General features: G+C 46.3%; 8 protein-coding genes, 2 long non-coding RNA genes and 1 other non-coding gene across 30 annotated transcripts; 5 read left to right on the top strand and 6 right to left on the bottom strand.

Moving 5' to 3' along the window:
• Nucleotides 1–22,789: 22,789 nt before the first annotated feature.
• Nucleotides 22,790–70,771, bottom strand: L1CAM (L1 cell adhesion molecule). 6 transcript variants are annotated; one of them, XM_031945192.1, is made up of 30 exons: nt 70,711–70,771; nt 55,867–56,122; nt 52,727–52,738; nt 51,623–51,728; nt 51,209–51,405; nt 50,185–50,307; nt 49,834–50,004; nt 47,126–47,237; nt 46,618–46,802; nt 46,124–46,255; nt 45,861–46,004; nt 45,076–45,187; nt 44,410–44,576; nt 44,087–44,243; nt 43,723–43,847; nt 43,430–43,531; nt 42,022–42,219; nt 41,671–41,741; nt 32,088–32,307; nt 31,786–31,898; nt 31,245–31,449; nt 31,013–31,135; nt 30,605–30,781; nt 30,230–30,349; nt 27,246–27,407; nt 26,323–26,457; nt 25,587–25,659; nt 25,428–25,439; nt 25,248–25,268; nt 22,790–24,324 (listed from the first exon to the last, which is right to left on the bottom strand). In XM_031945192.1, exons 2-30 carry the CDS (start codon nt 55,940–55,942, stop codon nt 24,090–24,092), a joined length of 3,786 nt encoding a protein of 1,261 aa, XP_031801052.1. In that variant the 5' UTR covers nt 55,943–56,122; nt 70,711–70,771; the 3' UTR covers nt 22,790–24,089. The 6 variants fall into 6 exon arrangements, with proteins under 6 accessions (XP_031801052.1, XP_031801051.1, XP_031801054.1 ...); XM_031945191.1 differs by lacking the exon at nt 70,711–70,771 and adding an exon at nt 70,596–70,692; XM_031945194.1 differs by lacking the exons at nt 25,248–25,268; nt 70,711–70,771 and adding an exon at nt 70,596–70,692.
• Nucleotides 38,005–38,106, top strand: LOC111721576. Its single transcript, XR_002770693.1, has one exon. It is a non-coding gene; the product is annotated as a U6 spliceosomal RNA (small nuclear RNA).
• An 18,250-nt stretch (nt 70,772–89,021) lies between the features above and the next one.
• AVPR2 (arginine vasopressin receptor 2) lies at nt 89,022–93,789 on the top strand. Of its 3 annotated transcripts, XM_031945157.1 has the most exons (4): nt 89,022–89,177; nt 89,858–89,935; nt 91,063–91,911; nt 92,251–93,789. In XM_031945157.1, the coding sequence occupies exons 2-4, from the start codon at nt 89,911–89,913 to the stop codon at nt 92,454–92,456; spliced, it is 1,080 nt and encodes a 359-aa protein (XP_031801017.1). In that variant the 5' UTR covers nt 89,022–89,177; nt 89,858–89,910; the 3' UTR covers nt 92,457–93,789. The 3 variants fall into 3 exon arrangements, with proteins under 3 accessions (XP_031801017.1, XP_023362655.1, XP_031801018.1); XM_023506887.2 differs by lacking the exon at nt 89,022–89,177 and having other exon boundaries at nt 89,500–89,935; XM_031945158.1 differs by lacking the exon at nt 89,022–89,177 and having other exon boundaries at nt 89,501–89,935; nt 91,066–91,911.
• Nucleotides 93,790–95,635: 1,846 nt separating this feature from the next.
• ARHGAP4 (Rho GTPase activating protein 4) lies at nt 95,636–136,048 on the bottom strand. Of its 3 annotated transcripts, XM_031945154.1 has the most exons (23): nt 135,668–136,048; nt 127,996–128,200; nt 127,692–127,854; nt 125,826–125,888; nt 125,294–125,482; nt 104,511–104,639; nt 104,157–104,378; nt 102,929–103,030; nt 102,592–102,783; nt 102,415–102,499; nt 102,200–102,227; nt 101,619–101,721; nt 100,892–100,952; nt 100,592–100,669; nt 100,375–100,509; nt 100,154–100,259; nt 99,660–99,890; nt 99,291–99,364; nt 98,854–99,100; nt 98,437–98,526; nt 97,887–98,030; nt 97,662–97,761; nt 95,636–96,040 (listed from the first exon to the last, which is right to left on the bottom strand). In XM_031945154.1, the coding sequence occupies exons 1-23, from the start codon at nt 135,732–135,734 to the stop codon at nt 95,843–95,845; spliced, it is 3,012 nt and encodes a 1,003-aa protein (XP_031801014.1). In that variant the 5' UTR covers nt 135,735–136,048; the 3' UTR covers nt 95,636–95,842. The 3 variants fall into 3 exon arrangements, with proteins under 3 accessions (XP_031801014.1, XP_031801015.1, XP_031801016.1); XM_031945155.1 differs by lacking the exons at nt 125,826–125,888; nt 127,692–127,854; nt 127,996–128,200; nt 135,668–136,048 and adding an exon at nt 125,580–125,735; XM_031945156.1 differs by lacking the exons at nt 125,294–125,482; nt 125,826–125,888; nt 127,692–127,854; nt 127,996–128,200; nt 135,668–136,048 and adding an exon at nt 107,958–108,125.
• LOC116420382 lies at nt 106,112–107,597 on the top strand. The gene is made up of 3 exons (XR_004230662.1): nt 106,112–106,304; nt 107,190–107,389; nt 107,567–107,597. It is a non-coding gene; the product is annotated as an uncharacterized LOC116420382 (long non-coding RNA).
• LOC116420381 lies at nt 115,410–122,259 on the top strand. Of its 5 annotated transcripts, none has more exons than XR_004230659.1 (5): nt 115,410–115,428; nt 118,193–118,392; nt 118,737–118,936; nt 121,609–121,794; nt 122,121–122,259. It is a non-coding gene; the product is annotated as an uncharacterized LOC116420381 (long non-coding RNA). The 5 variants fall into 5 exon arrangements; XR_004230660.1 differs by lacking the exon at nt 115,410–115,428 and adding an exon at nt 115,439–115,946; XR_004230657.1 differs by lacking the exon at nt 115,410–115,428 and adding an exon at nt 116,082–116,122.
• Nucleotides 136,049–136,840: 792 nt separating the features above from the next.
• NUDT16 (nudix hydrolase 16) lies at nt 136,841–148,381 on the bottom strand. Its single transcript, XM_003774720.4, has 3 exons — nt 148,171–148,381; nt 147,789–148,064; nt 136,841–137,125 (listed from the first exon to the last, which is right to left on the bottom strand). The coding sequence occupies exons 1-3, from the start codon at nt 148,306–148,308 to the stop codon at nt 136,958–136,960; spliced, it is 582 nt and encodes a 193-aa protein (XP_003774768.1). The 5' UTR covers nt 148,309–148,381; the 3' UTR covers nt 136,841–136,957.
• Nucleotides 148,382–150,160: 1,779 nt separating this feature from the next.
• NAA10 (N-alpha-acetyltransferase 10, NatA catalytic subunit) lies at nt 150,161–157,271 on the bottom strand. The gene is made up of 8 exons (XM_012553207.3): nt 157,107–157,271; nt 156,364–156,462; nt 155,981–156,039; nt 154,209–154,254; nt 153,945–154,060; nt 153,570–153,614; nt 151,574–151,658; nt 150,161–150,517 (listed from the first exon to the last, which is right to left on the bottom strand). Exons 1-8 carry the CDS (start codon nt 157,125–157,127, stop codon nt 150,281–150,283), a joined length of 708 nt encoding a protein of 235 aa, XP_012408661.1. The 5' UTR covers nt 157,128–157,271; the 3' UTR covers nt 150,161–150,280.
• A 305-nt stretch (nt 157,272–157,576) lies between these two features.
• Nucleotides 157,577–165,029, bottom strand: RENBP (renin binding protein). Of its 2 annotated transcripts, XM_031944503.1 has the most exons (12): nt 164,958–165,029; nt 164,764–164,852; nt 163,521–163,624; nt 163,037–163,112; nt 162,700–162,775; nt 162,337–162,509; nt 161,645–161,869; nt 161,398–161,479; nt 160,946–161,121; nt 160,392–160,523; nt 157,866–157,953; nt 157,577–157,773 (listed from the first exon to the last, which is right to left on the bottom strand). In XM_031944503.1, the coding sequence occupies exons 2-12, from the start codon at nt 164,764–164,766 to the stop codon at nt 157,703–157,705; spliced, it is 1,206 nt and encodes a 401-aa protein (XP_031800363.1). In that variant the 5' UTR covers nt 164,767–164,852; nt 164,958–165,029; the 3' UTR covers nt 157,577–157,702. The 2 variants fall into 2 exon arrangements, with proteins under 2 accessions (XP_031800363.1, XP_031800365.1); XM_031944505.1 differs by lacking the exons at nt 164,764–164,852; nt 164,958–165,029 and adding an exon at nt 164,288–164,484 and having other exon boundaries at nt 157,703–157,773.
• Nucleotides 165,030–182,943: 17,914 nt separating this feature from the next.
• Nucleotides 182,944–211,100, bottom strand: HCFC1 (host cell factor C1). Of its 4 annotated transcripts, none has more exons than XM_031944846.1 (26): nt 210,819–211,100; nt 202,856–203,004; nt 202,358–202,518; nt 201,461–201,669; nt 200,671–200,755; nt 199,724–199,830; nt 199,304–199,483; nt 198,848–199,207; nt 198,300–198,460; nt 197,556–197,753; nt 196,789–197,013; nt 196,482–196,586; nt 195,515–195,734; nt 194,960–195,102; nt 194,658–194,796; nt 193,924–194,144; nt 191,566–193,315; nt 191,001–191,164; nt 189,372–189,924; nt 188,484–188,816; nt 187,812–187,927; nt 187,595–187,729; nt 187,039–187,248; nt 186,121–186,418; nt 185,503–185,566; nt 182,944–185,321 (listed from the first exon to the last, which is right to left on the bottom strand). In XM_031944846.1, the coding sequence occupies exons 1-26, from the start codon at nt 211,075–211,077 to the stop codon at nt 185,282–185,284; spliced, it is 6,585 nt and encodes a 2,194-aa protein (XP_031800706.1). In that variant the 5' UTR covers nt 211,078–211,100; the 3' UTR covers nt 182,944–185,281. The 4 variants fall into 4 exon arrangements, with proteins under 4 accessions (XP_031800706.1, XP_031800708.1, XP_031800709.1 ...); XM_031944848.1 differs by having other exon boundaries at nt 187,039–187,224; XM_031944849.1 differs by having other exon boundaries at nt 187,842–187,927.
• A 2,372-nt stretch (nt 211,101–213,472) lies between these two features.
• On the top strand, nt 213,473–223,832 carry TMEM187 (transmembrane protein 187). Of its 3 annotated transcripts, none has more exons than XM_031944851.1 (3): nt 213,473–214,044; nt 216,336–216,398; nt 222,251–223,831. In XM_031944851.1, exon 3 carries the CDS (start codon nt 222,251–222,253, stop codon nt 223,049–223,051), a length of 801 nt encoding a protein of 266 aa, XP_031800711.1. In that variant the 5' UTR covers nt 213,473–214,044; nt 216,336–216,398; the 3' UTR covers nt 223,052–223,831. The 3 variants fall into 3 exon arrangements, with proteins under 3 accessions (XP_031800711.1, XP_031800712.1, XP_031800713.1); XM_031944852.1 differs by lacking the exon at nt 213,473–214,044 and adding an exon at nt 214,523–214,601 and having other exon boundaries at nt 222,251–223,832; XM_031944853.1 differs by lacking the exon at nt 213,473–214,044 and adding an exon at nt 214,748–214,775 and having other exon boundaries at nt 222,251–223,832.
• Nucleotides 223,833–263,605: the final 39,773 nt, after the last annotated feature.

Below are 263,605 nucleotides of genomic sequence, written 5' to 3'. Positions count from 1 at the left end.
TGTTCCGGCATGCCAGGAAGGGAGGTTTGAGGGAGTTCTCCAGTGACTCCAGAGTCCAGCTCAAGCTCTCTCTCTGGCAAGGAACTGGAGGCACACCATGGGCAAAGGGCAAAATGACAACATGAAATCCAGGGCTAGATTGGGCTGTCTTTTTTCTGAATGCCACAGCATGGTGCAGTGAAAGGAATATGGAAGACCTGTCTACAAACCTGCTCATCTACTGTGTGCCCCAGGGGCAAGGCATTTAATTTCATCTCTAAAAATGCGGGATCATCGCATCCTCAGTCTTAGAACTGGGAAGGCCCTAAGGTATCACTTCAACTCCTATTCTGCAGAGGAAAAAACTGAGGCCCAAGAAGGTTATATGACTTGCCCCGAAACACATAGGTAGTAAATCAACAGTTTTGAATCCAGAGCCAGGTCTCATTACACTGTATCACAATTACAACTCACAATTTCTGATCCTCTTGTCATCTTCCCTTCCTTTGGCCGGAAATGAGGAGCCCTGAGCTCTTGGCTTGAACAACAAAGAAACAACAATAGCTCCTTGAGAACATAACAGATGGCAGCCAGGCTCATCCTTCCTGGGTGAAGGCTTGGAGCAAAGAACCCTGTTCTGGCTTACCTCCATTCCTCACTCACCCACTTTGATATTCAGATGGAATCAAGATAAAATAAGCTAGGATAACCTTGAAGAAGAATGAATGAGTTGACCTGGAAGAAAGTTCAAGGAGCCTGGGTTCCAGTCTTTGACATTACTTCAAGCTATTTTCTCATCCTATTCCTTTGGATGGCCAAACTCCTAGAGAAAGCCTCCATTGTAGCTTCTCTTTGCCCACCTCTTTTCCAAATCTTTTACAATCAGGCCCTCTGCCCCACCCTATCCTGTTCCCAGCTCCATTGAAAGTGCCCTTTCAGCCATTCTCCAACTGTTAAATGGTAAAAGGCTTATTAGCACAGTGCCTGGAGCATAGTAAGTGCTTAATAAATATTTATTGATTGGTCCAAAGAATATGAACAGGCAGTTCCCAATGGAAGAAATTCAAACTATCAAAAGTCATATGAAAAAAAATGTTCTAAATAATTAGAGAATATAATAGAGAAATAATTTATGTATTAGAGAATAATTAAAGAAATAAAAATTAAAACAACTTCACATCCATCAGATTAGGAAAAATGACAGGACAGTAAAAGGTAAATGCTGGAGGGGATGTGGGTAAACTGGAATACTGATGCACTATTGGTCGTGCTGTGAACTGGTCCAGTCATTCTGAAAAGCAATATGGAACTGATGAATATCTCAAACTGATGCCCAGTAGATATCTTAAACTTAATATGTCAAAACAAAAACTAAATGCATCATCGGTCCCCCGAAACCCTCCTGCCACCTCTGCCTTCACCATTACCGCAGAGGTACCATTGTCCTCCACAATCCCTAGGCTTCCTCACCATCTCTCATCTACCCACATCCAATTTGTTGCCAAAGTCTGCCAATTTCACCTTTGCAATACCTCTCAAATATGCTTCCTTCTCTCCTCTGACATTGCCACAACTCTGGTACAGACCCTCAATACCCCACAAAAATAATAACAACTAGCATTTACATAGTGAAAAATATGTATATAATAAAATGAAATGATAGCTATCTTTTCAGGCTAATTGCATGTTTTTAAAAAAAAGGTAGGAAAAGACAGACCTTTTCCATTGTCTTTTTATCATACAGATATAATCATTATAGCTAAACAAGTGAGAGATAAACAAATATCCTCAATATGATGCAAAATTTTTTAATAAAATATTAGAACAGTTATAATGTGATCAAGACGGGTTTAGAATCAGGAATGCAGGGTTCATTCAATATAAAGAAAACAATTGATACAATAAACAATGATAATGTAAACAATAAAATTACATAATTGTATCAATAAATGCTTAAAAAGATTTTGACAAAATCCAACACCCCTGTCTATACAAATATTAGAAATGTTAGGAATAAATGGATTTTTTCTTAAAATAGTAAATAATAAAATAGTAAAATAAAGAGCAAACATTAAAGATAATAAAGAAAATGTAGAGATCTTTCTAATATTATTGGTATAAAATAAGGTTGTCTATCATCACCATTACAATTTCACATAAAGCCAGAAACATTAGCTCTAGCATACGAGAAATTGAAAGAATAAATAATATAGACCATGAGGAGACAAAATGATCACACCCACTTAATGTTAGTGCCTTTCCTCTGTCAATTTCCCATTTATCATAGATATATATATGCATATACCTACACACAGATATATTTATCCTATGTGTGTGTGTGTGTGTGTGTGTGTGTGTGTAAATATATCTGTATGATATATGTGTTGTTTGTCCATAGCTAGTTGTATGTTGTCTCTCACATTGGACTGCGAGCTTTTTTTTCTTTGTGTTCCCATGCTTAGCACTGTGCTCGGCACATAGGTTTTTATGAAATGTTTATTGGCATTTTTGCAGATGAAATTATTTACTTAGAAAATTTGACTTTGATGCAAAGCATATGATTTACTTAGAAAAACCTAAAGAATGAAGTAAAATTAATTGAAACAATAAATTCCTCAAAGTTGAAGTATAAAAAATAATAAAATAAAAAATGCAAAGCATCAGCATTCCTATATGTTATCCAGAAAAACCTATCAGGAAGAACTAGAAAGAAATTTCATTCATTCATATTACAGAGTATTAAAAATATTTGGGAATCTATCTCTTAAGACATATACAGGAATCCGCACAAAATACTTTTTACAGAAATAAAGATCGACCTAAATAATTGAGAAAATAATCGTTAATGGATCGATTTGAGCCAACATGATAAAATGACATTATTTAAATAAATTTGCTTGTTTGATACCATACCAATCAAATTACCAGTTCGTTATTTTATAAAGCTAGAAAAAAATAAAAATGAAATTGATATGGAGGAATAAAAGTTTAAGAAGGAAGTAATGAAAAAAGTAGAAGAGGACCTAGTAGTACCTCATCTCAAATTATACTACAGTGCAGAAATTGTCCAAATAACTTAGTACTGGTTAAAAAATAGAGATCAAACAGAGGAAAAGATTAGGTATATAACACATGAACAAACACAGTAGCCTAATGGTTGATAAACCCAAAGACCCCAGTTACTGTGGTAAAGAGTTGCTGTTAGGCAAAAATCACTGGGAAAATTAAAACGCAATAGGTCTCCATAGTTCTCTCTGGATGCAGATATTTTCCATCCCAAGTCTATTGGAATTGCTTTGAATCACTGCATTGTGGAACCAAGTCCATCACAGATGATCATCAAATAATCTTGTTATTATTATATATAATGTTTTTTTGGATCTGCAGTGATTAGAATTTCTAAGAAAAAGGACCATTGTCCAATATATAATTGGTCAAGGGATATTGACAGGTCGTTTTCGAAGCAAGAAATCTTCTATACTCAAAGGACTATAAAACTGCATATCCTTTGACCCAGTAGTGCTGCTGCTGGATCTGTACTTCAAGGAAATCATGAAGGAGGGAAAAGGACCCCCATGTGCAAAAATGTTTGTAGCAGCTCTTTTTGTGTTGACAGAGAATTGGAAAATGAGTAGATGCCCATCAATTGGGGAATGGCTGACTAAATTGTTGTGTATAATGGTAATGGAATATTATTGTTCTATAAAAAAGGATGAACAAGCTAATTTAAGAAAGACCTGGAAAGATTTACATGAACTGCTGCTGAGCATAACAAGCAGAACCAGGAATACATTGCACACAATAATAACAAAGAATGTGCAATGATCAGTTATGAAAGACTTGATTCTTATAGTGGTTCAGTGATCCAAGGTAAGCCCAATAGACTTTGGATAGAAAATGTCATCTACATCCAGAAAAAGATCTATAAAAGTTTGAATGTAAATCAACACATGCTATGTTCACTTCTTTTTTTCTGTTTTTTTTCTCTTCTGTGGTTTTTCCCTTTTGTTCTGTTTTTTCCCTCCCAATATGATTCGCAAAGAAATGTATATTAAAAAAGAAAGAAAAAAATAAGAAATCCAATTCATCAACAATCAAATAAAAATAAAAAATAAATAGAATGCAAATTAGAGTACCTTTGAGGCTGCATCTCATACCATCAGATTGGCAAAGATTCCAAAAGAGGAAAATGACAACTTCAGTAGGGACTGCAGGAAAACAAACACATTAAAATGCCATTGTTGGAGCTGTGAATTGGTATTATTTAGAATTTCTGCTTAAAAAGCCATTCATCTCTGCATGCCTTTTGATTCAGTGATACCATGACTAAGTAAAGAAAAGACAAACGAGCTCCCCAAAGAGAATAAAAAAAGAGGAAATGGATCTACACATATGAAAATATTTGCAGCAATTCTTTTTATGGTAGCAAAAAACTGGAAACTTAGGAGGTGGTCACCTACTGGAAAACAACTAAACAAATTATGGAATATGAAATGATAAAATGGATAGTTTCAAAGGGAACTGAGAAGTCTGCTACAAAATGATGCAGAGTGAAGCAAGCAGAAGTAGACCAATTTGTACAATATACTATTTTAAAGAGAAAATGAAAGATTTTAAAACCAATCAGTGTAATTAAAAACCATAATTCCAAAGGACTGAAAATCAAGCATCCTACTTGCCTTCCATCAGAGAGGTGATGCACTTATTCAAATTTATCCACAGCATTCAAAAATTTTCCATTTGCTATAACTGGTTCCACATATGATTGGTGTGGTACTGGCTGGTGGAGCACCTATGATTTCTTGGGATTAATTGTTAAAACTGAAATTAGCACAAGCAGCAGAGAATTGGTCCATACTTTGTTCCATCTCAGCTTCAGAGGTTGCATTGAACGCACAATCATTTGCAAGCAAAAAATCATGCACCAATACTTCCTCCACTTTAGTCTTGGCTTGTAGTCTTTTCAAGTTGAAAATTTTACTGCAGGTGCAGTAGCTCACCTTGATGTCATGTTTGTCCTCACTAAAGGTGCTTAGCAACATGGCTGAAAACATCAAGCTAAAAATACTGTGGATAAGTTCACTTACTTAGGCAGTGTAATTCCCAGGGATGTCCACGTTGATAATGAGGTTGACTCATGCATTGCCAAAGCTAGATGAGTGTTTGGGAGGCTCCAGAGGAAAGTGTGGAAGAGAAGAGGTAGGAAGCTGCCTACCAAATTGAAGGTCTGCAGTGCTGTTGTGCTGACCCTATTGCTGTATACCTGGACAGTCTAGCAGCGCCAGGCCAGGAAACTGAATCGCTTCCATTTGAATTGTCTTGGGAAACTTTTGTAGATCACCCGGCAGGATAAGACACGGGACACAAGTCCTTTCTCAGACTAAACTGCTAAGCAGTCAAACTCTATTGCAGAGAATGCAGCTCCATTGTGCTGGCCATGTTATTCGAATGCCAAAAGTATGTATGCCAACGAGACTTTTATAAAGAACTCACACATTGCAGGCTCTCCCAAGGTGGTCAGAAAAAATGATACAAGGACATTCTCAAAGTCCCTCAAGGACTTTACAATTGATTGTAGGATATGGGAGACACTGGCACAAGACCACCCAGGATGGTATGCTCTCATCACAAAAGGGGCTGTGTTCTATGAGCAAAATGGAATTGAATTAGCCCAGAAGAAATACAAGATATACAAAGTTAGAGAGTCCACCCCAAAAGTTCATAGGGACTACTTGCATTCAATCTGTAGCAGAGCTCGTATTGGTCTGATCAGCCACAGGAGGACACACTGTAAGTTGGCCCCAACATAGTGCTGTCATTTTGGTCTTACTCAAGAATGAAAGACAACAACTAACCAACCAACAATGCACTTAAAGAATGACACATTTCAAAGGATATAAACAGACAATTTTCAGATGAAGAAATTGAAACCATTTCTACTCATATGAAAACATGTTCCAAATCACTCTTGATCAGAGAAATGCAAATTAAGACAACTCTGAGGTACCACTACACACCCCTCAGATTGGCTAAAATGACAGGAAAAGATGTTTACCATACATTGGATTACTTGCCATCTAGGGGAGGGGAGGAGAGGGAAGGGGGAAATTTGGAACACAAGGTTTTGTGAGGGTCAGTGTTGAAAAATTATCCATGCATATGTTTTGAAAATAAAAAGCTTTAATTAAAAATGTCAGGAAAAGATAATGATAAATATTGGAGGGAATGTGGGAAAATTGGGACACTAATACATTGTTGGTGGAGTTGTAAACTTATCCAACCATTCTGGAGAGCAATTTGGAACTATGCCCAAAGGGCTTTCAAACTGCATACTTTTTGATCCAGCAGTGTCTCTACTGGGCTTATATCCCAAAGAGATCATACAAAAAGGAAAAGGACACACATGTGCAAAAATATTTGTGGCAGCCCTTTTTGTAGTGATAAGGACCTGGAAAACTGAGTGGATGGATGCCCATCAGTTGGAGAATGGCTAAGTTATGGTATATAACATTTCTGCTACCATGTTCTTAAGTCAAAAGAATCAACAAAAACAGTCAATTCCTGGTTTATAGCATCTATTCATTTCTAAAGTATAAATGCTCATGCTGAAAATTTAACAATTTTCTCTTAAGAACTGGTTTGAGCTGCTTCTAGCACACCCCTGGCTTAGAGAGTAAGAATAGAGAACCTTAGGTTACAGGGCTGTATATGCATAGGATTCTCAAGGCTGTGTTTTTTAAAGCACCACCTGGTAGAGTCTCCACCACCTCACCCACCATCTGCCTCCTTGAGCCGCTGTCCAGTTGTCAGCAGTAGATCGGTCAAAGGGAAACTGCCCAATTCACCTTATCCAAGAGAAGAGCAGTTCTTCTTCTAGCTTCAGTAAGTAGGTTTTCTGTGGCTGCTGCCTAGGTCCCGGGGGACATTTAGAAAATATTAATTGATAAGGTGAGGCCTAGCATGCAGGCAAAGGAAGTGATTTCAAGGACTGAAGTAAGGATTTCTCTCTCTATCCTCAACCTCTTAAAATCTCTTTTCACTCTGCAGTCTGATGTCTTTTCAGGGAATGACAGGAAGAAATTCAACTGAGAGAGGAAGTGATGATTAATGGTAGAACCTTTTCTGAGAGCACACAGTGATGAGGAGGACAGGAGAGGGATAACTGAAGGGGTACCACTAAGAAAGCTGGACAAGATCCTGAATCATAAGGAGAAGCAGGAATAGTTGCTTCTTTTCTTTGTGGGAAGAAAGGTGGTTTAGAGTCAGTGTGAAAGCAATAAAAAGCCCATAAGAACTAACCCTTTGACCACTGCATAGTATGTACCCAAAGAAGACTAGAGATAGAAACAAAAGTATTCCTTCCTCTCCCAGGTAATCAACCCAACATTATTCATAATTACTTACTTTCTCAAAAACTCAACTCTGTCTTTGTTCCAGGATCTGGCTTTCTCCCTTAGCAATGGTCTCTGGTCATTCATTCATGATCAGCTCATGTTGGGGCCAACCCAGTCACAGTTCCAGCTTCCTCCATCTATTTCATGAAAGGCTGAAAGTCTACAGCCAATCACACCGGCTGCTCTCCCCCATTGCCTTCATCGTGTCCAGGAAGTTTAAGATACGCAAAAGAGAGAAAGCCACCTCTCAATGCCAAAGAGGGCAGATAACATTCTCCTCTATCCTAAAACTTTTTCTCCTATCATGGACTCACCAGTTCCCTCCATAAAGCTGTCCAAACTCACATTCATGGCTTCCATGACACTACCTAGCCATCTCATCCTCTGCTGTCCCCTTTTTCTTTTGCCTTCAATCTTTCCCAACATCAAGGTCTTTTCCAACGAGTCCCAGTCTCCTTCAGCTTCAGTATTTGACCTTCCAGTGAATTGGCCAAATTAATTTCTTTAAGTAGCGACTGATTGGATCTCCTTACTGTCCAAGGGACTCTCAAAAGTCTTCTCCAACACCATCATCAAAAGTGTTGATTCTGCCACTCTCACAGCCACACAGAGCTACTGAAGAAAACCAGAGCTTTGACTATACAGACTTGTTGGCAAGATGACGCCTCTGCTTTTTAGTATGCTGTCCAGATTTGCCAAAACTTTCCTTCCAAGGAGCAAGCACTTGTAATTTCATGGCTGTAGTTGCTCTGTGCAGTAATCTTTGAGCCCAAGAATATAAAATCTGACACTGCTTCCTTTTCTTCTCTCTCTATTTGCCAGGAAGTGATAGGATCAGTTGCCAAGATCTTAGGAGTTTTGTTTTTTTTTATGTTAAGCTTCAAACCATCTTTTACATTTTGCTCCTTCATTAAGAGGCTTCTTAATTCCTCCTCACTTTTTGCCACCAGAGTAATATTATTTGCATATCTAAGACTGTTGATACTTTTCCTAACAACCTTAATTCTGGCTATTGATTCATCCAGTCTGATATTTCACGTGTTGTACTCTACATATAAGTTAAATAAGCTAAAGATGACAGGAAAAGATAATGCAGAATGCTGGAGGGGATGTGGGAAAACTGGGACACTAATACATTGTTGGTGGAACTGTGAAATGATCCAGCCATTCTGGAGAGCAATTTGGAACTGTGCTCAAAAAGTTATCAAACTGTGTATACCCTTTGATCCAGCAGTGTTTCTACTGGGCTTATATCCCAAAGAGATCTTAAAGGGACCCACATGTGCAAAAATGTTTGTGGCAGCCCTTTTGTAGTGGCAAGAAACTGGAAATTGAATGGATGCCCATCAATTGGAGAATGGCTGAGTAAGTTGTGGTATGTGAATATTATAGAATATTATTGCTCTATAAGAAACGATCAGCAGGATGATTTCAGAGAAGCCTGGAGAGACTTACATGAACTGGTGCTGAGTGAAGTGAGCAGAAGCAAGAGAACATGGGACACAACAACAGCAAGATTATAGGATGATCAATTCTGATGGACGTGGCTCTTTTCAACAATGAGATGATTGAGGCCAGTTTCAATGATCTTGTGATGAAGAGAGCCCCCACCCAGAAAGGACTGTGGGAACTGAGTATGGATAACAACATAGCATTTTCACTCTTTTTGTTGTGGTTTGTTTGAATTTTATTTTCTTTCTCATTTTTTTCTTTTTTGATCTGATTTTTCTTGCATGACAAAATAATTGTATAAATATATATGCATATATTTGATTTAACATGTATTTTTACCATGTTTAACATATAGTGGATTACTTGCCATCTAAGGGAGGGGTTGGGGGAAGAGGGAGAAATTGAAACACAAGGTTTTGCAAGGATCAATGTTGAAAAATTAGCCATGCATAGGTTTTGAAAATAAAAAGCTTTAATAAAAATAAATAAGCTGACAATATATAACCTTGTCATACTCCTTTTTCAATTTTAAGTCAATCACTTCTTAGATGTTTGGTTCTGACTGCTGTTTCTTGATTCTCATAGAGGTTCCTTAGAGAAAAGTCAGATGAGCTGGTATTCCTATCTGTTTGACAACTTGCCATCTTTTGTTGGGATCCACACAATCAAAACCTTTAGTTTCATTCATGAAGCAGAAATAGATGTTTTTCTGGAACTCCCTCGCTTTCTTCATAATTCAGCAAATTCTGACAAAATGGTCTCTAATTCCTCTGTCTATTCAAAAACCAGCCTGCTCTTTTAGGAATTCTCGGTTCACATATTGCTGAAGCTGAGCTTGCAGAATCTGCAGCTATGCAGAAAAGCATAACTGCTGGTGTGTGAAATGAGTGCAGTTATTTGGAAATGTGAACATTCCTTGGTATTGCCCTTCTTTAGGATTGGGACATAAACTGATCTTTTCCAACCCCGTGACCACTATTGTGTTTTCCAAATTTGCTGACATATGAAGTGCATCTTTAACAGCATCACCTTTTAGGGTTTTAAATAACTCAGTAGGAATCCCATCATCTTCACTAGCTTGATTATTTGTAATGCTTCCTAAGGCTCATTTGATTTGATTTTCTAAGATGGGCTCTAGATCAGTAACCCCATCATCCTGGTTATCAGGGATGTTAAGATCTTTCTCGTACACTCTTTTGTGTATTCTTGCACTCTTCTTTTTTTTAGTAATAGCTTTTTATTTTCAAAATACATGCAAAGATAGTTTTTCTTGCCCTCTTCTTAATCTCTTCTGCTTTGTTAAATCCCTACCATTTTTGTCTTTAACATTCCCTTGATATCTCTAATTTTTTGGATGTAACTGCTCAGTCTTTATTCCACCATAACACTCTCAAATTATCTTGCACTTAATTATTTTATTTGTACGTATTCTCCTTATGTTTATTCCACATATGTTTACTTCTCTTCCACATTAGAGTGTAGTCTCTTGTTATAGGGTTTAATTTCATTCTTTGTTCTTACATCATCAAAACTAAGTACAGTAGCATGTAGTAGGCTCTTAATAGATGTTTGATTAATTACATTTTCTCAGCTCTTCTTGGGCCAGGATTGGTCATTATTATTATACAGTGCTCAGGTTTTTTTTTCTTCATTAAACTTCTTATTTCCATTGGTGTGGTCACTAAATGCATGATTTTCCTGATTCTGGGACAATTCACAAAAGTCTAGGTTCTTTAGATTCTTAATATTTATTTCTTATGGTATAAAAAAATTAATTAATTAATAAAATTTAATTCATCACAGTGATGTACCACAGTTTATCCAGCTATTATTCCACAACTGGTGAGTATCTAGTTTTCTTCCAATCATTTGTTACCATCAGAGGTGCTGTGATTATTACTTTGATGTATAGAGGACCTTTCTGTCTATTTGGCCTTCTTTGGACTAGCTTAGCAGTGGAATCTTTGAATCAAAAGCTAAGAACATTTTAGGTTTTTTTTTTCTTTAAGTATAATTCCATACACTTGGGTGTCCCCAAACTCCTCAGAGAAGCTAAGATAGAAAAACTTAGCTGACTAAGAAAAAAACTCTTCCTCAATATGAATAATTCTCATTTAAGGTAAGGAGAACTTCCTAGCACTGTGACCAAAGCATGTTACTTTGTGTCTCTGAACCTCAGTTCCTTCCTCTCTAAAATGGTAACGGTCACACTATCCACCATCAGAGTTGTTAGGAAAGAACTTTATCCTAATGGGCTATAAAAATAGGAGTGATTAGTATTTTCTTGAGAATGACAAGTACGCAGATCCACTGGATTTCAGAATCAATAATTCTGTGCTCACTTTGTCAACCCTTGTCCAATAGATGTCCTACTGTCACCTCACTGAATTAGTTGCACTAAAGAACCCCACACTATGGTCTATTCATTTCCCCCTTAACATTTCCCATCCAGTATATATGCTAACCCTGATCGTCTTTGAAATACCTAGGGTATCTCAGACAAAATTAAAGCTAAAATAGATTTAATTTAAAAAGAAAAATAGGGAAATTTCCGTGTGTCACCAATATTTTCAATATTGTTTTAGGTCTTTTAAAATACCTAGACAGTATAAAATACTATATATCCATCAAAAACAGACACAGGAATTATATGAAAGTAAACATAAAGCACTCTTTATACAAATAAAATCAGATTTAAATAATTAGAGTAATATTTCTTGTTCATGGGGAGGTAAAGCCAATATAATAAAAGATGATAATTTTACCTAACTAATCTATTTATTCAATGTCATCCCAATTAAATTACTAAAGATTTATTTTACTTAGAAAAAATCATAACAAATTTCGTTTGAAAGAACACAAGGTCAGGAATTTCTTTTTTTTTTAATTTTTAATAGCTTTTTATTTACAAGTTCTATGCATGGGTAATTTTACAGCATTGACAATTGCCTACCTTTTGTTCCAATTTTTCCCCTCTTACTCCCCACCCCCTCCCCCAGACGGCAGGATGACCAGTAGATGTTAAATATATTAAAATATAAATTAGATACACAATAAGTATACATGTCCAAATCGTTATTTTGCTGTACAAAAAGAATCAGACTCTGAAATATTGTACAATTAGCTTGTGAAGGAAATCCAAAGTGCAGGTGGGCAAAAATATAGGGATTGGGAATTCAATGTAATGGTTTTTAGTCATCTCCCAGAGTTCTTTCTCTGGGCGTAGCTGGTTCAGTTCATTACTGCTCCATTGGAAATGATTTGGTTCATCTCATTGCTGAAGATGGCAAGGTCAGGAATTTCAAAGAAACTAGGAGAAATGATGTAAAGGAATGAGATTTGGCAGTGGCAAACCTTAAACTATGTTATAAGCGAAGAACATTGTTGAAAAATAAAATAGATAATTTCAATTATTTTAAATCAAAATTTTCTTGTATAAATACTACAATGTAGCCAAAAATAAAAGGAATGCAGAAAATTGGAAAGAAACTTTCACAGAAGAAGATTCTGGGAAGATGGAGTAGGTCAGAAAATGTTTGGCTCTACAAATTTCCTCCATAGAAAAAAACAGGACATCGACTCAAAGGGAATGTAAAGCATCTGGGATAAAAAAAAAAAAGTAAAGGCAAAACAATTTTTCTCCGAAGAACTTAAAAAGATCAAAAGGAAAGATCTGACTTCTTGGGGCAAAGATTTGGTCCAAGTGAAATGAAAACACCTCAAGGTCCACTCTGTACAATGAGCAAATAAGTCCCAGAGAAAGCTGGACCGAGAGGTTGCCGCAGCCTTAGAAATTTTCATCTCATAGACAGTGTGAGGGTCTGATGGCTGAGTGGGAAAAGAGTGAATACCCAGCCCGTCAAGAGTCTGGTAAGAACAGCTGGACCTTCCACTGCCAAAGGATGCCAGGTCCAGCTGTTCTTACCAGACTCTTCACGGGCTGGGTTGCCACTGTGGAGAAGAAGGAGCTGGTGTGGGCAGTAGCAGGGGGGGGCACTGGCTGGGGGCACTTAGGGGGCACTTACAGGAAAGCAGAGTCCCTGGTTTCAGTTCCAAGGGAGAGAGAACAACTGTAATATGTAGTCACCTGAGGGACTGCAGGGAGTAAGATCATTTTGAGGACTGCATGACTGGGACTGATCACTGCACAGAGCGACTGCAGCTATGAAATTACAAGTGCTTGCCCTTTGGAAGGAAAGTTTTGGCAAATCTGGACAGCATACTAAAAAGCAGAGGTGTCATCTTGCCAACAAGTCTGTATAGTCAAAGGTTTTCTTCAGTAGCTCTGTGTGGCTGTGAGAGTGGCAGAATCAACACTTTTGATGATGGTGTTGGAGAAGACTTTTGAGAGTCCCTTGGACAGTAAGGAGATCCAATCAGTCGCTACTTAAAGAAATTAATTTGGCCAATTCACTGGAAGGTCAAATACTGAAGCTGAAGGAGACTGGGACTCGTTGGAAAAGACCTTGATGTTGGGAAAGATTGAAGGCAAAAGAAAAAGGGGACAGCAGAGGATGAGATGGCTAGGTAGTGTCATGGAAGCCATGAATGTGAGTTTGGACAGCTTTATGGAGGGAACTGGTGAGTCCATGATAGGAGAAAAAGTTTTAGGATAGAGGAGAATGTTATCTGCCCTCTTTGGCATTGAGAGGTGGCTTTCTCTCTTTTGCGTATCTTAGACTTCTAGGTCAAGCTTAGGACTGAAGAGAAGAGCCCAAGACTGAGCTATGGAACAAATCTCAGAAAGTAACAGTAATAAAAGAAAAGAAAAGAACAGTAAGAAGGACCTGAGGCTTGGGGCATTATTCTCCCATATCTCAGGATTAGAACTTGATCACACTAACAGCTGCTGAAAACAAAATTAATAATAATAATAATAAGCAAGCAAAGGAGAAAGAACCTAACTGACCTAACCATAGATAATTACTATAGGTATAGTAAAGATCAGGCTTCATAATAGAGCTTACAAAGAAAAAAAAGCCATTCCTTTTTAAATGAGAAACGTCAAATGATCTCCAGCACAAAAAGATTTCTTAGGAGACTTTAAAAACTAAATAAGAGGAATGAAGGAAAATTACCAAAAAAAAATAATAATAAGAGCAAGCCAAGAAAATCAAGAAAATTGTGAAATGGAAAGTCAACCAACTTGAAATAGAGAACCAAAAACTTGAGGAAGAAAATAATTCACTGAAAACTAGAACTGGGCAAAGAGAAGCTAATTATGATCTAAGACACAAAGAAATAATAAAACAAAATCAAAAGAATGAAAAAATATAAAAGAATGTAAAATCTCTCATCAGAAAAACAATTAATCTGGAGACAATATTGAGGAGAAATAATATGAGTAATCGGGCTGACTGAAAATTATGATAAAATATAATCTTGATACAATATTAAAAGAAAGTATCAAGGTGAAAGCAAAGCAGAAATAGAAAAAAATCAACCAATCATCACCTGAAAGAGATTCCAGCAGAAAAACTTACAGGAATATTAATAGCCAAATTTCAAAGTCCCAGGTTAAGGAGAAAATATTGGAAGCAACATGAAAAAAAGACAATTTATAAATGTTGTGGAGCTACAGTAAGGATTACATAAGATCTAGAAGCTATTACATTAAAGGATGGTAGGTCTTGGAATACTACATTTGGTAGAGCAAAAGAGCTGGGGTAACCAAGGGTAATTTATCCAGCAAAATTAAGCATAGATGGAAAAAACGGACATTTAGCAAACTGAAGACTTTCAGACATTTGTGACAAAAACAATAGAAGTTAAGGAAAAATTCGACATATAACATCCAGGAGAAATATAAAATGAACATTAAGGATTGATTATAAAGAACTCAATAAGGTCAAATAATTTACTTCTTACATATGAAAATGTTAATAATTCTTTTATGGCTCATTTTTATTTTGAAAGTTTGAAGGAAAGGCTTGGACTGAGCTGAGTATGATGGGGTGATTCTAAAAATACATAAAACTGTAGAGAAATACTAAAAGGAACAATTATACAAAAGAAGCAAAAAAAAAAAAAGAAAAGAAAAGAAAAATACAAAAGAAACTAGTAGGAGGAAGGATGGGTAGTGCTGAAACCTTGCTCTCATTGGGAATAGGTTAAAGAAGTAACAAAAATACATATAAAAAGGTATAAAAGCCTAAATTCAGAAAAAATAAGAAGCAAAGGGATAGGGTGGGAGAAGAGGATAAGAGAAGAATTCTTGGAGAGGTGAGTAAATTAAAGATAGGAGGGCAAGGTAATAAGTAGAAATGAAGCAGAAGAATGGAGTAGGGATAGGGTAAATAAAGTAGGAAGGATAAAGGAGGGAAATAGGAAGGAGGAAAATATACAAGTAATTATAGCTTAGAATGTGAATGGGATGAATTTAACTATATGAATATAAACATAAAAGATTTTTATACAAATCAAATTAGATCTAAATAATCGAAGTAATATCCCTTGTTCAAGAGTAGGTAAAAATCAATATAATTTTTAAAAAGGCACTTTTACCTAACTAATCTAGTTATATAATGCCATTTCAATTAAACTACTAAAAAAAATTTACTGAGTTAGAGGAACAAAATGGTCAGGAACTTCAAAGAAATCAAACGATGTAAAGGAAGCAGATTCAGTAGTATCTAGACCTTAAACCATATTATAAGGCAAGAGCATTATTGAAGTGTAAAATGAATAATTTTGATCATTTTAAATTAAAATTTTCTTGTATAGATAAAACTTATACAGCCAAGAATAAAAGAAATGTAGAAAAATGATGGGGGGGGAGGGGAACCTTCATAGACAATCTCTCAGATAAAATGTGATTGGGTTGGAATATTGCTGTGGTTGAATGATGAACTGGTTGATTTAGAAAAACAAAGAAAGATTTGAACTTATGAAAGAAGATGCTATCCACAGAGAAATAGATGACAAGTGGAAACATGCACAGTACTGTCTGTATTGTGTAGATATGTATATAATGTGTGTGTGTGTGTGTGTGTGTGTGTGTGTATCCATGCCTAATTGTAGCCTTCTTTGGGGAGGAAGGAAGGAAATAAGAGTAAGAAGTGCACAACAGAAAACAAAAAGAAAACCAACAGAGAAGCAAAGAAAAGCTGGGCAGCTTTGAAAACAATGTGTAATATTTATCATATAGGTTTTCTTAAAATGGAAATGCATTGCATTGTATTGAATTCTTTCTTATGTTTCACTGTGTACATGAAAATGCTTTTTCTTTTCTTATTTGGTTTTTAAGTTTAAAATTAGATTGCAATGTTCTTCTCTAAAATATGTTCTCTGGGAGCAGGTTTCTTGGGGAGCTTCTGGAGGCAGCCTTAGTTTCAGTTCAAAGTAATAATCACCTCAAATGCGGACAGGAGTTAAAGTCCAAATCCTTTATTGTGTCCTTCCTTGGGCCGGTTAGCTTTCTTAGAGGCCGATCTCTCTCCTTGGTTCCAAGAGCTCTTGCCGCTAGTCCTTTGTCTCTTCCAGCTTCTGCCTCTAGCTCCCTCCAAATCTCTCCAGCCAGCACAGGAACGTGGAAAATGGAATGAATCTGTCTCCTCCTCCCAGAGTGGGCTTGTCCTTTAGTGGGCTCCTCCTTATATATGCTCTCTTAAAGGTGTGAATCTTGTGGAACTGTAGTAAGTACTAAGTACATCTAGAGAACTGTTAAGCACCCTGCTAAACAACCATCGTCTCTATCAATTCCACTGATTTAGCACCTTATAAGAATTCTAACATCAGATTAAAAATTTTTTTAAAAGAAAAGAAACTTGTATAGAAAATTTCTCAGATATTCAAGCCATTCTCCAATCGGTAAATAATTAAAGGATATGAACAGACAATTTCAGATGAAGAAATTAAAACCATTTAATAGTCATATAAAAATGCTCTAAATCATTATTGATCAAGAGAAATGCAAATTAAGACAACCACTACACACTTTTCAGATTGGCTAAGATGAGAGGAAAAGATAATGATGAATGTTGGAGGAATGTTAGAGGGGATACGGGAAAACTGGGACACTGATGCATCCTTGATGGAATTGTAAACGGATCCAACCACTCTGGAGAGCAATTTGGAACTATGCTCAAAAAGTTATCAAACTGCATACCCTTTGACCCTGCAGTGTTTCTACTGGGTTTCTATCCCAGAGAGATCTTAAAGGAGGGAAAGGCACCCACATGTGCAAAAATGTTTGTGGCAGCCCTTTTGTAGTGGCAAGAAACTGGAAATTGAGTGGATGCCCATCAATTGGAGAATGGCTGAATAAATTATGGTATATGAATGTTATAGAATATTATTATTCTGTAAGAAACAACCAGCAGGATGATTTCAGAGAGGCTTGGAGAGATTTCCATGAACTGATGCTGAGTGAAATGAGCAGAACCAGGAGATCATCATACAGGGCAACAATAAAAATATGATGATCTATTCTGATGGACGTGGCTCTCTTCAACAATGAGATGATTCAGACCAGTTCCAATGATCTTGTGATGAAGAGAGCCATCTGCACCCAGAGAGAGAGCGGACTGTGGGAACTGAGTGTGGTTCACAACATAGCATTTTCACTCTTTTTGTTGTTGTTTGCTTGCTTTTTATTTTGCTTCACTTTTTCCCTTGTGCAGCATGATAATTGTATAAATATGTCTGCATATATTGGATTTAACATATATTTCTACCATATTTAACATATATTGGACTACTTGGGGAGGGTGTGGGGGAAGGGGAAAAATTGAAACACAGGATTTTGCAAGGCTAATGTTGAAGAATTGTCCATGCATATGTTTTGAAAAATAAAAAGCTTTAATAAAAAAAAGAAAATTTCTTAGATAGGATGTGATTTTATTGGAATATTGCTGTGATGTAGGAAATGAGAAGCTGCTTCATTTAGTGCCCAGCTTCTCAAACTGTAGTTCTTGACTCCATATAGTCATGTAACTGAATGTGGGGGGGGGGTCACAAAATTCTGATTTAATATCAGTAAATATTTGATCTGTACACCTATTTTATATACCTATATATCCAGGGTCACGTAAAAATTTCTCAGGTGAAAAGGGATTGAAAGTAGAAAAAGTTTAAGAAGCCCTAATTTAGAAAAACATGGAAAGACTATGTAGGAAGATACGATCCACCTTCAGAGAAAAAGGTCACAAGTGAAAATATGCATACTATGGGTCTTATACTTATCTTCCATTAGAAGATATACATGTAGATATGTCTATGCTTATAGATATCTGTCTGTATACACACACACACACACACACACACACACACATACAAATATGTTTAATTGGAGCCTGCTTTAGGGTGGGGGTGGAGGAGTGAAAGATGGAGGGAGAAAAAAAATAAAGTAAAAAGTGCACAGCAGAGAACAAAAGAAAACCTAAAAGAAAGCAAATATGGGTAGCTTTGAGAAAATAATGTGTAGTATTTGTTATATAGATTTTCTTGAAATGGAAATTTATTGCTTTATATTGAATCCTCTCTTATGTCCCGCTATGTACATGAAAATGTTCTCTTTCTTCTTTTTTTAAAAAATGTTCTCTTTTTTCTTTTCTCATTTTGTATTTAAGTTTAAGGAAAATTAAAAGCAAACAAAAATAAACTTTCATACAAAATCTCTCAGAAGGATGTGATTATGTTGTAATAATGCTTTGGTGTAGGAAATAAGGAGCTATTTGATTTAGTCCCCAGTTTCTTAAACTGTGGTTGTCGATTCCGCATGGGGCCTTGTAACTGAATGTGGGGATCACAAAATTCTGATTTAATATCAGTAAATGTTTGATTTGTCTACCTATTTTATATACCTATACACTCGGGATCACATAAAAATTTCTCAGGGGAAAAGGGATCAAAAGTGGGAAATGTTTAAATAAGCCCTCATTTAGAAAAACAGGGAAAGACTTCAAACTATGTAAAAAGAAGCTCCAGAGAAAGAAATCACAAGTGGAAATATATATACTAGTCTTCTACATATTTGTATGAGTGTATGTGTGTATGTTTGTAGATATCTCTGTGTGTATATGTACAAATATATATGATATGTATAGTGTATGTATATGAGTGTATATATATTATATATGTGTATGTTTATCTGCATGTAATTGTAGGTTTCTTGGGGGGTGGGAGAGAGTGGGAAGGAGAAAAAAATAAAAGAAAAAATACACAGCAGAGAAAAAAAGAAAATCAAAAAGGAAGCAAAGTTGGGTAGCGTTGAAAACAATGTGTAGGACTTGTTATATAGGTTTTCTTGAATAGCTTTTGAATGAGGGCTAATTAAACCCTTCCCACTTTTGACCCCTTTCCACCTGAGAAATTTTTACATGACCCTGGGTATATATAAAATAGATAAATCAAACATTTATTGATATTAAATCAGAATTTTGTTTTTTTAAATATATTGAATCCTCTCTTATGGTCTGCTGTAATACATGGAAATGTTCTTTATTTTTCCTTTTCTCATTCTGCATTTGAATTTTAAACGAATAAAAATTTTACCAAAAAACTCTAGAGTGTAAGTTTGGGGGGAAGGCAAGAAAAGGAGGTACAATGGAGAGAGCAGTCAGCAAGACCTAAGTCATTTAGTCTCTCTTGACCTCATCTTTTATAACAGTACCACTGAAGTATTATTATACATCCCTGTAGTGCTCCATCCATAGAGCTGTTATAAGATTCAAAAGAGATTGTTACTGAAACCATAAAATGCCATATAAATTCCTGTTGCTTGTTTTTGTAAACTTGGATACTTTAAGATGGAAAGACCGTGTACTTTTGTGTACATAGTCCTGGGAGAATGAACCTCAACTTAATTGGCAGGTAACCACTAGGTATAATGCAGTTCAAGGCTGGAGCATTTACATAAAACTCTTCATTGGCAGAAAGAATCATGATGACACAGGAGAGATTTGCACAGGAGGACATCCTTCCTTTCTGTTTTGAGAGCAGAACAAGGGTTGCTTTGGGAACAAGGCATCATCCGTAGCTAAGGATGTTGTTGCTCCATCCCTCATTTTCGAAGATCAGGGACATCACAACTTGATTTGCAAGTGAACTGGATTTAATGAAGCAGAGTTGCACTAAGTTGTCAGCCTCACTCTCTTCCAGAGTCACCAAAGTCCAGTGGCGTGACAAAGCCAGCAATGGTTCATGATACAGTGGGTAACCTTGACATTTTTGATCTAAGCTCTGAGCACTTCACAGTGTCTGCTTTAGCCGCCTTCATGGCTACTGGAACAAAACGCATCTTCACCTGTTTGGTGAACGAGGATGAGGTGAGATCTCTCGAGACAATTGTGAAAATCAAGTAAGGCTTCATCTATTTCAGAGTTGGAGTAGGCCTGAAGCTTCTTGAGCATTGACTCAAGGGCATAGCTAAGTCCCCTTCCACTATCTTCCCATGACGTCATTTTCTCCCTACTTCGATCAAATATGGGCAACCATGTACTTATTGGCCAAGTTCCATTTTTTGGGTAGTTCCCACTATTTAAGAACCTCAGCCAATGAGCATGAGTGTCAGTGGTGGGAGGGGCGTTTGCATTGGGGACTATTTGAAGTGTCAAACCTGTCCCAAAAGGTGCCTCCTCCTTTCGATTGCTTGCTCGAGGGGAGGGACCCCGCTTCTTGCTTCTTGGGAGAACGTACAATCAACTTTTACTTTGCTCCTGGAGCTCTCTCCAGCTTTTTATTAAATGGTGACCACTCACCATTCTGAGCCACACATTGGGATAGACATGCCCCTAAGTTACCAGTGGGTTTGAAGCCAGACCATTACCCTCATCTTTTCCGCCAAGATGATTTCATCAGAGTGTGGCCACTGTACAAGCTACAGCTTCTTGGAGCCATGGGAGAGGTCTGGGTGATAGGTGGACCCTAACGGTGGATAAGCATCCCTGAAAAGGGCTCGGCAGCCCTCACAGCAGAAATGCTAGACCTCCCTGAGCACCCCAAATACCTCATACCTGAGGATATGCTAGAATAGAATGACCAGGAACCTGAAGAACTACCTCAGCCCTGGGACTTCAGTTAAATTGGATAGAAGAGGAAGTTGGAGAAGTGCCAGGTGTGTCACAGCAGATTTTTTTGATGATCTGTATCCAAATGTGATTTTTATGGATAAGTTCTTGAATTGTCCATGATGTCGAGTGTACAACCAAAGGAAAATGAGACTAGATGTACTGGCAGCTGGGCACTCAGCTCCAGGACAGTGGCAAATCCACTCACAGTACCCGCTATAAAGTACTCAATTAATGTTTAACCAAATTGAAAATCACCAAATTTGAGAGCTGGAAGTAGGGACGGCTTGTGCCAGCTCACTAGAGCTAATTGCTAGAGTTTCAATGCAGCATTTACACCTCAGAGAGAAAATGTCCCAAACCGGGGTTTGATTTATTACTTTGTTGATTGTCTAAAAGTGAAGGCAAAAAGTTTGATAATTCCTATTAAACTGAGAAGTATGTATGCATTTTCCTTGGACATTCAGTTGTTAAGCTTTTATCAGCACAGTCCTGCTTGGAAAGGATCTCAGAAGTCCACTCCAATCCATATCCTCATTCTATAAACCGGAATCTTAATTATATAAACAATATCGTGTGGTTGTTGTTGGTCCTTCATTCTCAAAGAGGATCGATGACGTCAAGGAGGTAATGTCTTGACTTGCAAGTGAGTTGAATTTAAGTGAGGAAGGGCTGTAGGAAGTCGTCAGTCTCATTCTGTCTTCTGAAACCATCTGGGTCCAGTAGCAAGATATAGATCAGGATGACTGGAGACGGCCCTGGATGCAATGGAAGACCACGGCCTTTCTAAGCTAAGGTCTTTACAATTTTTTTCAATAGTATTTTATTTTTCCAAATCCATGTAAAGATAGTTTTCAACATTGCTTTTTTTAAGACTTTGTGTTCCAAATTTGTTCTCCCTTCCTCCCTTCTCTCCCCCCTACCCAAGATAACAAGCAATGGGATCTAGGTTAAATATGTGCAATTCTTTTAAACATATTTCCATATTTGTCATCTTGTGCAAGAAAAATCAGATCAAAAGGGAAAAACCATGAGAAAGAAAAACAAACAGATGAAAATACTATGCTTCTACCCACATTTAGTCTCCATAGTTGTCTGTCTGAATGCCGATGGCATCTTCCATCCCAAGCCTATTGGAATTCTAAGGTCTTTCCCAGGTTTGTTTGTCTGAGGCAACACCCTTTCAGTGATTTAAGACTAAGTAAGAATTAAGGCCCAGTTTACCTTCCCAACAGAATCAGTCTGGGAGGGCAAGATCCTCCAAGACTAGAGTCTCCTGGCAAAGCCTGCAAGAAAGCAGAACTCCTGTTGTCTTGAGTTTTTCCTGCCATGGCCTTTCTACGACCCCCGGCCTTACTCCAAAGGTAATTACGCCCCACCTTGTTCTGCTTTTGGGGACAAACAACAAATTGAACCTCTCCTCCACAGGCCTGCCCTTCATGTGACGATTAAGGAAAGGAGTAAGCAAAATCCCTGAGCACACAGGAGTCATCCAGCTTAGTGATGTGGTTTTGAAGAGTAACTTCTGAATGGCAGCCTGGGAACCACAAGTCAAGAAAAGATTGCTCTGATTTCTGATGTCCTCTTATTTCCTCCTCCAGGAAACCGAGGTTCTCTCTGTAGGATAGTTTTATATATATATTGAGAGTTGGCCAGGGATGTGGGGAGATGAAGATTCAGGGGCTCTTACACCCCACTGTTCACGTTCTGAGCTTCTAAAAACAACCCCCCTCCCCAGCCTCAGGTTGTAGCTGATCTCAATTGCTGTACCCAGTTCATCTTGGAGAATGGTGCTTAAGCGACAGCTAGCCCAAACCTCTCACTTCACGGAGGAAAGTGAGGTCCCAGAAGGAAAGGGAACAGCCCCAAGTAGCACCCTTCTCCTTGGCCTTCCTCCATTCCCTGGCCCACCATGGGGACCTTGCTTGAACACCAAGAACAGCCAAAGAGTCTCAATGACATTTCCAGGTTTTTATTTGACTGTTATAATTCTGTCATATATGTACATATATATAATATAAAAAGAGGGCATCGGGGTTTGTCAACAGACCAAGCGGACGTGTACAGACGGAGGCTGCGACAGCGCTGCTGGAGGGGTGACAGTTTCCACTTTCCCCCCTCTCCTTTTTATTTTTTGTGTTTGTTTTTTTTCCTTGGGATGGGATTATCAAAGCTAATCGCTATGGAAACCTAGCAACCACCTAGACTCAGACATGGGCCTACACACTAGCGGGGGTGGGGTGGGGGGGGAGAGCAGAGGAGGCTACAAACTGTCCAAAGTCACAAGGTATTTACACTGAGAAAGGATGCACTGGCTGGGGGAGGGGGAGGTGCACCAGGGGAGGGTGACGAACTAGGGGAGAGCTTGTGTCTGTGTGTTCTGCGTCCCAACCCAAGAGACAGGGAATGGAGTGAATATGGTCAGGATACTGGGTCCCGGGGGAGGCGGGAGGGAGTCAGACGCTCGACAGGCGACTGACAGAGGCCACTCGGCTTCTTGTCCAGCGTTGTGTGTGTAACAAAGGCAGCTTGTGTATGAGATGCACCTGGAAGCAGTGTGAAGGGACCTGGGGGAAAGTGAGGAAGGGATGGAGGATGGAGGGGTTGGGGTCCTGCTATGGGGGGACTCTTGAGCCATCGGCGTGGCGGAGATGAGCCCAGCCACGGGCCGATTCCCCTCTCCAGCCTCGGGCTGGCCGAAGAGGGGGTAGGGAGAAAGGGGCTGGGGGAGGGGGCGTTCGGCTATCCAGCGGCACCCCCTTCCTGGCCTAGGAGGCGAGGCAGGGATGAGGCTCTAGCCTGGTCCTAAAGAGGCATGCTTTACACATCCCCCAAATCACTCCCCAGCCCTTCCAGAGGGTGAGGGTCACAGGGTCTGGGAGACACTGCTTGGGGCTCACCCTTCATACCCTCCCAAACTGTCACCACTCAGAGAAAAGAGCTAGAAGGGGCTTAGGGTGGGGCCGGCTGTGGTAACTTTACATGTAGGGGTTAGTCCCTGGGTGGGAGAAAACCTGGGTGCGGAGATGGGGGAGGAGCGGACTTCATTTTTGGCAATTATATGGGGAAGGGCTGAGGAGAAGGGGATCCGGAGATGCCCTGGTCCCCTGATCCTTGCGTCCCACCCACCCGGGGACGGAGGAAGAGGGCCAGGGGCTCCCGGTGGAGCGGCATGGAGGAAACCCCTCGGTGACGAGGAGACAGAAGCTGACTGGGTGGGAGCGTGCGGGCCCCTCTGCCTCCGGGCAGTGCTGGACTACTCCAGGGTCACAGTGGTGGGGTTGATGGGAGAAGTGGCCCCAGAGCTGTCATTGCCTCCGGCGGCCTCCTTCTCCTTCTTGCCGCTGTACTGGCCGATGAAGGAGCCGTCCTCGTTGAACTGAACGTCCACGCTGCCGCCGTAGTCGGCCAGGCTGTCGTCACTGCCCAGGGGCTTGATGTCTCCATTCAAGGAAGGCTGGCTGCTCCCGAAGCCTTTCTCTTCGTTGTCGCTAGAAGAGAAGGGAGGCTTGGGTGTGCTGCAGGCGAAGGGAGACCTTGCCCTGACCACATCTGGAAGACAGTCCCTGGCTTTCCCCTCCTTTGTCCCCTCAAAATGAGTGCTTTCTGCATTCCCATGCCCAGAGAGCACGTGCAAAGACCAGCACGTGCAAGGAGCCTGCCCAGCTCATGGCCAAGGGGAACATGCATGTTAGTAGAGTTTGGGGGGATCCTGAGATCACCTGCTCAGTCCCCCAGTCATGCCTCGGGGACTATTTGGGAAACCAGAGAAATTCGAATGCACGTGTCTCTGGTGGGGGGGAGAGAGAATAAGTACTTGTTTGTGTCATAGTAGAATGAATGATCTAGATAATGCAAGAACGGTAGGCTAAACATCCACCATATGTTTCAGGAAATGGTTGTGCCTGAGAGCCTGGGATTTCCAGATGAAGTCTATCTAGGTTGACTCATAGGATCATAGTTTAAAGCTGAAAAGGATCTTAGAAGTCATTTAGTCCAACCTCCTGGTTTTCAGAGAAGGGGACTGTAAGTGGCAAACCAGGATTTGAACTCAGAGACCCTGGTTCCAATTTTCGAGGTACCACAAGTGCACACACCTCTAAAGCACTTTCGACTTTCCCTAGCTTTTCCCTAACCCCCTCAACCTAGGCATCAGGACATCCCACAATTAGGAGAAAAGAATATCAAAAGGGCAAGAGGGGCAGCCCAGCTCGAAGAGGGGAGAACAGAACCATGACATGCAGACCCCAAAGCTCAGTTCGAGGAGAAGAGGTAGGGAAGGGGGCAGGAAAGATGGGGGTCACACTCTTCCCGAGTCTAGGAGCCAAGGAGAGGAATTAGGAGAGGAAGGGGAGAGAAAGGACACAAAAGCAAGGAGATTGCTCCGGGATGGGCCGGGGGTGGAGGCAGTTACCTATATTTAAGGATAGAGAAGCTGGTGTAGACAGAGGAGAACAAGAGAAAAGTGTCAAGGAATGGGGGTACAGGGCAGGGCCCTTCCTCCCCACCCCCAAGGAAAATCCCACCCCAGCAGCACTGATTAGCCTGCTCTTAGGACCCTGGCCTGTAGCTTGCCCCACCCCTGCTGCCTTACCTCTCCAGGGACCTGAAGGACCCAAGCAGCAAAGAAGAGAGAGAAAAACATGGCATCAGGCAGGCTTCCAAGCCCCTCTGAAGCCCACCCGACAGCTGAGAAGGACAAGTTTGGACACCAGTGTCCCACCCCCCCGGTTCCCACCCCTCCCCCACTCACCTGTACTCGCCAAATGTCTCATCTTTCATCGGCCTGGCCTCAGAGTCCACCTGCGTGTCTTCCTTATCCTTGACTATGGGTACAGGAAAAGATGGCTTCTGCTGCTTTCTGCTATTCTCCCTCTCCATCTCCACCCCCAGAAACCTGCTCCAACCCTCCAGACAAAGCTCAAAGACCCCCACCTCCAACCACCCCGGGGCTCCCACAGCCTTGTGGGAAGCGTCACCACAATCGGGGCAGAGCCTACTTAGCCTGTCTACCAAGATCTAGCCCTTTAAAAAACCTCATCTCGTTCAATCTTCACTACAATCCTCCCAGTCAGGTGCTCTTCCTGAAGCAATTTTCTTTGTTTTTGACCCCACTCCCCAGCCCCCTGCCCCACAGTGCTCATCACTGGGTTCTGGAGATGTTTGCAAGCATTTGTTGAATGGATGAAGGACTGAATGAGTCAGGCAGGGACACTGCTCCGCCCAGAGCAGGAGCCTCTTCCCTTGCCACTCGACTCCTGTGGCCTCCAATCCTGACCATCTGCACCCTGCCTTCCTTTCTCTTTGGCTACTCTTCTCTTCTCTGCCCACCCCTTTCCTAGGAGCACGGAGACATGATCCAGAAGCCCTGAGTGACCTTCCAAGCCTATCTATATGTGGATACAGTCACATGCACATGCACATATAGGTGTACATGTGTATTTGTGTGACCATTTGGGGGGGGGGCGGAGAACAGCAGATCTTTTTACCTGAGTATTTGCCGCCCTTGCTGCGCTTGATAAAGCAAAGAATCAGAAGGATGAGAAGGAGAAGGATGATGGCACTTATAAAGACAATAAACCAGCTCTTGGTGGCAAAGTTCCCGGGCGTCAGCTTCACTCGATCTGAGGCGGGAAGGGTCAGAGATGCAGAGCCCAGTCCCGAGCCGGGAAACAAACAAACAAAATAGCCATTGGAGAAACTCTAAGGGCCTTCACAGTGAGTGAATACCCTAAAGCACACGGAGGAAGGCCCTGCCCAGCACACTGAAGGAAAGGGTAAAACACTGCCCCTCCATCCCCACCAGGCCAAAGCTAGGGAAAGGCCCCTGGCTTTCTTGCCCAGACACCTAACTGTGATTTGCACACACTTAAAATGAGCGTGGCTCAGAAACCAGAAGATTTCTAAAGCAGATAAATCCTCTAATATTTTTAGAAAGGAAGATTGTACTCTAGAGCCCTGTTTCTAGAGCCATGATTCTTAATCCCATATGGGGGTCTTGTAACTGAATGTGGGGTTGTGAAATTCTGCCTTCTCATCAGTAAATGTTTGAGTTGTAAACCTATTTTATAAAACGATATACCCGGATCATGTAAAATTTCTTGGACAGAGGTCACCACTGGAAAAGGTTTAAGAAGCCCTGTTGTAGACTAAATGTGAGGAGGACAAGGGCAGGGAAGGTCTGCACAGCCTCTTGCTCAGACTTCCTAAAAATGGGCATGCGTTTGCAGCACACATTGGGAGTCCGAGTAAGCATTCGGCCAGCGACCAAGGTCAGGGTTCGATCCGGGACCAGAGTCGAGATTCAGTCAATGGGTCAGGGTTTGGTCGGCAATCCCACGTTTCAACCTCGTCAGCATGACCTTGTATCGTACCAAAGGACCCAGAGGAAGTTCTGGGCCCAGGAACCCACCTGTGCCACCGGTTTTCACCTCCATCTCCCTGAAAAGCACCATCTCATCTGTGTAGTTGTAGCCAAAGAAGCAGATGGTGTACTGAGTGTCAGGCTCGAGGTTCTCCTGAATGTAGAATTTCTGACTGTAATTGACATGCTGGGGCTGGATAAGCTTCTTACCTTTGGGCAATAGCAGAGGGAAAGAAAGGAAGGAAGGGGAGGACAGCAAATAAACATCCCCAAAGATACAGCAACTTCAAGTATTTGGTCTCACCATTCCCACAAACCATCAGAACATCCCTCAAGTCCCTCCGACAAACCAGCGACTGAATGACTCGATGACCAGAGAAGTAGAATGAGAGAAATCAAAATGTCAGTCAAGCCTGAGACTCACTAACAGAGCTCCCCCACAAGCTGATGAAGTAAAACGAATAATGAGGGTTAACGTTGTCATTTGACATACATTCTCACTTGACCCTTAGAACAAGAAGGATAGAAAAACAATCAGAAGCAGGACAAAGTAAAGAACACACCACGGTGACAAGAGTATGAACACAAACAGCTCAACAAGGCAAGCCAATGGTAACGACAAATCTCCATCCTGAAGATGGGGCAATGAGCCGTGCCTTGTTCCTCTTGGTGGGGGGGAGGTGGGGGAGGCTCCTATCACCCTATGGGTGGGGAACATAGCATATTCTATAAACAGCAATCTTTGGGGCAGTTGGTTTTGCTCAGCTATTTTTTTTTTAATTACCAAAAAAATATTCTGGGGCAGAAGGAAGTGAAAGGGGTAGGAAAATAAAGCATCAATATGTTGAAAATATTGATGAAATGTCTTTAAAAAAAAAGAAGAAGAATCTGCTCTTATAGGGAGGGAGGAGAGGCCAGAATACAAAGTTCTGGAGAAAACAATGAGTCTTTTCACAAGAGTCTTCCCATTTTTCATCCAGATGAACTTTTTAATGACCTTTGGGTCCTTAAATCAGATCTTAATGACGCTAAACAAAGGAGGAGGAAGTTGTCCCAGAAATGGCAGGATGTGGTTGGGAATAGAATTGGAATGGGTGGAATGAATGGACATTTCTAATGGAAAGAGTATTCTTGAATTCATCCCCTGCCTGAACAAATAATGCCTCTGGTCATCATAGCTGCTTGACAACCTCGAGGGAATAAGGAGTGATCAAAAAACAATAAAACTGTCAGATCTCACACCATCATCCAAATAAAATTGTACCATCGGACAAGTTGTTGTAGGATTCTAGATCCAATGTTGGAAAGAACATCAGAGACCATCAGATCCAATGTTCTCATTTTACAGATGGGGAAACTGTGGCCCACGGAGGGGAAGGGATTTGCCCAGATCGTACAGTTATAGACAGGTCCCCTGAGCCCAAATCCAGCACTCATTCTATTGTGTCTTGCTTGTTCCATGCACTATTGAACTGTATATCTTCAAAACCCTTTTCCAGAGCTGAGTTGCTGATACCTCGTCATTAATGATGCTGAAGGTGATGGAAGAAGAAAGAAAAGGCTTTTCTTCTGTACTCTAAGGTTTGCAGAATGTTTCATGAACATTCTCAATTTGAGCTTCAGCAGAAATCTATTTTACAGATGAGGAGTCCAAGGCTCAGGGAAGGTGAGTGACTTAGCCTATGTCACATAGCACTGATTTCAATAGTGAGGGAAAGGTGAAAATGACAGTGTAGATACCAAGAGATGTTTTCACTCCATTCTGTATTTCTCTGCCCTGGATTATAATTATCCCAATAAAGGGAATTTGTTCGACATACAATTAAAGAAACAAATTAAGAGCCAGCCTAGTTATAATGAATGGCTACAGAAGCAGCTTCAGAGTGAGAAAACCTGGCTTCAAGCCCCACCTCGGGGCCATCTAGGCCCTATGACAGAGCCAGTGCTGACCACAATTCGTGAAGGGAGTTTCCTACTCAGGGAATTCTCTTACCCTAATGATGACTCCCTTCTCGGGTTCAGACCCTGCCCCCTGCCAAACAAAAAAGCCCTAAATGCAATTTCACCTTTATGCTTTTTGCATGAATAAATTGAAAAATCAAAGAAGGAGAGGGAGGCTTTCCAGTGACTATGCCCTGATACAGAGTGCCTGGGCTGGTTCAGAGGAGAGTGTGACCTTTTTGTCAAACAAAGGGACATGTGTGAAGCAGACCCGTGGGGGTGGCCAGTAGGGGAGGTGGCCAGTGAAGTGGGGGGTCAACAAGGGGAAGAGGAACCACTGAAGGCTCAAAGGCTGGGCTGGCTCAATGCCTCTTCCTGGGATCAGGAATGACAAATCCTACTTTGGAGAGCCCCCTCTACCCCACTCCTCTCTCTCGGTCTCTCTCTGTCTCTGTCTCTGTCTCTCTCTCTCTCTGTGTGTCTGTCTGTCTCTGTCTCCTCTATCTGTCTCTGTCTGTTTCTCTCTGTGTTGTCTATATGTCTCTCTTTGTCTGTCTCCTCCCCCTCTCTCTATCTCTTTGTCTCTTTCTATCTTGTCTGTATCTGTCTCTGTCTCTCTGTGTCTCTCTTCTATCTCTTTGTCTCTATCTTGTTAAGGACCATGCCTAAGTGAAGGGGCAGGTCAGTTCTCCGAGAGCCTCCACAGCTGTGGATCCTAACAAGCAGCTTTACTGACACAGGTGTTCCTTGTGGACGGGGAATGAGATAAACTGGAGGCAGAGGGACAAGGAGGGAGGTCAGACAATGAAACAGCTTCTCGGTAGGGAGGTTAGACAACGGTAACTGCCTCTCAGTCTTCTTGTATCATCATCATCCTCTCATATGAAGAGATCCATTTTACAGGTCTGATTTGGACCTCCAGCAGCCACTGGCAGGAGGTTCCCATATCACAACACTATCTCTCTATCTTGTCTGTATCTGTCTCTGTCTCTCTTTGTATCTCTCTCTCTCTCTCTCTCTCTCTCTCTCTCTCTCTCTCTCTCTCTCTCTCTCTCTCACACACACACACACACACACACACCCTGAAGTACCTTCTATAGATTTGAACCATATCTTGAATGTGACGTCATGCTGTCCCTCCTCTGGAGACCAATAAATAGTGCTTGCATTCTCACTGGTCACAGCCGAGATGTTTCCAAAAGTTGGGATCCCTGTGGAATGGTCAGAAGGAGAGAAACATTGTGGGAGAGTGAGGATATAGTACCCCCTCTTTTCCCATCTTTCCCCTTGGGCATTAGCTTTAGCTCAATCCCCTCACCACCATAGGTATCCCATTGACGTCCAGGAATCGGGGCTTCCTGGTCCATTTGGGACAGAGGAGGGAGGCCTTGCCTCATTCCACCTGGGCAGATAGCAGGCGGGCCTCTCCTTCTTCCCCCCCCCCCACCTCTGCCCCAGGCTCCTACCTGACTTGAGTATGGTGCTTCCTTCTTGGGTGATCATTTCACCAGGGCCCACGCTGGTGGTGGCTCGAAGCTGGAAGTGGTACAGAGCCTGGGGGCTGAGGCCGCTCAGGTTGAGCATCAGTATGGTGGGATGCAGGGTCTGGTTCTTTTTCTCTTTCTCTTCTGTCTCCTGATTAACTATAGGGATGATTCAGAGTATACCAAATTGGCATCGCCTTCCCCCCTCCGAGATTATCTCCTCCCATGATGCCTCACTCATACAGGATTCCTTGGGTCCCAGAACCTGGCTCTTGGTATAACAGTATCCCTTTCCCCACTCCCTGAAATTTTCCCAGTTTAGATAGTTATGGCCCACAGCCATCAGACTGAGCCCCACCCAGAGCCTGAGATTAAAAAAAAAGTACTTACTGGCCTCGTAAAAAAGCTGATAGCCTTTGAGCTCCCCATTTGGGTTGAGAGGAGGTTTCCAGGAGAGTTGTAGGGCTGTGTCAGACAGGCGTCGCAGATGCAGTGACTGTGGGCGGTCTGGTACTGAAGAACGAGGCAAAAGATAGTCAGAATCTAGTATGGACTGAGGAACCACAAAGGGCTGAAGAATAGGAGACTGGAGAAGACAGGGAGGGCAAGGGGGGTTGCTCACCTCCCTCTTCAGTATGGAATTGCCTAGTCTCGCTGGGTGGACCCAGGCCCCGACCATTGAACACTTGCACCTGTACGTTATAGATGCTATAGGGCCGCAAGTCTGAAAGGACAGCTTCTGTGGCGCTGGCGGGCCTCTCGATGGACATTTTGGAGCTGTGTCTCTTGCTCCTACTCCAGCGGCTATTCACCCACCAGTACGTCACCTGAGAGGAAGGAAATGGTAGAGTGGGTAGGTACTTCTTCCTTGCACCCCAGTGACGTGGCTCTCAGGCCCCTGCTGTGGTCCCCCTGTTGGCCCAGATAGACCCTTTCCCCTTCCTTTAGCCCTTCCCTCCTTCCCGATGGTGTAGACTTGGGCCTGTACTTCAGATACTCTCAGAAGGGGAGCACTTTTGGGGATGGGGGCTCAGCTGGGCCAACCTCCTTTCCTTTTTCCACATTGCTTATGGTCTCTTCCGTGGCCCCCTCCTCAGCAGGCCTTCTCACTTCCCACTCCCTTCCAGTTCCCCATTCCCACCCACCTTCTTTGGGCCCCTTACCTTATATCCACGAAGATGCCCTCTGACTTTGTTCAGATCCACAGGCCCCCACTTGATTTTCACTGAAGTTGCATTCAATGACTCAATATCTATTATAGGAATGGCCTGGGGAACTGGACATAAACCCATGGACAGAAGTTAGAGTGTGCCCACCTCTTCTCCTCGACACTGACCCCCAGCACTAGAGAAGAGCAAGCTAGAACTCTCACCTTCAACATACAACCCAGTTCTCTTACCCATACCCTCAGACTCCTAGCTTTATCTTACACCCACTCACCCTCTTCCACAGGCCAGGTACTCACCATCCTCACCAGAGTAGCCAATGACAATTTGAGGGTCAGGTCCCTTCCCCACCTCATTGACCGCCTGGACCTTGATCTCATAGGGCACAAAGGTGGGTGTGTTAGACACCACAAAACTGGGGGCTCTCGCCATAACCTCCTGCCACTCTGACTCATTTTTTTGACGCCACTGCACGCGATACTTCAATTCCATCCCATTCCAATCCATCCATTTTAGAGGCTGTGGGGGAATGAGTGAGGAAGAAGGGTGAGTAGGTGCAGGAGAAAATAGTTTTGACCAAAGATATAAACAAATGGTTCTCAAAAGAAAAGCTGCAAAGTATTCCCAGCTATATGCGAGAATGTTCTAAATCACTAATAATATGCACATCAAAAAAACCCTGAAGTATCACCTCCTACCCTACAAACTGACAAAAATTGGCAATACTCAGCACTTGGAGAGGTTGTAGAATGACAAGCACACTAATAAATTGCTATGAAATGGTTCCACCATTTTGGAAAGTTATCTGGAAATATGCAAATAAAGTGATTAGAATGTCTGCTTTGAACCAGAGACTCCAAAATTGGGTTTATACCCCAAGGAAGCTACAAATAAGAAGAAAGTCCCCATCATACACCAAAATATTTATAGCAGCACTTTTTGTGGTAGCAAGGAACTGGAAATAAAATTAATGCCCATGGATTGGATAATGGCTAAACAAATTTGTGGTATATGAGTGTAATAGACTATTACTGTGCAGTAAGAAAGAAGCATGGAAAGAGCTACATGAACTGATGCAAAGTAAGCAGAGCCAAGAAAATGAATGGTTACTATAACAATGTAAATGGAAAGAGCACACCAATTTTTTTTAAATGAACATGACAAAATTATAAAGCTCAAACAAGGTTTGAATGAAAAGAACACATGCCCAATCCAACCCTTTGTGGAGGCAGAAGGTCCACAGGTGTTACACATCACACATGGTTTCAGTTTTTTTTCAATGTTTCTATCAGTTGTGCTCATTTTTTTCCTCTTTAAAAAATACTCTTGTATATGGGACAGCTCTCTGTGAGGGGGATGGGAAAAGATAATGACTATGATGATGTAAGAAATATGAGATATCAATAAAAACTTATTTTTAAAAAATCTGACTTGTACAGGAGCACAAACCTCCCTCCCAACTCTAGAACTGTGGACTCATAATAAAACTCAAGGCCTTTGGACTCTGTTTCCATTTTAAAATCTCGAGAACCTGTTACCCTGCCCTCAATCTGATAGAAAATAATAATAACAACATCTGGCATTTTGATAGAATTGTAAAGTATGCAAAGTACTGTGTATATACATACATACATAAAAATCTCATTTGAAAAAGCATAAGCTCCTAAAGAACAAAGACACTTCCATTTTTTTCTTTGTATCCCCAGCATTTAGCACAGTGGGATTGGACACATGGTATTAGAATGCTTGTCAACTGACATAATTCTCCTCTTTAATAACCCTCAGACCGTGCATGTGAAAGTGAAAGGGTGGGATATATGATGGAAACCAGTCCATTGGGCTCTGGTGAAAGCACTTTTTTTAATGGAATCAATCAGAAATGAGTATTAGCAATAGAAGTCATTGTATAAGAAACTGAGCGGCACACCCCCTAGCACTGTTTAAAAGGGAGAAGTTTCCTCAGAATCAGGGGGAAAAAAATCCAAACTTTTGAATTCCAGAGGTTGGAGCAAAGGAAGAACTGGGCTGTGGCAGAGAAGGGAAATGACAGGGAGAGTTCTTGACTCTATGGGCAATTGTGGGCAGAAAGGAAGAAGTCCCAAGAAAAAGGTCACTTTCTTTCCCCAACTTCTTCTAATGCCTGGCTATTGGCAGACACTATACTTGCTGTATTGTTACGATACAATAAAGTGAATTGTGCCTCAACCACAAAAGCCCTGGGGTTAACCAGAGACAGATAGAAAATGTCAGGTTAGGTAGAGAATGCAACTTGTGCTTAGATGGTAGCAATTGTTGCCAAGTGGGGACTTGGAGTGACTGAACTTTTCATCTAAAGTAAACTCCCAAAAGCTAACAAGAAAGAAATCAAGTGGCCCTTAGGTTGTCCCCTAGGTTTTGAATGAACTAATTACTGTCACAGATGTTACAGTCTGCCAGACATATGCTCCCTTTGCCAGTCATCCACAGACAACTAAAGCAACTGGGGTCAACTCAATGGATCAAGGTTCACACAGGCTGTTGCCATGCCATCTGGTGGAAGTTCTCAACTTCCAGCTGCAAACTGCCATCTGTTTGTGTCCCAGCTCCTTGGCTGTTACATAAAGTTTTCCTCAATCTTCAGATACAACCGCAGTCACAGTATCACATGATCCTCTGAATAGGGTATCTATAGCCACATTATTCTTCCCTGGCTGGTAGTGAGCTCACTAGTAGTAGAGTCAAGTCACATCAAGTATTTATTAAGCAGGTACCATGCTAAGTGCTGAGAATACACATATGAGCAGAAAGAAGAGAACAGGAGCCCAACCTGGGGAAAAGGACCCGAGCCCTTTCCTTAAAATGGAGGTTCTAGGAGGAACCGACCAATCGGAGGAAGAGGCTGCAGGGGCAAAGTGTCCAATATCCAGGTAGGTGATGGTCAGAATCTACCGGTGAGTTGGTGTCAGTTCAAACTTGTAACTTCATTCCATTCGCTGTCTGAATTTCTCAATGACTTCCACTGCTCATTCCAAGGTGAAGGAACTCCAGTTTATGAATGGGGTAATGGGTCTCCTTGGCACTCGGACCTCTGCTGACAAATGCAACTGGTTTCATATGACCACCATTCTTTTAGTTTAGGGCTGCTCCTAATCTCTCCAAACTGGCATCCATAGGCAGGGCAAAAGGTTTGCTTTAACATAGCCCATCACTGGTGCCCGAGTAAGACAGCTGACTGAGTCTTTGAAATCTTGTTTATATCTGTCTATTCATTTGTCTCTGCCAAGTTTATGAAGTCAGTTTTACATTTCTTGTCTTTCTGTTTCTATGTCTCTTCAATCATATATTCTCTAGTGAGTTCATTCAATTTTTAAAATCTTTTTTTTCAATAATAACCACCAAATAAATCCTAGAAAAGTCCTCAGGGTAAGAAAATAATACTAATACCTAACATTTATATAGTACCTACTAAGTGCCAGGCACTGGGCTAAGTCCTTTACAGATTTGATCCTCACAAGAATCTTGGGAGATAAGTGCTATAATTATCCCCATGGTACAGTTGAGGAAACAGGCAGGCAGAAATTAAGTAACTTGCCTGAGATCACACAGCTAGTAAGTGTGGATTTGAATTCAGGCCTTCACTCTCTCCACTATGCCACCTAGCTGTCCCAAATCCAAAGATTCTTTGGATCTGGCCAAGTCAGAAGTGCTTCCACCTTTTCTAGGTCAGTATTCGCATCTTTTTGAGATAGGACTCACATGGGGCTCTACAAAATTAGCATTTCTAACTGGAAAGTTTTAAAGCATTTTCCTCTAGTCAATCTAACATTTTCATCAGTCTTTTTCGTCATGTGTTTCTAAGATCTTCCCACAGAAAATAATGTCATCAAGATAGAACAACACTTTCAGGTTGTCCCTGCTCCCAACTACTTTCTCCATCTGTCTCTGGTAAGTCGCATGAGTCCCCGAGATAATTTTGGCCATGCACACAAACTGATAGAATCTGGCTGGGCAGATGGAAGCCATCTTCTGTTAATAACCACCACGCAGATCCAGTACAGAAAATCGCTGGCCATCTAACAAGCATCTTGAGTTCTTGGCATGGTATAGTGACCGCCTTAGGTTTCGTTGTTCAAAGCATAGTACTTAGTATATCTGTGCAGCTTTCCATTCTTCTTCAGTACTACGACTATGGGTGATGCACATGAGCTACTGGATTCTGTAATTATATAATTTAGCAACAGATATTCCCTCAGACAAGGGAATTTTCTAGATTTTCCCTGGAATGGTCAGAAGTCAGTGAGTTGAATCTTAGAAGTTCTCCTTTGGGGCCATCCCACTCATGAAAATACATTTGTCTTCTTGCTAAACTTCTGCCCCTCCTCTGGTTCCAGAGAATCTCCCAAATCAAAACTCTTTAGATCTATTTGGAAAGTTAGTCCAGTATATCCCAGGTATGGATCCTTTTTGTCTCTGTCATCCAAGGCCAAAAGCAACATGAGGCTGAATTCATGAAGTCACATGAGGTCACATGCTCTACTGTATAGGAAGCCCATGTAGTTAGTATTCTTAAGGCCAATGAATCCAATGAGTCCTGGTGAGAAAAATTCATTAGCAATGGATGACGAGCTCAACTCACTTCTGCTGTAGCTTCCATTGGGTGTATAGTAGTGTCATAACCAGTTATCTGTTACTTCATAGCTGTAGGTCTCAAGAATGATCCCAAAGTCACCAAGAACATTCCAAATCTGAGATACCGATACTGCCATGTCAGATTGACCAAGAACACCAAATTTTTGAGAGATTTGATCCAGAGAAGTATGGTTTTGCCTCTTAAAAGAGAAGAGTCATGGAATTTTAAAGGTCTTGAAGGATAAGAGAATTCTTGTTAGTTCATACAAAAGGATGGGAACTTGCATCCTCATCCAAGTCAAGAGGAAGAGATGTTGCTCAACAACATCTTGGCTGCCATAAGGAAGGCTGCTGCCAAAATAGACTAACCTGGATCTTTCCTCACTTTTCTACCTACCCAGTAAAGACTTGACAAATTAAAAAACAAACAAGACAGAAATGGGCCACAAGGTCAGGGATATAGTTTGTGGATTCTGGAGTGAGTTCTTTCCCTAGGCCCATCTCCTTCCCCCAAAATTGATCCTATAGCCTATCACATGGAAGTTACATTCTCTTCTGGGCGCACATGACCTATATGTCATGGTCTCCGGTTTCCTATATGTCGTGGTCTCTGGTTTCCTTCTGATGGTGATATTCATGTATTAGGATAACTTGCCTTCCTTTCCCTTGTCTCATTACTTTTCTCGGTGTCAATGGATTTGTCCCTGGTCTGATTTTCCCCGCTATTCCCCATGTTTCCTTCAGGTGAATCGATACCTACAGGACCCTGCTTGGTCCCCTGGTACCCAAATGGGTAAATGTCCGCTAAGTGACTGGAGTCTATTGTTCATATATCACATCCTTAATTCAGCATCCACATACTTAAATGTTTTTTGCCAGTTTATCCCAAGTTAACATTTTTTTCAATACTATGACAGTCTTATAAATCCCTTGAGGTCATGCCAACACCATAGTTCTGCAACTATTTGGGCAATTCTGGTCAAGTCTTCATTCCCAGGAGGTATTGCCTGTCTTATTACAGTCTGCATAAGTTATCCACCCATGATGGGAATTAAAATGGCATGTTTCTTCAGGAGACTGGAGATCTTCCTGGAAAATGCTCCTTTATTATCTTTGCTGTATATACCAATGTGTACAGTTTGCAATATATTGCCAGAGAAAGCCTCTCCGTGCCTTTTGGAGGATCTAGTCACCTTCCAATGCACTGATAAAGTGGCTCTATCAGTCATGATGAAACTATCTTTGGATTGGGCCCGCTATTTGATTTGGGGAAGATTACCCTCCATGAGCATTTATGTAGAGGCAGAAAAAACATCCTTGGCCTATAAAGTATAGACTCTGAAACCTCACTGAAACATATTTCTGCCAGGAAAGCTCCAATATTCTCAGCCGGGAAAACCTTTAACTATTTTCAAACTCAAGCTTCAATTATGTGCTAAGTCATCATTTCTACTCAATAATGATGTATGTGTATTATATAACTCCTCCTGCTTAAATGAAGGATTTTGAATCAATTTCCAAGTACTATTTTCCAGAGGCACCAAACTCATGCATGATCCACAAAACTCCCCAGTATGGCCAAACCAGATTGGGAGCTCTCCATTGGGAGAGCTCACTTCACAGCACGTATACTAAAACTAGAACAATACAGAGAAGATTAGCATTGGCCCTGCAATTACATGCAAATTATTACATATGATTTACATTACATGCAAATCTGTGAAGCATTCCATATTTTTAAACAAAATTTTAAAAATCATTGGGAAATGTTTAATCAAATAAAGAAAAATCCAATGCAACATAAAAAATGTTAACTTGTGATTTTCTTAATCAACATGTGGCCCCAGAGATCCCTTTCTATTTGAGTTTAACCCCACTACTATGTGCTATCTGATTTTTTTTCAGTATTTTTGAATGTGTGAATGATTCTGATAATTCACAGAGCATACCCTACATAAATATTCTTGACCTTGCTTTCATATATGCTTTTCTACAGTCCTCCAATTCTCTTAATTTGCCTTTCATGAAGTTCACGAATCCTCATTAATCACATGTGCTATATCAGTTGTCCTTTATGAATCTCAACCTCCACAAATAGACAATATTTTCTATATCTGATTCTCACACCTTAATGATGTTGCTCCATAGATTTATCCAATTCACCAATTTGATCCCAACAATAAAAAATAGCAATAACACTATCAACCACAGTTGTCAGATCATAGCAATTATAAAATAATTGTTCTATTAGATATAGCTCAAAACTAAGATTCTTTTAATAAGAATACTTAAATGATACTTTGAGTAACAAAATACATAAATATAACAAAATAATATATTAATACTATAAACACAAAACAAATATATAAATATATATGTGTGTGTGTGTGTGTGTGTGTGTGTGTGTGTGTACAGAAAATCGTGCTTAAAAGGCAACCAGACAAAACAAATTTTCTTGTAAAATAGCATAATTTTTAAACTTCCAGACATAGAGAAGAAAAATTGTTCTGGAAAAGCCCTGAATTTGTAACATCTTGTGACAGTAATTAGTTCATTCAAAACCTAGGGGGACAATCTAAGGTCCACTTGATTTTTCTTGTTAGCTTCAGGGAGTTTACTTTAGATGAAAAATTCTGAGTTCAATCACTCTGAGTCCCCAATTGGCAAAAATTTCTAACCCCTAGGAAGAAGTTGCAATCTCTGCCCAACATGACATTTATATTTGTCTCTAGTTAATCCCCAGCTCCTTTATGGTTGAGGCACAATTCCTTTTATTGGAAACATTTGGCTAATAAAACAGCAGGTTATAATATAGTGTCTGTGGAACTATATTGGGAATAGGGATTAAAGGTTAGGGATTAGGCAGGTATTAGGAGAAAGAGCTGACCTTTTTCTTGGGACTTCTTCCTTTCCGCCTGGATCTTCCTGCCCACAATTGCCCATAGAGTCAAGAACTCTCCTTGTTATTTCCCTTCTCTAGTTGCCCAGTTCTTCCTTTGCTCCATGGTTACTCCAATCTCTGGAATTCAGAGGCTCAGAATCTCTTCTTCCCTGATTCTGAGAAAACTTCTCCCTTTTAAACAAATGCTAAGGGGTGTGCTACTCACTTTCTTATACAATGACTTTGATTGCTTCAAAAGGGTGTATAAACCCTGTTAACACTCATTTCTGACTTATTCGATTAAAAAAAAAGTGCTAGCACCAGAGCCAAATGGGGTGTTTTCTATTATATTATTATACTCTTATTATATTTTATATTATTATATATTTCTATTATATTATATTATACTCTTGAAAAAGGAATTGGGGGCAGGGCAGAATCTGAGGGTGAACTGGGTTGGGTTTGGTTTTTGGTTGTTGTTTTTTTTTAGTTTGTTTGTTTGCAATGGACCTGACAACCAAAAGTGTTAAAAAGAGTTGCCTGGAATCCTGAGAGGTCAGATAACTTGCCCAGGGTCACAATCTGATGTGTATCAGTGTCAGGACTTCCACACTCCCAGACTGGCTCTCTATCCACTGCTTTATACTATCTCTTGCAGAGGCAGTGGCGTGTTTTCTGAGTGATGCATGTAACCCTAATAGTATTTGTGATAAAAGTTTTTCCTCTTAATCCTAATAATATTTGTTATAAAAGTTTTTCCCTTCTCCACCTCCCAGGAATGAGAAGGGGTTTTGAGTGATGAGTAAGAATGGGAATAGAGAAGCCAATGGCTTCCTCAATGGTAAAACTAGAATTATAAATGACCAGGCAACCTGAGTTCTAGGCCCCTTGGAGGTGGGAGCACTAAGAATAGTGCTCTATTCTGGTCCTTTCTGAATAAACCCTGGAAAATACAGTGACCTGAAATATATTGGTGGCAGGAGTATTAAAATCCCAGGAATACAAACTACCAGGGTAAGAATTTCCTATTTGATAAGATCTTCTGGGAAAACAGAAGATTTCAACAGAAATTAGGTTTAGATCAATATCTTAAATTAGAGGGGTCAAACACAAAGCACTCCTAAATAGAGCCAATGCCATGTTTAAAAGAATAAATAAAAATCCATTAAAAGATAGATAATTCTAATATATGGCCTTCTGAAGACCCCCCATTTAGATTTGCATTTGACTCCACTGCTCTGTTCACACAACATACTCCAGATGGATATTTCATTGAAATATAAAAGGTGACATAAATATACAGGAAAACAGAAGGAAGTATCTTCTACATCTATGGCTAGAGTGAGGATTCTTAGTCAAACAGATAACTATGATTTTTTAAAATCCAGAATGGTGATTTCATTTGGTTTAAGGAGCTTTGAATGAGGAAACTCCCTCTATTAATGTAAAGCACTTGCAACTGTTCTGAAACTTAGTCTTATAGTCTTGGGGTCTCAGAGGGCGGGTGATTTGTTTAGATCCCAGAACCAATATGTGCCAGAGTCCACATATTTCTGACTGCATGGTTGACCTTCTACCTACTATTACATTACTCTTGAAAGTAAAAAAAAAAAAAAGTAAGATGGATTTTCATTATTTTAAATGCAAAAGCTTCTACTCAAACAAAATCAATGCAACTAAAACAAGAAAGGAGGTGATTTTTTGGAGGAAAAAACATTTACCATGAATGTATCTGCCAAAAGGAATTGATACAATCACATATGAGCAAGAGTTATTCTCCTAACACATTGAAAAATATGAACAATCAGATTTTGAAAGAAGAAATGCAAGTTAATAGCTACATGAAAGAATATTCCTGTTCACTAAAATATGAGCAATGAAAATTAAATCAACTCAACTTCTACTTGCAACCCTCAGATTGACAGAAATAACAAAATGTCCTATCTTTTTTCCCTTGTGAATAAACTCTAGGAAATGCATTATCCTTAGAATCTGCTAGTGGCAGGGGCAAGAAAAGAAAGAGGTAGTGAGTACTAGATTTGGGCACCAAGAAGAGAAAAGGTCATTAGGGAACCGGTGATAAAGATTTTGGAACCTAAAGAACTAAAGCAAACTCGAGAGACCACAAAAGTTTAGAGATCAATGAGATATAGAAGGCTGTAAGAAACTTGGGCCAAGGACACTGTCCCTGTATCGGTTCCAAAATGGCCTTCGACTTCTGGGAAGTTGCCTCCACTAGCAAGGCCCAGGGCCAAACCCTTTGGGGAACCATTATTTCATCCCATTAACCTTTGAGACTTTCTCCCTCTCCAACTGCATTAATGATGACCCTTCTTCAGATGTACTAAATTCTGGATAACATTTGCAAAAAGCCCCTCTCAAGGCTCACTCACCATCCAAGTAATGACCATATTGTTGGTCTCGTTCCCTTCCCCCTTGACATCTGAAGGGTTCTTCTCTGGTACTGAAACATAAAATATTCATTAATATCCCACCCCTCCCCTTGCTATGGAGAAGGAAAGGGGACGTACAGGACCTCCTTTCAACCTCTAAGACAGGTTAGGGGACTTGGCCAGGACTTAGTTCCAGCTCTGCCATTTAGTAACTGGGTAGCTTTGTGCAAGCCCATTGCCCCACTTGCAAAAGGAAGGAGATTGTACTCTAAGGACCCTCCTAGTTCTGACATTCCACTAGTCTTTATTTCTTTGTCTTTGGGCACCTCCCTCCTCTGTACCCCAGTTCACCTGATTTGGGGGTGACAAAGAGCTCCGAGTCAGGACTTGGATCGCTGGTACCATACTTGTTGCTGGCTACAACACGGAAGTTGTAATGGATAAAGGGAGACAGCTTGAGCTTGGTTGAGGTCTCATTCCCAGGCACTGTGGCCAGTTGGTGCCAGAACCCAGGGTCTAAGGTTCGGTCCTCAAAATAAATGTTGTACTCTGCCAGGGAGCAAAACAGCAGCCAGTCAATGAATGCTTCAACTCCACGGGGAAGAGGAGGGCCTCAGTACTCTACTGACTGGGAACTCCCAGGACGACTGGAGAAGCAAGCCTCATCCACACACAAAACTCAGAGAATAAGACAATACTCTATGGGGCAGAGAAAGGGCCCACGTCTCTGTGGAGGTGGAGGGGGTCATAGGTTTTGGACATTGCACCTTTTTCAGACTTTTTCCAATATATTGAATGATTATGATGATTTTTTTCCTTAAAAAACACTATTTGTTATTATTTGGGGGTAGGGAGGAAGGTGTACTGGAGAAAACTGCAATGACGTAAAAATAATATCATAAATTGTCAAATAAAATTGACAAAATAATGTCAATAAAAGAGGGAGATAGATAGATGATAGATCGATGGATGGATGGATGAAGAGAGGATAGATTTAAAACAAGAAGACAAAAGGATAAGACCAAAGTGGGAGGCTGGGGCCAGGTTATGGAGGCCTGCCAGAATTACCACCACAGACTGGGGGTCTACAGATACTGGAATGCCCAGAATCCAATTGGCTAAAGCTCTGGTGTTTGGATTTTATACTAAGGATAATGGAGAGCCACTGAAGCTTGGTGAAGCAGAAATATAAGAACAGTGCAGAGGGAAGATGATTTTAGAAGCTACGTGGAGGATGATTTCATTATAGAAACCCAGGAGAGAGATGATAAGGGTCTGAACCAAGTTTGGGAGCCATGGGAATAGAGAAGGGATAAAATCGAGAAATGTAGAAGATAGAGATGAGAAGAGGATGATAAAGCTTTTCTCTCAGGTCTCTCTCCCATCTCTCCTCCAGTTCTGCCCAGGTCCCAGCCAGGAAAGAATAGCTATACCAAGATATCTGTACCCACTCTTGAGGTTGTCTCTGGCTGACAATATCCAGGTACAATGAAACTGGATTCTATCTTCCCCTCCACTGTAGGCCCCTCTCCTTTATTGCTCCTTTCTCTAGTGAAGCCCTACAGTCTTTGGTTTTTACCATATGGTGTGGTCTTCCATAACAGCTGGCCCTTCTTCTGCCTGTTGCCTGTGGGTGAGACTGGGCATTCTCTATGGGGTGGGCCTAAGCTTCTTGGTGTTCTGTGAAGTCTTTAGTGTATGAAGGAAGGGGAGGAGGATGGTCTGGAGCCAATATAGCAAGAGAGATGGCAGAGCTTACTCTCAATGGGTGAGTTATGTTCCTCTGCTGGGCTCCAGGACAGCTGGACTTGAAAATCCTTCTGTTTATACAGCTCTACCTGGCCCACAGGCCCAGGGCTCCCTATAAATGGAAGATGGGTATGTGAGTCCAGGGGGTAGGCAGGATGTCCTCGGTGCTCTGAAGGGCCCAGAACCGCCACCCCCACCCCCCACCCCCACAGTCCCTTAGCACCATCCACCTGCATGGACAAAGTGTCCCTCCACAGCAGCTCTGGGGTTATACCCACTCTGCCTTCTGATTCTAGGACTTACCCACCACCAGGAGTGCAGCCTTTTTCTCTACTGAGTCCAAGGCAGTCTTGACCACACAACTGTAGTTACCCTGGTCAGAATAGTCCAAATTTTTAATGGTCAACTCCTCTTCCTTTAGGATGTACCTGGCACAAGAGAGGGCACAAATTGGTTTCAAAAACTGCTCTTCCCTGTCACAGAGCCCTGGGTCTGATGAGGAAACCACAGTCCTTAGTCCTCTTCACATTCCCTTCCTCGCTTTCTTTGCTCCCAGCTTTGAAGTGGGGCACCCCCAGGGCAGGGCCCTTCTGTGCTTTCTGTCTCTTCCTCCCCTTCCCAGGGCCTGCAAAAGTGAGCCCGGACCCTCGGAACTCCCTCAACTCACTTGTCATCACTGAAGATGTCCTTGATGTTTTGATCATTCCAGTACCAATTGATTTGAATTTCCAGGGAGGGGTCAAAAGACACCTGGCACATAAAGTTCACATTCGAGCCTTTCTTGACAATCTGGTTCTGGGGACCCTTCTTGATCTGGGTGGCCTCTGGGAGAGAGAGCAACAGCAGTTACCCTGGGCCCATTTGGGTGGTCTTGCCCCTTTTCCTTGAGGACAGCTATAGTCATAAAGATGGGAACAAGGAAAGACTGTGCCTTCGCTGGAAGGGATTGGGGTACAGACTCTTGAAGATGAGTGGGAGAGGAGTGCTGACCTTTGACCTGAAGATGAGCCTGGATAGCAACCGTGTTTTGATCGTTGTCAGCCTCACAAAAATAGGATCCCGTATCATTAATCCGAAGGTCCCGGATGGCCAAAGAACCATTGGCAAAGGGGACAAAGCGTTCATCCTGCAAGACTGTGGCTCGATCCCGAGTTAGCCTAAGGATGGAAGGAGATGGGGTGAGGGAAGACAAAGGCATAAGGATCTCAATCTCCTTACTTTCATTCCTGAGGGCCTCCAATGCACCATTCTGCTCAGCCCTGAACATGGGTAGCATTCGGGAGTCCGCACTATTAAAATGGACCTAGGTCTTTGCCCTAGCTCCTGGTGGGAAGGGGCATATTTTCCATTAATCTTTAATGGATAACAATATAAATTCCCACAGTTTGGCACACACGGCCTTAATCCATCAGCGGCCTATGATGAGTCATTCATCCCTGGACAGCCTATCGTTGACTGGCAGTTTGATGTTGGGCCAATCTTTCTGGACCTCAGTCTCTCCAAATGTCACAGGAAAGGCCACACTCCCTTCTTCTCTGCCTGGAACTGGTATTTTTTTTCCTCAAAAGGAGACTTGAACTATATCTCTGGTCTTCCCATTCTCCCTTTTCCTGTGGTCCCATGAGCCCCCCCCCCTTTGGAGCAGTAAGGACTCACCATTGGATTCTGGGCATGGGCACCCCAAAGGCATTACACAGCAGGTAGGCGGTGCTACCTTGAACCTCCCGGTAAGTCTTACTGTCTGGAGTCAGGATCTTGGTGGGCAGCTCTGGAGATGGGGAGAGACACGAGAGACAGACACTCATCAGGGATCCTGGAGAGATTTCAGAGCTGAAGGGGGGAGATGATGGGATGGAGAGGACAGAGGGGATCCTGTGATCTAGCACCCACATCGCTTAGCTTGTCTGGGTTCAAAATCTATGACCTTCAAAGACTCCCCATGGCCAGCCCTTGGACTAACATGAAAGACTTTCAGCCTGGCCCTTTCTCTGCCTCTCCTCAGTCTGATCTCCTTGCCTGTCCCCCCTCTCCCCAGCCCCCTCCCACATTTGCTCTTATGGCACGCTGACCCCCACCCCAGAATGGCCTTTATCTTCTTCTCCACATTTAGCCAACACTCCAAACTTCCTTCAGGTCCCATCTCTGGGAAGCCGAGGTCATGGTACTGGCTCCCTCAGAATGTTGCTCCTCACTCCACTTCCTCCTCCTACCTCCTCTTCCCCCATCATCTCCTAGCCTAGAAGTAGAATAATGAAGTCATGTGCAATGTCTGGTTCATTCATTGAACTCCAAGGATGGAAAAGATGGGGGCTGGGGAGTGGAGCCAAGAACCAAGAAAGGGAATTATCAGATCATGGGGATGGGGAAAAGAGTACAGGGCAGAAAACTTAGGGGCAGGCTAGGGTAGGAGACGGGCTGGGGGGCTCGAGAAAGACACTCACGAACAACAAAGATGTAGGCATTGGCAAGCAAGAGCCCGTGCTTGTTTCTGGCCTCGCACTGAGTCACCATGGTGTCATTTGGCTGCACGTTACTCAGGATCAATGCTCCTCCTTGTACTCTGAGTTTGTCATCCCTGGTCAGATCTAGAGGCAGAATGGGGCACGCTGAGCTAGGAAGACGTCGTCCCAATGTCTCCATCCCACCGTCCCCATCCCACTCATCACGCCCTTCCCACAATCCCAGTCTCAGAGCCCCTGCTCACTTTCCAGCGAGATCCCATTGATCCTCCAAGTAACCATGGGGCGGGGCCTGCCCTGGACTTGGCAGTTGAGTCGAGCAGTCTCCCCTGGTGCCAAAACCAGGCTTTCAGGCTCCTGCAACCAGTATGGGGCGGCTGGTGGGAGGGCAAGGGTAAGTACTGAGTGACTTGGCACGGTATTCTACCATCCTCCCAGCTCCTGCTCCCTGCTGTCCACACTGGCACAAAGCGCACGTGGCCTAAACCAGGGTAGAAGTGGAATCCCTGACCTCGCTCTTAGCTACCCACCCAGAATGCCATTCAGTCTGAGGAGTCTAGCTCAGTAGATGGAATAAGGTCAATCTGAGAATCTGAGTGGCGATAAATTGTGCCTTGGTGGGTACAAGGTACAAGGTACAAGGTACAAGGGTCGTATCAAATAGAGACAGGCCATATGCTAAGGATAACAAACATGACATACAAGCTGGGGGTGACAGGAAGGGCAAGGGGTGCTATACCCTCAACAGTGACATAGTAGACATGTTGCGCCATCCCCAGGGTGTTCTCAGCCCAACAGCGGTACTCCCCATCGTCCTCCTCCTCCACCCTCACCAGACGCAGTGTCTTATTGAAGTTCTGGTAGGTCACTCGGCCTGCCTGCATCTGGTTGCTTGGGTAGGACCACTTTATAGTGGGTGTGGGGCTGCCCGAGCAAAGAGGAAGGGTTGGTATGAGTCACCTTTCCCAACCCCCACTCCTCCTCCACAGCTTGCACCGATTTCCCTTTCAGACCCAGTCCCCTCTCTCCCCAACCCCATTTCTGGGGTTCTTCCCATCTTCCCATCTTCCCATCTCCATCTTCCCATCTCCAGTCCAATCTGGTATAGGACTGAGGGTCTCCAGGGAATAGGGAGCAAGTCAAAGATCCAGTGCCCAGTGGTAAAAGAAGTTGGCACCCTCTTGCCTGCGAAGCCCTGGGTATTCTGTGAGGTGCCCAGCCCTTCCCCCAGGTACCCCACAACTCACAAGCCCTCAGCGATACACTCTAAAACCAGAGGCTGGCCCCGCAATGCCACCAGACGGCTGGTCAAACCTTCAGGCAGGAGCAAGCGTGGCCGGCGGTAAATCATATTGTTAGCTGGAGGGGGGCAAAAAGGAGGGGTGGTCACTTTTCTACCCGGTGCCGCTTTTTCCCCATGTCCAAAGTCTGATGGGAGTCGGGGAAACAGGAAAAGGAGCCGGCATCTACTCTCAGAGTCCTTGGACTCCCCGCCTCTACTCTCAGGCTTTCTGAGCCTGCTTCAGGCTGCCCAAGTTCTTGCCTTGCCCATAATACTCAGCCCCTCGTGGGATAGACCATAAGATTATAGATGCATGGAGTTTGAGGTAGAAGGGATCTTAGAGGTCACTGAGTTTGACTCCCTTTTTTTACAGAAGAAAAATCTGAGATCCCCGGAACAGAAGTGGCCTGCCCAGGAGTACACAGCTAAGAATTTTCAGAAGGAGAATCTGAACTGAGGCCTTCTGTCCTCCAAATCTACTTGAGAACGTGTGAGCTTCAGTTGGCACCAATCACCAGTACTCCCAGGCCAAAGTCATCCATTCATCCATTCGCTCAACAAAGCATTCACTGGGCACCTACTTTCTGGTCAGCTCTACTGGGTGCTAAGGGGGATTTTTTTAAAAGGCTAAGACAAAAATAATTATTAATAAAATAAATTAATAAATTGATGGTATAAATACATAAAGAAATATAAGTATGAATGAGTTAAATAAATTAATAAATTTATTAAAATTATTAAAAGACTAAGACAAAAATAACTATTGATAAAATAATTTAATAAATTAGTCATATAAATAAATATAGGTATAAGTAAAAATAAACAAAAGTAATTTTTAAAACCAAAACAAAAATGATTAAATAATTGTTATTTTGAAATAAGTTGATAATAAAAATAAATACAAATGCATAAATAAAATATAATGTGTAAATAAATCAATTAATAAAAATAATTAATAGGTTAAGGCAAAAAATTAAAATAATTGCTAGTAAAAATGAATTAAATTAACGATATGAATAAATGTAAGTATAAATAAAAATAATTAAAAGGCTAAGACAAAAATAATTTTAAAATTATAGGCAAAAGTTTCAATAAGTTAATTGAATAAATATAGTGATAAGTTAAAAATAAATGAAGTAATTTTTAAAACTAAGGCAAAAAAATTAAATAAGTGTTTATTTAAAATAAGCTAATAATAACAAAAATAAATACAAATACATAAATAAAAGTTTAGATAAAAATAAATTGGTAAAAATAATTAACAGGCTAAGACGAAATAATTAAATAAGTGTTAATAAGAACAGATTTGATAAATTAATAATATGGACAAATAAAGATATGTAAATAAGAATATGAATAAATATAGGTATGAATGAACAAAAATTAACTTTAAAGGCTGACAAAAACAATTCAATAATTATTAATAAAATATAGATAAACAAATATGTAAATAACATGAATATGAATTGAAATAACTTAAAGGCTAAGATAAAAATTAAATAATGATTAATACAAGTAAGTTAACAAATTTATCATATAAATACATGAATAAATATGCAAATAATATGATATGAATAAATATAAATGAATAAAAATTATTTCAAAGGCTGAGATGCAAGTCTACAGTCTCATACACAGGAAACAGAACAAGCTTTCTGCTAAGCAGTGTGTTAGGAGGACCCCAGGTGGTCCAAAGGTGAGAAAGAGTTGTGGGTGCTGGGGAAGGCAGAGCAGGCTTCCTGAGAGTACTGAGATCCCGGCTGGGGCCTGAAAAATGGGGAAGCTCTAGAGTAGGTGGAGAGAAGTGAAGAGCACATGGGGGGTGGGGGGGGGGTGTGAAAAGGGCCGTCTGAGCCAAAGGGGAAAAGCTAGAAGTCTGGGATGTGAGAGTGATGGTGACACACGAAATAGCAGGAATATGGCTGGAAATGCAGGTTTGGTAGGATGTTGAATGCCAGAATGAGGTATTGCATCTTGATTTTATGGCCCCAAAGGAGAGATCACAGAATCACTAAGTCACATATCCTCAGACTTGAAAGGGACCGAAGCCATACACCCGAATAAGAATGTCTTCTACAATGTGCTCCAGTGGCCTTTGCCTGAAGCCCTCCAAGGAGGGTGAACTCTCACCCCCCCCCCCCCCGGGAAGCCTTTTCCGCTTTTAGCTGACTCCTGACTTGAAGGAACTCTCATGCCCCAGTCATTCAATCTCATCTTCTCCATTTGAAACATGCAAAGTTCGTCCAGCTGATGGTCATTCGAATGGTCTCAAGATCCTCTGGTAGCCTGGGATGTTTTCCAGCTTATCAATCTTTCCTAAAATGTCACTCCCATGAAGATATGGGTTCAAACCCAACCTGATGCTTACTTACTACTTTCCTGACTTTGAGCAAGTCCCTCCCTGAGCCTCAGTTTCCTTATCTGTAAAATGAGGCAGCTGGATCAGATGTCCTCTGAAGGAGGTTTAGGAATCTTGGATCCTAATTAAAAAGTAAATGCTTTCAGACAAGGAATAGGAGAAGAGCTCAAGGGAGCGCAATCTGCTGGAGCCTGGAGTAGAGGCAATACTGTACTATACTATACTATATACTGTACTAAAGATTAATTGCCCTGACAGTTGGGGTGGGGCTCGGTGACTCCCTCCCCAACACACACACACTCCTGGACACTTACTGGGTTTGACCCTGAGGTCAATGGGCTCCTTCTGCATGATAGTTCTGGCCCCCAGGAAGTGGGCGTGGCAGATGTAGTCCGAGTGGCTGTCATTGGTGAGTACATTGGCAAAGTAAAGGTTTCCGTTTTGGCCCATGGTCACTCGTTCATCCTGTGCGATGTGGAAGATCCCTGGGCAGGGGAGAGTCAGAGCGTGCAAGGGTCATCCTCCTCCTCCAGAACTTCCTCCCAGATGCCAGCCCATGGCCATTGCGCCAACCAAGTCCCTGACCCAGGCCCTTCCCTCTATTCCATCATCTAACTGGGCAGAAGCAAGACCACCCTGCCCTCCAGGAGGGAAGAGCCACTCACTGCTGTTCATCCAGTAGATTCGGGGTTGCACAACGCTGGCTGGAGGATTACAGGGCAGGACCACGGACTGACCTTCCTCCACCTCGAAGGGCTGCACCTTCTCCTTGGGCCACTTGGGGGCGCCTGGGAGGAGGTAGAGAGAAAGCCCAATTAGAGAGGTGTGGGAAAGTGAAGGATGGGAGGTTTAAGGGGGAGTGGGAGAGTTCCAGCAAAGACAGAGCACACTGGGCAGATCCATTGGACAGAATTAAAGGACTGGCAAGGGAGCCCTGTGATGGGAGGGGCAGAACTGGGGCCCTGTGATGGGAGGGGCAGGACTGGGGCCCTGTGATGGGAGGGGCAGGACTGGGGCCCTATGATAGGAGAAGCTCCTTTTAGTGCCCCCTAAATTCTGGCGGTCTCCAGGAAGGTCCTGCTTCCCAAAGCTGTGAGGGAGCTGGGATTTCCCCAGCTCCAGCCAGCATCAATCTCCAAGCCACCACTCTCTCCCCCAAGCCTCACTCCCTTTCTTTCCAGTTACAAGTTTGTGGGTGGGGGCTATAGCCACTGGCAATCCAAGAGGAGACCTGCAGGGAATGGCAAGACTCCTTTACATCAGCCTGACACAGAAACCATGGCAACCATTACCATGGCAACATGAGGGGGCTAGGGCTCAAGGGAAGTAAGTAGCTGAGGGAGGACGAAGAAAGGAGAAGCCCAGGAGAGGGACAGAAGGGGAAAGTGGTATGATTTGGGGGGGGGGGGTTACAAAGAGGGGGTGGGGTCAGAGGAGGACAAAACAGAAAACAAGAGGAGAGAGAGAGAGAGAGAGAGAGAGAGAGAGAGAGAGAGAGAGAGAGAGAGAGAATGTTGAGAGACAAAGGGGCCTGAAGGGAAGAAAACAAAGGCGAGGGGAGGAGTGGCTAAGGCAGGACTAGAGACTTGTTATGGATTCAGGCACTGCCCATGCCTGAAGTCTCTGGGAAAAGCATCTGTTGCAGATCCCAGGGCTCCCACCCTCCTCGGAGCTTCTCAGTGTCCTCACCCTCAGCCACAAGCTGGATCTCATGGGACATAGCCGTGCCCAGTCTGTTGCTGGCAAAGCATCGGTAGGTGCCCTGGTAGTGATGGGCAAAGTTGCTGTTGTTGCCAGTAATGGTGAAGGAACCAGAGTTCATATGTGTGATCACACCAGGCTCCTTCTCAGGAGAGAAGTGGATGTTTTCCTTAGTCCAGCGGAACCTGAACCCGAGAGAATGGGAGAAGCATGAGAAAAGACTGAAAGGTGCTGAAGGGGAAGGGAAGAGTGTGTGGACTTTGCCAAGAGGTGGAGGGACTGGGAGGCTTATGGCTCAGGACCTGGGGAGGGAACCCGGAGGAGCTGGCCCTTCTGGGGGACTCAGACTTCTGACTGAGGTGAGGAAAGTCCCAGATTCAGACTGGGTGTGGAGTTACTCACTGGACTTCAGGTTTGCCACTGGCCTCACACTTCAGGCTGATCTCATCAGTGGGGAAGACAACCAGCCGCTCCGGGGACTGCTCTGTGATGTTAGGGGGCTGCATCACTGCCAGGAAAAATGGAGGGAAATGAGGGCACAAGACTCAGAGCAAGGGCTGTCTGAAGCTGGCACCCCCACCCCATCCCACAAGCTCCCACCAGCCTTCCAGGCCCCCTCCTGTACTCCCATTGCTCTACTGCCTCTCAGGGTTAAACAGGAGACTTTGTGTGTGTGATTGTGCCCGAACCAGCGAGTCTCACCCGGGATCCTGTGAGAGCATTCTACTCAATTCTGCATTTTATGAGCAACTAATGAGGAAGCATGTGCTCGGCCGAGGGGGGCAGAGAGAAGGCGGCCCCCACTCCCCTGCTTGCTTGGGGTGAATCTGAACGTGGGGCAGGGAAGTTGGGAGACACAGTGACATGAAGACCCCGGGACTGCGTGACGCCCAGCTCTGACCCCAGCATTTCCCTGCTCTGCAAACTCTAGTGACTTTCCATGGCTTTCCAGGTGAAAACAAAATGCCTGTGTCTGGTTTTCCAATCCCTCTCTATCTTGGTCTTAACCTGCCTTTTCAGTTTATTCTAGATTACTTTCCCTCCAACACTTTACAATCCAATCATATTGGTCTTCTTCATGTTCGTTAAAACAGTACACTCCATCTCCCATCTCCATCGCCATGCCTTTGGACTGGCTCTTCCCACGCCCATAATATGCTCCCTCTTCAGAGCTGCCTTCCTTCTTAACTCAGCTTAAGTACTCTCTCCAACCCCAAACCTTCCTGATCTTCCCAGCTGTGCCCTCCCTCTCTAGCTGCTATTTATTCTCCACATATACACATCGTCTTCCCCCCATTTTGTCTCTGTGTCCCCAACACTTAGCACAGCGTCTGATAATGAATGGATGCGAAATGTTTGGTTGACTGGATAAGGAAAAGGAAGGATGACCTTCACACCTACTTGAAGGGAGCATCTCAGGGTCTAGAAGAGAAAGGGGTGACGGGTACTAACAATATGATGGGGGGAACTCTCTATACTACCCCTGCCCCCTAAACAGATACTTACTGTGTTTGTGGTCTGTGAGATCCCCGCAGCGAGAAAGACAAGATGCAAGATTAGACATGATTAGTGTAGGAAGAAATATCAGCAGGAAGGAGCAAGGGCAGGGACACACGTGTGGAAGCATGTTGGATACGAAGGAGGGTGGGATGGCTAGAGATGCAGAGGTGAAGGACTGAAGTCTCAGGGGTAGAGTGCATGTGTTGGACTGAAACTTATTTCCTCCTTTGTGAAAAGGGGGGAGAGGAAGGGGAGGAATGGTAGAAAATGAGATTATCTCTAAAATTCCTTCTGGAGCTAAATCCTTGAGTACACTCAGCCTTCCCACAAAGCACACGCACACACATGAACACACGTGTCTGGATATGCCAGAGGACTCGGCCTGAGTATGTGGAATCCCATGGAGACATTTTGGAATACAAGGAAATTATGCAGCCCTGTGGGGAGCCCCCAGTGTCAGGGATGTGGCCACACTCCTTGGAAGTTCTGGAGGACCTTTTGACAGTAAAGACTGAAGGAGCGAAAGATAAAGGCAAAGAAGGAAGAGAAAGGGGGGAGGGTAGGAAGGGCAAAGAGAAAAAAAAATAAGAAAAATGAGACGTGGGAAAAGAAAGTAGAGGACTGGGCAGAGAGAAAAACAAAGAAAGTTGATGGGGAAGAGGAAAGAGAAAAGAGGGAGAAAAGGGACAGAAGACAAAAAAGGATAGAAAGAGACGGGTGGGAAAAGAGAAAGGGGGACAACAGGACAGAGAGAGCCTGAAGAAATGATGGAGAAAGAAAGCGGGATAAAAGGCTGGAGAGAAAAAGACAGGAAAAAAGGGCAGAGAAAAAAGAGTAAGTATTTGACAAGAGGAAGGACCAGAGGAATGACAGAAAGGGAGAAAGACACCATCCACTCATGCACTCCCCCATCCCCACCCAGTTGTTTGGGGAAAAAATAATGAAGCTCTGCTCCCCTCTCCCCCCCCCCCCATCCTTCTTAATCCAATTAGCACCACTGTGGGTTGGCTCCTAGTCTTCAATTACCAGAGCGGGGAGGGCTGGAGAAGCAATTAGGCAGCAGCTTGTGGGGGAGGGGGGAGCGAAACTCAAGTCATCCTTGGAGCCCAGCTTAAAGCCTCACTAAGGAAAATGGCGAGAAGTGGAAAGGTGGCTGAGGAGGGAGAGCGCGAAACGGGCAAGGGAATCAATGAAAGCAAACAAAGAAAGTGGAGTGCTTGGGAGGAGGCAGGAGTTGGGGGAAGAAGGAGAAGAAAGGAGGGGAGTAGAGACCCTGAGGGGGAGGGAAGGGGACTCCCCCAAATTCCCAGTGAATGGGAACAAGGGAGCCTCATCTTTCGCAATTTTCTTTTCAATACTCCTTTTACAGGAAAAACTTGGCCCTCCTTCCTCCCAGTCCTGGCTAGTCTATTCCTCCCGTTCAACCTAAGCTACGTGGGAGCTAGGCCGAGCCCTGGTCCAGGGCTGGTGCCTTCGGGAGTGCGCTCAAACTGAGACCCGGGGAGGATTGTTCCAGCCACAGTCGGTGGCAGAGCTGGGAGAGGGCCCAGGGGTCCCGATCCCCCAGCTGCAACCAAGGGAAGAAAGGAAGCGGGCGTGTGTCTGGAGGTGTCTCCCTCTGTGTCGGAATGTTTCCCCACACTTCTGATGTGTGTCTGTATCTGAAAACTCAAATAGTGAACACTGCTATGGAGGTTTGTATTTCCGAGTATATTTACGTGTCTAGCTTTATTTTTACATATGTCCCAGTCCCAGTATATATATCTTTGTGTTGATAGACCCATATGTTACCAGATCCAGAAAGGACCTTAAATCCAATGACCCTCATTTTACAAATGGGGAAACTGACTCCCAAAGAGAGAAAGTGACTGGCTCAAGATCATGCAGTAAATGGCTGAGGTGGGGGCTGGATGGGCTTCTCAATGCCCAGGTCAGCCCTATGTCTACACTGGTCTTTACATTTGAGTTTCTGTGTTTCTGTGAATATCTACAGGAATGCACAGGTGCCTCCCCCAGCTCCAAGGCCCCTCATGTGCAGATGCCCAGATCCTCTCTTCGGCCCCCCTCACGCCAATCGCAGACACCCTCCCATCTCCCCCTCCTTCTCCATCAGTTTATTATTCCCATGTAATTCACTGGCTGAAACGCAGCCACCTCACCTAGTGTAGGGCCGAGATGCCAGAAGGGCATTCTGAACACAACCGTGTGAGTCTGGAACACACATACACGCGTGTGAGCGCACACACAGAGAGGGGCAAAACACAGCCCACTCCCTACTTAGACACACAGACGTTTATGCAGCCTGCAGAGAGTCTCTCTTCCACTTCATAGATAATAACAAGGGCAATAATAATAATTCATAATAATGCCTAATGTGGTCCAGAGCCTTTTATTTTAAAGGTGACCTTTTCTGTCTGTGATCTCATTGAGTCATCCCCATTTCTGTGGCTAGATTAGCCAGACTGGCTAGACTCATCCCATTTAACAGATAGGGAACGTGAGGGCTGGATCCTATTTGTCTAAGGTCATACAGCAGAGCTAGGACCAAAATCCAAATCTAGTCTTCTGACCCACTTTTTGTTCCATGTTCCTGCCGACTTTAGGGGGAAAAAATTAACTGAGTGAAGACAGGAGCAAGACAGAGGGCGGGGGAGAGATTTCCCCAGTATCCACTGTCCTCATCATCCTGGGGATGATGGCGTTCCCCTTTCCCCTTGCAGCTGGAGCTCTCAGGGCTGCTGTCCAGCGTTCTAGAAGAGCTGCTCTATACTGCCTTATCTCCTCTGCTGTCCCTGGTGCTAAAAGCAGTACCGCTTCAACCACTGCAAGCTGTCAGCTGCACTCTCAGATCCTGCCCCCTTTTCCTTCTGAAGATCCACCCAGAGACAGAGACAGAGAGGAGGAGGGAGACAGAGAGACAGACAGAGAGGGAGAGAGGGAGGAGGGAGGGAGGGAGGGAGGGAGCAGAGATAGACAGAGATAGAGGAGACAGAGAGAGAGAGAGAGAGAGACAAAGAGACAGAGAGAGAGGGAGACAGAGAGACAGAGTGAAAGACAGGATGGAAAGAGTGACAGAAGAGACTGGAGGCAACAAGAAGCAATGGGTCTAGGGAGGAAGCCCAGCTCCTCTCCCCCTGGCTACTCACATTCTTTCGGAATCTGGATGCACAGGCCGAGGCTCCACAGAAGGAGTGTCCACAAAAAGCTCAGGACAACAGCCATGTTCCCGGTCCTGCAGCCACACCCAGGGCCAGGCCAGGCTGGGCAGCACAGGCCAGGCTAAGGGCAGGCAGCTCCACTCAGGCTTCTGCACAGCTCCTGCCCTCCCTCTGGGGGAGGAAGGGAAGGAAAGGAAGGGGGGAGAGGGGAAAGGGGGAACCGTACTAAAGGTGCCGATCAGAACTAGGGAGACAAGGTAGAGGAAGGGGGGCAGGAGAGGGACACCAGAAGAAAAGAGAAAAACGTTCCATTAGTGACAAATCTCGTGTGAGCCAGAGCTCCTGGGCCCGCCCCCCAACCCCTCCCTTAGAAGAAGGAGGAATCTGGAAGTCCAAGGCAGCCTCTGGCCTGCACCCCTATACCCTCGTCCACTGCTTTCCCTCTTCCTTCTCCCCTTTCCCCTTCCCCTCCCTTATTTATTTATTCATTCTCCTTTCCTTTGCCTCCCCCCACCCTCCCCCTCTCATCAACATGATCCCAAGGGACTCCCCCTCCCGCTCCACAGGCTGCTGTGTGTGCTCTGGAGGGGGGGGGGGGCAGAACGGGCTGTGTGCACAAGCAGGTGTCTGTATCCATATCCGTGTGTGTGAGCAGGTGCGCCAGGTCCCTGTATGTCTGTGTGAAGGGTGAAGGAAGGGAGGAGTGAGGAGGAGAGCGAGTGACTGTGGGAATATATGTCCTTGTAGAGGAAACGGCCCTGCCTCCCGGCCTTATTGTTGCGGGTCTCAAGGCAAGCTGACTCCCAGTGCCATTCATCTCCAGGAAGGGGAGGGGAGGGGGAGACGGACAGATCAGCAGAAGAGAGGGAGGGGAGAGGAGATGGCCACGAGCGAGGGGATGGCCACGAGCCACCAGCCCAGCTTTCCACACTTCCCACCACAACAGCAAGAGTCCTCCTGGTGCCTGAGCACTGACCTCACGGGCAGATGCTCCCACCTCCTTCCTCAGAGATGCTGGGACCCAGGATTCGGGCAGATTTCTTAGAAGCAAGAGAATCAGTGAGGTCTGCATGCAGTCCCAGCCCCTGGCCTTCCCGACTAAGGCCCACCCACTCCTTCGGGGAGCTCCCTGCTGGGGGGGACACGCCCTGGGGTGCTCTCTCCCCATGCCCAGGGAGCATGCCCCCTTCTCAGGGCTGGAGAAAAGCCAAGAGGTCCCGAGCCCAGGGCTATGCTGCCATGTCACCCAAATCCCTTCTGTCCACAAAATCGTCTGCTAGCCCGTGAGGAGTCCCCAGTATGAGGGGGAGGGGAAAGGCTGCAAGGGAGATACAGTAACGTGATACCATCCCTTTCCCCCAAGTCTCAGAGAATCGGAAGGGACGGCCTATATCAAAGGGATGAGAGCTTCTCTTCTCTGCCAACAGCCAGCAGAGGAAATTGCTTCCTAACCAATCGAAAGGGGTCATGGATCATAGAATGCTAGAACGAGAAGAGACCTTAAAGGTCAGGAGATTTTACAGCAGAGGGCACCAAGGCCCAGAGAGGGAAAGGGGCTCACCAAGGTCACCCAAAAGCAAGGTCCCAAACCTAATCCTTTTATGAGGCACAAGGATGTGGGGAAGGAAGGAAGGACGTAAACAGTCAGGGAATCAATAAATCTCAGCTGATTGATGGAGTTCCCTCTACTTGGGGTTGGGCCTGGAAGGCAGGATCACGGCCTCATTCATGATCTCCTGGCTACCGTGGGAGGGAGGGGAAGGAAGCGACCCAAGCCCTGCCCCTGGGGAGTCCCCAAGTGTGGACAAACTAGGGGAGAGAAGGGAAAGCAATCACAGCGTGAGGGAGCCTGAATCATAAAGCCTTTGCAGGCTGGCTGGGACTGGACACAGAGAGAAGATGGAGGGAGGATGGAGAGATGGGGGGACTGGGGGAAGGGAGACCCAATTAGATCCATCCCCCATTCCCCTCAAACAAAGGCAGACACTGGCTGACCTTGCCCAGAGCCCAGGGGTGGGGCCGTTGCAGCCAGCTGTCTCCTCTCTCCCCCACCAGCCACCAATTTCAGGACTGAAGGCAGCCAGAGGGGGCAATGGACTTCAAGGCTCTGTGGGTGTCCCGAAGGAGGGTTGAGATCAGAGAGTAGGGAATCAAACACTAGCTCTGGTAATGCCAAGTATCTTAGGAGGGAAGAGGGAGAGAGCCCTAGAGGAGGCTTCTCCTCTTCTTTTTCTTCCCTTTCCTTTCCTCTCCTCCTCCTCCTCCTCCTCCCCTTCCTTTCCTCCTCCTTCTCCCCTCCTCTTTTTTCCTCCTCTTCTTTCTCTTCCTCTCTCCTCCTCTTCCTCCAGCTCTTGCTCACCCCCACTCCCTGAGAGAGGGGAGAGGAGCAGAGCTGGGAAAGGAGGTTACTGCATTTGCTCATGAGGCCTGCCCTCAGCTTCAGCCACCCCCCCCCCGTCCTGCCACATCACCTTCCAAAGCTGTTTGTCGTCCCCTCTGAGCTGAATTGGAAGAAATGAAACATGCAGTTGATATGCAGAGAAATATGGTACCTCCAACATCCCCGGCCCTCTTCCCTCCTGGGCAGCCCTCTGCTCTCCCCCTGTCCGACCCTCCCAGTTTCCCACTGCAGGTTTTTCTCCTGGCATGTACCACCCAGCTTGGTGATCTAGTCCCAGAATACCCGAAGCCAGAAGGTTAGGAGGCCCCTGACAGCTTGGTGTTTATGGGGACTATCCCCCTCCCCTCTTCACTTTCCCCTGCTGCTGCTACCTCCAATTTTTCACTATTCATCAGGCAATTATAGAGCAAAGGGCTGAGGTTGTCAGCTCAGCAGGCTCCCACCCACTCACCCCTATCCCCCTCATAGGAAGGGGGGAGGGGGAAAGGAGGGGGGGAGAGGACTTGGCTTCACAAGCTGGTGAACAGATGGAGCTCGGTCCTTTCATTGGGGATGGAGAGACCCAAGGACAGGGAAAGGAAGAAAGCAAAGGAGAGGGAGAGACTTTGGAATGGGAGGGAGGAGGTGAATCAAGGAGGGAGAGAGACCAGGGGGAAGACTGACTTTGGAGGGAATAGGAACAAAAGGGAGAAAGGAAGACAGAGCCAAGAGTCTTAACAACAAAAATCTACAAACACAAGCGGAACCAGAGACATCAAAGATGGGAAAGCAGATGGAGGAAAAGATGAGAGACACTAAAATACAGAGAGAAATCGGTACCACAAGACAGAAAGGGAGATAGGAGGAAAGAAGCGAGGGGCAGCAGAAACACTGAGGAGAAACTGAGGGACTTGGAAAGAATATAGGCGGCATGGGTCAGAGGCCCTGTCTGAGCAAGCGCCTCTCTGTGTGTGGCTGTGCCTGCCTGTCAGTGCCAGTGGCTGTGTGCTGGTGCCTTTGCTTCGTCCTTGGCCCCACAGGGGGTGTGCCGGGGCAGGGGGGAGGGAGGGGAAGCCGACCAATGAGCCCGGTGGACGTGGAGATGGTGGGGCTTGGGGGAGTGAAATGGGGAAGGGGCATCTCTGAGAGCCAGAGCTGGGGAAGGAGATAGAGTAAGAGAAAGAAAGGAGGGAGGCAGAAAAAGACCAGAGGAAGGAAAGACACAGAGAAAAACAGGCCAATACAGACACAGGAAAAAAAGGACAGAGACAGAAAGAGAAGGCGAGAGAGAGAGAGAAACAGAGACAGACAGAAACAGAGAAGAGAGACAGAGGAGAGAGAGAGACAGAGAGAAAGGCAGAGAGAGAAAGAAGAGAGGAGAGAAACACATGGGGTGGGGGGAGACAGGCAGGCAGGCAAATACAGAGACAGGATAAGAAAGACAGAGTCAGAGATTGAGACAGAGACACAGAGAAGGGGAGACAAACAGAAGAGAAAAAAAAACAAAGAGACAGGATAAAAAAGACAGAGAAAGAGACAGGAGAGAGGCAGAGACACAGAGAAAGGAAGAGAAAAAAGTTGGAGTGAACAGAAAGCCATTAGAGGGCTGGAGACATAGGGAGAAACAGAGAGCACCTGTAGCACCAGGATGGGTGATGGGGTGTGACACATGTGACACCTTGTGTTGGTGGCGGTGTTTGGGGGCAGGGCTCAGCTCCTTCAGAGCCCGCTCCCCAGCCCCAGTCCTGAGGGGCCAGACAATTGGAAGGCAGGGAGGAACGGTCAGATACAGCCTGTGACTCCAAATAAATGAATGCATAATTTGATTTGGAGGCCAGGAAGCAGAGTGAATGCTAGCTTCTCCCTAAAGAGCATATGAGCATGTGATTATGGATATGTGCAGGCACCTGGACATTCAGTGTGGACATGTGACATTAAGCCAGGCCTTCTTTCTGGTGGCTGCTGGGCCTGCTGGCTGTTCACGTAACTTATGTGGGTATCTGAATGCATTGGGTCAGGGTGTGTATCCATGCTGGCAGTGTATAATATGGGTGATATCTGGGGATCAGGAGGCCTAGGCTGGAGTCCCAGCTTTCCCTCTAACTCACCTTCCCCTCTCTCGGTTTCCTCATCTGTAAAACTGGGGGGAGGAGGGGATGTTGGATTAGGTGGTTTCTAAGAACCCCCTTGAGCCCTCAGATCTGCACAGTAGACCTGCCCAGTGTCGTACCCGAGTGGGTGGACACACTTATTTGTAGGCAACTATAAGCCAAGAGCCCCACCCTGGCTCGTGCCAGGCCATGCAGGAACTCCCAGGAGATTTTTAGGGGATTGGGCCTCCCCTTCCCCGGCCCCTTTCTAGCTCTAGCTAAGAAAAGCTCCCCTTCCTTCCTCCTCCTTCCAGCCTCCGGGATTAATGAAGCATTTGACAAGCGTTGTCAAAGGGCATCCATCTGTGGGGAAGGGGAGAAGGTGGGGGTCACGTGCACACAAGCTGTTCCCCCCTCAGAGAAAGGCTCAGGCAAATGCAGCCCCAGCTGAGAGCCCGAGGCTGTTAGCAGGCAAATTGAGGAGTTAACGCAATCCAGCAGGTGTTAGCACCGGATCCGGAATCCGAGGCTTTGGATTCAAATTGGAGCTCGTTCTGTGCGGTGCCCACGCAGCCGGTGCCAGGCTTCCCCGGGAAAAGAAGGCTTCGGCCTCAGGATTCTAAGGTCCCTTCCAGCTCGGACTTTCTGAGCGGCGGCGGCCCGGTCCCCCTTCCCCCCTCCCCGCTGCAGCTCCGCGAAATAAGGCCCGGGGTGCAGTGGGGGCGAGGGGTAAAGGAGCCTCTGGGGGCTCACAATACCCGTCCAGGCCGAATTCCCAAAATTGCCAGGAAATTAGTCCTCAAAGGCAACCTCAATCCCTCCTCCCTCAGCCCTCAGGGGAAAGGCCGAGTTCCCCCCTCCCCCTCCACATTCCTACTCCGGGGGAGCCCAACTCCGGGCCCTTCCTCCTCAGTCTGCTCCTCCCCGGCCCCGGCCCCGGCCCCGGCCCCGGCCCCGGCCCCGGCCCCGGCCCCTCAAATGTCTGTCGAATAGGAAGCTTCTATGGGGGTTGGCCTTGCGTGTGGCTCTGGGGGGGTGCCCCCCCCCACGTTTGTGTACTTCTAGTTGTGGAAGGGCCGAACCTGTTTGCGTGTGTGCGTGTGCGCGTGTGTGCGTGTGCGTGTGTGGGTTTCTGTGAATACATTATGTAGAGGGGTGTGGCATCGGATGCATGAATATGTGTCAGCGTGTTATCTAGACATGACTCTGCTGGGGGCATCTACGTATCATGGCCCTTTAAGACAGAAACCCCCTCGCCCCCCGCCTCCCGGAGTCTGCGGCTGGCTAGTTTCCATGGCGACAGAGCTAAGAGAGCTCTGCGGAGAGGAGAGCTAGGAGCACTTTCCCTCTTATTTAAATCATTCCGAAAGGAGGAGGTAGCTCAACGGGGGGCCTATGGGCTGTGCCAGAGAACCCCCGACCCTTAAAGGGCCCTCCCTAGGGCCTGCGCGGTGGGGGCTCAAAGTGGGAGGAGCTCATCCCCGTGGGCTGACCTCGGTCCCCGGCACAGGCGGAGCGGCCGGGAGGAGGGGGCCCCCAACCTGCGCTGGCCCTTCCCCTTCCTTCTAAACGCATCTGGAGCCATTGCTCCCCCCTCCTCGTTCCCTGACCAATTCCCGCTCGGCCCGGCCTTCTGCCCATTGTCGCATTTCCCCAAAGATGTCCTGCTCTGCCTCAGACTGACCCTCGTCTGACTTCAACCTTTGCCCTCCCCACTCCCCTGGGCCTCTTATTAGAGGAAGGAGGGAGGGAGAGGTCCCGCATTGGGAAGCTGCAAACGACTGGGCATAGCTTCTCATCCCTATCTCCAGTCTCCCCTATCCCCTCCCCGCTGGTGAGTGGTGCTGATGCTGTAGTCTCCATGACAACAGCAACACACCTGTAATGGACCATTCTCCTTAAAGTGGTCCTGGCTGGGTGAGGAGAGAAAGGAAACCCAGAGGTTAACCCTTTAAGGTTTGTCAGGGAAATGGAAAGGCAGGCCAACCCCTGTTTCCTCTAGGAGGAAACACTCGTCTAGAAACAGGGGATTCCTCATCCTCCTTTAGTATCAACATCTCTCAACATCCCCTGGGGACAGGAAATCAATTAAAGGATCCTAGAGCTGCTGTCACACCTGCCTAGGCCCCTGATAAAACCTTTTAACAGGTAAAAAGAGAGCTGGGGTAAGGGAGACCACACTTAACGCCACAAGGAAGTTGAGGAATGGGGTAAAAAGGAAGCCAGAATCCCCATACTGACTGGTATTATTCTGGATTATGGAAGTAGATCAACTCTTGACAGCAAACAGGCTCTGTTCCCATTCTGGACTGAGGTGTGTCAGTTCAGGGGGGTGGGGGTAGGATGGAGATGGCTTTGGAATCTTAAGGCACACCAGGAGCTGGGGGGTGGTGTCTCTCAGGGAGGATTAAACAAGACCATGAAGAATATCACCACCAGCAGCCACCCCACCCCACCCCAGGGAGGAATAACTGATTTGTTAGGCAGATGTCAAGCAAAAATCTATGTCAGGCAAATTTCTAGGTGCTACTACCCCCAAGAAAGAAAGAAGGGGGTGAGTGGGGGGGTAGCGTTTGATCTTCATCTCTATAATCTCCCCCTTCATAATGGGGGCTATCCAGGGGACACTCCAGCTGAAAGTGGAAGCATGCTGAGTTTGAGACTCATGTTCTCCCTTAGATTTGGACTCCTCAAGTGTAGGGCTGTCTCCCCCTGACTGAATATCCCCCTCCTAGTAAGAGGTCCCTGAGTGTAGGAATATGTCTCCCCTCAGACTAGGGGCTCCTGGAAATCAGGATCCATATCTCTCCCTCAAATTGGGGGCTCCCCAATGGTGGAGCTGTTTCCCCCTCAGACTGGGGCTCCCCTTCACAGCGGGACACCGAGGTAGAGAACCATGTCTCCCCCTCAAACTGGGGGCTCCCCAAGAGTGGGGCTGTGTCTCCCCCTCAAACTGGGGGTTCCCCAAGGGTGGGGACCACATCTCCCCCACAGACCGGGGGCTCCCCCAGGGTGGGGTCATATCTTTTCCCAGTTTCTTTCCCTAACTTCCATAATTGTGATTTTCTTGATGTTTTTCTATTTTCCTTGTGTTATAAGGGAGTTTCCTAGCTCCAGGTTTTTGTCTTATGCCTATATTTCAAATCCTAGCTCTCTCTGTCTCTGTCTCTCTCTGTTCCTGCCTCTGTCTCTTTCTCTCTCTCTCTTCCTTTTGCCATTTTTCTGTATCACATCTCCCCTTTTCTTTTTGGGGACCCTATTTGAGAGACGGTCATTAATCTATTCTCCCAAAGAAATCCTTTCCTTCCCCTCTCGTCCAACAGAAAGCCAAATGTGTGGCCTCTTCTGTCCCCTGTTTTTTGCCCAGCCTGGCTATTCCTGTCCCTCTCCTCCATCTGTCACTCTCTGTCATTCTCTTGGTCCCATAACCATCACTTTGACCCCAAAATATATGTCCTGCCAATTCACTTGTATCCTACAAGTGACCTTCGAGATAGGCCTTAGGCCTCCAGTTCTTGAGAAATTCCACCCCAAGATGCCCAGGACAACAACACAGCACAGTTGAAAGATGGACAAGCACAGTTATCTTCCCTCTCTTTCCAATTAGCCTTCCCATCTACAAAGACCTGAAACAGAGGGAGGACCCCCAGGGGCTAGGCTAGGTGGGCAGAGAGGGAGAAGAGGTGGTTGCAGGAGGCAAGTAAAGCTGGGGGGAGGCGGGGGGAGAACAAGCAAGATCCTACAAGGAAGTGAGACTGAGAAGGCTGAGAAAGGAGGAAGCCTGGGAATCCCCGGGAGAGATAGCGAGACAAACACCCAGCAGAGAGAGAGCTAGCGAGATGGCTGGTTGTAGGGCTGGATACAAACAGAGATGGCAACAAGCAGAGATAATGACATCAGGATGTCAAGACTGGCCAGATCTGAGTGACAAAGAAAAGACAGCCCGGGAGGAAGGGTAGTGGATAGAGAAAGGTGGAGAAAAACAAAGACGGACCATTGCAGGCAAACAAGGAGAGAGAAGAGAGAAGCAGAGGCAGCCAGAGACTCCGAGAATGCCACGAGGTGTGTGTCTGATGACAAAGATTTACAGGTACTGACAGATGGCAAGAGAAGTAAGGGGGAGCTGACGAGGCTGAGGGAAAGGGGGAAAGGCCTACACAGTTGGGAGTGCTGAGAGGACAGACAGACCCCGATCCTTCTGACTATGGGATGCCCCCATACATATGCAACGCGGGCATCACACATCTGGGCATCCCTGGGGCTCCCGGCACTTAAAGGGTTAAACAGCTCAGGCTCTTTCCCCTCCCCAGGTCACCCCAAGGAGAGAGGAAAGAGAGGGAGGAAGTGTGGGGATGCCCCAACAATGGATCCTCTTGTCTACCCTGATCTCAGATTCCTAAGGGGTGAGAGCAGAGGGGTAGGGGGTCAAAGGCTACCCTGTCCCCATCCCCCATCTCTGGAAACTACAGGGAGCAAGGGAGAGCCATAGAGACATTGAGGGGAGGAGAGATGAAATGGGGCCCCCGGCAGAAACCCCCAGCTCCCTCTGCTCATCAGCCTGGCCCTAGGGCCCTGAACTCTCTCAGGAAGCTGCCCCTCCCCTCCGATCCCACACAAAGACACGTATGAACACATACATTACACGGCTGCCTTACACTCAGGTACACATCTACGTTCACATGGATATCCTGGGGGAGAGGGAGAGGGCTGGCTTCTCTGTGTCACAGGTTCCAGAACGCTCCTGACCCTGGTCCATCCCTGCCCTGCACCCCCACCCCCAGGTCTAAAGCTCATTAGTTACTCAGATGAGACCACAGGTGAGCACAAGGCCCAAGCTTGAACACAAGACCTCCAAGTACCGCGGGCACACCAGCACCGTTCAGTCTTTGGCTCCTCGAGACTCGTACAGGCACACGAGGACACAGTCCAAGGCACACACAGACACATACAGCAGTCTGGGGAAGGCCATGAGCGCTCAAATCTGGGTAAATGCACGGTCAGGGAAAAAGGCAGCATTCCCTCCCCCACATGCGCAACAAAACTTCCACAAATTGTGATATCCTGCCAGGCTCCACCATGAAAACGGCCACAGTGGCAAGATTGAGGTACCCCTTTACCCCTTCCCCTAGCGCCAAACCATCTGGGAGATCCGGCGGCAGGGCCAGCACAGAAAGAGCTCCTGGATCCTCGGCAGCACCAGTTGGGTGGAGGACAGAGCATATGGCATCAGCCTGTGCCAAGGATCAAGATGCCTTGACAACTGGGCCCCTTGCCTTTCCCTTCCAGTCCCCCGGCTGAGTTACCTAGGTGCCACCATCTCACCCCCAATCCCTGTCCTAGATTCCCCCTCCCCAAGCAGCAGGGTGCCAACAGAGCCTGCTGTCTGGGTGGGAGACGGCTAATTATTATCATTAGCTCGTTACCAGTACTATAGTTAATTGGGCGCCTGTTGTCTCTGCTAGACAGCCTCCCCCTACTTCCTGGGGCTTCTTTCTTTGCCTAGCAGGGATCCCAAAGCATCGGAGAAACTGGAATCCTAGGGGACAAATTGACACTGAAACCGGTGAAAGAGGGAGAGGCGCACAGGTATATAGGTCAAAGGTGGGGGGAGAAGGAGATCAGGGGAGTGAATAAGCTTCACTTATTTCAGAAGCAACCAACTCCAGGAGGAGTGGGAGCTCAGATACCCCTCAACTTCCTTCCCCAGCTTCACATTGTCGATGCTCAGGGGAGGCGAGGATGGTATTGTCTCTCAAGGATGGTCCCCTCTCTTTCAGTCCCATGCTGTGCCCTGCTTCTGTGTTGGCCCTAGGCACTGAGGTGTCTAAGACTCCACACCCAAAAGTGGGAGAGACGCTTAGGGGAGGATGTCATTGTTAGAGGAAGAGGTTAAGAGAAACCAGCCAGTGGGTTTCCCTCTGTTCTTGATAACTGAGCCCATACCGCAGTACAGTACCAGCAACCACTGTCCCTTTCTGGGATTCAAAAAAAAAAAAAAAAAGAAGCAGAGGAAAACAAGGGAGAGGGAGAGAAAGGAGGAGGAGGAGGAAGAAGAAAGGATAGGTAGGGATGGAGAGAAGAGAAGAGAAGAAGTAAAGAACATCTGAGAAGAGAAGAGAGACATAAGAGATAGAGGCTAAGAAAGAGAAGGAAGGAGAAAGGTAGGGGAGACAGAAAGGGGAGGATAGATGGGAGAAGGGAGGGTAAGAGATCAAGAAATGGGGAAGGAGGAGGAACCTCTGACACAGAGAAAGAAACGAGGAAAAGAGGAGAGAAAGGGAGAGGGAAGGACAAATGGAGAAGGGGGGATAAAAATCAGAGTAGGAAATGAGAAGGGGAAGGAGAAAAGGAGAGGAAGAGAGAGAAAAAGAAGTGTCTGATACTCTGACAGTGACAGATGGCAGATCAACTTGGCCCTTGCCTCCATCTCCCAGGGTACCTCTCTAGCACCTAGATCAAGCTTCCTAAACCCCTTCTTTGGAAGCTCTGGCCCCAGGAGTCGGGCAGTAAGGAGCGTGTGGGCCCATGTTTATGCCAGTAGCCACTGAAAGTGGTGCTGATGGAGCTAATATCCATGGGAGGCCTGGAGATAGGAATCTCCACTTCCCCCTCCCTCCAGTCCCGAATCCTAACAGTTACTTTCCCACATCTGCTCCCCAAAGGATTAGATGAGGTACTCAGAGGTTGAGGTCCTGACTTTAAGGCCTATGAAATTCATGGTGCTTGTGGAGTCCCTGGGAGGAGGATGGTGCAACAGCCATTCCGAGAAGAGTTGGGAGCTGAATACCAGTTAAAACCTGGCTGAGAGCCCTTATTATGTCCTGAAACTGTTCAACCCCAACGTCCCCCAGAAAGGCAAATTGATTTGTGTACAAACACACACCCAGAGAAACCCTAATCACGTGCCAGCCTCCTCTAAATCGGCCACAGCAGATAATAGACCCTAAGGCCGGAGTTGCTTCCCCCGTATTGAGGACAGGCCTGTTGTTCCACTCAGATCTCAAGGCTTAAGGAGGTTCGAGGCTCTAGCTTCTCCGTTCTCCCAGAATCAGAAACCACCAGCATCCTCAGCCTGCCCTCTGGGTTTTATTGCTCGCATTTAAAAGATGCTCCGATGTGAAGACTGGTCCCTTGGGGGCTGTCCACACACTTCGATCAGCTTGATCAACATAAGGCTTCTCATCCTCCCCATCATCCACTGTATTGCTCCTAGCCTTTTTAAGAAAGCCTTCCCAGCCTGCACCAGTCTCATCAGACCTGGACATTCATTTCCCATTTGACAGCTGAGGAAACTGAAACTCAGGGAATAGAAAAGGCTTGGTGGAGGTCAATGAGTGGACAGCGCTGTGTCCCCGCCCTGTCTGCATGCTGCCTAAAATCCCACCATAAAAAACTCCTGTGTTTGGGCAAAGGCACTGGTAAAATGTTTTCTGCCAAGGGAGAGGATGGTTTCGCTGCCTTCAGCCCTAGCCAGATCCCTCTGAAATACTGGGTTCAGCCCTAGAAAAGGGATATCACCCAATCGGAAACAGAGCTGAAGAAGGTGACTAAGGGTGGGGAGGAGACTGGAGACCAAGCCGCCATCCAAGGAAGGTGCAGTTGGAGAGGTGGGGGATGGGTAACCTGGAGAAGACGCAGGGGGACGTGCTAGTTGAGCTGTGTGAAGGGCCTGGTTTTCCTCCGCCTGGTCCCAAGGGGCCTACCTGGCGATAATCGGAGCCATTTCAGAGAGGGAGAGTGCGGATGAGCTCAGGAAATACCTCTTAACTAAATCTTCCAGGGCCACAGAAATGCTCTCGCCTCCTCAAAAATGCAGTGAGCTGCCCATCACTGGAGGGCTTTGGGCAGAGTGGAGGCCACTCGGGATGGGGTTTGGTTCTAAGGCAGGGGTGCGGAACGTCTGGCTCTTGGGTGGAATAAGGCCCTCTAAATCATGTGGTCTGGCCCTGCCAAGGCAACTGCAGGCAATGATGTGCCGAAAGCTAGATACGAGCAACGACGTGCTATGAGCTAGGTACCAGGATGTACCTGCAGCTGTCTGAGTTCTTTAAGTTGATCATTTTGTAAGGGCCTCAAATGAGATTATAAATATCCCAATGGCCCTTGGCAGAAAAAAAGAATCACCACCCCCATCCTAAGGTACAGGCCAGATGAGTGGGCTTCCTGAGGGCCTGCCCCCTGACCTCTGGAGTCAGTACAGTGCCCATGGCCCTGGGGACCGAGCTGGAGATACAAGTGTAACTGCTTCCTGGTGGTTTTATTAGAGACTACCAGGCTCTTGGGCTGTGCTATCCTGGGGTCGTGGTGGAGGAGAGGGGAGGGGAGAAGGAGTCTGGAATCCCCCAGGTCTAGGGAGCCAGACCTCACCCAAAAGCACCATTGGTGAGAGCTACGTGAAGAGAACATTGGGAATTGAGGAGCTGGGGTGGGGGTGGGAGGGAAGTGTTGGTAACAGGGAGGCTTCCTGAAGAAGAAAGCACTGGGGATGGCCTTGGAAGAGTGGGGAGGGCCCTTTGATTACCATTGTCCACCTCTACCAGGATGCACAAAGCCAGCTCCTTCCTCTGCGTTCTAGGGGCCCCTGGGGGAGGGGAGCAGCTTGATACCTTCTCCCCATAGGAAGAGTGGAGATCCTTAATCATAACGGGGGAAAGAAAAATCTGGGCAGATGCTTCCATCACAATCCCCCAGGGTCAGGTCACCTAACATCCCCCATGTTAATTAAACTTGTTGGGCAAGAGGCACTGTTAGAGTTAGGGGGAAACGGAGAATTGGGGGACAGAGATAGAAACCACCAGGGGAAGGAGGGAGAGAGGGGAAGGAGATCGAGCTAAAGAGAGGAATGGAGAGAGGCAGGTGGAGGGGGCAAAGACTGAGATTGAAGGGGTTATGGAGGGAGGGAGAAAACTGCAGGGGAGGGGAGGGGAAGACAGATATGGAGAAACAGACACACCCAGTGGCTGAAGAAGCACCCAGCAGCAGTGGAGGAGGAGAAGGAAGACTAAAAGGAGAAGAGGGGGAGGCAGAGGAGGAGGGATAGGAGGAGGGAGGAGGGTTGGGGGAGGCTGGCACACTGATAGATGGAAGCCTGGGAGCCTCTCCACTCTGATGGCCAGACTACCTGACAATAATAATAATAATTCTGGGGGATACCAAGAGAACGGATTTGCCTTCCCCTTCGGCCACATGATGCTTTCTGGCCCCCTCCCTTACCCCTTCCTCTCAAGCCTTCCCTGAAGCCTCAGGATGACACCCATCTTTAGCCCTCTCCATTCTTCAGGCCTAGTTTAGGAGTGAGATGGGAGGGGCCCTGGGGCTGGAGGACTGAGCAGTGTCCCCACACCTTCCCACGCAGGTTCCAATACAATTCAAAAGGCTTCGCACCTGCCTGAAGTGGCCCCTAACCAGAATCCTCCCTTGAATCGGTGGGGGTGGGGGGAGACCTCTGCTGGGGGTGAGAGGGATAGGGAAAGGGACCAATCGTCAAGAGTATTCCTCCCAGAATGGAGCAGGCCACACCCAGGGGCCACACCCTGCATCCACACTCACACACAGAGGCGGGCAGCACCCATAGGCTCAAACACACATGCTTTACACACGCATGTATAGACAACACCCAAATGTACACATAAACACTCAGCAGTGCACAGGAGCGAGCCACTGACACCTGCTCCCACACCACCCACCGACTCACACGGAACAGGACACGCACAGACCCAAACACGAGGGAACACGCGCACGCACGCACACACACACACACACACACAGATTCTGGACCGAGCTAAGGGCGACCCTGGCTTGCTCCCCCACGGTCCGGTTCCCGGCTCGCTCTCCCCTGGCCCGCTTCTCGTCCCCGCTCCGTCCCCAATCGCCTCTGCTGGCGTTGAAACATTCCCAATCTCCCCCTCCAGCCAGTCACTGCTCCATCCCCAGCTGCTGGTCTCCACCTGCTCCCGGGGCCGGCCAGCCGCCCCTTGCCCCACGCAGCTTCCAGCTGATGCCGGTCCTCCAGCTCACAGGTCTCTTCTCCCCCCTCAGCCTGCGCCCCCTCCCCTTTTTATGGGCCCAGCCTGCCCCCTCCGGGGGCTCCTCCATGCCAGGGCTCCCATCCATCCCCAGCCTTCTGGGCTCTGCAGGCATCTAGCCCAGCCGCAGTTGTGTGCAGTTGGGGATGGCGCAGTGCTTGGCTCTGGAGGAGAGAGCCGGGGATGCCCCGAGCTGGGCAATGCCCAGGTGCCACGCCTTACCTCCGGGTGCCCGCCCTGCCTTCGCCCGGTCTCGGCAGCTCCCAAGTACCGTCTGCAGCAAGCAGCGGCAGCGGCAGGAAGAGAGATTGGAAAAGGGGGGAGGGAGTAAGATTACCTCACACTCACATCCACAGTCTGCTCGCTCCTCATCTCTCCTCCTCCTCCCTCCCCAGCCACCACCCCAGCTCCTGCTTAGTCCCTCCCCCCTCTCTGCTTCCCTCCGCCCCCTCCCCATAGTTCTGGAGCATCACAGCCATCCTTGGCCACCTCTGGAGCACAGCTGGATCCTGCCTCCCCTCCTCCCCTCCCCCCTCCCGGCTCTGGCACCTATGGAGCGAGAACCCCCCCCCTCCCCATTACCCTGTACCAGGTGCTATTAAAATGGCTGTATATTATGGCCGGGGGAGGAAGGAGGGGAGGGTGGCGGTGTGAGGAAGGGGTGAGTGGCCCGGGGGGTCCCCGGCTCCCATACTCAGCAGAGCCGAGGCACGGTAGGGAGGCCGACTAACGCACTCCTCCACCTGAGGCTCTCCTTTTTCTTTGGGAGGGAATCCCTTTTGGAAATGTCCACAATAGTTTCCCCTTGGCCTCCTCCCGTCCTGCCTGGACCCTGCCCTTTTCCTCCCTACTCCGTATCATCTTCTCTTACTGTAGAAAAATGCTTTCGCCCCCCTAACCCTAAACCTCCTTAAAAACTGTCCCCAGGCGATCTGCGGCCCAACTCCAGCGGTGCCCCACCCCCATGCCCACGCCAACCCGGACGTGTCAATACTCTGATGGGAAAAAGTGAGTCAACCTTAGGGGGAGGGTGGGATTCTGCAGCTTCTCCTCCTTTTTCTCTGGGGGGCGGAGGCGGGGCTGCAGCATCCTGAGGGGCCCTGGCATCCCCTGCTCCGAGCACAGCCGGCCCACTCCATCCCGGGGGAGCCCAGGTGCTGGCTGGGGACGGGGACAGGGGAATTAAGGAGACACGCTCTCTGTCCAGCACCCTTCAGCCAGATTCACTCGGAGACCTGCCTCCCTCCCCATCCACTCTCAGCCCGCAGCCTCCTGCCTGCCCCGCCAGGGCAGGGCTGCAATTCCTCAGACTCCCAGCAGGCTGCAGCATAGGGAAGGGAGAATGCTCTCCGTGGGGTGGGGGAGGGGAGAACTCTCCTATGTCTCCCCCCAGGCTGTCGAGGGGCTGCTCCCTTAAAGAGGCCTGGAGTGGGAGACGGGGACACCTCAGCTTTCCCACCCTCCGCCCCCGCTCCAGCTTTCCCGGAATCCCGAAGAGATCTTGGAGCCCTTCTCTTGGGACTGTTGTGAAGGGCCCACTCCCATCTTGCCTTTCTCCCTGACAAGTGAGAGGGGTCCCCCAAACAGACCTGCCTGCTGGGAGAGAGGGGACCTCATCCTTCAGCCGCGCCAAGGGAAGCCAAAGAACTGGAGTTTAGGAAGAGGAAAACGGCCCCGGGGGGGCCCAGGAAGGAGGGTCCCACCCTCCTTCCCCCAAACGCTGGGCTTTCCTCCTTCCCAGTGGCCCCTACCCACCTAATCTTTCAGATCAACAAAGTCCCATCTGCTGCTGGGCTAGAAGGGCCTGGAGGAGAGATGGAAAGATTGGAGGAAAGAGGCATTTTGATGGGCATGCCTGGTGCTCAGTGAGGCCAGGGTGAGGCCCGAGTCCCACCCTCAGTCTCCTAGGGGACCCCAAGCCCTAGAGGCATTGAATGCCTGTGAGCCCAGATCAGCTTCCCCTCTTTCTTTCTCTTTCCTCTTCAAGCCTTAGAATGGAGGAGATGAAGAGAAAGTGATGGCTTGAGTCAGGCCTGGGGAGCCCAGGTCCCATTCTCTTTCCTCTCAATCCTTCCCAACACCTCTGGCCTCTGCTTATATTTTCCCAAATGAAGGAGAGAGGGGGGCCTAAAGGAGACCCCCGACAGATTCTCCCATCTTGCTTCAAAGTCCCAAAGACGCTGCTGTCCAGTGACTGAGCAGGAGATGGGCCATTTTTTCCTAGGGAGTGATAGGTCACTACTCCCCCACCCCAATCGATCTTTTCCCTGCCAGTTACCAAACACCTCCCAGGAAGCAACAGGAAGGAGGGACTGGATCCTGCTAGGCCCAGCGGGCTGAAAGCTACTGGGGCCTCAAAGAGCGAAGACACCCTTAAGTGTAACCCTAGCTACCTCCACCTACGAGCTTCATCCCCTGCCACCCATTCCCGGGACCTTTGCCATTCTTTCATGTCTTCCTTCTCAGACTTGTATTGGGCTGAAATGACCCCACGTGAACAGAACATACAGACATGGAAGCACATCATTGGAGGCCCAGAGAGGGAGAGTCATGGCTCAAAGTAACACAGAGGCACAACTAGAGACAGAAGTTAGGTCAAGTGAGATTCAGGACACATGTCTCCTTGATGAGGTTTGACTCCCTTCGATTCCCGGTCAGGGAACCAAAAATGATGAGGTTTGAATCCCCTCGGTTCCCGGTGGTGGTGAGGTTAGTGGCGATGAGAAAGTTGTTAAAATCCCCCTTTAATCGGCCACAGGTTTAAAGTGCAAGAATTCACTCATCCCCGAATTATTAATCACAAAATGAAAGTTTGTTGTTGGAGAGAAAGCAGTTTGCTGAGAGACTGACTTCTGTCGTGGCAGAGTCCTGTTAGGGAAATGGAATCTCACGCTGGCGGGCAGGGGCCTTCTGCAAGGAGCTGAGCCCAAGGAAGCTGCTGTATGGACATCCTGGTGGGGGGCTGGGACAGCCCAAGCTGATCGCACCGGGATTTCTCAATTGAATGAGAATTTAGAATTTCCGAAAGATCTATGGGAGTGGATTTGCCCTTGAATGGTATTGCTTCTCTCATCCTGGGAAGATGGGCCTTCTCTAGACTCCTTGGAGCCTGGGAGATCCTGATCTCTGAGATCAGAAAGGGGACACAGCACAGTTTAGTGAGAGTCTTAAAGGGAGCACAGTTTCAATAAAGGGAACAGTTTCCCTCCCACTTCACCCTGGATGCCATGATGTCTAAGTTTCCACCATGAAAAATTGACTTCTTCAAATGGCATTGAAGGACAAGTTAGACTATCACTCAGAGGCTGAGTACCTCTGTTCCCTGGGAAGGAGAACCATTTAATCTCTGAGTGTTAGCCAAGCAGATCTCTCCAGGGGTGCTGGGAAACAGAACGGAGATCAAGTCAGAGTCGTGATGGTAGGGGCGACCTGAGCAATCCCAACTTGACCCACACCAAAGGGCACTAGGCCAAGCCAAAGGCAACATGGGACTCGGATAGCTAACCATTTCTCACCCCCAGCCACCCCTGGCTTTAGACTACGCCTCCTATCTGAGCCGGATCAGGGCCTGTGGCAGGAAGCCAGCCACAGTCCAGTAGCTCCAGAACTCATGGAAAACGTTCTCACTAAGCCTCCACTTGGCTCCATTCCACGCCTCCTGCCCCCTCCCCCAAACCCTCCCTGCCCTCAGTTACCAAGACCAGTTGGGCATGACACAGTTTAATTCAGCCCTGGCCCAGAGGGGGAAATGGCCTGAGGGGGGGATGGGAGGAGGGGGTAGGGGTAGAATAGGCCAAGAAACAGCCAAGAAACTTTCCCAGCCCCCCACATTGGATCCTTGACCTTTGACCTCACCCCACCCCCTCAACCTCCTTCCTGCTGTCCTTTGCCATGGAAACAGATCTGTTCGGGAAGGCAAGAGACCGGTGTCTAGGAGCTGCTCAGTCACTGCCCCGCTCACTGGGTAAACTCAGACAAGTCTCTTCCCCACGTGGCCTAGGGGATGCCGAAGAGCTCACACAATCCAAACTCCTCCTTTTATAGCGGAGGAAACAGGCCCCCAAAGAGGGGAAGAGCTTCACCCAAGATCACGCAAAAAGTAAATGGCAGGCGCCCATGTAGCCAACTCTACTCTCCCACATCTTTTTCTACAATGTTTGGACAAATCCCAAACGGAAGGGTCGGCAACTTGGCCCAAAGCAGAAGAGCACTGCCAGTCTCACTTTCCAAAGGCCTTGTCTGCCTCCCAGGGGATGTGGCTGGGAAAGGATCCTCCTCGAGGACCTTGCAGAGGCCATTTCATTCAGCTCCCTGCCTTCAAGCAGCTGCCCCAAAGCGGGAAGGGGAGGGTCCCCTTGGGAGTTAGTGACTTCTCGCTGGAGGTCTTCACTCTTGTTCCCATTAGAATGGGACTAAATGACCTTTAACATCCCAATTCAACTCAGGGATCTGGTGATTCGAGGATGCTTCCAATTCCTCCTATGTCCTCTCTGCCTAACCAGGCCCTCAAAAGGGGTAAGAGAAACAGTGACCCTGTCTGTCCCGCTCAGAGCCATGGTTAGGCTACAGTCAGACTGGTCTGCATTTGGAATTGGGTGGCTAAGGGTCGGAGGGCAGGGGCTCAGAGGCACTCCCTTATGCCTCACAAACCATACTGCTCCCTCCACTTCCCACATTTTCTTATAAGAGCATTGGGGACTGAAAAAAGCCTAGTATTGGGGAACCAGGAAAACTGAATTTAAACTTGAAGTCCAATTCTCTCTCCTCCTGCCAACAAATTCTCTCCTTAATGCCCACATGTGAAAGAGAAGAAATGGCTTTGGTACAATGGAAAGTTCAGAAACAGACCTGTCTTCAAATCCCAGTAATACTATCCATACGGTTGCCTTGAACAAGTCCTTTTCCTTCTCTGTGCCTCAGTTTCCTCATATGTAAATGAGGGGATTGGACGCAATCTTTCAAGTCCCAGCTCTAGGTCATGATTTCTCGGGGCTAAAAATCTCTGATACTGTAACCTCCTGCCTCCTTCTGTGCCTCTCTGGACATTGTCATCTGTTTACCTTATATAAAAGGTGAAGGTGGGAGGATGTTGGGAATCCTATTGCCCTCGATCATGCGTAATGCCAGAAGATAAGGGATTGGTCACTAAGAACCATTTTAGAGGAGACAAAAAAGCTGGGCTGTCCAGGGGAAAAAATGGGATGTGATTTTCCCAATATACCAACTCTACTTCCTCAAGTCTGGCACGTCCCTGGGTGTCTCTGGGCTTCAGTTTCCTCACCTACAAAATGACCGAGTGAAGATGTTGGAGGACCCTTTCCAAATCTATGTTTATTCATTATCAAACAGCTTTTAAATCCATAAGGACTCTCCTCCAACCACGTGTCTCTCAGGGTGTGTTCAGGTGATACCAGATAATTTTGTTTCATAATCCTTTGATTATCAGTATCCATTAAAGGATAAACAAAATATATAGAGAATTAACTCTGATTTATAAAAAATCAAGCCATTCTCCAATTGAAAAATGGTCAAAGGATATGAGCAGACAATTCTCAGATGAAGAAATTGAAACTATTTCTAGTCATATGAAAAGATGCTCCAAGTCATTATTAATCAGAGAAATGCAAATTAAGACAACTCTAAGATACCACTACACACCTGTCAGATTGGCTAAGATGACAGGAAAAAATAATGATGATTGTTGGAGGGGATGCGGGAAAACTGGGACATTGATGCATTGTTGGTGGAGTTGTGAACGAATCCAACCATTTTGGAGAGTAGTTTGGAACTATGCTCAAAAAGTTATCAAACTGTGCATACCCTTTGATCCAGCAGTGTTACTACTGGGATTATATCCCAAAGAGATTATAAAGAAGGGAAAGGGACCTGTATGTGCACGAATGTTTGTGGCAGCCCTTTTTGTAGTGGCTAGAAACTGGAAACTGAATGGATGTCCATCAGTTGGAGAATGGCTGAATAAATTGTGGTATATGAATATTATGGAATATTACTGTTCTGTAAGAAATGACCAACAGGATGATTTCAGAAAGGCCTGGAGAGACTTACACGAACTGATGCTGAGTGAAATGAGCAGGACCAGGAGATCATTATATACTTCAACAACAATACTATATGATGACCAGTTCTGATGGACCAGGCCATCCTCAGCAACGAGATCAACCAAATCATTTCTAATGGAGCAGTAATGAACTGAACTAGCTATGCCCAGAAAAAGAACTCTGGGAGATGACTAAAAACCATTACATTGAATTCCCAATCCCTATATTTATGCACACCTGCATTTTTGATTTCCTTCACAAGCTAATTGTACAATATTTCAGAGTCTGATTCTTTTTGTACAGCAAAATAACGTTTTGGTCAGGTATACTTATTGTGTATCTAATTTATATTTTAATATATTTAACATCTAATGGTCATCCTGCCATCTAGGGGAGGGGGTGGGGGGGTAAGAGGTGAAAAATTGGAACAAGAGGTTTGGTTAATGCTGTAAAGTTACCCATGTATATATCCTGTAAATAAAAGGCTATTAAATTTAAAAAAAAAAAAAAGGATAAACAGAGAGACCTTTGCTTGCACAAGATATACGTTTCTATCATAGAGCATGTCCAGTGCAGAGTCCAAAGGGAAGAGGGCTTCTCTGGAGATGGCTACATCCTCCAGATGCTCCTAGCTTGTAGGCCCATAGGGCCTACTTGGTGACATACCCAGCCACTCAAAATGAATCGGCTTAACACATGCACATGGGAAAAACCAAATGGATGAAAAATGCTTATTGTCCAGCCTGCATAGTGCAATTGGGTGGGCGGCCCACAATTTAGGTTATTATTTCCTGGATTTCATATAGACGCTACAATTAGACTGTGAGCTGGGGGAGGAGGAGTCAAGATTGTGAAGTAAAGGGAAGGACTCACCTGAGTACTCCCAAATCCTCCTCCAAATAACTTTGAAGTAAGGTCTCAGATTGAATTCCAACCAATCACTGACCCACAAAAGGGCAGGGTAAAACAATTTGCTAGCCCGGATCAATTTAGGAGGTCAACAGGAAAGGCTCTCACTAAGGTGGTGGTCAGACCTGGAGCCTCTGAGGCACAAGCTGGGCCAGGACTCCAAGAGCAGGCCTTGGAGGCAGTTCAGCAGTAACTTCAGGAACTCTCCACACACCAGGGGGTCGGACAATTGGTCAGAAGGAGCTTCGCTGACACTGGGTGCAGGACTCTGCTGCATTGCTGGTAAGTGGTTTTGGGTCACAGTCCCAGGATAAGGAGTGACACTAGCTCACCTGTACTTGAGGCTGCAAGGGTGAAGCAACCCTGGTCATAATTTCAGGATGGAGAAGAATGCTTGTGATCACTCACAAGTCAGAGCCCAGGCCAGAAGAGTAGTAAATATACCTTCCTTAGATTATATACCACCTTGGAAAAACTGAAAACTTAAAGGTACTGAGAATAGCAGCAAGAAAGGCCTGGATTTGGAACAGTACCCTCTCTACCCTGGGAGCAGAGTCCAACATTAATATTGAGTCAAGAAATAGGCTAGAAAATGACCAGAAAAAGAACCTGACCAGAGAAGATTACGATGTTGACTAGGAAGATCAAAACACAAACTCAGAAGATAATAATGTCAAAAGAGCTATATGTAAAATTCTATTTTAAAAAAAAAAAGGAAATTGGTCAATAGGTCACAGGCCCAAAAAAGAATTTTTGGAAGATCTCAAGAAGGAGTTTTGAAATTAAATAAGAAAGGTAGAAGAAAACTGGGAAGAGAAATATGAGTGATGCAAAAAAATCATGAAAAGAAAGTCAAAAACCTGGTAAAACAAGACTGAAGAAAATGACTCCTTAAAAACAGATTGATCAAATGGAAAAGGAGGTATAAAGGTTCATTGAAGAAAATAATTCCTTAAAAATCAGAACCAGGTAAGTGGAAACTAGTGACTCCATGAGTCACCGAGAAACAATAGAACAAAATCAAAGAATGAAAAAATAAAAGAAGATATGAGATATCTCATCAGAAAAACAACTGATCTGGAAAAGAGATCAAGAAAGATGAATGAAGAATTACCTGAAAGCCATGATCAAAAAATGAGTTTTAGTGTCTTTCAAGAAATTATCAAAGAAAAAGAAGTATCTCCTGAAAGAGATCCCCAAATGAAAACCCTAAGGAATACTAGAGCCAAAATTTGGAGCCTCCAGAGGTCAGGGGGAAATATCACAAGCAACCATAAAGAATCAATTCAAATATCATTGAGCCACAGTCAGGACAACACAAAACAATACATTAAAGGGATCAGAAGGCTTAACATGTGATAATCTGGACTGTGAGCTGGAAGAGGAAAGATGAGTTAGTTTACCTTTGAGCACTCTTTCCAAACCCCAAGCTGCAACCTGACACACAAAAAAAGCCATCATTCGAATCTCAATATTCCCCTGGTGATGCTATAAATCATGGAATTCCACCGTCTCCATGGGATCAAAAGCAAATGGATAAAAAATGCTTATTATCCAGTCTGTGGACAATGCAGTTGCAGGAGAGCGAGAATGAAATAGGAGGACATACATGCAGTGTTCAATAAGTTATCGAATGTTATCTACAATAAATGGTGAAAAAGAAATGGCATAAGATGCATATATAAGATTGTTTCACATCACTAATACAAAAGCAAAATGAAATTTGAAACGCTATCCAGGGCAGAGCCCAAAGGAAAGCGCTTCTCTGGGGATGACAAGGTCCTTCAGATGCCGATATCTGATTGCAGATGTACAAAGTGCTAGAGGGCCCCCGCCATAAAATCCATAGTCATTCAAAACTCCCCCTTGGCAGCAGAGAGTTGAGCTGGGGAGAGAAGTAGCCCCAGAGAGTGGAGCTAAGTGGCTAACCCAGCAAAGCTGTTACAAAGATCTAGAAGGAACCGTGGGTCATCCTGTCCCACCTCCTAATTTTATGAGTTTTCACTTCATAACTAATAAAAATGGGCAGTGCTGGAGGGGCTATGGGAAAAAATCTTATTCAGTTTATCAACAAGCATTAATTATACAACTATTATGTACCAGGTTAGGTGTTGAGTGTGCAGAAACAAAAATATACCGGTCCCTACTCTCCAGGAGTTTAAATTTTGTCAGGGGAGACAACGTGTACATTGAGAGTTCTAACCCCACCCCCTCCAGCTACCTCCCCAACTCAGCCCTTCCAGGTCAGTAGATGAAGTTCCCAGTTCCTGCTAAGATCATAGATTTAGAAGCAGATGGGACTTGCGAGGTAACCCAATCCAACTGCTTCATTTTCTACAATTAGAAACCGAACTCCGAGATGAGGGATTTGCCCAGGATCACACAGCTAGTAAGTGCCTGAGATAGGGTTCAATCACTTAACTAGCATTTGTAAAGTGCCTACTATGTATCAGGCACATACTTGCTCTCTAGATTCAAATGGCGCACTACGACTGAATTCCCCAAACTACAGCTTACAAGCCCCTTCCTGGGGAGCTTTCCCTTAACAATCAGCCAGTAGGCACCAACAAGGCAAAGCAATATTGACTAAGATGGTCTTCCCCCTCATAAACCGGGCACACATTTTCCCACAAATATACACAGCCTTAGTAGGAAGAAGGACACAAGCAAGTGAAATGTGGAGAGATTGAATGTAGGGAACAAATGTGACTAAGACAACTCACGCCTCCTGTATTTCAGGGCCTCCGCATCCTTTACTTCGTGTAGAGTTCTGGCAATGTCTCCCCACTCCCAGTCCAGGCACGTTTCAGATGCTCAAACCACCAGCTCCATTTCCTGCTACAAGTCTTGCCCCACTCCAGTCCATCGTCCACCCAGCTGACCACCCAATCAAAGCCATCTAATGACACCGGCCTTCCTGCTGTTTTACTCCATCTCTTACTAAAAGAATTTTCACTGGCTATTGCCCCATACCTGGATCTCTCTCTCCTCCTTGTGTGTGTGTGTGTGTGTGTGTGTGTGTGTGTGTGTGTACGCACGTGTGCGTGCCTTCTGGCTTCCCTAGCTTCCTCTGGTTAACAGAAAGCCTTTATCAATCCTTTTCAATTTTTTTAGTGGTTTTCCTCTGAGATAAACTCCAATTTATCCTGTCCCTGTCCACTTTCCAGATTATCTTCTCTCTTAGATGGAAGCTCCTCAAGGATAAGGGACTGTTTTGGCCTTTCTTTGTATTCCTAATACTGTTTCCGACAAGGAGCAAGCATTTAATAAATGTTTGTTGACTAGAACACTTCCCTATCTGCTTCTTACTTGCTGGGATCATATCCTAGACCTTGATCTGGATCAGGGATCGATTCCCTTATCTCTTCCCCTACTTCACCCCCATGTACATGGGCATATACAGAACAGACAGAAGCTGATTTGGTTGGGGCCGAGGCATCGGGAAAGGCTTCGTGGGGAAGGTTATCATCATTCTGAACCGTGACTGAAACCAAGGGAGACATTTTTTTCACCAGGGATCTAATTTATTCTCACAACATGCCTGGGAGGTAGGGAGGGGTGGAGACAATCTCCATCGTACAGAGGGAAAAAATTGAGATACACAAAAATCAAGTTATTTGCCCATGGTCACAGGAAGCGGAAGAGTTGGGAATTGGAACCCAGGCCTCCTGACACCTACCATACCATGAAACCCACACAGAAAAGCCAGCAATGCCATATAGACTTATACATAGTACGCAGCATGAAAGTGGGGGGGGAGAGAAGGGGAGCACCGAGTGACACAGGCTCCCCCTACTAAATTACTTGGTTTTGTTTTTTTCCGGATTGAGGGGTTAGAGAAGCTACTGGACACTGTCTATTCCAGCAAGGAAGCCCAGAGATCAAAGGGAGATATTTAAATCTGAAAATCAAACAGGTATATGAAGGTATTTCATTTTTATTTTTTAAAGAGGGAGGAAAAACCCAAATTCCTCATCATAAATCCCATAAAACAAATCCCCACATTGCCTAGACCTGCCCTTGAGAACCATCTTCCCTACCACAGGAAGCCCCCTGGCCGAGACGGATCCAAATTCTACAACATTTTCAAGTAGGTTTTCTTCAAAAATTGATCATAATTGTAGGCATCATTCCCTAATTCTGCTTCTGTATCACAGATCAAAGATATGATAGAATTTGTCTTTAGTTCCTCTGAAACTCTCCATTTCCTCATTATTTACAAAATGATAATATTCCATTGCATTCCTATATCATCATTTGTTTAGCCATCCTCCAAAAGGTAGAAATCCCAACCTTCCCTTGCTTAGTTTCCAATTTGGGGCTGCTATGAAAAGAACTGCTATAAATATCTTTGTATCTATAGGTCCTTTTCCTCTTTCTTTGTTGATCTGAGTCTTAACAGAAACTAGGGATTAAGGAAAATATTTATAGTAGCTCTTTTTGTTGTAGTAGCTGCTTTTTGTTGTTGTTGTAGCTCTTGTTTTGTTGTTTCCAGTTCTTTAAACTGGAAACAAAAGTTGTGTCTCCCCCTCCCCCCCATTGGGGAATGGCTAAACAAATTGGGGCATATGAAAGATCTGGAACATTACTGTTCTATACTCATTGAGAACAAGACTCAGAGAAAACTCGACGATTTGTATGAATTGATGCAGAAAACTGAGACCCACAGAGTGAGTTGAACAGAACTAGAATGAACTATAGCCAAAACAATAATGTGAAGACAAAGAACCTTGAAATAATGGAAATTACCCAACTGCAATTGCAGAAGATTGAAGAAGAATCATGTTTCTCACCTCTTAGCAGAGTAGTGATGAAACCCATTACCCAGATATTTGTACCACGAGAGGATAAAAATCTTCTTGGACACTTACTGATTGCTGGCAAGAACTGTGCAGCTGACCTGTAACTGAAGAAAGGATACAGATTGGGGATCAAAGAAGGGGCCAATGGGGGGGAATCTGTCTAGCATGTCCATCTGCATGTCCTTGAAGGACATCAGATCAAATGGTCTTTGGATAAATTGTTGGAATGATCTAGTTAGGGAGCAAGTCAGATTTATAACATATGTTGAGCTGAGTGTACTTAATGTTTTCTGTGGAACAAGAAATTTTTTTAACATTATTTTTTTATTATTATTATAGTAACTTTTTATTGACAGAATCCATGCCAGAGTAATTTTTTACAACATTATCCCTTGCACTCACTTCTGTTCCGATTTTTCCCTCCCACCCTCCACCCCCTCCCCCAGATGGCAGGCAGTCCTATTCACATTAAATATGTCGCAGTATATCCTAGATACAATATATGTGTGCAGATCCAAACAGTTCTCTTGTTGCACAGGGAGAATTGGATTCAGAAGGTAAAAAATAACCCGGGAAGAAAAACAAAAATGCAAACAGTTTCCATTCATTTCCCAGTGTTCTTTCTTTGGGTGTAGCTGCTTCTGTCCATCATTGATCAATTGAAACTGAATTAGGTCTCTTTGTCAAAGAAATCCACTTCCATCAGATTATATCTTCATACAGTATCGTTGTTGACGTATATAATGATCTCTTGGTCCTGCTCATTTCACTCAGCATCAGTTCATGTAAGTCTCTCCAAGCCTCTCTGTATTCCTCCTGCTGGTCATTTCTTACAGAACAATAATATTCCATAACATTCATATACCACAATTTACCCAACCATTCTCCAATTGATGGGCATCCATTCATTTTCCAGTTTCTAGCCACTACAAACAGGGCTGCCACAAACATTTTGGCACATACTGGTCCCTTTCCCTTCTTTAGTATCTCCTTGGGGTATAAAATAGAAACACTGCTGGATCAAAAGGTATGCACAGTTTGATAACTTTTGGGGCATAATTGTGGAACAAGAAATTGAAAAATGGGGCAGCCAGGTGGTGCAGTGGATAGAGCACCAGCTCTGAAGTCAAGAGGACCTGAGTTCAAATCTGGCCTCAGACACTTAATATTTCCTAGCTGTGTAACTCTGGGTAAGTCACTTAACCCCAATTGCCAAGAAGGAAGGAAAGGAGGGAAGGAAGGAAGGAAAGGAAGAAATTGGGAAATCACTTCAGAATCACACAATAAAAGACAGTTACCCATTTTTAAAGAGGGGACAGCTAAGTGATGCAGTGGATAGAGCACTATCCACTGATTCCAAGTTAGAAGATTTGAGTTCAAATCTTACCTTAGACACTGGCTAGTTGTTTGGGCAAACCATTTAACTCCAATTACCTCAAAAAAATTTTTAAAGGAAGAAAAAAGAAAACTCGGGATTCTGAGTGATGATTAGGCAGGAGAGATAGCACGTACGAAGGCTGGGTAGTAGGTGGGAATCTGCTATTTGAGGAATAGTAAGAAGAGCAGTTCGACTAGACCATGATGTGAATGGCAAGACAAAGCAGCAAGCATTTATTAAGCACTTACTATGTGCCAGGCACTGAGCTAAGCGCTGGGAGTACAAATACAAACGAAAAGATAGTCCTTCTCCTCAAGGAGCTTACATTTTAATGGGGGAAGACATCCTACAAAAGGAAGCTCCAAAGGAGGGGAAGTATGGGGTGCTGCTGAAGACCTACTGGACTAGATGAGTTTAGGTGGGCTATCATTGGCCACCGGGGTCCTCCCTAGCTTGACCCGGGCATTGGGTCAGGAAAAGGGTGGGGAGGCCAGGGAGGTTGCTGCGGCAAGGGGAGTTGCAGGTGACATCAGAGTGCCCATCTGCAGCAAGATGGAAGGGCCCAGGTGAGGCAGGCCTCCCAGAGTCATAGATGAATGGAGAGGTTTCTTGGAAGGGGTAGAACCCAGAAAGTCCAAAGCAGAGCCAGGAAGGATGAAGGGAATATCCTGGAGTGGTGGGTCCTGGAAAAAGAGTCCCGATATTTCTCTGTCATTTTCAGATCCCCCTCTGACACCAACACTCAGTAACCAATCCTGTCTCGACTTTTACTCTGGCCACATACTCAGGCCAGATTACATTGGCAGTTGCGTACCAGCTTCCAGGCCATTTCCCCCACTTTCTGGAGGAGCTCAGTGTCTGGGTTATGGCTCTTCCTCTCTATCCACACTCCCCCCGTACACCGGAGGAGCTGGGCATTTGTGCTGGTGTCCCCTCAAACACTAACCCCCACTGCACTCCCCTGCCTTGTGCTTTCCCTCGGCCTCAGTCACTCAGGAAACCCCGGCTCTCCCTCCCCATCACCCCGACGTGTTCCACTTGCGTGATCAAGAATTCTGAAATTTCTCTATCCCATCATAATCTCCTATCATTCCATCTGTCCCTGGGCCTCACCCATATGCAAGCTATTCTTTGTCCTCCTCATGACCGCCAGGCCCTCCCCTGTCCCTCAGCGCTTTCCCAGACTCTGACTTCACTTTCTTTCCTTCCCCATCTCCTGACCCGCTACTCACTCAGTTCAGTGTTGCACTGTAACCTCAAATCCCTTTCCTTGTAGTCCCACCGCTGCTTCACGCCTCGCCAAACCGCAGCCCTGCGCCATCCGCCCCCTTCTTGCCTGCTCACGTGCTGCCCCATGGAACAGGAGGAAATCATAAGAAATGATAGTTTTATTATATAATCTTACTTGGGTCCTCACAAGGCAATTCCGCCCTAAGTGAATCTCCATTCCGCTCCCAACAATGGCTGTTTCAAACCTAAACCTCTGCACACTGTGTCCCCCATACCTGGAATCAGGAGGAATGTCCCTCCTAACCTCCACCTCGGAAAATCCCTCATTTCCTTCAAAACTCAGTTCGTTTGTCTTCACCTTCTTTATGAAGTTTTCCCTCTCATCTCTCCATACCCCAAATCACTCGGTGATTATTTTGTATATACGGATATTCTGTCTCCTCCAACAGACGGAAGCTCCCCGAGGACAGAGACTGCTTCAGTGCCTATTTCAGTGCTCGTTTGGTAGTTCAACAACTTCAATCGTGTCTAGCTCTTTGTGACCCCATTTGGGTTTTCTTGGCAAAGACGCGGGAGTAGTTTGTCATTTACTTCTCCAGCTCATTTTACAGATGAGAAAACTGAGGCAAGTAGGGTGAAGTGACTTGTCCAAGACTACACAGATCCTTTTCTTAATGGTATTTTTCTTTTTTCCAATTACATGTAAAGATGATTTTTTACCATTCATTTTTTATAAGTCTGTATTCCAGATTTTCCTCCCTCTCTCCCTCCCCCTGCTCCCTAAGAGAGTGAGCAATTTGATATCAGTTACATCCGTGCAATCACATAAAAACAGATTTCCACATTAGTAATGTTGCAAAAGAAGAAACAGAACAAAAGGGAGAAACTATGAAAAATAGTGAGACTAGCAGGCTTTGATATAACTCAGACTCCACCAGTTCTTTCTCTGAACAGTCACACAGACTTGAGAGATTCTCATTGACTGAAAGTATGCACTGGATGATGACTAGACAACTTGGGGCACAAGAATATAATGGACTATCACTACACTGGCAAATGACAAATATGAAGACTTCAGAGAAACATAGAAAGACGTATCCGAACTGAGGCTGTACAACGTAAGCAGAACCAAGAAAACGACACGCCCGATGACTATGACAATCTAAATGGGAAGAACACAACAGGAGAAATGATCACTGATCAGAATCATCGAGCTTGGGCCCGGAGGGGAGATGAGAAAATGGTCTCTCTTCCCTTCTTTGACGAGAAGGGGCACTGAGTAGGGAACATGGCATTTCCTGCCACACTTGGGTGATTATCGCTTGCTCTTGCTGAGCTGCTTTTATTTCTCTGCCACCCGTTACTGAGTGGGGGTGAAGGGTAGGGAGGGCAACACTTTTGGCAGTGGAGCTCGGCTGTGGACTCCCAGACAGCCTAGATTCATCCTCGGGATGAATCTTGCTTTCCCCAATGGGAGGGAACCCCATTATTCCCATACTTACTGGATTATTCGACCCTCACCCCAACGTGGAACTCAATGGAAGCCTAGAAAACAAAGTTGAGAGATGGCTCGTGTCTAAAGGATACCTGAAAGAAACTGAGAAAGTTCTGTCTGGAACGAGTGCTTAGTGGGTAAAATGGAGCTAGGGATAGGACAGCTATTTATGTCCTCCACCACAAAAGAAATTCTCAAAACAAACGATTCAAAAGTGTGTTTTTTGAGAAATACAGGAAACAAAATGATCCTTCATCTTTCTTTTCCTCTGCCGAACAGATCTATACATTCGCATTAGCTCTAGACCACCGGAGGGTTAGAAGGTCCAGATCCGGTGGGCCCGGCTGTCTTGGGCTTGCCCAACCCTTTCGGCTATGGCATCGTCCTGACGAAAAACAAAAGCCGTCACTGACTCGGGACCCGATGATTATTCGGAGCCACCGAGGTACAGCCAGGGCTAGAAATGGCCATTTCTTGGAAGCATCTCTGCCATCTGCTTCCGGGAAAGAAACACAACAGAAGAAGCAGCAGGGGCCTTGAGGTCTAATCTTGGGATCCAGCCTCAGTGCAATGTCATTGGGGCAGCTAGGTGGCGCAGTGGAGAGAGCAGTGGCTCTGCAATTGAGGATAGTGGAGTTCAAATTTGTCCTTCAAACTTAAGCTGGATGACCCTAGCCGGGCACTTAATTTCTGGCTGCCCTTCTTATAAATGTTACTTCTAACCAGGATGCAGCTGGAGGCAAGGCCCAAGTCCCAGCCTGGCTCATCAGACCTGGACCTTGCAAGACTCAGGCGGCCTAGAGCAGATGCGAATATGTGTCTCTGTTCAGCCATCCCACCAAGTTGTGCTTATCTTCTAGCAGATGACAAGAGATAGGAAGGCTCCCTTTCTGTATCTCTTAATTTCCCGCCGCCCAAAGGGACCCCGACTCTAAAATCAACCATATTGGGCAGTGCTACCCCCACAGAGACCACGGACCCAAGCCGAGCAACAGTGTACACTTAGGCCTTCCACATCGCAGCTTCCACGTGCCATGGCATGAAAAATTAAATGGGAATGGGGGGAGTTTTGTGGCCATGTGAAGGTCAGCAGATGACACAGAAGAAGTTTAGAACTCAGAAATGCATAAAATACACATATAGTATTATATAATATCAACACCCCATAAAAGAAAAAGAAAAAAAATCAGACTTCTTCTCCAGTACGAAGGGAAGGTTAAAATATTACGTGGAGGGCCAGTTAGATGGCACAATGAACAGAGCATCGGCCCTGGAGCCACGAGGATCTGAGTTCAAATAGGGCCTCACATACTAATACTTGCTGTGTGACCCTGGGCAAGTCACCTAACACCAATTGCTTCACCCCCCCCCCAAAAAAAAAAAAAACATTTTACACGGTTTTTGCAGATCACATGGGTGGCAGAGATGTCGAGTCACTAACTCCCACAGTGTGGAAGGTACAACTGTAAACAGCAGAGACCTCCTTAAGATCATGGAGACCACAGACGGCGCCAATGTCAAAGGTGACTCAGAAGTTCCAGGTCTCTGAGGGTCTCAGCTTGGGATCATTCCCCATGTGACTGTCGCTCTCCTGCCCCTTTCCCAGTTGAATATTTTGGAGCTGTGTATGTGAGGGTGTCTGTCTTTACCTTCTCCTAGCAGGGGTTCTCCCTCAGATACAAAGGGGAGAAGACCAGAGGCTTAAAGGGTCGCAGGAAAGGATCCTAACAGTCCCTGAATCCAAGCCCAACCCTTTATAGAGAGGAAACTGAGGCCAGAAGCAAGGTGCCTACGGGACCATAGCTTTAGAATGGCTCATCTAGTCCGGGAGGCTGAGGCCTAAGAGAGGCAATAAGATTGGTCAGTCCCAGGGCCCAAGGCCTAAGAGAGGCGATGAGAGTGGTCAGTCCCAGGGCCCGAATTTGGTGCGGGTGCCCCCAGCTCCCTAGCCGAAATACAAATGTGCCCGTGGCAGATTTGGGAATGGAGAGCAGTGTATTAAAGGGCTGTGCAGGACTGAGGCATGGGCACAAAGGACTCATCCTCTGAAGTGGGCCTGGGCTGGGAAGGAGTGTCTTCTTCCCTTTTCTTCCTTCCCACCCCTTTGGCTGAGTTCCTAATTTGGGGGTGGGAAGGAGAGAAGGGGCAGGCACGACTCAGGAAAATGGGTCAGAGCAGGAGAAGATCCTGGCTCCATTCTGGGAAGGCTGAGATTCTTGCTTTCCCCCACAAGGAAGCGAACTCCCTTAGGTGAAATCAACCCCACCCCCAGCCAAGCACATGCCTTCCTCCCCTCGTTAAAGGTGGGGTAGCCACCTCGGCTTGATGGCAATCCCAGAGACAGGGAGGAGGAGGGGACCCGAGAGGCTGGCAGTGCGTGCTTCTCTGCGCGTCTGCTTCGGGGCGTTTGTGAGCCTCTGCTGGGGCATTTGCGTGCACCTTTGAGCACCCCCATCTTGGGGTGGGGAGAAAGCTGCAGAAGATGGTGTTCCAAAGAGTTCAGGACCAGTAGCGGGAATCAGGAGGGCTGACTTCTGGCCCTGCTCCCTGCTTCTAACTTGGCCAAATCATGTCCCCTGTCTAGGCCTCAGTTTCCCCAGCCAAAAAATCAGGACTTTGACCGAGGGTCTGTGGCCCTTTCCAGGGCAGGGCAGTCAATGCTGCCTAGGACCTTGTTGGAGATGGAAGTGGCAGTGGAGACTCCCCATCCCTCTCTTCCCCCTCTCCTCCCCCCCCCCCCCATCTTGGACAGGAAGTGGGTGGGGCAGGGCAGGTGTGTGTGAGCAGATCTGAGGCCCCTCCCTCCTTGCTCACGGGGGCCTGGGGGGGGGCAGCCTGTGGAGGGCGGAGCTGGGCCCTGGTCTGGAGGGGGGAGATGGAAAGCATCAGAGGCAGGCGGAGCAGGAGCAGGAGCAGGAGCTGCTGAAGCAGGTGAGGAGCCGGGGCCGGCCTCAGTGGCTGCCTTTGGTGCATTGTGGGGTCTGTGGAGGCCATCCCTAAGTTCCTCCTCTATCTCCTGGGGGTTTCTTTGGTATCTCTCACCGTGTCTCTGGCCGTTCTCAATCTCTTGGATCTGGCCCAGGGCCCAGCCCTGCCTTATTCCTTTGCGCCCCCCCCCCACATTTGTACACTCTCTCCCTGTCCTTGGCTCTGCATTCACAGCCCTGGGCCAGATCAGGCTGAGATGGGAAGGGGAGGGAAGGGAAAGGGAAGGAAGGGGAGGAAAGGAAAGGAAAAGGAAGGGAGGGCTCTGGCTGCAGCCAAAGCAGCAGGGACTATATTAAACTGAGAGCAGACACGGACACGTTCCCTCGTTCACCTTCAGCCTCCTTTCCCAGGAAGGCTCGTTCTCCCACAGATCCACACACTCCCTACCTACAGACAGCGCCGCCTCCATCACCCCGAGGCCCTCATCCATCCCAACCTGACCCACCCGGGAGAGCTTGGGAGCAACAGGGGCCTTGGGATCCCACCCCTGCCAGCCTGTCTCAGCCTTGCCCTTTCCACCCTACCCCGGCTCTGCCCCCAGCTGCCCCTGGGGTCCCATGGCAGAGGCGGGATCTCAGGGGGTTTGGGGATCAGCACACAGCGTAGGGCTCTCTCCCTTCCAGGCCCCACAAGTGGAGGAGAGGGGTCAGACACCAGGGTGCCCTCTGTGTCCAGCATGCTGGGAGTTTCCACGGCGTCAGGTAAGGTTCCCGCCACCTTCCTGGTACAGCCAAGGGGGCAAGGGCAGAGAGAGGGGAGGCGATGAGGGGCAGAGAGAGGGGAGGCGATGAGGGGCAGAGAGAGGGGAGGCGATGAGGGGCAGAGAGAGGGGAGGCGATGAGGGGCAGAGAGAGGGGAGGCGATGAGGGGCAGAGAGAGGGGAGGCTCCGTTTGGGCCCAGCGGGTTTGGAGGTTCAGGGGGAGGAATGAGAGGAGGCCGGCAAAGGGACCAGGTACCCCGCCCAACGTGCCCGACGGCTTCCTTCCCTGAGCCCCGGCGGGCCTCGTCCTACCCGGGTCCCACTCTTTGCAGCGGCCCCCTCGGAGCTGGAATGTGGTGGGGCTGATGGCTGCTCCGACATTTGTCTGGGGCTGGGGGGAAGGGAGGAGGGGGGAGAAAGATTTGGGAGAGCCGGGTTCTTGCCTCCACCCTCACCTCCCCCATCCCCCACCTAAACGCTCAATGACAAAAGCCTGCCCCTTGCCCCGTCCTCCCAAATGTAATGGGATGGCAGAACTGAGGCACGCCCACTGTGTATATGGGAAGTGGATGGACATGGAGACTAATGTGTGGGCTATGTGGGATTTCTATCTGGGTAGCTGCACATGACAAGGCTGGACTTAGATCCTATGAGTAACCCTGAGCGAGATCCTTCCCCTCCGGGGGCTTCAGTTTTCTACTCTAAAAATGAGGTTGAACACAATGGCCTCTGGGGTTCTTAGCTCTTAGCTCTAGGATCCCATGAGTCCTGTAAATAGCTAGGAGTTGAATTCCTCACACTCTAGCTCTCAAGATTATTCTGATCCAGGTTCTCCACCCATCCTGATCTTTACTTACCCCCCAGGGAGGGGAAAAATATCCTCTGCCGGCTCTAGTTCAGACTAAGGGGAGTTATTATTTGGTGTGGGAAAGGGGAGGGAAGAAAGAAATGGTCTTCAAAGCCACCCCCTCCTCTCAAAAGCGCGCCTCCTGCGCCTGCTCAGCCTTATAGGGTGATTGATCTTTTTTCCCAGTATGATTCAACATGGGACAGAATTGCACCAAGATTCTTGCTCACTTTCCTCTTACCCGTGTTCTCGTTTCTTCCTGTCTCTCCACATTTCCCAGCAGCTCCTGGGCCCCTCTCCAATGGCAGCCTTCCCGGCAACACCAGCAGTAACAGTGGCGGCGAACCCCGAAACCCATGGTTGGCCCAGGCCGAGGTGGCGCTGCTGGCGGCCATGTTTGTGTGTGTGACACTGAGCAACATGCTAGTGCTGGGGGCCCTGGCCCGCAGGGGCAGGAGAGGTCGCTGGGCCCCTATGCACGTCTTCATCGGCCACCTGTGTTTGGCCGATCTGGCCGTGGCCCTGTTTCAGGTGCTCCCGCAGCTGGCCTGGGACATCACGGACCGTTTCCAGGGCCCTGACTTTCTGTGCCGATCCGTCAAATATCTGCAGATGGTGGGCATGTACGCTTCCTCCTACATGATCCTGGCCATGACCCTGGACCGCCATCGGGCCATCTGCCGCCCCATGTTGGCGTTCCGCCACGGCGGGGCTCACTGGAATAGGCCCATCCTGGTCGCCTGGGCCCTGTCGCTGATTTTCAGTCTGCCCCAACTCTTCATCTTCAGCCAACGGGAGGTAGGGGATGAAACCGGGACTCTAGACTGCTGGGCCCTCTTCATCGAGCCCTGGGGGCTCCGGGCCTACGTCACTTGGATCGCCCTAATGGTGTTTGTGGCACCGGCTGCGGGCATCGCTGCCTGCCAGGTGCTCATCTTTCGAGAGATCCACGCCAGCCTGTCCCCAAGGTCAAGTGGCGTAGGGCCTAGTGAGGGTGCCCGGGTCTCAGCAGCCATGACCAAGACAGTGAGAATGACCTTGGTGATCGTGATCGTGTACGTGCTGTGCTGGGCACCCTTCTTCTTGGTGCAGCTGTGGTCGGTGTGGGACCCCCAAGCACCCAGGGAAGGTAAGTTTGAGTCCGTATACTCTGCCACACACACGTGTAGGCAGGCGGACAGATCTGCCCAGAAAGCTGAGACGGGCAGCGAGACGTCTGCTTACAGCCATCCTGATGCATAAAGACTCTCAACCCTTATCCCCTCTCCCTGTCCTCAACCTCGCCTCCTCCTTGGCCTACTTGGAGGAGACAGGGCAGACTCCACGCCTCTGGACCCTGCTCTGTCCCTCATCCTACAGTCCCACTTGACCCATATTCCCATGGCTGGGTCATTTGTTGCCTATCCCTTAGGCACCCTCCATTTCCCCCTTCCCTGCCCTGTGTCCACCTCTTCTGTCTTCTTCCCAGGGCCTCCCTTTGTGTTGCTCATGCTTCTGGCCAGCCTCAACAGCTTCACCAACCCTTGGATCTACACCTTCTTCAGTAGCAGCGTCTCCTTGGAGCTGCGCAGCCTCCTTTGCTGCTCCCGGGCACCGGCTCTGGCCAGCCTCGGTCCCCCCGACGACTCCTGCATAACTGCCACCTCCTCTCTGACCAAGGACACATCCTCCTGAGGTTGCGGGCAGACCACAGGGGGGTCCACAAAGCTCCTTGCCTAGGCCAACATCTCCCACGCGGTCTAACCGTATCAGGTCCCTGCTCCCGGCAGCTTTCCCGACGCCTTGAGGATAATACTCTGGCATTTGAAGGCGTGGATTTCTGGGCAGATCATACATTGTCTCCCCCTACCCTCCATACCATTACACAGCCTGTTGCCCGTAACTGGAATATTCTCCCTCTGCTCTCTGCCCTCAGAAGCCTGCACTCCCTTTAAAGTTCACGTCAAGGGTCTCCTCCTTCAAAAGGCCTTTCCTGATCCCCCTGCTCCCAAAGCTGGTATTTATTGTGCATATTTCCCATACTCACTCCTCAGGACACTCGCCATTATCCCTAGAATGTCAGTTCCTTGAGGATAAACTACCCCCCCTTTTTTTTTACTTGTATCCCAGTACCTGGCACAAGTATTTAATAGATGCTCATTGACTGGTGGAGGCTGGGGGGAAAGGAGAGGAGGGCCCTGGAATTGCTGGGAATTGGGTCTGATGGAACGAGCCCTGTACAGGAAATCAAGAGTTTTACGTTCTAGTTCCGCATGAGTCCTTGACTTGCTTGGGCCAATCGTTTTCCCTCACTTAGTCAATTTTTCCATCTGTAAAATGAAAGGTCTGGACTAGAGGCCAAGAGCACTTTGAGCTCTGACACCCTCTGATTTTCTCTCGGACTTGGGGGCTCCGTTTCCTGGGACTAGGGGAAAGATATTCGGGGGGCTCTGTTCAGGCCTCCTTGTCCAAGATATCCTTAAGCCATCCCTTCCCTCGATTTTCAGCTCTAACCCCAATGCATGGACAAGCCCCCAGTCTCCCATGCCGACCCTATGCTGAGATATTAGCTGAATAAACTCTCCCCACACTGGGACTTTACAACCTGGCAGTTTCCTTATATTGGGAAAGGCGTGATGGCTGCAGGAGGTGGATGGGCACACGTGGCCACGTGTGAACACAGATGTTTTGCTCTAGCCGGTAAGGACCTACCTGCTCACAGAGCGGGAGACACGACACACAGCCTGGGGCAAGCTGAACGCCGCATGTGCACACGAACACTTACACACACACACACCACGTGCCCACCCCTCTGTCCAGGAAGCCCGAGGGGTCTGCCCAAACGGAGGCCCAGGGTGAAGGCCTTACCAGGGCCTCTATGGATTTCTTCTGGGAGCCGGGCAGGCCCCCCTCCCCCAGCTTCCACTACCTCTATCCCATTGTTCTCACCCTGTTTATAACAGCTTCAGCCTCTGCTCAAGTATTTTTTCCATGACTTGGCCTTGACCCTGATGTCCACTTCCCCCCCGGCCAGTATACCTGATAGCCTGAGGTTCCTGACCTCTTCCTTCCTAGCCCAGCCCCACCTCCTTCCCCCCACCCCACAGAAAGTCCCACAGCTTATTAGCGACCATTGCCAGATGCAAGGGGCCAAGACTCCAGTAGTCACATTCACACTGAACCACCACCTTAGTGAGCCCGGGCCAGTCAGGACTGATAGGTAGAAAAGAGAAGTGGCCTAAGAAATTGGGGAGGAGGGTGCGAGCTAAGACACAGGCCTGGTGTGCGGGTAGCTGGCGAGGCCTGGCTGGAGCACAGGGGCCTGTTGGGCAAGCATCGAGACAAGGCCGAGGCGATTCCCAAGAGCCTCCCATGTCATTGTGACTTCAGCAGATAGGCCATGCGAGGCTCTGGCTCATGGGAGCACTCTGGGGGGGCCTATCCATTAGGAAGCTGAACACTCAGAGGACAGTGGAGGCAGCCACTTGCTATTAGGCTGTATTAACTGAGGCTGCATTCAGGAGCAAGCTGACAGGCGCCCCACAACTAGAGGACTTCATTCAGTTGTGGGAACCTGAGTTTAAGGAGCAGCATTGATAAACTGGACAAACAGCCCTCAGAGGGGGCCAGATAGCATGGGGAAGGACCTGGAGCTTGTGTCCCGTAACAATCAGCTCAAGGAACTGAGCCCATATGTCCTGCATCACAGTTAGCCAAGTGATCTTCAGATCCAGATGGCTATGTTAAAGCCCAATTAGACCTGTTTTATTTGGCTCCAAGGGACATAACCAAGAGTACTAGGTGGCGGCAGTTACCAGTATCTTCCAGGTCAACTGACTTGCTCTTTATTGGGGATACTGTACTTGGCCAGGTAGGGGTTGAACCAGATGACCTCTGAACTCTTGATTTTGAGAGACCCAAGAGATCGCTGACTAATCCCAATGAGCCATATGGGAAACACTGGGGAAATTGGATCAAAAAGCATTTGGTACCAGGGCCAACTGGGAGTCAGGGCCTCGTTAACCCAATCCTAAGTCTCTGTGCCTTGACTTATCCCCCATATTGGGGACAGCCTTCCAGAATTCACTCCACAGAGGGCCTGCCCATTCCTGGTATCCTCCAGGAACATCTGCAGGATCTCTCTCACTTCCTACTTGGGTACCTGCTCCCCAGCAGGGATCCTTCAGCTGAATCAAGCTCTTCCTGGGTGGCCAAGTACACCATTTGACCTCCTTAGCTGTGTGATGCTGGGAAAGTCACAACCTTGGCCTGCAATTCCTTACTTGTAAAGTGGGGATCATAGCATCTCCTTCCCCGGGGTTGGGACTCTCCAATCTTAAAACACTATGTAAACTAATCATAGCCTGGAGCTTCTAGCTGGTGGATTGGTGGTTAGAGAACTAGGCCTGAAATCAGGAAGACCAGACTTCAAATACAAACTCACTAGCTATGGGATACTGGGCAAAGCACTTGTGTGCCTCAGTTTCCTCAATTATAGAATAGGGATGATAGCAGCACCCACTTCCTAGGGTTGTAAGGATCAAATGAGTCATCTGTATAGTGCTTAGCCCATTGTCTGACACCTAGTAGGCAACAGCTGCTTACTTCCTCTCCTCACCCCAGGCTAATGAAGCAAGGGTCGCATAATTTTTTCTTTGCTTTAGTCTGTCTCGGGAGCCAGGATGCCAGAGTACCTGTGAGGAGGCAACGTCTTCCATGGGGGTCGAATGTACAGGGTGGTGATGGGGACCAAATGAGAGATGTGTCGAGTGCTTTTCCAGCCTGAAATCACTAGAGGTGTGGGCTATTATTGGCTGGAATAAGGGCAGCTTCAATCTGGCGTCTTTCAATGAAGTACCAGTGGGGAGATGGGCTTTTAGTGATGGATTAACCCAGTGGGACCTTCCATTTTATTCAGGTTTCTTGCAAGTTTGAAGAAAAAGAAAAGGGTTGCGGATAGGAGAGTTTGGATAGAAAGTTAAGGGAAGAATGCAGTGGAGGTCCCAAAATCTATGAAGAAACAGCCGCATGCAGGGGTTCCGTGCCCAGCTACAGTGTGGATGGCAGTTTGGAGCTCAAGGTCAGTCTTGGCTCCCACTACCTCTGAAGAAAACCTTGTTCTTCCCAGTTCGACTGGGTCCTGGGAGCCTCCTGCTGTGGGAACCGGAGCTGGAGGCCTCAGGGTAGCTTAAGAGGGTATCAGAAGTCTTCATCACCTGCCAGGTATTGGCCTTCCCCAAGAGCTCTTTAAAGACAGACTCCATCCTCTGAGCGACATTCTGGGGAAAGTGCCAGGTCAGTCACCGAAGGGGCAAAGGGAGAAAACGAAGGCTCCTCTCCTCCCTTCTCACCCAGTTCTCCACCTCCCCACTAGTGTACGAAAAAGGCCCGTTCCTTCTTGCCAATACTCCCTCTTTGGCTTCAGCCCCGCATCCACGCAGCCACCAGACCCTTCCGTTCCTCCTCCTCCTCCCCCCCGTTTAGTTGTGTCTCCCCAACCCACGAGAGAATTCTCCCCACGACTCTCAGCTCTTTCAGGCCAGGTGTTCTGTCTCCATTTCGTCACCTCCATTTCATTCCCCACCACCCCGAGGCCTGCTGTTGGTCCCCACCCCTCTCGGAGGCCTGAAGATCTTTCATATCCAGCAGGCTTTCTCAGGCCTCTTGTTGGTTGACCTCTCTGAAGCACCTGCTGCTGACGCCCATATCCTACCTCCTTGTCCCCCACACCCCCTAGAAACTCTCCCTCCTTGGTTTTTGAAACACACTCTTCTGCTCCCCACCTCCTCCCTTGGCTCTTTCTCCCAGGAGGCCTCACCCTTCCCCCAGTCGCTTCCCTTTTCTATTTAGGCAGCTTCATCCCCTCCCACAGCTTCAATGATCACGGTCCTACCAGGAGGCCCAAGGACATCTAAACCGCATCCCAGCCATCATGTGGGCCTAAGCACTGGGTCCAAGTTTCTAGCAGTCTGCTGGACAGCCAGCCGCACTGAGCACCCCAAAGTGATCTTTCCCCCACCCCAAACTTGATCTTCTAATTCCCTTTATTCTGTTAATGGGCTAATTCCCATTAGCCTTATAATCTGAGTCATCTTTGGCCCTTCTTCCTCCCTGCCCTCCCCCTCCCCCCCAATCATATCCTGTCAAGTCTCTCTCATCCCCATCTCTCTTCTTAGGCCATCACTCCAGTCCAGAGCCTCATCATCTCTCCATTAGACCGGTGCCAGAGACTTCTAATGGGTCTCTCTCTGCCCCATCAAGTCTCCACTGTAATCTACTCTCCATAAACTGCCAAAGTGATTTTCCTAAAGCCCATTTCTGGCCATGTCACCTCTTGGCTCCAGAATCTCCAGGATGAGATCATGACTCCTCAGCCCCCCAGCGGGAGAGCCTCCACCACCTTAGCCCAGACTCCACCAGCAGCCCTCTCCCCCCTAGCTCTACTCCAGCCACGCCAATCTCTTCCTAATCCCAGGCTCACCCCAGTTACTCCCTTCCCCGAATCCCTCTACCGTTCCCCCAAGCAGCAAGGCCGCAGTCAGCCTTGCCCGACCATTCTGAAGGGCTGTATCCTCCCACTTAAGCCCTGTGTTCTCTAGCCCGGCACCTAGCACCCTAGTCATCTTGCTATTTTCCTTTGTTTGAGGGTGTCGCCAATGGCCCTGCCAAATGATTATGATTTCACCCATGACTTCCTTTCCTCCCCAGCACTCCCCAGCAGAGACAATCTGTGAAGGTGTGATCTACTGAATGGAGGGGGGGGGAAATCAGGGCGAGAAGGAGTTGGGAGGAGAGTGGAAGAAAGGGATAATCAGGAAGGAGAGCAAAGGGGAGAATGGGGAGAGTCCTTTCGGGTCCCAGAGAACACCCACCCACACACTCCACGCCAGGCTGGCTCACCTTATCAACCTCCAGTTTCTTCTCAGTGTAGAGGATGGCAGGGATGCGCCAATTATACCCAGAGGGACCTGGCATTTCCATGGTATTGCGACGCTCTGGTCTGAATTGGAGAGAGGGGGGTAGACAGTTAGCCTGAGGCCCCCCCCCAACATGGTACTAAAAGGAAAGAGTTTGCCTTCCTCCCCCCGAGGCCTCCCCCAAGGAGTTTCTGCCCCTCTGGCTGACCTGTCACTAGACGTCCCAGGTCGGCAAGCTGTTAAAGAGTGGCTGGTAGGATCCAGAAAAGGTGAAGTCAATTTGCCAACTGGACTGCCGCTGCTCGTTTTGGCGCAAGCCTTGCCATAGGCGCCTTCTGAATTGGTTCTCTTGCTGGTACAGAGTGGGGAGCCCCAGGTGAGAGCCTGTTGACATCCCTTGACCCCCAGGCTGGACCATTCCCTTTTCCGGGTGGCCTTTCCACCCTCCTGTCCCCCAAATCTGTCCAAGATCTGACTCCCCCACCTGCCAGCCAGGGGTCTGGTTAGCCTCTGCTTTGTTGATTTCTCACAGAATTTGAGAAGCTAGGCCTGAAGATTCAAATTGCTTATTTCACAGATGGGGAAATGGAGGCCCAGAGAAGGGGCAAGGCTCTCATCAAGTTCAGCCAGCTGCTTGGTTATCCCCTGCCTCCCAGCACCAGAGCACTGCCTTCTCCCTCAGTGTGATGAGGGGGGCCCTACCGCTGCCCTGTCCAAGGAGCCCAGGGCAGGCCATGCCCCTCCCCCCCTTCACTCACCGAGTCACAGGCTCCACTGTGAGATCCTCTAATTTGGAAATCAGTTCACCTTCTCCCTGTCCCTCCTGCAAAACCGTTCGATTCTCTGGCCTAGGGACACAAGGGGGATGGTTGGGGGGAGGATTCAGGCCCTAGAAAAAGGTAGGCCTCGGTGGGGGGGGGGGGGGGGGGGGGGGGCGGGGTAGCAGAACAAGGATGTGGAGATGGGAAAGGGACCAAGAGAAGGAGGGGCTGAGTGGCCTCAGTCATCACTCAGCCTCCAAGCAAAGGGGTCCTCTCTTAAAAGACAGCCTGGAAAGCGGCAGCGTTTAGAACTCTGGCTCCAGCTCCCCACAGGCACTGGAAGATTCTGAGCCAGAAGTCAGGCTTGAGGCTGGCTGCCTGAGCCTCCTCAGCGGCTCAGAGCCGCTCACTCACCTCTCAGACACCTTGATGTACTTGTGGGGGATGAGTCCCATGGTGCCTGCCCGCTCCCCACGCCACCACTCTCCCGAGGCCCGGGTGTGCAGCCACAGTAAGTCTCCACGTTGGAAACTGAGTTCCTGGGCCGTCCGGCCCACATAGTCAAAGCAAGCCACAGCCTCCACAGACCCCTCACTCTCTGGGGCCGAGGCAGAACTCTCTGGGAGCAATCCAAGGCTCTCAAAGGGTGGAACAGGAGTCTCTGTGGAAAAGAAAAGAGTATGTTCTGGGGGAAATGTCAGGCAGCGTGTGGGGGTGGGGGGAGGCAGAGGATATTCAGGGGAAGGCCCAGCCCACAACAGGGGGGAGGAGCCTTGTCTGGGCAGATGGGAGTTGGAGGGGCCATTTCCTGATACTTGGAAGGGAAGAGGTCCCGGGGCCCTCTGCGTCACCCTCTTTATTAGCTGGTGTCTCTGCGGGCGCGTCTTGTTCGCTCTCTTCTGTGGTGGCATCCAGTTGAGTATCCCTGAGGCCAAGGTCAGAAGGTCAGACCAAAGACAGAGAGGGGGCCACCCCTGCCTCTCTCTATTAGCTCAGGCTGCATGTGGAGGGTGTGTGGAGACACACACACACACACACACACACACATGGATGTTTCTCTACAGGTAGGTAGAGAGTCGCCAGTGGGCATCTTGGTGATAGGAGTGACTTTATATTCCAGTCCCCAGCAGATCACCCACGGGACAGCCCTGCGTTCCCTGAGTTTCTAACAAAGGGGGGAGGGGATGAGACTGTGGGATATGCCCATGGCTCAGATTTACCCAAAATCATCATTCGGTGGGGTCATGCACTTTTCATAGAGGGGCCCTGGCAGCGCAGCAGGCGTTGGGAAGACCAGTTCAGGTTGCAGGATGAGCGTCTGAACTAGCTGGTTTACGCGGCCTTGTACCGCCACAGGGTCTTGCTCAGGTGGAACCACCACCAGTGTGGGTCCGAAGCACACGGCCAAATTGTAGGGATCCATCATGTTTTCGTCACTATATTGGGCCAAACTGAACACCGGGAAGACACACAAAGAACACGATGTGGACGGATGCTTGTCATTCAGAAGGCCCAAGAAGGCCCCCATCATCCCCACTCCCCTGCGGTCACTTTCTGCCTTCCTGAAAAGAGGCCCATTCCTCCATCTCCCTGTCTCAGAAACTTGGGGCACATCCTGACCAGATGACCCTGTGTTGCTGATGACCTGGACGTGCCTTGGATGAGGGTGGGAAAGAAGTTACCCAAGGAATGGGGCTCGAGGGATGCTACTCACTGATTGAGAAAGGTGAAGAGATACCGGAGGACTACCAGCACCGGCCCTGGCAGGCGGCTCAGGATGCTCTTCACATGTTCTGCCCTTTCTCCAGGGCTCTCTCGCTCTGGAGGCCCCCAAAACCCCACCCCAGGTGTCTCATTACTCAGACTGCTCCCCCTCCCCCATCCAGCCTCCTCTCTAGTTCCTTCTCTTCCCAGCCTCGCCACCCACACACTCACCCACAGCAGCCAGCATCTCCCCAAACATCTCTGATGGGAAAAGTGGTGTCTCCAGGCCACGGAAATAGAGTTTTAGTACACCGGCCACAGAGTCCAAGTCATGGGCCGAGTAGCCCTCCACCAAGGGGTCCTCGCCTGGGTACAAACTCAGGGTTGGCCCAAGGATGCGCACCCCCGGCCATTTCTCCCACCCTTGCTTCCTTTCCTCTGTACCCACCTCTCTCAAAGGCATTCCGGATTTCTGTAACCCTGAGTTGTGCTCCAGGTACTCGGAAAATGCCCTCATGCTGAAGGCCTAGAGGCAAGACAAGGGGCATACTAAGTGTGGCTAAGACAGGAGGAGGGGACTCCAGGTGGTTTCCACCCAAATCCCAAGTCCCGAGGCCCCCGCCACCCAGAGTCCCAGCGATCCCCCCTCCCAGCGTCTGAGATGGGCATTCACCTCATCCCGAAATGGGGAGGGAAAAGAAAGGGCAGGTGAACCAAGGGGCGAGAGTGGGGACACAGGAGGCCTTACCGTGCAGATTGATGAAGCGGATACAGCTTTCAACTACCAGTGGAACAGCCTGACCTGAACTCTGGAGGTGGAAAGAAAGGAGGTGGGGGACTAATGGGAGATGACCAGCTGATGGAACTTCCTCCCCGATGGGACTGACGAAAAGCCTAGTCTCTCCTCCCCCCAAACTGCCAACAGTCAACAAGTGACTTTCCTAGGCCTCTCTCTCCTTAGAGTGTGCCCCGGTAGACTATGGGCTTCGGGAAGAAGAGAAGACAACCCCTAGTATCCAGATGGGCAGTTTAAGCTCCCAAAGAAAGGGATGTTCATACCTAGCAGGTGCAGAGACCCCCTCTACGGAGGGTCACAGATGCATTTACACACGCAGCTGGACCACTTTGCTCATTCCCACTTCATACAGGGGAACAGAGAGAGAAGGTATTTGTCCCACTGGACCACAAGGTCCTTGAGAGCAGGGGTCGAGGGACCTTTCTTTCCTTGCTTGCATCCCCAGAACTTAGCATGGGGCCTGGCACACAGTGGGCACTAAATAAATGCCTGTTGCTCACTTGGGCCTTCCACTTGCACAGTGAGTGCTTTTTCTGCAGTGACCTGTGGCATAGATGTATCTCTACCCAAAGGCACTTGGAGGCCTGACCCTGAGTCCTTCCCAAAGACCCCTGGGCCTGGGCCTGACTCCTGGCAGAATATGGACATGGAGACCCCTCCCCTTCTCTGTAGCTCATACCTGAATGAACTTCTGCATGTCTCCCGAAAAGAGTTTGTGGTTGTATTGGGAGCTAGGTCGAGGGCGACGGTTCCTTTGGGACCTGGTCATGGTACAGCGGGCCCTGAAATCAACACGGAACAGAATAAAATCACAGCCTGGCCGGGTCAAAGGGAGAGGAGGTTGGGGAGAGCCAGAGGCTGGGACCACCTGGGAGGCTGGGCCCCCTCAATACCTGGGGCTTTTCCCTTTCTAGAACCTCATAGATTTGAGGGCCCCCTCACCTCTGCCAAACACAGCTGAAACAGTCTAGTTTAACCCTTTCATTTTACAGGTAGGAAGCCTGAGAAAATCAGTGGCCCAAGGTCAGGCAGAGCCAAAGGCAGGACTAGCCTACTGGTGAATAGGAAGATGAGGCCTCAGAGGCAGTGTGGACAGTGAGAGTCATAGGACCTTAATTCGAATCCTGATTTTACCACTTATTGGCCACTTTCCTTGGGCCCCAATTCCCTCATCTGTAAAATAGAGGCTTTGAACTAGATGATCTCTAAGATCCCTTGTGGTTTTCAGTACAGGGCAGGGGATTCCTCCAGGAGACTCACCGAGACTCATCACAAGCTTCCTTGTTGCCTGTGAGGACAAGAGAAAAGCGACTTAGCATTGAACCAGAAACAAATGGACTAGAGCTGACCTTGGACTAGAGAGCTGGGGCGGGGCAGAGGCTGAAGGGGAAGTAGAGGCTGAGACAGGCTGAGGCTGAGGGGCAGAACTGGAGTGGGGTAGGGTAGGGGCTGGGAAAAGCTGGGGACAGGCCCACCTCTCAAAATGGCCTCCTGTAGTTTCTCATGTTTTGCTTGCAGTTTGGCGAGGATGCTTCTGCAGCTCAGATATTCTTGCAGTTTCTGTGGGACCCAAGAGATGGAGTGGTTAAGTTGTGACTCTTGTGACCCTGGTAGCCCTGAGCTACCTAGGCCCCTGCTCCTTTGGCCCTCACCAGGATATAGAAGGTCTCCATCTCTTGCTGCTGGCCACGTCTCCGGGCCAGCTGCCGAAAGCCAGGGTCAGAGCCTGTGGATCTGAGCGACTCGGTGGACGGGCTGGCCTGAAAAGCATCTAGCATATCGCTATCATCGGAGGAGGCCTGATCCAGCAGGGACTGCAGGCTGGCCTGCAGTGTCTTATTGACCTGAGGGTGGGAATCAATGGAACAGCTCTGAGGGCCACATTAGGTGACAGGAAGAAGACTTGAGAGAGTCTGGAGGGGCTGGTCCCCTGCTGGGAGGTCCTGGCTCTCTCCCTTCCCATCAGGTCCTGAGCTACTGAGTGCCTACCTCCCCAGTCTCAATGTTCTGTTGATCCAGGCGGGTTTGGATATTCTTGGCTCGGGGAAGGATTTCATCTTCCAGATCTACGGGCACTTGAACCTCAGATACCTGCGAGGTTGACAATGGGACAGCAGGAAACAACAGGAAAAAGGCCAGTAAGGAATGGGTGGAACGTGGGCCCCATGAAGAGAAGGGATGGGGCTACTTTAATCTCCCCCCTAGGGCAGGAAGGGAATCCAAAAGCATTTATTTGATTAGCCAGAGAGACATCCCGTTATGAGCCGCTAACTTCCTGCTTCTGGAGTGGAGGCAAAACTCCCAGAAATCAGCCTGCGCTCAGAAGGCTGTAATTCCAATCAGGGCCTCAGTTCCTATCAGCTGCTAAAGGAAAACTCAAGGGGAAGCGAGAGACCTAATAACAAGTGGCTTTTCCTGGTGTGCTTGTGGGATAGGATGACAAATCAAGGACCAGGTCAAAAGAGGGAGAGAGACAGAGGAAAGGAAGGAGAAAAAGATCGAGACAAGGGAGTAAGGAAGGAGGGAGAAAAGGGAGAGAGAGATGGAGGAAGGAAGGGGGAGGGAATGAGATGTGAGGCCCATACACTAGAGGTCACCCTATCCCACCCCAGGGAGTTACCCTACAGCTGGCCATCTTTCCCCAATGATCAGACTAACTTTTATCAACAGCTTTTCACCTGCTCCCAATGGTAAACCTTCAGGGCTCTGTTCTATGTGAGAAAACCAGAGTAGGCCCAAAAGCCAATTATTTTTGAAAGTACCGATTCAAAAATCAGTACTCGGCCCACGGGGTTCACCAGAGGTGCCCACCTTGGGAAAGCGCCACTCCAAAGGATTTGTGCCCATACTTGGCTGAATTAATGAGATCTACATATTTGAGAGAGATGTAGAATTTTCACTGTCAAGTTGCATTAGACTTGGGGAAAGAGCCACCCATTGTGGCTCCATCAAGGCCTCCTTATACGGTGGCTTACTACTTCCATCTGGTGGCGGCATTTCCAAAATGCAGAAAGCCCATTATTAAGGCCCAAAAAGGACCTTTGGGTCAGAATAAAGACAGTTTCCTAGAACCGCAACACTGAAAGGGACTTTTAATATCCCTGAATTTTACTGATAAGGAAACTAAGACCCAGATAAGGGTGGGCAGGTTTTTGGATCGGGGGGGGGGGCCTAAAGGGAGGGTAGAATTCAGGGCTGGGACAGGAGCCTTCTTCACCTCGTCCCCTTCATAGGGCTGGTATTCAAATCGGAGAGGTGGGCAGAAGGCTGAAGCGTGGAACTCCAGCACTTTGCTTTTGTCTCCTTCTGGGTCCAGGGTGTCCAGGGCTACGTCCAGTCTGCTGGAGCCCTGACCAGGGGAGGTCTTGGCCCGGGTCACAGCTGATGTGTAGCCACGCAGAACCTTGCCCAGAGCCAAGTGGAATCCCAGATCACTGCACTGCAGGGGACGAAAGGCAAGGAGCCCCTCAGCAGGTCGGCCCCTAAACTGGGCCCATTCTCTACCCCTAAAGCAGGCCCACCCGCCCCAACACCCAAGCCAGACCACCCTCCCCTAGTCCCCAGCACTTACTTCCACTATAGCAACGGCGTCTCGCAGGTAGTAGTTGCTGACTGCTGCGTTGGCGCTGGCCAAGCTGAGCAGATACTCGTTCCGAGCCTTGGTACACTTCAGTTTGTGTTCTAAGAACTTGGCTTGGCGCTGCTCGAGAAACACAGAAGAGACCCGCATCGGCACGGGGGACCTCGGCGATCCCTCAGGATAGGGGACAAAAGGGCGCAGAGGGAGGGCTGGGGGTACGTGCTCATCTTCCTGGCACTGTGCCCCCTCGGCCACTTCCTCATCCATGTCTAGCTGTTTCCTTTTTGGGAGAAGTTAAGAGTGTCCACCAGAAAGAGGAGCACAGGCTTCACTCTGCCATGGCTAGCCACCACAGAAGAACAGTAGTTAGGACAGAACATAGTACATGTCACAGAAGCCCAGGAACCATGGAGATAGAACCCTGACAAAAACAGTCTAACCCCCACCAGACTGAGGCCGGCAACGGAATCTCAGAGGGGGAAGGTTCCCTAGGTGCACAGTTGGGAAGAGTCAAATCAGAATTCCAATACTGATCTCCTGACTCCCAAATGTCCAGGATTTCCCCCGACTGGGCTGGGGTAGAGGGCCCGATTTCTGGCCGAGAGCACGCCTCTCCTGACCCCAAATTGGCCAGGACCGGAGGGAGGGAAAAGAGAAAAGCAAGGGCCAGTCTCACAATCACATAGAAGTGCAGAGCCAGCAAACAATGACTTAGGTCACCCGAGCTGCAGTCAGGGAGTGACTCCTACTCCACCTAAACTCAAAAGCACCCACAAACCCCTCACAGAATCACTTCACTGTCGTCCACTAGGAAAAGCTACTTCCCATGAAGGTAAATGAGCACCACCCAACCTCACTCTCACCTCAAAACCTGCACACTCAACTGCCCAGGCTCTAGCTTCCGTTTAACTCTCTTCTCTATTAACTCAGGATGCCCCCAAAAAGTGAGTGAACTTCCCCTGGCCCCAACATCTGCGCACACAGTGGCACTGACGCCCTGCTGTGAAGACCTGACACTGAGGTACCCTTGCCCACTACCCACTGGGCAGCCTAGGCACCCTAACAGTTTACATACCCTCTTTTCTAGTAAGCCAGGATTACCACCCCCAAAGTAAATGAGCTTCCCCTGCCCGCAATATCTGCCCACTGAGCAGCCCTGACCGTCGGCTGTGAATACCTAACAATGAAACACCATTGCCCACTGCCCATTGGGCAGCCCAGGCACCCTAACAGTTTGCATACCCTCTTTTCTACTAGCCCAGGCTTACCACCCCCAAAGTAAATGAGCTTCGCCTGCCCGCAATATCTGCCCACTGAGCGGCCCTGGTGCCCTGCTACTAAGACTAACACATTGCTCTGTTCCACTTCTGCTAAGACTGGACAATGAGATGCCTTGGCCCCTGCCCATTGGGTGAACAAGTTCCCCAAACCCCCTTAATTTCCCCTTTACTACTAGGCCAGGCTTACCACCCGAAAGTAAATAAGCTTCTCCTGCCCCCAGTTATCTACCCACTGAGCAGCACTGGGCCCCGACCTCTAAGACATGTGCAGTGGGCAGCCCAGGCCCCTTAATCCCCGCCATTTCAACCTTCTTTACTAGGCCAGGCCACCTCCAAAAAGTGACTGAGCTTCCCCTGACCTCAACATCTGCCCACTCAGTGGCCCTGACTCTCTGCTATGAAGACCTAACAATGAGGCACCACTACCCACTGCCCATTGGGTAGCCCAGGCATCCTAACTATTTCCATGCCTTCTTATCTACTAGGCCAGGCTTACCACCCCAAAGTGAGTGAGCTTTCCCTGCCACCAACATCTGCCCACTGAGTTGTCCTGACCCGCTGCTCTGAAGAAGTAACAATGAGCTGGCCTCGCCCCTGGTGACACTGAGTTTACCTTGCCCACTGCCCATTGTGCCTAACCGTTTCCATGACTCCTTTTATAATAGGCCAGGCTTACCAACCCAAAGTGAGTGAACTTCCCCTGCCCCAAATATCTGCCCACTGACAGCCCTGGTACCCTGCTACTAAGACTAACACATTGTTCTGTCCAATTTCTGCTAAGACTGGACATTGAGATGCCTTGGCCACTGCCCATTGGGCAAACAAGGCCCCCAAACCCCCTTAATTTCCCCTTTTCTACTAGGTCAGGCTTACCACCCCAAAGTAAATGCTTTCCCTACCACCAACATCTGCCCACTAAGCAGCCCGGACCCTCTGCTGTGAAGACCTAACAATGAGGCAACACTGCCCACTGCCTATTGGGCAGCCCAGGCATCCAAACTGTTTCCATGCCCTCTTTTCTACTAGGCCAGGCTTACCACCCGAAAGTGAGTGAGCTTCCCGTGCCCCTAACATCTGCCCACTGAGCGGCCCTGGTGCCCTGCTACTAAGACTAACACGTTACTCTGTCCCACTTCTTCTAAGACCGCACATTGAGTTGCGTTGACCCCTGCCCCTTGGGCAAACAAGGCCGCCAAACCCCCTTAATTTCCTTTTTTCTACTAGGCCAGGCTTAGCACCCCAAACTGAGTGAGCTTCCCCTACCCCCAATATTTGCTCACTGAGCACCTCTAACCCCCCGCTGTGAAGATGTAACAGTGAGGCACCCCTACCCACTGCCCATTGGGCAGCCCAGGCATCCTAATTGTTTCCATGTCTCCTTTTCTACTAGGCCAGGCTTACCACCCCAACGTGAGTGAGCTGCTCCTGCCCCCAACATCTGCCCACTGAACAGCCCTGACCCCCTGCTCTGAAGACATAACAATAAGCTGGCCTCGCCCCTGGTGACACTGAGGTTACCTTGCCCACTGCCCATTGTGCCTAACCGTTTCCATGCCTCCTTTTCTACTAGGCCAGGCTTACCACCCCAAAGTGAGTAAACTTCCCCTGCCCCAAATATCTGCCCACTGACAGCCCTGGTGCCCTGCTACTAAGACTAACACATTGTTCTGTCCCACTTCTGCTAAGACTGGACATTGAGATGCCTTGGACCCTGCCCATTGAGGGAACAACGCCCCCAAACCCCCTTAATTTCCCCTTTTCTACTAGGCCAGGCTTACCACCCCAAAGTGAGTGAGCTTCCCCTGCCCCAACCCCCTTAATTTCCCCTTTTCTACTAGGCCAGGCTTACCACTCCAAAGTAAATAAGCTTCTCCTGCCCCCAGCTATCTACCCACTGAGCAGCACTGGGCCCCGACCTCTAAGACATGTGCAGTGGGCAGCCCAGGCCCCTTAATCCCCGCCATTTCAACCTTCTTTACTAGGCCAGGCCACCTCCAAAAAGTGACTGAGCTTCCCCTGACCTCAACATCTGCCCACTCAGTGGCCCTGACCCTCTGCTGTGAAGACCTAACAATGAGGCACCACTGCCCACTGCCTATTGGGCAGCCCAGGCATCCAAACCGTTTCCATGCCCTCTTTTCTACTAGGCCAGGCTTACCACCCCAAAGTGAGTGAGCTGCTCCTGCCCCCAACATCTGCCCACTGAGTGGCCCTGACCCCCCTGCTCTGAAGACCTAACAATGAGCTGGCCTCGCCCCTGGTGACACTGAGGTAACCTTGCCCACTGCCCATTGTGCCTAACCGTTTCCATGCCTCCTTTTCTACTAGGCCAGGCTTACCACCCCAAACTGAGTGAGCTCCTCCTGCCCCCAATTATCTGCACACTGAGCAGCCCTAGCCCCCCTACCATTAAGATGTGGGCAGTGGGCAGCCAAGGCACCTTAATCACCTCCATTTCCCCCTTCTCTACTAGGCCAGGCCAACTCCAAAAAGTGAGGGAGCTTCCCCTGCCCCCAATATCAACCCACTGAGCGACCCTGACCCTCTGCTGTGAAGACCTAACAATGAGGCACCACTACCCACTGCCCATTAGGCAGCCCAGGCACCCTAACAGTTTCCATGCCTTCTTATCTACTAGGCCAGGCATACCACCCCAAAGTGAGTGATCTTTCCCTGCCCTCAACATCTGCCCACTGAGTGGTCCTGACCCCCTGCTCTGAAGACCTAACAATGAGCTGGCCTCGCCCCTGGTGACACTGGGGTTTTTGCCCTGCCCTTGCCCTCCTTTCCACCTCCTTTCTCGGGGCTTAACCCCAAACTGGGTGAGCTTCCCCTGACCCCAAAATCTCCCACTGAACAGCTCGGCCCTACTGTGAAGGCGTAACATGGGTCCCACTACCCATTCAGGGCCCAGGCATCTTGCTCTCCTTTACTGGAACACCACCCCAACGTGAGTGAGCTGCTCCTGCCCCCAACATCTGCCACTGGGCAGCCCCTGCCCCCTTCGAGACTAAATACTGGCCCTCGCCCCGGTGACACTGGGTTACCTTGCCCCCCCATTATCTAACCGTTTCCTGCCTCCTTTTCTGCTGGAGGCTTACCAACCAAAGTGGTGAACCCCTGCCCCCAAATATCTGCCCACTGACAGCCCTGGTGCCTGCTACTAAGACTAACAATTGCTCTGTCCCTTCTGCTAAGACTGGACATTGGATGCCTTGGCCCCTCCATTGGGAACAACCCCAAACCCCTTAATTTCCCCTTTTCTCCTAGGGAACTTACCACCCCAAAGTGGTGTGCTTCCCTTGCCCCCATCTGCCCACGGGCGCCCTGGTGCCCTGCTACTAAGATAACCGTTACTCTGTCCCACTTCTTCTAAGGCGGACATTAAGCTGCCCCCTGCCCATTGGGGGTCCCCCAAACCCCTTAATTTCCCCTTTTCTACAAGGAGGCTTACCCCCCAAACGTTGAGCCCCCTAACATTTTGCCCACTGGCAGCTCTGACCATGCTGAAGGCGTAACAGTGGGGCACCCCACCCACTGCCCATTGGGCCCATCAAGTTTCCTGTTCCCTTTCTACTAGGTGGGCTTACCACCCCAACTGGGAGCTGCTCCTGCCCCAACATCTGCCCATGGGGCCCTGACCCCCTGCTCAAGACATAACAAAAGCTGGCCTCGCCCCTGGTGACACTGGGGACCTTGCCCTGGTTTGTGCTAACCGTTTCCAGCCTCCTTTTCTAGGCCACTTAAAGTGAGTGCTTCCCCTGCCCCAAATTCTGCCCACTGACAGCCCTGGTGCCCCTGCTACTAAGACTAACAACTGTCCCACTTCTGAAGACTGGCATTGAGATGCCTTGGACCCTCCCATTGAGGCAACCCCCAAACCCCTTAATTTCCCCTTTTCTACTGGCCAGGCTTTGAAAGTAAATGCTTCTCCCCCCGTTTCTCCCTGGGCAGCACTGGGCCCGACCTCTAAGACATGGCAGTGGGGGCCCCACCCTTAATCCCCCCATTTCAACCTTCTTTACTGGAGGACCTCCAAAAGTTCTGGGCTTCCCTTGACCTCAACAGCCCCTCAGTGGCCCCTGCTCCTCCTTGAAGACCTAACAGGGCCTCCCCTGAACTTTGGGCGCCCGGCATCTAATTTTCCATGCCTTCTTATCTACTGGGCCAGGCACCACCCCAAAGTGGTGGCCCTGCTAACATCTGCCCTGGGGCCCTGGTGCCCTGCTACTAAGACTTTCGTTACTCTGTCCCCTTCTTCTAAGACTGGCATTGGGCACCTTGGCCCCTGCCCATTGGGTGTGCTCAAAACATAATTTCCCCCTACAAGGTCAGGCCCCCCCAAATAAGTTTCCACCACCAACATCTGCCCACTAATCAGCCCAGGCTCTGGGAGACCTAACTTGGCACCACTCCCACCTTTGGCCCGGCATCAAACTTCCCCCTCTTTTCTCTAGGAGGGCACCACCCCAAATGGTGGCTGTCCTGCCCCCAACATCTGCCCACTGGTGGCCCCTAACCCCCTGCTCTGAAGACCCTAACAATGAGCTGGCCTTCGCCCCTGGTGACACTGAGGGTAACCTTGCCCACTGCCCATTGTGCCTAACCGTTTCCATGACTCCTTTTATAATAGGCCAGGCTTACCAACCCAAAGTGAGTGAACTTCCCTGCCCCAAATATCTGCCCACTGACAGCCCTGGTACCCTGCTACTAAGACTAACACATTGTTCTGTCCAATTTCTGCTAAGACTGGACATTGAGATGCCTTGGCCACTGCCCATTGGGCAAACAAGGCCCCCAAACCCCCTTAATTTCCCCTTTTCTACTAGGTCAGGCTTACCACCCCAAAGTAAATGCTTTCCCTACCACCAACATCTGCCCACTAATCATCCCCGACGCTCTGCTGTGAAGACCTAACAATGAGGCAACACTGCCCACTGCCTATTGGGCAGCCCAGGCATCCAAACCGTTTCCATGCCCTCTTTTCTACTAGGCCAGGCTTACCACCCCAAAGTGAGTGAGCTCCTCCTGCCCCCAATTATCTGCACACTGAGCAGCCCTAGCCCCCTACCATTAAGATGTGGGCAGTGGGCAGCCAAGGCCCCTTAATCACCTCCATTTTCCCCTTCTCTACTAGGCCAGGGACCTCCAAAAAGTGAGGGAGCTTCCCCTACCCCCAATATCTACCCACTGAGCGACCCTGACCCTCTGCTGTGAAGACCTAACAATGAGGCACCACTACCCACTGCCCATTGGGCAGCCAGAGCACCTCTAACAGTTTCCATGCCTTCTTATCTACTAGGCCAGGCTTACCACCCCAAAGTGAGTGATCTTTCCCTGCCCTCAACATCTGCCCACTGAGTGGTCCTGACCCCCTGCTCTGAAGACCTAACAATGAGCTGGCCTCGCCCCTGGTGACACTGAGGTTACTTTGCCCACTGCCCATTGTGCCTAACCGTTTCCATGCCTCCTTTTCTACTAGGCCAGGCTTACCACCCCAAACTGGGTGAGCTTCCCCTGACCCCAAAATCTGCCCACTGAACAGCTCTGACGCCCTGCTGTGAAGACGTAACAGTGAGGCACCCCTGCCCACTCCCCATTCGGGAGCCCAGGCATCCTAATAGTTTCCATGTCTCCTTATCTACTAGGCCAGGCTTACCACCCCAAAGTGAGTGATCTTTCCCTGCCCTCAACATCTGCCCACTGAGTGGTCCTGACCCCCTGCTCTGAAGACATAACAATGAGCTGGCCTCGCCCCTGGTGACACTGAGGTTACCTTGCCCACTGCCCATTATTCCTAACCGTTTCCATGCCTCCTTTTCTGCTAGGCCAGGCTTACCAACCCAAAGTGAGTGTGCTTCCCGTGCCCCTAACATCTGCCCACTGAGCGGCCCTGGTGCCCTGCTACTAAGACTAACACGTTACTCTGTCCCACTTCTTCTAAGACTGGACATTAAGCTGCCTTGGCCCCTGCCCATTGGGCGAACAACGCCCCCAAACCCCCTTAATTTCCCCTTTTCTACAAGGCCAGGCTTACCACCCCAAACTGATTGAGCATCCCCTGCCCCCCAACATTTGCCCACTGAGCAGCTCTGACTCCCTGCTATGAAGACGTAACAGTGAGACACCCCTACCCACTGCCCATTGGGCAGCCCAGGCATCCTAATTGTTTCCATGTCTCCTTTTCTACTAGGCCAGGCTTACCACCCCAACGTGAGTGAGCTGCTCCTGCCCCCAACATCTGCCCACTGAACAGTGCTGACCCCCTGCTCTGAAGACCTAACAATGAGCTGGCCTCGCCCCTGGTGACACTGAGGTTACCTTGCCCACTGCCCATTATTCCTAACCGTTTCCATGCCTCCTTTTCTACTAGGCCAGGCTTACCACCCCAAAGTAAAGGAGCTTCTCCTGCCCCCAAGATCTGCCCACTGGGCAGCTCTTACCCTCTGTTGTGAAGACTTAACAAAGAGGCACCTTTGCGAACTGCCCATCGAGCAGCCCAGGCACCCTAACCGTTTCCATTCCCTCTTTTCTACTAGGCCAGGCTTACCACCCCAAATTAAATGAGCTTTTCCTGCCCCCAATATCTGCCTACTGAGCGGCCCTGGTGCCCTGCTGCTAAGACTAACATGTAGCTCTGTCCCACTTCTACTAAGACCGGACATTGAGCTGCGTTGACCCCTGCCCATTGGGCAAACAAGGCCGCCAAACCCCCTTAATTTCCTTTTTTCTACTAAGCCAGGCTTACCACCCCAAACTGAGTGAGGTTCCCCTGGCCCCAAAATTTGCCCCTGTTGTGAAGACATTAACAGTGAGACACCCCTACCCACTTCCCATTGGGCAGCCCAGGCATCCTAATTGTTTCCATGTCTCCTTTTCTACTAGACCAGGCTTACCACCCCAATGTCAGTAAGCTCCTCCTGCCCCCAATTATCTGCACACTGACCAGCCCTAGCGCCCTACCATTAAGATGTGGGCAGTGGCCAGCCCAGGCCACTTAATACCCCCCATTCCCCATTCTCTAGTAGGCCAGGCCACTTCCAAAAAGTGAGTGAGCTTCCTCTGCCCGCAATATCTGCCCATTGAGCACCCCTGAACCTCTTCTGTAAAGACCCAAAAATGTGGCACGACTACCCACTGCCCATTGGGAAGCCCAGGCATCCTAATTGTTTCCATGCCTCCTTTTCTACTAGGCCAGGCTTACCACCCCAAAGTGACTGAGCTTCCTGTGCCCCCAACATCTGCCCACTGAGCAGCTCTGACCCCCTGTTGTGAAGACATAACAGTGAGGCACCTCTACCCACTGCCCATTGGGCAGCCCAGGCGCCCTGTTTCCATGCCCTCTTTTTGTACTAGGCCAGGCTTACCACCCCAAAGTGAGTGAACTTCCCCTGCCCCAAATATCTGCCCACTGACGGCCCTGGTGCCCTGCTACTAAGACTAACACATTGCTCTATCCCACTTCTGCTAAGACTGGACATTGAAATGCCTTGGCCCCTGCCCACTGAGCGAACAACGCCCCCCAAACCCCCTTAATTTCCCCTTTTCTACTAGGCCAGGCTTACCACCCCAAAGTAAGTGAGCTTCTCCTGCCCCCAAGATCTCCCCGTTGGGCAGCTCTTACCCTGTGCTATGAAGACCTAACAATGAGGCACCTTTGCCCACTGCCCAGTGGGCAGCCCAGGCACCCTAACTGTTTCATTGCCCTCTTTTCTACTAAGCCAGACTTACCACCTCAAAGTAAATGAGCTTCTCCTGTCCCCAATATCTGCCCACTGAGCGGCCCTGGTGCCCTGCTAATAAGAGTAACGCATTGCTCTGTCCAACTTCTGCTAAGACTGGACATTGAGATGCCTTGGCCACTGCCCATCGGGTAAACAACGCCCCCAAACCCCCTTGATTTCCTTTTTTCTGCTAGGCCAGCCTTACCACCCCAAAGTGAGTGAGCTCCTCCTGCCCCCAATTATCTGCACACTGAGCAGCCCTAGCCCCCTACCATTAAGATGTGGGCAGTGGGCAGCGAAGGCCCCTTAATCACCTCCATTTCCCCCTTCTCTACTAGGCCAGGCCACGTCCAAAAAGTAAGGGAGCTTCCCCTGCCCCCAATATCTACCCACTGAGCGACCCTGAACCTCTGCTGTGAAGACCTAACGATGAGGCACCACTACCCACTGCCCATTGGGCAGCCCAGGCACCCTAACAGTTTGCATACCCTCTTTTCTACTAGCCCAGGCTTACCACCCCCAAAGTAAATGAGCTTCGCCTGCCCGCAATATCTGCCCACTGAGCGGCCCTGGTGCCCTGTTACTAAGACTAACACATTGCTCTGTCCCACTTCTGCTAAGACTGGACAATGAGATGCCTTGGCCCCTGCCTATTGGGTGAACAAGGTCCCCAAACCCCCTTAATTTCCCCTTTTCTACTAGGCCAGGCGTACCACTCCAAAGTAAATAAGTTTCTCCTGCCCCCAGTTATCTACCCACTGAACAGCACTGGGCCCCGACCTCTAAGACATGTGCAGTGGGCAGCCCAGGCCCCTTAATCCCCGCCATTTCAACCTTCTTTACTAGGCCAGGCCACCTCCAAAAAGTGACTGAGCTTCCCTTGATCTCAACATCTGCCCACTCAGTGGCCCTGACTCTCTGCTATGAAGACCTAACAATGAGGCACCACTGCCCACTGCCCATTGGGCAGAGCAGGCATCCAAACCATTTCCATGCCCTCTTTTCTACTAGGCCAGGCTTACCACCCCAAAGTGAGTGAGCTTCCCCTACCCCTAACATCTGCCCACTGAGCGGCCCTGGTGCCCTGCTACTAAGGCTAACACATTGCTCTGTCCAACTTCTGCTAAGACTGGACATTAAGCTGCCTTGGCCCCTGCCCATTGGACAAACAACGCCCCCAAACCCCCTTAATTTTCCCTTTTCTACAAGGCCAGGTTTACCACCCCAAACTGAGTGAGCTTCTCCTGCCCCCAACATTTGCCCACTGAGCAGTTGTGACCCCCTGCTGTAAAGACGTAACAGTGAGACACCCCTACCCACTGCCCATTGGGCAGCCCAGGCATCCTAATTGTTTCCATATCTGCTTTTCTACTAGGCCAGGCTTACCACCCCAACGTGAGTGAGCTGTTCCTGCCCCCAACATCTGCCCACTGAACAGCCCTGACCCTCTGCTATGAATACCGAACAATGAGGCACCACTGCCCACTGCCCATTGGGCAGACCAGGAATCCAAACCGTTTCCATGCCCTCTTTTCTACTAGACCAGGCTTACCACCCCAAAGTGACTGAGCTTTCTGTGCCCGTAACATTTGCCCACTGAATGGCCCTGATGCTCTACTATGAATACCTAACAATGAGGCACAACTACCCACTGCCCACTGGGCAGCCCAGGCATCCAACTGTTTCCATGTCTCCTTTTCTACTAGGCCAGGCTTACCACCCCAACGTGAGTGAGCTGCTCCTGCCCCCAACATCTGCCCACTGAACAGCCTGACCCTCTGCTGTGAAGACCTAACAATGAGCTGGCCTCGCCCCTGGTGACACTGAGGTACCCTTGCCCACTGCCCATTGTGCCTAACCATTTCCATGCCTCCTTTTCTACTAGGCCAAGCTTACCACCCCAAAGTGACTGAGCTTCCTGAGCCCCTAATATCTGCCCACTGAGCGGCCCTGGTGCCCTGCTACTAAGACTAACACGTTGTTGTGTCCCACTTCTGCTAAGACCGGACATTGAGCTGCCTTGGCCCCTGCCCATTGGGCGAACAAGGACCCCAAACCCCCTTAATTTCCCCTTTTCTACTAGGCCAGGCTTAGAACCCCAAAGTGAGTGAGCTGCTCCTGCCCCCAACATCTGCCCACTGAGTGGCACTGACCCCCTGCATTGAAGACCTAACAATGAGCTAGCCTCGCCCCTGGTGACACTGAAGTAACCTTGCGCACTGCCCATTGTGCCTAACCGTTTCCATGCCTCCTTTTCTGCTAGGCCAGGCTTACCACCCCAAAGTAAGACAGCGGCTCCTGGTCCCAACATCTGCCCACTAAGTGGCCCTGGTGCCCTGCTACTAAGACGTGTGCAGTGGGCAGCCCAGGTCCCTTAATCCCCTGATTCCCCCTTCTCTACTAGGCCAGGCCACCCCCAAAAAGTGAGCTTCCCCTGTCCCCAATATCTGCCCACTGAGTGGCCCTGACCCCCTGCATTGAAGACCCAACAATGAGCTGCCCTTGCCCCTGGTGACACTGAGGTACCCTTGCCCACTGCCCATTATGCCTAACCTTTTCCATGCCTCCTTTTCTACTAGGCCAGGCTTACCACCCCAAAGTGAGTGAGTTTCTCCTGCCCCCAACATCTGCCCACTGAACAGCCCTGACCCTCTGCTGTGAAGACCTAACAATGAGTTGGCCTCGCCCGTGGTGACACTGAGGTACCCTTGACCTCTGCCCATTGTGCCCAACCGTTTCCATGCCTCCTTTTCTACTAGGCCAGGCTTACTAACCCAAAATGACTGAGCTTCCTGTGCCCCCAATATCTGCCCACTAAGCACCCTGCTGCCCTGCAACTAAGACTAACACATTGCTCTGTCCCACTTCTGCTAAGACCAGACATTGAGCTGCCTTGGCCCCTGCCCATTGGGCAAACAAGGCCCCCAAACTCCTTTAATTTCCCCTTTTCTACTAGACCAGGCGTACCAGGCCAAAATAAATGCTTTCCCTACCAACAACATCTGCCTACTAAGCAGCCCCGACCCTCTGCTGTGAAGACCTAACAATAAGGCACCACTGCCCACTGCCCATTGGGCAGCCCAGGCATCCAAACCGTTTCCATGCCCTCTTTTCTACTAAGCCAGACTTACCACCCCAAAGTAAATGAGCTTTCCCTACCGCCAACATCTGCCCACTGAGCAGCCCTGACCCTCTGCTGTGAAGAACTAACAATGGGGCACCACTGCCCACTGCTCATCGACCAGCCCAGGCACCCTAACTGTTTCATTGCCCTCTTTTCTACTAAGCCAGGCTTACCACCCCAAAGTAAATGACCTTCTCCTGCCCCCAATAACTGCCTACTGAGCGGCCCTGGTGCCCTGCTGCTAAGACTAACATGTAGCTCTGTCCCACTTCTACTAAGACCGCACATTGAGCTGCGTTGACCCCTGCCCATTGGGCAAACAAGGCCGCCAAACCCCCTTAATTTCCTCTTTTCTACTAGACCAGGCTTACTACCCCAAAGTCAGTGAGCTCCTCCTGCCCCCAATTATCTGCACACTGAGCAGCCCTAGCCCTATACCATTAAGATGTGGGCAGTGGGCAGCCAAGGCCCCTTAATCACCTCCATTTCCCCCTTCTCTACTAGGCCAGGCCACCTCCAAAAATTGAGGGAGCTTCCCCTGCCCCCAATATCTACGCACTGAGCGACCCTGACCCTCTGCTGTGAAGACCTAACAATGAGGCACCACTACCCACTGCCCATTGGGCAGCCCAGGCACCCTAACAGTTTCCATGCCTTCTTATCTACTAGGCCAGGCTTACCACCCCAAAGTGAGTGATCTTTCCCTGCCCTCAACATCTGCCCACTGAGTGGTCCTGACCCCCTGCTCTGAAGACATAACAATGAGCTGGCCTCGCCCCTGGTGACACTGAGGTTACCTTGCCCACTGCCCATTGTGCCTAACCGTTTCCATGCCTCCTTTTCTACTAGGACAGGCTTACGACCCCAAAGTAAAGGAGCTTCTCCTGCCCCCAAGATCTGCCCACTGGGCAGCTCTTACTCTCTGTTGTGAAGACCTAACAAAGAGGCACCTTTGCCAACTGCCCATCGAGCAGCCCAGGCACCCTAATCGTTTCCATGCCCTCTTTTCTACTAAGCCAGACTTACCACCCCAAAGTAAATGAGCTTTCTCTACCGCCAACATCTGCCCACTGAGCAGCCCTGACCCTCTGCTGTGAAGACCTAACAATGAGGCACCACTGCCCACTGCTCATCGACCAGCCCAGGCACCCTAACTGTTTCTATTCCCTCTTTTCTACTAACCCAGTCTTACCACCCCAAAGTAAATGAGCTTCTCCTGCCCCCAATATCTGCCTACTGAGCGGCCCTGGTGCCCTGCTGCTAAGACTAACATGTAGCTCTGTCCCACTTCTACTAAGACCGCACATTGAGCTGCGTTGACCCCTGCCCATTGGGCAAACAAGGCCGCCAAACCCCCTTAATTTCCTTTTCTCTACTAGGCCAGGCTTAGCACCCCAAACTGAGTGAGCTTCCCCTGCCCACAACATTTGCCCACTGAGCAGCTCTGACCCCCTGTTGTGCAGACATTAACAGTTAGGCATCTCTACCCACTGCCCATAGGCAGCCCAGGCATGCTAGCTGTTTCCATGTCTCCTTTTCTACTAGGCCAGGCTTACCACCCCAACGTGAGTGAGCTGCTCCTGCCCCCAACATCTGCCCACTGAACAGCCCTGACCCCCTGCTCTGAAGACATAACAATGAGCTGGCCTCGCCCCTGGTGACACTGAGGTTACCTTGCCCACTGCCCATTGTGCCTAACCGTTTCCATGCCCTCTTTTCTACTAGGCCAGGCTTACCACCCCAAAGTGAGTGAGCTTCCAATGCCCCTAACATCTGCCCACTGAGCAGCCCTGGTGCCCTGCTACTAAGACTAACACTTTGCTCTGTCCCACTTCTGCTAAGACCAGACATTGAGCTGCCTTGGCCCCTGCCCATTGGGTGAACAACGCCCCCAAACACCCTTAATTTCCCCTTTTCTACTAGGCCAGGCTTATCACCCCAAAGTGAGTGAGCTTCCCCTGACCCCAAAATCTGCCCACTGAGCACCTCTAACCCCCCGCTGTGAAGATGTAACAGTGAGGCACCCCTACCCACTGCCCATTGGGCAGCCCAGGCATCCCAATTGTTTCCATGTCTCCTTTTCTACTAGGCCAGGCTTACCACCCCAACGTGAGTGAGCTGCTCCTGCCCCCAACATCTGCCCACTGAACAGCCCTGACCCCCTGCTCTGAAGACATAACAATGAGCTGGCCTCGCCCCTGGTGACACTGAGGTTACCTTGCCCACTGCCCATTATGCCTAACCGTTTCCATGCCTCCTTTTCTACTAGGCCAGGCTTACCACCCCAAAGTAAAGGAGCTTCTCCTGCCCCCAAGATCTGCCCAATGGGCAGCTCTTACCCTCTGCTGTGAAGACCTAACAAAGAGGCACCTTTGCCAACTGCCCATCAAGCAGCCCAGGCACCCTAACCGTTTCCAAGCCCTCTTTTCTACTAAGCCAAGCTTACCACCCCAAAGTAAAAGAGCTTCACCTGCCCCCAACATCTGCCCACTGAGCGGCCCTGGTGCCCTGCTGCTAAGACTAACACGTTGCTAAGTCCGACTTCTGCTAATACTGGACATTGAGATGCCTTGGCCTCTGCCCATTGGGCAAACAAGGCCGCCAAACCCCCTTAATTTCCTTTTTTCTACTAGGCCAGGCTTACCACCCCAAAGTGAGTGAGCTCCTCCTGCCCCCAATTATCTGCACACTGAGCAGCCCTAGCCCTATACCATTAAGATGTGGGCAGTGGGCAGCCAAGGCCCCTTAATCACCTCCATTTCCCCCTTCTCTACTAGGCCAGGCCACCTCCAAAAAGTGAGGGAGCTTCCCCTACCCCCAATATATGCCCACTGAGCGACCCTCACCCTCTACTATGAAGACCTAACAATGAGGCACCATTACCCACTGCCCACTGGGCAGCCCAGGCATCCTAACTGTTTCCATGCCTCCTTTTCTACTAGGCCAGGCTTACCACCCCAAAGTAACTGAGCTTCCTGAGCCCCTAACATCTGCCCACTGAGCGGCCCTGGTGCCCTGCTACTAAGACTAACACGTTCTGTCCCACTTCTGCTAAGACCGGACATTGTGCTGCCTTGGCCCCTGCCCATTGGGCGACCAAGGCCCCGAAACCCCCTTAATTTCCCCTTTTCTACTCGGCCAGGCTTACCACCCCAAAGTAAAGCAGCTTCTCCTGCTCCCAACATCTGCCCACTGAGTGGCACTGACCCCCTGCATTGAAGACCTAACAATGAGCTAGCCTCGCCCCTGGTGACACTGAGTTACCGTTGCCCACTGCCCGTTGTGCCTAACCGTTTCCATGCCTCCTTTTCTGCTAGGCCAGGCTTACCACCTCAAAGTAAAAGAGCGGCTCCTGCCCCCAACATTTGCCCACTAAGCGGCCCTGGTGCCCTGCTACTAAGACGTGTGCAGTGGGCAGCCCATGTCCCTTAATCCCCTCCATTTCCCCTTCTCTACTACGACAGGCCACCCCCAAAAAGTGAATGAGTTTCCCCTGTCCCCAATATCTGCCCACTGAGTGGCCCTGACCCCCTGGATTCAAGACCTAACAATGAGCTGCCCTTGCCCCTGTACTTAGGTACCCTTGCCCTGCCCATTTCTTTTCCATGCCTCCTTTTCTACTAGGCCAGACACCACCCCAAAGTAGGTGGAGTTTCTCCCCCCAACATCTGCCCACTGACACATGACCCCTACTGGGCGTTACCACCCTAAAGTAAATGAGCTTCCCCTACCGTCAACATCTGCCCCCTAAGTGGCCCTGGTGCCCTGCTACTAAGAAGTGTGCAGTGGGCAGCACAGGACCCTTAATCCCCTCCATTCCCCCTTCTCTACTAGGCCAGGCCACCCCCAAAAACTGAGTGAGCTTCCCCTTCCCCCAATATCTGCCCCCTGAGAGGCCCTGACCCTCTACTATGAAGACCTAACAATGAGGCACCACTACCCACTGCCCACTGGGCAGCCCAGGCATCCTAACTGTTTCCATGCCTCCTTTTCTACTAGGCCAGGCTTACCACCCCAAAGTAACTGAGCTTCCTGAGCCCCTAACATCTGCCCACTGAGCGGCCCTGGTGCCCTGCTACTAAGACTAACCGTTCTGTCCACTTCTGCTAGACCCGGACATTGTGCTGTCTTGCCCACTGTTGGGACCAAGGCCCCAAACTTAATTTCCCCCTTTTCTTTCAGGCCAGGCTTACCACCCCAAAGTAAAGCAGCTTCTCCTGCTCCCAACATCTGCCACTGAAGTGGACTGACCCCCTAGGTGAAGACCTAACATTTGAAGGCTAGCCCGCCCCTGGTGACACTGAGGTTACCCGTTGCATGCCCGTGTGCCTAACCGTTTCCATGCCTCCCTTTTCTGCTAGGCCAGGCACCACCTCAAAGTAAGGCGCTCCTGCCCCCAACATTTGCCCACTAAGCGGCTGGTTGCCCTGCTACTAAGGCTTGCAGTGGGCAGCCCTGTCCTAATCCTCCATTTCCCTTCTCTACTAGAGGCACACCCCAAAAGTGATGAGTTTCCCCTGCCCCAATATCTGCCCACTGGGGCCCCTGACCCCCTGTTAAGACCTAACAATGGCTGCCTTGCCCTTGTGACAGTGAGGTAACCTTGCCCACTGCCCATTATGCCTAACCGTTTCCATGCCTCCTTTTGTGCTAGGCCAGGCTTACCACCCCAAAGTAAATGAGCTGCTCCTGCTCCCAACATCTGCCCACTAAGCGGCCCTGGTGCCCTACTACTAAGACATGTGCAGTGGGCAGCCCAGGTCCCTTAATCCCCTCCATTCCCCCTTCTCTACTGGGCCAGGCCACCCCCAAAAAGTGAGTGAGTGTCTCCTGCCCCCAACATCTGCCCACTGAGCAGCTCTGACCCCCTGCTGTGAAGACGTAACAGTGAGACACCCCTACCCACTGCCCATTGGGCAGCCCAGGCATCCTAACTGTTTCCATGTCTCCTTTTCTACTAGGCCAGGCTTACCACCCCAACGTGAGTGAGCTGCTCCTGCCCCCAACATCTGCCCACTGAACAGCCCTGACCGTCTGCTGTGAAGACCTAACAATGAGGCACCACTCCCCACTGCCCATTGGGCAGCCCAGGCATCCAAACCGTTTCCATGCCCTCTTTTCTACTAGGCCAGGCTTACCACCCCAAAGTGAGTGAGCTTCTCCTGCCCCCAACATCTGCCCACTGAGTGGCCCTGACCCCCTGCATTGAAGACCTAACAATGAGCTGCCCTTGCCCCTGGTGACACTGAGGTTACCTTGCCCACTGCCCAATGTGCCTAACCGTTTCCATGCCTCCTTTTCTACTAGGCCAGGCTTACCACCCCAAAGTGAGTGAGTTTCTCTTGCCACCAACATCTGCCCAGTGAGCAGGTCTGACCCCCTGCTGTGAAGATGTAACAGTGAGACACCCCTACCCACTGCCCATTGGGCAGCCCGGGCATCCTAATTGTTTCCATGTCTCCTTTTCTACTAGGCCAGGCTTACCACCCCAACGTGAGTGAGCTGCTCCTGCCCCCAACATCTGCCCACTGAACAGCCCTGACCGTCTGCTGTGAAGACATAACAATGAAACACCACTGCCCACTGCCCATTGGGCAGCCCAGGCATCCAAACCGTTTCCATGCCCTCTTTTCTACTAGGCAAGGCTTACCACCCCAAAGTGGCTGAGCTTCCTGTGCCCCTAACATCTGCCCACTGAGCGGCCCTGGTGCCCTGCTACTAAGACTAACACTTTGCTCTGTCCCCCTTCTGCTAAGACCGGACATTGAGCTGCCTTCGCCCCTGCCGATTGGGCGAACAAGGCTCCCAAACCCCCTTAATTTCCCCTTTTCTACTAGGCCAGGCTTAGCACCCCAAAGTGAGTGAGCTGCTCCTGCCCCCAACATTTGCCCACTGAGTGGCCCTGACCCCCTGCTCTGAAGACCTAACAATGAGCTGGCCTCGCCCCTGGTGACACTGAGGTACCCTTGCCCACTGCCCATTGTCCCTAACCGTTTCCATGCCTCCTTTTCTACTAGGCCAGTCTTACCACCCCAAAGTAAATGAGCTTCCCCTGCCGTCAACATCTGCCCACTAAGCGGCCCTGGTGCCCTGCTACTAAGACGTGTGCAGTGGGCATCCATGCCCCCTTAATCCCCTCCATTCCCCCTTCTCTACTAGGCCAGGCCACCTCTAAAAAGTGAGTGAGCTTCCCCTGCCCCCAACATCTGCACTGAGCGGCCCGACCCTCTGCTTTGAAGACCTAACAATGAGGCACCCCTCCCCACTCCCCATTGGGCAGCCCATGCACCCTAACCGTTTCCATGCCCTCTTTTTAACTAGGCCAGGCCACCTCTAAAAAGTGAGTGAGCAGCTCCTGCCCCCAACAATTGCCCACTGAGTGACCCTGACCTCCTGCTGTGAAAACCTAACAATGAGCTGCCCTGGCTCTCTGCTGTTATCACCTGGCAATGAGGTTCCCTGGCCCCTACCCCCAAGACTGGCCACTGAGTGGCCCAGGCCCCCTAAAGGCTTATGTGTCTCTTTTTCTCTTAGATCGGAATTCCCCCTGAAAGAGTAAGTGGGCTCTCGCTGTCACCTGGCCCCTCATTGCTAAGACTAAGGAGTTTCCCTAGTGCCCTGCTGCAAATACCTGACAATGAGATGCCCTGGGTCCCCACCAAGACATGCCTATTGGGCAGCACAGGCCCCTATGCCCCTCCATCTCTCCTTCTCTAATAGACAAGGCTGTCCCTTAAAAAGTGAGGGAGCTCCCTCTGCCCCCAACACCAGCCCACTGATCTGCCCTGGGCCCCCACTTCTAAGACTTGACAACGAGCGGCCGTATCCCCGGCCTGATGGGCAGCCCAAGTCCCCTAACACCCTCTGTCTCCCCATCTTTATTGGGCCAGGCTGTGCCCCAAAAGTGAGCTATCCCTTGTCCCCAACACCTGCCCTGGACCCCTGCTGCTGAGACAAGTGGGTTGCCCTGACCCCCTGCTACTAAGACTTGACACTGAGCTGCCCTGGCTCCCTGCCCATAAGACCTACCCACTGGAAAGTCCAGGACCCAAAACACCCTTCATCTTCCCTTCTCTACAAGGACAGGCAGCCCCCCAAAAAGGAGTATGGAACCCCTGGCCCCAACACCTGTTCCGTGAGATGCCCTGGTCCCTGCACCCAAAACCTTCCCACTGGACAACCCAGGCAGCTTCAAACCCCTCCCTTTCCCCTTCGTTACCAGGCCAGCCTGCCCCCCCAAAAGTGAGTGAGCCCCCCCTGTCACCAACACCTGCCTACTGAGAGGCCTGGCCCCCCGCTGCTAGGAATCATGAGCTGCCCCCGGCCCCTGCTACTGCGACCTGACATTGAGCTGCCCCAGGGCCTTTGGGCAACCCAAGCCCCCTAACCCCCTCCATCTCCCCTTCTGTATTAGGCCAGGCTGCCCCCTCAAAAAGTGAGTGAGCTCGCCCAGGCCACTTCAACCCCTCCTTTTCCCCTTCTCTACTAGGCCACAATGCCCCTCAAAAAGTGAGAGAGCTCCCCCTGCTCCCAAGACCTGTCCACTCAGCTGACCTGGTCCCCTACTGCTAAGCCCTCTGACACTGAGCTGCCCTTGACCCTTGCTCCCAAGACCTGCCCACTGGGCAGCCCAGACCCCCTAACTCTCTCCGTTTCCCCTTTTCTATTAAGCCAGGCTTTCCCCCCAAAAATGTGTGAGCTCCCCATCTCCAATACCTGCCCACTTAGGTACCCTGGCTCCCTGCTGCTGAGACCTGACAATCAGTTGCCCTGGAATCCTGGCCACAACACCTGCCCACTGGGCAGCCCAGGCTCCCTAAACCCCTCCTTTTCCCCCTCTCTACTAGGCCAGACTGCCCCAAAAAGTTGAGTGACCTCCGCCTGTTCCCAACACTTGCCCACCTGCTGCTACAACTAATGAGTTGCCCTGGCCCCCCGACCACAAGATCTGCCTTCTGGGCCACCCAGGCCCCTACTCCCTGGGTTTCCCTTTCTTTACTGGGCCATGCTGCTCCCCAAAAAGTGAACAAGCTCTCCATCCCCAATACCTGCCCATTGAGCTACCCCGGTCTCCTACTACTGAGACCTGACAATCAACTGCCCTGGCATCCTGCCCTTATTACCTGCTCACTGGGCAGCCCGGGCCACCTAACCCCCATTCGCTACTAAGCCAAGCTATCCCCCCCAAAAAAGTGAGTGAGCTTCCCCTACCCCCAGCACCTGCCCATTGAGCTACCTTGATCTTCTGCTAATATTAATGAGTTGCCCTGGCCCCCTGCTGCTAAGATCTGACCACAAGTTGCCCTTGAAACTTATCCCCAAGTTCTGCCTACTGTGCAGCCCAGGCCCCCTAACCCCATTTCCCCTTTTCTACTAGGCGAAGCTGCCCCCGCCAAATGAGTGAGCTTCCCCTTCCCCTGCCCCCAATATCTAACCACTTAGCTGTTCCGGCTCCCTGATGCCAAGATCTACCAATGAACTGCCCTCGTCTCTTACCCCCAAGACCCAATTGTTGAACTGTCCGGGCCCCCTAGGCCCCTCCCCCCCACCTTCTCTACTAGAGCAGACTGCCCCCATAAAAGTGAGCTTCCCCTGCCCCAAAGAGCTTCCCACTGGACTGCCCTGGCCCCTTGCCCCTTTTGCTACCTTCTCTACTAGGCGCCCGCCCTTTTTGAGGGAGGTTCTTCGGGAAGGACCCTTGCCGTGGCCATCCCCAACTTGTGAGGGGCTGAACTCCCCGCGACCAGCTCGCTTCTCCTCTTGCCGCTCGGCCTCTCTCAGTTTTCCCTCGGAATTCACGCTCTCCGCTCTGTACGTCTGGTAGGTTTTCATGGCCTGTGGAAAAGCAGAAGTAAAAGTAAAGTCGTGACACTGACCGCTGAGCTTTCTGGCACCTCCATCCACAAAGGGTTTGTCCATCTAGAAGTTATACCCCCTTAGTCTTTCTTTTCTGGGGGGCTGGGAGGGCCAACCAGGAGGGCCAGTAAAGCAAGACCACTCCCTACAGGACCAGTGCAGAGAACTGATCTTGGCAGGTACTGCTCACATTAGACCAGGAGGCAATCATGTCACAGAGGGCTAGCTTCCTAATCCTTGGAGATGGAAGAGTCCTTAGCGACGGGAAAATGAAGACCCTCTCCCCCATTGTAGCGCCCCGCCCCCAGGCCAACCCTCTCACCATCTGTAGCTCTGACACCACTTTGAGCAGCTCTTCCTGTAACTGCTGTTCCAGATCTTTACTCTAAGGAGGAAGGAGGGAAGTGGGCATCACTGACCACAGGGCTGTCCTGGTCCCCAGGGCAGTGCCCACCTAGCTCCTTTATAAACCTGCCAGATAAAGGCCACACTCTGGGGGCTAGCCCCATCACCTACAGCTCCCACTGTGCCCACCCTATGCTCTGCTCGGCCTAATTTGTGTTTTCTTGGAGTACTCAAGCACGCCCCGCTATGCTCACACACACACACACAAACACACAAAACATACACACTCATACATACAAATATGTATGCGCACAAAAACACATACACTCACAAAAATAAATGTACATATACACTTAAACACATACATAGATATATTCACACAAACACACTTAAACATACAAAAATCAATACACAAACATACTAAAACACACTTAGACACAAATATACACACACATAAACACACATATACACACAAAAATAAATGTACCTACACACTAAAACGTACACACCAATATATGTACACACAAGAATAAATGTACATATACACTAAAATATAAACAATACACAAAAATATAGAAACATTCATGTACACCCACAAAAATAAACATACATACACACTAAAACATACACACATATACACACACTCATATATACGCACAAAAATAAATGTACCTACACACTAAAACATACACACGAATATATATGTACACACAAGAATAAATGTACATATACACTAAAATATACACAATACACAAAAATATAGAAACATTCATGTACACCCACAAAAATAAACATACATACACACTAAAACATACACATATGCACACATATTCACATACAGAAAATGTACACACACATACATACAAAAAATAAATGTACACACACTAAAACTTACACACGAATATATGTACACACAAGAATAAGTGTACACATACACTAAAATATATACAATACACAAAAATATAGAAACATTCATGTACACCCACAAAAATATACATACACACTAAAACATACACACATATACACACACTCATATACACAAAATGTACACACACTCATATACACACAAAAATAAATGTATACACACTAAAACACACATTCATACACAAAAAAATATAAGCATTCATATAAACATAATGTACAGAAACACTCACATACACAAAAATATACACACAGAAAACTACAAAAATATACACTTAGACACATATATACAAACATTCATATATAAACACAAAACTAAATGTACACACACACACAAAAATAAACACACACACACAAATACTCATGTATACACACAAAAATAAGTGTATATACACACTAAAACATACACATTCAAACAAATATATACATATAAACACTCATCTATACACACAAAATAAACACATACACCCATATACACAAAAATCTATACATATAAATACACAGACACAAAAATAAATGTACATATATGCTTAAATACACAAACACATATATACCTAATACACATAAATAGGTACACACATAAATACACTTAAATATACATACTACACACTAAAACATAGACACATACAAACCAAGTTCACTGCTGCTACAGTACCTGGGCTCACGCTTGCCCCCTTGTCTGTCTAGGCCCAGCTGAGGGACCCTGTCCTTTCTGGAGGCCAGTCTCCTGGGGCTCTCCCAAGCAGGCCTCCACATCAGTTCTGTTCCCAGTCCCTCCCCCCACCCTGGCTCCCAGAACCTGTCTGTCTAGGTCCCCTTTTCTGGGCCACTTCCTTCTGGTCTTCATTCTGCTCATCAGACACATGCTGAGCATCCTCATCCTGGGTCCCTTGTTCCCCTCCGCCTGAGCCCGGGCGGTCACCTTCTTCACCAGCCGCCCTACGTCCTCTCCAATGTGACTGAGTTGTTGGGCCAGGGGCCCGGCCAGCACCTCGCTGAGGGCCCCGTGATCCCGGCTCTCCTGCCGAGTCTGCTGCAGCAGCACATACCAGCAGTGCAGGGGAGACAGAAGGGACGGCTCCTTCCTGAGGGGTGACATAAGGGATGGGCCAGGGGCATTGAGGACCCGAGGCCCCCCATCGCCACCCACAGGCCCTTGGTTTCACCCAGTTAAGACCAGGCCCATTCCCTGGTCAGTCCTCAGATGAGGCCCTAGCCCCTGATACCGGAAATTCTGGTCTCGGTCTTTGCCACTGATCCGGCCTCCGCGGGTCAGGAACCTCTCACTGAGCTTCTCAAGCCCCTTGGAATACTCAAGTTCCACCTCAGCCCTGCGCCGCATGAACTCCCCCAGGTCCTGAAGCAGCTCCCTCCGAAGCTCCCCCTGGCCTTCCAGGCACCGGATCTGCTCTGCCAGCTGCCATCGGATCTCTGTAGAGGGGGGACAGTAAGGAGGGTGGTCAGCCCCCTGGAGAGCTAAGGACACACAGGGATGGGAGGGAGGAACAGGGGGCAGGGGAAGACCAGGAACAGCTTGGGCCTCCTGGCTTTAGCCCACACAGCTGATAAGAAAACAGAGAATAGCTCAGAACAGACGAGAGCAGGAGTTGACTTAGTTTCCATCAATATTCCTCGTGTGGGGACTCATTTCATAGGCTCACATATAAACACTCATACATACACACAAAATAAACACATACACACACGTACACACATACTCATGTGTACAAAAATATACACACATAAACACAGAACTCCAGAGGCCTCTATCTACTCCAACCCCCTCATTGAGCAGATGTAGAAGCTAAATGATTTGGCCAAGTTCACACACGAGTCTACATAAAATTAAAAGATATCAATAAAAATGTGCTTTAGTTAAATTATTAATTTTTTTAAAAGAAGTGGCAATCCCCTCATTTTATAGGAAACTGAGACCCAAAGAAAAGTAACTTGCCAAGGTCACACAGAGAGGAAATATCTGAGGCTGGATTTGAATTCAGGGCCTTCTGACTATAGACCCCGTGGCCTCTATCTGCTGCAGCGTCCATTAGCATCCACTGTACACCATGATGCTTCCATGATCTTTGAGTTCCAATGAGCTACATAAGGGGACAGGATGAGTTGAAGGGCTTGGTCCATTCACATATTAACACATTCAGCATCTACTCTTCTTCCCTTATACAACTATCCCTTCCACATCTTGACTTTCTCCATCATGGTTATGATAGATCATGGGGCGGCATAAAAAATTAAATGGGAACTTGGAGGGAGTTTTATGGAAGCCACAGGCACACAAAGGCCAGCAGGTGACACAGAAAAAGTCTGGAAACTGAAATGCATAAATTCTACATATGGTATTATATAGTATCGACCCAAATTTTATAATAAGGTATTGTAAATGCCCCATTAAAGAAAAACATTCACATTTCTTTAGAGGGGCAACAATTTGATGTGGAGGAGCTGCTCCCCTAACTGTATAACTGTCTTTTCTCATCTTTGCTGCAGCAATCTAGTGACTCCCAAGGCCCTTTCTCTAATTATTTCAGACCCAGGTTTACAAGCTTTCTTTATTGACTATCTCCTGCCAAAGTAACCTACAACTTCAAAATATATCATCAGTGTTCAGTGCCCAGCTTTTCCATACATCTCTCAAAACCGGCAAGATTCAAAACGGGGAGGGGGTGGGGGGGGGTAAGAGGTGAAAAATTGGAACAAGAGGTTTGGCAATTGTTAATGCTGTAAAGTTACCCATGTATAAATCCTGTAAATAAAAGGCTATTAAATTAAAAAAAAAAAAAAAGAAGATTCAAAACGGGGCACACAGGATACAGGGAGGACCTGCTGCTCACAAAATGACCATACAGTTCCAGGGAGTCGAGGCCTAAGGAACAGAAGGAGTCCAACAGGTGGGAGAGGATCATGGGAATAGGGAGGCCTGAGATGGGCATACCCAAGTATTGAGTGTCCAGTATGTGTGTGTAGTATTCTAAGCAGAACCTGGTAGAAGACCCAAAGAAGAAAAAAGATTCAGTCCCTGTGTTTGAAGAATTTCAGTCTAGCTTGGGATGGAGCGTGCCATCCGCATCCAGAGGGAGAACTATGGAAACTGAATGTGGTGAATTGAAGCATAAGATTTTCACTTTTTTGGTTGTTTATTCATTTGCTTTTTCTTTCCCATGGTTTGCCCCTTTTGTTCTGCTTTTTCTTGCACAACATGACAACTATGTAAATATGTTTAAAGGGATTGCGTATTATTGCTTGTTATCTTGAAGAGAAGGAAAGAGAAACATTCGGAATACAAAATCTTGCAAAAATGAATGCTGAAAACTATATTTACACATATTCGGAAAAATAAAATATTGTTGAAAAAAATTCATTTCGGTCTAGGAAGAACCCTTCACGCAAGGGGCCAAGGAATCAGGAAATTTGAATCCTGTCTCTGGTACTCAGTGCCGTGTGACCTTGGACACGTCCAAGTAATTTCTTTGAACTTTGATGGTCTTATTTATGGAACAGGAACCTAAGTCAGAGGGGTATTGTCAGGACCAAACGGAAACATATGCCTTGCAAACCCTAGAGCACCATATAAATGTCAGCTCTTATTACTAATAAAAATTCATAGGATTGCATAACAGGTTTCACTTTTGTTGCATTTTCAAGTTTATGAAACTGTCAGATAACACCATAGTATCATTTTGCAGATGAGGAAACTGAGGCCCACAAACCCACCTGACTCCTAGTCCCAGCCCTAAGGGATGGATGGAGGCCAAAATCTTCCCACTCACAGCACTTTCTGACCTCCATACATTTGTTTAGTACTCTTCTCTAGGATGAAAAATGCCATCTGCATCTGGAGAGAGAACTATGGAGACCGAAGGCAGCTCAGGGCAGACAATTTTCCCTTTTGTTGTTTTTCCTTTCTTGTGATTCTTCCCTTTGGTTTTGATTTTTCTTTTTCAATGTGACTAATATGGAAATAATTTACAAACCTCGAAACATGTCTAACCTATATCAGATCGCTTGCTGTCTTGGGGAGGGAAGAAGAAAAAAACTGGAAATCAAAATTTTACAAACATGATGCTTGAAAACGATCTTTACGTGCAATTGGGAAAAAATACTGTTAAGTGAAAAAAAAAATTTCAACTTCAAAAAAAAAAAACCTCTTCCCTAAGCACGTGACACCCTCCCCTACAAACCCACCCCCTTAAAGGACAACTCCAACACCACCTACTCCAGAAAGGCTTCCCTGACCCCCCTTGTCTCACCCCTTACTCCGTTTAGGGGTATCCTTAAACCAGCTCAGTGAAGTGGCTCCCGGGAGTCCAACTATATTGTCTCTGCAGTGAGACTGAGCGCGACAGACTCCTCTCACTCCTTGAGTTCAAATCCGACTTCAGACACTTAGTAGCTGTATGACTCTGAGTGCCTTGGTTTACCCATATGAAAAATGATCTGGAAAAGGAAAATACAAGACTACTCTAATATCTCTGCCAAGAAAACCCCAAATGGGCTCGGACCGGACACAGCTGAAACCGAACAACAAACAATGCCTTTAAGGGACCCGATCACGGCAGATGCCCAACCAGTGCGGTCAAGTTTCATTCCAATTCCATGACACCACTCTCCTCTTTCTTACCTTTGCTGGCTCTTTGGTTAAAAGCACAGACGTCCCCCAATTTTGACTTAGGCCTTCTGTGGTCTCCTGTGGAGGACAATCTCACGAGCTCGTCACATTTAGCAAAAAGAATTCTCATTTCTACGGCTCTCAAAGGGTTACAAAGCACTTTCTCTCTAACCTGGGGTATGCCGGTAAATATTTAACTGCTGTCTCTAGGTAGGAAACACTTGCAAGTTTATTCTGCATAACATTTTTTTGGTCTAGCCTATCAACAAAACTATAAATCAAACCCTGATCTGCAGGAGTTGCAGATTTCCAAGGTGCACGCTGAAAACTCAACAGTCCCCGATTTGGAGGGCCCATGGGAACTTCCAATTCGGGGCCAAATCCGACCGCTCTCCTAACGTGCCCTTCTCTGTTGGTGAAGTCTCAAAGATAGCGCTAACCGGAGATCATCTGTTATCGCCACCTCTTCCATGAGCAGGAGGCAAATCCTATCAAGTCCCTAGCATCCTTACTCTAATTTCACGTCCCCGGTCCATTTTATAAAAACAATACCGGGGGCCTCCTAAGAATTGGTGGATAAGCATTTAGTGACTGTCCACAGTGAGCCAGGCACTGTGCTAAATTCTGGGGATACAAAAAGGGGCAAAACCCATTCCTAGCCCTCAAGGAGTCTATAGTCTGACGGGAGGAGACAACAATCAAACAGATCTATGCCAAACAAGTTCTTCTCAAGGAGCAATTGGAGATTAATGACCAGGGGAAAGGCCCTGGAATGAAGAGGGGTGGGGAAGACTACTTGAGGGGATGGGACTTTAGTAGGGACTAAGGGGAAGCCAGGGAAGTCAGTGGGGAGCTAGGACTAGGAGGGAGAGCATTCCAGGCCTGGGAGATAGCCAGAGGGAACCCCCAGGACTGAGAAATGGAGGCTTAGCTTGTGGACTAGGCCAGAATCCCCAATAGCAGAGTATGGGGGAGGGATGGCTCAGGTTATAAGAAGGGCTCTGAAAGCCAGATGATGCTTGAGGTACTCCATTTTTTCCCTGTACTCTCCCTCCAACTAATCATCTCTGACAGCATCTCATTTGACTCTCATGACAACCTTATGAGGCATATCACCTCTGTCTTCCAGGCCAGGAACCTAAAGCTCACTAGGGGCCCACGATTTGCTCAGTGCGACAATTTGAGCTTGTAAGTAAAGAGGGAGGATTCAAACCCAATGCTCTAGTCAAGTCCCCTACTTCTGCCATTAGGCTAAATGGTTTCCTACTAAACCATAAGCTCCAAGTATGCTCAAATTTAGATTCTGGGAGATTTTATTGAATGCCTCCATAAAGACTTAGTGGGGACTGGCCTCCTCTCCCCCTTGGGTCACCACACTCAAGAGCAGAAGCTGGAAGGGACTCTTGTTCAGCCCTACAGGAAGGCAAGAGTGACCACACTGGGCAAGAAGCCTAGCTAGAGACCTCCTTGGACCTCCAGTCCCAGCCAAACTCCCTTCCTCCTTCATTTCCTGTCCCTAAGCTTTGGAAAGCCCCAGGGCTGCCTCCCTAGACATTACTATTTCCTTCCCCTCGGGTGCCAGCCAGGGCTCTCCTCCCCCCCTTTGTCCTGAAGCTGGTCTTCATCTCCCCCCTCTCCCCACAGCAGAATACCCTAGGCCCCCAACTGCCACCAGCTCTCCTAAAACTCTCCTTCTACTCCCACCTAACCCAGAAAAGGCTGGCAAATGGTCAACTAGGAAAAATGGTAGCAAAAATAAGATTTCCAATTCCAAGCTTCAAAGCCAGAGAGTCGTTTGTTAGCTTAAGTAAAATCCCCAACTGGTGTGTTGCCCTGGCTAGAATCTCTATAGATCCTAAACCACACCTCCAGCAAGGGGAGAGCGTGGATGGTAGGAGGTTACACTGATTATGGGGTCTGAAGACAAGGGTTCAAACAATAACTGATGTTTATGACCCGAAGGAGCTTAGCCAAGTCACTGCTCTTCCTGAACCTCAGTTTCTCCACTTAAAGAACGGGTGAGGAGGTGGTTTCTGAGGTCCCTCCCAGCTCTAAAATTGTAAAATAGACACATTTCCTCTCCTCCATAGACAAAACCATGTTCTAAGAAAGGTTTTATCAGACAAGGTATGAGTGGCGGGGGATGCTGCTCTGGCGTGAGCTGGACCAGGAGTCCTTTGAGATCCCTCCTGCCTCTTGGATTCTGGAAGGTACTTACTCTACTGGACCCCGATTCTGGAATTTGCGATTCGGTATTCCTCGGTGGATACATACACCTGCACACTCGCTTATACATTGGTAGAAGGCCGTAGAAGGCCGCACCAAAGCTTACCACCCTCTGTGTTCCCAGGACCTTGAGGAGTTTCTCAACTCTACTTAATTACCCACACCCACCTTCCCCTAAGCCCTGAAGAAATGGACACTTTTTTTTTTAAAAGAGAAAAAGTGATTTCATTTTGAGACTCTTGCTCGTCTGTGAGACAGTGTGGTGTATCACAAAATGGTAAAAATGGTGGTGCACACACACACATACACACAGTACAATACATCATATACACATATTTGATAAATTTTCTATGGAGATACACCATAAACCCACTTTCTATGGACACTTACAAGCAAGGAGAACCACAGCACACTATTAGTGGAGGTTTGGCCTTCAGTCCCAGGATTTTACATTTAGGTGGCCTGGACCTGCCGGACAGCAGATTTGGGAACTCAAACAAAATGATGACATCCAGACCAATTCTATTTATGTGACTACCATTGGCCCCGGAACTGCGTGCAGCCAGCAAGGGAGTTGGGGGTCAGGGAAAGTGACCGGGGAAGCTTTGGGGAGGTTTCAGGCAGCCAGAGGGCATTAGAGCGGGGGAGCCGGGCCCAGAAAGGGAAGAAGGTACCCAAGACGAGAACAATCTTGGCTTAAGGGTCTCGGTGGTAACCAAGCACTGCTCTCCCACTCACCTGTTATACCTATAGCCCCTTCCTCCACTGAGAATCACAGGACAGAAAAAGTCCCAGAAGCAGTATCTGGAGGCTCAGAATGAGTCCAATGACAAAGGGCCTTCTTTTTTTTAAGCCATTTTGGGGAAAGCTGGGGGTTGGACAGTAGGACTAATAACAAGATCACATCGCGGCAAAGATACTGAGAAATCAGAGCGGAGAACAGCTAAGTAACCTTGAGGTCACACTGTGCCAGGGCTGACTCAACAATGTGCTTTAGGCTGGAGAAGAGAGGAGAGAGGAGGCCATTGCCTTTTTGCCTTGGAGGGCCACTCTGCAGGTGGGCAAATTTTAGCTCAATTGGAATTATCCAAGTTCTGAATGGGCTGTTCCAGAGGTCAGAGGATCACAGGATTTAAGGGACCCTGGGGATCATAATGCAACCTTCTCCAATTACAGATGAGGAAATTGAGGCCCTGACTTGCCCAAGGTCATCTGGCTACTACTAGAATCGGGCTCCTCTGACTGCTTGAGCAGAACCTGAATGACCCCAGGGTTGTTGATTCCTGATCCGGGAGGAGCTGAACCAGATGCCCTCCTCTATGCCTGGGTCATTGCATGCCATACATCCAGCAGACCAACTCACTCCTATTTTCCTGTCAGATTCTCTTGCTTAACTTGAGCCTAAGGAGAAATTCATGTGATCTGCATAGCGGAAGAGTAGTTCTAGAAGAGTTCCTCTCACTTAAAGATCAAGCTTTGATGGAGGATGCCCGTGTCCCTTCAGCCTTTCCCAAGACTGGGGGGTTGGGAGGCTGTGGCAAGGCCATCCCGTGCCCAGATTTCTGACAGGACTCAGGAAGAACGGGGTTCAAATCTGATCTCACGCACTTCCTAGCTGTGGGATCCTCGGCAAGGAACTTAAACCCAGCTTACCTCAGTTTCCTCAACTGTTAAACGGGGGTCATATATCGTACCCATCTCTCCAGGATTGTGGTGAGGAACCAAAGGGAACGTATTTGTATAAAGTGCCCGGCACAGCCGATTAAATGCTTGTTCCCTTCCCCCTCCCCTCCGTTGTGATGCCTACCCTCAAATACTTCCTGCCCGTCCATTGGCCCCAAAGGGAGACCAGGCCCGGAGAGAGAACCCCCCGAGGAAACTGCGGGGAGGCAGAAGGGACGCAGGCCCTCGGGGGCCCCGGAGAAGAAGGAGCATAGGGAAGGGGGAGCGAAGCAAAGCCCAAAGGTGGCTCTCTCTCTTTGTCCGGAGTTCCGGACCCTAACTGTGACCGTGACCGGCCAACTTAGACGGCCTCCTGCCCTTCTCACCTTTGACCTGATTCTCATAGTCAGTCAGCGACCCCCGCTCCTTCCTCAGTTTCCCGTGAGAGGCCATGGCCAAGGCAGGGGAGACTTCGATGGCCGGCGATGCCTCCCGACGGGTAGCGTTGGCGGGAGCGCGGGCTGTGGAGAGCTCCCCGCCCCGCCGAGGTCTCTCCGACGGCTGGAACTAAGGCTTCGGGCTTCCTAGGTGCTGCCACCGGGGAGAGGGGGGCACACGGGCCCCGGAACGCCACCGCTGGCGGCCAGACTGTGTGCCCCGCACGGGCAGCCCTCCCTCGAGGCCTCGGGTTAGACCCCTCCCCTCGGCTCGGCACCCAGTAAGGCCCGCTGAAGTCGGAGAGAAAAGAGAAATGATATCGTGGAGGGAAGGAGGGGGAGGGGGAGGGGAGGGCAGGAGAGAGGAGGAGGAGGATCCGGGGCCCAGAGGGGAGGGGCAGGCGGGAAGATTCTGTGGCTTCTGCTCCTTGCGATCGAGGTGCACAGAATGCACAGCGCATCCTCTCCAACAAGGGTGCGAGACTGGAGCAAGTTTCTCAGTCTCTTCCCCCACGTCCAAACACCTCATTTATTATCTTCATCCGCCCCGGGGCAGGATTTATCAACTCCAATCCCCCCTCCCCCCCCATCCAGTTGCTGAGGTGGTGATCCCCCATCAGCCCCTGGGAGGAGTACACAGGGTTATTCCAAGGAATCACCCGTCGTTTGGATGAAAGAAGAGGTGGGGTACAAGTTGAGGTACCCTTTGCCACCCGGCGCCCCCATCCCCCACTGGGGTGAGGGAAAAGCTGCTTTAGCCCCCCCCTCCCCAGGTGGTAACCACTTCCTGCCAGCGGAAGCTCTTTTGCCTCCTCTGACAACCGTTGGGGCCCTGGCTGTCCTAACGGGGTTGAGGGGGAAAGGGTGGGGGCAGAGTAGACTGCTGGCCAATAATCCCTGTAGGTCACCACACAGGACCCCAGCAAAGTGGCTGGGGCCCTTTAAGGACCAAAATAAATTGGAGCCCCCCCCCCCACACACACACACACACACTCCCACCCCAGAGACCTCGGCTCCATCTCAGCGATCCTCCAGAACCAGGAGGGCTATAATCGGTCCTCTAAACACCCCCAAGACCGGGGACGAAAAGGGAAGAAAGACCAGAATAATGAGCCCCACACGTTTTGGTGTTTCTGGAAATCTGTAATCAACAGCTTCAACACTCTTCTTCCCCGGCCATAGGACTGCATAGCTCAAGGTCGACCCCTTCGGGGCCCCAGGCCTTCATCCAGAGGCCCCCTAGTGGCGAGCAGGGGGCAGCTGCCTGGTCTCCAGGAGCCCCAGGCCTTGCAGGGCTTCCAAGAGCTGGTCTCTGGCAGCTCCTATGAAGGAGTTCTCAAGAAACGCGGGGAGGCCTCCGACCCCGTCCCGAAGCGTGTACAGGGGCACCCGCACGAGCCCCAGCACCTGCAGAGACATTGGGAGAGAGGAGGGGAGAAGGTGACTGGCGGATTCGGTGCTTCGTCCTGCCACAGCCGGCCCAGCTCCCCAGCTCGAGGGCAAGGGCCAGGAACCCTGCAGGAGCCCTGATCGGGGGCGGGCCGGCTTGAGGCAAGATCTCGGGCACCCCGCAGCACGGCCGCCTTTATGGTGTCTGAATTTCTTCTGCCTCTCTCCAGTTCCTAACCATTGCTCTTAAATCTGCCTTCTGGGGCCACGCAGACCAAGCTACTCTGCCCTCGGACTGTTCTCCAGAGCACATCACCCTCCTCTACTTCTATTCTTGCCCCCGATAGCCATCCAGGATGACTAGGCGAGCTTCAGTTTCCAAAGAGGGGATCAGGACCCTGAGTTCAATGGGGATGCAGAATCAACCAATCAGAAGATAGCAAGATGAATCAGATCCCACCCTCTCCTCGATAGCCAATATTGGGGCTCGCCTCCAGCACAACCACTCCTACCCCCACCACTTCCCTGTTTTAGTCCCTCCGACTATGTAAACTCTCAAGCTCCCCCCTTCGGAGCTGAACCCTCAAAGTAACTTTCTGACCTGGAGCCCGTACAACTCCCCGCGGAGCCGCCGTGCGGGCCTGTCTCCCCAGCCCTCCAGCCCACCCGCAAGTGCGTCCAAAGGGCGGGGCCCGGCAGGAGCCCCATCCTCTCACCCTTTTCTTTTTGGGTGGGATAATCGGGCTCTGGCGAATAGCACTTAAGGACGGGCTGCGATCTGCGTCTCCGATTTCCCCAAAGCCTCTCTTCTCCCGGATCCCCCGTCAGCAGCCAGGTGTCACCATTTCCAAAGGCACCACCTCAGCCCCGATTCACCTCTCGCCCACATTAAAGGCTCGCTAATCGACCGCCTCTAGTCTCTCCCTACTCCACCCATCCTCCAGCCGCAGCCCCAGAATTTTTTCCTTTAAGAGTGGGACTGGCCACGTGGCTCCCCTGCTTACTAATGAAGTCCGACCCTCACTTTGGAATTCCCTACACGACGCGAGTCAACCTACTTTCCGGCCTCATTGGATGCGCCGTCCTCTCCAGAAGTTTGGATCTAAACCGACTGGCCTCCTCTGCGCTCCTCCCTCACAACACGTTACCCTCCATTTGTCTTTGCACTGCTCAGATCCTGTGCCTGAAATGCACTCCCTCCTTCCTGCCATTTGAGTAGCACGATTCATTTAAAATTTGAGGCAGGGTGAATGCTGAAAACTCTCTTTGCATGTATTTTTAACAATTAAAAGCTATTATTAGAGATTTTTTAAAAATAAAATAAAATATGAGTTAGAGGGGCAATTAGGTGGCTCAGTGGATAGAGCATCGGCCCTCGACCTAGGAGGACCTGAGTTGAAATTCAGCCTCTTACTAGCCATGGCAAGTCACTTAACCTCACTGCCTCCACCAAAAAAAAAAAAAAAAAAAATGCAGTTTAGAAACACCTCCTGCTGAAGCCCCCGACTGCTGGTGTAATATAAAGAAAGGGAATTCCTCTTGTGTTGGTTTTTTTTAGTAACACAGCTTCAACACAGCTCTCCCCCAGCAAGGGGTCTTTCATACACAAATCTCACCCTTAAAAATGACTGTCAGACAACTCCAATAGACTTGGGATGGAAAATGCCATCCGCATCCAGAGAGAGAACTATGGAGACTGAATGTGGATCGAAAGCATAGTGTTTTCACCTTTTTGTTTGTTTGCTTTTTCTTGCTGGTGCCTTTTTCCCTTCTGGTCTGATTTTTCTTGTACAACATGACAAATATGGAAATATGTTTTAAAAGATGCATGTGTTTAACTTACATGGGATTGCTGGCTATGTTGGGAAAATGGGAGGTAAGGGAGGAAAATGTGGAACACAATCTAATAAAAACGAATGTTGAAAACTATACATATATTTGGAAAAGTAAAATATTACTGAGAAAAAGATCATTGTCTGAAAGGTATAACAACAGAAGTGTCTATTAAATGACTGGGATTAGGAACAGCAACTGGGCTGAAAAAAGAAACTTATGTGATTCTGCCTCTTCCTCTCACCTCCAATCAGTTTGCAGATGCTGGTAATTCCATCTCTAATTGCCAACCTCAGGGTTTTCCCCAAATCCTCGCTTCCTATCACTTCCAGAACAATCTTACTCTTGGGTCTCAGACCTAGTCTTAATGCTCCTCTGCTCAAATATCTATTGTCCCCTAAGTAAAATTCAAACTTCTTTAACTGCCAGCATTGCAAAATCTCCAACCTAAAGGAGACTTCAGGCTGTAACTGACCTAGAATCCCTGGGTGGGGGAGACCTTCTCACCCGTGATCTTTGGGGGTCATCCCTTCCATTTTAATATGGCTCTTATTGGGAAATCTTTAAAGAGATGGTTGGAGAGTGTGCATTTAGAAAAGGCCACAGTGATCTCTAAGCACCAGCATGAAAAACTGGTCATATGACAGGGGTGTGCCTGTGTTCCCTTTAATCTGTAAAATTATCCCTGAAATTGTGTCCCTCTTTTGATCTGTAAAAGAAAGGAGATTCCTGGTCTCCCAGGCTCCAAGTTTCTCAGGCTGGGCCTTTTTTAAAGCAAATCACACACACACACCACACCCTCATTGATAGCCGATCCCCATTCAAATTCAGGCTGAAAAAGCCTTCAAAGTGATTTCATTCAATTGGGAGATCTGGATATGATCAGCCCTAACTGCCCCCAGGGCCCCGCCAAGATCTGCTCATAAAACAGGTTTCTGCTCACTCATTCTTTGCAGAATGTCCAAAGTAGCCCGCTTTGCCTCTTCGGCTTAGCTGCCAGGACCCTGCCCGCTGAGAAGGCATTCTCTTCTCAATGCCAGCCTCCATTTCCCTAATAGGACTTTGCCACTAAGAAGTCGGTCTCCTGGCAAAGTTGACTTCTCATCCAATAACTTCCATTTTTGCCACTTAATATTTCGGGTTCATGAATTCTTTCCTGAAGGACCTGCGCCTCTGACTCCCGCTAGAACGTCATCAACACCACACTGCTTTGCTTTTTTCACAAGGCCACTGGAATGGAGATTGCAATCTGTGCCTCTCTGAGGACAAGAAGGGGGGAGGGGCTTCTTTCAGGCCGGGACACTGAACATCTCTTTTCGGTAGCCCAGTGTGGCACTAGTTATTCTGGTCTCTGAATCAGATTCATACTGAGCCTGCTGCTCACTAAGCCCTTTCCCCTTAGAAAGTCCTTATCTACCTATGCCTGCCTCATGCTGTACTTAACAACAATCAAGAACAGGACTCTTATGTGTTGGGCTTAGAATCAGGTAGAACTGGGTTTGAATCCTGCCTTGGATCCCCTTATTAGCTGTGTGAATGCAGCCTTAGAAACCGGCAGACATCAATGCTGCTTTGGGGGACCCAGCTTCCCTGCCAACTCCCCCCACTTTTGGAAAATTACATTCTTGACCGACGGACATTAAATTCCACCTTATCAGTAAATTCAGGTCATTCTGCCTCGAGATGTTCTCTTTAGGGACTCTGTCTCCCCGCTGTTAACTATTGTACCCAGCAAGGGATGTGGGGGCTCCCATTCTCCAAGACACTGCAGGAGATTCTGCACAAATAGATGACTCGGGTACTACCCCACACCAGCACAGCCTGGACCAGACTGAATGAAATTAAAAAACATTTAACAAAACAAACATACAATAGAAGATAGATGATCACATTTTCAAACTAAGTCAACATGCAGCCCACAGAGCTATGCACAGATTAAGAGCCCCTGTTTCTATAGGGGTGACATTCCTAATCTGGGCCACATCTCTCCTCTTCATCCACAAGAACAGATGTGACTTCCTCAGATGTTTTGCTAAAACCTTGGCCAAAAGCTATCAAATTCCATTCTAGTGACCTTTTGGAAAAAGGAAAAGAGTAGAGTGGTGTTTTCAGTTCTGCAAACTGGTGCTTAGAGATCACACTGTCCTTTCTAAATGCTCACTTTAATGTCCCTTTGATAACATAGCCTTTAGAACCAAAAGAACATTTGTACACAGCAACAAGATTATGCGATGATCAACTCTGATGGATGTGGCTCTTTTCAACAATGACGTGATCCAAGCCAATTTCAATAGAGTTGTGATGGAGAGAGCAATCTGCATCCAGAAACAGGACTATGGGGACTGAATGTAGATCACACCATAGTATCAGCACCTTTTTTGGTCGTTTGCTTGCTTTTTCCCCAATTTTTCCCTTTTTGATCTGATTTTTTGTGTGTGTCATGATAATTGTGGAAATGTGTTTAGAGGAATTGCACATATTTGACACATAATGTATTACTTGCCGTCTAGTGGAGGGGGTAGGGGGAAGGAAAGGAGAAAAAATTTGGAACATAAGGTTTTGCAAGGGGGAACGTTGAAAACTATCTGTGCATGTGTTGTGAAAAATAAAAAGATTATTTTTAGAAATTGCCTAGAATTTTCTCCAAATTCAGCAGCAGAGGACGCCCCCTGCCCATGCAGACCCCACTGTCCTCTCTCTTCCCTTTGTAAAAGATTGGACATGTGGTCTTCTCCAAGCCAAGTGGCCTGGAAGTACTGCAAGGTTCACACCCAGGGTACTCTTGTAATCTCACTTGATCTTGTGACAAGCTTATAAAAGGCTAGGTGTCCAGTACTTATCCAGAATTCCAACTCCTCGGTAACTACTCCCATGCTAACCTTTCCAGTCCAAAGATCATTCTCCTTGGCAGATAAAATAAAGACACAAAAGTAAATAATTCAGCGGCCTCCTCCTCAACCATCTGTTAACCTTGTTCAAAGAATTTGTCCTTGACGGTGCAAGTCAGCTGCCTGTGCCACTCTGACAGTCTCATCCTGTGACCCTGGCATACCATACTGAGCATTCAAGGTCTGTCCCAGCCTTCTCTTACTTCACCTAATTCACCTATGAGCCCTCTTCTGTGCCAGCCACATTGGAGAACTGAAACATTTCCTTCCCAAAGAAAATATCTTGACAACTGATGGCCCTGGAATCAAAAACCTGAGTTCAAATTCAAATTCAAACTAAGATACTAGCTGTGTGACCCCGGGCAAATCACTTTACCTCTGTCCGCCTCAGTTGCCTCATCTATAAAATAAGGATAATAGTATTTACCTGCTAAGGCTGTTGTAAGGATCAAATGAAATGACATTTATGAAGTACTATGGAATTTAATTCCAGCCATCATCATCATCTCCCTCCAAAGCCTCCCCTCTTCTTAACTTTCCTCTTACTGTTGAGGGGAATCTCCCAGTCACCTGGGTTCTCAATCCATCACTCCCCATCTGGAATCTGTTGCCAAGTCTTGTTGATTCTCCCTTCGTCACATTTCTTCTCTCCACTGACCTGATCCCACCCGGGCATGGTCCTTCACTACTACTGACAGACCCCTTCTGTATCACAAGTTTCTCCCTGCTTCATGGACTCTACATATTAGGCTGTCGACTTGATCTCATGCTTTATTCCCTTTCATGTACTCTATGACCAAGTAACCCTGGCTACCCTGCTGCTGATTTCACCTGATGCTATAACAGCATTTACTCTGGCTGTTCGTCCCCCATCCCTGGAATGCTCTCTCCTCCCCTCCACCTTCAAGGTTTCCTTCAAATCCCAGCGCACATTCCCCCTCCTGCAGAAAGTCCATTCCAGTCCCATTTGTCCTTAATCTTAGGGTCCTCTCTCTATTGATTACTTCCATTTCATCTTGTTTATACATAATCATTTGTTAGACCTGAGGGTAGGGACTATCTTTTACTTGGTTTGCCCAGTCATCTATGCCTTGCTGGAGTCGGAAAGACTCATCTTTGGCCTTCAAATCCAGCCTCAGACACTGCGTAGTTATATGACCCTTCACCCTGTCTGCATCAGTTTCCTCATATGTAAAATGATCTGAAGGAAATGGCAAACCACTCCAGTATCTTTATCCAGAAAATCCTAAATAGGGTCATAGTCAGACGAGACTGAGAAACAATAACACTCCAATGGCCTCATTTTACTGATAAGAATTGGAGGCCAATGGCCAGGAAGGAGGCGGGACTTGAATCCAGGTCTTCCTGACTGTAGCATTCTTGGCTGTGCCATGCTGTGACAGCTAACTGTGAGCAGATCATGTTACACATTTAACTGGACTAGGTCCAACATGGCCTAAAAAGGCCTATGGCAGCATTTCGAAATGAATCAGAACAGAGTTGAGTGAATAAGGGCAAGAGGGTAGGCCCCAGCCTTGAGCAGGCCTCTGTTCCCTTCCACCAGTAACTTAACACCAGTCCCCACTGAACCTTCACTGGAGGCCCTAGCCCCAAATAGCAGCTCTGTCACAGCCTAACCATGTGACCCTGGGCAAGGTACAGTCTCTCTAGATTGCAGTCCCCTCACTTATAAAACATGGGGATGATGATTTTTCTTGTGCAACACGATAAACGTAGACATATGTACAGAATTGCACATGTTTAACATATATTGGATTACCTGCTGTCTAGGGGAGAGGGTGGAAGGGAGAAAACTTTGGAACACAAGGTTTTGCAAGGCTGAGTCTTAAAAAAAAACTATCTCTGCATGTATTTTGAAAAGAAAAAGCTACTTTTTTTGAAGTGGGGATGAGATCAATTTCTAACCTCCTTTCTGATCCTAAACACCATAATCTAGCTATCCCAGTCACCAGGGGAAAATGGGAGGTGAGTCTGGGGATGGCTCACTACAAGTTGGCACCCCCCAACCAACTGGGAGAGAGCTCCCTACCGGGGCTGGGCCTAAAACTTCACAGTACTAACACAGAGGGGAAGGATGGAGGTTTTCTCCTCCAATTACAAACACAGGAATGAGTACACGCAATAGCTCTCAGTCCCAGGATCAATCAGCTGCCGGGTCTTGGCCAGCCTTCCTCAAAAGCTTCTCGCACATTCACCTCTTCTCCCTTCAAGAGACCCTCATCCCAGGTTAGGCCCTAGAAAAGCTTCTTAACTGGTCTCCCTGCCTCCAGTTCATCATCTACAATGCCATACAAGCAATATTAGAAAGATATTGGCACGTCTAATCATGTCCCACAATTCCTTGAAAGGAAAGGCTCTAGTGGTTCCCTCTTAACTGCAGGAGCCAATACAAACTCCTCTTGGTCCTGGGTAGTTAAAACCCTTCATGGTCTGGCTCCAAACTAGAATCTTCCCCAGGCCCATCATCCTCCTTCACTGCAGCTAGCCAGCTGGATATTTCTGAAATAAGACATTCTAATTTCCTCCACCATATACTTTTATGCCAATACCCCCAATGACTTCCTTCTTAGGACTCCCCCTCAAGATTTAGCTCAGATTCCTCCTCCTTTATGATTTCCTCATTTTTTTTTAGTGGGCCCCACCTGGAAATTTATATACAGTAATTCTGTAATCCAATCAGGAGAAGGTAAATTTCTAGAGAATCCAACTAGCATTTATTAAGCACCTACTAGTTGTCAGGCACCGTCCTAGGCATTGAGGAAACAAAGACAAAACAAACAAAAAAAAATTCCTGCCTTCTAGATACCTATATTCTCTTGAGGGAAAATGAGGATACAAAGAAAATCAAATAAAAATTGTATACAAAGAGATTTTTGGAGGAAAGGAGGGCACTAGCATTGAGAGATCACAATAGCTTTTTTGTTTGCTTGCTTGCTAGTTTTTTCTTTCTCATATTTTTCCCTTTTGATCTGATTTTTCTTGTGCAGCACAATAAATGTAGAAATATGTTTAGAGGAATTGCACATGTTTAACATATATTGCATTACTTGCTGTCTAGAGGAGAGGGAAGGGGAAAAAAATTTGGAACACAAGGTTTTGCAAGAGTGAATGTTAAAATTTATCTTTTTCTGTCAATAAAAAGTTATTATAATAAAAAAAATAAAATTTATCTTTGCATGTATTTTGAAAATTAAAAGCTATTTTAAAAGTTTTTTTAAATTATTCTTAAAAATAAATAAATAAATTGTGAAAATATGTTTAGAATAACTGTACATGTTTAATCTATATTGGATGACCTGCTGTCTAGGGGAGGGAGAAAAAAATTTAGAACACAAGGTTTTGCAAGGATAAATATTGAAAAATAGGCATATGTTTTGAAAATAAAAAGCTTTAAAAAGAAAAAAGGAAAAAAGCTATTATATATAAAAAAAATTTTTTTTAAAGCTTTTATTCCTAAAAAAGTAAATAAATAATTGTGGAAATATGTTGAGAAAAACTGCACATGTTTAATCTATATTGGATTACTTGCTATCTAGGGGAGAGGAAAAAAAATTGGTATACAAGGTTCTGCAAGAGTGAATGTTGAAAATTATCTATGCATATGTTTTGAAAACAAAAAGCTTTAAAAACAAAAAAGGAAAAAAGCTATTATTTATTAAAATTTTTAAAAAAGCTTTTATTCCTAAAAAAGTAAATAAATAATTGTGGAAATATGTTGAGAAAAACTGCACATATGTAATCTATACTGGATTACTTGCTATCTAGGGGAGAGAAAAAAAAATTGGTATACAAGGTTCTGCAAGAGTGAATGCTGAAAATTATCTATGCATATGTTTTGAAAATAAAAAGCTTTAAAAAGAAAAAAGGAAAAAAGCTATTATTTATAAAAAAAAAAATTTTTAAAGCTTTTATTCCTAAAAAAGTAAATAAATAATTGTGGAAATATGTTGAGAAAAACTGCACATGTTTAATCTATATTGGATTACTTGCTATCTAGGGGAGAGAAAAAAAATTGGTATACAAGGTTCTGCAAGAGTGAATGTTGAAAATTATCTATGCATATGTTTTGAAAATAAAAAGCTTTAAAAAGAAAAAAGGAAAAAAGCTATTATTTATTAAAATTTTTTAAAAAGCTTTTATTCCTAAAAAAGTAAATAAATATTTATGGAAATATGTTGAGAAAAATTGCACATATTTAATCTATACTGGATTACTTGCTGTCTTGGGGAGGGAGAAAAAATTTGGTATACAAGGTTCTGCAAGAGTGAATGTTGAAAAATATCTATGCATGTGTTTTGAAAATTAAAGGTTTTAGAAAGAAAAAAGTTACTATTTAAAAAAATAAAAAAGAAGCTTTTATTCAAAAAAAATTGTGTAAATATGTTTAGAAGAATTGCACATGTTTAATCTATATTGGATTACTTGCTGTCTAAGGGAGAGAGAAAAAAAAATTTGGAACACCAGGTTTTCCAAGGATGAATGTTGAAAACTATGTAGATGTTTTGGAAAGAAAAAAATTGAAAAAATCTACTTAAAAAATTAAAAAAAAAACTTCTATTATTAAAAATAAATAAATAAATGTGGAGATGTTTAGAAGAATTGCAATCCTATATTGAATTACTTATTGTCTAGGAGAGAGTGGAAGGGAGGAGGGAAGGAAAAAAATTTGGAACACAAGGTTTTGCAAGTGTGAATGTTAAAAAGTATCTTTGTCCGACCTGTGTTTTAGGGGCACCGTACGGAGGGAGAAGTTAGAGGTGGGGAACCCAATTAGGAGGTTAAAACAACAGTCCAAGCTAAGGGTGATAAGGGTCTGCGCTAGGGTGCTAGCTAAGTCAACAGAAAGACACCATTAATTGGCAACTAATCAGATGGGAAAGGGAAGAGCTGAGGACTTCTTCCAAGACTTACGGATCCACACTTGACAGAAAAAGTGGAATTCAGGAGCGACTTTAGGAGAGATAGTGAGTTCTGAAAGTTTATATGAGACATTGAGGATTTGGTGATATGGAACTGCAGGGTTAGATGCATAGAATCGGTCTCTCTGGCTCTCTTTTCTTGCTTTTGTGCCCTTGGGACCTAGCACTGAGCCCATCACATCAATGGTGCTTAAGGAATCAGAAATCAGCTGGTATCCAATTATTTCTGACGCGTTAAGCCTCTGCTTGGAGTAAAGTATCTTTCTGATACTTGTGCTGACTATTGGGGGTGGAGGGTAAGATGTGGAGGAAGAAAAGAACCTATCCCCTGACCTGGAGAGCTTCCAGCCTGGCAGGGAGACAGAGGTAAAAGGTGCCATCCCACCCAGAATGAGCAAGAGCTACCTGAAGAACAAGCAATATGGTATTGTAAAAGAACAATGACTTTTGAGTCAGAAGGTCTGGGAGACCTAGGGAAGTCAATGGAGCTAGAACAGGAGACATGCAAAGTGGGGTGAGGGAAAGGAGTTCAATTGAAAAGGCAGGTTGGAATGAGATTCCTAGAAGGCCCAAAATTCTAGGTCATCTGAACTTTCTTTGGGAAACAATGGGAGATTTGCTGTGGTACCAACTCTGGATGTCCTGGAGGGGGGGAAAGACTGAAGGTGACCAGATTGGTTAGGAGTGCTGTCGTATCAGACTAGGGGAGATGGGATAAGATACTGGTTTAGGGAGAAAGGGGGGGGGGAGGGGGGGAAGAAAGCTGATCAGAGGGGTGGGGCTCGGATTAGGGGATCTGCCAAGAAAGCGCCTGCTTTCATCTGCAAGGAAGGAAGGAGGTGTGGGGCACGATTGAAAAAATGAAGGGGGGGTTGGTTGCTAGAAGGGTAACTCTGTCCTTGAGTCCAGGATGACCTGTGGAAAGGCAAGCTGTGAGAGATGGGGCCGAGTTCCGGATAGGAAAGGCAGGATAGAAAGAGAGAGGGGAAGCTACGGGGGAAGGGATCGGCTCTGGCCCACCTCCTGCCCGTGGTCCTTTGCTCGGGGGGCACCTGCTTCCAGTGCCTGGATTTGATCCAGAGTCAGCTGTTTGACGTAGAAGTGGGCCACTACGCGGGGTGGAGGGGTGGCGGTGGCATGGGAGCTCCGGTAGTCTTCCGGGCCCAGGCTGAAGGCGGCCGCCCCCTCGCCCAGCTCTTCCAACAACTCCCGGTTCAGGCCCGCCTCCAGGCTTCCGTCCTGGGCATCCACGAAGCCCCCCGGAAAGCCGAGTCGCCCGTCAAATCGCATCTGCATCTGCCAAAGTGAAGGCGGGGTGAACAGGAGCCACCGACTATCCTGCCAGCCTGCCCGCCTCCCCACCCCCAGCGCCTTTGGGATCCTTGTGGAGATAGTCCCTCACCAGCACAGCATATCTCAGCGGGATACGGCCGAACAGACGACCCGGGTCCGGAGCGTAAAGCAGCGCGTGACATGCGTGGCGCCAACTGGGCCCTAAGTCCAAGGCCTCGGACAGGGTGATACGCCGAACTCCTGCCATGCCTCGGCTGCCCGACGACTTCTGTGATCCAAGCGCAGAACGCCAGTGAACAGGGGCGGGAAGCAGGGGGGAGGGGCTCAACCGACAGGACGCTCAACCAATCCCAGAGGCCCTCGGGGGCCCCGCCACTCAATTACGCTACGGTTACCCGGACCAATCAGAGACGAGAGAATTCTGAAAGGGCGGGGAAACAACGGAGGGAGGCGGGTCTTCCTACTGAAGCCCGAGCCAGTCAATCACCTCACTGGTCCATCGATCACAGTTGTCTCGTCAGTCATCACAGTGCTTGGGAAAACTGGAATAAAAGCCCATTGGAAGTCACTTCCCGCGCTGCGGCTTCCTTCCGTTAGTTGAGAAGGCCCCGACACGCACGAGAGGCAGGCTTAGCGTCCCAGTTATCACTGAAAGGACCCTTAGCCAGCATCAAGTCCCATCCCCTGACAAGAGGCCTGAGCGCGAGGGCATGGACTGTCCTAGAACATTCTGAGCCAGGACCAGAAGCTTCCTGGGCCGTTACCTCTAAGAAGTCAACATTCCATCAGACCCCCTAGCCTCCCCAAGATGTAATGCGAACAATGGCACGTAATGTGAAAGCGAACAAGCAAACAAAACCCCCATTTATGCTTTGGGGGGTTTTGTTGTTTGCTTGTTCGCTTTTTCTCGTGGTTTTCTTCCCTTTTGATCTGGTTTTTCTTGAGCCATATGACAAATATGAAAATGTTTAAAAGAATTGCACATCTTTAACCTAGATCAGATTACTAGATGTATTGGGAAGGTAGAGGGAGAAAAACTTGCCTCACAAAGCTTTGCAAAAATGTGGAAAACTATCTGTGTATTTAGAAAAATAAAATCCTATTAAAATGTTAAAGAAAAAAAAAAAAAAAGCAATGCATCAGTATTTTCACCTTTTGATCTGATTTTTTCTTGCAACCTCCTACCTAGACAGGTAGCCCGCATTTCCAAATGTACTCTTCGGCCCAGTGTTTCAGCCTCCTAGCTATTTCCCCACTGAAACCTTCTAGCTCCAAGTTCCTGTCACAGTCTTTGGCTTGTACCCCAGGGCTGGAACAATCTCCCTCCAGGGCCCTTACTACTTACCTCCCTGGTTTCCCTTTTAAGTCCCAACTAAAATCTACAGAAAGCTTTCCCCAAGCCTTCATTCTAGGGCCTTCCTTCTGATTATTTCCCGTTTAATGTGTCTACAGCTTGTTTGTATACATATTTGTTAGCCTGTGGCCTCCCCCAATAGACAAAATTCCTTGAGGACAGGGACTTTCGCCCCTTTTTACAACCCTAGCACTTTAGGACAGTGTTTGGCACATAGTAGGCACTGATGCTTACTGAACTTTAATGATTATGATTTCAGGTTGGCACCTTCTCTTTAATTTAGTCTTAGTGAATTACCAAGAACACTGAGAAATGCCACACTTATGTATTTCCCTCAGGCTAACATAGCCAACCTGTCAAGGGGCCAGACTTGCCCCCAGGATTCCTGGTCAGCTCTCTAACCACTGCATCACTGTCCTTTCATTTGTTAATTCCCTTTCTAAAATGAAGTGCTTGCCACAACCTTCCCTACTCTGTTTACTGCCAAGGAAGAGAATTATTCCCTCCCTCACTAATGCAGATTAGAAGACCACTGGATTTGGGGGCTGCCTCACTGAGCTGGTAGTGGAAAACCTTCCCCTTGTCTTGTATTCCAAAAGTGTTTCAAACACAGGACTTCCAAATTCGCACATGTGTACGGACGTACACACACACACACACACACACACACTCTCCCCCTCCTGTCTCTCTCCTCTTCCAGTATCCCCCAACAAGGGGGAAAAAAAAAAAAAACCACTTTCTCACAGAAAGACAAAGCCCCCAGGGCCCCAAATGCTTTAATAGGAAGAACTGATGGTGGTCAAGGGGAGGAGAAACAAGTGATGGGGGTGACTGATGAACAATGGAATCCCAGAGTTTGGGGATTCTAGGATGTGGAGTCGGAGGCCTCGGAACTGTCCTTGATGTCAGTGCTCTCGGTGGTCTCGCTGACCTCACTAAGGTCTTTGCTGTCACCGCCGCTGCTGTCCTCGGCTGTGGGGCCTAGGCCCTTCTCCTCACGGCAGCACTCCCCTAGATGGTTGACTTTGGGGTCCATCTTGTTCTCCAGGGAGGCCAGCACCAGATGTTTGCCTTTCTCCTTCACCTCCAGTTGCTTCCTCAGCTACCATGAGGGTGAAAGGACGAGCAAGTAGACGGACAGGTGGAGGAACAGATGGACAGGGAGAAGGTGGGGGGAGGGAAAGGGGGAAACAGAGAGAATCAGGAGGAAACGGAGAGACCATCCTTTGTCTCTAGGAAGAGGCAATGTGGCATAGTGGAAAGAGCACCGGACCAGGAGGGAGTCAGGAGACCTGGGTTCTAGTCCTGGCTCTGCCGCTGTGACCTTAGGCACGTCCTTTCACCTCTCTGGACCTCAGTTTCCTCATCTGTAAAATGGGGACAATAATGCCTGCCCTGCCTGCCTCCCTCACAGACCTGTCCCAAGGATTAAAGATAAAGGAGGTAAAAGCAACTTATAAACCTTGACAAATTCTATGTCTAAGTAAAAGATCTTCCCACCTCTCTGGGGCCCGGGCCCAGCCCCAATCCCCTCCAGTGAGTCTAAACCTTATACTGGTGCTAACCGACACCCTCTCAAGCAGGCTTCCGAATCTAATGAAACACTTCTCTCAATCATAGTTTTGAATAATTGAAGGAAATGCTACATTTCTATTAGAAGTAAAAATAAAGAAGTCTTCTCCCCCCCTCCCTGTCCAAGATCGCCAACCCACAGATCCCAGGTTAAGAACTGCAACTGAAGGGCCTGCTCCTGCCATGGGCATCACCAGGGACCTTACCTGTCTTCCTCATTCCCCGCCACGTCAGGGAATTCCCTCACTTTGTAAGAAAGCCAAGTTGTCCTGGTTTCTCTTGTCAAAAAGGGTCAGAGCTGCTAGGGACCTCAAATCACCCAGCCCAAATCTGAGCATTTTACACAAGGAAGGTATTGGGGCCCACAGGGGTAAAGTCCCTTGCCAAGTCACACAGCTATTAAGTGACAAAACCGGGTCTAGGACCCAGGTCTCCCAAATCTTAAATTCGGCAATGTTTCCACTGTCTCCCGACATTTGGACCTCAGAGAATCTTTGAATCCGGGGATTCAATCAGCTTCTCTGAGGTATACTCCCCCATCCCAACTCCAGCTGCAGCAAAGCTCCAAGACCTGCCCTCTACCAACCTCTTCGGCCATCTGAGTCAGATCTCTCTTCATAGCGTAGGCGTCCTCCCCGTCGGCATAATATTTGGGCTCCACCTCACTGATTCTTGAAAAGAGAACAGGAAAGGAGGAAAGGGGGGGAAGGGGGCCTGGTGGGAGAAATTCTCTCTGGTCTCCTTCCCTTCTCTCACCAAGTGAGAACAGGCCCAACAACCTGCCTTTGGATCGAGGAGTTAGCATCAAATGTAGGAGCCAAGGAGAATAATCAAGGAAAACACGGGGGTGGGGTGGGGAGTGCTGCAGAGAAGATTCCAAGTTGTCACGAGGCATTCGTTCTCAACTTCATGGGTGCTGAAGGGTTTTCAAGAAATAACTTGAGAGCTAAGCACAGTTCACCACTTCTTGTACCGCCAACAGACACTCCCCGAGTTCAATTTCCACCTCAGACTTACTAGCTATGTGAGCTGGGGCAAGTCATTTAACCTCTGCCTCAGTTTCCTCATCTGTAAAAGGAGGATGATAACAGCACCCATTCTTAGTGCTACTGTGAGAAGCAAATATGAGCTAAGCACAGAGCCTAGTACATAGTATACTCTATATAAATGCTTTTTCCCTCTTGCCTTCTCTTTCTCCCTTAGCTCAGCACAGGATCTCCAGTCTTGACCTGATCACATCTGGCATATCATGTTTGGTCTTAGGGCTGACCTTTAGTAGTAAGGTCATTCTCCATTCGGGTGAAATAGGGGCTGCTGACTTTGGACTTAGCAGCTGGCTCCTAAATTTAGCTAGAGATAAGAGGCCTGGGGGGGAGGGAGGAAGGATGGGAAATGTTAGCCATATCCAAGTGCCTGAAAGGCCTCTTCTCAAAGGGCAGATCTAAGAACACCAAAGAAGATGGTACAGAAAGATCAATTCCAGCCCAATGAGAATTCCTGGTAGTTAGAGCTGTCTAGGAAGGAGGGAATGGACGGGCTTTAGCAGTGGCTGGAGGACCACCCCGAAGACTCTAGGCCAGGAGTCCTCAAACATTTTAAATAGGAGGCCAGTTCACTGCCCCTCAGACTGTTGGAGGGCCGGACTATCGTAAATAAACAAAAACCTTTGTGGGCCTTTAAATAAAGAAACTTCCTAGCCCTGGGTGAGGGGGATAAACGTCCTCAGCTGCGGCATGTGGCCCACTGGCCGTAGTTTGAGGATCCCTGCGTCTAGGCTTTCTATTTCCTGTCAGGCTCCTTTCTCTTGCTTTGCCATAAGGCCCTCCTGCCAAGCTTCCTCCACCTGGCTCTGCCTTTCTAGTTCACAGTCACCACCACCATAGGCATCAGTCTATTTGGAGTAATTTAGAGGTCACCTTTCTGGCCTAGCAAGCATCACTAGGTAACTTTTGCAGGAAGTCACTCACAAGGAAACATAAGGAGCAAAAAGCAGCTGCCACCTTGCCCTGGGAAAGCTCTCCATAACACATTTCCACATACCAAAGCTGGATCATCATTTACCATCCACATCACTCACATCTCTATGGCACTTGAAGGGCTCCAAACTCTCTTCATAGCAGCCATTTTACAGATGAGGAAACTGAAACTCAGATACTTATCCAGGGTTACAGGGCAAGTGTCTGAGACAGGCTTTTTAACTCAGTTCTCCTGACTCCCAAAATCAAGGTCTTTCTGTTTCATCGTGCTGCACAGCAGCATGAGGAGTGACCTCAGAAATCACCAAGTCCAACCATCTCAGGGCACAGAGGAGGAGTGAGAAACCCAGAGACAGGAGAGATTTGTCCAGAGGTCACTGAACTAAGAGTGGCTCGTGTTTTGTCTACAGGATCACATCTGCAGGCTGTTGGTGGGAATGGGGGCATGTCTGCCTGGGCCTGCAACATCTCTGCTGCAACCTGGCATCCACATGGAAGAGCAGAAGATCAGGAGTCTCTTCCTGGCCTCTTCCTCACACATGCCCCACCTTGCCTAGTGCTGGCCCAGGCTTCCCATTTCCCTCAGGAGGGCCTGGAATGACTTACTGAAAGTTAAGTGTGTTGGAATACAGATGCAGAGCTGCCCGGTTACTGTAAGACAATAAATAGCCAGTGAACGTGGTGAATTTTAAAAGGGAACAAAGTCTATCACCATCTCTCCCCTCTCCCCGCAACCAAACTGCCTCCCCGAACATCCACCTCTCCACTCCTCACCCCAAACCAAGACCTTTTCTCCACTTCAAAATGTCACCCCCGTTGTCTTTGAAGACCAATCTGACAAAGTACTCATTCCTGCCTCCCAGGATGATACTCGGGCCTCACTGCTTACATTAGGCCCTGTTCATGGAGCCTTTATCTTCCACCTCTGATCGAAAATTTGTCTACATTTCTTCCCTTCTTCACTCTACCTCTGGCTCTCACCTTTTTCTAACATGCAGGGAGACATATTTTGCATTGAAGTTTTCAATCATGGCCCTTGAGGCCTGGTCCATGAGTTTCTGTGCTAGACCTAGTCGACGGTGGGAACGTTTTACGGCCTAACAGTTTGAAAAAGTAATCGTAAGAGAGGTTGTGAGTAAAGGAGAATAAAACCTAACAGCCAACAGCCAAGTCTATATTCCCTTTACCCCGAGGCAGAAATTTCAGTCCTAGGCCTGAGGTAGAGAAAGAAAGGGGTCTACATACCAAGGATGTAATATGCCCGTGGGGGACATCGTCTGGATCTTCCTCCCTAGAGCCAGAAAATGAAGATGAGGAAGAATTAGAAACTTTGCCTGCGAGTACAAAAATACATGAGTGAAGCTACCATCTCCTAAATTACCAATCATCTCTTCACTACACAATCTGATGACCTTTGTCCTCCTTGCTGCATCTGACCCTTTCCTTGGGTACTCCTCTCCCACTGATGACCTTTGCCCTCCTTGCTACATCTGACCCTTCTCTTGGGTACTCCTCTCCCCCAGTTCTCTTCCATTTTGTAGCTCCTCAGATTGCTTAACTGTGAGTGTTCTATGAGGTTCTTTCCTAGGTCCTTGCCTCTTCTCCCTCTACACTGCCAGGGATCCAGGATCTTGTTTGTTTGATACTTTCATAAATGTATTTCAATATGTTTGCTTTCTTTGGAAACATATATACTTTCACTTACGCTAAAAACATGATTCTGAGAAGAAATCCTTGGGCTTCCCCAGTCTGCCCCAGGGGTCCTGGATATCAAAAAGGTTAATAAGCCCATTCCAACTACTGGGATACTCATGCTTACCCCTACTAAGGGCATTTCACTTTGTATATACATTTACACATTTCTTTTTATTAGCTCTCTATATATACAAATAGGCACTCGCTGCCCCATTAGATGTAAGCGTCTTAGGAGCAGAAGTTGTTTCATTTATATTTGTATTCTAGCTCCAAGGAAGAGAAAATACTTATTAAGCACTTATTATGTACCAGACAGGCCCCACACTAAGTGAACCAGCCAATCCCTACTTTTGGGGACCTTAGAAGCTAATGGGAGAAGACCTCCTATAAAGGCAAACAGTCCCAGCACAATGCTTGGCCTACAGTAAGCTTGATTAGTATTACTCATATATTTTCCCTATATATTCCCCTATAAAACACACACACACCCCTGGGTGTGTATATGCCCATACTTATACACGTTTGTGTGTGTGTGTGCGCGCGTACATTTACACACATACGTACATGTGGGTTTACGTACTTGTTATTTACATGTGTGTGTATACCAGCATTTACATGTATATGTGAGTATACGTATCTATATTTACATATGTATGTGTGTACATACATCCACACACATTTTTAGCACGTTCGTTCCTGTTTTGATACTTTCTTTTTAGAATGTTCTCTTTCCTTTTGGCCAAGACGTAGCCTCGAGACCTGAAGCTAAACTTTTCATCTTTAGTCTAACACTGGTGTGCTGATTGTATGTTCAACACACATCTCCCAAAGTAAACGAGCAGATCCCCAAGGGAAAGGAAAAGGAACAAGCACTTCTAGCTTGCCTAGTAAGTGCCAAGCACTGTGCTAAACACTGTACAAATATGATCTAGATCCTGGAGCTTTCCTTTCTCCCATAAAGCCCTTCCCTACACACAGTGGGTGCTCACTAACATGTGTCGAATGCTTAGTTAGCAGAGGAGACTAAGAAGATGGACACCAGAGAGAATAACTAAAGGGAAGACCTAGAGCAGAGCCTAAAAGTTCAAACACAAATATTAAGGGGGAATGCTTCTGGGGACCTCCCACAGTGTCCACCAGGAAGACACAACCTATGAGAGCAAGCCTTGGGGCTGTCAGGTATACAGAACAGCCAGGGACCTTCACCTCCTGCTTTAGACAACCATGGAGAGCAGAGGTGTGAATAGAAGGGTCAGGGTTAGTGGTGGTGAAGCTTTTACTATACAGGGAAAGGGGGCACAGAGACAGAGAGGACAACTCACATTTTGGCCAGGACATAACCCACGATCTTCCCATTTTCATCTTCAGCGATGTAAGACAGCTACATGGAAGTGGCAGAGTGAAAGTGAGAAGAGAATTCTTCTTATCCCAAACCCCAAACTCCTGACCAGGCAGAGAATCAGAATGTCAGGCTTGGAAGGATCACAGGCTCCATTAGAATCAAGGAGCCCAGAGATGATGCAGGCCATGGAATTCTTATTTTACAGATAAACAAACTGACTCTCAGAGAAGGAAAATGACTAGCTCAGGGATAGATAGACTGGAGGAGAGTTTCCAGTTCTACTACCCTTGAAACCAGTGATTAATTTCCAACCCACTCAACACTAAAATCCCATCTCCTCCTCCATTCCCTCTAAACACACACCTGAGGCCAAGACAGACCATGGTAGAAATAGTATTTCATCTGATAGTTTTCTGGAAGGCACAGCAGGTTGCAGTGCTGCATATTCATCAGGTCTTCTGGCTGGGGACAGGGTGGGAAAAGACGGGCCAAGTGTTAATTCTTGGACTTTGGTCCATAGGGCTCTCACCAAAACTTTGCTATTGTTCAGAGGTTTTTTCAGTCCCGTTCCACTCTCTGTGACCCCAAAGGCCAAACGCCAGGAACACTGGAGTGGCAGGACTGACACGACTCGACCAAGGTCATACAGCTGCCAAATGGCTGAGGTTCGATTTGAACTCAGGGAAAGAAGTCTTTCTGACTCCAGGGCCGACATTCAAACATACTTGGCCCACCTGCCTTGGCATGGAGATAGCGCCAGTTCGATGGGGTTAGGAGTGGGCTGGTATGGGTGCAAGAACAAATAAGAAACACGATGAGCCTGTTCCCTCCAAAAAATAGGGGTCATACGGCCTAATGCATTTGGTTGGGGGCAGGTTACCCTTTCCAGGGTTCACCACCAGCCCGCATCCAAGGAAAACCTCGGCCCTCACAGGCTAGGTTCCTCCTCTCCAAAACTCCACCCCAATAAACAAATTCCCGCCTCAAGACACTTTATTAACGCATGCGCGCACACCCACAAGCCTTCAGGCCCTCCATTTCCACGCGGCCCGTGCCCTTTGCCTCCTGGCTTCCCTCCCGACTCCCGACTCCCATTCCTCCCTTACCCGAGCGTTGCGGATGTTCATGGTTCCCGACACCCACGCGGACTTAACCGGGTAAAGGATTGGTGAGGAGAAGCAACTGCGCTCCCAGCCGCCGCCGCGGGATCCAGGTTGCTATTGAGCAGTTGCGGAAGGGGCGGGCCTCAGCCAATCAGTCGCCGCCTCCCCAGGCATGGCCCAATCACCAGCGCGGGGGACTCCCTCCCAGCTGCGGAGGTCTCACCCATTTAACAGCCCAGAGCAGGCCGCTTCGTTCTCCCCTAGAATTCGACTTTCCCACTCTTCCACCCCCCCCATCCCTCCGAGCCATTGGACTGTTCCGAAGAAGCGTTACCGAAGCCGAAAGGTTCGGTGGCGGGTGCTCGGGCTTCCAACTGCTGCTCAGGCCCCACCCCCTTCTCTTTTCCTCCCCCCCCCCCGACCCCAGTGCGCAGGTGCACCCCGCCCCCCACGAACACTCGGGAGTCTCCGGAGATGCTAGTAAACTTTATTGAAACTTTTCAGGTTGGGGTGGGGCTGAGGCTCCTTGAATCCCCTCGGGCAGAATGGGATAGTTGCTTGCAGAGGTTTGGCCCTTCTCAGTCTTTAGGCGCTGAACTTTAGGAGGTCATCAAGAGGGCCTTGAAGAGCTCCTCGCACATGTAGAGGCACCTGGGCACGTGGAAGCAACCTGCGGGAAGAGCCCAGAGCAGGGAGATGGGGGCATCCCGGTCCCGGCACCCCAGCATGCCCCTGGCACTCCCATCAACCATCTCCACTCACCTTTAAAGGGCCCCCCCTTGAAGTTGAGAACCACTTTGCCCTCCCGGTTCAGATAGCCATACCATTCTCCATGCTCAGGATCTGAGAACTGAGGAATAGGAGATAGAGTTAGGTGCCAAACTGGCCATCTCCTCCACCGCTCCAGCTCCGGGGACCTCTCAATTGTGAAAAGGGAGTGAGAGGCTGGGCATTAGAGGATCTAGTTTTCCTCTTTGTCGCTTTAAAGTGGAGGTGGAAAAGAAAGCATTAGTCAGAAAAAAAGGAACAGATCCCAGGCTTGACCCGTTTTCTCTTAGCCAAATCATAACCTGCTCTTGAGATTTCAGATTCATGAGAATCTTTGATTTCTTTTTTCTCTTTTTTTTTACTTAATAGCCTTTTATTTACAGGATATATACATGGGTAACTTTACAGCATTAACAATTGCCAAACCTCTTGTTCCAATTTTTCACCTCTTACCCCCCCCACCCCCTCCCCTAAATGGCAGGATGACCAGTAGATGTTAAAATATATTAAAATATAACTTAGATACACAATAGGTATACATGACCAAAACGTTATTTTGCTGTACAAAAAGAATCAGACTCTGAATTATTGTACAATTAGCTTGTGAAGGAAATCAAAGATGCAGGTGTGCATAAATATAGGGATTGGGAATTCAATGTAATGGTTTTTAGTCATCTCCCAGAGTTCTTTTTCTGGGTAGAATCTTTGATTTTTAAAGTTGGAAAATAACCTTAGAGGCCATGCAGTCCAATCCACTCATTTTCCCAAAGAGAACCCATCTTTGGCCCAGAGAAATGAAATGACTTGTTGCAAGTCATGGGGATAAAAAGGGACAGAGTTGCACTGAAACCCAGGGTCCTCTGACTGGGAATCTTGTGCTCTTTTCCACCATACCACATTTCCATACCCAAAGGAGAGACTATTTCAAAACGTGCCACCCCCAAAGGGCTACCCTTACCCCTCCGTCAGGCCATTTCTTTTTTGCTTAGGCAATTGTGGACCCTTCCCCAGGGTCACAAAGCTAGGAAGTGATGAGGATTTAAACTCAGGTCCCTCCTGATTTCAAGGCCAGCACTCTATCCACCACTGTGCCATCTGGTTTAGCCCTCATAACATTTCTTTCTGAGTTCCTTAAGGCTCAATAAACTGGCTCCTTTGTGGAGCACTCCTAAGGAAGAGGTAGGGCTTGACCACAAATTACTTGGTGGGTGGAATCTTATGATATCAGACCTCTCTCGGTATGTAGTGGTGAAAAGCTGGCAAAGCACTTTTAATTTATATTATGACTTCACTGATCCTCACGACTATCGTGAGTACATATTATAACCCCCATTTCACAAATGGGAGACTAGGCCAGAGAGCAGAAATGGACATGAAAAGAACTGAAGGAGCTGGAGTAGTAAAGGGAAGTTTCACAGAGAAGGAACATTCAGGGTGGAAACCAACTAGGATGGGATAAAATAGAAAGTTAATATTTGAAACTTGAAAGTAAGTGTAAGCTAAGCCTACCTCCACCAACACACTGGGTAGTTCCCAACTTTCAAGGTCTTCCTACCCCCTCCAGAATTTCTATCCTTCAAGATCCAGCTCAGGTCCTAGCTCAGCAAAGATGTCTTCCTTCCCCATCCATCAAAGCCCCAGTAATTAGTCCAAGGTTTCTTAAATTTTTCCCACTCAAAACCTCTTTTTGCCTGAGAAATTCATATGTGAACCAGGTACATATGTGAAATAGGTACAACAAATCATTTACCGATAAGAAAGAATAATTTTGCGACTCCATTTTGCAAGACCCCATGAAGGATTTCACATTACAGTTTAAGAAGCTTTGTTCTAGAACAGAGGTGTCCAACGTAGGCAAGAGACCCCAGAACCAGATCAACAAGTAATTGGGTTAAATCTGTGGTTAAATCACAGATTTAAGTTGGTGGGGATCTTTATGTTCCAGTTCAGTGGTCCTGTCTGTGAGTTTGACAGCACTGACAGCATCACGGAACCTGAGCCAGCTAAACAGATCCTGCCTTGATCAAGAACACTATAATATAATATTTATAATATATAGTATATGACATATATATGTACTATATATAATATCACTGGGGGGAGGGGCCTTCCAGCCCAACTTCTGACAATAAGGAATTCTCTACAATTCCTATGCACAATAAAGCAGCTGGAGGTATTGGAATTCACAGTAATGGCGACCGATTTCAACCAATAAAAACATGCAGTGGGAATATACGATAATAAAAAAAAAAAAAAAATAGTGAAATACTGAACGGCTGAACCAAGCAACCTCTCTGAGGGGTTTAAAGCAACCTCTTCTGTTTGGGGGCAATTCTAATCGTTGGAAGTTTTCTCCTATCAAGCTGCCATTTGCCTTGTTCTTGCCCCCCGGGCAGACAGGGCCCTAGATTTTCCCCATCTCGGTCTCTCCCTCCCTCCTTACCCCTTTCCAGCCTAGCCATGCCTTAAGCAGAGCAGGCAGATCTTTGCCCGGTTAGAGGTTTTTGAATGTTTTCTTACCTTCTCGAAGGCATATTCAGCAACTTGGCAGAAAAGCTGGAGCAACATGGGGTCCCTGGTCTCGTTGTAACTCATGAGGAAGGCGATCATGGCTTCATTATGGGGCCACCAGAGTTTCATGTCCCACTCCAGCTGGGGTCGGGGGAGGAAAAGACAATCTTCAACCACTCATCTCTAAGCCACCCCTCCCCCATCTCTGTCTCCTTTCCCCTTCACTCCCCACTCTCTATTCATTTCTTCAGGGTGAGCCCCCTGGACTTTGCCCCCTTTCCAGTGCCGACAGTACATCCCTCGCCTCTCCAAATTCGGGTCCAACACTGTCCGGGGTTCTGTGCAGCCACCCCCACTTTGGGTCTAGAAGTGCTTCAGTGTCCTGTCTCTCCAAGAGTAGGAACACAGAGTCTCCATCAGATTTAGAGGGAAAAGGCTTCACTTCCCTCATCAACCCCTGTCCGAGCCCAATTCCCTGCATTCCCCGTAGCCATGCTAGCTACAGAAGTCTCAACTCTAGCGTGGGTTCTGGGACCTAAGCAGAGAGCTTGGGGGACTCTCACCTGGGTGGGGCAGAACTTATCTGCATCCTGGAAATAAAAGATCCCACCATTTTCAGTGTCCCAACCAGATTGGAAAGGCTGCAGGATGAATTTCTCAATGATAAGAGCTTTCCGTTCAGCGTCTCGCTGGCGGATAGCATGGCGTAGCAGGAACCAGCCAGCCTCCAAGGCGTGACCTGAGGTGGGGACACCACAGTCAGAGCCCCATCATCTCCCTTACCTCTCAGCGGCACACTCAACCTTCCCCAACCACCTCTGGATTCCTCCACCCTGTGAACTTCACCTCGTGAGCCGCTCCTTGGACACAAAGCTTAGAGAGCTCCTTCAAAGTATGGGTCCTTGGCCTCCTGGGCCTCCTGATCTACCACCCAGCACTGGGAATTCGACCTTTGTCCATAGTGCACCCTTCCCCCCCCCCCAACTCTAGACCGTATTACTCCCTTTCCATTCACCTGGATTCTGCTGTCTTCCCAGGCAACCAGGAATTTCCTTGCCATCCACAGTTACGTTCTCCAGGACAACCTTTCCATCTCTCTGTCAGGTTGCAGGAGAGTTAAGTCAGAAAAAATCCTTCCTCCACTTTATACTCCTTCCCCCAAGCCCTCAAAGAGAAGAATCTTAGCCCTACCCAAGCCTACACCCTCCTAAAACAATTGGCTGGCCACAGTCCCTCCACCCTCGGTCCCCAGGGTACCCAACCTGGAGATGCTTCAAGATGTTTTCAGTACACCATTCACCCAGCTCCCAATATTTTCGGGACATCACATCATCATCCTCCCCGAGCTGATCCACTAAGTTAAGCAGCATCATGGGCACAGCCATAGGGTCGGCCTTCACGGTTCCCGAGAGCTGGGGTTGGCCCAGGCCGGTAGGGTCCACTCGAACCCAGTACACGATCTGATCCATCATCTCCACAGCTTCTTTCTTGGGAAGGAAGACACGGGATCAGGTTGAGTTCTCCTGGGTCAGCCAAAGAGTTCTGCTGATTACTTAGCTTCTTCTCTAATCCACCTGGGCCCAGGCCCGTATCCCTGAATCTTGGCAGTGGTTTATCTCCTCCCCTCATAATTACAGAAATACATAATATGTATCTACACATTAGATTTGACATATATTTTTAACATGATTAACATTTTTTTTTATGATTATTTGCCATCTCTAGGGGGAGGAGGAGGGGGAAATTGAGGTTTACAATGTTGAAAAATTATCCCTGCATATTTTTAAAATAAAAAGCTGTAATTAAAAAAAAGAAAACTGTTCCCAGCCCACACTGATTAGGAGTTTCTTAGATCTTCCACTTCCTAGCCGGGTACTTGGACAAATTACTTTCTCCTTGGGGCCTATGTTCACTCGGCTGGAAAATGAGATCTAACCACTTTTATCCCACATACCTGATATCGGGGGTCCCCGGTGGCCCTCCACAGCTCGTCCATGGCCATAGTATAGAAACATTCACTGAAGATTGTTCTCTGAACCTTGGCAGGGCGGCCATCACGAGTCAGCACAAAGGCACACTTTTTCGCTGGAGGGGCTACCCGGGCATGGCGGATGAGGAATTCCCCGCCTGGAAGCAGTGTCAAGGGAGGAAGTGAGCCCCACGCTCCCAACTCTATTCCAAACCCCTCCTCGGGGAGAAGGAGGGACAGGGATCGAAAAGGCCTTTCCTGTAGGGACTATTTCGGGAGGGGACCTCTCATTCTAGACAGGGCTACTCCTTCAGGGGGATGGGGAAGAGGGAGATAGAATTAAAGCACCTGCTTTGGCGGCATCCAGGATCTCAGGCCAGTGGAAACGTTGCAGCTTTCGGTACAGCCGGCAGTACATCCATACCTGGAATGAGAAAGCCAGTGTGGGCCGGGATGGGGGAGTCCGCCCTTCTTCCAAGCCTATGGACCCGCCTTTATCTATGTACACCTTAATCTGGAGAGGGGAGAGCCTATGTCAGCCCACACACTTTCTAGGCTAAGTGTAGCTGGATTCAAGGAGGGCTGGGCCTCTTGGTATTTTGTAGGCCACGGTCAGGCACGTCTTGAGGCCTGCGCCACACAGGCCAGAATATGTGGGTCTCCCCTGAGGTGGGGGGCACTTTACCTGCCTCCCCTGCAGCCACACGTACTTGAGGTCATCATATACGTGGCCCTCCTTAGTGAGGCAGGTGAAAAAGCCACTGGAAGAAAGGAGGGGAGATTAGTTAAGGGGAGGAGGCTGCTTTGGGCTGTTTATGCTACGCTGCCACCTTCTGCTAGCAACAGACCCCCCCCATGGTGGGGGGTGGGGGGGGTGGAGAAGTTTCTGGGTTGGATTGGAGCCAGGTTGAAAGATGTCTGGGCACTAAAGAGCTCAAGAAGAGGTGGTAGGGAGACAAAAACACTAGGAGAGAGTCAGGGCCTAGAAGGGGGAAGGCAGGGCAAGATGGGAGGGGGGTTGGGAACTGATGCCTGGTTGGAGGAAGGGAAGGAATGGGGGGGGGGGGCGGCCATGCTGGAGCTCTGCCCACAGTTGGGGCGACGAGTTGGCAAGGAGGGTTAAGTTTGGAATGAGGAACAAAGGCCAGGGGCCCTGAGGTGATCATTACCCGTGCTGGGAATCATGGGAGTACTTGGTCCAGAACATTACCACTCTGTCCAGCTCATTTTCCACCCGCTCCTTCCAGATGGCCAGTGTGGCCCTTTCCATCTCCTAGGGAATGAAAGGAAGAAATCCTGAGTGGTGAGGCAGCCGGCCATGGAGTTCAAGCACACTCTTACACTGGAGCCCTTGTGCACGTACAAATACCCCCCCACCCCCCAATTCCCTCCCTCTCCACATGCTCAGACCCCCTCCTCTCTACACTCACACATTCACATACACCCCCTGCACTTGCACACTTACAGTCCCCCCCACTCAGGCGCCCCCTCCCCTCTCCCCCCCACTCAGGCGCCCCCTCCTCTCTCCCCCCCACTCAGATACCCCCTTCCTCTCCCCCACCACCTCAGGCGCCCCCTCCCTCTCCCCCACCACCTCAGGCGCCCCCTCCCCTCTCCCCCACCACCTCAGGCGCCCCCTCCCCTCTCCCCCACCACCTCAGGCGCCCCCCCCTCTCCCCCACCACCTCAGGCGCCCCTCCCTCTCCCCCACCACTCAGGGCCCCCTCCTCTCCCCACCCTCAGGCACCCCTTCCCTCTCCCCACCACCTCAGGCGCCCCTCCCTCTCCCCCACCCTTCAGGCGCCCCTCCCTTTCCCCACCACCTCAGGCGCCCCCTCCCCTCTCCCCTACCACCTCAGGTGCCCCCCTGACACACACTGAATCACCCCCTCACACCCCCCCCCCATCCCTCTCCAATCCCCAGAGGGAATCCTACCCCAAAGAGGCAGCTGTGGAGAGCCCGGGGCCCCTCTCACCCTCCCCTCTCCCACAACCCCCAGAGCAGATTCTAGAGGCTGAGCCTGGGGCAGGAGGCTGAGAGACTGGGCTAGAGGCTGGTCCTGTGACTGCTCAGCTGACTGAAATCAGTTCCTGAAGCCGGAAGGGGAAAAGAGCAGGACCTAGGCTGGGGGCCCTGAACTTATAACCTTGGAGGGCTGGGGAGGGGCTAGAGTCGAGGCTCCCTCCCCTCATCTCCCTCTTGCTCCCTCCCCTTGTCTCCCTATCTTGCTCCCTCCCTGCTTTTCTCCCTCTCTGGCTCCAGCTCCCCCACAAGCAGGTTAACTCCCTCCTTCCCAAGCACCACTGAGCAGCAGGGGAAGAAGGAACAGAGCCTTCCTACCCCCTGGGGTGTGGCTGAGGGGGAAGGAGAGCCCCTCCCAGCAGGGGCAGAGGGAGAGCTGGGCTACTTACCATGGCTGAGGAGTCAAGTTCAAGTCCTCTGCAGTGTCTGTGTGGCTCTAGCCAAGCACCATCACCTTTCTGGGACTCAGTTTCTCCACCTGTAAAAGTGAAAAGAGTTGTAGTAAATGAGCTGGAGGACTCCCCTCTGGCTCTGGGCTGGGAAGAAGGATGAGAGGAAGCACAAAAGCAAAGTCTTTACTTACTCTCCTCCAAAAGTCCCAAGATTCCAAGGGGGAAGATGAGCCTCTTCCTATCAATATAAGAGATGGGGAGGGGGGAGGCGGGCCTTCTGCCTCCAAGGCCAATCAGTGCCCTCAACCTGTCTGTCCTCCTATCCCTAGCCTTCTGGAGCACAGTTCCTGTCCAAGATCCCACCGTGCCCCCACCCTCCCCATCCCCGACCACTCAGTGAGCCCTGGGGGGGGCAAGCAGTCTGTTCAGGGCTGCTGCTAGATGGCGCCATAGAGCACTGGCCTACAGGCCCTGGGTGCAAATTCAGCCCCAGATGCTAGTCTAGCTATGTGAGTCTGGGTAAGTCACTTCACTCCAATTACCTCCCCAAAAAACCGTTTGTTTTTTTAAGAAAGGAATTGGCTGCTTAGTTTCCAAGGGAAGTAGGGCCATGGAGGAGGGTGACAAGTCAGGCTCCACTCTCCGAAAGCCTCATATTAGGGTCTCCAGCCGGGGGCCAGTGATCAGCAGGGCGGCCAAACGAGCTGGGCCTTTGTCTGGCCCAGTCTAGCGAGCGGGGAGGAGGCCACAGCTACTCCCAACCTGGCCCTCTTCCAAAAGCACCTGCTCTCCCAACCACCCAAACGGGCTCCCTGGCCACCCCCAGCCCAGGAGCTGCCCTCTCTGCGCTGGCTGGGGAGAGTGGGGGCGGGGCAGTAGCCCAGACAACATTGGAGACTGAGCTGCCTGACCTGGGAGCTCTGGTCCAGCTCCAACAATCTATAGTCTCACCATTCCGGGCGCGGACTTGGACACAACTCCAGTCTGAGTGGCTTTACAAGACTCAGATTCCTTTTCCTCCCTCCTTCCTTCCTTCCTTCCTTCCTTCCTTTCTTTCTTTCCTTCTTTCTTTTCCTTCCTTCCTTCCTTTCTTCCTTCCTTCCTTCCTTCCTTCCTTCCTTCCTTCCTTCCTTCCTTCCTTCCTTCCTTCCTTCCTTCCTTCCTTCCTTCCCTTCCTTCTTTCTTTCTTTCTTTTCTTTCTTTCTTTCTTTCTTTCTTTCTTTTCTTTCTTTCTTTCTTTCTTTCTTTCTTTCTTTCCTTCTTTCTTTTTCCTTCCTTCCTTCCTTTCTTTCTTTCCTTCTTTCTTTTTCCTTCCTTCCTTCCTTTCTTTCTTCCTTCCTTCCTTCCTTCCTTCCTTCCTTCCTTCCTTTCTTCCTTTCTTTCTTTCTTTCTTTCTTTCTTTCTTTCTTTCTTTCTTTCCTTCTTTCTTTTTCCTTCCTTCCTTCCTTTCTTTCCCTTTCTTCTTTTCCCTTCCTTCCTTCTTTTTTCTTCCTTCCTTTCTTTCCTTCTTCTCTTCCTTTCCTTTCTTTCTTTCTTCTTCCTTCCTTTCTTTCCTTCTTTCTTTTCCTTCTTCCTTTCTTTCTTTCCTTTCTTCTTTTTCCCTTCCTTCCTTCTTTCTATACTTCTTTCTTTTTTCTTCCTTCCTTTCTTTCCTTCTTCCTTCCTTCCTTTCTTTCTTTCTTCTTCCTTCCTTTCTTTCCTTCTTTCTTTTTCCTTCGTTCCTTCCTTTCTTTCCTTCTTTCTTTTTCCTTCTTCCTTTCTTTCTTTCCTTTCTTCTTTCTCCCTTCCTTCCTTCTTTCTTTCCTTCTTTTTTTCTTCCTTCCTTTCTTTCCTTCTTCTTCCTTCCTTCTTCTTTCTTTCTTCTTCTTCCTTTCTTTCCTTCTTTCTTTTTCCTTCGTTCCTTCCTTTCTTTCCTTCTTTCTTTTCCTTCCTTCCTTTCTTTCTTTCTTCTTCCTTCCTTTCTTTCTTTCTTCCTTTCTTCTTTCTTTCTTCTTCTTCTTTTCCTTCCTTCCTTCCTTCCTTCCTTTCTTTCTTTCCTTTCTTCTTTTTCCCTTCCTTCCTTCTTTCTATACTTCTTTCTTTTTTCTTCCTTCCTTTCTTTCCTTCTTTCTTCTTCCTTCCTTCCTTTCTTTCTTTCTTCCTTCCACTTTCTTCTTCTTTTTTTTTCTTCTTCCTTTCTTTCTTTTCCTTCTTTCTTTTCCTTCTTCCTTCTTTCTTTCTTCTTCTTCCTTCCTTCTTCTCTTTCCTTCTTTCTTTTTCTTCCTTCCTTTCTTTTTCTTCTTCCTTCCTTCTTTCTTTTTTCTTCCTTCCTTTCTTTTCCTTCTTTCTTCTTCTTCCTTTCTTTCCTTCTTTCTTTTCCTTCTTCCTTTCTTTCTCCTTCTTCCTTCCTTCTTTCTTTTTCTTTTCTTCTTCCTTTCTTTCTTTTCCTTCTTCTTTTCCTTCCTTCTTCTTTCTTCTTCTTTCTTTTCTTCCTTCCTTTCTTTCCTCCTTTTCCTTCCTTCTTTCTCTTTCTTTTCTTTCTTTCCTTCTTTCTTTTTTCTTCCTTCCTTTCTTTCCTTCTTTCTTTTTCCTTCTTCCTTTCTTTCTTTCCTTTCTTCTTTTTCCCTTCCTTCCTTCTTTCTATACTTCTTTCTTTTTTTTCTTCCTTTCTTTCCTTCTTTCTTCTTCCTTCCTTCCTTTCTTTCTTTCTTCTTCCTTCCTTTCTTTCCTTCTTTCTTTTTCCTTCTTCCTTCCTTTCTTTCCTTCTTTCTTTTTCCTTCCTTCCTTTCTTTCTTTCCTTCTCTTGCTTTTCTTTCTTCTTCCTTCTTTTCTTTCTTCCTTCTTTCTTTTCCTTCCCCTTCCTTCTTCTTTCTTTCTTCCTTTCTTCTTTCCTTTCTTCTTCTTTCTTTTTTTCCTTCTTCCTTCCTTTCTTTCCTTCCTTCTTTCTTTTTCCTTCTTCCTTCTTTCTTTCTTCTTTCTTTTTCCTTCTTCCTTTCTTTCTTTCTTTCTTTCTTCTTCCTTCCTTTCTTTCTTTCTTCTTCCTTCCTTCCTTTCTTTCCTTCTTTCTTTTCTTCCTTCCTTTCTTTCCTTCTTCTTCTTCCTTCCTTCCTTTCTTTCTTCTTCTTCCTTCCTTTCTTTCCTTCTTTCTTTTTCCTTCCTTCCTTTCTTTCTTTCTTTCCTTCTTTCTTCTTCCTTCCTTTCTTTCTTTCCTTCTTCTTTCCTTCCTTTCTTTCTTTCTTCTTTCTTTTTTCTTCCTTCCTTTTTTTCCTTTCTTTCTTCCTTTCTTCCTTTCTTCCTTCTTTCTTTTCCTTCCTTTCTTTCTTTCTTCCTTTCCTTTCTTTCCTTCTTTCTTTTCCTTCCTTCCTTTCTTTTCTTTCCTTCTTTCTTTCTTCTTTTCCTTCCTTCCTTTCTTTCCTTCTTTCTTTTTTCTTCCTTCCTTTCTTTCCTTCTTTCTTCTTCCTTCCTTCCTTTCTTTCTTTCTTCTTTTCCTTTCTTTCCTTCTTTCTTTCCTTCTTCCTTCCTTCTTTCTTCTTTTCCTTCTTCTTTCTTCTTCTTTCCTTCTTTCCCTTCCTTCCTTCTTTCTTTCCTTTCTTCTTTTCCTTCCTTCCTTTCTTTCCTTCTTTCTTCTTCCTTCCTTCTTTCTTCTTTCCTTCTTTCTTCCTTCCTTCTTCCTTTCTTTCTTTCTTTCTTTTCCTTCCTTTCTTTCTTTCTTCCTTTCTTTCTTTCTTTCTTTCTTTCTTTCTTTTCCTTCTTTCTTTTCTTCCTTCCTTCCTTCTTTCTTCTTTCTTTCCTTTCTTCTTTTCCTTCCTTCCTTTTCTTTCTTTTCTTCCTTCTTTCTTCTTTTCTTCCTTCCTTTCTTTCTTCTTCTTCCTTTCCTTTCTTTTCCTTTCTTTTCCTTCTTTCCTTCTTCCTTCCTTTCTTTCTTCTTCTTTCTTTTTCCTTCCTTTCTTTCTTTCTTCCTTTCTTTCTTTTCTTTCCCTTCCTTTCCTTCTTCTTTCTTTCTTTCTTTTCTTTCCTTCTCTTTTCCTCCTTCCTTCTTTCTTCTTCTTTTTCCTTCCTTCCTTTCTTTTCTTTCTTTCTTCCTTCCTTCTTCTTTCTTTCTTTCTTCTTCCTTCCTTCTTTCTTCTTTCTTTTCTTCTTCCTTCCTTCCTTTCTTTTTTCCTTCCTTCCTTTCTTTCTTTCCTTCTTTCTTTTCCTTCCTTTCTTTCTTTCTTCTTTCTTTCTTTCCTTCTTCTTTCTTTTCTTTCCTTCTTCTTTCTTCCTTCTTTCTTTCCTTCCTTTCTTTCTTTCTTTCCTTCTTTCTTTTCTTCCTTCCTTTCTTTCCTTTCTCTTCTTCCTTCCTTCTTTCTTTCTTTTCTTCTTCCTTCCTTTTTCTTTCCTTCTTTTTCTTTTTTTCTTCTTCCTTCTTCCTTTCTTTCTTTCTTTTCCTTCTTTCTTCTTCCTTCCTTTCTTTCTTTCCTTCTTCTTTCCTTCTTTCTCTTCTTTTCCTTCTTTTCTTTTTCTTCTTCCTTCCTTTCTTTCCTTTCCTTCTTTTCTTCCTCCTTCCTTCCTTTCTTTCCTTCTTTCTTTTCCTTCCTTTCTTTCTTTCTTCCTTTCTTTCTTTCTTTCCTTCTTTCTTTTTCCTTCCTTCCTTCCTTTCTTTCTTCCTTTCTTTCCTTTCTTCTTTTTCCCTTCCTTCTTTCTTTCTTTCCTTCTTTCTTTTTCCTTCCTTCCTTTCTTTCTTTCCTTCTTTCTTTTCCTTCCTTTCTTTCTTTTCCTTCTTTCTTTCCTTCCTTTCTTTCTTTTCCTTCTTTCTTCTTCCTTCTTCCTTCCCTTTCTTCCTTTCTTTCTCTTTTCCTTCCTTCCTTCTTTCTTTTCTTTCCTTCTTTCTTCTTCCTTCTTTCTTTTCTTCTCCTTCCTTTCTTTCTTTCTTTTCCTTCTTTCTTTTTCCTTCCTTCCTTCCTTTCTTTCCTTCTTTCTTTTTCCTTCCTTCCTTTCTTTCTTTCCTTCTTTCTTTTTCCTTCCTTTCTTTCTTTCTTCCTTTCTTTCTTTCTTTCCTTCTTTCTTTTTCCTTCCTTCCTTCCTTCCTTCCTTTCTTTCTTTCCTTTCTTCTTTCCTTCCCTTTCTTTCTTCTTCTTTCTTTTCCCTTCCTTCCTTCTTCTTTCCTTCTTTCTTTCTTCTTCCTTCCTTTCTTTCTTTCTTCTTTCCTTTCTTTCCTTCTTTCTTTTTCCTTCGTTCCTTCCTTTCTTTCCTTCTTTCTTTTTCCTTCCTTCCTTTCTTTCTTTCCTTCTTTCTTTTTCCTTCCTTTCTTTCTTTCTTCCTTTCTTTCTTCTTCTTTCTTTCTTTTTTCTTCTTCCTTCCTTCCTTCCTTTCTTTTTCCTTCTTTCTTTTCCTTCCTTCCTTTCTTTCTTTCTTCTTCCTTCTTTCTTTTTCTTCCTTCCTTTCTTCCTTCTTTTTCTTTCCTTCTTTCTTTCTTCCTTCCTTCCTTTTCTTTCCTTCTTTCTTTCCTTCCTTTCTTTCCTTCTTCCTTCTTTCTTTTTTCCTTCTTTCTTTCCTTCTTTTCTTCCTTCTTTCTTTCTTTCCTTCCTTCCTTTCTTTCTCCTTCTTCTTCTTTCTTTTCTTTCTTTTTTCTTCCTTCCTTTCTTTCCTTCTTTCTTCTTCCTTCCTTCCTTTCTTTCTTTTTCTTCTTTCCTTTCTTTCCTTTTTCTTTTCCTTTTCCTTTTTTCTTTCCTTCTTTCTTTTTCTTCTTCCTTTCTTTCTTTCCTTTCTTCTTTCTTCCTTCCTTTCTTTCCTTCTTTCTTCTTCCTTCCTTTCTTTCCTTCTTCTTTTTCCTTCCTTCCTTCTTTCTCTTCTTCCTTTCTTCCTTCCTTTCTTTCTTCCTTCCTTTCTTTCTTTCTTTCCTTCTTTCTTCTTCCTTCCTTTCTTTCTTTCTTCTTCTTCCTTCCTTTCTTTCTTTCCTTCTTTCTTTTTTCTTCCTTCCTTCCTTTCTTCCTTTCCTTCTTTCTTCCTCCTTCCTTCCTTTCTTTCCTTCTTTCTTTTTCCTTCCTTTCTTTCTTTCTTCCTTTCTTTCTTTCTTTCCTTCTTTCTTTTTCCTTCCTTCCTTCCTTCCTTCCTTTCTTTCCTTTCTTCTTTTTCCCTTCCTTCCTTCTTTCTTTCCTTCTTTCTTTTTTCTTCCTTCCTTTCTTTCCTTCTTTCTTCTTCCTTCCTTCTTTCTTTCTTTCCTTCTTCCTTTCTTTCCTTTTTCTTTTTCTTTCCTTCTTTTTCCTTCTTTTTTTTTCCTTCCTTCCCTTCTTTCCTCTTCTTCTTTCTTCCTTCCTTTCTTTCTTTCTTCCTTCCTTCTTTTCTTCTTTCTTTCCTTCCTTCCTTTCTTTCCTTCTTTCTTTTCCTTCCTCATTTCTTTCTTTCCTTCTTTCTTCTTTCCTTCCCTTCCTTCCTTTCTTCCTCTTCCTTCTTTCTTCTTTCTTCTTCCTTCCTTTCTTTCTTCCTTTTTTTTCTTCCTTTCCTTCTTTCTTCCTCTTCTTCTTTCATTCCTCTCTTTCTTTTCCTTCCTTCCTTCCTTCTTCCTTCCTTTTCCTTTTCCTTCCTTCCTTCTTTCTTTCAGCTTCCTTCCTTCTTCTAGCCTTCTTTCATGCCTCTTCTTCCTCCTTTCTCTTTTCTTTCTTTCTTCCTTCCTTTCTTTTTCTTTCTTTCTTCTTCTTCCTTTCCCTCTTCTCGTCCCCTTACTAGTGTATTTCTCTTTACAGTTCTTCCCTCCGGCCTGGCCTTACCACCTATTGTCTTCTCCTAGCTACCTCCTTCCTTTTCGGAGAACAGGACTTCCTGGATCTAAATCAATCCATTCTATTCTATAGCGATTCCTCCTGGTCATGGTTTTACTAAATCCCTCAAGTTATCTATCCATGTCCTTTTTTCCAGAATAAAGGTTGCAGATCCACAGTTAAAGTTGAGTTCCCCCCTCAAACCATCTTTCTCCAGTTTTTCTTTCTGCTGCACCATCCCCTCATTTCTGTGGGCTTTACATAAAGCAGAGATAAATATCTTCACAGTCTTCCTGGGAACAAGATGAAAGCTACACAAAGCTTACTGAACTATGTGGGAAGTGTTTATTGTGTGCTGGGAGAAGAGGATTCAGATATGAAATATCAACTCAAGATGTTTATATTCTAATGGCGAAGACCACAAATACTGGGGCATGGGGTAGGAAAAGAGAGTTTAGGATGGGAAACTCCCAGGGAAAGGAAACTGATCCATAAAGAGGTCATCATTTCCAGAAACAAGGATAACCTAGCTAGAAGCAGAGAGGAGTGGTGGAAAGAGAGTGAGGGTGGGGGGAAGGTGTGCTTGCAGCGGCAGAGCGGCCGATGGCAAGATGACCCAGGCATACTGCCAGGGAGGCTCAATGAAGCGCAGTTGCTTTGTCCACAGCCAATCAATAACCACGATGGCTCATTCCAAAGGTCAGAGTTCCAAGGTGTAGAGAAGGACAAGGGGCATGGAGTCAGATCTGGCACGGAGGGGGCCACTCCAGGCAGACAGATGTGGCTTAGTAACAGCAAGACTGCTGACAAAGTGACCAGATGGCTTTGGGAGATACCAACATGATATATGAAGAGATGCTAACATGAAGGTTTTTTTCTTTTCAGAGCGGGACAGTCAAGGTTGAGGTTGATCTGGTCTGGTCAGTTTTGCTGAACCGAATTTTTGTTGTTCAATCTTGTCTGACTCTTTGTGGCCCCATTTTGGAGTTTTCTTGGCAAAGATACTGGAGTGGTTTGCTATTTCCTTCTCCAGTTCATTCTACAGATGAGGCAACTGAGGCAAACAGGGTGAAGTGACTTACCCAGGGTGACACAGTTACTAGATGACTGAGCTCACACTTAAACTCAGGAAGATGAGTCTTCCTGACTCCAGATATGGCATTAGAGCACCACCTAGCTACTCAAATTGATACTTGGTCTCTTTCTAGTTCATTGTTATGTTACAGCGTTAAAAGCAAGACAATGAGTCTTTCTTTCTTTCTTTCTTTCTTTTTCTTTCTTTCTTTCTTTCTTTTTCTTTCTTTCTTTCTTTCAACTCCTCCAGCCAGTGGCTGCTTGAATTCATTTGCTTGACGTATAATGATCCTGGTAAATTAGCCAATATTAAGAGAACAAAAAAGACTGACTAAAAAATCATAACAGCTTGATAGAAATTAGTGTTAACACAAACAGAAAAGTAATCTTACATAATTTTTTTTGCCAGCAAACAGAAAATGAATGTAACAGACAGAATGTTAAGAAGGCTTTATAGAACAATAATATTCCATTACATTCATATAGCATATGTTCCTCATCTGACCGTATTTTAGTTACCATAACTTCTCTTCAGATTAAAAAAATTACTATGTTGTTTTCTGTAACTCAGAACTTTTTTATGGTACAAAATCAAATAATGGCTAACAATTCACAACAATACAATAGGTAGAGAATACAACCACATCCAAGAGGTGCATTCAAAATTCTAGGGGATAAAGATTACCAAGTTAGCATATTTTTCTTTTCTTTTTTTTCAACTTTCAATAGTATTTTATTTTTTCAAATATTTCCAATATATTTTCAAAGTAGCTTTCAACATTCATTTTTGTCAGACTTGGTGTTTCAAATTTTTTTCCTTCCCTCCCTTCCCAAGGTGACAAACAATTCAATATAGGTTAGACATGTGCAATCCTTTTAAAAATATTTCCATCTTTGTCATATTGTGCAAGAAAAATCAGACCAAAAGGGTAAAAATCCACAAGAAAGAAAAAGTGAACAAACAAACAAAAAAAGGTGAAAATACTTTGTTTCTATCCGTACATCCAGCCATTCTGGAGAGCAATTTGGAACTATGCTCAAAAAGTTATCAAACTGTGCATACCCTTTGATCCAGCAGTGTTTCTGCTGGGCTTATATCCCAAAGAGATCTTAAAGAAGGGAAAGGGACCCACATGTTCAAAAATGTTTGTGGCAGCCCTCTTTGTAGTGGCAAGAAGCTGGAAACTAAGCGGATGTCCATCAATTGGAGAAGGGCTGAATAAATTATGGTATATGAATGCTACGAAATATTATTGTTCTGTAAGAAATGACCAGCAGGATGACTACAGAGAGGCTTGGAGAGACTTACATGAACTGATGCTGAGTGAAATGAGCAGGGCCAGGAGATCATTATATATTTCAATACTATATGATGATCAGTTCTGATGAACATGGCTCTCTTCAACAATGAGATGAATCAAATCAGCTCCATTTGTTCAATAATAAATAGAAGCAGCTACACCCAGCGAAAGAACTCTGGGAAATGAGTGTGAAGCACCACATAGTATTTCCAATCCCTCTGTTTTTGTCTGCTTGCATTTTGATTTCCTTCTCAGGTTCATTGTACACTATTTCAAAGTCCGACTCTTTTTGTACAGCAAAATAACCGTATGGACATGTATACGTATCTTGTATTTAACTTATACTTCAACATATTTAACAATGTATTGTCTACCTGCCATCTGAGGGAGGGAGTGGGGAAAAGAGGGAAAACAATTGGAACAAAAGATTTGTCAATTGTCAATGCTGAAAAATTACCCATGCATATATCTTGTAAATAAAAAGCTATTTGAAAAAGAACCATATTCCATTATATTCATAACATGACATGTAGCCATTGCCCAACTGATGGGCATCCACTGAATTTTTAGTTCATTGACACTACCTACAAAAGAGCCAGCATAATTTTCTTCTTTTTTACTCTTATTTTCCCCAGGTACTTGTAAAACAAGTTTTGTTTTAAGTTATACATGTACATTCATTTTTTAAAATATGTTTTCTTATGAATTACGTTGGAAGGGAAAAATCGAACAAAAGGGAAAAACCATGAGAGGAAAAAAAAAAAGAAGAAAAGGGAAAAAAAGTGAACATAGCATGTGCTGAGTACGCATGCGCTGATTACATTCTCCATAGTTCTTTCTCCTACAATGTTAAAAGGAAAGCCGACAGTGAATCACTGAGTCATCATAATGAGGAGGGTATTTTCTAGCTAAAGCTTATTAGGATTGCTTTAGATCACTGAACCGCTGAGAATAATCAAGTCTATCATAGTTGATCATCACAGTCTTACTGTTACATGGTACAATTTGATGGGCATCTACTCAATTTCTAGTTTCTTGCCGCTACAAAAAGAGCCGGCATAATTTTTAATAAAGGGATGGCACTCTGGGTGGGGAAGGCAGGTTCACATGGCCAACTACTCACTTATATCGATGACAATTATTTTAAATGTGAAGAACTAAGGAAAAGTATGGAAAAAAGACCCCCCTTCTATGTTACTTCTGGAGGCTGAAATCTGGGTTGGGAATGGGGAGGGCCTGAAAGATAGAGCTACCTGGGTGTCCTGAGGTGGTTGTCTCCCCAGTTTCCAGTTAATGTAATCCCCTTCCTAAAGCTCAGGGGAGAAGTTCACAGGAAGTTGAGATTGAGGCCTAGTTCACCCTTCTAGACCCTTAATCAATTGGTGAGCATGCACTGAGCCCTCCCTGGCTGGCCTTGACTGTATTACGGGGAAAACAACAGCCTGGGAACAGCTAGACCCCGGCCTTTAGATACTGGTTGGGGAGCCAGTTCTCACAGACCATATTAGACACAGATAACAAATAAGACCTATAGGGTCTTGGTAGTGATGGGGAGGGATCACTGGGGCTAGCAGATAGGGACAGAGTAATTCCTTGGAAATTGTGATACCTGAGCTGGGCCTTGAAAGAAAAGTAGGAACTATGGAGACTGAATGCAGGTAGAATCACATTATTTTCACCTTTTTGAGGGGCTCCTTTCTCATGGTTTTTCCATTTCTTTTTTTTTTTTTAACACTTTTTGCTCAGGCAATTAGGGGTTAAGTGACTTGCCCAGGGTCACAGCTAGGAAGTGTTAAGTGTCTGAGGTTAGATTAGACCTGAGAGGACTCAGGTCCTCCTGATTTCAGGGCTGGTGCTCTATCCACTGCACCACCTGGCTGCCCCCTTTCCCTTTAGTTCTGATTTTTTTTTTATTTAATAGCCTTTTATTTACAGGATATATACATGGGTAACTTTACAGCATTAACAATTGCCAAACCTCTTGTTCCAATTTTTCACCTCTTACCCCCCCCACCCCCTCCCCTAAATGGCAGGATGACCAGTAGATGTTAAATATATTAAAATATAACTTAGATACATAATAAGTATACATGACCAAAACATTATTTTGCTGTACAAAAAGAATCAGACTCTGAATTATTGTACAATTAGCTTGTGAAGGAAATCAAAAATGCAGGTGTGCATAAATATAGGGATTGGGAATTCAATGTAATGGTTTTTAGTCATCTCCCAGAGTTCTTTCTCTGAGTATAGCTGGTTCAGTTCATTACTGCTCCATTGGAAATGATTTGGTTGATCTCGTTGCTGAGGATGGCCAGGTCCATCAGAACTGGTCATCATATAGTATTGTTGTTGAAGTATATAATGATCTCCTGGTCCTGCTCATTTCACTCAGCATCAGTTCTGTAAGTCTCTCAGGCCTTTCTGAAATTATCCTGTTGGTCATTTCTTACAGAACAGTAATATTCCATAATATTCATATACCATAATTTATTCAGCCATTCTCCAACTGATGGACATCCATTCAGTTTCCAGTTTTTAGCCACTTCAAAAAGGGCTGCCACAAACATTCGTGCACATACAGGTCCCTTTCCCTTCTTTATAATCTCTTTGGGATATAATCCCAGTAGTAACACTGCTGGATCAAAGGGTATGCACAGTTTGATAACTTTTTGAGCTTAGTTCCAAACTACTCTCCAAAATGGATGGATTTGTTCGCAACTCCACCAACAATGCATCAATGTCCCAGTTTTCCCGCATCCCCTCCAACAATCATCATTATTTTTTCCTGTCATCTTAGCCAATCTGACAGGTGTGTAGTGGTATCTTAGAGTTGTCTTAATTTGCATTTCTCTGATTAATAATGACTTAGAGCATTTTTCATATGATTAGAAATAGTTTCAATTTCTTCATCTGAGAATTGTCTGTTCATATCCTTTGACCATTTTTCAATTGGAGAATGGCTTGATTTTTTATAAATTAGAGTTAATTCTCTCTATATTTTGGAAATGAGGCCTTTATCAGAACCTTTGACTGTAAAAATATTTTCCCAGTTTATTGCTTCCCTTCTAATCTTGTCTGCATTAGTTTTGTTTGTACAAAAACTTTTCAGTTTGGTATAATCAAAATTTTCTATTTTGTGATCAGTAATGATCTCTAATTCTGCTTTGGTCATAAAGACCTTCCCCTTGCACAGGTCTGAGAGGTAAACTATCCTGTGTTCCTCTAATTTATTAATAATTTCATTCTTTATGCCTAGGTCATGAACCCATTTTGACCTTATCTTGGTGTACAGCGTTAAGTATGGATCAATGCCTAGTTTTTGCCATATTAGTTTCCAATTTTCCCAGCAATTTTTATCAAACAGTAAGTTCTTATCCCAAAAGCTGGGTCTTTGGGTTTGTCAAAGACTAGGTTGCTATATTTGTGGACTGTTTTATCCCTTGAACCTAATCTATTCCACTGATCAACTAATCTATTCCTTAGCCAATACCAAATAGTTTTGGTAACTGCTGCTCTATAATATAATTTTAGATCTGGTACAGCTAAGCCACCATCATTTGATTTTTTTTTTCATTAATTCCCTTGAAATTCTTGACCTTTTGTTTTTCCATATGAACTTTGTTGTTATTTTTTCTAGGTCATTAAAATAGTTTTTTGGGAGTCTGATTGGTATAGTAGTTCTGATTTTTCTTCCACAACACGACCAATATGGAAATCTGTTTTAAATGATCGTATGTACCTGTGTAACCTATATCAGATTGTTATCTTAGGGAGGGAGGGGGGAAAGGAGAGAAGGAGAAAAATTTGGAACTCAAAATCTTACAAAAATCAATGTTTAAAACTATTTGTACGTGTACTTGGGAAAAATAAAATACCATTAATTGACAGGGGGTGGGGGGCAAATGCAGAGAAGGCAAGAATGGTGAAGGATCCAAGCACGGATCCCCACTCGGTCAGCTTCTGGCTATGTGTCAGAAGGATTAGCTTGTTCTGTCTGCTTGGTCTGGGAGGGCGGAATCAGGAGCCAGAGGTAGCACTTACAAAGAGGCAAATGGAAGGCTCTCGGGAAGGAAAAAGCTTTCTCACTGGAATTGTCCAAACATGAAATTAATGGGGAAGTAAATGGGGTCCCTTCACCAGAGACCTCTAAGCAGAGGCTGGTTGCCCACTTATGGGACATACTGCAAAGAGCGTTCCCGGCATGGGATCTATTCCTTCTCACCCCACAACAGGGGCTTCATCAGGGTTTTAGTCACAAGGGGCAAGATGCCCTTGATGAGGAACACATGCCTTGCTGGTAGGATCCAGTGGACTCTGATTAGGTCTTTAGGAAGTAAAGGCTGCTGGTACACTGCTGGTGACTGGGAAGGGGGGTGTGGGGAGACGGACTACTGTCAGGAAGCTTTCCTTCTTTGGCCTGTACTAATGAGCTGTGGGAAGGCTCTGCTGCTCTTCAGCCTTCTTCCTCATGGTATAGTTTCTCTCCTTTAGACTCCTAGGCACGTGCAGTGAGGATAATTTCTCTCTTCGCCAATGGCGGTATCTTACAGAAAGTCAGCTTTTTAAACTGTGCTTTGGGATCCCATATGGGGTCTTGTAATTGAATGTGGAGATCATGAAATTACGATTTGTTATCAGTACATATTTGATTTGTTTACCTAGTTTATATCCCTGAATACATGGGGTTATGTGAAAATTTTCTTGAGTGGAAAAAATTTCAGAAACCTTGTAGAGCAGATGTGCATGGAAGTGGGAGCTGGGTTTATTCAGGTGAAAGGCAAGCTTTCCTGAACCAATGATAGATGGCTCCCGTTTTCCAGCTTCCTTTTCTCAGCACGGATCAACAACCAGCAATCTTGATAAATGGACGTTTCCGATCTCGGTTACCTCGTGGATTAAGAATTCCAGATTCGGGGATTTGGGAGACCAGGTGACCAAAGGAAAAACTCTTTCCCAGCACATTTTTGGGAGGAGACGAAGGACTACCACTAAGAGGGCGACTGTTTTATGGCTGGCAGACGAAAACAGCGACACTGCTGGGTGGAAGATATGGACTTGCCAGCCCACCTCGATGACCACTGTGATTTGCTTAGACAGTTGTAGGCCTGAGGTGAATGGAAATAGTATGTTATAGAATGTTTCCTGTATTTTTTCATGAGCCTTTTTGGTGTTTCGCGCACTTTCTGTAAAGAAAGAAAGAAACAGCTGGCCCCCTCTGATGGCTATCTTGCATATGAGGTCACCATCACCACCGCCACTGCCGTCCACCTTGATAGATCTGGTACCCATAGAAAGGGGAAGCCTAAACTTCAAGCCTTTTCCCTGGAGCCTCCATGAGCCAAAGAGAACTTGAAGTACATTGGCAAGGACCGTTGCAGATCCTCCCCCCCCCCCCTCCCCGACCCCAGATCACACTTGCCCGGCCAGTCCATTGACCTCCTCAAGGACAGAGCCGCACCTTAGATTCAGCATTTGGATGTAGGCTTGTTTTGCAAATGAAGAAAATGAAGCATTTTGAAGCCTCCAAATCTTAGCCCCCCAGCCTGGCTTTTCTTTCAGGTTCGGCCGCCTCTGCTTCATCCAGTTCTACAGTTAAGCCTTCCATAGCTCCACTTTCCCCATCCCAGGTTTCAGAATTAAGTGGGAATTTGAGGGGAGTTTTGCCAAAGCTAAAGACAACACAGAGCCTGAGATCGAATACTTAACCCAAATTGTACAAGGTACCCAAAACACCCCATCAAAAGAAAAGGTCTAGACTTCTCCATCCGGAGACTGACCAACTTTCTGCAGGTTCTCCAGCTCTCAGGGGCCCTCAGGCCATGTTGAGGAAGGGAGAAGCGCACCCCACAGAGAGATTGGCTCGGTTGGGGGCCCGGAGCCGGACATTCCCTCCATTGGATCCTGCTAGGAACGGACTCTGTTCTCTTCCTTTCTTCGAGGTTCAGCTCTGAGCGAAACTTCCCAAGGCCCACAGTATCCGTGCTCTCTTTCTTGGCCCTCTGGTATTTACTCAAATAGGCCAAAGTCGTTACAACTTAAACTTGGGGAAGAACGGGAGGTTTCCACTTTCAGGAGAGTTCACTTGGACCTACTAGAAGACACTCCATAAGGTGTTTTCTTGCTGAATGAAACCACTGGGGCCGGACTTACTGTCAATGCTGGGCAAGGCTTCCAGAATTTCGAGGTCCAGTCTATGAACAGTTAAATCCACATAGGTGTCCAGATTTGTAAGGCCCTCGAGGGCAGGAATGAGTTCAGTTTGGCTTTAGAGCCTTTAAGGCTGGTAAAAGTTAGGTAGGATAGCCTAGGATGAACTCCTAGCACGCCTGGGCTTACTGCCTGATTTAGCCTGAGTGCCCAGCACTGAGTGGGTGGCTCAGGGGAGCCTTCACCCACCAGAGGAGGACGGATTTATAATTCCAGGAGCCCCTTCTGCCCAGCATCATCTGGGACGGAGCGGGGCCGGAAGTTTCAGTCTGTTTGTAGAATTGCACCTTGTGCCCAAGACCACAAGTAGAAAGGCCTTTTTTCTGCGGACTTTCACCCCGTTTCCTCCCCTCTCCCCTTCCAGGAGCACTTTCCATTCCTGCTGCTCTAGAACAAGACCAACTCGCTTGGCTGGCAACTGGGGACTTGGCCTTAATGTCCATCCACAATCACTCAGATTCCACATTCTCTAATACATCTTGGAGATTTAATGAGCAAAAAGGCTTCTCATTGTCGTTCACTCTCTGACCCTACTTGGTTTTTCTTGGCAAAGATACTAGAGGGGTTGCTGCTTCCTTCTCTAGCTCATTTTACAAAGTGGGAATTGAGGTAGATGGCTAAGTGACTAGTCCAGGGTCATACAGCTGGTGTCTCAAGTCAGATTTGAACTAACAAAATGGAGCCTTTTTGACTCCAGGCCTGGAATTTTATCTGCGGTGTCACCAAGTTGACTGTGCAGAGGCAGGAAACCCCATCACTCCTGGGAACAGTGGCTATTTCCTGGCCCTCCCCCCTTTCGGCCTAATCTATTAGCCATAGGGCCTTTCAGAGATGTAACTCGTCAGCAGCCTCTGCTTTGGTTCTTAATTAACTGTCTTAATTTTCTATTTGTATCCTTTATGTTCCACACAGTAAGTGCTCAATAAATGCTTTTTCACTCATTCATTCACTTGTGAGCAAGAAGCATCCTCATCAACGTGCTCAGTGGAACACTTCCTTGGGGGAGCGGCTCCTATTACTTGCAATGAGGGACGTCGGCAGCATAGTTGGCAAGGGCTGGGAAGGACGCCCCTTATTCTCAATAAGTTGGGATGGAGAGATTTTCCTGTGCAACTGTCGTGGTTGGCCCAGGCCGGTAGGGGGTCTTTCTCCAGTGCTTTTGTGTGAAGAACCTTCCCCCTCTTTGGTTGATGAAAATGAGCTGTTTTCTACCCTAACGTATAGAACACTCATCCAGGCTGTGGTATGGATAGCCACAAGGTAGGGAGACATGGGCACCCGGACGGGGATGGGAGTGGAAAAGGTACCGTTCCCCCCCCCCCCCCAAAGACTGCTACCGGTCATCTTTTCCCTTTTGGCCAGGATTACCCCATCTTTCTGAAGCAGATGTGAACAGATTCCCCTTCTCGATGCCTACAGGATAGAGCCCAGACCCCTGGATCATGGCATTAAAGGCATCACCTTTCCAGTTTTCTATTTCCCTTGCTCCCCACCAAGTCTCTGCGTCCCTATCCCTACGTGTCCTAATCTTAGCCATCCTCCAAGGCCCAGCTTAAAGTGCTTTTGACTGGGAAGTCTCCCCTGCTCTCCTTCCTTTGAGCCCTTCTAAAGAGGCTTGGCCCCGAAGCACACACTGCCCTATTCCTGGAGTGGTGCCTTTGAGTGAATCCCATTTCCCTAGGCAGACCGACAGCTCTGAGAAGCCAGGGCTTCTCGCCTCCATTTCCCCCAAAGTGCTGGGAATAGGCTCCTGGAAGGTATCTTGTCTAAGCCCCCCAACTGGATTCACGAACTGAACCCCAAGAGAGGAAGAGATTTCTTGGGTGACTGACATTACTGAGTATCTCTGGTGCATCCAGCCCAGCACCTAGTGGTGGGGTCAGGAACAGGGAGACAACAGGTCCTTGGTTCTGTCCATTAAGAAAGACAGCAGAGAACCAGTACTAGATGGCAACTGGAATTCCCAAGCGTAGCGGCGTCCGATATAAGATCTCCTGAACCAGGTGTGACCTCAGCAGGAGGCAACTGGGGGAGGGGGCGCCAGAGAGGCCCCAGCTTCACAGGGGCAAAATGGAATCCTCCCTTGGGCGATGTCAAAGGGAAACGAGTATCCCGAACTTATAGGAGAGCTATAAGTCCAGTTCAGGTTCTTCTGGATCTTGCTGGCCTTTTGGCAACAAAAGGGACTTTTATTTTATCAAGATCTAGCTCTGAAATAAGAAATGAGATTAAACGATGTTTTTTCTGCCTCAAACTCTCTGATCAAGTTGGGAAATGAGGAATAAGCATCATAGCAAAAAAAGGAGACCCCAGTCTAATTCATGCCTGTCCCTAAATGCAGTATCTTAGTAGGTCCCGGTTCTGGTTCCCTCTCCCAGAGCCAACAATGCAAAGGGGAACTGAGCAGGGGAAGTTTGCATAGCAAAGCGGCTAGTTACATTTTGCCCAGCGATCATGGACTCCACCCTGTTCTTTTTGGTCATTGTGTGCTCAGCTCCAAGTTATACTAGAACTCGGAGCCCATGAATTTTAAGGTTTTTCCTTCAAGAGATACCTTCTCTTAACATGGCCCCTTAGAAGTCTGTCAACTCCCCCCCTCCTCCCCTTTCACAGATAGGATAACTGAGGTGTGCAGTGAGCCATCTAAAGCCCAACAGCTAGTTAGCAGAACTGGGACTGGAAGCTAGATCTTCTGGGTAGGCAACCCTCATTCTTAAAGGCTAGAAGCTCCTCTAAGCTGGGCCCCATGAGTTGAGCAAACGAGCACTGTGCTTTCTATCTGGAGAGCAGAGGTAGAGCAGGGAACATGTGTTTTCTACCTCTGGGTCTTCGGGGATGATCTTTGGAGTTTGTGGGTGGGAAAGAAAACCACATGGTTATTTCAAAAAAACGTATTTTATTGTTCAAAATAGCACAAACAACATAGCACTAGGGTAATATTGAGTCACAGGGGGAGGGGTTCTCTACAATGGAAGATTGAACAGCTGTCTTAAAAAAAAAAAAGCAAGAAATTAAAGGGGTGGGTGGTAGAAGATGAAGAAAAACAGATGGCAGGACCAGGCGAATGGAATCTAAGAGACTAAACAGTAAAGTCGTCCACAGTGAAATATACTATAATACAAAAGAAGAGGCCCTGCAGTTTTGTAGGGTCCAATAGCAGAAGGGTGAAGAGGGTACCGTGGGGAAGCAGGGAAAGGGACATCGGTCGCTACCTCTCCAGACTGGCCCAAGAACTGAGGAGAGGCTCTAGCCAGATCCTCAAGGCTGGCTTTTTGTTTGGAAATTCTTTTGTACAGCATTTTGAAAAGTGCTCGTTTTGCCAATGCAGGTTTGGGGCACCGGGGAGCTTGGCTCCCCATAGCCACCCTGCCTTATTACATTGAGTTCAGCTCCTGACTCACTGGCTCTACTCTTCAGAGCAGGTGGGTGAAGCTGGAGAGCAAGGCCTACAAATTCATGGAATCTGTAGGCCGGAGCTGCTGGCTTTGAGAAAGAGCACCCCCATCCCCCTCCAATCGTCAAACTTCAACCTCTTCCAATCCAAGTTTCCATTCTGCCCTTTCAACTCCCCTCTTTCCCCAAAAACAAAAGTTTGGGGGAGGGGCAAAGGAAAAGGGAAGGGCCTCTCTTGGAAACTGGCAGCTGTCTACTCTCGGCTCCATCTCTACCAGAAACCCTTCCTGTTTGGACTGGCCCTAGCCGACCAGGGAAGGGTCTATAGGGAGCTCAGACATAAAGGGATTGGGGGTAGGATGGGGGACAAGGGAGGCAGCATATTCCAACATTACCTTTCTTGAAAACCAACCTGATGGTTCACTCATTGCCCAACTGGCTAACGTGATAAACTTGAAAGGATCTGGGTTCTTTATGTGCCTAAGTTGTTATTGCCTCCTTCCTCCCAATTAACCTGACATACCCTCTTCCTTCAGGGGAATTGGGCCAGCAGAAGATAAGGGACCGGCAACATGCAGAAAGTGTTTGCGGTCAAGAGAAACCAAAGTATTTAAAGCCTGTCTCTGCTGGCGCTACCCAGGGCTGCCATTCTCTCATCCTGGCCAGTTTAGCCCCCCTCCCGCCTCCCCCCACCCAGAACATCCCTGCCAAGACTGATGCTAGATTGGGAGGAAAAAAAAATAATCCATTTTGTACATCGCTAAAAGATACCCCCCCCCCAAAAAAGGGAAAAAAAAAGCCCCACATACTATAAGATTGTAATAAAAATGAGCTTCATTTCTTCAACTTTTCACTTAAAAAAAAATTATGATAGTTCCCCCCCTCCCCTGACCCTAACTTGTCTGGGGCTACTGCGCCCTAGTGTGGCGTTACAAAGCGTCTTCTAGACCAAGCCATGCTGCCCGTGCCAGCCCCTGCTCTGTGCAGGAGTGTGGGTGGGGGGTGTAGCAGATTGTGATGCCAGGGCCCTGGGGAATCACAGGCTTGGGGGGAACAGGGATGAGGTGAGGTTAAGGAATCTGGGTGCTGCAAACTAAAAAGATAAAAATGACAAAAGATGTCCGTGGGGTCGGCCTAAGTCCGACTTTGAAGAAAGGGGTGGGAGGGGAGGAAGGCTGGCTAAATGCCCATTGCCCGTTGGTTTCCTTTGATTTTCTTGCGGCCGAAGTCCTCCTCCTTCCTCCTCCATTCCCACACCTGTCTTCTCTGCAACCCCAGGGAAAACCAAGAATAAAGAAATGTTTGTCTTAAAAAGGAATTTTAAATTTCTCTTTTAAAGGTCACGAATATGGGAAAAGCATAAAACCTACACGGGAACCCTGCTGTGAAAAACTTTCATGGGTAGAGGGAGACTGCCAACGGGTCCCCCATCGTTGTCATCCTCTTCCCCTCTTCCCGCTACCACCCAGGGGAGGCACGAGGGGCCACCCGCTGTCTCTAAGGTTTGGTACTGCATGCAAAATTCAGCACAGGGGTCCAGGGTGTGAAGGCCTCTCCTCCTCTTTCTCAAGCTAACCTTTTCCCCTCCCCAACCCAATATTTTCAAATGTGCTTTCTTCATAACAATTCGTCCTCCCCACCCTTTCAAGAAACCCAAACAAACCAAAACAAAACAAAATGGAGAACAAGAAAACCGGGCAGAGGGAGGCTCCAAAGGTTTGGGGGTAAAGGGTGGGGGAGTAGGGGAGGAGGGGAAGTTGTACAAGGCGCAGCAGGTGGTATCTTGGAAGCAGAGCAGGGGGCTGGGGAGAGGGTCGGCATTCACTGGCCATCTGCCTTGGATTTCTTTGGAGCAGATTTCCTTGGGAGAAGGGAAAGAAGGGTCAAGACAGGCTCCCACTATTTCCCCCCTCAGATTTGCAAGACCCCAGTGGCAGGAAGTGTTAAGTTAGGTGGTGGTCACTAGTATCCAGCACCTTTCCCACCTACGCTATCCATCTCTCTCCCCGCCCCCGCCCAAAATCTTCACGAGCCACACTTACATTTCTGGTGAGGACAAGGGCCGCTTGCTGGCAGGCTTGGAGCTGGAACTCTCTTTGCTAGATTCTACAGAAGACAAGGACAGAAAGGAGAGGGTGAACGGGAATGGGGAGGTGAGGCAGCCTAGCTTGACACAAGGGCAAACCGGGGCTCAAGGTAGATACAAGTGGGACAACAGTTCTCAAACCTGTTCAATTCCACAATTTTTACTTTCACATAAAAATGCCATGTGCTGATATCTCAACTCCCTCATGAGAGCACACGGCCCCTTCTTCAAGCTCTCCACTCGGGACAAGTTGTGAATCACCTTGGATCAACATACGTTATATTCACACACGTATTAACAAGCAACAATCTCCTCAGCCCCCCCCCCCCCCCCCCCCCCCCCTTTCCTCAAATGTCTCCTTCATTAGACCAGGAGCTCAAGGGAAGGGACCTCTACTCTGTCTCTCCAAACAAGGTTCTGGGTTAATAAGACCCCCTCCCAGCCCCGCATTATGGTATAATCTATGACCCATAGAGCACAAACCTCTTTGTCCCTTTGCTCAACTTATTGCCAGAGGTATCCTTCAAAACACTACCCAGATGCCCCCGATTCCCCTCTCATGTACGCTTCTTACCTTGTAACCACCTGACTTGTGTGGCAGGGCCGTAGCCCTTTTCATTGCGGGCAGCAATTCGGAAGATGATGGCGGGCTTGGTGGTATAGTCTATGTGGGCATTGGAGAGGCTGGAGGACTGCACCAAGCAGGATGGGTTGGGCCCACAATAGACCCGCATGAAGGCCAACTGAGCTGGGGCCGAGCTTTTCGGTTCACCTGCCTGGGAGCTCTGGATGGCTAGGTATACTGAGTACTCAATGATCTTGCCCGAGGTCACTGAGGGTGGCTCCCAGGTGAGGTGTGCACCATCTGGGCTCTTAGGGGACAAAAGGGAAGGAGAGAGTGAGAAAGAGGTAAAAAACTCATAAACACAGGCCCAAGGTTACCACTGTCAGCCTGAAATGCCACTAGGCAAATACTTTACTACAGAAGAAGGAACAAGTTGTAAGCAAAGACCCCAAATTTAAGACATATTGGACCCCTGAAACACAGCTACATCCCTCGCCCCCAGCTGCCGTCACTGCCTCCTCCTAAACCACAGCAAGGATGTCAGTGTTCCGCCTCACTTTACAAGTAGGGAAACTTGAGGCTTAAAAATAAAATGACAACTTGCAAGCGATCAGTAGGATCAGTAACAACACCAAGACTATGTCTGACGTCTAGGTCTCACACACCGTCCTTCTTCTAGAACTCTATAGCCACATTCTGGTTAGACAAACATGCTTCATGCTTCCCCCTCCTCCCTCCAACCTGGAGCTGAGCTGAGACACACGCAACTCCCAGCTCAACCTTCCCAAATCAACACTACCCACTTTTGTTCAATATTAGCCTTCCCCTTTGGGCTTTGTACAGAGGACTCCATACAAAAAAAGGCGAGGACAAAATGAATAAAAGGGGCCCTGTAGGTTATGTTCAGACTCAGGTCAATATACTCACTTTACTGATTTTAATGGCACAGGGAGCCCCAGGAAAGCCAGGCAGACAAGTCTTAAAGGCTGAGATTTCACTGAAGGGCCCCCGGCCACAGGCATTGATGCCTGCAACTCGGAACTTGTAGGCTGTGCCCGGCTGCAGCTCTTGTTTCTTTAGTTGGTTGTAGTCAGGGATAGTGCCCGAGTCATCCTGGTAAGGGACAGAAAAATATAACTATAGCTGAGGTTATCTACCTGGCTTCCCACCAAGGATCTTTCCATGAGCTAGGGGGTAGGGAGAGAAGAGGCAGAGGAAAAAAGCCGACAAGTCAATACAAAGACCTACAAACTGTTGTTACAGTTAAGGGAATGACACCCCCCCCCCCCCCCCCCCCCCCCCCCCCCCCCCCCCCCCCCCCCCCCCCCCCACTGTCTTAGACCTCTTCTCTGATCCCACCCACCACAACTAATGAATAGATCCAGACACGGAAAGGGAAAGAGCTCAGTTACTAACGAGCCAGGGGCAACTGTACCAGGCCTAGGCCCGAGGGTGGAGGACAAACACTCCTGGGGGCACTCACGTCACTCGGGGCATCATCTGGGGGCAGGAAATAGTGCATCACCATCATGTTGGTGCCTTTGATGACCCCAACATCGAACCACTGGTTTTCTTTCTTTGCTGTGGCTTTCATAGGTGGGGGCAAGGGGTCAGGTTTCTAGGGAAGACAAGGGATCAAGTCAATCTCAAAGACCTCTGGAAGAGTTGTATTCCTTCAAGGACCAACGCACCCAACTCACCCCCACTGGTGACTCGATGCCATTAGCTACCTCAGCCAGGGCAGTAGCTGCCTGGAGCTTCGCTGGACTAGCCACCACTGGCTGAGGAGCCACAAATGTGTTAGATGGAGCCAAACCTGGGAAAAGAAAGCATCTGATGAAAGAGGTCCTAAGGAGACCTGGCTCTCACATCCTGTGCCCTGCACCTTCTTTTACAGCAGCTATCCTGGCCCCTGGGGCAGGACCTTTGCCACTGACAGGCTCGCACACACGTTCAGGCTGTTGCCTTCTTCCTGAAATGAGTTTTCTTCTCCTGAGAACTGTGAAGAAGACTTTGAGAGAAGCCTGGAGATGAAACTTGAATCCAGGCCTTTTCCCTCTAAAACACTCAACCCCCACACAGGCAAAGACTTAAGGCCAGCTGCCTCCAGGAGCTTTAACTGCTCCCCGAGCAAAGGCACCTTAGGTCTGAAGGTAAAGGCAGGGAATGGTGGGTTGGGGGGGGGGGGGGGGGGGGGGGGGGGGGGGGGGGGGGGGGGGGGGGGGGGGGGGGGAAAGAAGAGCGTGTCAGCAGGCAACACGAACTGTGTGTTCCCCAAGGATCGGTTCAGGCCCCAACACCGAAAGGCTCCCAGAGCGATCCCCACATCACTCCTGGCCAACTCCATTCGGGTGGCCAAGGCACCCACTTACTCTCTGTTGCTGTGGAAGGCAGAAGGGCCACAGTGCTGGTGACAGCACTGGCTAGGTCACTGAGGCCATTACTTTCTGTGGCTGGGTCATTGAGGCTGTCAGCCGGGGCCAGAGCCTCAGTAGGCAGGTGGTGGTGGTGGTGATGGTGGTGGTGCACCTGAGCCTGAGCCTCCTGCAATTGTTGCTGCTGCTGTACCAAAGCAGCCAGTTCCTGCTGGGTCAGCACAATGGGGATAGAAGTAGGCTGCCCCTCCTGGCCCTCAGCTGTCAAGTGCCCCAGCTCTGCCTGTGCCACTGCAGCAGCATCGGATGTGTCCATTGGCTCGCCAGCACCTGCTCCGGGGCCAGAGGAAACATCAATCAGAGCTAGTCTGTTCAGTCTAATGACGTTAATCCTGACTCCTTGGTGGTCGTTATCACCCTTGGTTCCTGACCTCCCCCAGTTACCAAGCATTCCAGTTCCACTCACCATCAAATGAAAGGACAATGCAAACAGGCGTGAGTGGCAGAGGGTCCCATGCCCCATACCATCCTTATTTATTGCCGTCTTATCGGCACCAACTAGGGCTTTGGGCCAAGTGGCCTAGCTTCTGGATCTGTCCTTGGCAACCTCCTCATTCTATATGCTCAAGACTGCTACCTCTTCAAACGTTTACCCACACTTGGCTTCTATTGCCCACTACCACCCACCCACCCACACACTCATTCCCTTGAAACATATAAGCAAAAGGAGCTCCAAGAACTTAAGATCTCTACGTGAGGTAGCTCTGAGTAGCAGTCTGCCATATCACTGGTTCCAATAGTTAACAGAGATGGCAGCATCCTTAAACAGGGGTGGGTGGCTCTAGGGATCTTTTCTACTCAGAATCCCTTTGTTGAGAAACTTACCCATGACGGCCTGCTGAGCTGCCTGGAGCACAGCCTGGATTGCCAGGGCCTGGGCTTCTTCAGTAGCTGCTGCCTGGGCTGCAGCCTCAGCTGCTGCTGTCACTGCCAGTTCCTCTGGGGTAAGGCCTGTAACCATAAGGGTTGTAGTGCCAGCCTGAGCCTCAGCCATCAGCTCTTGGGGCAGGGACAATTGGTCCACTTCGGGCTGTGGCTGCGGCTGGACCATAACGGCTGTCACTACAGCGGAGCTGGCAGCCTCCTGGCCTGGGGAGGGCTCCCCAGGTCCGCTCATGTCCACCGCTGCCTGTAGATCAGGACTGTGAGTAGCTGACGGGCCCTCGGTCTGCTCTCCTCCAGGAGCAGAGGGAGGCTGTAAGAGCTGCTGCGGAGCTTCCGTCTCAGCTGGGATCTCTTCTAAGGGCTGGAGGATGTCTGTGGCCGAAAGGGCCACCTCTTGTGCGTCTGTGCCAGTCACAGCCACTGCTATTGTAGCTGAGACAGACGTTTCTGTAGCCATGGCATCGGGAGGCATCTCCGTCATCGATGAGATGTTCTACAAGGTTAGGGAGGCCTTGATTAGAGGGAGGCGGATGAAAAGCAACAGTTGCAAACCATTTGTTCCCTAAGGTTTTCTTTTGGTTTTCTCCAGAAATGTTAAAATGATCTGCTTTTGAGGGGGTGAGGGTGAGGGGGAGGAGGCAGATAACCTACAAAGGCTGCCAGGGTGACCTATTGAGAGAACCTTGATCTGAATAAAAGGACATAAGTTCTAATTCCAAGATTGTGCTAATTTTCTGTAACCATAGTAACCCCTTAGTTTCTGCCACTCCACCTCAACAAAATGGAAGCTCCAAATCTTGCCTCCTCATAGCTTGTGTAAAGCTGCTGTCGAGAGGAGAGGAAACTTAGGAAATAAAGACAACTTTGCTGCCTATTAGTGGCTTCTTCAAGTCCATGGGGCTCTCGACCTGGTGGGCATGGCTGTGCGGTCTGCCCCCTTTTCTCTTCCATCTGTTTCCTGCTAAGATGATGGCACGGGTGTGTAACACTCTACTTTCTATATACCCAGGGGAAAAGAGCACTAAGCACCACAGTGGGGAGACCAAGGGCTGTCACACTGGAAGAAAGAGGTGATGGACTGGTAAGTTGATGATTAGGCAAGAAGCTGGTGTAGGAACAACACTCAGCACCCCCTGAGCCACATAGGGCTGGGAAAAAGTCAGCTTCAGAATGTGTTAAATGGTCATTCCAGAGATAACCGAGACAAAGGAGTTGCCCAAACTCCCAAATCACAGCCAGGAACAAAGGTCGTTACGGGACAAGAAGAGTGACTCTCTCCCTGTGGTCAGTGGGGGCTTCTGGAGATGGAATGGGAAAGGGCAGGGGGAGGTATGCTAGGAAAGCCAAGCCAGGCCAGGCTGGGTCCTGGCCCACACTAAGGTTTTCCCCTGTTTGCCAGCCGGGTTGCTTGATCCTATCCCAATATTCTGTCTACGATCCACGGAAGCCCAACTTAGCCAGAAGTATGCTGCTTTTTCACGAACAAGAACAGAACATTAGGACTCTGCCCAGATCCCTCCGGTTTGGAAAGGAAAAGAATTGGCCGCAAAGGCCGTAATGGCTTCTCACCGGCACTGAAGGACCAGGAACTGGCGTGGACTGTGTCACGGTAGTCACAGCGCGGGTCTGAGTGGAAGAAACTGTTGTGGTGATAGTGCTGGAGCTGGTGGTGTTCATGCTTTCTCCCTGCATGTTCTCCGGCTCCCCTTGATTGCCTTGAGCTGGCGGTGGGTCTAGGGGAAGGGAAAATAGGTAGGTTGGGAATGAAAGCTGGGCTGGGCTACACTTGGTGAAGGAAGGGCCCAGTGCGACCTCCCACTTCTCCACTGAGAAGTAGGACAAGAGGTGCAGGGTCCAACGGAAGAACCTTGAATTAGAAGTAAGGTTCTAGCTCCTCTGGGTGTGACTCCTGAGGCACGTGACCTTAAGACCTTTTTCTGGTTTCCTCATCTGAAAAGTAATCAACATCTCTCACCCAATTTAACACAAAGTTATCTAGCTTAAAATGTGATCGGGGACCAAGTACCTAGAAAATCCAAGTTTTCTTCCCCCTGGGGAGTTCCCATTCCAAAAACTCCTGTTCTAAAATCAAGGTTGGGGCCTGAACAAAACGATCACTTGCCTCTAAACTCACCTTGGTTTGAGCTCATATTTGAGGTGACAGTGGTGGCCGTATGTGTGGTGCCTGTCTCATGGGTTTCACAGGGGGGGTTGGAACACACCCTCTGCCCTGGGGAAGGGGCTGGTGCTGCTGCAGAAGCTAAGGCTGCCTCCAGGGTCTTCTGGGAGGGGCTGGCCCCAGAGGATGGGACACCAAAGTTGACTGTCATGGTGGTGCCAGTGGAGGTGGTCTGGTGAGTCTCACAATGAGGGCTAGCAGGTATCTGCTGCCCAGGCTGATTGGAGCCTACATTGGAGGTGGCAGTGGTGGCCGTATGTGTGGTACCAGTCTCGTGGGTCTCACAGGGTGGATTGGAGCACACCTGCTGGAGAGTGCCTGCATTCGAGGTAGTGGCTGTATTGGTGGTACCAGTCTCATGCGTTTCACAAGGTGGGTTGGAACAGGCAGAAGCAGCCAGGCAAAGCACCTCTGTGGCTTTCACAGTCATAGTGGTGCTGGTGGAACTGGTCTGATGTGTTTGGCATGAGGGCTTTGTGGGCCCCTGTACCCCAATAGCCTCCCCAGCGCCCATATTGGACCGGGCTGTAGTCGGGGTGTTTGTTGTATGGGTATGCTGTACCTCAGACTGCCGGCTGATGAAGGCTAGTTGCCCTAAGCCTGTGCTGGTACCACCCCCACTAGCTGAGCTGCTCTGAGATGCCGGCCCCACAGAACCTGTGGTGCCGGTGCCAGACTCACAGGATGGATTGGGGCAAATCCGGGGAGCAACTGGGCATGGTCTCTCTGTAGCTTTCACAGTCATGGTGGTGCTGGTTGCGCTGGTCTGATGGGTTTGGCATGGAACCTTGGCAGGAGCCTGCGCTCCCTCGGGCTCCCCAGTGCCCATATTAGATCGGGCTGTGGTGGGGGTGTTGGTTGTGTGAGTGTGATGTGTCTCACGCTGCTGGCTGGCAGTTGCTGGCTGCCCTGAGCCCATGTTGGACATGGCAGTAGTGGCAGTGCTGGTGGTTCCTGTCTCATGGGTCTCACACGGGGGGTTTGTACACACACGCTGCCCAGTCATGTTGGATGTGGCGGTGGTGGCTGTGTTGGTGGTACCCGTCTCATGGGTCTCACATGGGGGGTTGGAGCATACTCGTTGCCCAGCCGTGTTGGATGCGGCTCTATTGGCGGTACCTATGTCCTGGGGCTGGCCTGGGGGGTTGGAGTACATATGCTGCCCAGCCATACTAGAAGTGGCCGTGTTGGTGGTACCTGTCTCATGGGTCTCACAAGGGGGGTTGGAGCACACAATCTGCCCTGCCCCTAGCAGTGCGGGGATGGTTAGGTTGGCACTGACCACAGTGGGAGTGTTGGTGGTGCCTGTCTCATGGATCTCACAGGGGGGATTTGAACAGACCCGCACCACGCTGCCATTCGGTTGACCCATTGCTGAAGCCACCAATGAGGCACCTGCCTCCTGCCTGTCACAAACAAACTGGACCTGGGTTGGCTGCTGGAGGCCCCCAAGGTTTGCTACCACAGTTGTGGTGGCTGTATTAGTAGTGCCCGTCTCATGGGTCTCGCAGGGGGGGTTGGAGCACACTAGTGTCACGGTGCCAGGCTGCACATCGCCCTGGCCTGATTCAGCGATTGTGACTGTGGCTGTGGGCTGCTCTGTTGTAGGTGAGGCCAAGATGGAGACAGGGAGGTCATGCACTGGCTGGGCCTCCACTCCACTGGGTGTGGTAATCAGCGTCACTTGAGTGGGCTGAGAGACAGGCTAGGAAAAAACAGAAGCATAAACTGCCCTAGTCTATCAAGTTTCTTCTCCCATGCCATCACACCCTTCTCTTCCCATCCTCCCAGAATCTCTCCATCTTGGCTCAGCTCTGAGGCTGGGGCAGTCTCCCGAGTTTCTGTGGTGATACACAGCGTTGACATGTGCAGTGGATCAAGCAGTGATCAGGAAGAAAGCCAACCCCAGCCTTCAGGCTAATTTGGGAATCCAATTTCTGAAGCCCAGGAAGTAGTGGTGGGCATACAGGCAGGGAGAAGAAAGTGGAGAAATGAAGTCACTCACTCACACAAACACAGAAGTCAGGTGTTCCTCCCGCACCCAATCCAGGAGACAATACCCCATTTTCTAGGGAAATGTTGCAAGTCTTATCACCCTGGTGCTGGAGTTTTCTCCCTTCACCTGACTTAAATGTTATGACACGAGCTTAGATGGAAGATAATCGAAGAGGAAGCCAAGACCAAGGATTTGCTCAGGGTCATACAGGGAGAACTTGGCTCTCCTGCCTTTCGGTCTGGCCCGTTCACCATGCTACCATAATGCTCGGTTCCGTGGTGACATGACCGGTTGAAGGCCATGGAAGAAGAGCCTACCTGCATGGTAATGGTGGGGGTGGTGAGCCCTCCTGCCGCCGTCAGAGTGGTCTGGGCAGCTGACACAGTAATGGCTGTAGGATTGATCACTTGGCTTGAAAGGGTGGCAATAGTCCCTAGGGTGGTGATGGGAGTAGCTAGGGAGGCGTTGGTGTTATGGCCACCTGCTCCAGCGAGGCTGGTGGACACTGTACCAGTCACAGTGCCGAGGGTTGTGACTCCTGGAGTGAAGGGGAAACAAGATGAGATGGGGACATTTCTTCCCGGATATCCCACTGCCCCCCACAGGAGCCAAAGAGGTCCCCGTTCTCTTTTTAGCTACGGCTAGTCTGGTAGGTCTTGTTCTGGCAAGGACGTACTTGAGAAGGCAGGTATGGGGAGAGAATGCAAGTCTGCAATCAAGACTGACAGGAATTTAAAAGGGAAAACAGTTCCCCGGGTGATTCTGCAATGGTAAACACACTGTGTGGGGCAGGAAACAGCAAGAGCAAAATGCAAGACTCAAGAAACTCTTAGTGAGTTGAATGTGAAGGCACTATATTGGGATGGGACTAGGAGCATCTGGAGGCTTGATGGTACCCTGATGTGAGGATACCTGGGTCCTATGCCTGATTGTATACCTAGATCACCTCCATGCCATTCTCACCCTTTCCCCTCTAAGAGGTGCCATGAGGATTAGATCAGGAGAATGCCAAGGCCTGCCAATTGCTCAACGTCCTGTCTTCTAGACATACCTGTGGTGCCCTTCACCACCAGGGTAGTGACAGTTGGCTTAACAGCAGATACTGTGACTGGAGTGACAAGCCGCACCCCACCCATGGGAACTGTTCGGAGGATCGTGCCCGGCTGTCCAGGGGCCCCCTTCAGCACCACCTGTAATACCAAAGGTTAGAGAGCTAAACAATCCTTGGCAAATACTATAGGATGCCCCAAGAAAGGAGGATAGAACTTCGAAGACATATTCCCAAAGGGTGGGGAGAGAGCATGGTCCTACTTAAATTGGTACGATGCCAGTGGAGTGGCAGGCATGTCTCACCTGGGTTACACCCTGCTGCCCGTGTCCAGTAGCAATTTTGGGGACAGCAGTGATGATTTTGGCAGGTGTGCCTGTGCCCGATGTCATGACCTTTGTGGTAATGATGGTGATGGGAGATTTGATCCCAGGGCTGCTGGTTACACCTGGAAGGAATGGGAGAGAAAAAGAAAGGCCGGTACCTGGTCAGACTCTGGTAGAAAACAACTATTAAGCTCTTCCCTCCAAACCCACCTCCAGCCCAGTGTGCAGCAGATGGTGTTTTATTCCTAAGTCTATTACCTTCCACCCCTCCAAGTGTCCAAAAGGAAGTCACAGCTACCCCAGCCACCTCCCCCCCCTAAAGCGTGAAAAAAAAGAAAAAGGGAAAATAAGAGAACTCCAAACTGCCCCATTTGCTCTCTCCAGCCTCGTAATCCAGTTACTCACCAGCCTGGACCTTATACCCCGACTCAGAATTCAGCCCATTGGGGGACACCCAGGATGTTGTGTCGGGTGACTTTTGGAGAGTAATTGTATTCGGGTACATATCGCGCGGCCCCTGCCCGACGCCCCTACCCGTCGCTCCGGACTGGGTGATGATAGCCGACATGGGGATGGTTTTGATGATGGTGGTAGTGCCCGGTTTGGTGGTGTTGGGGGAGACGCTGCTGATGCCCAAGATGGTGGGTTTGGTTCCAGTTCCGCTAGCTTGAGTGGTGGTGATGATGGTGGTAGGCTTGCCATCTGCTGACGTTACCAGCTTCAGAATGGTCCCCGCTGGCAGGGGTCCTTTGGTCTGAGAGGAAGGGCAGAAGTAGGTTGCAGGAGAGAAGTAGAAGGAGGAAATAACATTTTAGCCAGGTATTGGTGCTCTTTAGCATCCTTTAATCTGGCTTTGGGGGGTAGGGAATGGGACAGCTCTATCACCTTAGAGAACTGAGCATCAGAATCTTTCCTGTCACTTTTAAGATTTAAAATCTATATACATGTATGCATGCATGTGCACCTTCCCTAGCTCCAAACCTCTTCTGGACATGAGTGACATATGCAATTGGCACAAGTAGACAATGACAGCCCAGGCCACTCACTCCTATCCTTTTCTCTTCCTTCAAATGAGATCACATTTGTAAAGGGCTTGGCAAACCTTCAGGTGGTCTAAAATGCTAGCTGTTCTTGCTACTGCTCCGAGCTGACAGCCTGGCCTGGTTCATTTGGGGAAGAAACAAGTTACGTTGTTCTTTGCCCTCACGTGGCACCCAGCATCCATCCCCGGCAGCCTCGTATCTTCCCTAAGCAGAGTCAAAAGCAGACACCTGCCTCCTTATACTCCTTGCCTCTTGCTGCCCCACTCTCCCCACCATTTCCATAGCAAACACTCAAATCTTGATAATCGGTCCTAGTAAAAGAAATCACCTATAAGTCTCCTTTAGTCATTAGTGAAATGTCACAAATCTGGAAAAGTACCTGTTACGATCTGTTGCAAAATGCCTTTTATATGAATGAACACATCCCCCCCATTGCTATCCCAGGATGGGTGGCTTACCTGGATGATCTGAGTCACGGGGCCAGTAGATGCCTGGCCTGTGACCGCTGAGGTCTGAACCGGTTTGGTCTGAACAACTGACATCACTTTGCCCAGATTAGAAATCTGTAAAGAGAAGATGAGCGAGATTTTGGACGTGGCCAATTTGGGCGTCTGTTTTGTTTGTACATATTTTTGTTAAATTTCCTGGAATGCACCTTCAAAGTTCCAGCTAGCTATAGTCAGGTTGCCCCAGGTCCTGAGAAGCATGTATTAAGCTCAACTGGGGACTCAGTCTGGACACTACCCACTGAAACTTGCTACTCACCAGTGCACTGCCCCCCGGGACAGAGATGGGGCTTTTCACCAGAGTGATGGTTTTGGTGACCCCACCAACCACAGTGGTCACCACCTGGGCTTGCTGGGCCACAGTCACAGTGCCTGACTTGTGAACAGTGATGATGGGGCGGGTGGGAGTGTTGGCAGCTGATGACACTGATGTGCCCACTTGAGCTGCTGCCGTTTTCAACATCCGGGTGGCAGGGTTGCTCACCTGAGGCAGAAAGAAGAGAGAGCGTGAAGCACTCATTTCAGGAATCCCCAGAGGTAATACCTGAGTCGGCTCAAAAAAACACAAAATTAAAATCAATATAAAATATCAAATTAAAATTATACAATTAAAATCATGCTGTAAGAGCCCTCAATTTTAGCTTTTGTGGCTAATTTATAGTTAAATCGTTTTGGCTAGAAGGAAGACATAGACACCTCAATCAAGTGATCATGACTGCCATATTTTGAGGGGGAAGAGTTCAGTTTATTCCCTGAATCTTGGGAAAAGACTAGTTAAGCTACTCCACATGGTACCCATTCCCATACCTCCAGTTTGTAAACTCTCCCAGAACTTGGATCACAAACTTTCTTCTGCTTGTTAAAATTTACTGTTCTCATTCAAAACTCAGAGAACAACTATGGGGGCTCCCACTTGCTTTTCCTAAGGCTAGAGGCTGACCGCGATACCCGGAACATCTTACTTTCCACCCAGATGGAGCAGACACGAGGTTTTTTGTCTTCACAGGTAGACAGACAAATGCTTACCATGACTGGGGAGGAGGCCACTTTCACTGTGGCTGGAAGTGTAGTGGTTCCAGGAGACACAGCTACTGTTTTAACAATGGTGGTCCCTGCGGGAACACTCAGTACTGTGGGAGCCGAGGAAGGAGGGATCTTCTGGGTGGCTGCAGCTGCTGCTGCCAATGCCGCCATACCGCTCATCTGAGGATTGCTGCCAATTACCTAGCGGCAAAAAGGAAGACCTGGCTTGGGCCTGAATCCTGAACTCAAGCTGTCCTTGTGCATCTATGCACATACAAACTAATGCCAACTGGCTTTGCCTGCTGGGCCCACGTGTTCGGGGCCTACAGAGTATCTGTGTACATTTCAATGGACTCTCGGCAAAAAGAGCAACCTTGCAGAATTTCCTTCTCCTTCCTCCCCTCCGCACAACTGGGATGAGGGGAGAGGTCCAGTGAGCTGCATGACAGCTTTGCAACCTCCTCCTGACTCTAAAGTAACATACTTCCAAGTTTCTCTGGCTACAGGGTCTTTAATCATGAAACTCCCTGTTGACATTCTCAAGGACCATGCAATAAGATACAAGCTATTTGTCCCAAGGCCCACAAAGGCTTTTTAGTTGCCATTTGTGTTCCCCTCCAAGGGTACAAGCCATTCGCCCCCAACCCCAGAAAGACTCTTAGTTTCTACATGTGTTTTCCTTCAAGGGCAACTGAAGATTTCCCTCCAATATCCTTTCATGGGAAAGCCAAGTGGGCATCAACTCACTGTCCCCTGGGCACTCTGTGTCGGCACAACCATTCGGACACCAGCAGGCAGCGAAGTCACAGTAACCGGAGCTTTCCCAGGTTGGCTGGCTGGTCGAACAGTGACCAGGGGAGTTCCTGCTGTAGCTTGGGGGCCAGTCACTTTGAGAACAGCAGGGACACCTGCCAATAAAGGAGGACTTCAGGAGAGCATGCCCACTGTATGACTTGCAGAGCAGAGGCTCCTTCCTGTAGTCATTGCAGGTTAACCCACCCCAAGCAAGCTGCGCCCTGTGTCACTGCCCCCTGGGATGGCTAACATTCCAGGCCACTGTTCCTAACTGTGTGTCTGATTCTGTTTGTGCTGTTTTCAGCCCGGAATCACTCTGGGGATGGAGACTGTACCATTTCCTCCTTTCACACAATGCTCACTCAGTTTAAGAGCTGATTAAGTGACATCCTCTGGTAAGAATGCAAATTTCAGGTGCCCAGAGTCAGTCTCCCTCAGACCACTCCCTTGCTCTCCCCAACCAGGCAGAGGCCAGCTCAACATGTGGCCATATGGCTCACCTTGAGTCCGACCTGTGGTGGGCACAGGGATGGGGCTGCCAGGCACTGTCGGCAAGACCTGGATGGTGGTGGTGGTGGTGGGGGGGTTTGCAGCTGCCTGTGGGAGCAGCGTAATGCCAACCTGGGCCAGTGGCTGCACGGCAGGGGCTGCTGCAGCTGGGGCAGGGCTCTTGGGGGGATTGATAGGCACAGATGGAACTGGGTTGGCTGCAGGCGAGGTGGCAGCAGCAGCAGCAGGAATGTCATACTTCTGGAGCTGCAGGAGATAGCTGTCAGCTGTTGGCACCGCTCCCCAGCTCACCTCTAGAGAGTTGGTGTTGGCTCGGACCAGCTGCACCCGGGATGGGGCAGGAGGCTTTTCTGTAAATGCAAACACACCAGAAGGGAGTGAAGCAGGAGTTGCTGTCTGTGCCCCTGGGCCTGCCTAATATGACTTTCTTCATGAAGGGATCTTACCGGTCTCAAGGTACCAGAGGTCCTTACAGCAGACTTGGTTATTCCATGCCTTTCGGTAACCGTCTCGCCCACTCCAGATATAGAGCCGGGTATTGATAGCCACTGCACAGTGCCCAGCTCGAGCCCGGGGGATGTTGTCTTCCAGTGTGTCCATCAGAATAGCTTCCCAGGCCATGGTGTCTGGGTAGGGAAGAGAAAGATTAGTGAAGGATGAGGAACCATCAGTGAGCAATGGACTTGAAAACTTGTGAATTTCTGCAGCAGAAGTCAGGACTGGTTCTGAGGGAAAGAGGGTATGACTGTCTTGCTGGGCCCAGGTCCCACACCGCCCCCTGCCCAGTGTGGATGAGGAAGAGGGAGGGTCTCCCTACTGCAGCCTGCCTTGGATGGGGGTTGGGCCTGCCAGACTAGAAGCCATACCCAAGTTGAGACAGGCCAGTGTGTTGGTGCACTTCCACTCCTTCTCATGTGTGGCCACTTTGACGTCATCCATAACAAGAGGAACCCAACCACCAAACACATACATTCTGGAGGAAGGAGGACAGGACAAATGGGTGATGGGGGTGACAGTCCGGGTAGTGCCTCTGAAAAAGCCTCTCCCAGTACTAAGCCTTCAGCCTGGCTTCTGATGCTCCAGGCTGGAGGTCTCACACTGAATTCCTACCAACTCCCTCACTCACTTAAACTTTTTGTCTCTAGTGCCAACCTCCTGCACTCTGAAGGGCTCAGAGCTGGGGCAAAGGTCTCTAGGGAGCATCATGACCGAGGCCAAAGCCTCTAATCCACATAGGCCATCCTGCCAGCCCTCCTCTCCAGAGAAACCTCAATCCCCTTACCTGTGCTTCTATCTGGACTGGTGAATCTACTTGGTAGAGGGAACCCTTCAGCGGAAAAACCATGACAAATGCAGATATGCAACTTAGGACCTCAGTGAATTGCATAAAGCACACAGGGATGAAGTGGTTGGCCAGAGGCCACAAAGTTAAAGCTTGTCAGAACAAATATATATATGACCCCACATGGATTCTTCTAGCCTCCCTTGGTTTTTATCAAAGGCACAAGGGACTTGAGAGAGGTCCAGAAACAATGGTACTTGTCCACAGGCCTGTTCGTTTTCCTTCACATGTATGTGTGGGTGCACACATTCTACTTGAGTTCACTTTAAGTCCCAGCCTAAGCATGTCCCACTTTGGAAAAGGTAGGATGGTATGGGGTTGCAACCATATAGCTCCCCTCTCCAAACACAGAACCAATGGTCTTGGGCAGCTGCCAGCTGAGTGAAGACACTCATCTTCGACCTTTGGGGGCTGCGCCAAGCCATGAAAGGGAAGAGAAGAGGTAGGCAGTGGGGAAGATGATCCACTTACTTGTTTCCTATGGTGGTGGCAGAATGAAGACTTCGAGGCAGAGGAGCCACTCCACTGAGAGTAGGTTTATTCCAGGTCAGGGTCTCTGTATATACAAGAGAATTGGGCACCCATCTGGTCGTCTCACCTCCATTTACAGGCAACTGCCTACTCACCCAAATATTGCTGGTGGCCAGTTTTAGATCTACTTCAAAATTGTCTTTTGGCAACTCAAAGCTACTTTATTCCCTCTTGTTCACACAGCGGCCCTTCAAAGAGAAGGACTGGCATCTCCTTGCCCACCAAATATTTTCTTCCCCCATCCTCCCAGCCCAATCTTTTAAGCCTCTTCCTGGTTCAGCTGTTATGTAAAGTGACCACAGTCCTGATGGTAGGACAGACAGCACATGAAGACCCCAATCTGTATACTCTCTATGTCTCTCCCCAACTCGGGCTGATCCCACATAAGCCAGCAGACCAGTGTGAAGCCAGCCTCTTTCCTTTGGACACTGCTCTCTCCCAAAGATAGAAAAGTTAGCCATCAGTATCAGAGAAGCCTCTTTAGGCCACCCTGCAATGGGCAGATCTAACAGATTGTTCCCTGATCCCAGGAAGCGTTGGAAATCTCGGTTTTAAGGAAGACTGATCGGATAAGGGCCTGCATACAAAACACACAACCATTCAGAAAAGTTCTGCCCAAGACGGCAAAAGAGGATGAGGATATACCTTTGTCCCCCCCAAAGTCTTGCCTCTTATACACCAAAGAGGCCAGATACTAGTTAGAAGCCATCTCCCCCCTCCAGATCCTTACCAATATCCAGGGTCCAGAGATCCCCAAGCCTGCAGCCACTCATTCCCCCGTAGATAACCAGTTTGGATTTCTTGTTGTCCTTTTCTGTATAGACTACAGCCGTGTGAGACTCCCTGGGGGGCGGCAGGACCCCATAAGTAATGGGGATGTCCCAGGCTACTACGCCAGAGCCTGGCCTTAACTCCAAGATGTATAGGTCATTCAAGTACCTGAGAGAGAGAGTAGTCCTATCAAATTGCAACACCCCTAATACTAATGCCCAAACGGCAGATTTTATAGTTCAGACATTTTCTAAGACCACATCTGATTTCCCAGAGAATTATCAAAAGCTAGAACAAGGCCAAGTTCCCTCCTATTTTGCACGTCCACCTTCTCCCTGGGAAGGGTTCCACATCAATTTCCCAAAATGAGCTGAAGCCCCGGGTAGCTTCCTGCCCCTCCAACACACAGAGCTAGGCATTATACAGAGTGAGACAAGAACATCTCCAGACAGGAAGGCCCCTTGGCCTAAGGCCCTGGAAAATACCACACTTGCAGGCAGCCAAGGCTAAGCATGAAGGCAAACTAGAGCTCTGGGAATGGGGTGAGGAAGGGGTATACCCCTGAAATTCTACAGACTGTCAATTCATACAGGTCAAAGCAGGAAGGGACATTCAGAGATCTGGCCCACCTCCTCACTTCATAGTTGAGGCTCACAATTCTCAGCTCTGAAAGGCCAGTGTCTAAGTGTTAGAGCAAAGATACTCTGCCAAGAGAGCTGCAGGAGAGAGCCTGAAGAAATCCTTGTTACTATATCTCAACTGAAGTTCTTCCTGAGCAAATGAGGCTCCTGGCCTGCTGTCTGAGACCATGCGGCCTTGACTCATGGAATTCTGGGACCAAAGGGAAAAGCCTCACCTCGGAATGTTGTTCTTGGGATCCTCGCTGTCATTAGCCAAACCCCCAAACAGGTAGCATTTGTTGCCCACGAGAGAAAAGCTGTGCCCAAGCCGAGGGCATGGAGGGGGCCCATTTTTGGGGGCCTTTGCTTTCAGCCTTTTCCACTCCCACCTGCTTGCCTGTAACCAGAGGACAAAGGGTATCATCAAGTCCTGCTGAAGAAGTGCTCAGAAGGCTGGAGTAGAAGACAGTGGAGAGGGCAGGCCTTGGACAAAAACCCAGAAGCTAACTGCTGCCAGTTAGAGCAGGGAGCTCCTGGGGCCCCAAGTCCCTTCAAGGAAGCACTAGCAAAGTGTGACTGGGGAAGGTGCCCCCCATTCAGTACTGGGCCAGGCTATCCAAGGAACATTGGCTCATCACATTTGAGCCTCCCTACTTCTGCCACCTACTTGCTCTTACCCCATCCTCCCAATATTTAGAGTACCGTGCTTAGAGATCCCAAAGCTAGGCTGTTACCTGTAGCTCGTAGAGGTCGTTGCTGTACTTCCCATATTCCACCATCCCACCAAACACCAGCAGGCGAGTCCCATCACACACAAAGCCATAGGCTGCGCAGCCTGGAGGAATGTCCCCTCGAACCGCGGGGATAAACCATTGGTTGGTTGCTGGAAAGAAGCAGCAACAGTCAAGAAAGTGTTCAGGGAAGGCTTGGGGCCAGGGCCAGAGGCTGAAGAGCCTGTCATTTCTTCTGTATCCCTTATTTACCAAGACATTGAAATCATTCCACTGCTAACTCCTCGTCTGACTTCATGGAAGAACCGTACAAAAGACATGGCTATACTACACATGGAAAGGGTGCGAATGTCACAGCTTGGACACCCCCCTCCCAATGGTGCCAGCTCACCCCCAAGTGCCTAGCTAGCTCTGTTTCACGTCAAGTTTCTCATAATAGGAAGAAAGCTATTGACTAACATAACTGGTTTGGGGAATCTTCCCTGAATCTCACTTGTTCTCCACTGGATTACCATTTAGGTTTCCATAATGATCCACAGTCTGCTCAACAGAACTCTTCCCCCAGAGGATCTCAGCACCATCCCCTTCCCCAATTTCAGTGCCATTCTCAACAAAGCTCTCCCATTCACTGTCTAGTCAATCTGGCCCATTTTGTCCCTTCCAGCTACCAACCTCTACTGAATACCTCTCTTCCACTCATACATAATCAGAAGCTTGGCTCATGCCCTCCTCTCCTCTCCACTAGCATACATTAACAACTATCTTGCCTCAAATCTTCCCACACACTAACCCATACTTCATGCGACTATAAGTCATTTTTCTCAAGTGTAGTTTTAACTCTGCTATCTTCAGTTTAACGAAATCCAGTGGTTCCCCATTACCGAGAGAAATCCCACTGTTCGGCAACTAAAGTTCTTTATTACTCGGCTGTTTACCTTTTCAATCTGTCTTCCACTCCCTCTCTCATCTGGCTACACTGGCCCCTTTGCAAGTTTCTCCAACATGGCACTCCATCTCCTGTGTCCATGCCTTTTCTCTGGCTGTCCCCCATGTTTGCAGTGCTTCCCTTCCTCCCCCCTCTCTTGTTTTTGGTAGCCTCAATCCCTGCCCCCCCCCCCCAGTCTTTGCAGCTAGAATTGATTACCTTCCACCCACTCTGTCTATATCTTCAATAGTTCTATGTTGTCCTATCCCTGTGTCCCCCTCCAGAATTTGAGTGCCAGAAGGACAGGGACTATTTTTTGGCCTTTCTTTACACCTCGTGCTTGACATAGTACCTGGCACAAAGGAAACACTTAACACCTGCTACTTGGGGCCTAAATCCCTTGTACTTAGAAGCTAGAGCCTTCTTCCCACCAAGAGGCAGGAATGTTCAGAGCATATAATGGTGTTCCTTTAAACTAGCTGGCACATTTGCCACACACAGGGAGAGGCTAACTGTCTTTTCCAGGGGTTTAGTCAGGAGACTGAGGAAAGGGAAGAAAAGGGGAAATTAAAGTGGAGATCTAGGATTTCTGTGGCGGAGTAAAAGACTTATCAACTCTCCTCACAAGAACAGAGTATTCAATGGTGACAAAACACCACAAACCACTTCCCATTCTTACTCTGTGTGTATGCATGTGCGTGCATACACACACAACACACACCAGCAGCAAGTGGCCTATTTGTTATTTTAATATCTATTCCCATCACATCCAGTTCTGAGGAATACCGAATTTTCCAAGACTACCACCAAAACAACCTCCCTTGGGCTAAAGCAGTGAGATGATTGGGGATCATGGCAAAAAGCCTGGAGGAGCCTCACCATTCCACTTTGTCAGAGAGACCATCATCTGGACAGGCTTCCAGTTGGGGGTAGGAAGGGGAAGGTACAAAGAGCCAGGGTGAACGAATCACAAGCCAACTGCTTCACAAAAGGAATGAAGAGTTCCCTCCTTAGCCCCTGAGTTAGTATTTCAAAGGCAGAGTAAAGAGATGGTGAGAATGAAACTGCTCTTTTTTGACTATGGCTATGAAAGCTGGGGTTGGTGGGATAAAGAAGCCCATGGTCATGACCTGATTCTAGCAGCCTTACCAGAAGTTAGCACAGTTACCTTGAGGTCTCCACTTTTATCACCTGTACTCTTTACCCTTATAGCTGCAGTGGAGTCAAACAACTCTTTTCTTAGATAGTGCCCTTCTAATAGAAATGCAAATTCAAACAACTGAGATATCACTTCATACCTTTCAGACTGGCTAATATGACAGAAAAGGAAAATGACAAATGCTGGAGAGGATGTGAAAAAACTAGGAAAATTGTTGGTGCGACTGTGAACTGATCAAACCATTGGGAAGAGCAATTTGGAACTGTACCCAACGGGTTATACGTCTCTACATTCCCTCTGTCACTACTAGGTCTGTATCCCTCATGAAAGAGGGGAAAGAACCTAATTGTATAACATATTTATAGCAGCTTTTTCTTTTTTTTTTAATGATGGCTAAGAATTGGAAATTGAAGGGATGTCCATCAATTGGGGAATGGCTGAACAATCTGTGGCATACAATGGAATATTATTGTGCTATAAGAAATAAGAAGCAGAATGATTTCAGAAAAATCTGAACTTACATGAACTGATACAAAGATGACATGAACAGAATCTGAATGTTGTATGAAATTAACAGCAATATGGTACAGGATGAACAACTGTGAATGACTTAGTTATTCCTATTAATACAATGATTCAAGATGATGAAGCATAAATATCTACCTTCAGAGAAAGAACTGATTTTTTTTTAATTGAAGTATGCTATTTTACACTTTCACTCTTTTCTTTTTCTTTGGAATCTTCCTGTACAAAATGATCATTATGGAAATGTTTTATATGATTGCACGTGTATAACCTATATCTGCTTGCTTGGTGTCTTGGGGAGGAGAGAAGGGATTTTGGAATTCAAAACTTAAAAGAATCCCTCTATTAAGGTTTGGGGAGGTATCCCACTTATAGGTACCACCCAAAATCACTTAGGTTTTCACAGTTGCAGCCATCTTGGAACTATTGCAAATTCAAGCAGGGTAGGGGGGAAGATGGGTAAGCATAACTCCTGCAAACCAAATAGCTTCAGATGGACTTGTTTACATATCCCCTATTGCATAATTAGGTAACTGAGGGTCCCTGACCCCCACCAACTTACATTAAATAGCGTTTCTACAGTTTACAGCTACATGAACATTTTTCTCATCTCAGCACAAGACACCTCTCCTATCCCTTTCTCTCTCAAAGATGGCCTCTAGAATCACAATGCTAAAGTTACTACCAGGCAAGTTCCTGAAACCTTCTAGAAGATGAGCCAAACAATAAAAGCAGGTAAAAAATAATCTGTAAATAATTTGAATCAAAGCAATTTCACTCACTCTTGGGAAACAGAAGGTTCACTTTGAGGTCCAAAACAGTGAAAAGACATAGCCTCTTTGGTGCTGATCAGAAGGGGTAGTAAGGCACCATCTAAGTCTCAAAACTATAAGGATTCAAGTCATTTATTTATTTAGTTCAACTCTCTCCATTAGGTAGATGAGGAGGAAGACCACTTCCTCAGGTCAGAATAGGAAGTACTATCTTCCTCATACAGACCAAGGTATCTGCTACTGATCTATCACCAGAAGAATAACAAGTTTTTTTTTTTCTTTTTGTAATAATGTTGAAGCTTTCAACTGATTCCATACAACTTCGGAATGATCAGCCAGGGATGAAATTTTTAACTAGGAAATAGCCAGACTGAGATTAAACCTATAGCATCTTCATGCTCTTTTCACTCACCTCCAATTCAACAGATTTTTTAAAAAACTGCCAACCAATGCACTGAGCTAGCTAGTCCTCAACTGTATCTATTAGGTTGAAAATATCTCATAGGCACCACATGTTGAAGCACTGAATAATAGATTTAAGCTTGGCAAAGATCTTGAAAAAAAAAAAAAAAAAAAACCCGTACACTTCAACCTCTCAGGCCATTCATCAATTTTATTCCAGCAGAGTATCATCCAACTTCTGCTGAGATATCTGCAGAGATAGAGAGCTCACCCCTCACAGCTGCCTATTAATTCACTGCTGGACTAATTTAACTTGGTAGAAAGTGCCTACCTTTTCCTACAGCCCTGATGGAACAAGACAAGCAGCCTGCTCTCAGCAGGAAGCCTCTTCAAATACAGAAAACCACAGATCATCTGGAGCAGCAATGCAGATTAAAAGAGCTCTAGGCACTGATCGGATGGCTTTTAGCCTCCAGGTTACACATAAAATCCGGATAATAGCAATTTACCTATCACCTCATGGATAAAATACAAGTAAAAAACACAAGCTACTATTATCATTTAAATTCTCCAATTTCCTTAGGACTAATGCATGGCTAGAACTATAAATTCCTTCTCTGGAAGCTACCATCTTTTTCAAAAGATGGAATTACAAAAGATTTGAGATGGAAAATGCCAATCACATCCAGAGACAGAACTAGAGAAACTGAATGTGAATCAAAGCATAGTATTTTCACCTTTTTCTTCCCCGGTCTGATTTTTCTTGCACAACATGACAAATATGAAAATAAGTTTGAAGTGATTGCACATACACATATATTTAACCTGTATCAAATTGCTTGCTGTCTTTAGAATACAAAGTTTTGCAAAAATGCATGTTGAAAACTATCTTTACATGTATTTGGAAAAATGTTTAAAAAAAAAAAGGAGGGAACAAATATCTATAATAATAGTTTTTTTTTAAATTTTCCTTATGCAGAGTTTTTAACAATCATCTTTGCAAAACTTGTATTAAATTTTTCTCCTCCTTCCTCCACTTCCTCCTTCCCATAGATAGCAAGCAATTCAATTTAAGTTTAATATGTGCAATTCTAGATCAGATGTCTAACACATTACAACAATATATGGAAAGGAAAATCAAATGCAAAAGCCAACATTCAAAGGCCCACTATCTAAGGTACCCCAAGAACTTGGGTGTTAATAATGCAAGCCTATCGCTTGGAAGTCTTACATGCCTAGCAACTATCGTTTTTTGGTCTCACTTTGGAACTTCCAGAGGGGGATGGTCTGAATCTAACCCAAAAAATCCCCAAAACTCTAGATAAGTGCCACTATTTTTTTTCCTTTGAAAAAAATTATTTGGTTGTTCTTCCATTGTGAATTTCTAATTTCTTAGTTTACTTTTTAAATAAGTTTTTTATTTTTCAAAATACATGCAAAGATAGTTTTCAAAATCCATCCTTGCAAACCCCTTGTGTTCTAAATTTTTCTTCTCCCCCCCACCCCTCCACCGCAAGCAATTCCAATATAGGTTAAACATGTACAATTCTTCTAAATGTATTTTCACATTTATCAGGCAGAAGCACCGTTTTTAGATGTTAATGAAAAAGCACACTTCCTAGGAGGCCCAGAAAGGGGTGGATACTAGTTCTGGAGCCCTTTTAATTAGTCATTTAACTGACTTACTAGAAGAACTAGGATATTATGGAGACTGCTCCAGACCCCATCTGAATAGAATTTTCAGTGAACTGTTCATTTTTCAGAAGTCCTATCTGAAACAGGCCTGGTACTTGAGAAGTTGATTTTCTTCTATCTCATTTTACTCCACTATTTCTTCTAATTGCTGCTGGGTTGTGCTGCACCCTGTCCCCTGAAACAAAGGTCTTCTTCAGGGAGTGTGCAGAGATGCTGCAGATGAGGAACTAAAAACTTAAGCAATCTCCACTTTAAAGTTGACAATGACATGCTTAAATATAAACCAAAGAACTAATCTATAATAAGGGGGAAGAAGAATCTCAACAGTATCTTCCATAGCTAGATAGAGATATAGAGATAAGAGATATTGGGAGAGGGAAGAAGGGGGGAAGAGAGAGAGAACATGGGCTTCAAAAACATCATCTCAGTTTGTGGAAATATGTATAGAAGAAATGCACATGTTTAACATATATGGGATTACTTACGGTCTAGAGGAGGGGGTGGGGAGAAGGAAGGGAAAAAATTTGGAACACAAGGTTTTGCAAGGATGAATGTTGAAAATTATCCATGCACATTTTTGGGGGGAAAAAAGCTTTAATTAAAAGAACAAACAACCAAAAAAAAACAAAAAACAAACAAACAAAAAAAAAAAAAAACCATCTCATCTGACTTTCCAGTTGCTTAGGAGAGGTGTTCACAGCTGTTTAGTCAATTTAAACTTGAGGAAAGTAAGATTGCCAGAGGTTGGAGGTCTGGCCCAGGGTCACAGGTCAGAAGCAAGATGTGAAAATTAAGTCTTGCTAAAATCCAGTACCTCCTTAGTAGTCTACCTCCAAACCTCCTTCTCTTAGTTCCCCTTCCAAGCAAGGCCAGCCTTTGTGGCAACGATGCCAGGCACAGGGCATTTGAGTGCCTGCCAGTCAATTGTGCATTGGCAGCAAAGGCAGCTGGGTATAGAGCATCGTCAGGTAGTTCAAGGAAGGAGAGGATTTGTCCTCAAAGCACCCCTAAGACCTGGGTCTTTCAGGTCTTCAGATTCAAAGACGTACCCAAACCCACCTCTTGCCAAGCCTGACCATATCTGTATCCGGGCATATTACAGACTTTGTTTATTAACAAGGTGGACTTAAGGAATGTGGAAGAAAAGTTATTTCTAAGTAGGTTAAAAAAAAAAAGTGCTATCAACTCCTCTCTATGCATTATAATCTAATTCCACATCAATTAATGGGAAATACTTTTTTCCAAAATGGGACTGTGAAACCAGCCTTCCTCAGTCCTCAAGCACTGTTCGGCATATGACACCCCTCCCTTGTCTTCTGCATAACTTAATCCTTCTCTTAATAGGGGGTTCTCACGACAGTGAATTCCAACTAAACCAATCTAAGTGGCAGAAAGGTTATACTAAGCTTTGAGGTCAATCCTTCCTAGTTCAGGAATAAACTAGGGGGCTTGCAGAATAGCTCTAGCTTTAATGTGGTCGTAGCCACATTAAAGTTGGGGGAGGATAAGTTGGGGAAGGATAACCCTGGATTGTTCCCTACCCCCAAGGGAGAGGTACAGGAGACCTGAGGGTAGATGATCCCCCTCAGCAATGGAAATCTATTGTTGAAACCTCAAAAGGGTTCCAAAGACAGGAGTGTGGGAGCTGACAGTGCCAGAAATGGAGCAGCCACGCTGTTCTGGACTTTTGCTTGCAGTGGTAGGAGGCTCACTTTCAGTACAGCCAGTGCCACGGTGAGCTGCTGAACTCGGGAGCGTTTACTGTTTAGCCCCAATATACTGGCTCACCACATCTGCCCATCAACCAGAGCATTACTTTTGGAGCAACAGATTTCCAGTTCAGCAACTGCAGCCCGCCAGCGCCGGCCCTCGCAACAGTGGGCCGCGGGAAGCTGCTGCTGAGCAGGGAGAGCTCAGGGAAAAGTAGCCAGGGGCTCAGGCTCCGGCTCCTTGCAGCTGGCCAACGCCATTGCTCAGCACCCCCTGCCGCCCCGGGTGCGATAGGGCCCAAAGTGGGGGGCTGTCACTAGTCGCTAAAGAAGGTAGGCTAAACAGAGACTAAAGGAGGCGGGGGCGGGGGCGGCGGCGGCGGGAGCAGCAGCAATAGCAGCAATAGCAGCAGCATTAGCAGCAGCAATAGCAGCAAGAGTTCAGAGGCGGGAAAAGCAAAGCATCTGCTTCCCGCCCGCGCTCACCTTCTTCTCCCCCCCCCCCCCCCCCCCCCCCCCCCCCCCCCCCCCCCCCCGTGCTCCCGGGGCATAGCATCCCCACCAGCCCCGCGCCCGTTCCGGCTCCCGCCCCCCCCCCTCCCCGCAGCCCAGACGCACTCTCTCCTATAGGGGAAGGACAGGGTTAAGGCGGAGGGAAGGAGGGGGCGGGAGCGGGAAGGAAGCCGGGTGCTCGGCGGCGGCAGCAGCAGCAGCAGCCGGATAGCCCGGCCCCGCTATCCCACCACCCTGCCTTCCCCCAGCCTCAGGGTGCACTCACCCGTATTATACACGTGCAACTCGTCCACGATACCCTCGTTGCCGCCACCAAACACCACGATGAGCTCCTTGATGGCCACGGCGCGGTGACCGTGGCGGGGTCGAGGCACCGGTCCCGACCAGCCCACCACTCGCTTCCAGCGCGGCTGCAGGAGCTGAGCCACAGAGCTGCCGGCCGCTACCGTAGCGGCGGCAGCAGAGGAAGACGAGGCGGAGGCGGCAGAGGCGGAGGCGACCGCCTGCTGCAGGCCCGAAGCCATGGCCCGGGGCAGGGGCAGGCACAACAGAGGGAAAAGGGTGGGCTGCTGGAGTCGGCCTGAGGCAGTGAAAAAGTTAGCAGTCTCAGTCCGGCAGGCGCCGCGGAGCTAGCAGCTCCGAAAAGAAACGCTGGCTGTCCAGCGAAAGCACTCACACGGCAACAGCCGCCTCTATGGAGGCCGCCATCTTACTCACCCCCCAGTACTCAAGCCCGACTCCGCGTTCTCCCAGCAGCCACGACGCCCTCAGCAATAATAGCGGCAGCAATAGCAGTAGCGATGGCGGCAGCAATAGCTCAGCCCCCGGAGAGCGCGTCCGCCTCGGCTCTGAGGCCCCAGTGGCCCGGCCGGCGACTCCGCCTCACAGGCCAGCCCTGGGAGCCGCCATCTTGTGCAGCCGCGCTCTCGCCTCCCTTCCTCGGGCTGAGCCCTCCTCCGCCGGAAATGGCCGAGCCCCGAAAGCCCGCCCGCTTCCCCCTGAGCTGCACTGGCTGATCGGCTCCCCGGGCGGGCGCTGCAGCCAACAGGACACGCAGAGCTCTGCTCCCGCAGGCGCCTCTGACGCTCAGAGCGCGCTGCTGGGAGCCGCCATCTTGAAACGGTTCCCCTGGCTGCCGGCCCCACGCCCGCTTCGCTCTACCTGACGCAACCGCCCACGCTACAGCCCTGACCTAAGCCTGAAGGCAGCCGCAGGGGCAGCCACGAGCTCTCCGTACCCTCTGGCCCGAGTGCGCGCGGAGCCTGAAGCCTCCGCTTGGCACCCCTAGCGTAGCCCAGCCCAGCCCTGCAGCTCAGGCCGCCGCCGCTGCCCTGGGAGCCGCCATCTTGGGACCGGCTCCTCCTTTACCCCCGCTCTCCTCCCGGCTCAGTTTCCCCAGCAGCAAAGCAAAAGAAAGACAACGGCAATGCCGCGTCCTCCTCCGCGAGAACCCCTTGCTCCGCTCACTGCGCCCTGCAGAGCGCTGAAGTTAAGCCCGAAGGTAGCAGCTGTACGGCACAGAAAGCAGTAGACTCAAGGCGCTCATGCCTCCTCCCTGGGAGCCGCCATCTTGAGTAGAGAAGTAACAACTAAACATGGCGACGGCGGCTGGTCGAGAGGGTGGAGCTTGAGGAACGTCACTCTTCCCGCCCTCGTTCCGCCCTCCCTGCTAGGTCCCTTAAAGGGCCCGGCCAACCCTAGATCTTTGGGCAATTAAACAGCGGACTTTCCGTAGCTAGCTTTCTTTCACCCGCTCCTTCCCTTCAGGGCTCCTTTGGACCCATGTCATCCTGCGGGGTTTCATGCTTCCTCCCTGGGAGCCGCCATTTTAGCCCCTCCCCTCTCCCCCATGGTGACAAGTAGTTTTTCTCCATCGACACTAAAAAGATGGCGATTGGCGGCGTGGGGGTGGGGTGGGGTGGATGCTCTCTGGAATATCCGGATGCAGACTAGTAGAAAAGTTTAGCTACAGATCTCGACTCGGGCAGTCTGCTTATACGATGTGCTAAAAGACGCTAGCCGTTGAGGAAGCGATTTGGAAATAAGGAGGCCAGGGTTAATTCAATGCCAAGACGCAATGCGAATTTGAAGTCATGCCTTGTAACTGGGAGCTGCCATGTTTTTTTTTTTTTTTTTTTTTCCCTCCCCGCTCCTCAAAACAAACATGGCTGCAGTAGAAATAACCGGATGAGGGTGGTCAAGTTTTGGGGAAGAAAAGCGGGCGTGTTGTGGGTTCTTTTGAAAACAAACATGGCTGGGCTGGTGCAAGTACCAGAATGTGGCATCGCTAACTGCAGTTGCCAAGGCTGCTCCAGAGGGAGTCGGGCATGCGAATGAGACATCCGTGTCACTGCCTTTACACTTAGAGGGCCTTCGTTACTTTAAACTCAAAATTCAGAGGCGGGGGAGGGTGGAGCCGAAAAAAAGGGCTGCAATTTGATACGATGTAGCCTCGGTTGCCTGGGAGCCGCCATTTTAGCTCTTCAAAACAAAGATGGCGGCCAGCTGCCCATGCGGAGCATCACAGTTCCACTGCAGCTGAAAATGGCCGAGGCGGACGCCACGACGCCCGTCCTTGCGCTTGACTTCGGCGACAGAGCTCTTCTCCAAAAAGAGGAGATCTGGCGGAGACCGGAAGGACGGTCGGCTTATTGGCTACTTCTCACGCCTCTTAATAGGGAGCCGCCATTTTGGCCACTCCCGAGGGCCGGCCTCCCCTCATACCCCCGCCTTTTTCTGCTGCCAACAAAGATTGGGGCTGCTTAAGGGTGCGCGACCGTTACTCCTCCCTTCCCGCCACTCTTCTCCCAGCCACGCCTTAGGAAACCCAGATTTCCCCTTTTAGGGAAGAAAATGGTGGTCTCGGAGCCCTGTCCGTTCTCTTCTTTCCCGCCCCCTCCACCCATCTGCCATTTTATTATAAGCCCCAGTAGTGAAGGTCGGGGCCATTTACTTCTATATGACGGCATGAGAATTAGCTGAATTCCGGCGCGCCAATTAACTGGGGAGGGAGGAGGTATAAGAATGGGGAGGGACGTAAGTAGCTAGCCGCCATCTTCTCTAACTCCCTTCCCTTCCCCGTAACAAAAATGGCGGCGTGGGCCCCGGATGTTGGTGGATGGGGAGGGCTAACAAGGAGTAGGACGCAGTCCAGGTCCGGAGTTGCTCCCTCTCTTTCGTGACTTGGGGGCGGGGCTGAGTGAAGTGGGAGCTTTCTGCAGAATTTCTCTTCACAAGCGATTCAGCGAATCCCCATTCTCTTCAGCCACAGGCGCCATTTTTTCTTCCCTTAGCAACAACCTTCCCCCCCCCTCCTGCCAACTTTGCCTAGCAACAATGGTTCCCCTCCCCCCAACCTGGCTGTGCGCAGGCGTCTGACAGCCTCAAAATGATTTTCGAATTCGAACTGCATTCGATGAGGACAATGGGTCAGGTGGGCGCCGAAGAATTGCTTGGCTGCCCTTCCTGAGGCTTCGCTTCCTCTTGGACAGGTGTGTACAAGTTAAGCATAAGAGAAAAGAAGGGATACGAAGGCTACGGTCCCCTCTTTCTCCTTCTGCCTCCCCCCCCCCCCCCCCCCATAGCTGAGGTGAGCCCCGCCCACCGCGGGTCCCAAAAGCCGGAGCCCGGCAGAGATAAGCTTGGGCCTCCTCGGCTTCCTGGCCCACCAGGAGCTAGACCAGAGGGGCCCGCCCTCGATCTTGGGGTGAGGCCAGCCCGCCTTCCGGGCTGCACTGAACACCGTCCTCCCGGGTTAACTACTAGACCCGGGAACTGGCCCCTCCTCCCTATTAACGGGAGCCCAGCCGCCAAACCCTGCCTCATCGCTTAGCAACCCCCGGAAAAATTGATTCTCTTCCCCCCCCCCCCCCCCCCCCCCCCCCCCCACGCCCCCCTCCGCAGTTAGCTGCAGTCAGCTAATTGACTGACGTAATCTTCCCTAAATTAACTGAAGCCCGCCCACGGACTGACGGAAGCCCCGTCTCGACTGAAGCCCTGCCCCGGCGGAAGCCCCGCCCTATCGTCTGGTGGCTGCGGGCCGACGGAGGTAACCACCTCCTCCTCCTTCCGTTCACTGTAGGCCAGAGATAGCTTGGTAGCCCACTGACGTAAGCCCTCTTCAGTTAAGTGAAGTCCGCGGGCTACCCCTTAGGTAGAGCCACCCCTAGCTGGGCTTAGCCTCGCCCCACCCCGTCACCTAGGGCCTGCCCGATCGCCTGAGGTACTCTCCCTCCTTGCCCCCCAGCCCAGGCTTGGCGTCCGGCTCTCTTTCGCTGTCCTGGGCGGCTCAGCCCCCCCCCCCCCCCCCCCCCCCCCCCCCCCCCCCCCCCCCCCCCCCCCCCCCCCCCCCCCCCCCCCCCCCCCCCCTGGGGAAAGCCGGTAGGCAGGTGAGGGACTTTGAACACCGAAGTAAAAGTCTCTCGATCTTGCCTCTATTTTGGCTGCAGGGTGAAGAATGGATTATAGAGACTGAGGCCGGCAAGGCCTTTGGGAGATTCCCGGGGTCCCTGGGAGAAGTGGGCGTGAGTAAGCTAGGGCTGTGGTAGTGTGAGCGGATGGAGGCTGAGAGGCAGGTTAGGAGCCATCACGATTTTCAGAAGGCTTGAAGGTCCATACGGTAGTGGAGGCCATTGTCTGCTTTCGCAGATGCCACGTGCCTTGCAAATTAGCACTCAGTAATTTTGACTCCTGGTTGGTGTTTGTGGAAAATGAGGGAGTTGAATTAGATTACCAGAGATCCCTTGATTCCTCTAAAGCCACCATCCAGTAATCCAGGTTCTATGCTTCCTCCCCCCCCCCCCCCCCCCCCCCCCCCCCCCCCCCCTCCCCCCCCCCCCCCCCCCCCCCCCCCAATCTGCCATAACCATCAGTTACCAAATTCAAACTTTTCTCTCACATTTCCCTTTCTCCTTGCACCTAGGGTCGTAGGTTGCCCCATTTGATTACTACTTCAGCAGCAAAGGAGGCAACAAAAGACCTGGCTGAGTTAAGCTCTCAGCTGTATTTCAGGAAGCTTCATTTACAAGCAGGCAAGCTTTGGTTTAGGGAATGAATAATTGGGGACTTCAGGGGAAGTTCAGTATTATCCTTACTTCTCCCCCCTTTCATTCAGAGAACTTTAGGTTTCACTTCATTTGCCCCAGGAGTCTGGTTTGATCCTCAACCTCCAAGACCATCCTCACCTTGTAAGGGATCTATGGTTGGAAGTTCTAGGGGCTATTTAGTATGACCTAGATCTTCAGATGAAAGTCCCTTCATCTTCTAAAATGGAAGGATACAAAACTAAGTGCTTCTGGGAAATTAGGAGGAAACAGAAGAGATAGAACACTAGAATTAACGACACCTATTTAGGCATAGAAAACTACAGGAAGGGAAGTATGAAGGTAGGATAAAATCCAAGAACCTGAAATAAAGGGGCATTTCAGTAGAAGTGATATGTCTTAACTGTGGACTCGGAGCATAATTTCCCTGAAGTAAATTGAATGGAATTTCTTTCAGATGGTTTGATGCCCAACTGAACTCAAATCACCAAAGGAAGGTTCCTTCAAACTCTGATAAAGAACTAAAAGTGTTTGGCAAGGGACATGATGAGGAAAGGCAGTGCAGAAATGTCAAACAATTATCCCAAGGGACATTTGTAGTGAATATGTTGAGGAAGAACTAATGAAAAGATTGCTACCCAACTGGGTCTACCTCCGATTCCCCTTGTTTTAAAAACTCAGCCAATAATACTGTAGAAATTTGATTTACTGGAACCTTTAATATAATTTTTTTCTTTTAGGGGAAAGAGGCAACTGACAAGAAAACCACCATTCTTCAGGGATTTAAGAGCCTAATTTATAGGGTCAGTACATACTCAGTCCTATCTTCTTCATCCTCTGTAGCAGGAGTGGGGAACCTCAGTGGGGATTATACTACCAGAGAAATTATTTGCATTCAACTGCAGGTGATGATAGGCTCAAAGCTAAATAGTGCAATCTCCTACTGCTTGAGTTCTATAAGTTGATCACTTTGTATGGCCCATGAATAATGTTGTAAATATCCAGATGGCCCTTGGCAGCAAAAATGTTCCCCACCCCTGCTCTATATGGTAATCCTTGATAATGACACTAATCGTTGAAGCCCTGCAAAATCTTGAATCCTTGAAACAAATGTTTAACATACATTATCACTAAAACATGAAAGTAAATATGGATTTCTAAATACTTTCAACTTTAGTTGAAGCCAAACTTTTCCCACAAATTTTCTTATGACTTCAACTCCATTCTCCTCTAGCTTTGGAAGAGCAATGAAAGGTTAAGTGACTTGGCCAGGGTCTCACAGCCAGGATGTCCCAGAAGTGTCACTGGGCTAGATCCCCTGGCTTCAAGGCCCCCTTGCTGCCTCTCATGATAGTAATGCAAGCTAGTATAGAGTCAGCACTTTGAGATTTGTAAATGCTTCAATGTATGTTTCCTCATTTGATCCTCACAACAAACCTCTGAGGGAGGTATTCCCATCTTAAGGCCATGGCTACTCTCATAGAATAATAATAATGATAAATAATCACAATTTATAAAGTATTTGAACATTTCCAAGATATTTTCTATTTATTTATCTTATTTGATCTTTACACCCTCACAAGGTAGGGTATTAGCATGAGTATTAGCTCCATCTTTTTCTAGATTAGTAAACTGAGGCTTAGAGAACTTGAGTGCCTTGGCTGTTATTACTCTGGCTAGTAAGCATTACAGTCTAATCTTTCCTGAATCCCAACCCAGTGCTCTTTCCATTCTTATCATGCTGCTTTTTATTACCATTATGTAGAGCAATACCCCCATTCATTCCATTATCATGACAACTTAGCATCTTTTGTTTTTACATCACTGGTATTTCCCAGTATATCCCTCCCAGAGAAACCTTTCTTATAAAGAAAGAATAAAAAGAAGAGGGAAAAAGTTTAGCAAAACTAACACATAGAACAACTCATTTGGCAAGCTATATTCCCTACCCTTAATCTTCCACCTTTGCAAAGAAGGGGATGAGGTGCCTCTTTATTTCTCTTTTGAAGAGAAAATGAACTTATTCTTTTGAAGCTTACCAAAAAAAATTTATTTAAGCCATTTTGAATAGAAATATTTCTAAAATATGGCATATTTTCCTAGCTCCTTAAAGTACAGTTAGTCCTTGGCTTACAAAAAGTTGTGTTTGAAAAGTTTCTGTAAATGAGTTGTTTAGAACGTGGAAGACATTTCAACAAAAGAATATAAGGTTGCCACAACAGTCTCTTTAAAATAGCGTACTTGAAAAATACTATTATACTGATAGTCACTGGATCCTAACTACAATGAATATGTGTCTGTGGCAAAATATTTTCAGAATCCCAGCCTGGAGTTCCAGCAGCAACTCTGACTGAAGACATTTAGGGTGTGTGTGTGGGGGGGGGGGGAACTCTTGGCCTTGGAAGCCAGCTCCATTTATTTTCATCCTCTCCTTCCACTTTCCCCAAGAATTGGTCCATCACTGGTTTCCCTCCTGTGGTGCCTTAGTCACAGTAAGAGAGGGACAGGACAATGTGTAACCTCACAAATGGCCCTTTGAAGGTTTTTCTAAGATATTTTACTGCTGCTGTTTAGTGGTTTCAATCATGTCCAACTTTTTGTGAGCCCATTTGAGGTTTTCTCAGCAAAGATACTGGAGTGGTTTGCCATTTCCTTCTCCAGCTCATTTTATTGATGAGGAAAGTGAGGCATATGGGGTTAAGTGACTTCCCCAGGGCCACTGAGCCAGTAAGTGTCTGAAATCATATTTGAATTCAGGTCTTCCTGCCTCCAAGCCAGGTTCTCTGTTTCCTGTGATAGCTGCCCATTTTACGGCTAGCAGCATGCATGTGAGCTGATCCAGTCGTATTTGGAGAGAGATTTGGAATTATGCCCAAAGACTTATCAACTTGCCTACTAGTGCAGGCAGTTTCCTTAGCTAGTACTGTTGCGCCACAGTTCCCTTTTATTGTCCTGCCTCAGTTTCACCCAGCAATGCCCCTATTTGGTCTGTTTTCCAAGGTGCCTAGGGAAAATGGAAAAAAACTTAAATGTTCTAAAATATTTATAGCAGTTCTCTTTGTGGTGACAAAGAACTGGAAATTGCTGGGATGCCCATCAATTGGTGAATTATTAAACATAAGTATGCTATGTGTTCATGATGGAATATTACTTTGTTATAAGAAATGATGAGCTCAATTATTTTAAAAAAGCATGGAGTGACCTCCATGAAATAATGAAAAGTGAAGTGAGCAGAACTGAGAGAATACTGTATAACAGTAATAGCAGTATTGTTTTAAGAACCGCTTTGAGCAATTGAGTCATTCTATTATAAATACTCACATTAACAGTGAAGATCCTATTTGAATCCAGAAAAAGAACTGACATATATCTGTATATATATGCATGTATATGTATGTACATAGGCATGTATATGTCTGTATATGTATTATACACACACAGATTTGTGTCTAACAGTGACCTCAGATTTTGGGGTGGGGAAGGGAAAAAGTCATGATAAATCTGAATATTTGAAAGGAATAGCAAGTTGTACATAATGGCTATGCAATTTCAGATACAATCCCCCTTTTTTCTATCCCACTTTGTTATGGAAATACTTGTGTTATTTCTTAAGTTCAGAATAAGATAAATAAGTTTTAAAATATGAAAACCCTCAATAGATTTTTAAATTTTATTCCATAATTTTAAAAAATGTAATTAAAGTGCCTAACTGGGTATCCTGCCTCAAATATCTCTGCACTTCAATCCATCCTCCCCACAGCCAATGTCATTTTCCTAAAATGCAGGTCTGTTTCACAGTAACTCCATTCCCTTCTCAACTCAGTAAATACTAGAAACCCCCCAGGTTCAAATATAAATTTCACTGGCACTTGAAGCTCTTCCCAATGGTCCCTTTCAAGCTTTCTAGTTTTATTCCACATTGCCCTCCTTCTTGGACCATACGATTGAGGTATACCAGCTTCCTTGATCTTACATGAGATTCCATCCCCCATATTAGTACCTTTGCACCTGTTGTCTTTCATGCATAGAATATTCTTCCTCATGCAATCTCTAGTTTTCTTCAAGATTATATTGGATATACTAATATTAACGTGCTATATGAGCATAATATTTCTTTGTTAGAATATAAGGTCCTTTGAGGGAAAGAATTGTTTCCTCAATAGATTTTTTAAAACAAAAAGATAAGGAAACAGACACAGAAAGTCCAAGTAACTTGTCCCAAATCCCACCAGTGGCAGAACCTGTCTTCTGACTTCTAAGGCTGGGGACCTTTGTTGCTGATGCTGTTAGATAACAGTGGCAAACAGCGACGCCTGCACGCTGCTAGGGCTCTGGGCTTCTCGGGGGATTTTTCGGGTTCTTCCCCCTTTGTCAGCTGCCAGTATACTCGGCTTTCCCTCCTGCTCATTTGGCTGCTTATTAACCCTGATTCCAAGAGACTTTCCTATAAGAAAAGTGGAATAGATGTAGTGTTTGAACTTTGTGGTATCATTCTGGCTGAGCAGAGGCCATTTGTACAATAGTCTGTATGGTTGCGGTTACTAAATAGGTGATTCCTGGCTAAGTGAAGTAGTTTGGAAGAAATGCTATTTTCAGTTGTGAAGCTTCAGCACGGTGCTTTCTCTCAGCCCTGGGATCAGAACTTGGGCTTTTTTATACTGTGTCTCTCAGTTTTCGAGAGGCGCTTCCAACAAATTTTTTTCATTTTCACCCACAAATTACCTGTCCTTTTCCTGGCCTAAGCCGATGACATATTAAGGAATTTCTAATGTTACCTTTTAAGATTTTTGTCCAGGAAATATAGGCTTGTGTTTCCTGTTCTCTTCCCCAGTGACAATACCAAAACTATTTATAGCCTGAAAGGGGGGTGGGGGTGGAGGACAACCAGTTGTCATGAAGCAAACAAGCTTTTCTTGCTTTGGTTTTGTGGTTAATATACTTGAGGAGCCAGGATAAAGGAAAGGCTGTCTAAAAGCTTCCTAGGCTCACAGCTATTCCTCTTAATAATGTGTCAGTGTTTGCTTTGTAGAATGTTAGGAGACCAACATACACACAGACATTTTCATACATTAGCCAGACAGTAGCCTGATATTTATTTTATTCTGATTTATATATTTTGGCTGCATATACACTGAAGTCTCAGCTACCCTCACATGGTCTAGTTGCTGCTTTTACGTACAGGAAACTGCTTAAGCAACTAGCTCTCCCCATAGTCATCATGTGTTCGCTGTAGCTTCCAAAGGAGTAAACGAAATTTCAGTATGTGTCCGTGATGGGGATACGTAGTCCTGATGAGAACAAAATTGATCTCTTTAATCCTAAGGAGGGAGTCTGAGCTCCCCAACCATTTTGAGCTTTGTGAGTTTTGAAAAACAGAACTATGTCAGAGGATTTGACTGGGAGTGGCACCTAGATAGGGGTTCATTTGTTTAGAGCTATAGCCTCCCAGGATATATCTTTTCATCATCCCCCCAGTGCCTGAATTTTTTTCCCACTTGTTTGTTTCTTTTTTCTCCTGAAATTTTACTGCCCAGATATTCAGTTAATGACTTATGAGATGATATATTCACATTGAAGAAATAGAAATGTTGATGGGGGTGGGGAAGGAAGATGATTTCAAAGTTTAGAATCATTTGTGAAGGAAAGTCAGTCTAAGTGGGATGCTATAACATTGGACTTAGGGCATTCAGATGACAATGGATAGCAGTCTGAGGAAAGAGTATAAATATTTTTAAATTTTCACTATGGTTAGTCCTGATCAGACAAGAGCTTTCCTCCTAAGACCCAGGATTTAGGCTACTACTATACTTCAGCTGCATTATGGGTTAATAAGCTTTTGTGAGCAGCCTGGGTGCTTGAAAGTTATTTGTAATGCTGTTTCCATGAGAAAAGGAACTCCAAATTTTATACAACATAGAACATATAACTGGCTTGTAAATTAGGGACTGCCTTACCTTGGGTATATTTGAAGGAAGAAACTTGAAGTTTGGACTTTCCTGGGCTTGCCTTGCCAAAAATATTAGTGATACACACTTATATGTGTGTATCTGTATCTATCATCTTTATATCTATTTATATCTATATCTCTCCACCCACTTATCTAATTAAGCAGTGGAACAGATAAGTAGAAAAGATTAAAGTCTTCCATAGGAAAATAAGACCATGAGCTTAATGGAGGCAAAAAAAAAAAAAAAAAAGGAAGGAAGAAAGGAAAGGAGGAAGGAAAGAAGGGAGGAAAAGAGGGAGGGAAGGAGGAAGGAAGAATCATAAAAAAGAACCTGATAAAACTTCTACAAAAGTAAAGGCTGGAAATCCTGAGAGAAAAAAACAACAAATGAAACTTAAATGTTTTCTATAGAGTTTGTTTGACTTTTGCTTTTTTTTCTGTTATGAAAAAGTGAGGCACAGTATGGACAGATGGCTTGATCCTGTTTTGATAATACAAACTTGAAGTAATAACCCGAAAAAGGGGAGGAAGTTTTCACTCTCATAGTTTCTGTCTGTGAGAACACTCAGAAGGGTCTGTTTATTAAAGTCTTTTTCCTGCAGATTTAATTGTAGGGGTAACATTTTTATAACAGACCCTTGATTTGGAAAGAATTAACAAAGGGTTTCATTGGATTCTAATAAGGATATGCACTGATTGTCATTACAGATGAAGCGAGAGTCTTATCGGGCCTTGATTCATGTGCTGCTTACAGCCTGCTTATGCACTGCCACTGTCTACATGGGGTTCTTCGATGGTATCTTCACTGAAGTTGGCTATGAATATTATGCAGAAGTTCCAGTTCATTCTTTTCCCACCTTTCTTGCCATGCCTTTCAATTCTGTCATTAACTTGGGTTACTTGCTATTGGGATGGTACTGGCTGATGAAAAATAAGAAATTTGTAGGAAATGATGAAAATATGAGACAGGTCCGTTATCTGAAAGATGTATTTGCTGGCATGGCCCTACTATATGGTCCTGTTCAATGGGTACGCATCTGGACCCAGACTCACCACTCTGCTGTTCTAGACCAGTGGTTTACTTTGCCCATTTTTGCTTGGCCAGTTGTCTGGTGCCACTACCTAAAGAATGGTTGGCAGCCCTGGTCATTCTTTTGTATTGAATGTATATCCCTAGCCAGTTACTGCCTTACCCTGTTCCACCATTTTGGATTTGATATAGCCCTAGCATGTCACATTCTTGCTGCTGTGTGGAGTGCCACACACTTGCATCGCCAGTATGGAGATTCTGTCTCTGCCACATACATCGGCCTGGCTTTGATGTCTTGCCTGGGCTTTGTTGTCCTTAAGATAGGTGACCATTGGCTTGCTCAGTGGTCAGTCTTTAAGAAATTGACTGGACACTTCTGGTCTAAAATTTGTGATATCATGCAGTTCCATTTTGCATTTTTGTTCTTCATACATTTCAGTAATCCTCGGAAACAAATTGGCGAAGAAAAGAACATTTGAATGGGCTAAAAAATTTTCTATCTAAAGTGTTTTGATGAATGTATACATTTGAAAAACAGTATTCCAGCCAAGTATATGCATCCATTCCATGTTTAAGCCTCATTCATTTTCCTTGTTTCTCTTTGTCTATGTTTTTCGTGGCCATTAAAATAAAATGTGTTAATTAAAAAAAAGACTTCATTCCCACAGATGATACCAAAATTACGCTTGAATCTTCTTGACCTATTATTGCATTTAACAAGTGAATAACAAAACAGCATCACTAGACTTTCACATTTATTGGAAATATACAAATATCTACCTATAGGAGAAACATATAAATTCATCTATAGTTCATGCAAATCTATTCAACTCAATAAGCATTTATTAAAGGCCAGCTATGTGCAGGACCTCCTTTTTAAAAGATATTAAATGTAGTTCATATCCTCAGGGAGCTTTGTGAGATGTGAGATGAACCATTACATGTCAATGCCAATATTACTTGGCAAATAGACTTGTCATTTCCTTCTCCAATGCATTAAGATAAACAGATAAACTTTTTCAGAATCACCCAGCTAGTAAGTGTGCGAGGCTGGTTTTGAACTTGGGGTCTTTCTGACAGGCTGGCACTCTACCACTAAGCAACTAGCTGCCTCTTATATTAAGTAGGCTTTAGATGAGGAAGATGTTTTAACATTGCCTTTCTACTGCATAGACTAATGGTGTCCAAACTTTTTTGAGCATGCACCCCCTCCCAGTATGTCTATACTTATAAAATATATACCTATACAATTGTGCGAATAATTATATATATTGCAAAATAGAGGTTTTAAATGGATGAGATGAATAATATTTGATACTAGAATCAATAGAGAGTCACTAGTGTTCAAATAAGTAGGGTGACATGTTCAAAACTGTACTTTAGGAAAAATCGCTGGTGGAGGTTAGATTGTAGAGGGGAGACTTGAGGCAAGGAGGCAAATAAGAAACCTGTTATGATATACCAGGTGAGAGGTGATGAGGATGATTGAGAAGAGGGGACAGATGCAAGAGATGTGAAGGCAGAAAAGACAAGATTTGAAAAGTAAGTGGACAAGTGGGGACAGAGAGGGAGGACAACACTGAGGTTGTAATTCTGGATGACCTGGAAGATATTTGGGCAATTTGGGAGAAGGGTGTGTTTGAGGGAAAATGTTTGAGATGCAGGATCTGTGACAATCCTTTCATGACTGCTAATCCAAAACGAAAAGGGCTGGGAAGGCATTGAGGAGCCAAGCCTCTTACTTGTCACTGACTGCTAAAAGGTAATCTGGATGTCAGAATAGGTATATAGTGGGGGAGGATATTTTCTCAGTGACTTCTATGCAACTGCTGTGAGTGCTCGGGGGAACTTGGGAGCTTGTACAGCAGATGGAATTGGAGAATGTTGGAAGATAAGGGTTTATCACTCTCCCCTCCTGGGATGAAAGCCATCATCCTCTAGTTGATCATACAGTCCCAGTTAGGCCTTGGGCTCCTACTTAAAATGTCTTAAGACCTCATATTGAGTCATGTAATTGAAAATGGGGGTTGTAGAATTAGGATTTATCATCAATAAATGATTTGTGTACCTATTTTTTCCAGATAAGCATTCAATTTATTTATTTTTTAAAATTATTATAGCTTTTTATTTACAAGACATATGCATGGGTAATTTTTCAACATTGACCCGTGAAAAACCTTCTGTTCCAACTTTTCCCCTCTTTCCCCCCACCCATTCCCTAGATGGCAGGTAGTCTAATACATGTTAAAGTATATGTTAAGTACAATATATGTGTATACTTATTTTTACACACCAATATTGGTCATGAAAAATTTCTCAGGCAAAAAAGGGTTCATGAGTGGAAAAACTTTAAGAAGCCCTGGTATAGATCACAACTGGGAAAATTAAGGAAAGCAATTTTCTCTACAGTCTATTGACAGACTAGATAACTCCCTTCCTCCTTCCCTAATAGTTATAGCCTGTTTTGTTTTGTTTTGGTTTTTTGGCAACCATTTATAAAGTATCTTCTATGTGCCAAGCACTGTGCTAGGCACTGAGAAGATCAGTTGAAAAAAAAAAAAAAAAAGAAAGAAAGAATCTTCACTTGCTTACATTCTAGTTGAGGGGGAGGGATGGATTGGAATAAAGAGAAACTTGGAATCTAAGGAAGAAATGCAAAGGGCCTGAGCTAAGGTGGTAACTTTGAGTGCAGAGCAATCAAGTCAATTAAACAAGCATTTATTTAGTACTTCCTAAGTACCTGGCGACGTCCTTGGAATTGAGAATATAAATACAAACAAGAAGGAAGGCAGTCTCAATGCTCAGGGAGTTTACATTCTAATGGGGAAAGAAAGCATATAAAGGGATGGGAGTAGGACACCTGCATGAGCTCCAGGTGGTGAAGTCCTGAGAGTTGGGATAGAGCTAGGAAATCAGTGAAGGACAATTGGCTACAATTCTTCTTCAAAATGGAGATTCTGGGGGAAAGTCACCAATGAAAGGAGGGGACTGAAAGGGTGGAGGCATCTTCCAGATTGAGAAGGCAGCTAAGGCATGGTGACAAAGTCTGGAGATTCTGGAGGAGACCGGGTAAGGACTGTAAGAGTTAAATGTGAGAAGTCTTAGGGGAGAAATGGCAATATTTGTTTTTGTTTTTTTTTTTTAATAGCCTTTTATTTACAGGATATATGCATGGGTAACTTTACAGCATTAACAAGTGCTGCTATAAATATTTCTGCACACATAGGTCCTTTTCCCTCCTTTATGATCTCTTTGGATACAGAGCCAGTAGAGATACTGCTGCTTCAAAGAGTATGCACAGTTTTCTAGCCTTCTGGGCATAGTTCCAAATTGCTCTCCAGAAAGGTTGGATCAGTTCACAACTCCAATAAGGCCCATGCCACAGGTTTTTCCCCCTCAGTAGAATTTGATTTTTCCAAATTGTGTTCCAAATTTTTCTCCCTCCTGCCTTTACCTCCCTGCTTCCCAGAAGAACAAGCAATCTGATATAGGTTAAATATGTACTATTCTTTTAAACATATTTCCATATTTGTCAAGCTGCATGCCAGAGTTTTGGCATCTAATAGAGATAGATTTATCTGGTAACTTGGGTGGCCAAAAGAGCACTTCCTCGATTGAATTAGCAATCTGAGAAAATGCCATCTAGAAACTGTTGCACACACAATATAATACCAGTTGCTCCATTTTGTTAAAAGGAAATGAAAAACTTTATTCAAAATTCACAAAACTAAATAAGTACAAGATAAATTTAACTTTCAAATGATCTTCTTGGTAAGTTTGTAATATTCATACTTTTTAAGTTATTAAAGCTGAAATGTTTATGACTATTAAAATATGTCACTATATTACCAAATGTTAACTAAGATTTTATTTTTGTGTGCTTATTATTTATTGCTTTATTTTTAAATAATAGCCTTTTATTTTCAAAATACATGCAAAGATAGTTTTCAACATTCACCCTTGCAAAACAAGCAAACAACAAAAAAGGTGAAAAAGATAAGTTGTGATCCACATTCGATCCCCATAGTCCTTTCTCTGGATGCAGATGGCTCTCTCCATCACAAGTCTCTTGGAATTGTCCTGAATCACCTCATTATTGAAAAGTGCCATGTCCATCAGAATTGATCATCACATAATCTTGTTGGTTAACTAAATTAAATTAAATCACATTATTCTCATTACAGAGGTGTATTTCTAGATAGTTAACTTATCAAAACTTAAGACTGCACTAAAATTTGGGGGGCACCTGTATATATGTCATCTACATAGAGATGAGGTTCCAGCAAAGAAAGTGTAGAGAGAGAAGAGATGAGGACCCAAAAGATTTGAGGAATATCAACAAGTTGGGGGGAATATGAATAATGAGCCTGGAAAGTAGACAAACCCATGAAAACCCATCAGAAACAGAATAATTAGGAGGAGTTGATGGTCAATCAAACAGAGAAATTGAGGCTGAGGTCCAGAAAAGACTATCAGATTTATTGGGAATACAGAAGTAAAATAAAAATTCCTGTCCTCAAGGAGGTTACGGCTAAGGACACCTGAGGCTTTGGAGTGGCTTGCCTGATGTCACACAGGGAGTCACTGGCCAAAATAATAAAGCCAAATTCAGGTACTCCAACTTGGAATCCGGCACCTTTCCTATTGTCCCAAGATGCCTAGAATAGGACCCCAAATGACATCTAGTACAGCCCATGCTGAATAGGATGCTGGCTGAAGCCTGCCCCGCAGTCAGCTAGCCTTCCCTTCAAGTTCCCCGGATTACTTTTCATTTTTGAAAATTGTTATTTTTTGTTTTTACATCAATTCACAATATATCCCTTCCCTCACCCCTCGCTTTTCATGAATGCCGATTTGTATGCCCTCTGAAACTTCTAGTCTTGGAGAATTGCTTTAGGGACTGAGAAGTCACTAACGTGACTTGCCCACTGTAACAAAACCATGATGTGTCAGAAGTGACATTAGAAGTTCTTCCTTATGCTACAGTTTCATTGTTTAATTGAACAATTGAATGCATATTATGAGTTCTAGCAGCTGGGGACACAAAAATAATCCCTTTGATTGAAAAAGAATATTTACATAAATTTGGGGCAACTAAGTAGCACTGCAGTGGATAAAGCAGCTGGTCTGGACTCAGAAAGATCTACTACCTGAGTTCAAATCTATCTATTGACTTGATTAATAGCTATGTGACCCTGGATAAGTCACTTCACTTTGTCTACCTCAGTTTCCTTATCTATAGAATAAGCTGGATAAGGAAAAAGCAAACCACTCCAGTATCTTTGCCAAGAAAACTCCAAATAGGGTCACAAAGAGCTATACATAACTGAAAACGAATGAATGACATAATTAATGGCTAAAATACAAACTGTTTTAGGAAAATCACTTTTATCCTTTAAAAATTTGTATATGTTTTATTAATGATTGCACATATATAACTTATAAATGTGCTCAATTTTTTTGTTTTACCAATATATGATCCCCAAAGTTTAGAGAATATTGGTATAGACAAAAAATGTTGTAAGGTTTTTTGTTTTTGCTTTTTAAATTTTTTATTCATTTTAAAGTTAAATATAAAAGAAGAAGAAAAAAGAATATTTCCATGTATACAGCAGAATGTGAAAGGATTTAATATGAGTTAATAAATTACCATTTCTTGAAAACCTATGTAATACATGCTACACATTGTTTTTAAAGCAACCCAGCTTTTTTATTTTTTCTATATTTTTTTTTTGCTTTCTGTTATGCACTTTTTATTTTATTTTTTTCCTTCCCTCCTTTTACCTGTCCTAGAAAAGACTACAATTAAACATGGATATATATATATATACACACACATATATGTATATATAATATAAATGTTCATTATATAGATATATACACGCATATACATATATATATATATATATATATATATATATATATATACACATATGTAAGACCATACTATGCATATTTCTACTTGTCAGGGTTTTTTTTGGAGGTACATACTATCTTCTTTCATAAGTTCAAGTGTTTCCTTGTTTTTCTAAATCAATCAGCTTATCATTTCTTATATCACAGCAGTATTCCATCACAACCATATCCTATCTGAGAGATTGTTTATGAAAATTCTTCCTAATTTTTTGCTTTCCTTCTAATCTTGGCTACATTAGTTTTATTTATACAAGAAAATTTTAATTTAAAATAATCAAAATTATCAATTTTACATTTCAACAATGCTTTCATCATAATGTAATTTAAATTCTGGTACTGCTGGCTCTTTTTCCTTTACTTTTTTCCCTTAGTTCCTTTGAAATTCTTGACCTTTTGCTCTTCCAAATGAACTTTGTTATTTATTCTAACTCAGTAAAAGAAGTTTTAGTAATTTAATTGAAATGGCATTGAGCAAATAGCTAGGTAAAATTGTCATTTTTAGTTATATTATAGGCTTTACTTACCCATAAACAATGAATATTTCTCCAATTACTTAAATCTGATTTTCTATGTATAAAGAGTATTTTATATTTATGTTCATGTAATTCCTGTGTTTGTTTTGACAAGTATGCACCCAATTATTTTACACTGTCTAGTTATTTTAAATAGTCTAAAACAATATTTTTTTTCTTTTCTATTTTAATAAAATCTATTTTAGCTTTAACTTTGAAATCATGATAATTACATCTGCTTTTTTTTTTTTACATAATAAATTCCACTATGGCCCTTTATTTTATCTGTTTCTGTCTCTCATTTTTGTGTTTCTCGAAAGCGACATATTCTTGAATTCAGGTTTTTAATCTATTCTGCTCTCCATTTCTGTTTTATGAGTAAATTCATCTCATTTACATTGTTATAACTTATTCTGCATTTCCCTCACATTTTCCTCACTATATCCTTCTTGCCTTATTTACCCTATCCCTCCTCCTCACTTGTCTAATTCTACTAGCTACCTTGCCCTACTATTTCTTAATGTATCCACCCCTCTAAGAATCCCTCCCTTATCTTTTCCCCCCATGCTCCACTTTAATCTATCTTTCTAAGAGTTTCTCCCTTATCCCTTACCCACTTCTAATTTTTAATCTTTTAAAAGTTTTCCCTTTTAAGTTTTCCCCTTAATCTAGCCCCTCACCCTCTTATTTCTTTCTGAATTTAGAAGACTTTTATACCCTTCTCTATATATATACTATTTCCTCTTTAACCCATTTCTGATGAGAGTAAGATTCTAGTACTTTCTGCCTTACCCCCAGTTTGCTTCTTCTTTATCAGGTCTTCCTTTCATGCCTTATTTTATGAGATAATTTGCTCCTTTTTATATCTCTCAATACATTTTTGTTTTTTTAGATCACCTCATCATACACAGCTTGTTAGCTCAAGCCTTTCTTTTCAAACTATCCAAATAATGATGTCGGTCATAAAAGTACTGATATTGTTGACCTTGTTGAGTCCCTTACATCTTTAATGTTTACCTTATATTTCTCCTGGATTTTATATGTTGATGTTATATGGTTTTAGAGAAGGTTGTGCTCCCTAAAAGCTGGGCCAGTAGGCAAGATTTCATAGAAACATGGGGACTAGAGACTTAATGGGACTTAGGTATAGACAGAAGCAGGAATGCTTGTGGAAATGCACATTATTATTAGTAGTAATCATAATGGTTCACATTTATATGTGATACCTATGTTACCCCTTGTAACAGGGATACAGGAGGTAAGAATCCATTCCAGGTCTTAAATCTTATTGTAACTTGGCTCACTGACATCTCTTCTTAATAGCAGAGACATGCTTGGTAATACTATAAATTGGGATTCTAGTGAGTGAAAAAAAATGCAAACACTACTCAACAGACTAAAAATGAACTTTGAACTTAGGACAGGAAAGAATATCCACAAGGAGACTAAAAGCATTTGGGAGAAGGGTACCTGTAATGGTATAATAAATTTTACACTGATGCGGATCTCAACTATTTACTTTTATAAGTAATAAAGATCCAGGGCTTAAGGGTTTAATCATTTACATCATAATAGATTTTGTTAGGCTATAAGACTTTTAATAGAGTGTATTTTGTATCAAACCTATAAGCATTTAAGGTATATATATAATTTGTGGCCCTTTTCAATAAAATTGAAGAGTTCTAACTGAATTGTTTGGCCTGGCCTCCTGATTATCACACTCTTCATCTCACTACAGGAGCTGGACTCCAACAGTGGCGGCCGAAACAGAGATGGAGCCTTACATGAGTGGAACTTCACAAGTGGACAGAGCTTCTGTGGAAAGGTGCCCTCTTTAGATGCGCTCATATTCAGGTAAAGGGGGAAATTAAAAAGAAGTAAGGATAAAGTGGGGGGGAAAAGGTGATCACCAACAGGCACTTTATCACTGGAAATAAGTTGACATTAGAGATAGTTCATCACCAGGCTGACATAAGAGGAAGATAGCAAATATCAGATAAATCTAGATCATAAGATATAAGATATCATATAGGAAAATATATAATAAGATAAAATTTATAAGATTGATTCTTGTCCGGCTGATACAGTGCAACATATTGAATTAGAATGGGGCAAAATCAATCAGACAACCGGGATAGAGAATACTATCTGAAAGTATTGAAAAAATTAGTTAAGGAAAAATTAATAATTATTATAATTAAAATAATTAGCACAGAAAAGTTACCAGATTTCTTGGAATCTGTAGAAATATGCTGTCCCTGGTTTCCTCAAGAAGGAACAATTGATTTAGAAAAATGGGACAAGGTAGGAAAAGACATGGGAGATTCTCTAAAAGAAAAAGGACCAGGGGCTCTTCCAATCTCTGTATTTTCTATTTGGAATATTTTTAAAATATGCCTTCAGCCATCAGAGACTGTTCCTTTACATAAAATATCCTTAAAATAGATTCTTCCACCAATACTCTGGAGGAAGAAGAAATGAAAACAGTTGTGGAAAAAATAAATGATAAAAAGAAGGAAAATTCAGAACCTCTCTTCCTCCCCCTGGCTTCTTGTTTCCAATCTCTCTCACAAACACAAAGCTGAAGAGAAGCCAAAGTCCTCTGAATCCATAGGGCTAGTTGAGGAAGCTATTAAGAAAGCTAAAGAAAAAGGAGAAGATATCCCAATTGAAATGCAATTAGCCTTCCCAGTTATTTAGGCTCCTGATCCCAATGATCCCAATCTAAATATAAGAGAATATCAATCGCTAGATTTTAAGCTATTAAAGGAATTACATCAGGCTGCAAACAACTATGGTTCCAATAGGCCATATATCCATGTTCTGTTGGACTCAGTCTCAGAATAGCTCTGACACCTTTAGACTGGTGTTCACTAGCAAAAACCACTCTAGATGGAGGAGACTATTTGATATGGAAGGCTGCGTTTTTTGAGGAATGTCAAGAACAGCCTAGGATCAATGACCGTACAGGAGTCAGAATTTCTTTGGAAATGCTTACTGGAACAGGGGTATATAATCAGTGAAGGGATCAATTAAATTATGAACTTATAGCTTATGAACAGGTAATAAAAGCATCTAGAGCAGCATAAATCAGTTAAAAATATCAGGAAAACTTGATAGGGGTACATCATATACAAAAATTATGCAAAAACCAGATGAACCTTTTGCTGATTTTGTAAATTGCTTAACAATGGCTACTCAACATTCTGTTAATGATGGGGAAGCAGCTCAGATTTTACCGAGGCAACATGCTTTTGAGAATGTGAACAATGATTGCAAAAAGCTTTGGGGGGGGGAGCCCAAAATGACTTTAGTAGAGATGATTCAGAGATGTCAGAATGTAGAAACCTCGACTTTTCAAGCAGCACGCATGGCTGCTGTGTTAGATAGGGAAAAGTCACGATCTCAAAAATCCTCAAATTCTGGTAGATGTGGTCATTGTGGGCAATCTGGTCCCATAAAGAAAAATCCCACTGTTCCAAAACTCGGATTTCATCATAATTCGGCAAATAGTCCTTCGACTTTATGTCCAAAATGCAAAAAAGGAAAACACTGGGCATCAGAGTGCTACTCACAGTATGATAGGGAAGGTGAGCAGAGACTGGGAAACTGCTCCCAGGGCCAGCTCTGGCCTGTCAAACAATAGGAGCTGCACTCTCACTTGTTCCCCTCAAACAGTGCGGGGAACACCACTTTGAATCAGACTTATTGACAGTGCAGGATTTAATGCATGCTACCCCTGGAAGTACTGGTCTAGACTTATCTTCTTTGCTCTCACACCGAATTGCTGATGATATGGGAATATGCTCTCTCCCTACCAGGGCTGCAGGTCCACTTTCAGCTGGTGCACTAGGGTTTATTATAGGGCAGAGCTCACAGTCTTTGCTAGGGCTTATAATTGTCCCTGGACTAGTGGATGCTGATTCTCTAGGGGAAATATATATCCTTTGCTTTGCTGCTCCTCACCATGATATCTCAATAAAAAAAGGGGAGAGGGTAGCACAGTTGTTAATAATACCTTATAAAAATGGAGAAAGAATAGAAAAAAATTCGGAGTGGTGAAGGTTTTGGGAGCACAGGAAAAGAGACATTCTGGATGCAACCTATAACTGACTCCAGGCCAATTTAAAAACTAGAAATAGAAGGGAAAATATTTGAAGGGTTAGTAGGCACAGGGGCTGATAAATCAGTCATATCACAATGCTTCTGGCCACAGACATGGCCTAAGATTCAGGTACACACACCTTTTCAAGGCATAGGTGATGTACAAATGCCAAAACAAAGTGCCAAATGGTTAGTTTGGAGAAAAGAGAATAGAGAAGGACGGTTCAAACCTTATATCCTTCAGGCACTCCCTATTCGTTTATGGGGGAGAGATTTGTTAAAAGGAATGAATGTAGTCACACAGAATTTTTCATAGGGGTCACTGATCAGAAAATATAACTACCTAAAATAAAATGGAAAGAAGGGCCACCCATATGGATTGATCAGTGGCCCCTAACATGAAAAATTAGAGGCCTTTCGGGAAATTATTAAAGAGCCTTTATAAGCTGGTCATATAGAAGCGTCAAATAGCTCTTGGAACTCACCCATATTTGCAATAAAAAAGAAATCAGGAAAATGGAGAATCTTAACTGATTTAAGGCATATTAATAATAGAATGGAATCTATGAGCAGCTTACAATCCAGGAATTCCCTCACCCACTATAATTCCTAGTGAATGGCAAATATGGCTCATTGATACTAAAGACTAGTTTTATTCCATTCCTTGAGAACTGAAGACTGTCCTTATTTTGCATTGTCATTACCATCTACAAATTTGAATGAACCTTACTTGAGATTTCAATGGAAAGTTCTTCCACAGGGCATGAAAAATAGTCCCACTATGTGTCAACAATATGTGGCAGAAATTATAGCTCCTATTAGAGCTAAATATAAAGAAGCACATATTGTACATTATGTGGATGACCTTTTGTTGTGCACATTATGATCGGAATATTGCACAACAAGTATTAAGGAACACAAAGGAGACATTAGAAAATTCCGGATTTAAGATAGCTCCAGAGAAATTAGCCCCATATTTAGGACAGATAATTGAAAAATGGTAATAAGGCTACAAAGAATAGAAATTAGAAGAAATAAGCTAGTTACTGTAAATGATTATCAAAAACTATTAGGAGATAGTAATTGGATAAGACCATACTTAAAGCTAGGAACTCATGAATTGACAAAACTATTTGAAATCTTACATGGGGATCGTAACTCAAATTCAAAGAGAAATCTTACAAAAGAGGCCAAAACAGTTGCAAGCAGTAGAAAAAGCAATAAATTCCTGTTATTTGGACAGAATAAATTTACAAGAGAAGGTACAGCTATCAGTAGTGGCTACTCCTAATATTCCTTTTGCAGCAATACATCAGACAGACAATTTTAGAATGAGTTTATTTGGCTAATCAGACTCAAAAAAGATGGTAGCAATATTGATTCAAAAAGCTTTAAAAAGTCTTCTGCAATTAACAGGACATCTCCCACACATAATCAATCAGCCATACTCTAAAGACCAGGTTGATTCTTTATTAGCCTCTGATTATGATTGGCAAGTTTTACTAACTATGCACCAAGGTCCAATTGATAATATTCTTCAACTACCAATTTTACAATTCATGGCTAAGTCTCAATGCATATTTCCCCGACTGACCAGAATAAATCCAATCACTGATGCAGTTATGGTATTTACAGATGCTACTAAGAAAAAACTAGCTTCCTTATATATACCGCCCAATACTAAACATATTATTCACACTCCATTTGAATCAACACAGCAAAATGAGTTATATGCAATTATTACTGCATTATATATTGTTCAAGAACCTCTTAATATTTTTTCTGATAGCAAATATTCTGTGTATGTGGTAAATAATATAGGAACAGCCCAAAGAAGATTTTCTAGCAACTTAATGATTTATCAATTATTTGAGCAATTGCAATATGTCATAAGAAATAGGAAAGCACCTTTTTTTCTGTACGCATAAATTCTCACATACTGATCTTCCAGGAGATATAACAGCAGGGAATGCTGTTGCTGATTTTCTAACACAACCCTCTTTACTATGTCTCTTTTGGAGTTCAAAAATTCTCACTCAGGATTTCATCAATCTGCACAAATGCTGCCTCCTCAATTCAATATCACTAAGAAACAAGCAAGACATAATAGTTCAATCTTTCACTCATTGTATTCCTTATCTACCTTCTTTGAAACCTGTTGCCAGAAATCCCTGAGGCTTGGCCCCTCTTGATTTATGGCAAAGGGATGTAACCATTTTCCTTTTTTTGGGTGATTTAAGTATATTCATGTCATTGTAGACACTTTCTCTTCATTCACACTTGCTACCTGCCATACAGGAGAATCCACAGTTATGGTTATCCATCATTTACTATTTTGATTTTCTGTTTTGGGAGTTCCGAGTGTAATAAAGACAGATAATGGTCCTGCTTATACTAGTATTGTTTTCAAAAAAAATTTGTCTATCATTCCATATTCAGCATGTGACAATCCTACTGGCCAGGCCATTGTGGGAGAGCATAGAGACCTAAAGAAAAACAAAAAGGGGAAAGAAGGATTAATAGATGATTAACAATAGCATTGTATACTTTAAACTTCTTAACACCTGATTCATATGGTATTACACCAGCAGAAAAGCAATGTAAAATTTTAAAACAAAAACATGACATGGCAAAAAGAGCACCAGTAATGTGGGAAGACACCCAAACTGGAAACTGGAATGGGTCCAGATAAATTATTAACTTGGGGATGAGGCTATACTTGGGTTTTCCCAGATAATGCTGAAAAACCTCTCTGGGTACCAGAGAGATTCCTGCAATCCTGTGAATTTATTTATTTATTTATTTTTTTTTATTTAATAGCCTTTAATTTACAGGATATATATACATGGGTAACTTTACAGCATTAACAATTGCCAAACCTCTTGTTCCAATTTTTCACCTCTTACCCCCCCACCCCCTCCCCTAGATGGCAGGATGACCAGTAGATGTTAAATATATTAAAATATAAATTAGATACACAATAAGTATACATGACCAAAACGTTATTTTGCTGTACAAAAAGAATCAGACTCTGAAATATTGTACAATTAGCTTGTGAAGGAAATCAAAAATGCAGGTGTGCATAAATATAGGGATTGGGAATTCAATGTAATGGTTTTTAGTCATCTCCCAGAGTTCTTTTTCTGGGTATAGCTAGTTCAGTTCATTACTGCTCCATTAGAAATGATTTGGTTGATCTCGTTGCTGAGGATGGCCTGATCCATCAGGACTGGTCATCATCTAGTATTGTTGTTGAAGTATATAATGATCTCCTGGTCCTGCTCATTTCACTTAGCATCAGTTCGTGTAAGTCTCTCCAGGCCTTTCTGAAATCATCCTGTTGGTCATTTCTTACAGAACAGTAATATTCCATAATTTTCATATACCACAATTTATTCAGCCATTCTCCAACTGATGGACATCCATTCAGTTTCCAGTTTCTAGCCACTACAAAAAGGGCTGCCACAAACATTCGTGCACATACAGGTCCCTTTCCCTTCTTTATAATCTCTTTGGGATATAATCCCAGTAGTAACACTGCTGGATCAAAGGGTATGCAATCCTGTGAATTTATTGACACTTCGAATGGAACAGCTGGGAATCCAGCCTGAAAGAAAGAGAAAGGAGAAGAGAAACCGGAATCAGCCGCCAAGGCACAGGACAGCTAGAGGAGAAAAACCTTTACTTACTTTGTTCACATTATTGACTATTCAAGTGGCAGGAGGACAGAAAGAATATATGCATTGAACTTATGTACCCTATCCTCCAATACTTCTAGTAGTGACATGGGCACATAAACTGACACCTGTATGAACTACAAATTCAAAGCTCTTGGGAGGAGTACAGGAGTACAGAAGTCTTATATGCAAGAACTGCCTGTTACACAGGTAGTTACAACCAGGAAAGCTATATGTTTTTATAGAGTGAGAATGATATTATGGAAAGTAATGGTAACCTTGTTTATGTCTGTCAAAAGCTGGTACATCGAAACAAAAAGGTTGTGGAAAATGTGAAGGTGGCACGATGGTAGTATATTTCTAAATTGTATATTAATTACACAAATAATGATGAGAATATTTCTAAACCTAGTTATCCATCATGTCCTAAGAAAAATCGAGATTTATGGCAAGAAGCAACTTTTCCTTCCTGGAACAAATATCTCATGATTACACAAAAGGCTTCTGATAACTTATTTTCCTGGTCAGGATCTAATACAGAAGCTTCTATAGGAAGCTTTGTGGAAAATATAATTTATTCCAGGGAACGAATAGTTTATGAGAATTTATGGAGAATCATGGCAACTATGGGGACTATTTTTACATCTCAGATTTGGGATTTTACAGACTTAACAGAAGATTCAGAAGTATACTGTGCAGGCATGTTTAGAATATCCGCAAATGTTTCTCACTACAAATACCATTTTTAAAAATGGCAAGGGGATTCAAATCAGGAATGTACCAGGAGGATTTATTGTAAAATGTTACAGTTGTATTATAACTCAATGTATTACTGCTGATTCACTATCTATAGTTGTTGTTATTGAATACCCATCCTATATGATGGTACCAACCTCAATTAAACATAACTGGTATAGGTCAGTGGGTGAACAGACTTGGGATAATATTTTTTAAAAAAAAGGTTAGACATCTACTGGTCATCCTGCCATCTGGGGGAGGGGGTGGGGGGTAAGAGGTGAAAAATTGGAACAAGAGGTTTGGTAATTGTTAATGCTGTAAAGTTACCCATGCATATATCCTGTAAATAAAAGGCTATTAAAAAAAAAAGGTTAGAAGACATTAGCAAGAGAAAGAAGAGATTTGTTGGGCTACTTATTATTGGAATTCTAGCAGCTATATCAATTATCACATCACTTGCTGTTTCAGCTACAGCTTTTACAGAATCTGTTCAAACTGCTCATTTTGCAAATAAACTAGCAAAAAATATATTACAAGCCTTTAAAGAACAGATTAATATAGATGAAGAGTTAAAACAAGAATTAAACTTAGTAGAACAATCATTAATTTGGTTAGGAAATCATGTAAATAATTTAGAATCTTGATTACAGCTAGCTTGCAATTATAGATATGCTTATGTATGTGTGACTCCTTATAGATGGAACAATGAATGAAATCACCAATGTGACATGGCCTCAAATTAGAAACCGAATATATGGCCCATACATGAGTCTAACCTTACTTGGGATATATCTCAGTTAACTGTCCTACTGGAACACATGGAAAAAAGTAGTATCCATGGAATTGATCCAGATAGTATATAGCTAACCAAATATTTAAGTGATTAAAAAAGATAGATCCTGTAAACAATTTGACAAACTCTATGCTTTTGCATTTTGTTCTTCTTGTATGTTTTATTCTTATCCCCTTGTGCTTTTAAGTATGTTCTGTGATCGTTCTCATCTATAAGAACTTAAAAGGGAAGCAACAAACTGGGAAAACATTTTCTTTTTTTTTTTTTTTTTATTTATTTAATAGCCTTTAATTTACAGGATATATACATGGGTAACTTTACAGCATTAACAACTGCCAAACCTCTTGTTCCAATTTTTCACCTCTTACCCCCCCCCCCCCTCCCCTAAATGGCAGGATGACCAGTAGATGTTAAATATATTAAAATATAACTTAGATACACAATAAGTATACATGACCAAAACATTATTTTGCTGTACAAAAAGAATCAGACTCTGAATTATTGTACAATTAGCTTGTGAAGGAAATCAAAGATGCAGGTGTGCATAAATATAGGGACTGGGAATTCAATGTAATGGTTTTTAGTCATCTCCCAGAGTTCTTTTTCTGGGTATAGCTAGTTCAGTTCATTACTGCTCCATTAGAAATGATTTGGTTGATCTCGTTGCTGAGGATGGCCTGATCCATCAGGACTGGTCATCATCTAGTATTGTTGTTGAAGTATATAATGATCTCCTGGTCCTGCTCATTTCACTTAGCATCAGTTCGTGTAAGTCTCTCCAGGCCTTTCTGAAATCATCCTGTTGGTCATTTCTTACAGAACAGTAATATTGGGAAAACATTTTCACAGTTAAAGGTTCTGATAGAGGCCTCATTTCCAAAATATATAGAGAATTGACTCTAATTTATAAGAAATCAAGCCATTCTCCAATTGATAAATGGTCAAAGGATATGAAAGTGTTCCAAATCACTATTGATCAGAGAAATGCAAATTAAGACAACTCTGAGATACCACTACACACCTGTCAGATTGGCTAACATGACAGGAAAAGATAATGACGAATGTTGGAGGGGATGTGGGAAAACTGGGACACTGATGCTTTGTTTGTGGAGTTGTGAATGGATCCAACCATTCTGGAGAGCAATTTGGAATTATACTCAAAGTCGTCAAACTGTGCATACCCTTTGACCCAGCAATGCTACTACTGGGCTTATATTCCAAAGAGATCTTAAAGAAAGGAAAGGGACCTGTACGTGCCAAAATGTTTGTGGCAGCCCTTTTTGTAGTAGCTAGAAACTGGAAAATGAATGGATGCCCATCAATTGGAGAACGGTTGGGCAAATTGTGGTATATGAATGTTATGGAATATTATTGTTCTGTAAGAAATGATTAGCAGGATGAATACAGAGAGGCCTGGAGAGACTTACATGAACTGATGCTGAGTGAAATGGACAGAACCAGGAGATCATTATATACTTCAACAACGATACTGTATGAGGATGTATTCTGATGCACGTGGATTTCTTCAACAAAGAGAAGATCTCAGTTTCAATTGATCAAGGACGGACAGAAGCAGCTACACCCAAAGAAAGAACACTGGGAAATAAATGTAAACTGTTTGCATTTTTGTTTTTCTTCCCGGGTTATTTTTACCTTCTGAATCCAATTCTCCCTGTGCAACAAGAGAACTGTTCGGTTCTGCACACATATATTGTATCTAGGATATACTGCGACATATTTAATGTGAATAGGACTGCCTGCCATCTGGGGGAGGGGGTGGAGGGAGGGAAGGGAAAAGTCAGAACAGAAGTGAGTGCAAGGGATAATGTTGTAAAAAATTACCCAGGAATGGGTCCTGTCAATAAAAAGTTATAATTATTTTAAAAAAAGAAGAAAATGCAAGCAAACAACAACAACAAGAATTGAAGTCCATAGACTTCATCTTTTAAATAAGAAAATGGGATTTGTAGAGGGCCAGGAGGTAAGAATCCATTCCAGGTCTTGAATCTTATCATAACTTGGCTCACTGACATCTCTTTTCTTAATAGCAGAGACATGCTTGGTAATACTATAAACTGGGATTCTAGTGAGCGGAACAAAATTCAAACACTACTCAACAGACTAAAAATGAACTTTGAACTTAGGACAGGAAAGAATGTCCACAAGGAGACTAAAAGCATTTGGAAGAAAGATACCTGAGATAATGGTATAATAAATTTTACACTGATGCAGATCTCAACTATTTACTTTTCTAAGTAATCAAGATCCAGGGCTTAAGGAGTTTAATCATTTACATCATAGTAGATTTTGTTGGGCTATAGGAATTTTAATAGAGTGTACTTTGTATCAAACTTATTAAGCATTTACGATATATATATATATATATATATATATATATATATATATATATATATATATTTGTGGTCCTGATCAACACTCTTCATCTCACTACAGGAGCTAGACTCCAACAACCCCATATGTGACTCTTGGGGCATTATAGTAGTAGCACTCCAGATCAACTTATGTGCCACCTTCCATAAGCCTACAGGATGACAATATTTCACTATACTAATTATCCAGCATGACAGAGTGATATCTGAACTTCCCACCAGGGAACTTTCTTTGGACCAGTTCCTACCTCAATTCCTTTTTGGCACATACATGGGATAGACTTCCAAAAGGTTATAGGATCAGAGGATCTTAGCTGCCAGAGAGAATTTAGCCCACAAATGCCTAAAATTACTTCCCCACAGCCAAAGTAGTCTTACTCAAGTAGTATCACTCAGTGCTCAAACTCATGTTGGCTGGGTTTGGAATGTAGCTAGAAGTAAAGATTGTTAAAGTAGAATGAATATTGCTAAATAATAATAATAAATATATGAAATTTATGGTTTAGAGCTCCCACTCTTGATCTGAACTGAGATTCTCAACATACTGTGGCTACATAGTTTATACATAGTGAAATAAGAAGGAAGAAGACTAAGTAGTCCTACAAGGAGCCATCTGCTTCTAGCCAACTCTCCAACCTTACTTATCCTTAGTGTTTGTTTCCCAATTTCTTTGGGTGTTCTTTGGCTAGAAATTTCCAAACCTAACGTATAGAATGAAAAAGGGGAAAAGTAGGTGTCTGGGACCCCAGCTCCAAGTCAGACTATATCAGGGGAAATCTGGGAGATGGGTGAGAAAAAAAATAGTCCTCCCTACCTTGCTAAACCATCAGTGGCATGAATTCTCAATAACTGCCAGTGTTGCAACTTGACATCCGTGCAGTGGTGTGCAGGGCTTCTTTTATTATTATTATTATTATTAAATATTTTTATTTTCAAAACATATGCATAGATAATTTTCAACTTTGATCCCCGCAAAACCTTGTGTTCTAAATTTTTCTCCCTCCTTCCTTCCTTTCCGTCCCCTAGACGGCAAGTAATCCAATACATGTTAAACATGTGCAGTTCTTCTATACATATTTCCACAATCATCATGCTGGGTGTGTAGGGCTTTTTAAACTTTCCACTCTTGACCCCTTATTAACTGAGAAATTTTTACGAAACCCAGCTTAAATCTGAGCTTAGGTGTCTCTGGCAGCGTTTCTGCACACACAGCACAAAGTACACGTTATGTGCTTCAGAACCAAGACTACAGTGAAGTAGCACAATGCAACACAAGCAAGTGCTGACAGAACCACCTTGGATTCATTAGACTTTTAATTTTGAGTTGTTTTTCATGAAAAATTTGGTGACAGTTTGAGATTTATGAATGCAATGACCAACAATTAATTCAAAACCAAACGCGGAATGAATCCAAGGCGTTCTGGCAGTGTGACCTTCAGTTGGTGTAGTGGATATAAGTCCTTGGTGTCAGGAATGCTGTCTCAGACTCTTACTTGCTGTGTAACCCTTAATCGTCAGTCTTAATTTCCTCATCTTTAAAATGGGAATAATGATAGCATAGGTTTGTTGTGAAAATAAAATGAGATATTTGTAAAGCTCCATTATTATTACAAGGAAAAAAATTTCTCTACTTTGATAGGTTAATGATACTGGCACATAGTCTTGCTCAACTTGCCTTTTTCAGGGTTGTTTGGTAATGATATGTAACAATATGATAATTAGTTTTTCAATTCCCCATTGACCTTTGTCCCCATTGACTACTGATTTTACAATTTTTTTCCCCAGAAAGGAAGCATAGAGAGTAAGGTTGTTGTTCATCCTTCATTTTGGGATGCAAGCCTTCTTAAAATTTTTCCACTTGCTACTCCTTGTCACCTGAGAAATTTTTTTATGATCCTGTCTCAAATCTGAGCCAAGGATAGATAGTGGCCAGAGTCTATCACATACACTTAAATGCTTGTTTCCTGATTGATCAACTGACTGATGGGCATACTGGACTTAGACTTAGGTGGACCTTAGACTTGCTCTAAGGTCAGTTCCATCACAAAGTAGGTTATGTGACACTGGACAGGTCACATGACATTTTTCTCCTCCGTCAAAGAAGGGGTTTGACCTAGATCAATGGTTCTCAAAGTAGAGTCTGGGGATTGCCAAGACTCAGTCAAGGCTGTTTGTGATTTCCTAATTATATTAAGATGTTTTAATTTCTAATATGGTAAATATTGCTAGATATAACATCTTGAAACCAAAATATTTGAGAACTGTGGGCCTAGTGGGTCTCTGAGGACCCTGCAGAGAAGTCCTTGATGGAAAGGCTGTTACATAGGAAATACCAAACTAATTTTTTTCTTCAGCTCTAGTAATCTGCTAGTCATACACCCCAAGGGAAGTTTCCATATACACCAAAATATTTACATCGGCACTTTTTGCTGATAGCAGAGATGGAAAAACAAAGTGGGTTCCCATCAGGAGGTTCTCTTGACTCTCCATTTCTTGGTGGTCACCACCCAGGGCAGTTATCGCATTATTTCCCACTCAGCTGCTCTCTTGCTCTTCCTCTGGGTTTAGTCACCAGAAACTCATTGTGCAAGATTACATCAATTCTGCAGCTCCCACCTCCTCAGTACTGAGTACTCCCAGCCTCGGATTGGAGATGGCAGACGGTGGCCCGCAGAGAGGCATTTTATCGTTTCTCACTTGGCTGTTCTTATTAGAACATGAGTTCATTGAGGGTAGGGATGTCTTTTGCCTTTCTTCACGGACCCAGAGCTCAGTTGGCACATGAGAAGAGCTTCATAAATGCTTATGGACTGACTAGGGAATGGCTAAACAAACCATGGATGTAATGGAATATCACTGTGCCATACCAGGTGATACATACAATGAATTCAGAGAAGCATTGGAAGAGACTGGAAGTGAAATAAGCAAAAGCAGGGGAACAATAGCCATGATGTCCACATTGATGGAAATGGAAAGAACCACTCTATGTCACCCCATCTCTCCAAAAAGAAAAGAAACTTAACATGCAGAAGTTTTTGCAAAAACATTTTTTTGGATAAATTATATTTTTTCTTCAAAATGAATGTGGATACAATCCTGGAAGGGAGGGAACGTCTCAGTGTAGATGCAGGAACGGACAGGACAGGACACAGATACGGGCAGGAAGAGGACACATGGCCAAGGAGGAAGATACAGAGGAGAGGAAGACAGGCAGATGGGTTGTGGGTGCCCAACCCAGGCCCTGGTACCAATGCCTACCCTGTCCAACTTTGCACCCTGAGCCAGAATCACTTTGGGCAGGATTGGAAGAAGAAAAAAGTGAGGGCAGAATGACTAGTGTCCATACACCAGGTTCACGGGGTCATGAAAAGATTCGGGGGCTCTGCCATGCAGGGGGAGGCTATAAATTGGCTTTACCCCCTATCCCAGGGGCTCTTGGAGGAAACTCCTGGAAACTGAGATCAGTCACTAATCCTGTGTCCCCAGCATGAGCAGGGCCCCTGGATTTATGGCCAGGAATCTCTGAGTTGAATGGGGGGAATATTATAAACCAACTTTCCCCAGCCCCAAGCGACATTGCAAAGCCTGCTTCCCTGCTCTCAGGAAGTTTATGGAGGGAATAGGCAGACCCCCTTCCTATGGGGAGTTGGGCTCATGGCTAACTCCTTCCCTCCTGATCTTTTTCTAACACTGGAAGGCTAAAGGGAAACCAAACAGGAGGGGAGCCAGAACTATCTACAAACAGCAAAACTTGGGATTTTAGAACTTTGGGGGGTTTTTTTCCTTCCTAGTAGAGGGAATGTCCTAAGCTCCCCCATCTCTGGTCATCTCCAGAAACTTCAGAGCTCCCCTTGCCAGGCAGAAGCCACTAGCCAGGGGAATGCAGGAGGTTAGTCACCAGTGAGATCCAGGGGCCACGAGCTGGAGGGAGGATCCAGGAGTCAGTCTGAGCCCCATCAGCACAACAATCTCAAGTAAGAGCCAGAGCAGGAGCCAGTGGTGGCAGTGAGGCAGCAGTGGGGCTGGGATCAGAGCAGAGTTGGCAAATGTTGGGTCCTTCACTTCCATCTTCCCTGTAAGGAATTCCGAGGAGCCAGACCAGAACATTCAGCCACAGTGAAATCTTTGTCCTCATTCCCTTCTTCACAGGGCCCAGAGTCTATAATTTTCAGCTGCCCTTTATGCTTCTCCAGTAACAATATCTGCTGCTTCTGGTGTCGGTCCTGAAGCATCCGGGTGCTCCGGAGGAGTTTCTTAGCCCCAATCATGCTTCTGCCTCAGGTTTGGAACCATACACTTTCTGGGACCTGGAGAAAAGTCTGTTTTTTGAACCAAATGCACTTCCTTTCATAACAGCACTAGCAGGCCCCGGCATTTGGCCACGACACAGTCCGCAGTCATCATGAGAATGAAGATGTCATTGGGTGGGTAAGAGGTCCACAGGCCACAGATCACAGGCTCTGCAGATGAGTGGGAGACTCTGAGCTGGGAACTCGTGCACCCCGAGGGGATGGGGCCTGGGGACACCAGGATGGTGGCAGGTTAGCCCAAATACCGGGGGACACTGTTGGTTATGGCAGACAGAAAACTGACAGAACAGCATGGTAGCCAGTAGGCTTATTCCAGATTGGGCTGGGGCCGCATCTTACCTCCAGGTTGAATTTTTGGGGCGATACCATGACCAAGGCCATCTTCCACAAAATGCCAGAGGCAGGGCCTACAGGCACCACAGTTAGGTGGATATAGGCCCTCCTCCTCTGAGTGCAGCTCAAAATTTGGGGGCAGGAAGCATCTGGCTGGCTGACGGTTAAACTGCACTCCCCCCCAGATCATTTTGAAGAGAAGGAGCCCTAGGGTTAGCATGCCATTCTTCACCACATGCTGGGCAACATAACACCAGGTGCTCTGGCTTGTGTGTCAACCACTTGCACCTGCAGGACCAGAAATGGAGGCACGATACTCCAGTCCCTCACTCAGCTGCCGTAGCCAGCGGCTGTTCTGAACATTCATAGTTGTAATGACTGAACGTATCTCTGGAGAAGAGTTAAGAAAACCCTCCTCCCTCCCAGTTTTTGCAGGACTGGAGGGTATACCATACATAATGACTGAAGGTTTGCAAACTAGTTTATATGTAGCATCTCCTTTCAGTCTCATGGCATCCCTGGGAGGGAGTTCTAGAGGTTTATTATTATTGTTTTCTACAAATGAGGAAACAGAGATTCAGTACCTTCCTCCTGGTTGTAGAGCTGATAAGTGTCCCAAGGGAGATTCGAACATAAGTCTTGCTTTTTCCATGTCTAATACACTGAATGCTATTCTCTGTAACTTTTCCTATTCCCTTAAAAAAACCCAAGAGGCATTGGACTTGGAGTTTTCAGAACCTGGATTCAAATCCAGGCTATATTACTTACTAGTTGCATAAACCTGGGTAACTAATTTTCTCCTTTGGGGCTATTTTGTTGTTAAATCATTCAATCCTGCCTGATTCTTCCTGACCCCACGGACCTTATCACACTAATACTGTCCACAGGGTTTTCTTGGCAAAGATACTGCAATGGTTGGACATTATCTTCTCCAGTGGAGTAAGGCAAAATAAAGTGACTTGTCCAAGGTCACACAGCTAATAAGTATCTGAGGTAGGATTTGAAGTCCAGGTATTCCTGACTCCAGGTTCAATGCCTCTTTGGGCTGTATTCGCAATCTAGAAAATATTTGCTTGGAATAGGTGATTGCTAAGATTCCTATAGCTCCAAGAGCCTGTCCATTCTAGCAGCTAGTCTTGCATTTATGCTTCAGATTTCCAGTGGAATGAATACAATAACTCTGGAGTCAGAACAACTGGGTTTAAATCCTGTTTCTGCTACATTTTATAGGTGAGGAAACCAGGGGCCAACTGATGAAGGGATTTGTCCAATAATACTCAGGTACTGAGTAGCAGAAATGGGATGCAAAGCCAGGTCTCCTTACTCCAAATGCAACATTTGGATCAATCCATTGGATTACACTGTGACCTTCTCCTCTGTAAATTGAGGGTTGGATTAGGTGATTTCTAAGGGCCTATCCACTCCATAGCCCATGGACTCTTATGTTTCCTGTATTGGACTTGGATTAACAAACCATCGTGACTCTGTGTTTTTCAAGTCCAATGATGACTCTCTCCAGTAAGAAATGAGTGCCGTCATCCAAACAGAACACACCTGGTTTTTGTTTTCAAATGTAGGAAAAAAAACAAAACAGACTACAGAGACCTGACATTTTGCTTTTCTTATTTGTTAAAGATGGTCTCTATTAGGGACTTACAGTCTCCCATAGGCCACATCTTTAAAAAAAATTTTTTTTTAAATTAAAGCTTTTTATTTTCAAAACATATGCATAGATAATTCTCACCGTTCATTATGGTACAAAGAAAAGTCAGATAAAAAAGGAAACAAATGAGAAAGAAAACAAAATGCAAGCAAACCACAATAAAAAGGTGAAAATGCTATGTTATGATCCACACTCAGTTCCCACAATCCTCTCTCTGGGTGCAGATGGCTCTCTTCAACCCAAGACCATTGGAACTGGCCTGAACTACCTCACTGTTGAAAAGAGCCAGGTCCATCAGAATTGATCATCCTATAGGCTTGTTGTTGCCATGTAAAATGATCTCCTGGTTCTGCTCAGTTCACTCAGCATCAGTTCATGGAAGTCTCTCCAGGCCTTTCTGAAATCATTCTCCTGATCATTTCTTACAGAACAATAATATTCCATAACATTCATATACCATAACTCATTCAGTCATTCTCCAATTGATGGGCATCCACTCAGTTTCTAGTTTCTAGCCACTACAAAGAGGGCTGCCACAAACATTTTGGCACATGTGGCTCCCTTTCCCTTCTTTAGTATCTCTTTGGGATATAAGCCCAGTCGTAACACTGCTGGATCAAAGGGTATGCACAGTTTGATAACTTTGGGGGCATAATTCCAGATTGCTCTCCAGAATGGCTGGATCCGTTTATAATTCCACCAACAATGTATCAGTGTCCCAGTTTTCCCACATCCCCTCCAACATTCCTCCAACATTCATCATTATCTTTTCCTCTCATCTTAGCTAATCTGAAAAGTGTGTAGCGATTGTCTTAATTTGCATTTCTCTTGATCAATAATGATTTAGAGCATTTTTTCATACGACTGTTAAATGGTTTTAATTTCTTCATCTGAAAATTGTCTGTTCATATCCTTTGATTATTTATCAATTGGAGAATGGCTCGAATTCTTATAAATTTGAATCAATTCTCTACATAGTTTAGAAAAAAGGCCTTTATGAAAAGCCTTGGATATAAAATTTCCCCCCAGTTTATTGCTTCCCTTGTAATCTTGTCTGCATTATTTTTGTTTGAACAAAAACTTTTAAACTTAATATAATCAAAATTATCCATTTTGCATTCCATAATGTATTCTAGTTTTTCTTTGGCCACAAATTCCTTCCTTCTCCACCCATCTGAGAAGTAAACTATCCTTTGTTCTTCTAATTTGCTTATAATATCAGTCTTTATGTCTAAATCATGAACCCTCTAAATGTCTAAATCATTTTGCTCTTATCTTGGTATAGGGTGTAACATATGGGTTAATGCCTAGTTTCTGTCATAGGTCACATCTTTAGCTTTATCATTGTTTGGATACCTCTGCTGATGGCTGATGTAGGAACCTCACAAAACAAATTTAAAAAGTTAGACTCTCCCCAGTGGTAGAGAGAGAGGGATTCACATCAAAACAGCCGACCATAGAAATAAAGGATGGAAAAGAGATGCTCGGTGCCTTGTCCATAAAGAAGTGCTCTGGATGGTTTTTGCCTACCAAGTGCAAGGGGTTCGATTTTCCAGTTGGAGGCTTATCCATCACAATTTCTCCCAAATGGTTTTGAAAGCAGTCCCTTTCTGTGTGTTCCAGACACAGGAGTGACAGGTGCGCTTTAATCTCTCTAAGTGATTTCTGAAGGATCCTTCTTTAGCCCAGAAAAGCTGCCACCCGGTAGAACCTTAAGACGTTTTCAAAAACTTGCCTAATGAAGAACTATGTGGTCTTAGAAGAGAAAGCTGTTGTGATGGGAGGGCAAGGCCAGTAGCCAAGACAAAGATGTTCTGGAACTTTCTGTCGATCCAGTACAAATCCAGTACAAATATGTCCAATATTGGCTGCCACCAATAGCCGGAACTCTGTTTTGGAGGATTGTAATAAGTTGGACTGCCAACCTCATAGACTATAGGGTATCTGGGAAAGTGAGGTTGTTGCATGATGCACAATACTGAATGGTAGGATTCGGATTAGGAAAGAACCTGAGAGGCCACAAAGAAGTGGTTTTGTGTCTTTGTCCCCAGTGCCCGGTACAAATATGCTTTTTAAAAATGGTACAAATATGCTTTTTTAAAATGTTTGTCGTTTTATCCAACTCTAAGTGATCTTATCTCTTGCCTAAGGTGTTCCTACTCTGTGGGGCTGAACGTCACAGATGGCAGCCAAGAATTGGGCAGCTTGGTCTTTTCTCTTGTTATTTATAATTTAACTTTTTGGTCTAATTCTCATAGGGAATTTTGAGCCCTATTTTGAACCCCTCATAGGGGGCTCAAAAACATGGAAACTGTGAGGAACAGAGAGAAGTAAACAAACCGCCCAGAAAAAAGGTCAGCTTGCAGGAACAGACTCGGTGATGGCAGTGCCATCTTCTATGTGGCCAGACCCATGTAAAGGGAAAGAGGAAAGTTTGCACAACTCTATCTCGTGGGGAAGACAAGTGGGGGGAAGGACCAGAAAGACTGGAAGTCCTTCAATGTCAGCAGCAGAGCAAATGGTGCTCCATGGCTGGATCTTGAAATCTGAAGTCAGGGCTCCCCAGGGATCCCTTCTGGCCTGCAAGCACATGTTTCCTACAAGTCAGAGACAAATGCCTCTTTCTTTCCCTGCGCAGCACAGTCGGGCAGCATAGCTGTCCAAGTGCAGATGGGGAGTGGACCTGGCAAACTCTGCCTTTGCCCCATCCCAAAGGGTGTAAACTAATAGGGGTGTTGACAGCTGGTCCATGTTTGGGAAGTATTTTGAAGCATAGATACTGACCTTAAAATAGAGCCTCCAAGCTAGCCTTCAGCCCTAGGCAGGAGCAGAGCCGGGTCTGTCCCGGTTATTAATAGACCTTAGGCATACACATCTCACTCATCCTTCAAAAAACTCCTCTCTTGACCCTCTCATTATCCCCTCAAGTTCTGCTCTCAGAAAACAGGGCCGCTCATGGCAGCAATTTGAATAATGACCCTCGAGGTGATTTTGAAGAATTTTTAAATGAGAAGGAGGATTAATCAGTTTCTTTCACCCATTTTACTTCCTCTGTGGAGTGCTCAAGCCCACTCCAAAGCACTGATTAAGGGGTAGCTCAACTCATCATCTGAACTAGGGAAAGGAAAAGGAGTGAGTGCACGTACAATACTTCTGTGCCCCAAAGAGATTTCTTAAAAGACATTCTGGGTACCTGATCAAGGCCTCGGGAGGACCAGAGACGGGAGGAGTGCTCTGGGGCCTCTAAATCTGTACCCGGATGCTGGGGGTGGAGGTAGCACCCCTCCAAGACTGCATCCCAGCTTTCCCCTTCTGTACAGGAAAAGTCCCATCTCTGCTGTGTGTCGGGGATGCTCTGTCTTCCTTTTCTCTACTTCTAGGATGTGGTCGGTAGGGAAGGAAGTGTTATCTGTTACCTTTCCTTCCAGATTTAGACTTTGGGTTCTTTATCCTCAGTAATTAGTTAAGGGGGATGAGGCACCTGGGATGAGCGTGGTGCTGGTCAGTTCAAAGTCAAAGGGATGTGGAAGATCTCATCTATGATTCCAAATGCCATGGAACCAGTCGGGCTCACATGGAATCTTACCTAAGTTAGAATTGGGGAGAAGGGAAAAAATCTTCTCAGCTGGTTTTAGGACTTAAGAAGAAAAACATTAAGAAGCAATGAAAATCACTTATTTTCGAGGATAATAGCCAAGGGATATGGGCATAAGCCTTCCCAGGGAGTTCGGCCTCTAACCCAGGTTTGTTTGTTTTTTAACATATACAATCATATTAAAACATTTCCATACAGTCATGTGGTGAAAGAAGAATCATTGCAAAAGAAATAAAAATATAAGACAGAAGAATTTTTTTAAAAAGTGAAAGTAATATTGCTTGGATCTGCATTCAGACTCGGTAATTCCTTCCCTGGGTAGCATTTTCCATCATTAGTCTTGAAATTGTCCTAGATCATTGTATTGCTGAAAAGAGCTGAATCTATTAAAGTTAATCATCACCTGTGTTGTTCTCACTGTCTACAATGTTCTGGTTCTGCTTGCTTCATTCAGCATCAGTTGATGTAAGCATTTCCAAATTTTCCTGAAATTCACCTGCTCATCATCTTTAATAGCACAAAAGTATTCCATTACATCCATACACCACAATTTGTTCAACCATTCCCCAGTTGATGGGCATCCTCTCAGTTTCTAATTCTTTGCCACTACAAAGAAAGCTGTTAGAGATATTTTTGTATATGTGTAACCCAGGGCTTCTTAAACTTTTTCCACTCGCAACCCCTTTTCTCTTGAGAAATTTTTACATGACCCTGAATACATAGGTATATAAAATACATATACAAACTAAACGTTTGTTGATGATAAATCATGAAGAAATTTGTTTTAAAACAATTTTTTGGGATGATTATAATTTTATCGTGTATTAAAGATGAAAGCAAATTAATGAGCTGGATATGTTTATTAATTTTTAAATAAAGAATTAAATCTTAGTGGAATATTTAATACTGCAGGACACAGGACATCTTCAAAATTTTTCAGTTTATTGATAGTTGGATTTTATAATTGTCAATGCTGAGAATGTCACTTCACATAAATATGTAGTACAAAATGACAGAAGCATGTTTAAGGCCATTTTAGAAATTGTTGAAAATTCTGTCTTAATTCTAAGCTAAAATTTGTCTAGTGATTCTTTAGGAAAGTCAAGGTTTAAACCTATGTTGCTTGATAACTTGACAAATTCTTCTTGAGCTTTTAATGGCAGATGGCTGATGATTTTTATTTCAATTGAGTATGGTTTATGAACTCAACTAAGCTTTTTTAGAATCAGAAATTGAAGTGTTTCTGAAACTGTGTCTCCCAGTACTTCAGATGATCAATTAGAACTCTTACAAATTAAATCACATTCTGAGTCACATCAAAATAGCCAACCATAGAAATAAAGGTTGGGAAAGAGATCCTTGATGTCTAGTCCATAAAGAAGGGCTCTGAACAGCTTTTTCCTAGCAAGTGCAAGGGATTCAAAGACCATTCTCCACTTAGGAGGCCCTTACATTGCAATTTCAAATGGTTTTGAAAGCAGCTCCTTTCTGTAGGTAGCCAACACAAGAGTGACAGGTGTGCTTTTAATCTCTCTGTAAGTGATTTCTGAAGCACCCTTTTTTTAAAATCCCAGAACAGTTGTCATAATATGAAATAGCTGAAAATATCCAACAACTAACACAGTTTTAAAAGCCATAAGTCATTATGAAAAAAAGTTAACAAAATTATATTTCTGCTTAGTCAAAAATATAACAAGTCCATCTTTCAATTTCTGTCCTCTTGAGAACCACCTTACTTCTGCATGTAGTTATAAGCTTTTGTAACTGGAGTACATGTCATTGCAAAGGTTTGGAAACAAATAACTGATAAGGGAACAGCCTTTAATGAAGCTAATGATTTTCATAGTATCAAAAAGAATATCCAACTGGTGATTATATATATATATATATATATATATATATATATATATATATATTTTGGCAATGAGTGCCTCCCAATGGATCATGCAGTACATAAAAGTTACATGTTCGTTGTCCCAGTTTAAACTTTTGCTACAAATATAATATTCTCACCCATTCTTGCTCCAGCACTATCTGTACAGATTTTGATGCAATTTTTCCATTGTACACCTTCATTTGTGAAAAATTCGCTGACTTTAAGATATATATATCTTTCCCTTTTTTGTGTCCTTCCAAAGAGCAACAAAACAATTCCTCATGTATGCTTTCGCGCTCATGTAAGATAAACATATCTTACATAAAGTAACGACTGTACCACAATAGAAATATAGTTGTTTCATCTAACTAAATTGCAAACTTTGGATTTTCCTTAAGCCTGGTAATAAACTGCTGGAATTGGTCATTACTCATTACAGAAATTCTTTTGGAAACTATCATTTTATTTTTTTATTTTTATTTTTTTAATTTAATAGCCTTTCATTTACAGGTTATATGCATGGGTAACTTTACAGCATTAACAATTGCCAAACCTCTTGTTCCAATTTTTCCCCTCTTACCCCCCCACCCCCTCCCCTAGATGGCAGGATGACCAGTAGATGTTAAATACATTAAAATATAAATTAGATACACAATAAGTATACATGACCCAAAACGTTATTTTGCTGTACAAAAAGAATCAGACTTTGAAATATTGTACAATTAGCTTGTGAAGGAAATCAAAAATACAGGTGGGCATAAATATAGGGATTGGGAATTCAATGTAATGGTTTTTAGTCATCTCCCAGAGTTCTTTCTCTGAGTGTAGCTGGTTCAGTTCATTACTGCTCCATTGGAAATGATTTGGTTGATCTCGTTGCTGAGGATGGCCAGGTCCATCAGAACTGGTCATCATATAGTATTGTTGTTGAAGTATATAATGATCTCCTGGTCCTGCTCATTTCCCTCAGCATCAGTTCGTGTAAGTCTCTCCAGGCCTTTCTGAAATCATCCTGTTGTCATTTCTTACAGAACAGTAATATTCCATAATATTCATATTCCACAATTTATTCAGCCATTCTCCAACTGATGGACATCCATTCAGGGAAACTATCATTTTATAAAGGAATTTTGTGAATTTCATCCCTATATTTTTTCTGTGAACAATTTTTGACATTTGAATAACAGCAGATAACACGAGGTCTTCTATCACATAGTGCTTTTTAGTTTTTGCAATTAAATAAGAAATTTCATAATGTGCAAGTAAATATTTTTTCTTGACAGTAACAAATTTCTCAAAATGTTTTTCTTTATTTCAGAATTTTAAAAGTCATTTAATATATTCCTTTGGTTTATTGCAGTACACCGAAATGCTTGGTATTAAAATGTTGTTTTAGTTTGACTGGTTTCATGTTCTCCACAGCCAAAACTTCATTGCAAATTAAGTAAAGAGGCTTTTCCACACCATCATCATTGTTAGAAGTAAATCCATATTGCAAAAATGATTAGACATATTTTCTTTTTCTTGTCAATTTTTTGTCACTATCAGAACCTGGTAGTGAAAATTCTGCTGTGCTGTCATCAGTATTTTCACCTCTTCTGTTTAAATTTAGTCACTTATCCATAACCAAAAATATTTTGTCCTAAATTATAAATAAATATTACTAATAATTTTTCAAATAAATACTAGTTTTAGTTTATGAAATTAAATTTGCTTGTGTTCATACTTACATACACATACAGTGGTGATGGTGGAGAAATATCCTTAAAGGACTTTTGCCTTGCTGTAATTAAACATTAATGTTTCTGTAAAAGGAGATAATGGCAATTTTATTTATATTTTTAGATCCTTTTTTTATTAAAGCTTTTTATTTTCAAAACATATGCATGGATAATTTTTCAATATTGACCCTTGTGAAACCTTGTGTTCCAAATTTTCCCCCCCCCCCCCCCCCCCCCCCCCCCCGTCTTCTCCTTACCCCTTCCCCTTAGATGGCAAGTAATCCAATATAGATAACAGCAATTTAAAAAATCAAACATTCTAATCCAATCCAATCCAAAGATAACTAATTTGGTACATGACTGATGGTAGGAAAACAGTCTATTTTTCCATAAACTTCCATCAACTTTAAGTACAGAAAACTTTGTATGTATAGTAAAAACACTCATTTGTAACATAAAATAGTCTTGAATTTGAGCCAAGGTGTTTCTGGCAGCGTTCATGGGCATTGTGTGGTGCCATGGCATGCACAGTGTAAAGAAGTGTACTATATTGTGTGTTCAGAACCAAGGCTATAGTGAAGTCATGTAATACAACAAGGGCAAGTGCTGACAGAAACTCCTTGGATTCATTACACGTTTGATTTTGAATTAATTTTTGGTCTTTGGTTCACAAACCTTTTGTGTTGCCAAATCCCCCCTATCCCCCACATTCGGTTTCCACATTTTAAGAAGCAATGCTGCATGGCCATTGTCAAGAGGATAGTGCTGGGCTGCCCTCTGAAGTCAGGATCCAGGGCCTTCCCATAGAAATGACCATAGCTATTTTATTTTAGGATTCTTTTACATAGGAATGCACATTTAGATTGTATAGAGAAGGGAAGATAAACTTTCAGTACCCAAAATGGTGATGTAGCCTCAATGATGACTATCACTGTGAATGAATGGATGTCTGAAGTGATAGGTGGAGGTGGAGTTAGTAGTGCTAAATAGTAGGTTGAAGATTATGGCTGAGGAACAGGGCTGGGAGCAAGTTTCTGCTCTGGGCTTACTAGCCTTTATATTTAGTATATTATTATATATTATATCTAATAATAGCTTTTTATTTTCAAAATATAGGCAAAGATAGTTTTCAACATTCACCCTTCAAAAACTTGTCACAAATTTTTCTCCTTCCCACCTCTCACTTCTCCCCTAGACAGCAAGTGATCCAATATGTGTTAAACATGTACATTTCTCCTATACATATTTCCACAAATATCACGCTGCACAAGAAAAATCGGAACAAAAAGGAAAAAAATGGAAAGAAAACAAAAAGCAAGCACACAACAACAAAAAAGGTGAAAATACTATGTTGTGATTCACATACAGTCCCCATAGTTCTCTTTCTGCATGCAGATGGCTCTCTCCATCACAAGACCATTAGAACTGACCTGAATCACCTCATTGTTGAAAAGAGCCATGTCCACCACAATTGATCATTGAATAATCTTGTTGATGCCATGTACAATGATCTAATGCCAATTTACAGCTCTACCAACTGTGCATTAATATGTCTACCTTTCCACAGCCCCCCTCAACACTGACTATTCTCATCTTTTGTTATAGCATCATAGATACAGACATGGAAAAGACTTCAAGTTTATCTAGTCCAATCCCTTCATCTTACAGATGAGAAAACTGAAGGCCAGAGAGGTTGTGAGTAGCCCAGAATGTAATCCAGTTTTAAGCCTGGAACATTTGTGCATATATTTATTATTTATCTTAGATACCAAATTCTTTCAGAAAGATTTTTTTTGTCAATTCAAGCACTTTGCTTCTTATCATGGATGCATTAATGTTGTCTGTGCAGAAGTGTTTCCATTTCATGTAATCAATGTTTATCTTTTGTAATTGCTTCTCTCCATTATTTGGCTAATAAAACATCTCTTACTCATAGCTATGTCAGGCATATGTCTCATATGATAAGATAATGGTTCTCTAGTTCCTATATATACTTAGTATTTAGCATGGTGATGGAATGGTTCTCTAGTTCACACATAATCAGTATCCTGTAATGATGTAATTGTAATTGGGTATTTAAGGGCTGAGAGGACTAGAAATGAGACATTCCATCTTGGTGAGTCTCGTGGTGGCTCTCCTGCCTCCTTCACTTGTCCACTAAAGACTTAGGCCGATCTCGATGTCCTCCAGAGAGCTAGCCCGAACATTACACCTTTTTGCTGTCCAAAACTGACCAGGAGATGTTTTTGTTTCACACTGGTTAAACCTGCATTCTGGGGTCTCTCTTCATGTCTTCTCTGATTGTCCCAAGAGGACCTCTGTTCTCTACTAAGTCTTATTTGTTTTTCATTGATCCACATTCACTCTGAGGCACAATGTTCTTTTGTTCATGGGGGAAATCTGGAGAGCTTGGAATTTTCTGCCCTCCCCTGCCATCTTCCCAGAATCCTTGTCTTTAGCTTTTTTGAAATCTTGTATGAGTTCTTTCTGGGCTTGAGACCACTTCAACATTTTTCTTTTGACCTTGTTGTCCTCTTCATATTTGATGTCACCATTATAACATTCTATTGTCAGATTCTTTGTTCTTATTGTTGTTTTTTGCTCATTTTGGGGTTTTCCCCCTTTTTTGAATTTTCGTCTCTGCTTCCTAGATAGAAGGGCCACTGTCTCAGGGTTTCTGTGCCAGTCACTGTAAGCCTTATCTCTTTACCTGGTGCTGCACTGCTGTTGTCATGATGCACCTGCGAGTCATTTCCCTCTCATACTGCCCTGAGTGAGATGGGAGATGGCTGGCACAGCTGGAAGCTGTAAGGTTAAGCTGTAAGCTAAGCTGGGGTTTTCGTGGTGGTGTCTAACAAGTGTGGAGGGACTGGTGAGGTATTTCTGCAGATTTGCCCAAAGTCACATTTCTAGTGAGCAGTAGAATTGGAATCAGAATCTAGATTCTTTGCACACATCATACTGATGGCAAGAATAGACTCCAGCAAAAGACCATGTCCCTGATAGCAACGCTGCATCTAAGAGGCCCCCAGAGAGCTTGATCAAGCTGACCCTGTAGAATTATCTTGTACTGACATTATAATATATAGACAGAGCTGTCCTATACTGACACCTACTATTACTGTATACAATTTGGAGGTTGTTATAGATGTCAACTCCTGAGGCTATCTTGTATAAAAACAGGATGATCAAACTACTAGTTAATTTATTGATGCACACAATTAACATAATTAGCATACCTTTCCCATAAAAGGTCCCACCTCTCCCCTTTTTAATTGTGAATTCATTATGAACTTTGCCTGCCTTATGGTGTTATAATAAAGCTTTCCCCCTTCACTTGGAGATGGTTTGAATCTATGAATTCATTCTGGATGACTCTCCACTTTCATGACTTGTTGGATCTCATCAGTACTCTTCTGATTGTACTGTACTATCTCTAATCTATAGTATTCATTAAACTCTCAATAAACAGATGCTACATTCTAAAGATCATAGCTAGAGTTTTCAGGGCCCTCCAAGGCCATTGAATCCAACTCCTTCATTTTACAGAAGAGGAACCTGAAACCCAGAGAGAGGAAAGCACTTGCTCAGGGTCACACAACTACTGTTAGGAGCAGGATTTGAACTGTGGTCTTCCTGACTTTGAGTCCGGGACATTTCCCACTATATTGCTAGAGGAAAAAATTCTTAGTTGAGTTGTCTTCTTTCCTTTAATCAGGTTCGTTATGCTTCGGGATGGTATAATAAAAGGACTTTAGAAATGTGGCTGAGAGGAAGAAGTTAGCAACATCCTTTTCTCAGCCACGTTCCTTGAGAAAGTATCTATAGTCAGAGTGTTCACTTCTCTTTTCACTTCCTCGCTTGGGACCTCATACAGTCAACTAAAGGTGAATGTCCAAAGTCACCAGTGAATTCTGAATTGCCAAATTCTATGGTCTTTTCTAAATCCTCCTCTTTCTAGATCTCTCTGCAGCTTCAGTCTTCCACCTTCCCTAAGGGGAATTATAGTCAGTTCTACCCTGAAAGAGTTAGAACCAGCAAGCTTTACTTCCAAGGTCACCTAGCATTGGATTTGCATAAATCCTGTACCTCAGTATATTCATATTTTCTCCCTTCAAAAGTAAGCTCCTTGGGGGCAAGGATGTTATTTGTCTTTTTTTGTATCCCTATCACGTAGCACAATGACTGGAAAGTTGTGGTAATTGTTATTTGTGCTTCATTCTGGAAGAGGACCTTGATATCAGGAAGGTGGTGTCGTGATATGCAAGTGAAATGGATTTAAGTGAGCCAGACCTGTTCAAGGTCACCTGCTTCACTTTCCTTTCCAGAGCCATGCAGAGCCAGAGCCAAACATAGAGCAGGATGACTAGAGTTGGCCCTGAATGCAATGGAAAACCTTGGCCTCTTTAAGCTGAAATCTTCAACAGGTCTCAGTTTGACTGAGGCCACAACCCATTCAGTGATTAAGGCTAGGTTGCAATTGAGGAAAAGTGTGGCCTCTTTCAACTAGACAAAAAAAATCTAAATAAATAAATCTGGGAGAGGAAGACCCCCAGGGTTTTTGACCAAAACAAAAATGTGAGTCAATCGGGCTTGATAAATGTTTCTCAGTTAATTCTGGTTGGATAAAATGACAGATACTCTTCACAAGGCTAATTAAGCAGTGATTTTATATATATATATATATATATATATATATATATATATATATATATATGTGTGTGTGTGTGTGATGGAATACTGCTATGATATAAGAAATGATGAGTTGATTGATTTAGAAAAACAAGGAAAAACTTGGATATGAAGGAAAATGCTATCCACCTCCCAATAAGAACTGACAAGTAGAAAAAGGCAGAGTATGATTTTACATATATGTATGTATATGTGGTTAACAAGGGGAAAGTGCCCAGCCCTCCCTCACTTAAATCCAATTCACTTGCATGTTGTGGAATCCCATTCCTGATAGCATGGTCCTCTTTGAGAACAAAGGACAAACAAAAACAATATATGTATATGTATATATTTGTATGTTTATGGAAAATATGCATATATGTTTGAGTTTAATTGTAGTTTTCTCCAGGGTGGGAGAAGGGAGAAAAAATAACGTGCAAAGCAGAAAACAAAAGCAGACAGAAAAACTGGGTTGCTTTGGAAATGACCACGTAGGATTTACTACATAAGTTTTTGTGAAATGGAAATTTACTGTTTAACATTGAATCCTCTCATGTTCCACTGTGGTATCTAGAAATATGTTTTGTTTTGTATTTAAGTTTGAAATAAATATATTTTTAATAACAAGCTTTTTATTTTTCAAAATACATGCAATGATACCTACAAAACCTTGTGTTCCAAATTTTTCTCCCTCCCCGCCCCCCTTTTTCTAGACAGCAAGTAATCCAATATAGATTAAACATGTGCATGAATAAAGTTTTTTTTAATTGATTCTGGTTGGACAAGAAGTCTATAAGTCAGCAGAAAACATTACTTTCTAAGTCCTAATGATGTAAATTGTGTCCCCTTTAATCTTTGGGGGGGGGTGGCTGAAACTGTGTCCCCTTTAATCTGTGGGGGAAGGGTGTTCAGGGTCTCAAGCTCTCCCCTGGGAAAAGCACACCTTTCCCAGACTACACCCTTTCCAAGTTAAGCGGTCTCATTTAACTGGAGATCTTGGCCAGAGACATAATCATCACCCTCTATTGAATTGCCTCAAATAGTTCCCAGTGGCTCAAACTCCAGTTAAGTGATCTCATTCAATCTTGAATTGAATTGAAGCCCCAAGCCTCAGATGGCTAAATAAAAGGTGACTCTGAACCCCAGATCTTCCCAGATGCCCTAAACAGGATCATGCCCATGGTTGAAGATATTTTCTTCTTCCTTACCCACTAAGAAGTCTGTCTTCGTATCAAGCTGGGTTTTTAGGGTGAATAAAATCCCATTCTCTGCCACAAACCTCGTGCCTGTATTCATTGGGGTTTTCGGATTCTTTGTGAATTCTTTCTTTCACAAAGCCTGCCATTGCTGTTAGGACATCTCTTTGCCTCTATTCTCTCATTATTTGCACCCCATCACTAACATTTGACTATTACTCAAAAGTTTGCTCTGTTAAAATCTTCCTGTAGAGAATATTCTTATTTTTCTTACTTTGTACCTTTGTACTTTCACTCCTGGGTAGATTGAGAGTTGAAGGCAGAAGGTAGGAGATGGCCTCTGTACTTATCTTTTTTTCCTTACTGGATAAACCCCTGTCCTTCCCAACCCCTAATAGAAAGATATCCTTTCTTCAGAAATGATGCCTGGGTCCTATAAATGAACCATCCAACAGCCTTTAAGTGCAGGCCAAAGTATGTGTCCCCCTGATCTTTTTTTTGGGGGGTGGGGGTGGGGCTTGGCTGGAAAAACCCTGAATCTCAACCCCTCCAGGCCTCTGGGAGCATCCCCACCCTCCTACCGGGTTCCCACAAGAAACTCCCACCTCCAATTGATCTGAGAATCACTTTGGTATGGGAAACAAACACCACCCTCATTGATTTGGAAATTAGCCCCTAATAGCTCCCTACCCTCAAACCATACTAGGTTAATACATATCAAGACTGTTTCCCAAACTTTGCTATCTCCCTAATTAGGAAGCAGCCCACTGACAGAAAAAGTTTCTCAGTGAAAATAAACCCATTTCGCCAAATCTCGCGTGGGAGATGGGGACTGGATTTCTTTTTTTTTTTTAATTTAATAATTATAACTTTTTATTGACAGAATCCATGCCCGGGTAATTTTTTACAACATTATCCCTTGCACTCACTTCTGCTCCGATTTTTCCCTCCCTCCCTCCACCCCCTCCCCAGACGGCAAGCAGTCCAATATATGTTAAATATGTCGCAGTATATCCTAGATACAATCTATGTGTGCAGAATTGGATTCAGAAGGTAAAAATAACCCGGGAAGAAAAACAAAAATGCAAACAGTTTCCATTCATTTCCCAGTGTTCTTTCTTTGGGTGTAGCTGCTTCTGGGACTGGAATTCTTTTGCAAAACCTGGGACACCTGCCTGGGGACCCCCATCTGTTAGGTTATCTCACCCCTCCACACTAGGTGCTTGCAATTCATAGGAAAAAGGGGGGGGGGAGTCCCTGCTCTCAAGGACTTTGAAAGAAGTCTGGTTTTAGGAAAAGTTTTTCTATGTATAACTCAGGCTATACCAGGCTCCCGCCGTTCCCCAGAAAGGCCAGGCATTTTCTATTTTACCATTTTCCTCTTAGAGGTCTCCAGTACCCAGTCATGCAGGCTCTTTACAAATAGCTCGGCCCCTTCACCCCTCCCGGGGTGTTCCCCCATGACAGTTCCATTTTGCCACTGACAATCAGATTAGCTTTCACAAAGGCCTATTTCAGCAGCCATAATCACAAATATACTAACATACTTTTCCCACACACGTGAGAGACCCCACCCTCTCCCCCTCTGCACCAGCTTAGTCTGGAGAGGGCGGTAGTGTATTTCGTTCCTAGATTAGCTTGGCGCACGGGCCGTTGCAAGTCTCAACCAAGCTGGGTCCCCAGCGCTCTAGCTGCTCGGGGTTTCCACGCTGAGCGGGCTGGCTGCACCAGCGCCCCGGAAGTTCTAGCCCCAAGGGCTTCTGGGTTTGAAATTCGGGATCCAGGGCATCTCAAAGTGAGGACAAATAGCACGGGAAAGACAACCCCCCCAGCCCCCAGGCTCATTTCTCCGAGTCAGAACAAAAGAGACGGGAGGAAGTAGGGAACAGAGCGCTCTCCTCTCACTTAGTTTAGAACAAAAAGGGATATTCAGGCCGCGGAGACAGCGGAAGACGGTGAACGAAAAGATGGTCCAATAAGAAGAGTGAGAACTGTTTGGAGCCGAAGGTGGCCAATCAGAGAGGCTAACCTTAATCACGTGGCACGGTACGCAGCGAGTATTCCGTGAGGAAAACGGAGCATGCTCAGCAGGCTACTCCAGGAAGTCTTCATTGTTAGAACTGGGCATGCTCAGATATGCCTACGTTACGTAGGCACTGACGAAAATGCGTCAATTTCACGATCCGGAGCTTGCTGGAGCAGTCTCCAAAAGGCTCTCAAGAGCCTCTAGTTAAGTTTCCAGTGCGAGTAATTACACCTTAGAAATCTGCAAACGCTCCAGATCAGGGATTGACGATTTTGTTGATTCAGTAGACTTAAGAAAGTGAGGGGGGCAATGTTAATAATGCAGATTAAATTTAAAAGAGTATCGCTGGCACATTGTTTTCTAGCGTGCAGGTTATTAAACGTGAACAAGCACCCCACTCTGTCAGTAGTCTCCATATCGAATGACAACAGAAGAGATTCAGAATTTCCTAAAATGAAAGGTGCCCCAAAGAGCTCGAATATTTGGCGTTGGGATGAATTAGTGGGGAAAACTCATGGATTTGTTGCAGCTTAAGAGGAGGTCCTCCAGCTTTTGCTGGCCTCAGGAGGATGTTTCCTCTTCTTGACCAGGCTGTGGGAAGATGCCAGGCTTTCATCCACAGTGACCAGTCTCAGAACGCTACCCATTCGTAAAACCACTATTAAAGGGGGTTTTTTGGAGGAGCAGGAAATGCCCTCACCACCAGCCTATCTCAGTTTCCGTGACTGTCAGTTACGAAGACTTCCTCCTGCCAGTTGAGTCATGGTCATGAATTACCACGCCCTTGGGACCTTCCCCCTCCTTTCTCTTCCCGAGGCTCCCCAGCACCACCACCACCACCGCTGACTCAGCACCCAATGAGACTTTCTTGTCTTGGGTTTGCACAACCCTCAGCCATGACATTTTAGATTGCACAAGATCAGCAGCCAATGGGACAGAGAGCCAGAAGTGGGTGAGAGATACATAGCACACAGTCTGGAGGCTGGAGGAAAAAGTTTCATTGGCACCTATTTGACAAAGGCAGGTAACCCATCCCTTTTCTCAGCAACAGTATTTGATTTTCATTATCTTAGCTGCGTGGGGGGGGGGGAAGAGGGGGCATTGTGCCCTCATTTCCCCCCACTTAGACTAGAAGTTCCTTGAGGAAAAGGAAGGAAGGAGGGAATAAGCATCTATTAGTAACTACTATGTGCAAAGCACTGATCTAATCACTTTACAATTATTATCTCAGCCAGTTGTCACAACATCCTTGGGAGGTAGGTGCTATTATTATCCCCATTTTCCAGTTGAGGAAACTGAGGCAGGCAGAGATGAAGTGACTTAGTCTCACAGCTATTAAGTGTCTGAGGCTGGATTTGAACTCAGGTCCAGCACCTTCTCCTGCCCCACAGCAGAATTCCTTGAACACCGAGGTTAATCCATACCTGCTTTTGCCCAAGAGTTATAAACAGCTTTAAATTTTAATCCAGGACACATTTACTACTCTGGGGCAGCCACCGGGACTGTTTTCTT

This window comes from Sarcophilus harrisii, chromosome X, assembly GCF_902635505.1.
Source record: "Sarcophilus harrisii chromosome X, mSarHar1.11, whole genome shotgun sequence".
NCBI lineage: Eukaryota > Metazoa > Chordata > Mammalia > Dasyuromorphia > Dasyuridae > Sarcophilus > Sarcophilus harrisii.
The sequence above is the reverse complement of the archived record's forward strand: the minus strand, read 5'-3'. Positions and strand labels throughout refer to the sequence as shown.

Coding starts and splice junctions, on each gene's coding strand:
- L1CAM (XM_031945192.1), bottom strand. CDS start 55,942: ATGGCTGTTGTCCTGAGCTTTTTGTGGACACTCCTTCTGTGGAGCCTC. Junction 43,848..44,086: donor GACATCTTCAGTGATGACAA/GTGAGTTGAGGG, acceptor CTCTTGTGCCAG/GTACATCCTAAAGGAAGAGG. Junction 43,532..43,722: donor GGCTGCACTCCTGGTGGTGG/GTAAGTCCTAGA, acceptor TTCCATTTATAG/GGAGCCCTGGGCCTGTGGGC.
- AVPR2 (XM_031945157.1), top strand. CDS start 89,911: ATGCTGGGAGTTTCCACGGCGTCAG. Junction 89,936..91,062: donor GGGAGTTTCCACGGCGTCAG/GTAAGGTTCCCG, acceptor CACATTTCCCAG/CAGCTCCTGGGCCCCTCTCC. Junction 91,912..92,250: donor CCCCCAAGCACCCAGGGAAG/GTAAGTTTGAGT, acceptor TCTTCTTCCCAG/GGCCTCCCTTTGTGTTGCTC.
- ARHGAP4 (XM_031945154.1), bottom strand. CDS start 135,734: ATGGCCTCTCACGGGAAACTGAGGAAGGAGCGGGGGTCGCTGACTGAC. Junction 102,784..102,928: donor AGAACATTGAGACTGGGGAG/GTAGGCACTCAG, acceptor TCCCACCCTCAG/GTCAATAAGACACTGCAGGC. Junction 96,041..97,661: donor AGAAACTGGAGGTTGATAAG/GTGAGCCAGCCT, acceptor CACTTTCCCCAG/AATGTCGCTCAGAGGATGGA.
- NUDT16 (XM_003774720.4), bottom strand. CDS start 148,308: ATGGCAGGAGTTCGGCGTATCACCCTGTCCGAGGCCTTGGACTTAGGG. Junction 148,065..148,170: donor CGCTGAGATATGCTGTGCTG/GTGAGGGACTAT, acceptor TCACTTTGGCAG/ATGCAGATGCGATTTGACGG. Junction 137,126..147,788: donor CAAAGGACCACGGGCAGGAG/GTGGGCCAGAGC, acceptor ATGTCTCTGCAG/GTGCTGGGGCTCGTGCGGGT.
- NAA10 (XM_012553207.3), bottom strand. CDS start 157,127: ATGAACATCCGCAACGCTCGG. Junction 156,040..156,363: donor ATGGTCTGTCTTGGCCTCAG/GTGTGTGTTTAG, acceptor ACTTCCATGTAG/CTGTCTTACATCGCTGAAGA. Junction 154,061..154,208: donor ACGGGCATATTACATCCTTG/GTATGTAGACCC, acceptor TCAAACTGTTAG/GCCGTAAAACGTTCCCACCG.
- RENBP (XM_031944503.1), bottom strand. Junction 163,113..163,520: donor TCCCATGATTCCCAGCACGG/GTAATGATCACC, acceptor CCTTTCTTCCAG/TGGCTTTTTCACCTGCCTCA. Junction 161,870..162,336: donor CCGGGGACCCCCGATATCAG/GTATGTGGGATA, acceptor TTCCTTCCCAAG/AAAGAAGCTGTGGAGATGAT.
- HCFC1 (XM_031944846.1), bottom strand. CDS start 211,077: ATGGCTTCGGGCCTGCAGCAGGCGGTCGCCTCCGCCTCTGCCGCCTCC. Junction 200,756..201,460: donor TCTCTGGACCCTGGATATTG/GTAAGGATCTGG, acceptor TTGTATATACAG/AGACCCTGACCTGGAATAAA. Junction 195,735..196,481: donor CCGTGACTCAGATCATCCAG/GTAAGCCACCCA, acceptor CCTTCCTCTCAG/ACCAAAGGACCCCTGCCAGC.
- TMEM187 (XM_031944852.1), top strand. CDS start 222,251: ATGAAGCGAGAGTCTTATCGGGCCTTGATTCATGTGCTGCTTACAGCC.